Below are 288,358 nucleotides of genomic sequence, written 5' to 3'. Positions count from 1 at the left end.
TTGACGAAGGCCACCTCTTCGCAACAGAACTACTGCTGTGGGGGCAGCTCAGGTACAGAAGAGGAGAAGCAGGTTCACATGTGCCGTCTCTGCTTAGAACAAGCCGCCACAACGTGACGCTTTTGCCAAGCGTACATTATGCTATTTCTGAGCCTTGTCCCAGATACAGATAATTGTCCCGTCGACGGGGGACATGGGCCCGGCTAGTTCTCTAAGCAGCTTAGCTTTAAGATGGGGCAGGATGCAAGCAAATCTTCCTTGAGATAACTGGGCACACACCTGCTACTGTGAAAAGCCCTTGGCAAGGCAGTGTGACATGAGCATCGAAACCTTGTTGGCAGACCCACATTTGGCACAGACCAAATCCTATTCCTGCCCGGGCAAAGGAGGCCAGTCTGTGTGGCTCGTGCCTGGAAGCGCTCAGCAGCAGGTTTCAATGGGGGTCAGCCTCTTGTGGTGGTCTTACGGAAAGCTACCGTGTTTCCCCCTTTTTAAGACACCGTCTTATAACTTTTTTTACTCAAAAAAAAACCACGGTGTCTTATTTTCAGGGGATGTCTTGTACCTTAAGGCCTCCTCGGAGGGGCCAGGCCACTGGCTCGGGGTGCTGCTGGGCGCTCTGCGCGGCACCGAGGCGGTTCCGGTGGCGGGGGGCAGGCCTCGGGCAGCTCTCCCCCCAAAAGAAGAGGCCACGCGCTCCGCTCTGCAGCCGCCGGCCTCGGGCAGCCAAACAAAAAGAGAAGAGGCCAGGCGCTGCAGGGCGCTCCGAGCGCTCGGCGCTTCGGAGCGCTCCGCTCTGCAGCCGCCGGTTCCGGTGGCGGGGCGGCAGGCCTCGGGCAGCCCAAAAAAAGAAAAGAAAAGAAAAGAAGAGGCCAGGCGCTGCTGCAGCAACAGCAGCCGGTTCCAGGCCCCTCTGGCTGGCTGGGGCGCTCGGCGGTCTCGCATGGAGGTATGTCTTATTTTCGGGGGGTGTTTTAGATTTCACTAATGCTAAAAAATGCTGCCATGGCTTACTTTCTGACTACGTCTTAAACAAGGGGAAACACGGTACATTTGCCATGCCAAAGGGCACCTTTGTATTCGATGATAAATGAATCAACCTGCTGTGTTTGGGGCAGAAAGCTGTGGGGAGCCACAGGAGGTACTGCCTTAGTTGCTTTTAACACCCCCCCCCCCAATTGCTGGATCAGTCAGGGCAGGGCAGGTGGGGGAGATCCAGAGTTTATACAGCCATACCTTGGATCCTGAATGCCTTGCGAGTCGAACGTTTTGGCTCCCGAATGCCACAAACTCAGAAGTGAGTGTTCTGGTTCGCAAACGTTCTTTGGAACCCGAACGTTCCACGCAACTTCTGTGGCTTATGATTGGCTGCAGGAGCTTCCTGCGGCCAACCGGAAGCCGCGCCTTGGTTTCCGAATGTTTTGGAAGTCGAACTGACTTCCGGAACGGATTCCATTTGACTTCTGAGGTACCACTGTATAAGCAAAGGTTGCAGACAATCAATTGATTTTAAGAGAGTGGAAAGTGCTTTAAGACAGGATCCCCTTCCTTACCACCAGCCCCGGATTTAGGGCAGTGCAGGTGGAGAAGATCTGTTATTGAGAAGATCCATTTGGGGGTGCCAAATTTTGGGCTCCCTCGGGGCACCACATTACCAAATTTTCAGAATGCCAGATATCATGGTGCAGTAAATGTGAGATTGTGTTTAGTGTTCCTGAGTTGTTGTTGTTTTTTAAAAAGCAATGTGAGATCAAGATTAAGGTCACGACATGTGGGATTGCAGGAGACGGCCAACCTTTCTCTCCCAAGCTGCTATTTGCTGTGCGACAGACGCTAGCATTGGTGCCAACAACAGCTTTCCTCATTGGGTGACTTGTTATTGGGGGAGAGTTTTCATTGGCAGGGCGATGCAGCAAAAAAGGGGCGAATCCCCACCACTTTCTCACCCTCATTAATCCTATCCCTGCAATCTTTTTTTTTTTTTTGATTTTGGGAGGGGGTGACTCTACCCACACCCACCAAATAAAAACCCTAGTCCGGCAAGAACTGAGCATATTCAGTGACCATAAAATGCTTTACCTTTAAGGACCTAGAATTAGGGAATGGAATGGAGCAACTAGAATCTGGAAGAGCAGCTCTCCACGCTGCAACATTTGGTTGCAGGTGGTGATGAATGAATCTGTCCATTTGGGTTTCTCATTTTTCCAGCCTCTTGCGTTCATTCTTCCACATTTTGACATCAGTTCACAATTTTTTTAAATAGTTTTTTTAAGTCCTCATGAGAATTAAATCAACCTTTAAGTGTGCAATACTCCTAGCACACACATTTTTGTAGGTGACATTCCTTCTGTACGCATTTTTGCAAGTTAGTGTTCCCTAAATAGAATGCCTTGTGTGTTATTTTCACTATAATATGTGCATCATTACATCATCCTGATATATGATATGTGCATCATCCTGATATAAACATTTCTGTACACACCGCTTGGCTGGAGAACCGCACTTTAAAATTTGCAGGAGTCCAGCACTTGTGTGGAAGTATAGCTTAGGAAGAGTTGCCTTTAAGGGTGACCTTAAATCCAATTTCTGTAGCTGCCTGCCCCATTCATTTCCAAAAACCCGTTTAGCCTGAGACACAAGGAAAGCATGAAAGAGCTCTGTGCAATGTGGGGATAAGTGACCCTTCTCAACAACCACTTTGAGCCCTATCGCAAACCCTTGTCTGTCTTCAACCTCCTTTTGAGGGAGTCATTTCCTATTTAACCCAATCCTGGCCTCCTCAACGTTTTCCCTTTTTCTGTACCATCTCACCTTGGGAGCATTGTTTTCAGCACAGAATTCTGAAGAGGCGCTTTGTTCTTCTGGGCCGCTCGTAGCTGCCCATTGCACAATGTGACCGTCATGCGCTGTCTCACAATAGGGACTTTCAGAACTCAATGAATAGGGAATGCACCCTGCCTGGGCAACGCTTTGTTGCGAAGTCTGTGTAGCATGAGATAATTGTGGTGCCTCTTCTGCTGCCAGATTCTCGCCAGATCATAGGCTGTTCCATCTCTTAAAGGCAATTCTCCAGCCGCTGGAATATTCCTGCACCATCTCTTGATTGTATAGTTTGGTTTCCTTACACCTGACCGCAGCGCTTTGGGCTGAATCTGTTCACTAAGAGAAGACCAAGCCCACAGAAGTTTTGCACATTGTTTATGCACCGGTGCCTCCAGTTTAAAGAACATAACCTGATCCTACTGGATCAAGCCCATTTAGTCCAGCGTCCTGTTCTCACAGTGGCCAAGCACATGCCTGTGATTAGCCTGAAACAGGACATGAGCCCAACAGCACTCTGCCTACCTGGGATTCTCAGCAAAGGCACGATGCAGAGGAAGAGGATGGGGTACAGTGATCCATGCTACGGTCACCTCCAGGCTTGACTACTGTAACTCACTCTACGTGGGGCTGCCCTTGAAACTGTCCCAGGAACTCCAGCGGGTGCAGAATGCTGCAGCGAGGCTCCTCACGGGGTCCTTGCCATGGGAGCATATTCACCCAGCGCTTTGCCAGCTGCACTGGCTCCCGGTGGAGTACCGGGTCAGGTTTAAGGTGCTGGTTTTGACCTTTAAAGCCCTATGTGGCCTAGGACCCTCGTACTTACGGGACCGCCTCTCCTGGTATGTCCCGCAGAGGGCCCTAAGGTCTGCGAATAATAACAGCATAAGGGTCCCGGGCCCTAAAGAAGCCAGATTATCCTCCACCAGGGCCAGGGCCTTTTCAGTGATGGCACCGACCTGGTGGAATGCTCTGTCCCATGAGACTAGGGCCTGCGGGACTTGAACTCCTTCCGCAAGGCCGGTAAGACAGAGTTATTCGGCCTGGCCTTCAATTTAGCCTGATCCTCCATTCCTTTTTCCCTTCCCTTTTTCTATGAAGAAACCTTTCTGGATCCCCACATTTAAATACTTCCCTGGTCTCCTTGCTGGCCATAGCAGGACCAACTTCGCTAGTTAGCCCTGGTGATGCTACATTTATGTTGTAATTTATGTTGTTTTAAAGCTGTTTTGAAGTTGTTTTTAACCAATGTTTTATATTTGTTGTTAGCCACCTTGAGCCCGGTTTCTGGGCGGGGTATAAATAAAAATTTAGTAGTAGTAGTAGTAGTAGTACACACAAGTAGGACCAATTCTCCCAAATAAATGACTGTGCATTGGCTGCACTATGAAGGAACTATTTGCAAAGGCCCTGGAAAGGTCCCCAATTCCCTCACTAGTTACTCTGTACACGCTCAGATTTAATTGGTACATTTTATTGTCTATTTAATGTGAAGCATTTAGAGGTTTTGAGGATTAAGCGGTATAGAAATCCTGTTTAAAGAAAATACAGTGGTACCTTGGTTTGCATACGTCTTGGTTTGCATACGTTTTGGATTACAACCCATTTTTTTGGATTACAAACAAAAAAAATTTAGAGGCTGAATTGGCAAAAGCGTGCCTTGGGTTACAACCTGTTTTGGTTTACAAATGGACCTCCAGAATAGATTATGGTTGTAAACCAAGGTACCGCTGTAAACGGGCAAGAAGTGTTTTATGTAGATGAAGCCCTACACTTTAAAAAGAGTAATAGAATCTTAGAGTTGGTTGGAAGGGATCCCGGGGTCATCTAGTCCAACCCCCTGCAATGCAGGAATCTCATCTAAAGCATCCATGACAGATGGCCATCCAACCTCTGCTTCAAAACCTCAAAGGAAATAATAAATCAAAAGGTCTACCCTGCAGCCAGGAGAACAGAAAATATTTGAGAACCAGGGCACCCGGCAGAAAACCCTGTTGCTAAAAGACCATTTGAAATGACATTTGAATCAAAGCAGACTTAGGACAGGATGATTAGAAGAAGAAGAAGAAGAAAGAGGGGGGGTTAAATCAACAAATGGTTTTGCTTTCACATACAGCAGACGGAAGATTCTCTTTTATTTTCGACCCTCTGTAAAATCAGAGCAATAAAACATTGGAGTTGCCTCTCGCCCGCCTCCCTCCCTCCCTCCCTCCCTCCCTCCCTCCCTGTGCATGCCATCATACCCAGCCAACTTAATTAGCGACTTCAGAGTAATCGTGATAATGAGCTAAGTCAGCAAAAATGTCGTTGGGGCTCTTGCAGCTCAGGTTGCAAAAACAGGCGTTGATCCACATGACTTTCTTGGAGAACCCCGTCCCATCCGGGCACTCGAAGCTCACGTCGATGGTCTTTGACTTGTAAGGAGTACAGCAGCGATTGTCCACACAGACGCCACAGTATTTCGGCCGGTAAGCTGCCTTGCTCACACATCCAGACAGAGTATAGTTCATCAGCTCCTGCCTCCTGTACACTGCTAAGCATTTCTTTCCAGGCTAGAAACAACACGAGAGAGAGAGAGATGATAGCAATCAACTTGATCGATTAACGTTTTTATTTATGCCTCCAGTAATAATAATACTCATAATAATTTATTATTTCTACCACGCCCATTTGGCTGGGTTTCCCCAGCCACTCTGGGCGGCTTTCAACAGAACATTAAAAACAGAACAAAACTTCAAAAACAGAATAAAACTTCTCCAAGAACTATAAGGAGGCTGGAAAGTGCTAGAAACTCTCAGCTGTCTTCATCGCTGACCATTGGCCATGCTGGCTGGGATTTATGGGAGCTAGAGTCCAACAACATCTAGAGGGCTATAGGTAGACTATCCCTGGGTTATGCAGTCTTCCTTCCCAGTTGTGAAATCCCTCGATTAAACCACAAGTCCCAGAATCCTCTGTGCCCCCATGTCAGGGACCATGCTGAGGAGGGCTGCATTGAGGAGGAATGGTGGGAGCCTCCCCCTCCCCCTGCTCCTGATCAGGATCCTGAATCTTCCCACAGTATAGATTTGGAACAGTGGTTTGCAAAGGGACATAGTTCAGAAGGCAGAAGCTGGGAAGTACTGGATGGGGAACAGCTAGGAGGAGAAGCACTGGGAGAGAGAGAGTTAACAGACTCACTGTCACTGGAAAGCATTCATCTGCTCAGCCCAAGGTCAAGAAGAGCAGATAAGGTGGCAGCACAGAAAGCACAGTAGTTGTGAGATCAGGTTACAAGATGCGGTAGTGACGTGGTTGACTAGGGAAGAAGTGGGTGAAACCCTTAATTGGGAGCACCATCATTCCTAGGAATGGATTCTTTGTTCTCTCGCTGTGATCATTAAAGTTTCTAACTGGTAAGAGACTCCTTTCTCTTTGTTCTGCTTATCTACTTCCAAAGGGGGGTAGGAAGCCGATTCCCTGAAGCCTGATACCCCATCATGTTGTCCAGCTCTTTGGACAGGATAAAGCTGCAATTGGATAGCCTATGTAAGTGACCACTCTGGTCTCAAAACACCCAGGAAGGGAATGCGGAAAAACACTAGAAGGCAAGGACTTAGAACTGGCATCATCTGGAAATGCCATAAAAAGTGAGTGGCCATCCCAGAGAAATTGTGGGAGCATCTTGTGGGTGGTTGGGGAAACAAGAGCAATCCTACAAGCAGGACTTGTGCCTGTATTATCCAGTACCTTAATGTGCTTGGCGATGTCCTCTTCGCATGGGCGCATGTTACAGAGCCGGGTCTCTTTTGTCGGGCGGCACTGGTCGTTCTCGTTCGAGATTCTTTGGGACGTGCCCATCCCGCAGGTCTTTGAGCAGGGGCTCCAGGAAGAGGTGTGGAGGATGCAGTTTTTCTGCCACGACTCAATTTCCCCTTCGTAAACTGTAAAAAAAAAAAAGAGAGAGAGGAAAGGAACACATGGCATTAGGTGAGCTTATGTGTCATCCTCAGGAATGGCACAGAGTTCCCTGTGAAGATGAATTGGCTGTTAAACCACTCTAATTGAAAGAAGAAGAAAAACACATAAACGTAATATGCCGTATAGTAACAATTGCAAAGCTATTTACTAGAAACTACTTCTCAAAAATCAGATACAGCTTCTTATACAGTGGTACCTCGGTTTATGAACACAATTGGTTCCGGAAGTCTGTTCATAAACTGAAGTGTTCATAAACTGAAGCGAACTTTTCCATTGAAAGTAATGGAAAGTGGATTAATCCGTTCCAGACGGTCCGCAGAGTACTTAAACTGAAGCGTTCATAAACTGAAGCGAACTTTCCCATTGAAAGTAATGGAAAGTGGATTAATCTGTTCCAGACGGGTCCGCGGAGTACTTAAACTGAAGCGTTCATAAACTGAAGCATGGGTGTAATTGGTTCCAGAAGTCTGTTCATAAACTGAAGCGTTCATAAACTGAAGCGAACTTTCCCATTGAAAGTAATGGAAAATGAATTAATCCGTTCCAGATGGGTCCACGGTGTTCATAAACCGAAAATTCATAAACCGAGGTGTTCATAAACCGAGGTTCCACTGTAATGTCAAAATCAGCATCGTGACATAATATGTTAAAATGTAGCTTTCCAGTTGACCCCCAAGTCCAGTATGTACAAAATACAAGTCCTATTCAGTATTGTCAGTGCCGTAGTACATTCTTTTCTAATTTCTTCATCTTCTCTTCTATTTTTCTGTCTGTCGCATTGCTTAGAAGGGTGGCATGAAATAATCTTCTAAATGTCTAATGAAGATGATTGGGTTGGCGGACAAAAGAACCTGGCACTGATGGATGCTGGCACAGGAAGACAAGACAAGGATTCCTGGATATTCCCCTGTTTCATAGGCATTCTGGTGTTTTTTGGTTTTTCTTTTCTTTTAAACCACTCTGGCAATTGTAGCTCTGCGAGGGGACTCGGGGTCTCCTAACAACTCACAGGGCCCTTAACAAACTACAGTTCCTAGGATTCTTGGGGGGGGGAGCCATGTCTGCTGAAAATGGTACGATGCTTGTTTAAATGCATAGTGCGAATGTGGCCTTAAATATGAGCTAAACGAACCAGTGCTCTGCCCCTGTATAATACAGCTTCCTGCCTTTTTCCCTGCTTGAGGAAAACCACCTTAGAAGGGTAGATCAGGCTTCCTCAAACTCGGCCCTCCAGATGTTTTGAGACTACAATTCCCACCATCCCTGACCCCTGTGTTAGTAAATTCAGTTCCACCTTAAGCATTATACCTTAAGGGTTAGACATGTTGCTGAGGTAGTGTGTCACATGTCTAGGCGTTTCTGATATATGCTGAGTTTGCTGTATGAGTTAGTAGCCATGTAGCTCTTTGCTCTTAGCCATGTAGCTCTTTGCTCTTAGCTCTGCAGCCATGCTGATTGCTGGATTGCTGTAATGCTGTAATGCTGTTACTATAGAAGGAGGAGAAGCACCACTCGCTCTCTCTTCTAAGTGTACTTAGAATGCTGTAAATAAACTGCTAATGAAAATGCAGGATGCCTCTCATCTGCCTCATCCTCTCCGCTACCACTGCGTGGATAAGCTCTGCTAATTATGTGCCCATCTACTGCGGTCCCTGGGTCATGTTCCGCTTGAGACACCGGCTCCTGGAGGGAGAGAACAAGAAGGGGTGCTGTCGGCTCCCCAGTTTCGGTGAATGTCTCAACACCCTGGCCCATGTCTTATATTAATTTTTTCCTCAAAAAAACACAACATGGCTTATTTTCAAGGGATGTCTTATTTTTTAATAAAGTGCACGCGGGCGCTGTTTGCCGGGCTTGTCAAGCCCAGCAAACAGCGCCCGCCGATCTTCGGTGACAGGCGGGGGGGGGGGAGAGCGGAGAACGATCTCCGCTTCCCCCCCACCCCCGCCTGTCACACAGCACAGGTCCGAAGATCGGCGGGCGCTATTTGCCGGGCTTGTCAAGCCCAGCAAGGAGCGCCCGCCGATCTTCGGCTCTGTCCCCCGATGCGCTACGGCTCGGGGAAGCAGGCAGGGAGCTCCTGCTGGGTCCCGCGGCTTCGCCTCTCGCTCGGTCGGGGCTTTGCGATAGTGCTTATTTTCGGGGTATGTCTTATTTTTCACCAACCCTTTGAAATCCTGTCATGGCTTATTTTTGGGGGATGCCTTAAAATATGAGAAACACGGTACACACACGCACACACACCGCCAATACCTGCAGAGGAGATGTGCCGTGGGGAGGTCTTTCTGATTTTCTTGGAGTCGTCGCAGACCCACTGTTCGCAGCACTGCCCCTTCAACTTAATCTGTTTGGGGTTGGGGCACCAAACGAGGGGCGGCTTGGAGTCTCTGCAGGTGGGGACGCAGCCCACGGCTCCTCCGATGCAGGTGCAATTGTACTTGCAATTGGGCTGGAAGGACTGTCCGTTCTTGTACCTGACCCCATCGAGGATGCAGTCGAGGCCGACAATTTCTACAAAAGGAAGCGGGGAAATCCATCAAGAGAGAGAGAGTTTCAAAAGCCCAGGCTCAAATGACATCTGATATCAACTTACAGCAACGATCAGGTTTTGAATACAAAGGTTTTCCTCCCTTCCCTTCCCTTCCCTTCCCTTCCCTTCCCTTCCCTTCCCTTCCCTTCCCTTCCCTTCCCTTCCCTTCCCTTCCCTTCCCTTCCCTTCCCTTCCCTTCCCTCCCCTCCCCTTCCCTCCCCTCCCCTCCCCTCCCCTCCCTCCCTCCCTCCCTCCCTTCTAACACAGCACCAGGCAAGGGCAGGTTATCTATTTACTTATAAGCATTTTGTAAACTGCCCACTCCTTAAATTACCAAGGCAGGGTACAATAAATTAAACACTGCAATGTAAAATCGTAAACATGCAGAAATACCATAACATAAATTTGTCAAATTTTATGTTGTGAACCGCCCTGAAACCTACGGGTATGGGGCCTAACAACAACAACAACAACAACAACACAGTCAAACCTTGATTGTCAAACGTAACCCTTTCCAGAAGCCTGTTCAGCTTCCGAAACGTTTGACAACCTAGGCGTGGCTTCCGATTGGCTGAAGGAGCTTCCTGCACTCAAGCGGAAGTTGTGTCGAACGTTTGGCTTCCAAAAAACGTTCGAAAACCAGAACACTTACTGTTTGGGAGCCAAAAAGTATGATAACAGAGGTGTTCGGGAACCGAGGTTTGGCGGTAGTAGTAGTAGTAGTAGTAGTAATAGCCAGTTTAATTCTCTAATTAAAACTGGGTGAAACAATGACATTTTCAGAAGGCAGTGAGATATATGGATTGTAAGTACCCATCTGATTTACACAGATTTCTTTCTTCCCTGGAGAAAAGGAACTTCTTTACATAAGAACTTAAGAAACGCCCTGCCAGATTAAACCCAAACCCTATGTGGTCCATCACCTTCCTTCCTCCACAGCCAACCTGATGCCTATGGAAAGCCCAACAGGCAGAGCACAAGGGCAGGTAGTTCTTTCTCTCATTGTTTCCCAGTTTGCAACTGGTATCCAGAGGCATGCGGCCCCATATCATGTAAGGAGCATCTAACCATGGTGACTAGGAGCCAACAGCATTATCCTCTAGGAATGTTAAAGCCAGCTCCATTGGCAACAACAACAACAACAAATTATTATTATTATTATCATTATTATTATTATTAATACCCTGCCCATCTGGCTGGGTTTCCCCAGCCACTCTGGGCGGATCCCAAAAGAGTTAAAAGCACAATCGAACATCAAATATTAACAACTTCCCTAAACAGAGCTGCCTTCAGATGTCTTCTAAAAGTCAGATAGTTGTTTATTTCCCTGACACCTGATGGGAGGGCATTCCACAGGGCGGGTGCTGCTACCCTCTGATTGGTTCCCTGTAACCTCACTTCCTGCAGTGGAGGAACCAGCAGAAGGCCCTCGGAGCTGGACCTCAGTGTCCGGGCTGAATGCTACATTCAATGAATGCTACAATGCTACATCTCCCACCTTTCAGTTTCACAGTTGGACCCCAGCTTCTAATGAGGAAGGGAGAAATCCTTATTCATGTTCTGTGCATAATTCTTTAAAAAAACAAAAAAAAAACCCGCCTTTAAATAGTCCCCTGTTAGTACTTGCATGGTGAGATTCAGGTGCTTTTACATGCAGTACCATGCAGTACAACTTGGCTTAAAGTGGTGAAAATTCCTAAATTATTGGTACAGGAACACAATAATGGCTTGTAAAAGCCATGCAGTCTGAGCTTGGAGCAACCAGCCCAGACCTCTTTCCATGCAGGAGTTCACATGGTAGACCGAAGGAAGAATATATTGACTTCCTTTCTCCCAAGGTGAAGTGAAGTGATCTAGCTAAGCCTGGCAGGACAGCTTACTATGGCATTAACCCCTTCATGAATTAATTAGACTTAAGCATGTTGGTCTGTGGCGTGCTATGGTCCATGGGGTCACGAAGAGTCGGACATGACTAAACGACGAAACAACAACAAGCAGGTTGGTTATCCCACACTTTTTAGCAACTCATTCAGAGCGAATGGCAATCTACTGGAAACCCAAATTTCCCTTTGTTCCGATTTGGCATTAAAGAGTGGTTTTTCCTGGGTTAAGGGGCGGGAGCGGGGATCTCTGAAAAGTGTTCAGACGCAGAGCGTTAAAAGTGTGGACTCATGCCTATAAAGTGTGGGGCAAAAGGTAACTGTGGGTGAGCCCTTATACTGAGCCAAAGAATTGATCCCTCTGGCTCAGTATGGTCTACAGTACATTGAAGGACACTGGTTCTCTCCAGGGTTTCCAAAGCTGAACTACAGCCCTTCCCAAGGTAATATGAAATCCACAGTGCAGGTTACGACTTGTGAAATCACAGACTTTCAAAGCCAACCCCTTTTGTCTTGAGTTCACAGGTGTTTGTACAAATGCTTACAGTATGGAACTAGTAGTTTGTTTTTGCTTTATTTCTCTCCCACAGGAACACACACAGCTCCTGCAGTTTTCATAGAATATCCTGTTTCAACTGCAGACAAAAATGGGACTGAGCCATTGAGTTTTTGCACTTTTACTACAATGATCCTGCCCATTTAGGAGTGTGGGTGTGTGAGGGGGGGTGCTGTGCTTGTTGGATTTTGTTTTAAATACAGGGGGAAATTCCCAAACTTGAGATCAAGTTGTAAGCAGATCTGCATGTTTCCCCCCTCCTAGGTTTGCCAAACCAGGTTTTCAATACCCCGGCGATCCTATTTCGACACTTGGAGTGTTTACTGTGTAACCTCAAACCTTACAAATTGGTTGGGAACTTGAATTTTCTGGAACAGCGTGCAATAAATATTTTGGTCTGAATTTAACCGTGAGCTGGAACACCCAAAGCAACAAAGAAATGATGCTAAGAAGAAAAAGAAGAAGTGTGAAAAGATGAAAAATGCTTGTACAAATTGATAAAGCTCACAGAATTAGCAAACATGACAGCCAAATAAGGAACTCAGATGAATCATTGAATCATAGAATCATAGAGTTGGAAGAGACCACAAGGGCCATCCAGTCCAACCCCCTGCCAAGCAGGAAACACCATCAAAGCATTCTTGACATATGCCTGTCAAGCCTCTGCTTAAAGACCTCCAAAGAAGGAGACTCCACCACACTTCCTGGCAGCAAATTCCACTGCCAAACAGCTCTTACTGTCAGGAAGCTCCTCCTAATTTTTAGGTGGAATCTTCTTTCTTGTAGTTTGAATCCATTGCTCCGTGTCCGCTTCTCTGGAGTAGCAGAAAACAACCTTTCTCCCTCCTCTATATGACATCCTTTAATATATTTGAACATGGCTATCATATCACCCCTTAACCTTCTCTTCTCCAGGCTAAACATACCCAGCTCCCTAAGCCGTTCCTAATAAGGCATCGTTTCCAGGCCTTTGACCATTTTGGTTGCCCTCTTCTGGACACATTCCAGCTTGTCAGTATCCTTCTTGAACTGTGGTGCCCAGAACTGGACACAGTACTCCAGGTGAGGTCTGACCAGAGCAGAATACAGTGGTACTATTACTTCCCTTGATCTAGATGCTATACTCCTACTGATGCAGCCCAGAATTGGGAAGACAAAGGAGGGAGTGGGAATACCTTATAGAATATCTCAAAAGAAATGGCATTACAGTAAATCTGCAAGTAGGGGTAATTCTTTGAACAACAGTAGAAAATGACGGAAATAAAAAAGGGTGGAGAATTAATGCAGATGCAGCAAATTAAGGCTTTGTTAGAATGCCACTGAAGTCAGACTGGGAAATCTGCACAGAAACAATGTAATATGAAATATGTATGGTTTAAAATGAAAACTGGAAAATGCATAAAACAGTGGTTTTCAACCAATGTGCCATGGCACCCTGAGGTGCCTTGAATGATGGTCAGGGCTTCTGGCCTCTGTCCCTCTTTCCTTCCCTCCCTCCCTCCTCTGATGTCCCCTCACATCTCTCCCTCCCAAAAGCTTGCACAGCTGTTTAGAATCATAGAATCATAGAGTTGGAAGAGACCACAAGGGCCATCCAGTCCAACCCCCTGTTTGTTGCAGCAACCCTGGCTACAAGCTCCCCAGGTGAATGGTGCCTCTGGGGCTGGCCAGGGGGTGCTTCCCAGGCGCCTGTGGGGCAGTGTGAGGAGGCACCTCTCTTTGGGGTGGGGGTGGGGGGGCAGCTCAGAGACAAGGGTCGGCAATTGCAGCTGCCTGGAGGACTCCCAAGGAGAGGAGTCTGAGGGAACAAGGGAGGGTGTTCGAAAAAGAGTGAGAGGCTCCTAGTTCTGCAGGCAAGAGATGACATAACTGGGCTCCTGAGCCCCACAGGGGTGCCGCAGAAAAAATGTAGTTGGTCAAGGGAATCATGGACTCAAAAGGGTTGAAAACCTCTGACATAAATAAAAATAAAAAGAAGCAACGTCGCCAGATGTTGCTAGAGTGGAACAAGGCAAATCCAGAAGCAAAGGATCACAAAGAGGAAGAAAACTAAACCCTGACAATGCTTTACAGCATTATTGTTGTGGTTATTATAATTTTATTTGATGCATTTACAGTGGCACCTTTGGTTTTCGAACATAATCCGTTCCGGAAGCCCGTTCGAGTTCTGAAACATTCGATAACCGAAAACTCAGTAGCCGACAGCTAGGCCTCAGGATCTTGCACTCAGCAGAAGCTACGCAGCATGTTCAATGTCTGAGGCGTGTTCGAAAACCGAAGCGTTTACTTCCGGGTTTACGGCGTTTCGAAAACCGAAATGTTCGTCCACGGAGATGTTAAAAAACCGAGGTACCACTGAATAGCCTGCCTTTCTCAGTCTACTTTAAGAGAAGAAACAGCCTGGGACACGTTCAGACCGACAGGAAGCGCCATGACCCGTATGAAAGAAGTACATCACTTACGTGAACACACTCCTATTTCGTACCTAGGTCTGTCTCTGCTGTAGTCACAGTACAGCCCCCTGTGGACGTCGCAAGTGTCCGCCTCGGTGCAATTCTCCCCCAACTGCTTGGCACATGTGCTGCAGCACTCACAGCCGTCAATCATCAGGCTGACACCCGCCGGGCAGACGGGCGGCGTCTTCGGACATTCGCACGGCCACTTACAGTACTGCGTCCGCGCGTAAGCCTCGGTCGCGGAGGAGGTGGCAGGGGGTGACATGGTAGCCGTGGCCGTGGTGATGTTCTGGGCAAAGACCTGGGTAAGAAAAGAAGAAAAAGCATAGCAGGAAAACTCATGAAGCCTTCAGGGATCCAGTGACAGGTTCACTAATCTCTCCACAGATCTACCCAGTGCTGGTATGGAGAACATAGAAACCTAGGACTCATACAGAGTCTTGCTCAGTATTGTCTACACTGACTGGCAGCAGCTCTCCAGGGCAGGAGTCTCTCTCAGCCCTACCTGGTGATGCCAGGAGTTGAACTCAGGACCCACTTGCAATGCAGATGCTCTACCACTGAGCTATGGTTCTTCTCTGCCATGTCTTTTCCCCACTGCCCACGACAGCCATTTTGTGCTGGAACCCACGGCACTATTATCAAGGTATTTCAACAAGGGCAGGGGAGAGGAATATTGCAGATACAGTCGTTCCTTGGATCCCAAATGCCTTGGTCCTCAGACATTTTGGCTCCCAAATGCTGCAAACCCAGAAGTGAGTGTTCCAGTTTGCGAACGTTCTTTGGAACCTGAACGTCCAAAGGAGCTTCCTGCAGCCAATCAGAAGCTGCACTTTGGTTTCCAAATGCTTTGGAAGTTGAACGAACTTCTGGAACGGATTCCGTTCGACTTCCAAGGTATGACTGTATTAATATTGCACAGCTTGAAGCAGCTGAAACGGCTAAAAACTGACTCTTTATTTGCCTAAATACTGACTCTTATTGAAATAAAAATTCTCCAGACCCATAATTCAAAAGTTTCACTCACAGAACTTTTTTCAAAACAGATACAAAATCAAATAATGATGCATCCAAATAGTTGCGTACAATCATATGTTTGTCCAGGCATAGGCTCATCTTCTTAGAGATATTAGATTACTCCAAACAGATCTAGAATCAGAGGTCTGTCTCTCTCCACACAGACTCCATTAGCCTGTTTTCTCTTCAGGAGAGAGACTTCATAAGCACATCCTTTGTTTTCTGTGACTCCCAGTGAAAGACCTAAGACCAATTCTCCAAGATGGCAATTTGCAATTGAACACTTCTCTTCCACCAGATCTAAGGTTAAACACCACATGAGAGCTAACACAGAACACCAACAATTTATTATCAACCCATCTAGGTGCCTAGAGAGCCCTTCTTAGCTTTAGTATATGTACACCCCAATGGAATTTCCAGTTAAACTTTCAGCAATACACATTCAAACACACACAGAGTTATTTCCATTTCAATGTCAACTAAACAATTGTGCTTAACAGGAAAGCACTGCTTCTATCCAATATTATGATGCTGAGCAGGACAGATCAATAGCCTGATCCGGTTTAAGGATGCTTCCTATGTTCCAGCCTGAAATTCAGTAGTTAAAAAAAATAAATCCCTTGCAACAGTCGTTCCCTTTGAAGTTGAATGTTAGGAGAGTTGGAACGGATAAAAGAAAGTGCTTTTTTGTGCAGCACGTAGTTAACCTGCGGAATTCACTCCCACAGGGATGGCCATAAACTTGGATGTCTTTAAAAGAGGATTAGACAAATTCATGGAGGGGAGGACTGTTGATGGCTTGAAGACTCCACAGTTGGAGGAAGCAATGCTTCTGAGTCCCAGTTGCTGGAAACCACAGGAGGGGAGAGGGCTCTTGTGTTCAAATCCTGCTTGCAGGTCTCCCGCAGGCATCCGTTTGGCCGCTGTGAGAACAGGATGCTGGACTGGATGGACCATTGGCCTGATCCAGCAGGCTTTTCTTATGCTTTTATATTAAATATCTGGGGGGTTGCTCATAAGCCCAGGGCAGAATCATGGGAAATGGAGTTCAGAGGTCACAAAGAATCATAGAAATGTAGGGTTAGAAGGGACCCTGAGGATCATCGAGTCCAACCCATTGCAATGCAGGAATATGCCGCTGTCCCATACGGGGTTCGAACCTGCAACCTTGGCATTATCAGCACCATGCTCTCTAACCAACTGAGCTATCCAGGCTGATCATGGCAAGCACTTTTGCCTAGACCAAGAATGGAGAACCTGGGGGGTGTTGGACTGAGGCTCCTATCATCCTGACAACTGGCAATGCTGGCTGGGGCAGATGAGAACTGGAAGCCAACAACGTTTGCAAAGTCACATGTCTTCCACCCATGCTCTAGATGCACAAGCAACATCAGGACGCAATGCACTGAAATTCATACTTTTATTTGTTTTCCATGATGGTCTGGAAATTTCATCACTTCAAGATGGGGAAGGGGTGCAATGCCACAATTGTTTGCCGTTGGGTAAATTGCACTGAGCACATGTTCCCCAGCTCATTGGGCGGTTCTGGAGGGATCAGTCCAAGGCCTGACCTACTTCCTCTGCTTATTCCTGTGAGAAGATTACACCTGACCTGTGAGTTTGGATGGCTCCCAAGAAGAATAGCTTATTGCACCTGTCGGGGACTGCAGTACCTTTCTGCCGAACAATTACCCCAGGAGAGAATTCTCAGAAGATAGAACTGGAATGGACGTCATCGTAGGAATTGAATATAGCGTTTTGTTCACTCTCCTGGGATCTAAAGTTACCGTGGGTGTTCTGCTTTTGCTTTTTCACCCTTAAAAGGTCCGGCCTTTAATGCCAAAATTAAAGCTTCAATTGCAAAGTTAATCATTTTACTTTCATAGGGACTAGAAAGGACATTTCATTCCCATTGCTTAAGAGGCAGGAGTTTCCCACCACCACAGCAATGGAATTTGTTGGTTCCCTTTGTTAATGGCATTTAAAAGCAATTTTTCAATAGTTTTCAGGTTCTCTCTCTTTTCATCCAGTCTTCTAAAGACCAGAAGTGAATCCAAGGTCATGTAGAACATGTGATTCATTTTGATCCCCATTGATCACCGAATAATACTTTCAAATAATAGTTCCCTGCTTTTTCTTACTTAAACAAAAGCAAAGTATTCTATCCTTCCTCCAAGGAGCTCGTGCGATATAAGAATGAAACAGACTATATCCACGTCCAACCACCCTGCATGGTAATAATTTTGAAACTCCAATCATAAGTATATAAAGGGACCTTAATTAAGAAGAAGCCTCCAACAGAATCATCCCTCAATCATCCCAAATCGAGACAAGTAACACTGGGGATGTTGATAACTAGCTATGAGGAAGCTGTGTGTAAAGATTAATAATAATAATAATAATAATAATAATAATAATAATAATAAGCATCCAATCTTGCTCAATGTATTTTGCTGCCTGAGGTCAGCAAGATGGCAGCCATAGAAAACCCAACTGGACTGGCAAGGATGGATCCTCCACAAAACCTGAGAATATTAGACTGTGATAGGGGTTGCAGGGCAAGTGAGTTTAGGGGAATAGTAGGGGGAAGCCCCCATCTCTCAGTATCCGCCAACAGTGGTGACTGCCCCAACCAGCCTAATGGTAGAGTCGGTAGTGCTTCAGATAACAGACAAGATGGCACCCTCCCCAATTCCCTCAACCCTTCCTCATCAGGCTTGGTTTCCAGACCCGTGATAATCTTGCTTGCCTTCATCTGCACACATGCCAGCTTGTCAATAGCCTTCTTAAATTGTGGTGCCCAGAGCTGCACACAGTATTCCATGCGTGGTTTCACCAAAGCATGAATAAAGATAAAGGTAAAGGTACCCCTGACCATTAGGTCCAGTCGTGTCCGACTCTGGGGTTGTGCACTCATCTTGGTCTATAGGCTGAGGGAGCCGGCGTTTGTCCGCAGACAGCTTCCAGGTCATGTGGCCAGCATGACTAAGCCGCTTCTGGCGAACCAGAGCAGCGCACAGAAATGCCGTTTACCTTCCCACCGGAGCAAGAATAGAGCTGTACTATTATCTCCTTTGATGTGAACACTATATTTCTGTTGATAGAGGGAAAGCACAGCTGCCATCTTTTAAAACTGACTCAGTTGTTGTGCCACTGAAAAGTGGCACATTTGGCAAGTGACCCATTTTTGTTGCAAAGGGACAAAGCAAAGGGAAATCTTATTTTGTTGTTCACTATTGTGCAAAGCATTGGAATGGGTCAGTTGAAAATAATTGGCAGTGATTTTGTTGTTGTTGTTGTTTAGTCGTTTAGTCGTGTCAGACTCTTCGTGACCCCATGGACCATAGCACACCAGGCACTCCTGTCTTCCACTGCCTCCTGCAGTTTGGTCAGACTCATGTTGGTAGTTTCGAGGACACTGTCCAACCATGTAAACAGTAGTAAAACAAAGAGATACCGTACTTGCTGCAGGCTCTGTTGCCTTTTCTTGCGGCTCCACCTAGTGGTGCAAATATTTTCTGAGCCTGCAATTGCAAGTTTCACTGTGTGCAACCCTCCTTTTAGCAATCAAAATTATAATAGAAGAATTTGACCACCACACAACAACAACAGCTGCAACCCAAAACAAAACAAAAAAAGCATGAACCAGCCAAGCTAAAATCAGACTCAAAAAATGTTATACCTCTGGAGGAATAAGACACCATTCAATGTATCAGGGATGGGGAACCAACAGGACTCCTGATCTTGTACTCTCAGCTCCCATCATCTTTACTATAGGCTTGCTCACACATTACACTGAACACAGGAACAAGCTGTCTGGACGAGTGCACATGTGTTTGTAACACAGAGCGAACGCTTGTTGATTCGTACAACTCTGTACAACTTCAAATGCCCGAGAAACAAGTCTATAGCCAACTGGGAGACCAACTGGGAGAAAAGCAGTGCTTTTTTGCAGCCAGAACTCACCAGAACTCAGTTCTGGCACCTCTCAGGTGGGTGCCATTGCCATTATAAGAGAACAAGGGAGGCGTTCGTGGTGAGTTCCGGCACCTCTTTTTCTAGAAAAAAAATTGCACTGCATAAAAGAAGGCTTGCAGGGAGAGAAAGGTCTTCAACAGGCACCGAAAAGGCAATAGAGACTTCCTAATATGTAGTGGCAAGGAGTTCCAAAGTACAGTTGTCACCTAGTGGCTTCCCAGATCCAGCCAACTTTTGCTGGGTAAGCATGAAGCTGGAGAGATGGTCAGGCAGGAGGGCCCAACTGGATGTCAACATCAGCACTAAAGAACTGTGCCAGCTGCTTGGTGCCTGAAGGTGGCATATGCTGGCAGCTGTGTGGGATATTTAAAGCCCAGCCAAACCAACAATTCATGTTTTGCTAGATAGGCACGCGATAGGAGCCAAATCTCACAGAGTTTTCCTGTAAATTGCTAGAGAGAACTCTGTAAGAGACACTCCCACTGTGTCCTGACAAGGGTGCGCATAGCTTTTTATTCTCCTATCTTCCTGGGCACGTTCTCTTCCTCTTTCGATCTCTTTCTGCTCTGCCAGCAATGTGAGGACATTTAGTCTGAGCTCCAAGCTCAGACTCTATCTTAAGCTAGACTTAAACATGTATTTGGAATTGATTTACCATTTTAAGCCTACCTGAATGAAGCTGCTGTATCTTTTACTCTTCAGCAAGCATTCTGAGTGAGTAAATGTTGTTTTCCCCTTTTACAAGACTCTGTGCCATTATTGTTTTAAGGGGGAGAAGAGGGGTGGAAACTGAAGGATCCAGTCTGCCGTAAAGCATCCTGGGACTCAGCTACATTAGTAATGAAACAACAATTTGACTGTGATATAAACATGCAACACCAGATGGTGCCAGAGAGCAGGAAATTTTTATACACATTTTTTCATGGTTTGTTTTTTTTTGAATTTTGTTATAACGATCTAATGCAGGGTCCCCAAACTAAGGCCCGGGGGCCGGATGCGGCCCAATTGCCTTCTAAATCCGGCCCGCGGACGGTCTGGGAATCAGCATGTTTTTACAAGAGTAGAATGTGTCATTTTATTTAAAATGCATCTCTGGGTTATTTGTGGGGCCTGCCTGGTGTTTTTACATGAGTAGAATGTGTCCTTTTATTTAAAATGCATCTCTGGGTTATTTGTGGGGCATAGGAATTTGTTCGTTTTTTTTTTTTTTCAAAATATGGTCCGCCCCCCAAGGTCTGAGGGACAGTGGACCGGCCCCCTGCCGAAAAAGTTTGCTGACCCCTGATCTAATATCTGACTTATTGATAGCGTTTCCCCTCCTGTGTGTAGATCAGGCATCCCCAAACTGCGGCCCTCCAGATGTTTTGGCCTGCAACTCCCATGATCCCTAACTAACAGGACCAGTGGTTGGGGAAGATGGGAATTGTAGTCCAAAACATCTGGAGGGCCGAAGTTTGGGGATGCCTGGTGTAGATCCATCCCTGGATTACTTAAACTGAAAGGCTAAAACTATCCTATCTAAGCTTCCCTTTTCAGCTGCAAAGGGATGTAACCTGCTGCACTCACAAATGTGGGGAAGAAAGGGTAATACCTTTTAAATATATCATCTCCTAGCATCTATTCACATCCCAACAGCCAGCCTAGTCGGTCCAGATGCAAAAGACAAAATGTTGGGTGAGATCCAACATAGCATGAACAGGCACTGTGGGTGCAATGGGGTTTCTCCAACTTCTTCCCCCCCCCCAGGCCCCCAAAATCTGCTCTGGAAGATTGTAGGATCTTCAGGAGCAATTTTTGGGACCACCCAGAGAGGCTGTAAGGGGAAGAAGTGAAACGACAAGTCCTGTTGCCTTGGTGGGTTTCTGTTGTGCAAGCAGGCAGACATCACAGGATACCACCTGTCAACTCTAAATAAAGCTACCGGGGTGCTTTTTTCCCCTTATTCAGGAAATACAAGAGAGCACTTAAAAAAAAAAAAGCTACGTTTGTTGACGCAATATATAGACTGGCCTGTAGAGACTTATGACTGGATTAGACCAAGCTGCTATTTTTAATTGAGATGCAAGATGGACTCCTAGTTGCATTGTGCGGTAAAGATGTCTGTGGGAAGCATGTGGGAAAGTCTTTTTTGAGTTCCAGATTCCCACATACATCTAATTAAAATGAGAAATGAAGGACCACATACATTCTTCTTGGTCGAAAAGTTGCTTGGGTTGGCAGCAGCCCTTAGTGCTCAACATTCTTGTAGGTTTTCCCAGAAGAGTCACCAAACTTATTTTCTTCTTTCTCTGTTTGGTCAGGCAGAAGGAATTCAGCCTTACGGGCAGGGGAAGATGGGAAGAGTTTGCTGTTGATTCTCCTTCCATTTGGGGTTCCTTCGTCAACAGTATTTGATTTATGTAGGAACTGGGGGGTTCCTGGTTCACTTTCCCACACTGACAATTTGCAGCCCTCATAACCCACAAGTGTCCCGAAAAAAACAGGACACCCATTCCCCATAGCTGCCAAGTCTCCCGTATTCTCCGGGAAACCCCCGTTTTTCTAGCTGTTCTCAGCTGAAAAAACAGATTTTTTTGTTTTTTCCCGGTTTATTCTGGCGCGGTGGCCATTTTGGGACTGGGCGGAGCATGCTCAGAAGCGACTTTTGATGCAGCTTTGCCCAGTTCCAAAATGGCTGCAGTGCGACTTCTGGCACGGTGGCCATTTTGGAACTGGGCAAAGCAGCATCAAAAGTCGCTTCTGAGCATGCTCCGCCCAGTTCCAAAATAGCGGCAGCGCTACTTCCGGTCTTCTACTTCCGGTCCGGTCCCTTATTTCTCCCACAGCAACTTGGTAGGTATGCATCCCCCCCTCCCCAACGAGAGCACAGTGGCCATTTGGGTTTCCTTGATCTCTCACGGATCAAATACTAACCCTACGCCAAAGGATAAATGGACATAAATCTGACATCAGGAACCAGAAGACAGAAAAACCAGTAGGAGAACACTTCAATCTCCCAGGACATTCTATACAAGATCTCAAAGTAGCTGTCTTACTACAAAAGAATTTCAGAAATAGACTAGAAAGAGAAGTTGCTGAATTACAACTTATCACCAAGCTCAAAACCATGGAGGGACCTGGTTTGAACAGAGATATCGGATTCTTATCTCATTATACATGATAAGCGATCTTCAGCCATCTCAACCCTTGCTTTTTCATGCAAAACCATTTGCAGTCGTTTTCGGTCATCAACAGCTATCAGTCAGTCAATCACCCACTTCCACCACCCTTCTGAGTGATCCCCCCTCCCCTCCCCATCCCCACTCCTTCTCTACATAAGTGCCTGGGGACTTCTATTTCACTGTATCTGAAGAAGTGTGCATGCACACGAAAGCTCATACCAAAATAAAAACTTAGTTGGTCTTTAAGGTGCTACTGAAGGAATTTTTTTATTTTGGATCAAATACTGTATCTGTGAGAGAGGATTCTGTACTCATCCATCTCTTTTATCTTTTCTCTGTTTTTTTTTCATTTTTCATTTTTCGTGTAATTAGTTTGCCTTTTATAGTGATGCAAGAAGTGTTAATAAAACTTTATCATAAAAAGCAAGCAAGAAAAATAAACCTTTAAACATAAGGGGGCAGCATTGAGGCAAAATTGAGACCACGCTTTGCTGTACTTGAAAGACCAGACCGAGAATGAAGGAGGGCAGGGAGGCAGGTGAGATTTTTTGCTGGGGTATCTAGTTGCTTTGGTTCTCCTTTAAGAATAAAAATTCACAGGTCACATCTTCCTTGAGTTTCAGTTGAGAGCAGGGCAGGATATGGTGCTGCTAATGTATTCTGGTCCAAAATCAGCAAGATGCTAGCTCAATATTTGTGCCCTAAAGTGCAAGAGTTATTTTGGCACACAGGTTGCAAGCTCAGATATGGATCAGGATAGTAGCAAGAACAGGAGAGTTTCAATCTGCAAAGGAAATAGAAGCAAATAGGGGGCCATGATCCATAGTGGGAGACAAAGTGTTATATCCCCCTAACCCTCTTCTCCCCACATAATATATCCTGCCTTCCCCCCAGAATCACGACTCAAAGTGGCTCACAATTTAAGGGGGGGCGGGATTCAAACTCCCCTCCTAACTACAAGCATATAAAAATTTACGGGTTTTTTTAAAAAATGAATTACGCATGCAGTTAAAAAGCCCATATCTACTTGGCTCTCAATCCAGATCAGTCCCAATTGCACTGGTGATTTTGAGGCAAGACGGCAATGATTAAGATACAGAAATTACAGAATCACAGAGTTGCAGAGTTGGACTGGCCTCTATTGAGCGAAGTGGGAGTTCCTCCAGAGCAGCAGGGGGTGCCACAGCAATGCTGTGGAATGGAGAGCGAGAGCTGGGGGGGGGGGTGCACAGCATGTTATAGCATTGCACAGGGTGCCACTGAAATTTGAGAGCTCCAAAGTCCCCTACTGCTTTACCTAATGGTAGGGCAAGCGGTGGATACTCGTCACGGTGTTCCGTTGCGCCAGAAGCAGTTTAGTCATGTTGGCCACATGACCTGGAAAACTGTCTGTCGACAAACGTTGGCTCCCTTGGCCTGAAAAGTGAGGTGAACGCTGCATCCCATAGTCGCCTTTGTCTGGACTTCACCGTCCAGAGGTCCTTTACTTTTTTTTTACCTTTACACTAGACAGAATCTTGGGTATAGACTAGGGCTGGGCAATATTTGGTTTTCAGCATCGTAATATATCAGCAGCGGGTGCCTGATGATCGTCTTCCAAAGCAACTATTCTATTCCGAACTTAAAAATGGAAAGCGTAATGCTGGTGGTCAACAAAAGAGGTTTAAAGACTGTCTCAAGGCAAATCCTTAAAAATGTAGTATAAACACCAAAAACTGGGAAACACTGGCCTGCGAGAGCTCCAATAGGAGAACAGCCTTTGCCAAAGGTGTCGTGGGCTTTGAAGACACTTGAACTCAGGACAAAAGGGAGAAACACACTAAGAGGAAGGCGTGTTTGGCAAACCTTCACCATGGTCAACTCCCACTCGGAAACCTATGTCCCCATTGTGGAAGAATGTGTGGGTCCAGAATTGGCCTCCACAGTAGGGCGGTTCATAAAAACTTTTTTTAAAAAATGTCTGCTCCAAAGGTCTTATTGTAATACATAGGGATTATATAGCTATATCTGAAATTTCACGCATATCAGTTAATATCTTGACCCTGCTCCACTGAATTGAAATTTCAGCCTTCATTGACATAGGAAAACGGCCAACTAAACAGCTATTTTCGTGGAGGAGGGTCAAGATATTAACTGATATGCGTGAAATTTCAGATATAGCTATATAATCCCTCGTGTAGTAAGATAAGACCTTTGGAGCAGGCATTTAAAAATAATAATAATTTATGAACCACCCTACTCCACAATCACTTTAAAAACCACGTTTATGGAAGACAATCTTACTCGGCTACAAGTGATCGCCAAAGAAGATATCAGCAGCGAATTACAGCGATATGCTGATATATCACAATGTCTTGAAGGTACCTCAGCTGCTTCTTCCTCCCCGCCTTAGGCAGGCAGGTAGGCAGGTGGAGCTTCGATATAATTTATCAATATATCACCCAACTCTAGTATAGACCAGCAGATCCGAGTTCAAATTCCACACTCAATTTCCACATGTTGCTCAAGACACTATCAACCCTTTCAGAATGGTTGTGTGGATAATGAAAGAACTCCCCATTTTTGCTCTTTGAAGAAAGGACTGGATCCAGTTCCGATTAACAGCAAGCGACCTTCCCCGCTGTTTGAATGTGGGATGTTTCAGCAGAGCCGAGGTTACAGGGGGAACAGGGGAAATTTGGCACAAAATGAAAGGAGATTAGCAAGCGTGTTTGAAGTCCGCGGAGGTGCTGCCTTATGCTTGGGTAAAAATAAAAATAATGCCACATATTTACTTCATCCCCCCTCCCACTAACCGGCAGGATGTCTAGAGTATTTTCTGCCGAAATTGTTTAGTCTGCTAAATTGCAGACGTCCCGGAAGCGAGACAGAAGCTATGCCAGGGGATGTTTCGTTGCAAGAGTCAGCATGCTCTTCTGCCTCATTGGGCAAATCATCTATAAAAGAGAATAAACATTGTGTACCTAATAGCTGCATGTGTGTAGATTGGAGCCCAACTGAATTCCTAAGTCCACTCCCCTTATTACGTTAGCAGGGCATATCGCTCTTTTCGCTGCTTGGTTTCCATTTAATAGTTTGAGTGCAATCAAATGCATGCCTACTCAGAAATAACCCCTGTTTAATTCCACTGCATTTATTTCCTGATAAGCATGTATAGCAGAAACAGACAGTGTGGGGTCCTCCAGATCACTGACCATCATCCCTAACCATTGGCCATGCTGGCTGGACTCATGGAAGCTGTAGTCCCTTGACATCTAAAGCATACCATATTGGCTGCCTCTGAGATTTCAGCTTCCGAATGTGCTTTATGTCTATATTTTTTATGCAGAAAGCTGATTTGGATGCTTTACGTTATGTACTCAAACCATGCCACACAGTCCTAGCATACACTTAAGGAATTAAGTATATTCTAAGGGGAGGGGAAGGGACGCGGGTGGCGCTGTGGGTTAAACCACAGAGCCTAGGGCTTGCCGATCAGAAGATCGGTGGTTTGAATCCCCGAGACGGGGTGAGCTCCTGTTGCTCGGTCCCAGCTCCTGCCAACCTAGCAGTTCAAAAGCACATCAAAGTGCAAGTAGATAAATAGGTACCGCTCTGGCAGGAAGGTAAACGGCGTTTCCGTGCGCAGCTCTAGTTCGCCAGAAGCGGTTTAGTCATGCTGGGGTCCCTTTACCTTTAAGGGGAGGGGAAGTACCCATTTTACAGATGGGGAGGTTAGTACTTGAACTAGTCTCCCCAGCCTCCAACATTTCCCCAATGAAAGTAAGGACATTCTATTCCATACCCTCCAACATTTCTACATTGGAAATTGGGATGTCCTATGGAAAAGTGGGACATTCCAGGATCAAATCAGAAACCTTCTGCAAATCCAGGACTGTCCCTGGAAAATAGGGACACTTGGAGGGTCTGTAGTCTCTGCATCAGCCTGTGATATCCATGGCAGAGAACGCAACGGACATGCAAAACTCAAGGAAGTGAGCCAAGCCCAAGGCCGTGGGTCTTGCTTTGCTACTGCACCCCCCTGAAGAGAGAGGAGAGACGCTGGACCACGCCTGGGGGACAATGGACCCACCACCCACTGAGTTGCAACAGCTGGCCTTGACATCAGACTTCTGGGTGGGGAGGTTAAAGGGGGGAGATTGTTGGCTTGTGGTGAATGATTTTTGGACTAAGGGGAGGATGAGGTTTTGTTTATGTTTGTTTATTTGTTAATTAGTGGTTCTCAGTATTGCTTTGTTTGTTATTTGAGTTTTATGGTTGTTATATTATATGAATTACTAATGTATTCCCCCTGCTTTCCTCCTCTATGGTAATATATATTGAATATCCTTCCCCCCCCACCCCTTTCCCCTTTTTTGATGTAAGACCTTTGGGAGACTGGCAACGAATAAGTCTAATCAATGAAGTGAAATGGAAAATGATGAAGGGTGAAGTTGAGTCTGTAAAAACAGCTTCAAGTCAGGACTTGCCCCAGCTTTGAGATTCTCAATCTATAAAGAAGGCAATCTGTGAATCCGCAGACATCTTGAACACAGAGCAATGCCTCTTCCCCCCACGATGAGCCACAGGAGAGCCACAGCAGTGGAAGAACACTTGCTTCTGTGCCCAGAAAACCCCATGTTCAATGCTTGGCATTTCCACCCAAGGACTCCTATGCAAAACACTCATTCAGGGCAGGAGTGAGAAACATTCTCAGTCCGAGATCCACATTCCATTCTGGGCAACTTTCCAAGGGCCACATGCCTGTGGTACAGGGGGCCAGAGGTGAAAGCGGGCAGAGCAATGGATGCAATTCTCTCCCTTTAGTAACTAGGCTGCATTCCAGCCATGCAAAAGTCAGATGTTTCTACTCTCCATCCATCCTAGGAAGAGATGTGATCACAATTCAAGGACACAGCCCAGTCAGGCAAAAGGAACTTGCGGAGAGTGCAAAACAGAGCCTACGGAGGGCTAAGGTTTGGGTGTGGTGGCAGAGAGAGAGTCCCAGGGACCAAACACACCCAAAGGGCCACATTGGCCCACTGGTCTGAGGTTCTCCACCCTTGGGGTTGATGATACAGAGCAAGAAGGACCAAGGACAGCTTCCTAGGTTGCCTTGCAAGAAACTTCGTTCTAAGGAAGCACCAGCAGGATGCATGCCACTTCTCCAACCACAAAGCACCGAGCCCAGAGAAGCTCACAATGATGCCAAGGCATTAAAACCAGGCAAGCCACAATTCCATCAATAGAGAATCGTGTCAAAAATCACAATGGCATGAAAGCAAACACTGAGAATTCAATAGCAAGTGATGCAGTTCTATACATAATTGCATGGGACGCGGGTGGCGCTGTGGTCTAAACCACTGAGCCTCTTGGACTTGCCGATCAGAAGGTCAGTGGTTCGAATTCCCGCGATGGAATGAGCTCCCGTTGCTGTTTCAGCTCCTGCCAACCTAGCAGTTCGGAAGCACACCAGTGCAAGTAGATAAACAGATACCGCTGCAGCGGGAAAGTAAACGGCATTTACATGCGCTCTGGGTTCTGTTGCACCAGAAGCAGTTTAGTCCTGCTGGCCACATGACCTGGAAAGCTATCTGTGGACAAACACCATCTTCCTTGGCCTGAAGCGAGATGATCGCCACAACCCCATAGTCGCCTTTGGCTGGCCTTAACCCTCCAGTGGTCATTTACCTTTACAGCGGTACCTCGGGTTACAAACGCTTCAGGTTACAAATGCTTCAGGTTACAAACTCCGCTAACCCAGAAATAGTACCTCAGGTTAAGAACTTTGCTTCATGATGAGAACAGAAATCATGCTCTAGCGGTGCGGCGGCAGCAGGAGCCCCCCATTAGCTAAAATGGTGCTCCAGGTTAAGAACAGTTTCAGGTTAAGAATGGACCTCCGGAACGAATTAAGTTCTTAACCCAAGGTATCACTGTACCTCTATAGGTACTCATCTTGATTCAAAAGTAATTGATCGACGAGCACCAGGCAGACTTAACAACTCCGGGAGAAGCCTTCTTAGAACCATAGAAGTGTAGAGATGGAAGGGACCTTTGAGGGTCTTCTTGGCCAACTCCTTCCAATGCAGGAATCTCAGCTAGATCCTACATGGCAGGGGGCCATGCAACTTCTGCTTAAAAAGCTCCAAGGAGGGTCTTCTCCCAGTGCAGCAGGACAATCTCAGGGGATCACAGCTCCAGCCACAAGGGAGGGAGGTCTGGTCTCAGCCCCAGACGAAACACACGCTCCCTTGCAAACATTCCAAGCCCTATTTAGAGTAATAGAGTCATAGAAATGTAAAGTGATATGGGGATCGAACTTGCAACCTTGGTGTTAGCAGCACCATGTTCTCTAACCAACTGAGCTATGCAAGGATACACCATAATAAGCACTATAAAAAGCTTAAATACACAACAACCTCTGGTTGTCAAAGTGGACTGCTAAGCACTTGATGGCCTCTCTAGTTTTTGCTAAAACTAAAATTGTCCGCTTTGGCCGCTCCTTTAGGAAATACAATTGGAATATGAAGGGAAATGCCATAGATCAAACTAAGAACTTCCAATATTTAGGCATCACCTTCTCTTACAACGCCAAATTCTCAGCACATTTGACCGCATCTGCCACCTCAGCAGAAAGAAGTGCTAACGCCATTCTTAGACTATTTAAAAAGAAAGGTGCTGGCTTCCTTCCTATGGCCTTAAAAGTCTTTCAGGCAAAATCTCTGGCCCAACTTCTTTATGGTTCACAAATTGGACTCTCTGCCATTCTTAAGATTCTCGAAACAGTTCAGTCAAAATTTCTTAGATCCCTATTAGGCACCTCTAAAAGCACATCTAATGTAATATTAAGACAAGAGGCAGGAATGCCCAGAGTTGAATTAAAAGTCTGGGAACAAGCAATATCCCTCTGGTTGAAAATTCATTATAACCCAAAGGGAATGTTATCTCATTTCTTGGGCGCAGCCCTTTATCCACCTTGGCTTTCGCAAATTACTAACAAGATCAAACAAATTGGCCTAAACCCAGAATAAGGATGGCCTCTCTAGAGTATTTCCCTTAATGGGAATTCAGTTTATTCTAAAACTGGACAGCCTTCCATTCAGAATTTTTGTGTTTGTTTCAGAATGAACTCTTACATTTTGGGAATAAACTTACTGGGGCTGAATTGATGGCCAGGCTAGAAGCATCTCTCGAATGGCACAGAAGAGATGTGCTGGAAACAGCAATCCCTGAATATAGATATAGTTTACCTATGAGGTGGCCTTAGCCCACACGTGCCCACTCGACCCTTTCAGCTGGAGGGTCTACTACAGCTACCACAAAATACCTGCTCTGCATTTGTAAGAACTCAATCGTTTGCTGCTGCAGCCCCTGAACTTTGGAACTCCCTGCCTCTTGATCTCAAGCAGGCATCTTCACTGGGTTCTTTATGGCACCTGCTAAAAACATGCTTGTTTAGGCAAGCCTATGCAGGTGGCGCTGTGGGTTAAACCACAGAGCCTAGGGCTTGCCGATCAGAAGGTCGGCGGTTCGAATCCCCACGACGGGGTGAGCTCCCGTTGCTCGGTCCCAGCTCCTGCCCACCTAGCAGTTCGAAAGCACGTCAAAGTGCAAGTAGATAAATAGGTACCACTCTGGCGGGAAGGTAAACGGCGTTTCCGTGTGCTGCTCTGGTTTGCCAGAAGTGGCTTTGTCAAGCTGGCCACATGACCTGGAAGCTGTACGCCGGCTCCTGGGCCAATAACGCGAGATGAGCGCCACAACCCCAGAGTCGGTCACGACTGGACCTAATAGTCAGGGGTCCCTTTACCTTTACCTTTTACCCAGATATTTAGAAATGCTGATGCAATTTTTAATCTGTGTTAGACTTTTAATTTTTTTTGTGTTGTTTTAAAGCAGAGGTTTTCAACCTTTTTGGGGTTCACGGCTCCCTTGACCAACTGCATTCTCTCTGTGGCACGCCTGTGGGGCTCGGGAGCCCAGACACCCCTTGCCTGCAGAGCCAGCAGCCTCTCACCCCTTTTCAAACAGCCTCCCTTGTGGAGGGTTCCCTCAGCCTCCTCTCTTCTCTCCTCTCCTTGGGAGTCCTCTGGGCAGCTGCAGCTACTGCCCCTGATCTCTGAAGTGCCCCGGCCTGCCCCAAAGAGAGGTGCCTCCTCACACTGCCCCACAGGGGCCTGAGAAGCACCCTCTGACCAGCCCCGGAGGCACCATTCGCCTGGTGAGCTTGTAGCCAGGGCTGCTGCAACAAAGAGCTGTGCAAGCCTTTGGGAGGCAGAGATGCGAGAAGCTCCTGCAGCCAATCGGAAGCCGCAAAAGCCCCGTCAGACGTTCAGGTTCCAAAGAACGTTCGCAAACCAGAACACTCACTTCCGGGTTTGCAGCGTTGGGGAGCCAAAACATCTGAGTACCAAAGTGTTTGGGATCCAAGGTACGATTGTAATACAATTAGTGCCATGGATAGGCCTTAGTTCCATTGTTCCTGGGACTGTGCCATCATTCATCATCATTCCTATGATTTTGAAAGCTCTGATTTCTTTTTTTAAAAAAATCAAAAATCTCCAGGAGCTATTCTTGGATTGGCCCTTGTAAAGAGTTTCTGTTTTTCTCGCTCCTAAGATAGACTCTTCCTGCTGCTTGCTGCTCCACAATGGGCCAGTTTAGGAAGAGCGGTATAAAGAACTTGCTGGTGGCTGCTGTTCCTGTTCCTTAAGTAAAAGCTGCCTAGTAATACACATCCCTAGTCCTCTCTTGCTCGCCAATGATGGACGACGACTGAATGTGCGTTGCTGTGTTAGGCTGCAATCACAGAGCCCCAGAGGACCTGCAAGGCTGCCACTCCGCCTTGCCAGCTGGCCTGCATGAACATCCCAGGTAACTGATATATCACCTCCCACTGCAAAAGCATGTATATTCCAAGCAGAAAAGAAAACTGCACATTACTTCAACATTATTTTAAGTAACTGCTCACACGTTCCATGCCCAGTGCCCAGACTGCATGTCATGCAGCAGTTTCTCCTATTTCCCTACCTGGTTTTGACACTGCCCTGGGATGGGCATCTGAAAAAGCAGGGTGCCTGCTTGCTGTCTGGTATAAATCCTCACGATGAACAAAAACGCCATCTGCTTCTATGAACTGCTTCACTCTCTCCTGCAAGCTCTTTGAGCAGATCTTTTTTGCACCGCTTTTCTCCAGCACTCCCACCCGATGCAAAGCATTTGCCGTTTTGCTGACCACTCTTTGCTTGCATTTCCCAGCGCTACATCATTCCCAGAGCTGCTGCCACGTGTGGTGTGTCTGCGGGGCTCACTCACCCCCTCGCTCAGCAGCCAAACCATATTCTCTGTCTCCTCCTTTAGGCTCTGCTGAGCTTTCCCCCTGAATATCACTTCTTGCATTTCCTGTTCTTTTTCTTAAAAAAAAAATTAGGACACCAGGACACTCTCAAAAGTCACCTTGGCATCTCAAGACCACCCCAGTGGCACAGGGTGAGATCTGCACAGAAGATAGATCCGTCCCTGAAGCACCGTCTGAGTTCTTCCTTCCCACACCACTCGATCATTATTTGAGCTGTCAAGAAAACCTCAGCATATTCCCTCTGGGGCACAATGCTGAACAACTTGCATTTTGAAGAGGGTTTTGCTTCCTCACCCAGACCAGGCATCTCCCTCTCTTTTGATCTGCTTCTTTCTCCCAACTCTATTGCTATTAAGATACGCAAGGTTTTTGTTTTTTGCATTCTCCACCACCCATCCTGTAGAAAACAACCTTTTGCATTCCTTTCATCCAGGTTGCAAAAACAAACATTTGGGAGGCAAGAGGAAAAAGAAGAAGGGACAGGAGACCCACCTGCAGAATGCCGTTGGTTGCTAGAATCCAGGGCAGAAGCCACCTCATCACTGGAAGCCAGGATGAAAGACATTGATTGAACCCAGATCTTTTAAAAAGGAGAAAAATAAAACTCCTTTTGGAACAAATTAGGCACCTCTTTGAGGGAATGCAGAGCACAGCCGAGGTTGACAACGGGTCTGACTTTTCCCTTTGGGCTCTAAGGGAGGTTTTATTGAAGACAGATCTGACGTCAGGGTAAAGGACGAGCCCTGCATTTTTCTTCGGGAGTAACTTTCCCTGCCTTTTATTTTTTCTTTTCCCTTCCCCTTCCTTTGAGTGATTCGTCCCACACCTCCTCCTTTGCACTGTATTGCCTTTAGCCAGAAGATCCTTAAAGGAAAACTCGCTGCACATTGGCTAGAGAAGCTGTGATTTCCACACCATGCTCAAATGCTCAGAGTTCACCCATAATTATGGTTATTTATGGCAGTGCCTGACAGCCAAGGCGGGTTTGGCTGTGTGGGAATAAATATTTTTTTGGGGGGGGGAGGAGAAGAGAGCTCTGTAGTTTTATCTGCACTGTATATTTACAGCACTTTTATAACACTTTAAACAATTACAGCTTCACCCAAAGGATCCTGAGGACTGTAGTCTGTTATGAGTACTGAGAGTTGTTAGGGGACCCTGGTTTCTATCACAGAACTAGAAATCCCAGAGTAATTTAGCTCTAAATCCTTCTTGCTAGGTCTGTGCTTCCCAATTAGCCAGGAGCTGCGGAAGAAGATGACGAAGAGTTTGGATCTGATATCCCGCTTTATCACTACCCTAAGGAGTCTCAAAGCGGCTAACATTCTCCTTTCCCTTCCTCCTCCACAACAAACACTCTGTGAGGTGAGTGGGGCTGAGAGCCTTCAGAGAAGTGTGACTAGCCCAAGGTCACCCAGCAGCTGCATGTGGAGGAGCGGAGATGCGAACCCGGTTCACCAGATTACGAGTCTACACTCTTAACCACTACACCACACTGACCCCCTGTTTTTCAAAAGCCAAGCCATGAACCCCCTACTCTTGAATATTTTGCTATCTCAGTGGCAGTTTTTGTTGTGTGAACCTGGTGGGTTATGTGGACCACCAACTGGGGAGCAGTGCCCTAGGGAACTCTGGGGATTGTAGCTCTATGGAAGGCAACAGGGGTCTCCAACAACTCCAGCAAGGACTCTGAACAAACTACAGGTCCCAGGATTATCTGTGGGGTGGCGGTGGGAACCTTGACTGTTTAAAGTGGTATTGGATATGTATGGCACAGGTGTGACCGCTATAAGGATCAAAAAGTGGCAAGCTTATCATGGTTCACATTTGACTGGGATGCACCGCAAAGTAGCAGGGCTTGCTTTCAGCATCGGAATGAAAGCGTGCTAAAAGCAAGCCCCGCTGCAAAGGAATGATCTGGAGCACACTTTAAGCTGTGAGCTCCCAGTTTCTCTTTACAATGGGGCCTGCATTTAATTTGTTGTTGTTGTTTAGTCGTTTAGTCGTGTCCGACTCTTCGTGACCCCTTGGACCATAGCACGCCAGGCACTCCTGTCTTGCACTGCCTCCCGCAGTTTGGTCAAACTCATGTTCGTAGCTTCGAGAATACTGTCCAACCATCTCATACTCTGTCGTCCCCTTCTCCTTGTGCCCTCCATCTTTCCCAACATCAGGGTTTTTTCCAGGGAGTCTTCTCTTCTCATGAGGTGGCCAAAGTATTGGAGCCTCAGCTTCACGATCTGTCCTTCCAGTGAGCACTGAGGTTTGATCTTCTTGCAGTCCATGGGACTCTCAAGAGTCTCCTCCAGCTCCATAATTCAAAAGCATCAATTCTTCGCCGATCTGCCTTCTTTATGGTCCAGCTCTCACTTCCATACATCACTACTGGGAAAACCATAGCTTTAACTATACGGACCTTTGTCGGCAAGGTGATGTCTCTGCTTTTTAAGATGCTGTCTAGGTTTGTCATTGCTTTTCTCCCAAGAAGCAGGCGTCTCTTAATTTCATGACTGCTGTCACCATCTGCAGTGATCAAGGAGCCCAAGCAAGTAAAATCTCTCACTGCCTCCATTTCATCCCCTTCTATTTGCCAGGAGGTGCTGGGACCAGTGGCCATGATCTTGGTTTTTTTGATGTTGAGTTTCAGACCATATTTTGCGCTCTCCTCTTTCATTTTTTCATTCATATTTTCATCTCCTCTTTGCATTTAATGGCGCTGCTTAAATCTGGTGCAGAAAGCAATCGCCGCTGCTTTTGGTAGGGATCAGATCTTCTCGTGAGCTCTGGCTAAGCGGCAAAGATCCTGCCTTTTATAAAGGAGGTTTGCATTCAGCATATCAACAAATTCCCTGCACTTAGAAACATAATGTTGTTGTTGTTGTTTAGTCGTTTAGTCGTGTCCGACTCTTCGTGACCCCATGGACCATAGCACGCCAGGCACTCCTGTCTTCCACTGCCTCCCGCAGTTTGGTCAAACTCATGTTCGTAGCTTCGAGAACACTGTCCAACCATCTTGTTCTCTGACGTCCCCTTCTCCTAGTGCCCTCAATCTTTCCCAACATCAGGGTCTTTTCCAAGGATTCTTCTCTTCTCATGAGGTGGCCAAAGTATTGGAGCCTCAGCTTCACGATCTGTCCTTCCAGGGAGCACTCAGGGCTGATTTCCTTAAGAATGGATAGGTTTGATCTTCTTGCAGTCCATGGGACTCTCAAGAGTCTCCTCCAGCACCATAATTCAAAAGCATCAATTCTTCGGCAATCAGCCTTCTTTATGGTCCAGCTCTCATTTCCATACATCACTATTGGGAAAACCATAGCTTTAACTATACGGACCTTTGTCGGCAAGGTGATGTCTCTGCTTTTTAAGATGCTGTCTAGGTTTGTCATTGCTTTTCTCCCAAGAAGCAGGCGTCTTTTAATTTCGTGACTGCTGTCACCATCTGCAGTGATCAAGGAGCCCAAGAAAGTAAAATCTCTCACTGCCTCCATTTCTTCCCCTTCTATTTGCCAGGAGGTGATGGGACCAGTGGCCATGATCTTGGTTTTTTTGATGTTAAGCTTCAGACCATATTTTGCGCTCTCCTCTGTCACCCTCCTTAAAAGGTTCTTTAATTCCTCCTCACTTTCTGCCATCAAGGTTGTGTCATCTGCATATCTGAGGTTGCCGGTTGTCCGGCAATCTTAATTCCGGCTTGGGATTCATCTAGTCCAGCCTTTCGCATGATGAATTCTGCATATAAGTTAAATAAGCAGGGAGACAATATACAACCTTGTCGTACTCCTTTCCCAATTTTGAACCAATCTGTTGTTCCCTATCCAGCTCTAACTGTAGCTTCTTGTCCCACATAGAGATTTCTCAGGAGACGGATGAGGTGATCAGGCACTCCCATTCCTTTAAGAACTTGCCATAGTTTGCTGTGGTCGACACAGTCAAAGGCTTTTGCATAGTCAATGAAGCAGAAGTAGACGTTTTTCTGGAACTCTCTAGCTTTCTCCATAATCCAGCGCATGTTTGCTATTTGGTCTCTGGTTCCTCTGCCCTTTCGAAATCCAGCTTGCACTTCTGGGAGTTCTCGGTCCACATACTGCCTAAGCCTGCCTTGTAGAATTTTAAGCATAGAAACATAATAGGTTAGGGAAAAGGCAGGCTTGGAACTGTCCTCTGTGATATCCAGTTTTCTTTGTGGGGAGATTTTGTTTGTATGGACCACACGAGCCATCACTTTCAGTCTCAGCTGTTTTGAGAGGCAGCTTTACCTGCTCAGTGAAAATGAGGCCTTAGTCTCATGAGAGATGGCGTGAGGTTGTGGTGCAAGACGGGACCTAAGCTGCCACGTGCTTTATTTATCTGTCTGAAATGAAAGCTCAGTGCTGTGCGACAAATGGAAAACTTTTATACAATGCCAGAAAACTTGAATCCAGCATGGCCTGAGCCAGGCGGGGAGCGCCAAACCACGGTGGAGTCACCCTGTCCTCTCCTCGGGAAACGGGATCTTAGTCAAGGTTCTGTTCAAATATGACTTTGCACACATTAAGTAATGCATCCTCCTTGGTTTTGGCAAACTCCAAGAACATACATTTGCTCAGCCAGTAACCACAGGAGTCAATAATCACAGTCCCCCCCCCCTCAACTTGCAGTATGATGAAGCTGTTTACTTAAACTAAGTGTAGAGAAGTGTTTTTATCTGAAATGGGAAGAGTTCATGAGCCAGGATGCCAATATTAATCTTAAATATCACCGCAGAAGCTTACGAAAAGCTTGGCCTATCGCTCAACATCCAAAAAACCAAAGTGCTGCACCAACAAGCACAAAATAAGCCCTCTGCAACACCACAAATCCAACTCAATGGTGTAACGTTGGAAAATGTCAATCACTTCTCCTACCTGGGCAGTTATCTTTCCACAAGGGCTAACATTGATGCTGAAATCCAGCATTGCCTGATCTCTGTGAATGCGGTTTTCTCCTGATTGAAGTGCAGAGTGTTTGAGGACTGGGACATTCACAGGGAAACCAAAACGCTTGTTTACAAAGCTATTGTACTACCAACCTTACTGTATGCTTGTGAAACATGGATCACTTATAAACACCATATCCAACTTCTTGAAAGATTCCATCAATGGTATCTCCGAAAATTTTTACACATCACTTGGGAAGACAGGTGAAATAACGCCAGTGTACTGGAAGAAGTAAAGATCACCAGTGTTGAAGCAATGATTCTGCAACATCAACTTCGTTGGACTGGTCATGTTGTGTGGATGCCTGATTATCATCTTCCAAAGCTACTACTCTATTCCAAACTTAAAAATGGAAAGCGTAATGCCGGTGGTCAGCAAAAGAGGTTTAAAGACTGTCTCAAGGCAAATCTTAAAAAATGTAGTATAAACACTGAAAACTGGGAAACACTTGCCTGCGAGTGCTCCAATTGGAGAACAGCCTTTACCAAAGGTGTCATGGGCTTTGAAGACACTTGATCTCAAGACACAAGGGAGAAACCTGCTAAGAGGAAGGCATGCTTGGCAAATCCACACCGTGATCAACTCCCGCCCAGAAACCAATGGCCCCACTGTGGAAGGACGTGTGGATCCAGACTTGGCCTACACAGTCATTTATGGACTCATTGTTAAAACTATGGTTATGGAAGACAATCTTACTCTGCTACGAGTGATCAACAAATAACATGATGATGATTAATCACAAGCATGTGGACTTCCATGTAATTTGCCGGACTGATAGATGTGAGAACTTGTAGTGGCAGGAATTGCTACATTTCCCCTGTGGTCCAGTTCATTTTGAAACTATTAAAATCCCGGCAAAGTACCTCCAAGGTGGAGATGGCAGGGTCTGTTCATTTTGGTTCTCTTGGTTTCTCATTTTTCCAATCTTAAATTTAGTTCTCCACATTTCTGCAGGGGGTTTGGGTTGGTTGGAGAAAAGACGAGAGATGACATGAGAGAAACTTATAGCATCATGTGTGGATGGAGAAAGTGAATAGAGAAAACTTTTGCTCTCTTTCCTATAACACTAGAATTCATGGACATCCGTGAATATTGGAAGGTTCATCAAGACAGATAAAAGAAAGAAAGTTTTCATGTAGCACCATGTGGCACTCGCTCCCCCAGGATGTGGATGTCTTTAAAAGAATACTGGACAAATTCAGGGTTAGCACACGTCTGGAATTTCCTGGACATAGACAGGATTCGGCTGTTGGGAACAGTGTCCGGTCGGAAATCGCTTCAATGTCCAAGGAAATCCAGAAGTATGGCAACCCATGGCTACCAACCCCGATGGCTCTTTTCTGCACCCACTGTTGGAGGCGATATGCTTCTGAATACCTGTTGCTGAAAGCTGCAGAAGAGGCGAGTGCTGTTGTTCTCAGATGCTGCTAGTGGGAATCCCAGAGGCATCTGATTGGCCACTGTGAGGGAAGGGTGCTGGACTTGATGTGCAGATGACTTGATCCTGAGGGTGTATTTTTTTTTTTTTTTGTACATGAAGGGCTAGGAAACCAATCTCAGCTCCTCTCCGAGGAAGGGTGTGCTGTCTCTCACTGGAGGTCTTCAGGCAAAGACTGGACACCTATTCTGTTGGGGACACCCTAGTTCTGAACTTCCTGTATCAAGCACGGCATTGGGCTAAAGGTCCAAAATGTCCCAGCCAAATTGCAGGTCTGTGGTTTAGAATCATAGAATCATAGAATTTGAAGAGACCACAAGGGCCATCCAGTCCAACCCCCTGCCAAGCAGGAAACACCATCAAAGCATTCTTGACATATGCCTGTCAAGCCTCTGCTTAAAGACCTCCAAAGAAGGAGACTCCACCACACTTCTTGGCAGCAAATTCCACTGCCGAACAGCTCTGACTGTCAGGAAGTTCTTCCTAATGTTTAGGTGGAATCTTCTTTCTTGTAGTTTGAATCCATTGCTCTGTGTCCGCTTCTCTGGAGCAGCAGAAAACAACCTTTCACCCTCCTCTATATGTCATCCTTTTATATATTTGAACATGGCTATCATATGTGTGATACTGAGCGCACCAGATAAAGGGGAATTCATTCATCCAGGAAAAGAGACTCCTTCACCGATCTGTGGAGTTAATCTGTGGGTTTGGACAGCTCCCAAATATTTGAGCCCCAGTAGATTGGCCAGTCCTAGGGACCCAGGTGGCGCTGTGGGTTAAACCACTGAGCCTAGGGCTTGCTGATCAGAAGGTCGGCGGTTCGAATCCCTGTGACGGGGTGAGCTCCCATTGATTGGTCCCAGCTCCTGCCAACCTAGCAGTTCGAAAGCACGTCAAAATGCAAGTAGATAAATAGGAACCGCTACAGCGGGAAGGTAAACGGTTTTTCCGTGTGCTGCTCTGGTTCGCCAGAAGTGGCTTTGTCATGCTGGCCACATGACCTGGAAGCTGTACGCCGGCTCCCTCGGCCAATAATGCGAGATGAGCGCGCAACCCCAGAGTCGGTCATGACTCGACCTAATGGTCAGGGGTCCCTTTACCTTTACCTAGTAAATTACTGGCATTGTTTTTCAAGGTTGCACCCTACCGGATCATGTAGAACTACAACTCCCATCATCACTGTCTCTTGGCTAAATTAGTGGGGGATTATGGCAGTTGTAGTTCAACAATATCTGGGGATCCTAGGTCCATTACCCTGAACCATGGTCACCCAACGAGAAAGCCAAATTTAAGCTACAAAGTATGAACAGTGCTTGCCCTCAAGCACAGCTGTTTTCTCTGAACATACTCCATATGTGAAAACACTCCCTGTTCTGCGGATCCTCTCGTCAGAAGCAGCCTAACAAACATTTCCCTTCTAAATAATTATTCTCTTCAGTAAATTTGTCCCTGGTATGCGAAGCAAATAACACGATAACAAAGGAGCCTCTTTTCATGCTCTGACTATGTAGGGGAATAATTTTTAACAGGCTAAAACGCACCCTACCAACACAAACAACTCTCCAAGCAGAATATAACTTGGCAAAGCAGGTATAGTCTCCAGTGCTGGTTTGTCCTTAAAAGACTGCTTTCTTAGTACACTCTGCTTGCAGAGTGAGACCACGGCTGCTTAATGACCTGACTTTATAATTCTAGGGCTGTCTGATAACAGATTCTAATCGACTGTTGCAAGTGACATTATCTATGAATGTGAATGTATGGGGGATCAGGGTTGCATCGATTTACCTGCCCTGACACCTACTCATTGATCTAAAGCCTGTGTAGGCTGTGATCACAGTTTGGGAGGAACATGGGGAAATCAATGGTGGGATCCAGACACAATCCCAATGTCCACACATTCCACACATATAGAAATCAAATAAATATAAATGTGTAAGGTAGGGGTTATTGTTTTTTATTGTTTCTATGTTATGCTTTTTTTAAAAAATATTGTGAGCCACCTTGTGATCCTTGGATGAAGCGCTGTATTGAAAATTAATAAATAACTAACAACAACAACAACATAAACAAACAAACATATAAGCATCCATGTTCATGGCTCTCCTACTGAGCTATAGCCCTTTACTCAGAAATAAGTGTCACATGTTTGGTTACATGTCTTTGCAGTCATTTTGAAGAGGAGCCACAATGAATATTTTGCAAATTTCTGAATGTTCATGGCCTGGCTTGCACATAACACTAAGCCATGGTATGTTTAGCCGAACTTTGGTTTGTTGGGGCATCTGAAGCCTGTCCGCTGAGCTTGCATTTCTTTACCTTTACCTAGAAATTAAGGATGTTGGGGGGGGGGGGAGAGATTTAGTTTGGTTTGCATTTCAAACCTATCTCATTTGCACTTCCTGATATCAATAAGTGAACTAAAGCACAACTATCCTTCAAAATCTCCACATTTCTGAATTTTATGATGCAGTTCTGTGACCCATGGGCATACTCAGGATCAAAGCTAGGGGGGCACACCAGCCACGCCCCCCCCCAGCCACCCGATTGGCTAGCTGGCAATGACATGGCCAGGATCCCCCCAGGAGGCATGGCCAACGTCCATGCCCCCCAGAGGAAAGGAGGCCGTTTGCAAGGCAGCACACAGAGCCACCCGCGCTTGCACTCCTGCCTCGCCCGCTCCTTTAATGGCAGCGGTGACTAAAACGAGGCAGCAGCATCGAAGCTGCCTCCGTTGAAGGAAATCTGGACCTGGACCTGGGCTAACTTCAGCCCACACTCTTTCAAGTCATAGCGAGCACAGCACAGAAAGTGCTGCCCCACAATGCTCCACGGCACTTCATTTGCATGTATACAAATGAGATGCCGTGGAGCATTGTGGGGCAGCACTTTCTGTGCTGTGCTCGCTGTGACTTGAAGGAGTGTGGGCTGAAGTTAGCCCAGGTCCAGGTTTTTTTCAACGGAGGTAGCTTTGCTGTCGCTGCTTCCGTTTTGCTTCAGCCAAGCAGGCTGAGGCGGAGCACAGCAGGCAGCGTCCCTGCCTGTCCTCTCCAGCTGCCCTGCTTCTAGGGGGCAGCTGCCCCCCCTGCCCCATGCTGGTTACACCCATGCAAAGAATGTGCATAAAATAGGTATTTATTTTGGTATGAGCTTTCGTGTGCATGCACACTTCTTCAGATATCTGAAGAAGTGTGCATGCACATGAAAGCTCATACCAAAATAAAAACTTAGTTGGTCTTTAAGGTGCTACTGAAGGAATTTTTTTATTTTGCTTCGACTCAGACCAACACGGCTACCTACCTGTAACCATAAAATAGGTGTGTATTAGGTGTAAGTGTACATAAAAAATGTGAAATAACATACAGAAATGCATCAGTTTAGACACAATTGCACACAGAAATGCATGTGTGTGTTTGTGTATGTGTGGGGAGAGAGAAAGAGAGAGAGAGAGAGAGAGAGAGAGAGAGAGAGAGAGAGAGAGAGAGAGAGAGAGAGAGATGCACAGTAAATGCTCACTAAAAATTTTGTGAGGATTTCTTTTTTAAAAAATTCACAAACTGATGGGAGCTATAGTCTGAAACATCTGGAAGGTGTCAGGTCTTGTACCCAAAGTAGCACCATCTTTTGCTCTGCTGGCACAAGGGGCTCCATGCTTGCATGTGTGTATGTCAGTAGCATAGTTTCTGCTAGGCTTCTGTCCTCCTTCCAAAACATTTTCTTTTTCATTCATCCTCCTCCCCAGTGCTGGATGGAGAAAGATGGACTTTTGTGGAAGTAGCTCTGATGAAGACCCATCAAAACACCCATCAAAACTCGCTCTGAGTGCTCTCTCTCTCTCTCTCTCTCTCTCTGTGTGTGTGTGTGTGTGTGATCTTGACCCTGAAAGCCAAGCTGAACATTTTTTATTGTCCTGGATCCAGGTCAGCTCGGCTGGCCCTGTTTCTTCTCAGTCCTCTCCTTCTCTCCCCCCTTTTAAGCCTCTAATGTGTTTCCCTGGCATCGTAGCCTCTCCTTGGTCCTTGAAGTTGGACTCCAAAGAAGATGCTGGCTGCACTCCCAGCCTCTCTCGGCTCCTTCATTAAAGAAGAAAGTAATCGACACAGCAGCGTTATTCGCAGAGAGAGGAGGAACTGCAGATCCACAGGAGTGATACCAAGCCACCCTAAGACTGAGCGAGACTTTCATTTCTGGCATTGGGTTACTTCTTGATAACACTCGACTATCTTGATGGGCATAAGAAGTATGGAGGGTGATGAAGAACCCACCCTCCATCCAACTAGACCAGTGACCCTCACCAGCCCCAGCTAGATCATTTGTCTGGGGTGCTGTTGAGTTATACTCTGAAATATCTGAAGGTCACCATGGGAAGAAGGCCTGGTCACGGTTCCCCTTCTCCAGTCCTGAGCTAGAGGAGCAAAAGAACTTGGGGTTGACTCGAATATAGTCATTGCCTGAGTGGAACAATTTCTGCTCGGAATGGAAGAACAATGTTCAAAGATGGTGTGTGTTGCAATCCAATAACAGGCAGAGGGCCTTCATCTCTGCTATAAATGGTCCACACAGTTATGTTTACAGCACCCTGCTGGATCAGGCCAGTGGCCCATCCAGGCCAGCATCAAGTGGGAAGCCCATAAGCAGGTCCTGAGAAGAACACCGCTCTCTCCTCCTGTGGTTTCCAGAAACTGGTATTCGGAAGCATTGCTGCCTCCAACAGTGGAGGCAGAACATATCTCTCAGGGTCCGAAGCCATTGCAACCTTATCCCCCGTAAACAGACGTAGGGTCCAAGGTGAGACAGATGGAGCCTTTGTCCCCAAAACACTTTTTACGTGGGCTGGTAAGTTGGCGCTTATAAGGCTGAGCCTACCACAAGCTTCCCCCTGAATGTCCCCAGACTCAATGCCTTTCCCCCCCAGACTAAATGGCTTGCGTAGGTGGGTCATAGATCGTCTCCTTCTGGCAAATGCCCTTCATAGCACATAAGGCGTTTGTTGCTCACCTTGTTACGTGACGCAGACCAAACGGTGCCACATTTCAGTCTCGGCTCTTAACACCTTGTCCAAGAGTTCCTAAACATACCATCGCTAATGGTTTGAGGACAACCCTGGCTCCCTGCCCACCCCTTCCCCTCCTCAATTTTTTAGCCTCCTGCTGCTCTCCAAAAGCCAGCCAAGGTCACTTGCCCTCTGCGCTTTCTCCATCTCTCCGCTAATGGAAAACACCTGCTCATTTCTCAGCACACAGCAAGGAGCACTGCACTCGAGGCCTTGCCAACAGGTCCTGGCTGGATTGTAACAACAATATTTCTTTTCTTTTTTTGCAAGTGAGTGATACAAATCTCATGCAAAGTGCTTGTCAAGATGGGGGCTGTGCAGCCCAAGGCTCCCAGAAGGAAGGAGTCCACGAGAACAGCATGACAACTATCACATCAGGAGAGGTCAACCAGAGCTCCTTATGATGCAACATTTGCGCACCAGGTCACACTGGTCAGCCTGGGTCAACTTCCCACCAGGCCAGGCCATGTCAGGGTGACATTCCGCCAGGCCTCCTCTGCCCCCTCATGATTGGGGGAGGCCGAGTCCTCTCCCAGTGGACATTGGAAGGGCTGTAGAGGCTTCAGCCCCATAGAATTGGCACGCCCGGCTTCCCCCAAAGAATTCTAGGAGTTGTGACTTGTTGAGGGGGCTGAGAGTTGTTAGCAGGTCTCCTATCCCCCTCACTAGAGCTATGATTCCCAGAGTGGTTAAGCACTCAGTCGCTCTTCCCAGGGAAATCTGGGAATTGTGGTTCTGTGAGGGAAATATCCGAGACTATTGTTGCTGCAAAAAATAAAGGAAGGGAAAAAGCAAATTCTGAAATGGAAGTATTAAATGATGAAAACAGACGCGTCTCAGAAACCTGTAAGCAGGACATCGGTGCTATAGCTGCCCTTCTTTCTGGTTCCCTGGCAACTGGGATTCAGAGATATACCAATTCTGACTATTCTCAAAATCAGTTATCGTTACTAATCCTGATGGATATATTCTCCGTGAATTTGCTTAGCCCTTAATAAAGCCATCTGTTACCATCACCACACCCTGTGGCAGCAGATTCTCTAAATTGTGTATTTTATGAGAAATTTGCACCAAAATTTGCATTTTCATGAGGACTTTTTTTCAAAGAACTCACAAACTTTGTGGAAATGCATGGAACTGGACATAAAGTTTCAAGAGAGAGAGAGAGGGAGAGAAACAGAGGGAAACCAAAATTGACAGATTCAGCCATCTCTAAGTGAGCTCCATTTTGTCTTTCACTTCAGTCAGCAAAAGAGGAAAGGCAGCCTGTAGCTCACTGGCAGAACATCCACGCTGCGTCAGAAGGTCCCAGGTTTTGGTACAAGGAAAAAATAGGTTTAGAAAGATAATTCCTTGGATGCCAAGATCCAGGTTTTGGACAACTACTCTTTTGTAAGAGAATTCCAAAATGTCCCTTTTACCCCTGTATAGGGGTGGGAGAAGTCCACACGTTTGGTGAGTTAAAAATTGGTTTACTTACAAACTCTTCAAAGGTCAGGTTCATGTGCTTTTCCATACATCAGCCAGAAAAGTTGCAAAGGTAGTAAAATTTGGCTCCGTTGCAAAGTGGTGAGTTCCTAGCACAAGAGTGGCTTGTGAGAGCCATGCGGTTTGAGCTCGGAGCAACCAGTTGAGACCTCCTCACATGCTGAGCTTCTCAGGCAGACTAAAAGCTTTTTACTCTTCCTCCCAAAGTGAGGGGGAGTGACCTAGGTTAAGCCTGACAAGACAGCTTACTCTATGGTCTTAACCCCTTCATGCATCAGTTAGACTTAAGCATCTTGGTTACATGAGGTTGGTTATGTCACACCAGGTTCAGTCTCCAGCATCTCCAGGTATGGCTGGGAAAAGTCTCCTGCCTGAAATCCTGGACAGCTACTACCAGTCAGTGTAGACATTACTGTGCCAAATGGGTCAACAGTCTGGCATCAGTGGACAGCAGCTTTCAGTGCCTTGGGCCAGCCCTGGTTGTTAATAGAGAAGAGTAAGTGGTGAGCTGGGCTTGGTGATGCAAGTGAGCATTCTGGCCCCTGTAGATCTGGCAGCCAGATTGAAGAGAGGGACTGGTATGAAGGCTTGTATGAGAAACACCCAAGGAATCAACAACAACAAACAGCAAAGTTTCGCTTGGACCAGCACGTAAGATAATTATTTGTTTTAGAGTTAGGCAAGCATCCCGTTTGGAGAGAGCACAGCTTGGCCCTTCTAAAACCACCCCAAAATAATTCCTTTAAATCAATCTCTACTTGATAGTTGGAGAGCTAAATTCTGGAACGTTCTTTAGGAAACTGTTAGAGAGGTTTTTTTTTAGCACTTTGTGTTCAGCTGGCTTGCTTCGAAGGTGCACAGTATAAATGTAAACAGGGAAAACACTCACACACAAACACACTCCACAACCCCGAAATGAAATATGTACCGTGGATGCTGTCCAGTAGCTTCAGCCAATAAGTCATCTGCTTACAATCTCTTGGCCTTATTTCTGATTTACAAACAGGTCGCTTCATTCTTTATATGCTGTGACACACTTGAGTATCTCTTGGGAACATGCCCAGGACCACGTTGAGGAAGAACTAGGCTGCCACGTGGCTCCTGAACATTCACTGCAAATCTGTGTGCAGCAGCAATTCCTCTTTTGCAAAAGTCACCCACTGTTCTTTGAACAACGGCAGGGCCCTCTTAAGCATATCTGGCACCCTGGCGCCGTGGTGCGAAGATCCCTCCGGCGCCCCCCGCCCCGTTTCCCAGAGCGGCTGTCTGGCGGGCGCAGCACGACTGCCGCAAACCAGCAGCGCGGCACCCCCCTGGCAGCCCTGCGCCACCCAGCCTTGCCATAGGGCCAGCCCTGAACAACGGCAAGTCATTTTTTGTTCCCTAACTGACATAGTCATAGAATCATAGAGTTGGAAGAGACCACAAGGGTCATCCAGTCCAACCCCCTGACAAGCAGGAAACACCATCAAAGCATTCTTGACATATGCCTGTCAATCCCTCTGCTTAAAGACATCCAAAGAAGGAGACTCCACCACACAGCTCTTACTGTCGAACAGCTCTTACAAGTTAGTGGTCTAATGTATTTTGCATTTTTGGTCTGTCTCCCTCCTCTCTCTTCCTCTCCTTATTGCCTTGTCTGTCCACCCTTCAGACTCCTGCTTGTTCCTGACAGCTGTGTATCAACCATGGGTTTACATAAAATGGCTTCCCCCCAAAAAACATCCTGGGAACTGCATTTTCTTACGGGTGCCTTAGCTCTGTGAGGGGCAAACTACAGTTCCCAAGATTCTCTGGGGGGGGGGGAAGCCATGTGTTGTAAATGCGTGGCACGTACATAACCAAAGTCAAATTGCAAAGAGTATCTGGTCTGCATAGCTGATGTCTTTGCCTGGTTTTTTGCCTGTCAATGGACACCAGGAAGCAAATAGATTAAGTGGCTCTCGCAACCTCTGCTTTTCCAGTCACACAATGTTTTGAAGTCAGGCTTCCAGCTATTCTCAAATCTCCTGAATGCCAAGAGCCTGCTGTTTCTCTGGACTCTACGAGGCTCCAACGAAGTCTCGACCTCTGCCTTCTAAGTAAATTAGTTCAGTGGCCTCTCTGCTCGCAACATAGATAGGTTCACGGTGGTTCTGTTATTAAGCCTCTGCTTAACTGTTTTGACCTCTTATGGAGGAAGGAGAGAAGGAGAGAGAGAGATTTCTCCAGCGTGTTAGCACCCATGTGAGGGAATCCTTTTCATAATGGGACTTCCCACAAGATACCCTGGCAGATATAAAAATGGAACTCCTGCTTGTTACTGCCAGACCTGGGTTTTTTGTTGTTGTTGGTTTTTTAAAAAATATTGTTTATTCCAAAACACGTGTTTAGTAATTTAATCCACTGAAATTGTAAATGCTTGTGGGTATTTAATGTATTTAAAATTTGGTTGGTTAGTAACTGAATTCTAGAGAGTTCTCTAGTAGTTCTCATGGGATTGGCTAACGTTGGTCACATGGGAGGTATCTAGTGAAGGAGAGGCTCCCTTTTATTTGAAGCAAGATGACTGCGTTTTATAATCCACTGTGAACACTGCTGAGTTGAGTAGAGTGTTGGGAGTGCTTCTTCTTTGCTTGAAAGAAAGGAAGAAAGAAAGAAAGAAAGAGAGAAAAGCTGCAGGAGAAGGTAAAAGTGGGGCTCTTTCATAGAAGCTGCAAGGCATGGCCTAATTGAGATACAAAAGGCTGAGTACTGAGCTCTGGAAAGAGAGGAAAATACAGTTGTTTGGGAATTAGAAGAGGAGACTGTAAGTCCATGCTCAGGGCAGTCTCAAGCAGGTCGGGCGCCCTGGCGCTGAGGCACGGAGATCGCTCCGGCGCCCCCGCCCTCGCAGCGCACAGCACGGCTTCTGTGCGGCTGGCGCCCTGGCGCCCTGCACCACCGGGACTATACCTAGAGCCGGCCCTGTCCGTGCTCGAAAAAGCATATGACTGCAAATATTCTGTTTCAATTTGTCTATAGCTATAAGTTTCTGCAAGTAAAGTTTTATGAATGTTAAAGTCTGGACACTGGTTTAATTTCCAAAGAAGTGTGTCAGTCATATATATGATTTCAGCTTCTTAGCTGCAATTTCATTATTCTTGACTTCAACAACATGCCATTGATGCAATAATAGTTTATTAGTGGTGAATTTCTGCTGGACTGTCCACACATAATGCCGTTCCACTTTCTATAGACGTTTCCCAAAGTTACTACCATATTGGCATCTGGAGGGGCACTCTTTGCACTATAGCACAACAAAAGCAAGACACACACACACACAAAAAAACCCAACAACACCTGACCTAGAACATTAGTGGTATGAAAAGTTAGAGGGTTTCAGCAAGGAAGCTATGGAGTGCGCATCAACTGGAGATCATTGCGCATAATTACCATGATATCACCTTGAGTCCAGATAATCATGGTTACACAATAAAAAGGGTATCTGAAGGTGGTCCACAAAAGATTCTTTGATATGTGTATAATAATCATAGAACTGTAGAGTTGGAAGGTATCCCGAGGGTCATCTATTCCAACCCCCAGCAATGCAAAGGAATCTCAACTGAAGCATCCATGACAGATGGTCATCCAACCTCTGCTTAAATGCATAGAGTATCTGAGAATTGTTTTTATTTTCAGGGGGAACTGGGGCAGGGAACTAGCTTGTCTTCAAGTTTAAAGAGTGAAAGAGGAACTGGGGGGGGAATCTATGTGGATAAGCATGGCATCAATATTTTTAAAAAGAAAGTTCCATCTTTAGACTTGACAGTTTATGCGATCTTCTCATATGTAAAGCCCAAGCAATGCAAACGGCGTCTAATAGATTCAGGATCGAATTTTGCTGAGGAAAATTCATGCCCAGAATTAGGAATGTGTATTGTGAATTTGAAATGCCTCATCCAAAAACAAAATCTGCCAAATCTGCCTGAATGCTTGATGTCAACTTGGGAGACCTAGCGTCAGCCAGAGCTGTAAACAGTTTTGGTGTGTCTCTGTGCATTTTTTTACATTAAAATATCAAATTCCTCTGCTACTGCAAACAAATTTTCCTGGAAATACACTTACATAATTTTGATCTCTGGTTTCTGGTTCAGAAGAGAAATGCTTTTAATTAATTTATTTCTTTTATAACAAACAACCATTGGAATGGTTGGCAAAGCAATGGAACTGGTTTGCAAACTATTCCAGTAATCTACTCAAAGAACACACAGTCTTTTTATTGTTGTTGTTATTATTACTATTAGAAGAGGGAGTGTAAAGAAGGACAGATACTTCTCTGTTTTGCACATGGCATGTCAGAATGCAATTCTCGAATCTCGAACATTTCGCAGTTGCCTGATTGAGTTTTATACCCACTCTATAGCAAAAGCGGTCTTCATGGCTTCAAAGGCAATGATGGGGAAGGTAATTTTTATTGCAAAAAGCAGGGGGTGCCTCTGTGCGATAGCTGATCAGCGTTGCCTCCACTGGAAGCCAGTTCTCATAATAATGGATGGAATCTGATTTTTGCTAGCTGAGTTACGAGCTGGGAATGAACTGCTCCTGTACATCCCCAATTTTGAACTGCCCTGAACCACATATTTCTGTTTATACTTTACACTCGGGCTTTTTAAAGGAATTTTTATAGCAATTCCAGGAAATGTGCAAGGAGGAACGCTCTCTCACAGCCTTGTCGATTTACAGCTAATTGATCATGTGTCTCCATATATATATATATATATATATATATATATATATATATATATATAATATTAAATTTTATAAAAAGAAAGAAATAACGTCCATATAATTGTACATTGTTGTAACATCCGTATTCAAATATTTTTTAAACAACAACAACAACATATACATTCCATTTTTTCTCATTTTAGCAGGGGACTTCCCCGGGTCCCCCTTCTAACGGTTCATTGCATATCATTCTTGGCACATTCTATTCTTATTATCCAAATCTAATTACAATGTCCTTTTCTCAATTTTGCAACTCATTATAATATTCTAACCTATTTTCAATTATATCTCACTCAATTTTTAAACCTGCAACTTCACAATTGCTTATAGTTCACAACTATAGGAGGAGAGGAGGGAGAACTTCACAATTCTCCTCATACATCAATTCTACAATATTTTTTTATAATAAATTCTAAATTTCTTCCATTCCTCTTCCACCTTCTCTTCTCCCCGGTCGCGTAGTCTTCCGGTCGGGTCAGCAAGTTCCATATAATCCAGCATCTTCATTTGTGATTCGATCATGTGTCTCCTGTGCCTCGTTTGTCTTAGGAGCTATAGCAAAGCTGGCTGTTGGGAGCCATTTGCCCAGACCTCCATGGGTTATTCTGTACTGCGCAGAATAAAAACAGAAAGACAGCTACAGTGGACCCTCAAGTTGCGGACGGAATCCATCCCAGAGGCACGTCTGCAACTCGAAGTGTTCACATCCAGAAGCACCGTATCTGCACGTGGCGTGATTTAGCACTTCCGGGGTGCCGCGGGACGCAACTTGAAAAGACGTAACTTGAAGCGGACGCAACATAAGGTATGACTGTACTCTTTCAACACTGTTGGTGGCTCTGATCCGATATTCCAAAAATACCTCAGAGTCAAACCAAAAACAATTTGCTAGAAGCAGATGTGCCGTTCTCTGATTGTTCTGTGACATTTTAAGACACCCCACAAATGTATATTTACTTTTTTTTCCATTCACAATACTCAACCTCAACGTAATTACAGAGTGTGTATCTTTTCCTTCCTTGATCATTTTGAAAAAGAATAGAGAGGATGCACTAGAGGCTACTTCGAGTAAGGTGCTCCTTGGAGTGAAGAACGAGGAAAGTGTCCATTTTGCAAGGGTTGCTTGGTGGAATATGATAACTGCTGTATTGCAACACTGCACAGCTGTTTTCCTGTTTGATGCAATTAAATGATGTTTACAACGCATCATGGACCTGACGGGCCCTCACTGCATGTAAAACAATGGTTTCCAATTAAAGACATGCTCTTAAAAGTTTTCAACACCTGCACTGTGAAAATCAAAACAAACCAGTGGGAACTGCAACAAAATATTGCAGCATATCAACATATTCCAACAGGAATGCTCTTCTCCAGGCTTTCAGCCAGCCAGCCAGCCATGCTCTACTCAAGGATGCTCTCAGTTGTGAGAGGTCAAGGAAACTATTCCTTCCCCAACTCATCTTCTGTTTTGCCTCCCCCCCCCCGAAATGCGAGGGCTCAGCCACACTTAGAAAGCACCTAGAAAACCAAGCAGTTTCCCTTTTGCCCCACTGCTTTCCCAGGGAAAACCTGCTCTTTAATGCTAAATACTGTAGGAGCAAACATCAGCCCGGAGAAAACCCAAATGGCCATTTGCGCCGACTGAGCGCTAAAGAGCAGTTTTCCCAAGGGGGGAAGCAGTAGGACATGGGAAATTGTGAATAAGCCCACAGTCAACACACTATGGCTACTGAGCATGCCCAGTCCTCATCAGGACTGGGCATGCTCCTTAGGTTTCATTTTCATTTTAAATTGTATTTCTGCAAATCCCATTGTTCTCCTCAGCATGCTGGCCCCCTCCCCTTGTTTTTCAATGGCCCCATTGGGCAACCAATTCCTGCCGGCACTCAATGCCTGCGTTTGCTGTCAGAACGCCAACAAAACATAACAAAACAAAACAAAACAATCAAAGTAGAGAAAACTAGAAGAGCCCTCCTGAATTGGATTGCATATATATATATGGTGTGCCCCTAAACTGCACCAGACAATTGGCCCAGTGGGATCTGTTATGGCTGGAAGCAGTCCAAAGTCTCAGGCAGACGGCCTTCTTGGAACAGTTGCAAGAGTTCCTATTCCACTGAAACATGAATGTGGGAATTTCTGCATGCCATGCAACGAAGGATGTGGGCTAACTCAGAACTTCCTCAAAAGTGCATCTAACCTTTTGTTATGTTTCCAGCGGAGGACAGACACACATTAAGTGAAAACAAAGAATTAAGGCAACTTTGGGCAAGCTTCTCCAATCCAAGGGTAGCCAGTGCCTTCCAGATGTTGCTGGATTAAAGCCGCCACAAGCCCTTACCTTACCATTGGGCATACTGGCTGGGGCTGATGGGAGTTGGAATCCTGCAACAATCAGAAGGTTGCCAGTTTCGGAAAGGCTGAATTAACATCTTTCTCCTTGGCAAGTACATTTCTTCTTTAATAGTTCCAATTCTTGATTGTGCTGCGATTAAGACATTCTGCCTGGCAAGAAAGGCTCGTTTTTATTTCTATTTTTTTGCTAACCAACCTAAATGGCATCATTCTGAACCCAGTGTCTGATTTCTTTTGTTGGAATCGGAATACAGTTTTCTTTTGTTTTCCATCCAACTGTATATTTTTTTCTGCAAGAGCAAAAAAAGCACGAGGAGGAATGGTGGGGAAGGAAAGAAGAACCAAGCAGTTCAGGAAACATACAAGGAAGAAGGTGATAGTCCTCTCTCCTTAATAATAATAATAATAATAATAATAATAATAATAATAATAATAATAATATTTATACCCCGCCCATCTGACTGGATTTCCCCAGCCACTCTGGGCGGCTTCCAATGAAAGATTAAAAATACATTAAATAATCAGTCATTAAAAACTTCCCTAAAAATGGCTGCCTTCAGATGTCTTCTAAACGTATTTCCTTGACATCTGATGGGAGGGCGTTCCACAGGGCGGGTGCCATTACCGAGAAGGTCCTTTGCCTGGTTCCCTGTAACCTCACTTCTCGCAGGGATGGAACTGTCAGAAGGCCCTTGGAGCTGGACCTCAGTGTATGGGTTGGATGATGGGGGTGAAGATGCTGTTGCCCAGAGACTGATAAATAGAGGCACATTGCCTCTGGACAAGGAAGTTCTGTATAAGGACAGTCAAATCTGTCAATTTCAGTTTCTCTCAATTTCTCATTTCCCCAGACTTAAGTTTTAGTTCTCTGTCTTTCCGCAGCGATTTGCGAACTTTTGAAAGCAGGGGACTTGTGAAAATTCGTCATGATTTCAGTACAGATTTCGGCTAAAATACGCATGTCCGTATGCGACATACACATTTTTCTCAAAGTCATTTCCCTCAATATGCATCTTTGAAAATTATTTTCATGAATATATATACACTTTGCCCTGGTACGTGCATTTTTGTATACATCACTTGGCTGGAGAACTGTGTTCCAAAATTCGGAGCAGCGCAAATTTCAAAGGACGGATGGTTTGGTTCCTGAACTGTTTTAGAAAGTGAGAATCAGGAAGATTTGCCTTTAAATGGGAACCGAATCTAATTTCTTAGTTCCCTAAAAGTAGCAGCAGCTATTAGCCAATGGCAGGCCTATTCTATATGAATTGTTCTAATTCTCTGTCAAAGTTCATAGAATTGTAGAATTTTAGAGTTGGAAGGAACCTAAGGGTCCTCTAGTCCAACCACCTGCAATGCAGGAATCTCAACTAAAGCATCCTGGACAGATGGCCACCCAACCTCCCAACTGCCAAGGAAGGAGAGTCCACCACCTCTCATGGGAGTCTCTTCCACTGCCAAACAGCCCTCACTGTCAGGAAGTTCTTTCTGATGTTTAGTCGAAATCTCCTTTCTTGTCACTTGAAGCCATTGGTTCAAGTCCTACCCTTCAGAGCAGGAGAAAACAAGCTTGTTCCCTCTTCCATGTGACAGCCCTTGAGATATTTGAAGTATCTCATTCAAATCTCCTTGAGATATCATATCTCCTCTCTTTTCCACGCTAAACATATCCAGTTCTTTCAAATGTTCCTCATAAGGCTTGGTTTGCAGGTCATTGAGGCCTGGGAAGGCTGAGAAAAACTCTTGCGTGAAAAGCCCTGGAGAGCTGCTTCCAGTCAGTGTAGACCAGGCACCCCCAAACTGCGGCCCTCCAGATGTTTTGGCGTACAACTCCCATGATCCCTAGCTAACAGGACCAGTGGTCGGGGAAGATGGGAATTGTAGTTCAAAACATCTGGAGGGCCGAAGTTTGGGGATGCCTGGTTCCGACAATAATGAGCCTGATGGACCAACAGCCTGACTCAGGATAAGGCAACTTCATGCGCTGATCTCCTTAGCCAGACTAGGCAGCCAGTCTGTTGCTCTTCTGGCTCCATAACAAAAATGCGAAGTCTGCTTTGCCATAATGGAAAGTCCAGTGCACTCACCCCATTCAGGAAACAGAAACACCAGGGCTTACCTTCAGCTAGCTGGCTTGCTTTTCGATCGTGAGCACAGGATGCCAACAATTTATTCTGGACCATCAGCAGGCCCCAAGGCTTTGGGGTGTTACCTAAGGAGTATTCATTAAGAGCAAAACTGTTCCAGTGTGTACAACGTAACCTGGAAACCTGGAACCTGCGGCGTTTCTTCAGTCCAAAATTATCTGGCCAGTTGTAGCTAACTTTGTCTTTCATGTATATTTCCTTCTCTGAGACTGAATCCATGGCTTCTTGCATGTGTTTGGCCTGGTGGAATAAACCATCTGAAAAAGCAATAGAGCAGCGGGGAGGTTGTTCAGTTTCTGCCCAATACATCAGATTAAAGGGGCAGCAGCCACAAGATAATCATTATAGTATATAGACGGATAAATCCAGAACATAATCTCTATGGATAATCAAGCATGTGAGTTAGAGCACCCATTCGCACTCGTTGAAATGGATGGCTTGCATTTTGAAATCACCCACGATCACCCGGTTAGCTCCCATTATCAGTACGTATGCTAAATATCCAAACTGTGTAAAACGCCACATCTCCATTATCTAAATGAGCTTTTACAAACACTTCTGCAGCATTGAATGTGTGAGAGGCCATAGTGGATCAGACTATAGGGCAATGGTGGTGTCATGGATGCAGAGGAATGGTGGGAAGAACCAGCTGGGGAACCACCAAGAGAAGAAGGCTTAGAGCCCAGGGATTGGTGGTGGGACAACGATGAGTGGTCAGAAGGAGAAGAGGGAGAACACTGGGAAGAGGAGGTGTTGGAAGCTAAAGAGCTAACAGGGCTTAGTGAGAAGGAAACGTCTGTGGCGGAGAGAAGACCAGAATCAGAGGCAGAAACTGAAGCAGGAGACAAGTGAGGCGAAGAGTCAGGCTGCTGAAGAATCACAGGTATGTCTCTCTCCTCCTGCAAGAAGCTCGTCCCCATCTCCTAGAACCAAGAGAGGGGTGAAATGGGCAGAGAAGAGGATGGCTTTACAAAGGCACAGTCTCTGATTGCTTGGGGAAAACTCTGGAGAGGAGAGGACTTAAGACAGCCGTGGAGAGGCAGGAACTTTCAGTCTCAGCAACTGATTCATGGGGCAAGACCTATTGGAGATGAGATGCTGTGCTCATTAGGCCTGACACTGTTACTGCCCCCCTCCTTGAGGAATGGTACAAGGGGAGTGTGGTTAGGCTTCTCTGGCATAGAGGAGGCCATGTGGCTATAACATCCACAGCCCAGGTTTTTTGGTACTTTGTTTCTCATTTTTACTCATTCCTCCTCCCACCCACTAGTTTGCATGATGTTTAGCTTGGCCAAGGGTTCCAAAGAACTCAAAAGCTGGCTGCATTTTGGTTGGCTCTGGCATGCGTATCGCCCACTGTTGGTATTTGGAGTTTTTTTTCTTTTCTTATGGTCCAACATGGTTCCATTTGCTTTTTCTGTTCCTGGAAGTAATACTTGCAAGCCTCTTTGTAGCAGTGGTGTATTGTCCCTGAGGTGGGAGGTAACGGTCTCCATGCTTGATGCCACACGATGTCAGGTGACCAACAGGTAGGTGTGGTTTGCCCCAAATGACCTCATGGTCCAAATTCAAGGGACTGGCAAACTCAAATCCCTGCAGAAGTGTGTCTGGCATCTTAATTATACAGCTTCCAAGGAACCTCCTTCCTCGGAGGTTTTTAAGCAGAGGTTGGGTGGCCATCTGTCATGGATGCTTTAGTTGAGATTCCTGCATTGCGTGGGGTTGGACTAGATGACCCTCGGGGTCCCTTCCAACTCTACACTTCTATGATTCTATGCCTCTTTCCTCTGGCTTTGATGCTTGAAGTGTATATTTTTAGGATCTACCTTATTTTTATGATTCTAAGTTGTTTCAAGCTGTGAGTAATACTGTGTTTTGATGTTGTCATTTGCCCTGGGACCTTAGGGCAGGCACCCCCAAACTTCGGCCCTCCAGATGTTTTGGACTACAATTCCCATCTTCCCCGACCACTGGTCCTGTTAGCTAGGGGTCATGGGAGTTGTAGGCCAAAACATCTGAAGGGCCGCAGTTTGGGGGTGCCTGCCTTAGGGTAAAGGGCAGGTAAATTATAATAATAATACCACCACCCTATTGGTTTTTAAAAAAGGATTAGGCAAATTCATGGAGGGGAAGGCTATCAACAGAGTATGTGTCTCAGTTGCTGGGATTTGTGTGGCAATGTCCCTCCCTCCCTCCCTCCCCGTGAAAAAAGACACAAGACACAATGAATTGGTTTTAAGTGCCATAAGGCTCAGGACAAAGCTACCGCCCCTGGAACGCTTTAATGGGATTAATTCTCCAATTTATGGGCAGAGGATGACGTAATCTGCCCCCCTTCTTATTTTATGCAAATTTCCAATGCCTAACCGCCAAACCAAGTTGTGACAAATTGCTATGAGGTAGGCGAAAAAACCAGTTTGGCTGGGAGCCGGGGAAGAAGAGGCTCAGTTCCCGCCTCCGGCTTGCTTAAAGGTGTGGAAGCCCTGCCTCCCAGCCGACCCTATTGGTCAGCCCAGGTCTGACGGAGGCGGGAACTCCCACCTCGCGAGGGGGCTGAGCTCTCAGCCCCCATCACGACAGTTCGGTCGGGGCAAGCCCACAACACCACCTCCGTGGGATGCGGAAGTGGTTTTGCAAGCAAGCAGAGTGCTTTCCATAGGCACCTGTTTGACCACTGTGAGAATAGAATGTTGGGTTGGATGGGTCTTTGGGTTGATCCAGCAAAGCTCTCCTTACATACTTGTGGAATTGTTGAGCATGCACTCAGAGTGTGCTTCTCTTTGGCAAGACATGCCCTCAGGCTTTGATTTCCTTCCCTGCCTTATTTATCACCTTCCTGTTCTGCTCTTTGATGGGCATGACATTAATGAGGAATGACTCCAATGAAAGAACCCCAGCATTTTCAGACACCAAGATGTCTGGATTTCTTATGCAATGCAGGGGACGGACGGACACAACAACCAGAAGACAACTCTAATGACCAGGTATTCATTTAAAGGCTCTGAGTCACCCGTTACTGGACCAGAATCAGGAAAGTTTCAAGTTCTCTCTCTTAAGTTTCATACATTCGGAATGGAGGGGGTGGGAGAGTTTGTTGAGCTGGAGACGGCTGCTGTGTTGATCACCGGCTCTGGGCAGAAATTTGTGAATGATTTCAGATCCACTGGGAGGCTGTGTTGCAAATCGTGAACGACACGTTCCATAGGGACCATGCAAGTCTAGAGAGTCACAGCTCCGCTCATTTGGAAGGAGCATTCAAAGACACAAGGCCAGCTTTCCCTTTTCACATGCAGAGGTGGAAATTAAATTTGATGGAGCTTGCATTTTTAAAGGTGGGCCTACCCAATTTCCAAAAGAGTTCCATTCTCCAGCTACCGGTATATAATGTGTGCATAAAAATAAATGTACTAGAGAAACTCACCTCCAGTAGTACATTATAATAGAGAAGATTGCTTTGCAAAGGTGTATATTTGGAAAGATTGCATACAAAGATGCGCAGATTAGTAGAAAAAATTCAGTGTGCTCCTTGAATTCTCCTCTTTTTTAAATCTCTTACCTATTAATTGAATATTTTCAATTACATGCTGGTGGTGGGCAGGACTGAAGCCAGTGTGCAGAGCAGCCGGAACCCAAATGGGTAGGGCCACCCTTCCTGCATTGCATTGCAGGGGGTTAGACTAGATGACCCTTGGCATCCCTTCAAACTCTACGATTCTGTGAATCAATAATAATAATAAATAATAATAATTAATATATTATTTATACCCCGCCCATCTGGCTGGGTTTCCCCAGCCACTCTGGGCGGCGTCAAACAAAATATTAAAATACAATGGTCTCTTAAACATTAAAAGCTTCCCTAAACAGGGCTGCCTCCAGATGTCTTCTAAAAGCTTGGTAGATGTTTTTCTCTTTGACATCTGGTGGGAGGGCATTCCACAGGGCAGGTGCCACTACCGAGAAGGCCCTCGGCCTGGTTCCCTGTAACTTGGCTTCTCGCAGCGAGGGAACCGCCAGAAGGCCCTCGGCGCTGGACCTCAGTGTCTGGGCTGAATGATGGGGGTGGAGACGCTCCTTCAGGTTTAGGGCTTTAAAGGTCAGCACCAACACTTTGAATTGTGCTTGGAAATGTACTGGGAGCCAATGTAGATCTTGGTGTGGGCCAATGTAGTGTAGTTATATGGTCTCGGCGGCCGCTTCCAGTCACCAGTCTAGCTGCCGCATTCTGGATTAATTGTAGTTCAAAAGTAGCCCCTCTTTATTCTTTATTCTTTCTTCCTCTTTCTGACACTCTTTCTTTTTCACTGTTTCTCAAGAAGCGAGTTAATTCTACTGGATCTTTTACTCTGATTCCTTGGAAAAGGGAAGTTTGTCTGTATACACTGTCCCTTTGTCTCAGGGAGTGGTGTGGGGTTGATTCAGCAGCAGGGCTGTCTTAAGCACCTCTGGTGCCCTGGCGCCGTGGTGCGACGGATCCCTCCGGTGCCCCCCTGCCCCGTTTCCCAGAGCAGCGGGCAGGCGGGCGGGCAGGTGCAGCGCAGCTGCCGAGGGCACTGCTGCACAACGGGCGGGCGGGCTCAGCGTGCAGTGCTACTGCCGAGGGCGCTGCTGCGCGGAAGAGCGGCGGGCGGGCGCAGCTGCCATGTGCTCCCCTGGCGGGCCGGCGCCGTGGCGCCCTGCGCTACCCAGCCTGGCCGTAGGGCCGGCCCTGTTCAGCAGAAAGAGACAGAACTGATCTGAGGGGACGGTGCTCTTGGCACTTCAGTGGCAGACTTGGGTAGACTTGGTGTCGCCCTCCAGCTTTTGCAGTGCCATCCTATCATAGCTGCCAAGTCTCCTGCTGAAAAATGTGGGATCTGCAGCGGCACAGCACCAGAGGTCGCTTCTATGCATGTCTGGACATGAGTAGAAGCAACTTCCGGTTCCAGCACCGCCCGATTTCCGGTGCCCATACATGGGTAGCGCGGCACCGGAAGTCGCTTCTACGCATGTCTAGACTTCTGGCGCCGCTCTGCCCGATTTTTGGTGCCCAGGCATGGGTGGAGCGGCACCGGAAGTCGCTTCTATGCATGTCCAGACAGTTAGGTCACATCCACACCAAAGATGGAATGTGTGCAGGTAGGAAATCTGGGGGATTTACGGTATTTTCCCTAATCCGGGCTGCCAGTGGGAAACAGTTTAAAATACAGGGCTTTCCCGCGGAAAATGGGAGACTTGGCAGCTATGGAGAAGCCATGTGTTTTAAATGTATGATGTGGGTGTGACCTTACTTTTTCCGCAACTGTTTTATGTTGTTCTTATTCTTCATTCGGATCTAAACCCTCTCTTGGTTCCTTAGTGTATTCTCTCTCTCTCTCTCTCTCTCTCTCTCTCTCTCATATCCCCACTGTTCTAGATTGGGCACAGGTGAGCGAAACCAAATTACCATTCATATGATGACACTCATGTAAGTGGCATCCTCAGTGTGCACACATCAACTTTAGGAGCTGGGGGGAAACTCTCAGATAAACAAATGGGCTTCCCCCCACTCCCAAATGGTCCCTAAGGAAGACTGTGAACATAGAGCGTTTGCCCACAGACAGTTTTCTGGGTCATGTGGCCAGCATGACTAAACCGCTTCTAGTGCAACGGAACACTGTGACGGAAACCAGAGCGCACTGAAACACCATTTACCTTCCTGCCCCAGCGGTACCTATTTATCTACTTGCTCTGGTGTGCTTTCGAACTGCTAGGTTGGCAGGAGCTGGGACAGAGCAATGGGAGCTCACCCCGTCGCAGGGATTCGAACCGCCGACCTTCTGATCGGTGAGCCCAAGAGGCTCAGTGGTTTAGACCACAGCGCCACCTGTGTCCTATAGTGCATTGCAGAGGGTTGGACTGGAGGATCCTCGTGGTTCCTTCCCGCTCCATGATTCTATGGTTCTATGATTAACCAGATCACCCGACACTGCAGGTCACACATTGAGTTTGTGTGTATACCACTTTGAGAACAGTAAGAAACCAACTCTCTTAAAAAGGTTTTTGAAGCTTTATTAAGTGCTACGATTTCAATTTGATGCACTGATATCCAGCACATGTGATTCATTGGATGGTGCAGTGCCTGTGTATTTTTGGAGCCTGCCCATCTTGTGTTGATGGCAACCCTACTTGAAATTCCAGCAATCTTTCGCAGACACGCTTTTGTGATTTAGCGAGATGATTTCCAACGCCCCGCAGTTCTGTAGTAATTTGATTTCATCCAGCCGATCCAAAATCAATAAAAGTGTTCAGTTCTATTTCTTGTAGGCCACCTTGTCCCCAAGTGGCTTCTGGGTGGTTTTGGAAAGAAATTCCCTGCTAGGCTTGCTTGTGCTGGGCGGCTCTCGTCTGCCTGCAACCACAACGCAAACAAGATGCATCACTCCATGAAAAATTCATGCAAATTATTATTTCTCATTGAATCCAATGTAGTTCACTAATTAATGTGTCACATTAGTCTGCTGGGCAGCTGTCTGGGAACAATGCAGCGAGCTAATAATTACTGAACAGGCTGCCAGCAGATTCCGTGGTATAACTTGTTATAAATCATTTATTTAATCCTAATTCAATTATCCACGTGTTTTCTGGCAGCAAAGGCCAAGCAAAAGGTTCCACTGCAACAATACCACATGGACAAAGCACAGCGATTTAGGTTTTCAGAAGTGTTGCATCAAAATAGACCAGAAAAATACAGTGCCTGGAAGAATATTTGGGGTTCCAAAGATTGTACGCTTTTTTTCTGAACTGCTGTTAACTTTTTGATTATTATTTTTTAAAATGAGCATTATGAATAAGTGGAATCTGCAACAAAATGTTGCAGTGGAGAATGTGCCTGATTCCAGCTATCCCACTTCATTTCCCCTCTTCTGTGGTTTTCTGAGCAATCTGGGCCCATTTTTGTTTCTTGCCCAGTCCTTCTTGGGATATTTTGGCTCCTGCTCTTGGTATTTTTCTTTTTCTACTTTTGCAAAGTATTCGTCTATGGTGAGAAACCATAGAAAGGGACCTCTCTCCTGTTGCCACCACAGACCTCAACAGGAAATGTGAAGAAGAGCAGGGTAGGACTTTGAACAATTTGAAGTTCATCTTCAAGGTTATTGTCATGCATGTGGTGTTGTTTTTAAACGTTTTAGACCAGGGGGCAGCAAGGTTTACCTCACCTGGGCCGGTTCACTCCAGCGGTTCATTCCACTGTGTGCGTATGTGCTAAAGTTTTCTTAAGTACAGTGGTACCTCTGGTTACGAACTTAATTCGTTCCAGAGGTCCATTTGTAACCCAAAACCGTTCTTAACATGAGGCACGCGTTCGCTAATGGCGCTTCCCGCTGCTGCTGTGGCGCCGGCGCGTGACTTCCGCTCGCATCCTGGGGCAAAGTTTGCAACCAGGAGCATCTACTTCTGAGTTAGCGGAGCTCGTAACTCGAAGCATTTGTAAGGGCGGCGGTACATAACACGAGGTTCCACTGTATAATTTACACTTCAGCACAGTGGTTTGTCATATTCTGAAAGCTTGGACTCCCCCCCCCCCCTTTCCAGGGATAATGCAGACGACGAACTTGAATTGAGCTGCGAACTGAACTAGTTCACTTTGTAACAGGATGAACATGAACTGGAATTAGTGGGGTGTGATGGAAATGAACTTTCCAAGCTCTGTGACTTCACCATAAGGAGGGAATAACAGAATCCTGCTCCTCCTCCCCAGGGTCACACAAACCAGCCAATTGTGGAGGAGAGAAAGGCCTCTCGCCTGCGTGATTGGGCTGTCCTTCCACCAATGCTGGCCTGTGTCCCCAGGAGGGGTTGGTTCAGACCACATCATTTCATATACAGAGGAACCTCAGGTGTCGAACTTAGTCTGTTCCGGAAGACCGTTCGACTTCCGAAACATTTGACAACTGAGGCTTAATGGGCGGTCGGCAATTTCAACGGAGAAAATTGAGAAATGCCTCGGAAGTCGAACAGCTTCCGAGGCACGTTCGAAAATGGAAGCAATTACTTCCGAGTTTTCGGCATCCAAAAACCAAAACGTTTGGTTTCTGAGAAGCTCAAAAACTGAGGTTCCACTGTACTAAAAGTCAGGGTTCCCCCCCCCCAGCCAAAACTCTCCAGAACTCAGTTCTGGCACCTCTCAGGTGAGCACCATAGCCATTATAAGAGAGCGAGGGAGGCATTCATGGTGAGTTCAGGCACCCTTTTTTGCTAGGAAAAACAGCACTGCTAAAAGTAGAGTTGATGCAACCTTTTTGAACATCACTGCCCAAAGAGAGAAAATGTGTGTGTTCCACTGTGCACTTACAGCTCAAGGAAATTTTGAGGGTTTTGATGTAATCGGACCAGAATGAACATTCGGCCTTCTTCAGCCCTTTGTGGTTCGCAAAGGAAGCGGTAAATTCCTTATAGTTGTCTCCATCAGCATCTGCTCGAAACATAGGCCAAGAGGATGCAACCCCCGTCATTTTTCTGGAGAACGTATAAGGGCCATTTGGGTTTCTGAAGAAAGAAAGAAAGAGGAACAGCCGGCATCATCTAGAGTTTGACAGCCTTTAACACAGGCATCCCCAAACTGCGGCCCTCCAGATGTTTTGGCCTACAACTCCCATGATCCCTAGCTAACAGGACCAGTGGTCGGGGAAGATGGGAATTGTAGTCCAAAACATTTGGAGGACCAAAGTTTGGGGATGCCTGCGAGAGTATAGGGATGTATCTATACTCTCATGAATGTTATTTACAAGAGGGATGTGCAACAAAATGTTGCAGTGTAGATTAGATGGAGTTTGTTCTGACCTAGCAAAGGAATTACGTTGTTCTGCTAAAGCTGCGCCTTACATTAATTCTCTCCTTCCCTGCAACAATGCCTTCAGGTGAGTCGCCATTATCATCATTTTCTGAGGTGGGGAGTGGTTGAAAGTGGCTGGCACAAGATCAACCACGGCTGAAATGGTTCATTCCAACAAGACCAAAACAAAAATAAAAACCCTCAACCGAACAACATTGTTCTTGGGAGAATCATCCCTTGTTTGGCTAGTTCTTGGCAACAGTTTCAAGGGTGCAGGGAAGCTGTGTTTTATTTTGATGACTCTGTGTAATCTGCCTCATCTTTCAACAGTTCCTCTTCCCTAGTACTCACTGGAAATTGCCAGGGTTCGCCAGCAGCTCAGGTTTAAGAAAAGCCATCCTTTTTGCAAATGAGCCGAGCTGTCTTGCAAAGCTTCAAGAGGAACTGCGAGATGCATGGGCGTACCCAGGATCAAAACTAGGGGGGGGCAAGGGGAGGGGCCAAGGCACGGAAGGGGAGGGGCCACAAAGTGGGCGGGAACAGCGAACTCGCGCTCCGCCGGGCTGTGCCCCTCCCTAGAAGCAGGGCTGGTGGGCGGAGGCGGAGCCCAGCCCAGCGGAGCGCAAGTTCAGCGTTCCCGCCCGCCGCGCTCCCTGGTTCCCCGCCGCGCTTGGCCTTGCCTGAGGGCGCGCCGGGGAGCTGGAGGGAGGGCGCAGCGCGGTGCGGCGGGAATGGCGAACTCGCGCTCCGCTGGGCTGTGCTCCGCCTCTGCCCACCAGCCCTGCTTCTAGAGTAGGGCAGCTGCCCTAACTTGCCGAATGGTGGGTACGCCCTTGGCGAGATGGCTTGCACAGCGGTGGCGTTTGGTTGTACCCAGCTCAGCTTCCTGTTAATACTACACGAGAACACTTCAAGGAAAGCAAAACTGACCGAACAAAAGCTGGGTTTGGGAAATCAGCTTTTGAACTGAGAAGCAGGCCTTGACTGACTGTAAAGTTTTTGCTCTTTTAATAACCATGATCTACTGATCTTGCTATATACCAGCGGGTGTCTTAAAAATGCTGCTTGCCAAATTGCTGATTGAAGGCTTCTGTGATGGCTTCCCTGCGTTTAAAGAGCAGCTTATTGGATGCCATAGATATGCTGACTGACGGTGGCACAAAAAAACCCTGCACAAACACTATGCAATAAAATGAAAGATCAATATCCCCCCTCTCTTTTCCCCCAACCGCATAATGGAAATGAAAACTGTGTCTCATCCTGGATGTAAACAAACGATGAAAAAGACATATAGTGAAGAGACCATATGTACTTTTCTTTCTTTGTTACACAAGGACACCTTTAACAAAATCTAATTAAAAGAAGAAGTGAGGTTCAGAAGCTGTTATGTACTGAGCTGAATCATAGAACAATAGGATCCAGAATCAGCAGTCTGATTGGTCTGCAGGAGTCACCCAATCCAACTCCAGGTGGAAGTGAATCCTCAACCTGATTGGCCTGCAGGAGCAGCCAATCAGGCGGCTGGCAGAAGTGAATCCGCAACCTGATTGGCCTGCAGGAGCAGCCAATCAGGCGGCTGGCAGAAGTGAATCCGCAACCTGATTGGCCTGCAGGAGCAGCCAATCAGGCTGCTGGCAGAAGTCAATCCACAAACTGATTGGCCCACAGGTGTAGCCCTGAAGTAGCCAATCACGCAAAGCCCATTGTGTAAATAATGTATATAAGCAGATGGTTTTGGGAAAAGAGCAGTCTTCTCTTCTCCTCCTTAATGACTAAGAGCTGAATAAAGAGCATGAAACTCACTCTCGACTCCGAGTATATTTCACAAGCTTTGTTAGGGATGGAAAAACTGACCAATACACACCCAGATCTTATGAAGTTGGCTAGGAACTGCATGACCGTTAAGGAGAGGGTCTTCGCTTCCGGAGTATACTGGTTTTCGTACTGGGGATGGAAAGGCAGCCCAAAGGCATACTGGACATCAGGCAATAACTCCAGGCTTGAGCTTGAAAGAAAAATAAGAGAGAAGAGACTTAATGAAAAACAACAGCAGTGGTCTTATCCGATGGAGAAAGTGAGAAAACAGTCTGATGCTTTGAAGCTGCAGCTGCAGAAGACAAGGAGATGGTGGGAGACAGAACTCAAGTCATAGATTTGGCAAAGGATGCAGGAAGGAATTGACATTGCAGGTCTTGGTGTGGACACATATGTTGGTGTTCACACTCTCCCCTTCCTGTGCTCTCCAGCAACGGGTATTAACAGTGCCAGATTTACGTATAGGATAAACAAGCTATAGCTTAGGGCCCCACTATTTTGCCCCCTCCCCCCAAAAAAAATTAATGGAAAAAACCTGGATGTACATTTCCAAAATATAAGATAAAAAAACAAATAAAATAAAACCTACATACAGCAACAGTGTTTTGTGTTGTGTAGGCTCCTATGTTGTAAGTAATGGGCCCCACCTGCTAGCCTACTCCCCAAAATAGCACTGGTTTGCTCATTTCTATATATAGGGTGCCTAAATTCTGCAGGGACTGGTTGCATGGCAACATGGGCAAATGGCTTTAGATACCTATTAGGTCCGTAACCTATTAGGTTACGTACCTGATTCGTTCCGGGGTGCGGTACGTAACCCAAAAAGTACGCAACCCAAAAAACCATGAAAGCATGCTTCTGTGCATGCGCGCACGGCAAACCCAGAAGTAAACGCTTCCAGATTTGCAGAGTTTGTAACCCCAAAGGTACGCAACCCGAAGCGTATGTAACCCGAGGTACGACTGTATAGCATATATTCAACACAAAAAACCGCGACAATTTGTTGTTGACAAAGGACAGCTGGACATATAAAGGCCCCCATTACCTTCAGTAGCTTAGGGCCTCACCAAACCTAAATCCAGCCCTGGGTATTAAGAAGCATTGCTCCCTCCAACTGTGGGGGCAGAGCCGAGCCATCCTGGCTAGTAGCCACAGACAGCCTTTTCCTCCATGAATTTGTCTCATCCTCATGCAAGTTGCTGGCCACCACTGCCTTCTGGAGGGTGGGGGGAAGTTCCATAGTTCAACTATGTGCTGTGCGAAGGACTTGATCTGTCCTGAATCTTCCTCCCTTCAGCTGCATTGGATGCCCATGAGCTGTAGCATGAGGCAGCGAGTAAAATACTTTTCTCCATCCACTCCCTCTAAGCTGCATTTAAATTTATAAACACCTCTTGCTCCAAACTAAGAAGTCCCCAAATGCTGCAACCCTTTTCTTCAAAAGGGAGTCTCCCCCCATCTCCTTGATTTGCCCTTTTATCCAAATCTTTCCCAACTCTACAGTATCCTTTTTGTCCTGCTTCACAGGGGAAGAAAATTTCGAGGAAGTCTGGAGAACAGCACCAGTCCCTGCCACATACCCTATCTGCAATGCAACTAAAGTGACAGGCATGGGACCCAGCGCCAGGGCTTTACACACAGGGGGGCGAAATACCCCTGTTTTGCTACTGCCTTCAGATGAAAGAAGGAACAACTGTTTGTTGTTGTTGTTGTTTAGTCGTTTAGTCATGTCCGACTCTTCGTGACCCCATGGACCAGAGCACGCCAGGCACTCCTGTCTTCCACTGCCTCCCGCAGTTTGGTCAAACTCATGTTCGTAGCTTCGAGAACACTGTCGTCCCCTTCTCCTTGTGCCCTCCATCTTTCCCAACATCAGGGTCTTTTCCAGGGAGTCTTCTCTTCTCATGAGGTGGCCAAAGTATTGGAGCCTCAGCTTCACGATCTGTCCTTCCAGGGAGCACTCAGGGCTGATTTCCTTCAGAATGGAGAGGTTTGATCTTCTTGCAGTCCATGGGACTCTCAAGAGTCTCCTCCAGCACCATAATTCAAAAGCATCAATTCTTCGGCGATCAGCCTTCTTTATGGTCCAGCTCTCACTTCCATACATCACTACTGGGAAAACCATAGCTTTAACTATATGGACCTTTGTAGGCAAGGTGATGTCTCTGCTTTTTAAGATGCTGCCGAGGTTTGTCATTGCTTTTCTCCCGAGGAGCAGGCATCTTTTAATTTTGTGACTGCTGTTACCATCTGCAGTGTTTACCTTATTTTATCTTATTTTTTTGTGTGAAAATGAATCATATATTCTAGGGTTGTCATATTTCAAAACAAGACCACCTAAAGCTTTTCTTGGGGGGGGGGGAGGAATTTGCCAGAAATAAATTGATGGTAAACTGCCTGGCTTTTGACTTGCGCCCTGTGCCGAAGCAATTCGCTGCAGCTGCTGGTGTGCTGGGCTCAGCCAAGGTACCAAGGCTGTGTGATGCCCTCTCTGCTCCCCAGAGCCTCCAGTTGTTTGGGGTTTGGGGAGGTGGGGTGCCATTTCCAGCCAATCACAGGCCTCCACTCTCCTCCACGAGTTGCCTCACTGGGCATGTGGCCTAGTCTGGCATGCGATATGCCTTCTCTGGCTGGGCGCGCTTTGCAGCAGGCCAGGCACAGGAAAGGTGGCCGGGGTGCTCTCAGTGGCCCCGTGGGGGGTTGTCAACGGGCCCCATGGGCTGCCTGCTGGGGCGCAGCCATCCTGGACCAGTGAGGCAGCTGACAAAGAAGGCTTGTCTGCTCCAGCTCAGCGGGCGAAGTGGACTGCGGTGCTACGGCTGGACTTCCTTTTCCCTGAAGGGTGGCACGCGGGGTCTCCTGGTTTCTCCGCAGTGAAGCACCCTGGCGCTGACCCCTCTTGGAGACAACCCTTCCAGGAGCTGCAGGGACCCTGATTCCCAACTATGGCCCTGTCCACCTCCGGTGCCCAACAAGGGAAGGGCCAGTTTGGAGGCGAGGTCTCCTAGAGGAGTTGCTCCTCCTGCCCCGATGGAAGTGAGGGGTGCCTGCCCAGCCGGGCCCCTACCAAAAAAACACACACCCAAAGAAGCATTTGCTTCTTTTTCTGCCTTCCTTTTGCTGCTGCATCTGTAACTGGAGCTGTTGGGGAGGCTGTACTGGGTTGCCATATGTCCTGGTTTTCCCGGGCATTTTACTGCTTAATGTAAATCCGCCCCCCCCCCGACGCAATTTCCGAGGGCTGAATCCTGAATGTGTCCAGGAAAACCTGATGTATGGCAGTCCTAATATATTCACACACACCATGCAATTTGGGGCCTTTCTGTCCTTAGTCCCACCCCAAAAGCATCAATAACAACGTTGGATCTGGAAAGCAAATTATTTACCAGCAGCTGAAGAGAAAAGCAAGATCTGAAACCAAGATTAAAGCATATTTCCCCATCTCTGAATGTTTAGGCAGGGATTAAGCTGGATCGGAGCACACTCATTCTGCTTTAACAATAATGGGCTTGCTTCACTCCACACATATCACAGTGATGTTGGCCACAAATAGTGCTTCTATAGGAGCAGGGATATAGAAGGGGGGGAGGGGGGCCCCCACTGACAACGAGATGCTTTTGCTTGTCCACAGTACAAGTCTGTTCAGAGAAGTAACCACAGCAATGATGTCAAAAGAACTGACTTGCCGCGTCACATCAAGAGCTCTGGAACAGATACAATAAGAGGAAGAGGAAGAAGAAGAGGCTGATTCCTTGCTGCTCATCTCTGGATTGAGTTTTCAGGGGTACATGGACTGAACATGGAGGCTTTATTAGGTTTCATCAATAATAATAAAAAACCAAGGATATCCTTTCCTGTATTGGTATCCAGTCCACATCTGTACTGGAATCGTTTTTAAAGATGTTTTAATGCTTGTGCGCTTGCTGCCCAGGGCACCTTTGGGTGAAAGCAGGGAAGCAATTTTAAATAATTGTAAGGGTAGAAATTTGTTGTTGTTGTTGTAAAAAAAACCAACAACCACAAAGCAGTTCACACAAAAAAGATAAACCAATAAAATCACTGGTAAGAAAAATTAATGGTAATGATTTAAAACTCTCAAAAGGTTGAAATAACACTAGACTAAAAACGTCTTAAAACTCATGTCAACTTTCTGAACATCTGGGCAGGTAAGAATGTGTTTAGCAGCTGCCAAAAAGAGTTCCATGAAGTTGCCTGCCTGGTATCAGTCGGCAGGGAGTTCCTAAGTGTACTGGTAGGTGCTGCCACACTAAAAGACCTGGTTCTTAAAATGCAGAAAACATATTATATGGCCAGTTTTTCTCCTTCCCTTAGTGAGCACGAATCTTACGGCATTACCTCAACCTGGAAATTTTTCTCTGGGTATCAGCGGCTGGCATTTCCAGTGAATAATCACAATAACCTCTTAACCAAAGCACTTTCCTCTCATTTCTGCAGAATCTTTCCAAACCGCATTGTCTCTTTAACACTGCATGATTTCACCTCTTAAGATATTTGCCTTCTGCATTTTAGCTGCTCTTGTGAATAGTTTTGGTTTCAGCTGTTCAGAAAGAAATCAAATGAACCAGAGAAAGCTATGATGAGATGCTGAAGTTATGTTCCCACTCCAAAGCAGCAGTCTGGAAACTTTGTTTTGCAACCATGTAAAGTCATCTGTCTTTATTTCCTTTTTTAAAAAAAGCTGTTATGATTGGGGGGGCAGTTAGGAATATATTTGAGATCAAATTAGAGCAGGGGTAGCCCACTTGCCATCATTCACAAAGAGCTGTCATGGATGACGGAGCCTCGTGCTTACTTTAGAATTTGAGCCAATAGGGAACAAATGAATTGCAAACATGCCTAGAGACAGGCAAGCTCTCTGAAGCTCACCTTGGATTAACTCGAATTCTTTAAAAGAAAATGGGGAGAACATGGGCAACATTTCATAGAATCATAAAACTCTGAAGTTGAAAGGTCCCCCAAGAGTCTTCTAGTCCAACCCCCTGCAATGCAGGAATCACAACTAAGGAATCCCTGAGAGATGATCATCCGACCCCTCATTCATCACCTTCTTACTGTCAAAAGGTTCTTCCTAATGCTTAGCTGGAGCAGCAGAAAAGAAGCTTGCTCCACCTTCCATGAGACAGCCCTTGAGATACTTGAATATGGCTATCCTACCTCCCCTCCGTCTCCTCTTTTCCAGGCTAAACACACCCAGCTCCTTCAACCGTTCCTCATCAGCTTGGCTTCTAGACCCTTGATCATCTTGGTCGCCCTCCACTGCACATGCTCCAGCTTGCCAATCTCCTCCTTAAATTGTGGTGCCCAGAACTAGACACAGCAATGTCAGCAATAGCTTTTCTCTAACTAAGTGTATCAACTTTGCCTTCAGTAATTTCAGCAACTCTGCCTCCCTATTGAATAATGGCAAATCTTCCCCCATTGCGATTCCCCGTCAGTGGACTTCTTTCCCAAGGGAAGCACACTTGGTGGCCATTGCTGTCTCTTTTTAGACACTAGGCGAAAACATTCTCACGGGTTTTAATGGGGAGGGTAGCTGCATAGGCCACGGGTCTTTTTGCGCTCATCAGTTCCTCTCCAAGAAGAAAGGGATGCCCACAGGCAACATGGAGCTTTGCAAAGACATTTGGAAGAGGCTTTGATCTCAGCTGCACATCTTTAAATGAGGAAGATTATGATGTCTAGCCATCTGTGTTGTCATCAATGAGCAGTAAACAGAACAACATATAAGGGAGACATCAAAACCATTTATATATGTGGATGGAATTCGGTTGTTCTCTTCATTTGTCCTGCCTCTCCCCCCCCATCCTCCCCCCCCACCTTTGGCCAAGTTTTCTGATAATACATATTAAATAAATTACAAGGAGAAAGCAATAAATCCCCTCTGCTTCCTGAGCTGCGTTGCTGTGGATTTGGCAGCTCGGTGGCCAAAGAACATCGAGGGCTAACAAGATGCTCAAGGCAAACAATGGATCAGCAGCTTATTCGGATGTGTTTGGACACCAGACAACTTTTGATCCTGCTTTTGATAGGGAGGCAGATGGCGATTGCCTCCTTGCCAATGCTACACAGATCTGATCCCTCACGCAATTACAATGTACGATAACAGGAACTGAGCAGGAAGAGCAGATAATCTCTCACGCACTGCGGACTTTTGAGGGAATATTTACAGAGAGCTTTCTTGGATGCCATAGCACATGGGTAGGCAAACTAAGGCCCGGGGGCCGGATCCGGCCCAATCGCCTTCTCAATCCAGCCCGCAGATGGTCCGGGAATCAGCGTGTTTTTACATGAGTAGAACGTGTCCTTTTATTTAAAATGCATCTCTGGGTTATTTGTGCGGCCTGCCTTATGTTTTTACATGAGTAGAATGTGTGCTTTTATTTAGAATGCATCTCTGGGTTATTTGGGGGGCTTAGGAGTTCATTCATCCCCCCCAAAAAAATAGTCCGACCCCCCACAAGGTCTGAGGGACAGTGGACCAGCCCCCTGCTGGAAAAGTTTGCTGACCCCTGCCATAGTAAGTCCTGGTGAGCTATTTTTCTAGAAAAAGAGGTGCTGAGACTCCCTTGTTCTCTTAGAATGGCAATGGCAACCACCTGAGAAAAAGCCCTGCTGGTGAGCTATAAACTATAAACTCACTGCAGATGCCACCATCTGTATATGAACTTTTGTACGTATTGAATAAACAATATGTACATACGATCTAATACTGCCACTGGTAATACTAATTTTTTACTATTCTGGGCAGCTTCCAACAGATATAAGAGCACAACAAAACATCAAACATTAAAAACTTCCTGATACAGGGCTGCTTTCAGATGTCTTCTGAAAGTTGTGTAGCTGTTTATCTCCTTGACATCTGACGAGAGGGCGTTCCTCAGGTTGGGTGCCACTACCGAGAAGGCCCTCTGCCTGGTTCTCTGTAGCTTTGCTTCTCGCAGTGAGGGAACCACCAGAAGGCCCTCAGAGCTGGATCTCAGTGTCCGAGCCAAATGATGGGGGTAGAGAGACATTCCTGTAGGTATACTTGGTCAAGGCCGTCAATACCGTATTGGCCCAAATATAAGCTGCAGCTGAATATAAGCCGCTCCTTTAAAATTTCGCAGGCACTCACACCCGTTGAATTTTACGGTATGTGTGTTTCAGCAGCGATGTTGTAAAAGCCAATTTTTGTAAGGTTGCGAATTTAAGCTGCACTTTAACTTTTCACGGTCAGAATGGGGGGGGGGGAGTGAGGCCAATTCAGGCCAATACGGCAATAAGAACAATTGGAGCACAATCAAGTCTCTTTCCCCTCCATTCCAGATGTCAATTGCCAGTATTCTCTCCTACCACTGCTGGAATGATTTGAGCTCTGCAGGGTTTTTAGGGACCACTAATCTCACATCTTAAAAAGCAGAGACAGCATCTTAAAAAGCAGAGACATCACCTTGCCGACAAAGGTCCGTATAGTTAAAGCTATGGTTTTCCCAGTAGTGATGTATGGAAGTGAGAGCTGGACCATAAAGAAGGCTGATCGCCGAAGGATTGATGCTTTTGAATTATGGTGCTGGAGGAGAATCTTGAGAGTCCCATGGATTGCAACCTATTCATTCTTAAGGAAATCAGCCCTGAGTGCTCACTGGAAGAACAGATCGTGAAGCTGAGGCTCCAATACTTTGGCCACCTCATGAGAAGAGAAGACTCCCTGGAAAAGACCCTGATGCTGGGAAAGATGGAGGGCACTAGGAGAAGGGGACGACAGAGGACGAGATGGTTGGACAGTGTTCCTGAAGCCACCAACATGAGTTTGACCAAACTGCAGGAGACAGTGGAAGACAGGGGTGCCTGGCATGCTCTGGTCCATGGGGTCACAAATAGTTGGACACGACTAAACAACTAAACAACAACACCAATCTCACATTACCCCCAAAAGTATTTTTAAAAGTCGATAGCAGGGGGTGATTTTTGGATTATCTGACGAACAAACATGAAGGTACTGAAAAATCAGCATATGGCACAGCAGCCTTCCTGGGGGCAGACTAAAGTATGGATGGGGAACTTATAGCCTTCTAGTAGATGCCAACTGTGGACAATGCCTGGGGAAATGTCCTCAACAGCTGCTGGGATTCAGGTGGAGTTGGACTTGAGGACCTGGGAACTGATGGAAGGCAGACTGATGTCAACTGGAAAGGGACCATAATGGGAGATGCTAACCCTCTTCAACAGCTGACTGTCTTTCAAGAGATGACATCTGTCTAATATCAGATCCCTGCCCCCCCCCTCAGTGTCCCTATTTTTCAGGGACAGTCCTGGATTTACAGAAGCCATCTTAGTTTCTGATTCGACCCCAGAATGTCCTGTTCTTCTTCAGAACATCCCTATTTTCATGGGAGAAATGTTGGCGGGTATGGAGTTATGCGACCCCCGAGCCAAGGAGAGAAGTAACTCTACAACAGGCCTCCCCAAACTGCGGCCCTCCAGATGTTTTGGCCTACAACTCCCATGATCGCTAGCTAAGAGGATGGGGATGATGGGAATTGTAGTCCAAAACATCTGGAGGGCCGAAGTTTGGGGATGCCTGCTCTACAACCATCTGAAGGCAGCCCTGTATAGGGAAGTTTTTCATCCTATGTCCTTTTAAAATGTGTTGTTGTTTTTTTGTTGGGGGCGGGCTATTGGGTTGTTGATTTCATTTTTATTATGTATTTTGTGGTTTTATATATTGATTTTATTCTCTGAACCGCCCTGAGACCCCCGGGTATAGGGCGGTATATAAATTCAATAAATAAATGAAATACAGAAGTTTTTCAGGGTTTGTTTCATTATTTTATATATATGTTGAAAGCTGCCTAGAGTCAGCAACCCTGAAAGCAACCCAGTCAGATGGAGGGTGGGTATAAATAATAATAATAATGTTGTTGTTGTTGTTGTTGTTGTTGAATAGGATGCCCCTATTTTCATTGGAGAAATGTTGCAGGGTATGTAATATTCAAAGTGGCAGGTGCCACAACACTAAAGGCCTGTTTCCAGACAAGATGGCATATCCAGGAGTCCCATTGCTGCAGAGCATAGTGATCAATTGGGTATAGAGAGCAGGCGAGACAATCTTTTCAGATAGGGTTGCAAACAGTCTCCGGAAAGTCGCTGCCTGCCAGCGTTGACAACACTGAGCTAGAGGGACCAAAGGTCTGACGTGATGTCAGGCAGCTTCCAATAACTGCAAAGCATGAAAACAGGAAGAGATGGCCAGGCCTGGAAGACCGTAGGCTAATCCGCAGCTATGCTAAGAATGTGGATGTGGTCTGGAGGAGCTGCAAAAACAGTGCTGATATTCGGAAGACTTTGGAAAGGGCCGGGAAGATGGCATGAAGAAGAGGGAGCGCTCCTGGCTTCTACTGAAGGGTTAGAAAACTAGAGCCGAGCCAAGTCTGTTTAACTAGTTTAGACCTCATTTTCCTGAGTGCCAAAAAAAACACCCCATCTCCCGATTTCAGGGCTCACACTGAAGGAACATATATTTAAACTGCTTCTCATGTCTCCCTTGTTATGCCCACCATGAGCTGAGGCTGTGCTTTTTCTTTCCTTTTCTCACAGGAAGACAGAAAGTGAGTGCAGGTGGAGGTGTGCTTTTAGCTTCAGCCCCGTCCTCACACTGGTAGCACCGTCTATGGCAGGAGTTCAGCTCCAACCTCTGCAGAAGGGACCTTCCTCTTTTCATTGGAGCCCAGCATGCGATTTAGAACCTCCGTTCAGGTTCTAAATCACGCAACGAGCTTCCCAGCCACAGCAGCAGTTTATAAGTGGATCAGATCAGAGTGATCAAGTCTCTTCTCCTCCAAACGCCTGCCCAAGAAAGGTGTGTCTTCAAACAGGCTACTAAAATTATAACGAGATGGGGACCTCATTAGGGAGACAAGGATCTACCCCAGAAGAGGCACTTTTCTGGGCTACCACACCAGGTGGCCCTCATCAACAGCATGGAGAGGTCAATATGGAAGAAGATGTTCCTGGAGATATTTGGGTCCCAAGCCATTTAGGCTTTAAACAATCAAGTAAGCACCTTGAATCCTACCTGGGAAACAACTGGAAACCCATGCAGCTGTTATTAAGTGATGGGTAATATGCTCACAGTCTGCTGCCCCACCAGCATTCTTGCTGGAGAACCTGGAAAAAGCAGGTGATGGGAAAGACCTCTGCCTGCTCTGAGGTCTTGGCAAAGTTACTGCCAGTCACACCAGACAACTAGGTGAACCAAGTGTCTGATTCAGTATAAGGCAGCTTCCTATAATTGTGCAAAAGCAGCAGAGGAGGAATGGGCAGGGTGTGGGTGGGTGTTAAAAAATTGTTTTAAACACAGGAAGCAATAGAAAGAGAAAGTAGAGAGGCCTCCTTTTCATCCAGTTATTTTAGCTGAGTGACTCCACATTCAAACCACAATGCAAGGAACGGAAGCTGAGCACACCTGCTTCCTTCTTGCGCTGTCGGCCTGGCACATCGCCAACCAGATGCAAATATATAACACAGCCTGAAAAACAAAAGACTCAGAGAAAAGGAATAGAAAAGGACTGGAACACAGAACTTATGGTTGTTGTAGTTTTTAATCAGTTGCGGGTAATTACCAGCTTGCAGGACTTGCAGAAATTGCCCAAATCAAACTCTCATCCTTCTTATCTCTAGACCATTGTGAAAGTGACAAGGCAGGGATGGGGAACCTTAGGGCTGGGGGATGGCAAAGGTGGTCCTCCAGACCTCTCAAGTCACATCCTTTTCCCAGTCATTTTCCTTATCAGTTTGGATTGATGTGAGCATTTTTGCCAGGTTGGAATGTGCCCCTGGACTCTGATAATTCATTTTGCTTGCCTAGATGAGCGACAGAGAGGAGGCACTAGCTTACTGCAGAGGTTGGGTGGTCATCTGTCATGGATGCTTTAGTTGAGATTCCTGCATATTGCTTACCCTCCAACATTTCTCCGATGAAAATAGGGACGTCCGATTCCATAATGATAACTTTACTATTTCTACCCCACACATCTTACTAGGTTGCCCCAGCCAATCTGAGCGTCTTCCAACAGGATATTAAAAACACAATAAAACATCAAACATTAAAAGCTTCCCTATACAGGGCTGGCTTCAGATGTCTTCTAAAAGTTTTGTAGTTCTTTATCTCCTTCAGGGACACAGGTGGCGCTGTGGTCTAAACCACAGAGCCTAGGGCTTGCTGATAAGAAGGTCGGCGGTTTGAATCCCTGCGATGGGGTGAGCTCCCATTGTTCAGTCCCTGCTCCTGCCAACCTAGCAGTTCGAAAGCACGTCAAGTGCAAGGAGGTAAATATGTACCACTCCGGCAGAAAGGTAAACGGTGTTTTCGTGCGCTGCTCTGGTTCGCCAGAAGCAGCTTAGTCATGCTAGCCACATGACCTGGAAGCCATCTGTGGACAAACGCTGGCTCCCTTGGCCTACAGAGCGAGATGAGCACCGCAACCCCAGAGTCGTCCGCGACTGGACCTAACGGTCAGGGGTACCTTTACTTTTACTTATCTCCTTCACATCTGTTCGGAGGGTGTTCCAAAGGGCGGGTGCCACTACTGAGAAGGCCCTCTGCCTGATTCCCTGTAACCTCACTTCTCGCAGAGAGGGAACCGTCAGAAGGCCCTTGGAGCGGGACCTCAGTGTCCGGGCTGAACAACGGGGGCGGAGACGCTCCTTCAGGTCTACTGGGCCGAGGTCGTTTAGGGCTTTAAAGGTCAGCACCAATACTTTGATTTGTGCTCGGAAATGTACTGGGAGCCAATGTAGGTCTTTCAGGACCGGTGTTATATGGTCTCGGTTGCCACTCCAAGCTTCCAACTCTATGATCCTATAATTTTATGAAAGGTGTGTTTTGAGAGAAAAAACATTTTTGAATGTGATTTTTTTTTTAATTGAAGCGTAAATGAGAAATGGAAAGGAATGGATTTATGGAAAAGTTTATGTATCACCATCATCAACAGCAGCAATGATCATAGACTGAAAATAAGAATGAACTGTGCATCCCATGATCCATGAAAACAGAACTCTGTCCATGCTCTTACCTGCTCAGGGAGGTGTCTGGAACGTGGTACATGAAGACTTTGCCTCTGCCATTGCCAGCCCAGTGGCGAGCCATGCCTATTGTGGGGCAAATGATGAACTGGTCCCTGAGAAATGGCAAAAGAAAACGATGTTATGGTCAAGAAACAATGGCCAAATGATAACAAGTTGCAACGAAGGTCCCTCAAATAGGGAAAGGAAGGAGATTACCTTTCCACAAGGCCAACATTGATGCCAAAATCCAGCATCGCCTGAGCTCTGCGAGTGCGGCTTTCTCCCAATTGAAGTGCAGAGTGTTTGAGGACCGGGACATTCGCAGGGAAACCAAAATGCTTGTTTACAAACCTATTGTACTACCAACCTTACTATATGCTTGTGAAACATGGACCACTTATAAACACCATCTCTAACTCCTTGAAAGATTCCATCAATGGTGTCTCCAAAAAATTTTACACATCACTTGGGAAGACAGGCGAACTAATATCAGTGTACTGGAAGAAGCAAAGATCACCAGTGTTGAAGCAATGATTCTGCAACATCAACTTCGTTGGACTGGTCATGTTGTGCGGGATACCTGATGATCGTCTTCCAAAGCAACTACTCTATTCCGAACATAAAAATGGAAAGCGTAATGCTGGTGGTCAACAAAAGAGGTTTAAAGACTGTCTCAAGGCAAATCTTTAAAAATGTAGTATAAACACTGACAACACTGGCCTTGAGCGCTCCAACACTGGGAAACACTGTACCTGTGAGTGCTCCAGTTGGAGAACAGCCTTTACCAAAGGTGTCATGGGCTTTGAAGAAAATCAATCTCAGGACGCAAGGGAGAAACGTGCTAAGAGGAAGGCACGCTTGGCAAATCTACACCGTGATCAACTCCCGCCTGGAAACCAATGTCCCCACTGTGGAAGGACATGTGGCCTCCACAGTCACTTATGGACCCATTGTTAAAACTGTGTTTATGGAAGACAATCTTACTCGGCTACAAGTGATCGCCAAAGAAGAATGTACAGAGAGGCCTCATAACAATGGGCCGAGTGAACAATACAGGGACTAAGCAATGCTGCTGAAACTTGCAAACTTCCTTTTATCCCATTATTCAAAAGCAACAAATGATTAAACCAATAAACTTGCACAAATCTTATACAATCAAATAACCACTCTTTTGTTTTGGTGAAACAAATCTGTTTATATAAAAAGAGCACCTACCAAAAAAATGGGGGGTGGCAATTAGGAAAAAGCTATTTTAAGTATGTTTCTCTTTGCTTTGGCCAGAGAGCCCAGCTTGGGAGAAGGTTTAGACCAGTTGTTTATTATTTATTTTTGTTCTTCATATTTCCCCAGAGACACTCCCTTCCCCCCCCAAAAAAAAATACATGATGGAAACCTGCATTCCCATTCAGACACCGCAAGTGCACATCTGTAAAACACATTCTTAATGAAGTGATCTGCAAGTTAGTATAAACCTTCGGAACTGGTCTTTGGGTTTTTTTCCTGGAGTATTTGCGAATGAAAACAAAGCTCCACTATTCTCCCGCAAAGGTGTCTCTGTGCTTTGTTCCACCTGCCGGTCTTAAATTGCGAGTTGCTTTTTCCATAAGGGCAACACGCCATGCTCTCTTGCACCAAGAATTCAGCTGTTTTCAGCGAAGCTCACCCGGGATTGCACAGCAAGAAGATTCATAATGGAGGGCCAGACACTCCCTGGGCTTTAATTTTACCCACCACTATTGATCTTCCCTTGCAATCTTCCAGTTACAGTTGAATGTTTGCTTTTGTTTTAGGGTCTACTCATTGCACACATGGAAACCGCCAGGACTCAAAGGACTCAGATTCTCTGCTCTTTTTAAAGTGGAAAATCCTAGCATGCATCTAACTATATCTATCTATCATCTATCCACCTACCTACCTACCTACCTACCTACCCATCAATCCACCTATCCACCTATTTCTCTCCCTCCCTCCCTCTCTCATCTATCTATCTATCTATCTATCTATCTATCTATCTATCTATCTATCTATCTATCTATCATCTATCTATCCATCCATCCATCCATCCGACCTTGCCATTCATTCAGCTCTTCACAACAAGACCTATTGGTGCTTCCCTTGCTGAACGATGTTAAGAGAGGTCATCTGTCTCTGCAAACCCCACTTCTGGCAGGGAGTTGGATATTCGTCCTCCCTACACATTACATCATGCATAATAGGGCAGCTGGGAAAGGCTTAGCCAAATGGGGAGACCTATTTAGCCCTGTGGGTTCCCCATCCCTCCTCTACAGCAACCTTCCTCTCCTATGACTCCCATCATCCCTGACCAAGGTGGATGGTGCTGGTGGGAGTGACATTTGGGGCCCAAAGGTTTGGGAATTGGGCACCACAGTTCAAGAAGGATACTGACAAGCTGGAACGTGTCAAGAGGAGGGCAACCAAAATGGTCAAAGGCCTGGAAACAATGCCTTATGAGGAACGGCTTAGGGAACTGGGTATGTTTAGCCTGGAGAAGAGAAGGTTAAGGGGTGATATGATAGCCATGTTCAGATACATAAAAGGATGTCATATAGAGGAGGGAGAAAGGTTGTTTTCTGCTGCTCCAGAGAAGCGGACATGGAGCAATGGATTCAAACTTCAAGAAAGAAGATTCCACCTAAACATTAGGAAGAACTTCCTGACAGTAAGAGCTGTTCGGCAGTGGAATTTGCTGCCAAGGAGTGTGGTGGAGTCTCCTTCTTTGGAGGTCTTTAAGCAGAGGCTTGACAGGCACATGTCAAGAATGCTTTGATGGTGTTTCCTGCTTGGGAGGGGGTTGGACTGGATGGCCCTTGTGGTCTCTTCCAACTCTATGATTCTATGATTCTATTATTCTAAGTCTGCTTCATGGTATGCTTCTTCCTTTGCCATCCTTTGTAAAGCTGGGAGAGCTCTGCTGTACAAACACAAGATATGTGTTCTTTATTACACGTTCCTGAGAAATAAGCTGAGGCTTCCAAAATGCTCATTTAACAAAGACTGCAAAAACCACAGGGTTGACTAACCACCTCATGATGTTTAGTAATGACAGGAAGCCATTCTAGTTTTTAACAAGTGATGCTCTTGTTCAGGCATCCCCAAACTGCGGCCCTCCAGATGTTTTGGCCTACAACTCCCATGATCCCTGGCTAAGAGGACCAGTGGTCAGGGATGATGGGAATTGTAGTCCAAAACATCTGGAGGGCTGAAGTTTGAGGATGCCTGCTCTTGTTCCTGGGAGCCAGATGTTTTGAGCTACAACCCCCACTGGCCATGCTGTCGGGGACTGATGGCAGTTTTAGTCTAAAACATCTGGAGGGCAACAGATTGCAAAAGGCTGGTGAAGACCATGATGAGCTAGGCAGATGAATGGCCTGCCATGGCAGAGAGCACAGCTTTCTGCGATTTAGGGGAAGGCCATAACTCATCTCTGGAATCCATAGGTAGGACTAAGAAAGAATTCTATCTGAAATCCTGGTACGTTCAGACCATACTGAGCTAAATGAATCAATGGCCTAACTCAGTTTAAGGCTGCTTCCCACACTGCACCCTGACATCTGATAGTAAGAAGTCTCTTGCATCACCATTGAAAGCATTGATGGATTTACTGAGCCTAGGCCAGGGGTCAGCAAACTTTTTCAGCAGGGGGCCAGTTCACTGTCCCTCAAACCTTGTGGGGGGCTGGACTATTTTTTGGAGAAGAAAAAAACAGAATGAATTCCTATGCTCTACAAATAACCCAGGGATGCATTTTAAATAAAAGCACACATTCTACTCATGGAAAAACACGCTGATTCCCGGACTGTCCGCAGGCCAGATTTAGAAGGCGATTGGGCCGGATCCGGCCCCCGGGCCTTAGTTTGCCTACCTATGGCCTAGACCAAGCCAGGAGCCAATGGCTCATGTACAGTCATACCTTGGTTTAAGTACGCCTCAGTTTGAGTATTTTCAGTTTAAGTACTCCATGGACCATCTGGAACGGATTAATCCACTTTCCATTACTTTTAATGGGAAAGTTCGCATCAGGTTAAGTATGGGCTTCCGGAACCAATTACACTCATACCTCGGGTTAAGTACGCTTCAGGCTGAATACTCTGCAGACCCGTCTAGAACAGATTAATCCACTTTCCATTACTTTCAATGGGAAAGTTCGCTTCAGGTTAAGTACGCTTCAGTTTAAGTACTCCGCGGACCCGTCTAGAACAGATTAATCCACTTTCCATTACTTTCAATGGGAAAGTTCGCTTCAGGTTAAGTATAGACTTCTGGAACCAATTGTTTTTGTAAACCGAAACAATTGTCCCTTGTCTGGTGAGACTCAGCCATAATTGCTACCTCTAAAGTCCCAGGGTCTAGTCTGAAGGGACAGGAGGCCATCACCTTGCTGCTAATAAGCAGGTATGGGTCTGGTCAGCACCTGGATAGGAGATCACCTTGGAACCACATGAACACTGCCTTCTACTCCAGGATGCAAGAAAGGTGGGATACAAATGTAAAAAAATATATACAGGAATAATTTTAAGGAGCAGGGGAGCAATGTCCCAGACACCAACAACATTCCTCCCAGATTTCATCCATCCTTAGCATGTCACTGTTGTTCATCTGCAGATGTTTCCTGCAGTGACCCAGCCACCTCCAACAACTCTCAACCCATGTTTAAAACATTAGGAGGTTTACGATGTTGCTGATCTGCTTGTTGGAGAAGGGAGCCGCTAGCATGAAAAGCAGAACAAGTGTTCAGCTGCAGAAGAGTGTGGGACTTGTAAAGTGTGCAGAAATGGTTCTCTGCATCTCAGTGGCTTTTCTGATTTGCGGAAAAGTTGCGCTGCAAAGGAAGGCTAGGAGCTGACATGCTGGAGAGGGAGGGCGAGCTGGTTTCTTATTTTGAAGGACTGATATGGGGAACTGGCCAAATTTAAACCTGCGGAAACCACACAGGAGCGGCCAAAGAAAATGAAAGAAACACTCCTAAACCACAAGACACGGCATGCAGGGGCTGCAGCTTAACCGCTCAGACCTCCTTCTTGCTGTTTATAACCTCACCTCATGTTTGCTAGAAGGATTGCAACCCACAATTCAAAACCGATCTATCTAAGGACTTTTTTCTTTGTTAAAACCTCTTTCATCTTCCATCCACAAGTCAGGAACCCCATCTCAAGTTTGACCCCCTCTATAAAAGGTAAAAGGACCCCTGACCGTTAGGTCCAGTCGTGACCGACTCTGGGGTTGTGGTGCTCATCTCGCTCTATTGGCCGAGGGAGCCAGCGTACAGTTTCCAGGTCATGTGGCCAGAATGACTAAGTTGCTTCTGGCGAAACAGAACAGCGCACGGAAACACCGTTTACCTTCCCGCTGGAGTGGTACCTATTTATCTACTTGCACTTTGACGTGCTTTCGAACTGCTAGGTGGGCAGGAGCTGGGACCGAGCAATGGGAGCTCACCCCGTCACGGGGATTCAAACCGCCGACCTTCTGATCGGCAAGCCCTAGGCTCTGTGGTTTAACCCACAGTGCCACCCGCGTCCCCTTGACCCCTCTATAGTGAGTAGCAAAACAAACATGGCATCTCAACTCCAGCACCCTGTCTCTTCATTTACATCTTCATTAACATCTGTTTACAACACCATCAGCGCCTCACGGTATTGGAAATAACATCAAACTTATCTTTGTTGGTATCTTTATGAACTAATCTAAAGGAAATTAAAAGACTGAGTTTAACATCTGGAACACATACCAGAATTGGACATTCAGTTGGAGTTAAACATTTGAAAAGAGCATTGGAATTAGATATCAACAGTTTGTTTTCAGAGCTGTTAGTTTGTAAGTCTCTGTGGCTTTTACATAAGGCTTTTTATATATATTTTCCTCAGAAGTTTGATAAACAATGTATGATGAATAATGTATAATTGATTTGGAGATCATTGTGTGTCACCCACGTGTTGCATGTACAGTGGTACCTCGGCTTATGAACACAATTGGTTCTGGAAGTCTGTTCATGGAAGTTAAGTGTACTTAACCCGAAGCATGGGTATAACTGGTTCTGGAAGTCTGTTCATAAACTGAAGCGTTCATGAACTGAAGGGAACTTTCCCATTGAAAGTAATGGAAAGTGGATTAATCCGTTCCAGACGGGTCCGCGGATTACTCAACCTGAAGCGTACTTAAACCGGAGCATGGGTGTAATTAATTCCGGAAGTCTGTTCATAAACTGAAGCGTTCATTAACTGAAGCGAACTTTCCCATTGAAAGTAATGGAAAGTGAATTAATCTGTTCCAGATGGGTCTGCGGCGTTCGTAAACCGAAAATTCGTAAACTGAAAATTCGTAAACCGAGGTGTTCATAAACTGAGGTTCCACTGTATTCTACTACTATTTGTATTAGCAGCACCGGTACATTTTCCCAGCAAATGGGTATTAAGCTAGTGAAATCCTAATAGCGAACTTGTTCTTCGAGTGTGGATCATTATGTAGTCAAAACTGCCTCCCCACCACACGAAGGAGCTTCCAACAGGGGAACCTTAGCAGAAAAATAAAACAATTTTAGATTGGGGGGGAGGGGGCATTTGGAACCTAAAGGGCTTTGAAGATTGAGCATGCTCAGTGGTCGTAGAACTCTGGCTGGCTATTGAGAAGATGGACAGAAACCAGAGAGGGTGTGTGGAATGGAGTGTATTGGAAAAGGGTCTGGCTGGCTGGCACTCTGAACATGAATGCTCCACGCTGCAATGTTTTTGTAGGTCTCCTTTGTAAAGAGTCATCACTTGTTGCGAGAAAACATTTTGTTGTTGAGGCTTTTCCTTCTCCACTGCCTTTAAAAACAGAAAATGGCTTCCGGGTTCAGCGCCAGCGCCGATCGGCGGGGTCTCGTCTCGTCTCCGAGACGGCCCGTCCCTGCTAGGAGTGGGGAGGGCAGCGAGAGCGACGCTGCGCCCCTTAGAACCTCGGGAAGGGCGTCCCGGGGGCAATTTGCTCGGCACAGCCCAAATCCGGACTCCCCAACTCTTCGGTTAGCTCTAATAAGAGCCCCGGAGCGAGGAGGGTAGAAGTCGCGGGGGCCATTTTGAGCGGCAACGTTATTCTAGCAGGGAGAAGCTTCAAGCCGAAGGCGGAGAGCGCTGGATTCTTCCGAAAATAAAACGATTGGAAAAGATTGTAAGTAACCTCACGATTTGTATTATAAAACAATTTGGATCTGGGAGAGAGGGGAGAAAAGAGGAAGCCACCCCCCCCCCACGGCAACAAAAGAGACAGTAAATAGAAACCCGAAGCCATAAACAGAAGATTTGCAATTCAAAGGATCCCTCAAAGGCATCAAAGAGAATCTCCCCTTTGATGCAGGGTGAGAAGGGGAGAGAGACTGTGGTTTATGACTGCCCTGCAGCAAGAGGTAAAGACTGAGAAAAATCTTTCTTTTCCTCGGGAGCCGGGAGCCCAGGCAACCCAGTGAGTTGATCAGGATTTATGAGTCAATTTTTATTTCATTTTGTATTTTTGGACTTTGTGGAATTTCTTTTCTGGTTTAAATGTTTGTGAAATGTGAGTTCGAACTTTATTGTTAATAAGACTTGAAGAATGCAGCCAGCTTGTTAAAATGGAGTCGAGAAAATAAACTGTGATCATATTCCACCCCACGTGACAAGTTTTGACCTTGGCAGGATTGAATTATGTCAACAAAAAAGTGTTCCCCTGAGTTCCAGCGGTCTGTTTTGACCTTAATGTGGGAAACAAGAATAGAGCTATGTCAAGAGGAGACACGAGGGCAAGAGTTACAGAAAAAATTTCAGATGGTGATGGCAGAATATGATTTTTTAGGAGATGAAGCTTTTGACACTGAAAAAGATGAATGTGAGAATGACAATGATGATGACTGTGATTTGGAAGGAAAAGATGAAGATGAGGACTGTGATGATTCAACACAAAATGAAGCACACCACGGAAAAAATGATGACTTTACTCTACAAAAAGTTGGATGGAGTGCCCCGCTTTTGAGGGGGGCACGATTGGTATTATTGGAACTTCAGAACGCCCACAGGGAAGAAGGAAAAAATATGCAGAGAAGAGAAGAAATTCAGGGGCCCTGTATGGTCCTGGATGGCAAAAGACTGTAAACAGGGGGTGGGGTGAAGGGAAAGTGATGTTGTAATTACATGGATGGTTTAACAGGTTTATAACTGGTCTGCTGATTATGGAATTTGCTGGATTGGGGGGGTGGAGCCAGTAATCGGGGATGTAAGGTTAAATTGAGAATAGTTATAGTTTTAAAAGTGAATGGATTTTGGAAAATGTGAAAATATGGAGGCTTATAGAGGGAGAAAAAATTAGGCACGGGAAGATAAAATGGGAGTTTGATTTTTCAGTGATTTGAAGTTGTATAAGATACAAAGGTGTATTTCTATAAAGTAAGAAACTGTTGCAGATGATAAAAAAGGGATGAAAACCGGGGAAGGGGGGGAGGGGAAGCCCACAAAATATGGTTTTAAAATCATGAATGTAAGAAAAATTTTTCTGTTTTGTATTGTTTTATTCTCTTTTTTTGCCCTTTCTTTTTTTTCTTTTTTCCTATTTCTATTTTTCTCTCTCTTTTTTTTTTTTGGTATGACAATAGATGGTTGGATGGATGGCCTCCTGCGTACTGCCCTGGTTTGCTGGAGCTCCCTGGTGGCAGGGGGGGGCTTTGGGGTCAGGGGAGGGGGAGGAGGACAGAAATCCAAGCATAAAATGGAACATCTCTGACTGTTCACATATATGGGATACTTCTGTGGCAGGGGAGGACCCATGTGGGTGGGTAGGAAGGAGGTGGAAAAGGTGTTTATGTATGTACCGTTTTTTTGTTTTTTTTTTTGTATTCTGTAAAATTAATAAAAAGTATGTTTAAAAAAAATAAAAAAATAAAAACAGAAAATGGCATCCAAGCACCGCAGAAGAGTTTCTTACCGAGTGGCGTTTTCCAAAGCCCTGGAGAAGGAGGCGTACTCGGTGGAGGAGTGCGTCAGGGAATAAAACCAGGTGGCTGCATCCAGCACAGCAGGGTTGGCGTCATCTCCGCCCAGGGAGTTTTGGAGAGCCTTATAAAAGGCGACCTTGCTGTTGACACGGCCTTGGCTCACTTCGAATCGCTAGGAGAGAAGGAAAATGGGATTCAGAAGAACTCAGGAACACAGCTTATACATTATATATAGAAAAAAAACACCCCAGGCAGGCAGGCAGGCAGGCTGCTACCTTCCTTCCTTCCCTGAAGTCTATTTGTGCATGGAAGGGGGACAGGAACACCTTAATTTGCACATGTATGAATCTCTCCGCTGATATTCAGTGTCTGCATGGCTTTTCAGAGAATAAGCTTCTTGGTTTTGCTATTTCAGTCAAGAGAAAACCGCCCTCTTAAAATAAGCAGGTGGTATTCAGTGCTAGCCTTGCTCTGAACAGATCCGTTGAAGTTAATTGACGTGGCTAATTCGGGTTTGTTAATATCAATGGGTCTACTCTGGGTAGGGCATTGTGTAACACAACCCAATGGCCCAGATTCAACTAACCTGGCATGCTAGGGGAAGCCAGGGCAAGAGCAATGGGGCTTTCCACCCCTCTCCTGCCCCCAGATGTCCCCTGTACCCCCCCAAAAAAATCTGCTCTGAAGGGTCAAGAGAACTTCCCAAACAGCACACAGGGTGAGGAGACGAGGGTTCATTCCATCCAGCAAGCAGAAACGCTTGTGGAGACAGAACAATCGGGAGACCGTGGCATTGAATCCCCCGCAATGTCTATAAATTGTCACCTATACTGAGCACTATACAATGTGCTCAGTTCAGGCTTAACAAGAAACCACAATTTCCTGCTTATGTGGACATGTCACACTGCTGACACAGGCAAATAACAAGGTTGTTTTTAACAGCCAGCGGAAAGTACACTGTTGTAAGCTCCTGCCGTAACTCAGAGGACAGATCGTTCCACAGGCCGAGCACCACCACCGAGAAGGCCCTGTTCCAAAATGCCATAAGATCCACCTCTGCAGATGACACTGCCACTAACAGGGACTAATCCAAAGATCATAGTGAACAGGCAGGTCTGTACAGGAAGGCCGGAGGCAGTCTTCCGAGGCATCTGGTCCCAAGTTATTTGGTAACAAAACCTTAAATAGGACCAATAATTAAATGACCTCTGTCCTCCACTCACACAACCCAGTTGACCTGGAATCCTGCCTTCCTCTGTTGGTGGGACTTCGCATTCACAGAAGATGAAAGTTTGGATTCTCAGATTAATGAATTCTCAGTATCTGTTTCTGTCCTTGTGCAGCACTTTTGTGGGATGCATCTATAGCTCTGTATATTATTATTATTATTATTATTATTATTATTATTATTATTATTATTATTATTGCTATTGCATTCATATTGCACCTTTTTCTCCAAGGAGAAATACATGACGAGCATACACGGCACTTTCCCCACTCCCCATTTTATCATCACAACAACCCTTTGAGGTAGGATCAGCTGAAAAACAGTGCCCAAGGTCACCCAGGGAACTTCATGGGCAGGTGGAGACTTGAAGCCTTGCCTCCTGGGTCCTACAGCCTGACACTCTAACCACTACACCACACTGCCTCTAAGGCCTGCCATAGTTGCCCAGAGTACCATCAGGTAGCTGGAGCTTTCAGTGATCCTAATATAGCAGACTAAATTCTCTAGAAGCCACCTAAAGGGCTCTTCCAGGCTATCATTATATTCGGGTGGGGTTCAATCACATACGAGCAAACCCATGTTGGGAAATTCAAGCTAGATTGGAGCTCTTGCACAACAAACCTGCTTGCCCAAGAATATATATATATATATATATATTGCAATAAGGAAAGTGATGGGGGAAAGTGTGAGATGGCACCTGTTTCAACACAGCATTGTCTAACTTCCCCGCAAACAAATTGGAACAAATGCTCATTCATTAACCAGTGTTACCTAATCCCCCTGCAAACAAAATTAGGATGGATTCTCAGTAAACAGGTCATCTGGAAGCTCCAGAATTTGCATGAGTCATTCAGAAATCCAGTCAGAAATGATGAAAGATGTTTAGCACCCACCTCTGTTCTCCACAAAGCCAAGGGTTTTAGGAGGACTCTCTCCCCCCCACCCCCCGCCCACATCTTTTAAGGAATAATATGTCTCTGAAATATAATTTCCTTTACCGTCTGTTTTTAAAGAGTAGATTTCTCCCACCCCCAAACTGGCTATAGAGTCATTTCCTGAAAAGCTGGAAACCTGAGCGTATCCTCTGCTCCGTCTTGTTGGCAGGAGACTTGCGACTGGCTGAAGAAACTGCCTGGAATCATCTCTTTCCAAATAGTTCCAGAGAGCAGCGTCTAATAACTCACAATTTTTCTTTCTTATCATTGGCCTGACTCAAAAACAAAACAAAAGTGTAAAAGTGTGTGTGTGTGTGTGTCTCAGTTTGTACACTCAAATGAATGTTTAGGCCTCAAACTCACAAATGCCAGATCCCTCATAAGTCAACGTACGTTTGGAATGTAACGATTTACGCTGCTGACAGGATCTCACATGGAAGAAGAAAAAATCTCCCACACTAGGGCTGGACAGATCAGTTTCTCATTTTGCCAATCTTATATTCAGTCTGCCACATCCATGCCTGAATTTGTGATTTATTTATTTTTGGAAGAAGAAAAATCCTCACTAAATTTTCCCAAGATTTTAATGAGCATTTCACTTAACACACATACTTTTGCAAGCAATTCCCCCCCCAATATAATGCACACTCCCTTAAAAGGCACGTTTTCATCCTTTATATTTTTTTGTGGGGGGGTGGGATTAGAAAACTGCCTGCAAAATACAGAGAAGATTTCAAAAGATAGTTGTGTTTTGGTTGGCACCTGTCTTAGAGAAGTGTGAGTTAGGTAAGCTTGTGTTAAAATTGATCCCCCACTCCTACTCGTGATGGGAAACTAGCTGGTCAGGGAGGAGATTGGACTAGAAGCCTTTCCTCTGATATCTAGTTCTTCACATTTTTTCCTTCAAGGGTGCAGCAGCTATTTTGGGTGCTGAGATCTCGCCCCCAAAAGCTATCTCGTGTGGTGCTCCCCAAATGCACGTGTTGGGGTGCTATGCTCTCATGTGTCTTTTGGGTTCTGTGATCTTATGCGGGCCACCTGACTCGCATGGGAGCCCAGCTGGGAAGATGCGCGTTATGATTTTGGGACTCGACATGTGAGAGGGTAGGGTATCAATAGATCTGTGCATGATGCTTTAGAAAGAAAGTTGCAACAGGTGAGTTGTCAGTCGGAGATACGAGGCAGAAGGCAAAATGAGAGCTGAACTGGTGTCTGATTTAGTGGCCAATATAGATATTCAAACCTATCCATTCTGAAGGAAATCAGCCCTGAGGGCTCACTGGAAGGACAGATCCCAAAGCTGAGGCTCCAATACTTTGGCCACCTCATGAGAAGAGAAGACTCCCTGGAAAAGACCCTGATGTTGGGAAAGATTGAGGGCACTAGGAGAAGGGGACGACAGAGGATGAGATGGTTGGACAGTGTTCTCGAAGCTACGAACATGAGTTTGACCAAACTGCGGGAGGCAGTGGAAGACAGGAGTGCCTGGCGTGCTCTGGTCCATGGGGTCACGAAGAGTCGGACATGACTAAACGACTAAACGACTAAACAACAACAACATAGATATTCTGATTACGAAGTCGGAAGAATATCCATCTCGCAGCATGGCGAAAGGGCCTCATTTCTGACAGTAAAGGTATGGACATGAAAACAAGCTGGTACAGTCACACCTAAAGCCTAGAAGTTCAAAGCTAGCACAGCTATGCTGCAATGAACTTGCCAATGTATATAAATTATTCTGTGTTACCCGTTGCACTCACAGTTCCCTGGAGGATGAGAGGAACTGGAAATAAAAGAGTGGGCTCCCCTCTCTTCCAGTTGCTCTCTTCTCCCAGGGAAGAATCAATAAAGATATTAAAAGGAAAAAAGAACGAGTGGTTGCCTAACAACTTTTTGACATTTCGGAGCAACCAAGAGGAATCTTTTCATCTGCTGATGAAAAGGCAGACAGCCGCGCGCAGTAAAACTGGCGATAATTGGCAACAGGTCGGAGCAGAGTGCTTCACAGGGGGAAAAGAGAAAGCAGGGAGCCATCGGCCAGGATGCTGAGATGAAAAGACCGAGCACAAAAGGAGCGGGTGCTGGATACTTCGGCAGGCTCACAGACATTTCGTCTCTCGTTATCTTAATTTGAAAAACATGGGCTTCTCTTTCGGCAGCTGGGGAGATGAAGCCCCGGGGACTCTCTGTTACACTGCCCACATCTCCAAGAGCAAATCTGGGATTACAGTCCCTAGTCAAAGTGGCGTCGTGTGGAATCTGCTTGCCAGGAAGCCTGCAGGGACTGAGGCCCCCAAACGACAAATCTGCAGGCAAATTTGTACAAGAGTCGCCTCATATCAAGAAGAGTCCCTTTCAGTGGGAGGGTGGAGTAGCAAGAGGCGATCTATTTCTAAGGTCTGTAAACCACTTGATCAAAGAGCTCTCCGGTGTAGAAATAAAATTGTAAACGGAACACAGCTAAAACCCACAAGCCAGCGAAGAACAAATATACATAAAACCATATCTAAGGCAAATATAGGCCACGGTTGTTGAGGAAAACCCACACACACCCGCTTTCGCAGGCCATGAAAGTGGGGCATTTTAGGGACCCGTGTCCCTATTTTAAAATAGGGACCCGCATCCCTATTTTAGGCATGGAGAGGGCAATATTCGTAGGGACACGAAATTACATTTCTATCCCAGCTTTCCTCCAAGGACGTTAAGGTCCCCCCCGCCTGTAGATCCTTCCAGCAGCCAGCAGCTGGCAGTTGCTATTTTAATTTCTTCAAAGCCATCAAGGGTGATGCATCTGCATCATCCGATAGCATCACTCTTATGGGAAGAAACCCCAGGGACAACGCAGACTGTTTAACACCAATGCATGGTTCTCTAGCAACAGAGGGTGGGCATCCTCTTCCTCCTCTCTTCTCAGTCAGGCTATCTCCATTCTAGCAACTATAGTTTTACTTCTAGCCAGCGCCATTTAAGCATATCTGGCGCCATGGTGCAAATACCCCTCCGGCACCCCCCCTCCTTTCACAGAGTGGCGCAAGGACCCTAGCTCACTCGGTGTGCTCGTTCGGTGTTCCCCGGACTCTCGCCTGGTGCCCTCCAGAACTTGGTGCCCTGGCGCCCTGCGCCACTAGCCTCTATGGGTAAGACGGGCCTGCTTCCAGCACAGCAGCGTACCTACCTTGATTGCCTTTGCTCTGCTGATCAGCCCATCTTGTTGAGCACTTCCAATCAGCAGGTCCACCTCCGAAGGTCGAGAACGTTGCAGAGCTGCTGCAAGAGGCTCCTGGAGGTAGACTCCATCAACGACTGGGCTCCAGTACTGGAATGGTCCACTTATAGCCAGGAGCTACGATATGAACAGAGAGGCAGTCGGTGTTGGGCAGAGGGGGGGAGGAACAACATAAGAACATAGCTGCTGGATCAGGCCAGTGTCCCATCTAATCCAGCATCCTGTTCTCACAGTGGCCAACCCAATGCCCATGGGGAGCCCAGAAGCAGGAACTGAGCGCAATAACTGTCTCCCCACTTGTGAATTCCAGGAACTAGCATTCTGTTGGCAGGTCTTCTTAGGTGAATCCTGCCCAATTTATTTTTCATATAAATTGCAGGCTGGTTCATCAGAGCAATTTCTTAACCTGCCAATACTCCAGCCATAATAATGATAGAGGGATGGATCGATCTGCTAGTTTTGCTTGAGTGTGTTAATCATTCCACCACCACCCCCGAATATTTAATTCAGTTCTCCCCATTTCTACACTGTGATTTTTTCCAAAAAATATTCTCATGAAAATTTGTCAGTGTTTTGGTGTGACATCTTGGTAAGCAGTGATACACTTTATGGGGGGCAAACAATTCTCCCTGGCATAATGCCATTCTGTATTTTCATTAATATGTGCATTTCAAGCACACTTTCCACTATTATGCATTTTTGCGCACATTGTTTTGTAAGAGAACTGCATGGCGAAATTTGGTGAACAGCCGTGTTTCAGTTCACAAAGTGCTTTGAGAAGTGCAAGTTTGGTAGTTTCTCCTTTAAATGTGATTTATATTGTTACCATTTCTTCCTTCCTGGCAAATACTGATTCCCCAGACTGAAGGGCAGTATTTACCCACACAAAATGAAAGATCAAGACAAGAACAGCTTTCCTTCTCTGCTACTGTGATGGGGCAGATCCAGATCCGACCTCCGCAACCCACACATTTTCAGCTCTGCCAGCAAAACAAGAAAATAGGCAAACCTTGGTTTGTGCATCGTTGAGGACTTTGGCAGGCAACTGGCGGAGGCAGGATACAGTTTCTTCGCTGCTGGCGGAAGGGCATTCCAGTTCATGAGCCAAAATGGAAGATTGTGCCCGTGCTTTCTCCTGAGTGATGGTTGACGCAGGAGAAAAGGCAGAACCTCCCTGAAAAGAGAAAACAGACGTCCAAGTCAAGATAGCTATGGATGTAACTGATTCCCTGATGCATCTTATATCATGGAAAGCAAAGAATAATTATTTGAAGCAGTTGGGTGGATGAAGCTGTGACGAACCCCCTCGCCGACGTTGCCAATAGATTATGAGACGAAAGGGTACAGGGTTAAAGCAATCCCCACTCGATTCCTTACGCCTCAAAATAAACCCCTCAATTCTGGGCTTCTCAGTAAAGAGAGTCTAATTCCAGCTTTTGTGGCCTGATCTCACGAACACTCAGGGCTATTTGAATGAACAACCTCTTGCCTACAGAACAGGGACTCCCTCAGCTCAGATCCCCACTGTATCAGTCTGCCATTTCACCCTGGCAAACTTGTGGCACTCTAGGTTTTCACCATACTGCCCTTCCTGTGTGACTCTAGGACACAAACTATCCCCTTTTCCTTAGGTAAGTTTTGCCCTTTTCTGAGTCTCCACCGAGTTTTAATAAGCTGCTGGAATAACCAAGACGATACTCTTTGGCACAAAAAGAAGATGAATTTTATTTTCTTGAGAACATAGGTTTTTCTTTCCTTAACGATGCATAAGTTTATAAGCTTAGTTACAGTTATACATTAACTCTGTCAGACTTTAACTTCAAGTTATCCTAAGCCTGACCTAAACCACCACTATCCTGGCCCCACACACTTCTTCTTCCCTCTTCATCACCACACTCCCACTCTTCCAACTCCCAACTCCCAAAACGGTTATTCCCTCCTTTTTAAACCGGGCACCGTCCTGCCTCCTAAAGATGCGCTGTCAGTTAAACTGGAGGTGGATTAACTCTTTCTAATCCAGGGTGTAATAAATCTTCCATCCTGGGGCTAATCCGTTACAGAAGCCACTGATGATTGGGGACAAGGAGTGTCGGCCATTATCCAAAGGTCTCTAAGATCTGTGGGATAACCAGCCTCATAGAACCAACATGCTTATGTCTAATTAATGCATGACGGGGTTAACTGTTACAGGAGTGTCCTACACACAAGTAGGACTTTGGTAAAGACACATGCCCAACTGGCATGTTCTCTCCCTCCTGGTTGATCATTCGGGAGCTTCAAAAGCTTTATCCAGCCCGAACATCACAGCGACTGATGCCTTGGAGACATCAGCACACTTAGGGATCCGCAGAGTCTTCGCCGTTTGCATTACAGACCTCAGCAACTCAGCATTTGGGCTAATCTACGTTTATTTACATATAATACACTCGGAGCACTGAAACTCTTTCTAGCATCAGACAGCAAATAGAAAGAACAAAGGACAATAGTCCCACTTCATGGAACACAGCAACACAAACATCCTGTCTCCATCACTTCCCATTCTGTGGAATGAAAAACATACACCGTCATGTGATAGACAACAATCCCATGACTGCAGGCAATGGGAATGAATCTTCAACACTAATGCCATAGAGTAAGCTGTCCTGAATGGATTAGCTAGGTTACTCTCCCCTCACCTTGGGAGGAAGGAAATCAAGGATATTGTTCCCCTTCAGTCTACCTGAGAAACTCAACATGTTGCTCCAAGCTCAGACCACATGGCTCCAACCAGCCTCCCTTGAGTTCCTGTACCAGTAATTGAGGAACTTTCACCATGGTAACTTAGCCAAGTTTTACTGCCTGCTGCCAAGTGTTTTCTGACTGCTGCATGGGAAAGCACATGAACCTGACCTTTGAAGAGTTTGTAAGTACACCATGTTTAACCTACCAAATGTGCGGTCTTTTTCTATGCTAAGGGAAGAGGGGAACTTTGTAAGGAACTTAGAAGGGCACTTTTCGAAGGTCTAACATCCTATATTTCCATACTTTGCGTTTTGAAATCGCTGCTGGGCTTCTCTCACCAGAAGTACTTTCCCCAAACTTGGATCTTGGCATGCAGGGAATTCTCCTTTATATACCTATTTTTTCCCTTGCCACTAACACCTAGCCATGATGGCTATGCTCAGCCTGCATAGCTTGAAGCAGCAATGCTCCTTAATACCAGTTTCTGGGAACCACAGGAGGGGAGGGGGCTCATGTCCTGCTTGCAGGCTTCCTCCAGGCATCTGGTTAGAGGGGTTGATTGGGAACCGTAGCTCTGGGAGGGGAATAGGGACCTCCTAGCAACTCTCAGCACCTTTAACAAACTGCAGCTCCCAGAATTCTTTGGAGAAGTCATGACTGTATATACTACTGTTTTATATGTATGGTGTAAATGTGGCCTAAGCAAAATCTACTTCCCTCTGCCTCCCCCCACCCGCTCAGGTCCTTATCATTAACATCCAGCTGCATTCTCTCATCAGGAAATTGTCTTGGTGAAAGTTTGAAGCCACATCCCACTGGGAAATGATAGGCCCCTTTATACTAGTTAATGGGGAGTCAAATATGAGGGTTTGGCCTTGCGGAAGTAGTCTCAAATTAGGATATCTCTCAACTGCCCCTAGCAGCTGGTTCGCTTCCCTGCCTTCCTGGATAGCTGAATGACTTCTAAGACTGTGTTTCCAAAGTTCTGGTAGTTTGGGGGCACATTCCCCCCTTGAAAACTGGACCCGGGAACTATTAACTTGGTGTAAGCACGACTCACAGCAGCTAACAACATTTTAAAATTAAAATTTTACAAAATAGCAATATGAGAACAATCCACCAACATGATGGGGTTAAAACCAGTTAAAAGAGTTAAAGCCAAAACATAAAAAAAAAAACATTATCTGGAATAAAATGGTTGTTAACAATCAGAGATAAACAACATATTGTATTTTTAATACTTTGTTGGAAGCCGCCCAGAGTGGCTGGGGAAACCCAGCCAGATGGGTGGGGTATTAAAAAAATAAATTATTATTATTATTATAACAACGGTGGGATGGGGGAGCTGTCAACCACAATTAACAGGACAGCCTTTCATAATCTGGGAGCAGCCATGGAAAAGGCTCTCTCTCGTTTCCCATTTGCATCCACGCTTTGCATGGACACAGAGCCATGGAGTCCTGTGATATGGAGTCCTGGGACAAAAATTGAGAGCCACTATGGTGCAGTGGTTAGAGTGTTGGGCTAGGACCTGGGAGACCAAGGTTCAAATCCCCACTCAGCCTGATGTTCTCCCTCCTCTCTGCTACATCAGAAGTTTGGGATGAACGGAGATTTTATAAGATGGTGCCAGCTCTGGGTGATGGATTCATTGTATTCTGCCCCAGCCTTCGTCCAGGTGGTTCCCTCCAGATGTTTTGAACCACAACTCCCATCAGTGCAGCCAAAACATCTGCAGGGTACCCCTTTGACGAGGGCTGCAGTAGGTAGCTGGTGTAAGAAACTTTCCTCCCCACCCTACCCACAGGGAGCCAGTCTGCGTGTTTCTATAAATAAGGCAAATAACTCATTTCCTTTTTTTTCTGATTATGTCTATCATAGGTTTCCAAATATAATCAGAAAGAGGCGCTGAGTCAATACTGCACTCTCACCAGATGTGAAGGGCTCCCAGGAGACCACTTACTTTTCTGCTGTCCAAGGATTTTGCCCTTCGACTGTCTGCTTTGTAGGAAAACTATTTTAGGAATCCTGAAAAGAAACAGGGAGCTATGTTGGAGCCTGACTCATCTAAAGTCAACGGGTGTGATCCAAAGAACATTGGACACACCCAAGCTTTGGCCTGAACCTTATTTTATTGCACAGTGGAGGTGCTGTATTTTTGCAAAGCAATGATTCCTAATAGAGCACAATTTTGTGTGCTCCTTTCACTAGTATTTGTGTTTTCATGGGCATTTCCCTCTAAGATATGCATTTTTGTGCACTTTTTGCCTGGAGACCTACAGTGAGAATTTTGAAGGATGGCTTTGTTTTGGTTCTTGCGTTGTTTTGAAGAAAAGTGGTGAATTATAGGTGTATTTGCCATTAAATGCAAACTGAATAGATTTCTTTCTACTGTCTTTTTATCAGACAGATCTGATAAAAGGTTTGCCTTGGAGGTCATTTTGCTATAAAGAAGCATTTGCTTCATCTGGCTAGCTGTAAGTTTGCAATACATTCAGCAGTTTTGAGTGCCTTGCTGGTTTCTGTATTACAGGCCACTTCCCACATGTGAATGTTTTTTGATAACTTTTTTTATATCCAGAAAAGTCTGTGTTCAGCTTTCAAATTTGCTCCAGGCTGCAGTAGCAGCAGTTGCGTTCGCTTAATCCCTAAAAAAGAAATACAGTAGATTTGTAGGCTTCTATTAAGGGGCTTAATATCCTTCTCTCATTCTTGATGGCGGCAATCTCGCTGGAGGGTTGCAAAAAGAAAAGAAAAAAAGAGCTGCAAAAACAAACATGCAAAGGGTGTCCTTTCTAAAGCAACATATATTAGCCTCTCTGCTAATCATGTTAGTTCTGCTGGGGACCACAAGAACAGCCACGTACGAATGGAAACTGCCTGAAGGGATGTTATCTCCACATGGAGGAAGCCACTCTCACCACAGAACTTTATCTGCTCTGCCTCAATGTTCATAACTGGAGGGGGCAAAGGATACTTCTCAGTGGGTTGATGACCTGCTAACCCCTAGAATTGCTATATACTCATTTGCTTTTTTAAAAAAATGCAGTACTCCTGCATTTCACAAGGCAGCTGAGGGTTGATAGCACTCAGCCAAATGGGCAAAGGATCTGACTCAACAGAAGGGAGCTGTCACAGGGGATGCGATGCGACTACTCTAGAGTAATGACTCTCCAGACCTTTGCCTTTTCATGCTTTTATTAAGTGCAGGCTATTTACAGTGCTAGAGCTATACAGGATACATGTTCTCAGTCTAGGTCAGAACCCTGGAATGGCGTGCTCCGCGTCTTCTTCCAACATAAGAGTCTGGGCACCCCAAATCTCCTCCCGCGTTTCGTCCTGCGTAATTCCGGAACCGGAGGGGGAAAGGGTCTCCTTTCCATGTTTTCCTTCTCCCCCTCTTCCCCCCTCTCTCTTCCTCTCCCACGTGCAGCAGGGGCTCTACTATGCTGCCAGAGCCCCGTCTCCTCCTTCCTCCTTCCTCACTGGACTCTTCCCCCTCCCCGCTGGCACTACTGCTGGTGGAGGAGCTGCTCCTCAGGATGGGGGGGGGCTCTCTGTAGCCTTTCCCCCTCACAGGAGCATATATAGGTTCACACTTATTGGGTTCATTAAGGGCTTCTGCCCCAGCTCACTCCACTCACGAGCCCTGTCTACCCCATTGCTGGACAACAACTTCCATCGGCCATGACAGCTGCAGCCACCAGCTTGCTGGTTTGCATACGAACAGTTCCAGGTTCAATCCCCAACATCTCCAAGAACAGCTGCCAATGTCCCCAGTAACCATGCTTTTGCTTCCATTGTTGCAGCCCACCCATGAGCCTTAAGATAATAATGATGATAATAATAATAATAAACCCCACCAGTGTGAACTAGATTGTCATGGACTGGCTGGATGCTGAGGAGAGGCACCAGCTGGGGAATCCCCAGGGGAAGAAGGCTCAGAGCCCAGGGAGTGGTGGTGGGACAGTGATGGGTGGTCAGAGGGAGAAGAAGGAACAGACTGAGGTGTCAGAAGTTGAAGAGGTAGCAGGGTTTAGTGAGCAGGAAGAGTTTGTAGCAGAGAGCAGTCCAGAATCAGAGGTAGAAGCGGAGGCTGGGGGGGGGGGACAAGAGACAGAGATAAGATAGGCTGCTGAAGAAGCCAGGGGGTCTCCCCCTCCTGATGTGATCTGCTCACCTCCCCCTGGTCTCCCAGAACCCGAAGAGGTATGAAGAGGGTGGAGCAGAGGTAGAAGCTTTGGCAGAGTCTCAGATTGCTTGGGAAGGACCCAGAGGAGGAGACTTGAATCCACAACCTGATTGGCCTGCAGGAGCAGCCAATCAGGCTGCTGGCAGAAGTGAATCTGCAACCTGATTGGCCTACAGGTGCAGCCCTGAAGTAGCCAATGACTCAAGGCCCATTGTGTAAATAATGTATATAAGCAGACGTTTTGGGGAAAGAGACATTCTTCCCTTCTTCTTTTGCTACTACAAGCTGAATAAAGAGCATGAAATTCACTCTCGACTCCAAGTATATTTCACTGGTGACGAAAGTGGGATCCTGCTGAGCTGACCGCCACCACGAACTGTACCGCAGCAGCACCACCTGCTGCACCGCTGCATCGCACCGCGCATCCAGGCTTCAGCTCCAGGACCCAAGGAACCCAGAATGGCAACCGACAGCAGCTTCTCACCATTCAAACCAGCATCGGGAGACTGGGAATGGTACACCGCCCATTTCAACTTCCTCCTAGAAGCCTAGAAGTCACCAACGATGCCAAGAAGAGGGCAACATTTTTCAGCATCTGTGGAGACATTTGAACTTGCCCGGGCTCTCCTTGCGCCTAGAGACGTCACTACCGTTTCTTACAAAACAATATTGGAACAGCTGAAGGGGCACGTCTCGCCACAGCCCTCGCTGGTAGCTTGCCGAAATGCCTTCTATGCAAAGCAGCAAGCCCCTGGGGAAACCATAACTGGGTTTGTGACCTCCCTCCGCCAAGCTGCCCGGTTATGCAACTTCTCAGAGCTGGAGAACATGCTCCGTGGCCTGAGGGAGAGGGAGTCCATGATACCTCTACGCCAAAAAAGACCTCACGTTCCAGGTTGCTCTAGAGGAGGCCCTGGCAACCGAAGCCGCCAAGAGGTCGACGCAAGAGGCACGACCGGGGCCCCCTTCCCAACCGAGGGTCCACCACGAAGACCTCACCTACGACTCTGACAGGGAGGAGGTACGCCAAGTACAATGCCGCACTCAAGCAGCACACACACCATAGCAGTCTCAACGAGAAGGAGGGAACTGTGCAAGCTACAGGGAGAACCACGAGAGGAGGACCTGCTGTTTCCGCAATGCAGAGTGCAGGCAGTGCAGAAAATCGGGACACATCGCCCGGGTGTGTCGGGCTCGGCTCACCCATCGTCAAGCATCAGATGACCGACCCAAGAGCCCCAGGTCACGCGGCACAATGCACCAAGGCAACTCGGCGGATATCACGGACTGCCAGGTATTCCAGTTGCCCCATCCCAACATAGAGAAAATTTACGTAGAGGTACAGATAGTGGGGGCCCCATGCCGCATGGAGCTGGACACAGGTTCAACTCTATCCATAATCTCGGCCCGAACGTTAAGGGAACATAACAGGAAGGCAGGGAACTTCAGTCCTCACAACTGACTCATTGGGGCAAGATGTACCGGGAAGAGTTGCTGGGCTCGCTAGGCCTGAGCTGTTTTGTTTCTTTGAATAAACAGTTAACTTCACTCCTGTGATACAGGGATTGTGCTGTACACTTATATATATATTTTACAATGCAACATACTTCAAACTAGCATGAACGTTGGCTGCATCATGCATGAATCTCCGCAATGCCTCCCTGATGTGGAGGAGGGGGAATGGCCTCCAGTGACTTTTGGAAAGCTGCTCGACGTCTGACTCAAACCAAGAGAAAAAGGAACACCCACGTAAATCTCACTCTCTCATTTGGAAAGGAGTCGAAAATAAAACCGCTGGTATCATAATGCCATTGCACTAATCTAGGGTGTGACTGCGTTTGGAAGACTGCATAGAGTTCTAGATACCTCACCTCAAAAAGAATATTCTGGGGTTCGGAAAGGTTCAGGAAAGGGCCACCAAAATGATCAAGGAGAGGAAAGGTGAAGAAAGATTGAAGCATTTGGGCCTTTTAATTTAGAGAAAAGGTGAGTTAGATGTGACATGATAGAAGTTCATAAAATTATATGTTGCATGGAGAAAGGGGAGAGAGGAAAGTTTTCCCTGCTTCTCTCATAGCACTAGAAGTCAAGGAAACCCAACGAAGCTGAATGTTGGAATATGTGGGACAGATAAAAGGAAGCATTTCTTCACGTGGCACATAGTTAAACTGTGGAACTCGCTGCCACAGGAAACAGGGGTGCTCACCAGCATGGATGCCTTTAAAAGAAGATTACTGTAGACAAGTTCATGGGGGCTACTAGCCATGATGGCTATGCTTTGGCTCCACGGTCAAGAGGTAATGATCCTGAATACCAGTTGCTGGAAGCCACAGGAGAGAAGAGGGCTATTGTGTTTGGGTCCTGTTGTAGGTTTCGCACAGGGATCTGGTTGGCCACTGTGGGAACAGGATGCTGGACTAGATGGGCCATTGGCCTGATCCAGCGGGCATCCTCTTAGGCTATCATGTTTCAAGATTAATTGCTCCAGTGGAGTGAAGCAATTCTGGAGCCTGCCCTCCTCCATGAAGTCTAACTTCAGCAGCAATGGACAGAAGCCCGGCATTTGCCAATTATGCAACTCTACACACTGTGGTATGAATCAGGGCACTACGGGAAAATGCTCAAATGCTGAAGCAGCTGCGTTAGTAGTGTGTTGCGTATGTAACACACTGTCCTTTCTGCTGCACTTCCGTGTACAGCTATAGAATCGTGTTTCTTCCTTCCCTTACTGCCTTATCATGAGCAGCACAAGCTCTTAATGGGGGGAAAGGGGATTTTTCCTCCGTTGCTACATTCCAGAAGAGGTCACAGTAGGTCAGAACCAGAAGAATATCTGTAGCAGAAGGAGATAAACCAAAGAAAGCCTCGATTGTATTTATGTATGTGACTAGGTAAAAAAAAGGTTAAAAGGTAAAGGACCCCTGGGCGGATAAGTCCAATCAAAGGTGACTATGGGGTTATGACGCTCATCTTGCTTTTCAGGCTGAGGGAGCCGGCATTTGTCCACAGACAGCTTTCCAGGTCATGTGGCCAGCATGGCTAAACCGCTTCTGGTTCAGCAGAACACCGTGACAAGTGCCAGAGCGCACAGAAATGCTGTTTACCTTCCCGCCAGAGCGGTAACTATTTATCTACTTGCACTGGTGTGCTTTCGAACCGCTAGGTTGGCAGGAGCTGGGACAGAGCAACAGGAGCTCACCCTGTTGTGCAGATTCGAACCACCAACCTTCCGATCGGTGAGCCCAGGAGGCTCAGTGGTTTAGACCACATGGCCACCAGCTCCCCTGATGTATGTGACTACAGCGGCAAGGATTCTCTATGCACATTTATGGAAGGGAGAGAGAATACCCTCAAAGGAAGAAAGGTTGGTGAAAATATTGGAATACTAAGAGATGGCAAAACTGACGGCACTGATAAAGAGACACAAATTTAGAATCCTTTAAAGAGGACTGGAAACCCTTTCCAGTCTTTCAAAAAGTTATTTCCCATGTGCGAAAACCCCAGCAGGATTTGAAATAGCAGAATATATTAAGAAACATGTTAAAGAGGATGAAGTTAGATAAGACAAAACCTTAAAACACAATTGTTAGTAATATACGCATTGATGTCGGGTGAGTCACTGATTTTGTTGAATTGGAATATAACTTTTGAGCAACAAAATGTAACTTTCGATACGGAAAAAGAAAAAAAAATATTTTAAAAAGACATAAAAAGGAACCTGAAGAATATCTGTAGTAGAAAGAGATAAAACCATCTGTCCGGAATGCTTTGATGGTGTTTCCTGCTTGGCAGGGGGTTGGACTGGATGGCCCTTGTGGTCTCTTCCAACTCTATGATTCTATGATTCTACAAAGCGGAGATGGCTAAAGCGCCTTTCAAGTGCTTCCAAACTACAACTCCCAACATCATTGAGTAGTGACAACGCTGGCTTGGGCTAATGGGAGTTTGATCCGATTTATTGTATGCCTTTGCCGCTTTTAATTCAAAAGAATCCCAAAGCGGCTCACAAACAACGAATAACAATAACGCAATTGAGCATCACAGATACAGCATCGCTCATATAGGACAATTATCAAATTGTCAGTGCAACAATTGCAGCCTATAAAACACCGTTAGCAAAGGAGCAACTAGAAAACAAGCTAAGCGTCACGATTACAGCAGAAGCCATATATAAATGCAGTGCTTATAATCTATAAAACAATGTTAGCAGCATTAACGAGAGAGCAGCTGAAAGATAAACGAAGCACTGTTCAGACTGTACACACTCCCATAACTTGTAATATCTTTCGTTCTACTGTATTCAGCTCATTAAAAGGTGTGTGCCCACAACACAAGAACACTTGTGGGATCTACAGCTGTTCTCCAGTACCTCACCAATGCCCCCTGTCTCCCAGCCTCGGCCACACTGTGGCCCAAGCCAACTGAGGGCCAGAATACTAGATTCTGTCTGCATGATTAAAGACATAATCATGAACCGCCATTTGACCTAGCGATATTTAGAACTCCATCATTCCATAAAAACACTAAAAGACACAATTGTTTTGCAAGCGCCACCTAACAAATTATAATCAGTCAAACGCCATCGGATGCCTGGGAGTAGAGGAAGGTCTTAACCTGGTGCTGAGAATATCGTAATAATGGTGGTGACACTGCAGAAGTTCCTTAGGCTAGTCACTGCCTCTTGACTTCTCCTACCTCGCAAGGTTGTTGTGAAGGAAACATTACCAGGAGTGTCAGAAGCCACCGGGCTAGAACCTCTGGATCTTCACGCAGATTTTGCTACCCAAATGATCATTGTACAAAAATTCACTTATCCAAACACAAAGATTACGCACCACAGATTCAGATATCCAAACAGCTGGGCCTGCGTGTAGTACTGCAAAAAAAAAAAAGCAGCCTTAAACAAGCCTCACTTTCTGTGTCTTGCTTGTCCCTTGCAGCTGTTTCACCAGAAAGCATGGTGGGAAAATGTGTGGGAGGGAAGGGAAGAGATCAGACAAATAAGAGCATTTTTGCAAAGTTTCAGAGGGCTTTCCTGGGGGGTTTTGTGGTCATTTGGGGGTAAAAAGTCTGTGCTCAGGAACGCATTAGAAATTTCCCCATAGGATTCAATGGAAAATGCTTGCCTAACATACGATTTCCTGAAAATGCATTGTGTTTGTATCAAAAGGTCCCTGGGGTATCATACTACTGAATTCCAGCTTGCCTCCATTTGTGCCAGTAACCAATTGGTGTCCTCTGATTTTTGTCACATCCAATAAAAAAGGGTTCCAGGTCAGTCTTACTCTTTCCCTGAGCAATAAGCAAAGGGGGTCCCGTGGCCCTTCAGATGTTGGGGCGTACAACTCCTACCGCCCCTGATTCTTGGCCTTGCTGGTTGGGGCTTGTGGACTCAATCAACATCTGGAGAGCCAGGGGGTTCCACAGCCCAGTTCATCACATATCGAGTTCTGGGCCAGTGTGGTGTAGTGGTTAAGAGCGGTAGACTCGTAATCTGGGGGACCGGGTTCGCGTCTCCGCTCCACCACATGCAGCTGCTGGGTGACCTTGGGCTAGTCACACTTCTTTGAAGTCTCTCAGCCCCACTCTCCTCACAGAGTGTTTGTTGTGGGGGAGGAATGTTAGCCGCTTTGAGACTCCTTCAGGTAGTGATAAAGCAGGATATAAAATCCAAACTCTTCTTCTTCTGGCGCCACAATTTAAGAAGAATATGGACAAGCTGGAACATCTGCAGAAGAGGGTGACCAAGATGGTCAAGGGTCTGGAAACCAAGCCTGATTTGAAACGATTGAGGGAGTTTAGCCTGGAATAGAGGAGACTGAGAGGAGATATGATAGCCATCTTCAAATATCTTAGGAGTTGTCACATGGAAGATGGAGCAAGCTTGTTTTCTTCTACTCTGGAGGGTAGGACCTGAACCAATGGATTCAAGTTGCAAGGAAAGAGGTTCTGACTAAACACCAGGAAGGACTTTATGATGGTAAGAGTTGTTTGATGGTGGAAGGGACTCTCCCAAGAGGTTGTTAACTCTCCTTCCTTGGAGGTTTTAAAGCAGAAGCTGGATGACCACTTGTCATAAATGCACTGCAGGGGGTTGGACTAGAGCAGAGTTTCCCAAACTTGGGTCTCCAGCTGTTGTTGGACTACAACTCCCATCATCCCAAGCTAGCAGGACCAGCGGTCAGAGATGATGGGATTTTTAGTCCAACAGCAACTGGAGACCCAAGTTTGGGAAATTCCAGACTAGAGGATCCTCAGGGTCCCTTGCCAGCTCTACAATTCTATGATCCCTAACACCGACGTTTGCTTTCCTGCATGCCCACAGTGTCAGTTTGCTGGGCTGAGCACAGCTGAGTATCATGATGCAACATGCCATTCTGGGCTCTTGGGAGGAAGGAAGGCCTGCAGCAAGCTATAAATACATAAATGGCACAAGCGAGCAACAGGCACTGGAAATCTAGTGCACAAAGGTTTCGTATGCACAGGGGGATCCCTTCCTTTGCTTTCCGTACAGCCACAGCCACCGCTTGCACCGCCGCAGGCCCCCCAAAACTTATGAAAACAGCTTGTCGAAAAAGGAGAGTGAAAGTGCCCCAGAACACCTCCCAGCCCAGCTAGCAACTAGCAACAGGAACTTATTTCGTGCAATATGTAGAGCCCTTCCTTATTTCTCACAGAGGAAGTATGCGCCTTGTTTAGCAAGAACAGCGCTGCATGATAGGCTGCCGAACTCTCCAAAAGCCTCACTTCGCCCAGCTGTGTGCATCAGAAGTGAACCTGCTTTCCACTCTGGCATTTCCAAGCGACATGGGAGCCAGGTGCTGCTGGTGAAAGGAAGAAGGAAAGGAAGAGGAAGAAGAGGGGCAGGGCACTATGCTTGGCATCTAAACACAAGGTAAGGTCTGCTGAAATCCAGGGCAGTTAGCCCCTTGCCGCACAGCAACGTTGAGCGTTCTTGCACAACCCAAGGAAGCTGTGGCGATTTTGCTTGAGAAAAGGTTGTGGGGGTTTATCAGTTCTTTAGGCTGGTGCAAGGAAGAAGCTCCTCAACGGGGCCAAAATAGGATAGGAGGCAACCACATCTCTGTAGTCACTGATTTCATTGAAAGCAGTGGGTGAGGTGGAAGCTAAACCTGCCCCATTGCCTCACACACTTTGCTGCTCAGTCTGGTTCTTAAGGAGCTGCTGTATATGGACCTTTGGTCCATCTAGCTCAGTATCGTCTACACTGACTGGCAGCTGCTCTCCAGCAGGGGGACTTCCTGAACCTTAGATGGAGATGCTGGAGAACGAACCTGGGACCTTCCGCACAAAAGGCAGAGGTGCTCTGGCACCGAGCTATGCCCCTTCCCTCACCTGTCAGTGTGGTGTAGTGGTTAAGAGTGGTAGACTCGTAATCTGGTGAACCGGGTTCGATTCCCAGCTCCTCCACATGCAGCTGCTGGGTGACCTTGGGCTAGTCACACTTCTCTGAATTCTCTCAGCCTCACTCACCTAACAGAGTGTTTGTTGTGGGGGAGGAAGGGAAAGGAGAATGTTAGCCGCTTTGAGATGCCTTCGGGTAGTGATAAAGTGGGATATCAAATCAAAACTCTTCTTCTTCTGGGGTCTCCAACTGTTTTTGGACTACAATTCCCATCATTCCTGACCACTGGTCCTGCTAGCTAGGGATGATGGGAGTTGTAATCCAAAAACAGCTGGAAACCCCAGTTTGGGAGACACTGTATTGGGGCTGGGGTGAAAGAAAAAGGATGGGTGCATCTGCCGAGGCCTAAACTCCCTACAGGGGGCCCTGTGATCCCCCCTCTCTCTCTGAGCACCAAGCAGTGTGAACAGGAAGGAGATGGAGGAGCATTCTCCAATTGCCATGCCCTGTTGACCTTCTGGGGGACTCTCTGTCCTGTCCCCACCCCCTGCTTCTTTTAGATTCAGAGGGGGAAAGACAAGATAAACTACTTCTTTGCACAATGGAATTTACAGGATGTAGCAATGTACTCTGGTTTGGCAGGCTTTAAAGGAGCATAAGGCTATATCCAAGGCAACCAACCCTCATGCCTGTGCTCTGCCTCCTCTGTCGGAGGCAGTGATGCTTCTAAATACCAGAATACCACTGGAGGGGAGAGGGCTGCTATGCTTTGCCGTCTGTGTGCAGGCTTCGCTGGTGCATCTGGTTGGCCGCTGTGAGAACAGGATACTGGATGGCTTGGGCCGCTGGTCTGATGCAGAAGAGCTGTTCCTACCCTCTTTCCCAAATGCATTAGGCAGGAAAAGGGAAGGGGCTCAGAACGGAATAGGGCAGGCAAGTGGGCAGCAAACATAGCTGAGTCTGGGGTGCCTCGTTTGGCCCCACGGATGGAGGCAGAAATATGTTTTCGCTTGCTTGTTTTAAGGAAGTCAGAAGCGGCTTGAGAGGCACATCACTTCCCATGGTATATAATGCACACATTTTTCTTCCATTGCACTGCTGCCTCCGGCTAAGTGGGTTTTGCAGGTTTCTGAAGCCATAAAAAAGCCTGCAAAACCCATTCAGCAGAGGCAAAAAAGCAGGGTGAAATTTCCACACCACAAACAGCCTCTTTCAAATTGCCTTTGCACAGAGAGAAATGGGTGCATGAGCTTCCTGTTCCAAAGCAGAGTAAGAAGCCCTTCGGTGAACGTGTTAAACAAATAAAAGCCCGGCATTTCACAGAATACTTTGCATGCCTTGACAGGGTCAGAGTGGAAGATACAAGAGGAAATTTCACTCCAGTATCTTGAAGCTGACCATTCTCTCTAGAGCCCTTTCTCTCTTTTCTAAGCCCCCTTTTGGCTTGGGAGAGGGAGTCCATTTTCCAGACTACCTCTGAAATGAATTACTTAAAAAAAAGAGAGAGAGACACTATACATTTAAAGCACTCCCCTGCCAAAATCCTGGAGCTGTAGTTTGTTAAGGGTGCTGGGAATTCCAGTTCTGTGATGAGTAAACTACAGTTCCCACTAGGATTCTAGGGAGGCAGGATGTGTGCATAACTGGTGGGTGGGAATGAGATCAATGCTCATTTGGCAACAAGTTTGAATGGAGATCTAATGTTATCCTTTTTTAAAAAAAATCGTTTTTATTGAATTTTACATTCTTATCCTCATCACAATAACATCATATCAAATTAAAAGAAAAATACCGGGTTTCCCCCTTCCCCCCATGACTTCCCTCAACCTCCTCTTCTGGTTTTTTTTGCATATTAACTTCTTCTGCTTATTTTATTATACCTTAATATTGCATTCTCTAAATTAAATATTATTATCTTCTTATCATCTTAACACCATGTTTGTAATTTCTATATTTGTTTTGTTAATTGTAAGTGTTTACTCTAACCCTGCTAGTGAGTCCATTTCTTTACAGTGTTTTTGTAGTTACAACATAAATGGTTACCAATCTTTTTTAAATTCTCTCTTGTCTTCGTCTCGAGGTCTTTCAGTTAGCTTCACCATTTCAGCATATTCCATCAATTTTTCTTGCCATTCTACTTTAGTTGGTATCTCATCCTTTTTCCACTTTTGGGCCAGCAAAAATTTCCTGTTATCCTTAAGGGTCTGCTCTATGCAATTGGAGAGGCAAGTTAAGAAACCCCCTTTCATTTCCTGGAGGGTCACTGTGAAGCACCTTCCACCTCGACCTCAGGATTGCATCCTGCCTTGTTAGTTCCTAGCAGCCTTATATCTAACCTGAAGTCCTCACGCTGTTGTTGCACAAACCCCCGTCACCCCTGACTAGGGGTGGACCTGTCAAGTTCTGTTCTCTCAGCTTCTCATTTTCCCCAATCTAAAATCCAGTTTTCCGTATTTCTGCAGCACTTTGTGGATTTTCTGTTATATTGAAAACTCTCGTGAAAATCCGCCAGCATTGTAGTGCAGATTTCTCCCAATAAACCCATTCCTGTCTGCCGTTTTACTAATGCATTCTAGCGGGCAGGTTCTCCTGATACAATGCCGCTTTGTTCTGCTATTTTCATTACTGTCAGGGAGTTGTTGCGGCTACTCTCGAGTAAAGACGCTCCAGTCTGTTGTGTCTTTCAAGGTTTTATTGTGCATGCTATTTACAGTGCAGAGATAGCAGAAAACGCCTAGTCACTCTCAGAACCCGGCAATGGCTCCCGTCGGCTTTGGGGCCAGCATAATAACCTGGGCACCCTGAAACCCTGGGCCCTGCGTTTGGGCGCACGCCTCAATTTGGGCACCAGAAAGAGTGGTGTCCCTTCTTCCCCCTTGCTGGCTGGGTTTGTGCCTGGGCTCCGACATATCCCTGAGCCGTCCCTCCTCCCCTAGATGGTCAGAGTGGTGAAAGGGCTCCGACAGAGCGTTGCCAGGGCTCTGATGCCTCGCTGAGCCTTCCCCCTTCCATTCGGCTTTCCCCTGACCCGCTGCTAGCGCTGTCGCTGGGCGAAGGGCTGGTCAGGATGATGGGGGGAGGCTCCCTGTAGGGAATCCCCCTGACAATTACAATACTTAATAGATGCATGTAGAAGGGTCATCTCCTGGCATCTTCAGGTGGCATTGAGAGAGACTCCCTTTCGGAAACCCTTTCTGAAAACGTAGACAATGCACTGAGCTAAATGTACCAACTGCCTGATTCGGTAAAGACCAGTTGCCTCCTTTCCCCCTCATTTTGTTGCTGCCTTTTGCTAGTATTTTAACAGCACAATCCTAGTCAAGTTAACTGAGAGGTAAGTCCCGATGAATTCAATGGGGCTTACTCTCGAGTAAGTCTGGTTAGGATTTCAGCTTTTTTTCTTTCAATTAAGAAAAGAATTTCATTTCACCTGGAGGGCAGGATAATAACATTCATAAATGGTGAAATAATCAATACCGTATCAGCACAAAATCCCACAGAACAAGCGAGTCCACACAAACCTTTTACCGAAAGGTATGATGAAGATTTGGAATGGAACAAAACCATAAAAAGCAACCGTATCCTTTTACTGCAGGAGACATGGGCTTGTGAGGACTTCTTTTTATCAGGGTATAAGGGCTTCTACCTGAGTGCAAAACAGAATCCGTCATCACCAGGTAGGCCGCAAGGTGGGCTGGCTACCTTTGTCTCCTTGGCCTTAAATCTCCAGGCAGAACAAATCGACATCCAATCGTCATCCATGCTAGGTGTAAAGCTACAAACAGCAGAGGAAGTGTTTGTGGTAATCAATGTTTACCTGCACCCAGTTTATAAGAAAAATCTGGTTGACCAGAGATGGAAGGAAATTCAGTCGACACTCGAAACTCTCCTCGATAAATACTCTGAAGCCACCTTCCTGGTCGCAGGAGATTTTAATGGCCGATTGTCTTACTCTGATAAATCCTTATTTACTAAATACAAGAAATACCCTCCATTATCCATCCTAACTACAGACCTTTTACCCAGGAACTTTAAAGACAGTGTTGCCACATATGCAGGCCTTAAATGCAGGCAAACCTTGTTGGCCCTTAATTTTCATCTGTTAAACGGAGCTCTTAGTTCTGATTACCCAGCTGAATTTACTTTCTGGTCAGGTTCCCGAGCCTCTACCATTGATTTTATCTGGACATCAGTAGAGTTGATTCCCAAAATCACTAACTTTAAGGTGGTAACAAGGCTGGAAAGTGATCATTTCCCCTTAGAACTTTCCCTGACCCTGGCTGGAAATCTGGACACGTATTCCTGTGTGCCTTTAACAAACAATCAGCTGCAGATGAGGCCTATTGCCTCAAAATGGACCGACAAAATGGCTCAACGGGTAAATGAATTCCTTTGGTCTGACCAACTTCAAGCGACAAGGGACTCCCTTATCCAGGCAGATGAGCCACTGCCAATATATGATAAGCTAGTAGATCTGCTAAAACCATCTATGGCTCGGGTTCCGGTAATGAATAGTAATCATTTCCCTCATAAAAAGTGGTTCGATGAGGAATGTAGACACTTTAAGAGCCATCTGTATAATGAATTCTTGGCATATAGGGCATCAAATGATCCCGTGCCTAGTAGTCACCTTATGAACCTCAAGAGAAAATATAAAGCTCTATTAAAGGATAAGAAGCTTGCGGCAGAAAGAAACAACTGGAACAACCTTCTAAAAGCTGCAGAGAATAGAAATCCCTCCTCCTTTTGGTATCAAATTTCCCAATATCTGGGCAGACCGTCGATAAGGATAGAACCCCAAATTTCAGCTGACACCTGGGAGAGCTTTTTCGCTGATTTATATGCAGCCCATGCTGCTGGCGGAGAAAGACCAGATTTGGCCCCCATGCCTGAGTGGGACCCAGTTACCTACTCTGAAGTGGAAACACTTATAGACCAATTTAAGGCGGGCAAGGCACCCGGAGATGACCTTATATCCATTGATGTTATCAAAGCTAATAAGGATTGGTGGTGCCCACTCCTAGCAGCACTTTATACTCATATAAATAAAACAGCGAAGTTCCCCCCAAGCTGGAACTCAGCACTGATTGTATTAATACATAAGAAAGGGCCGCGTACTGACCCGGCCAATTTTAGGCCAATCAGCTTGCTGAATGTTATCGGGAAGATTTACTCAAGGTTTCTGCTCAATAAATTAACGATCTGGATGGAGAGCAATAATATTATCGCAGAGGAACAAGCGGGTTTCCGCCCTGGAAGATCGACAACAGACCAAATTCTAATCCTGAACCATCTGGCCGACAAATATGCTGGCAAAGGCCTAAAAGCCCTCCATGTCGCCTTTATCGACCTTAAGCAGGCCTTTGATCTAATCCCCAGGAACCAGCTATGGACAAAACTGGCAGCGACGTCTATTGACCGCCGCCTCCTTTTGCTGATTATGAATCTGCATACAAATACCTTCCTGAGAATTAGGCTAGATGGCAAGGGGCTAGTCTCTAATCCGGTTGCCACCACTAGAGGGGTAAGACAGGGCTGCTTGCTTGCCCCTGCCCTATTTAATTTCTATATTAACTCACTAGTGGCCCATATGACCAATGCTGCTTTCCACCCGCCAAAATTAGCAGGTAGAGCCTTGAATGTCCTCCTGTATGCGGATGACGCCGCCCTTTTAGCTACCTCCCCCATTGGGTTAAGGAGGATGCTTCGAGCTCTTCATGAATACGTGACCCAACACGAGCTCCATCTTAATTATGCCAAGACCAAAATAATGGTCTTTGCTGCTCGACCAAAACCTAATTTGTGGTCAATTAATGGTATTCCCATAGAGCAGGTTAGTTGCTTCAAATACCTGGGTCAGATAGTTCGATCAAACAGGTCCTTCTTGGCACACAGAGAATATATAGCCGCAAATGCTTCTAAAGCAGCTCTGTTGATTAGATCCCTGTACTCCAAGAAACAGGCACAAACAGTGGATGTTGCCCTGCGACTCTTTAAAATGAAAGTTCTCCCACTACTTTTGGTGGGCATTGCCTTGGGTACGCGTAGGGACTTTGTAAGATTGGAATCCATCCAATCACAATTCCTCAGGGCCATTCTCAGGATCCCCCCTTCTGTTGCGGGTGCGATCATGAGATTGGAGACCGGTTGCCAAGCCTTTACGTATGTGGCCCTGAAAGCGAAATTATGGCTATGGCTCAAACTATGTTTCAGACCGATGGGTTTGGCCCCCCTGATTCTGAGGGATAATTTTAAATCTCCATGGGAAAGGGAAGTGGTAGAGGAAGTGCAAAAGTGCGGTCTGTCCTCCCTTTATATTGAGTCCATGACGTTCAGTCGCGCTAAAGCGATGATCGCTCAGAGATTGGGGGATATCGCCAGACAGGAGGACATAGCCCGCGTGAAATCTGGGATGTTTTTAGGGGAGCAGGTGTATCGGTCTGCACCAGCCCGTTACCTGGCGGATATCCACTACGTGGAATACCGCAGACTACTTACTGCGGCTAGACTGAATGTCCTTGATTCGGCGGTTTTGAGGGGAAGATTTGGAGGAGTCCCATATGGTCAGAGAATGTGCCATTGTGCCTTGGGTGAGGTAGAATCCACAGAACACATTCTACTGAGTTGTCCCTTTTATAATGATTTAAGGCAATATCTTATAGACCCGTATTTATCTCAGTTTAGTTCCCGACCAAGAGAACGGCAGGCAGCATATTTGCTAAACAAGCCCACTGGGAAAATAACCTTCTCAGTGGCTAAATTCCTTTTCCTGGCGCTCAAGTGTCGGAAACATATAATCGAATGTCTTGATGTGGGTTACCTGTAGGAGGTTTAGTAGTGCGGTCATACCCCATTTATGTATCCCGCTGATGCCCTCAGTTTTATATTTTTATGTATCCCGCTGATGTCTTCAGTTTTATATTTTTTATATTTTATGTATCCTCCTGATGCCTTCAGTTTTATATGTTTATCTTTGTATTGTGAAATGTTTTTGTTCTGACTATCGGTCGAATAAAGTATATTGATTGATTGAATGGAACAAAACAGTAGCTCGGGCTTTCAAGGTAACTGTGTGAGACCCCGACAGAGTAAGTAAAAGTCCCTACAGGCTGGTGAAAAACCGGAGCTACCACAGGCTGGAATTTGGAACAGATGAATACGCCAATTCGTATTTATTTATTTGACAAAAATTACCAGCTGATTGGTTTTTAAAACTAAGCGGTTTACGAGAAATATTAAAATTATCAATTTTAAAAAAGCAGTCAGATACAACTAATAAGGTTTTAAAATAGTTGATATTAAAAGTATATATAAAAGAGAGAGAGAGAGAGATTAAAGCACATCAACATTTATGTGTCCGGATAGATTCACCTAAGCAAAAATATTATAGGTAGGCATCGAAAAGCAAACAGCAATGGCGCCTGACAGATGTCAGTAGGCAGGAACTTTCAAAGTGTAGCTGCTGCCACACTAAAAGATCAATTTGTTACAACTGTAGAAAGAGTATTATGTGGCACATTTAGTTCTGCAGATCGAAGCAGCTGAGTGGGCTCATATGATATAATGCGATCCTGCAACTTTAGTGCCTATCAATTTCTCATTTTTCAAATCTTCTTTCACCACATTTCAGCATGAGTTTGCAATATTTTTAAGTCCTTATAAAAAAAAAGTTTGCCAGCATTTTCGTGTGTGTTTTCCCTATAAGGACTGTTTTTGTTTGCAGTTTCCCCTAATACATTTTTATTTTTGTATGTTATCTTCACTGACATATGGATTTACATGAAAAATTATTACCGGTAATGAAGAAACCACATGCTGGTTGCAGCCCAACAGAAACATGTGACCAAAAATTTTAAGAGTTATTACATCAAAATAAAAACTTGGCCCATATAAGGAATAAAATATACAGGGAAAACAGAATCTTAGATCTTAAAGGAGGCAACATGGTATTGTCTAAGTTCAGCAGCCTTCACTGCAAATATAGCTGTGTTAAACATCACATACCTGTCTGAACTGGACAACAGATATTTACCCTTTTCCATATTACTGCAAGGAACAACCAGCACTCAATATTTCTCTAATTATTTTTGCCCGTTTCATACAATTTACAGTATAACATGTAGTGTTGGGTGTCTTCTACCCAGGAAAAAGGGCTAATCTCTGGGGATTTTCTTGAATCTCCCTTCCAGAAAAATTAGACTTCATAGTCCAAAAAAAAATCCAGGGCTGTAATTGTTCTGCAGAGAAAAGGTCCTGAAATAAGTCTTTCTCTTCCCCACAGTGCAATTTTAAGGCGGGCAAAGTACTGGAAAATCTGGATGAAATCATGGTGTCCATGTACTATTCTGCAGACGGCTCTTAAGAGCTGTGCTTTAATACTGCATTGTCTAAATTGCATTTACACAGCAAAACGGGCCTCTCAGTCAAGTCCATATTTCCTCAGTAACAGTTTACTGATAGCTACAGTATCCAGGTGTTTGGGGGGGGGGGTGAACGAGGCTGCTGTGCTGCACACAATTCATTTACCGAATGTCTCAGTTTTTTAAAAAATAAAAGACGACAGCCTCCAACATAACATAAATTTGGAATTACTCTGGTCACATGTGTTCCTGGTGGGAGACCCAATAAAGAGCAAATAAATCGATTCTGTATTATCACCAACTGTTTTGGCTTCAAAACGCCCCAGATTTCTACACCCTATGTCAACTGAGGAATAACCTTAGGCACAAAAAGACCTCTTAGAGCTGGCATCATAAGATCCCCACCATTCAGTCTGGTAAATTATAACACTGACTCCATAGACTTTTCAGCCTTTTAGTTTGTTAGTCTGCCAGTGACTATTTCATAGGCCATTTTGGGGGAAAACAATTCCCATGCAGACTCTCTCCCGATTTACACATTTTTGTACACATTTTCGGTCAGAGAATCACAAAATTCGTAGAAGTGTGGGCTTTGAAGGCTAGCTGTGTTTCAGTCTGCATATTGTTTTGGGGAGTGCAAATTAGGTGAGTCTGTATTAAAATCTGAACCAAGCCTCTGTCCCTTGCTGAAACTGTTATGGAACTAAGCTGTGTCTTATAAAAACCAGTGCTGTTTTAATTCTTGAGGGTATGTGGATACATTTCAGGGAATGGTTTCCATCCCTCTGTGGTTCAGCAGAGAGCAAACTGAGGCTGGCGGGGGGGGGGGACCCTGGAGAAAAGAGACTGATTTGAGGAGTCAGAGTATGTATTTTGTATGCTTGAGTTTGCGTGGACTAAGTATATTGACGTCTTATTGTCCCCGGTGCCCCCAAACACACACACTTTTCATGCTTTGACTGCAACTTCCTATTATGCAAATGCAACATCGGTGGAAAGTACTGTTTTATACATCAGATCTTGGCAACGTTTCTGGTTGTGGTTTTCGGCCACTGTTGTGACAACTTCAGGGAAGTTGTGAGAACTTAAGCGAATGCATGCGTTTCCCAGACACATGCAGAACGTCAAATAATTAAGGAGGAGAATCAATGCAAAGTATGTGTCTGCCTTCTTCTTCTTCTTCTTCTTCTTCTGACAAGCTACTAAATGTCAGTAAGCAAAGCAGGTGCTAACCTCAAGTTTCTGTATCTGTCTTTGCTACTGTAGCTCTGAAGCTCACGTTTTGAAGGAAGAACAATGGGGAACACTATAAGAACAACCAAAAGAACGCCTGAGATAAATATCACACCCTGGCAATCTGGTAAGTGTGCTTAAATTAAATTAAATTACAATTTTGGAGGAGACATTGTATCAGCATATGGTGGCCTCAGGCAATTGTCAGAATCCCAAACCTCTAACAGGTCCCACTACTGACTCTGACCTGCGACCCTCCTCAAGTGGGACTCCAGTCAATTGGGCAGCTGAGTTGGGGAGCTGCCATTTTAACTTCCCACAAGGCCCACACAGTTGCGGGGTTGCATTTTAATTCCCCTCCATATCACAGAGCGACACTATGACATGATGAGGAATTAAAATCACAGTTCCATCAGAGTTTGGTCAAAACAGGTGGGGTCTTGTGGATTTCATTAAGGGCTCACTTACCTACCCCCTCCCAAATACACTTGAGCATTGCCCCAACCCTAAATCTTAGCTATTGGGTGCTTCACACCTTTAATGCATCACTTGCAGGCTATAGTTTGCATCTCCCCTGTGCTTTTTAACATCTACATGCAGCCGCTGGGAGAGATCATCAGGGGGTTTGGGCTGGGTGTTCATCAGTATGCGGATGATACCCAGCTCTACCTCTCTTTCAAATCAGAACCAGTGAAGGCAGTGAAGGTCCTGTGTGAGCGCCTGGAGGCGGTTGGAGGATGGATGGCGGCTAACAGATTGAGGTTGAATCCTGACAAGACAGAAGTACTGTTTGTGGGGGACAGGAGGCGGGCAGGTGTGGGGGACTCCCTTGTCCTGAATGGGGTAACTGTGCCCCTGAAGGACCAGGTGCGCAGCCTGGGAGTCATTTTGGACTCACAGCTGTCCATGGAGGCGCAGGTTAATTCTGTGTCCAGGGCAGCTGTCTACCAGCTCCATCTGGTACGCAGGCTGAGACCCTACCTGCCCGCGGACTGTCTCGCCAGAGTTTGAAGGTGGCCCTGGAAACTACAATTAATCCAGAATGCGGCAGCTAGACTGGTGACTGGGAGCGGCCGCCGAGACCACATAACACTGGTCTTGAAAGACCAACATTGGCTGCCAGTATGTTTCCGAGCACAATTCAAAGTGTTGGTGCTGACCTTTAAAGCCCTAAACGGCCTTGGTCCAGTATACCTGAAGGAGTGTCTCCACCCCCATCGTTCTGCCCGGACACTGAGGTCCAGTGCCGAGGGCCTTCTGGCGGTTCCCTCATTGCGAGAAGCCAAGTTGTGGGGAACCGGGCAGAGGCCTTCTCAGTGGTGGCGCCCACCCTGTGGAATGCCCTCCCATCAGATGTCAAAGAGAAAAACAGCTACCAGATTTTTAGAAGACATCTGAAGGCAGCCCTGTTTAGGGAGGCTTTTAATTTAGGGAGGCTTTTCGATTATTGTGTTTTATTTTTCTGTTGGAAGCCGCCCAGAGTGGCTGGGGAAACCCAGCCAGATGGGTGGGGTATGAATAATAAAATTATTATTATTATTATTATTATTATTATTATTATTATTATTATTATTTTCTCGCAGTGGGGGACCTTGGGGTCTCAAATTTCAGCGGCACCCTGGGCGACGCCAAATTCACCCCCACCCCACCCCTCTCACCTTCCGTTCTATTTCATAGTTCTGGCACCCCTGAGGCTCTGTACCCAGCACGGCCAAAACTGGTTGCGTTCCCCTAATCTGCCTCTGCATCTCATACCAAAGTCAAGGAGTGCATTTCGAACTGCTAAGTGCGAAAAAAGGTTTTATAATACTTTTTTTTTAAGCACACCTTTACGCAAAAGAACAAAGATCTTCTTTACTTTCAAATCGTAAGGTCAAGCCCAGCCTGTGGCTTGGTTGTTCCCAAAGTTTTAAGAAATACCAAAAAGAAAAGAAAAAACCTTTAGAGAAACACAGGATAAGAAATAAGCAACAATGAGGACTAAGTTCCACGTAATGCTAAATATTGGGATGAGGGAGGAGAGAACTTGGGTGGGGAGTGGAATGGAATATCCTGGCTGCTTGACTAGAAATCTGAACAGGGCCATTCAACATAGCAATGTTTACTTGCAGATCCCACTTGCTTTCCATTAGTTTTCAGAGTTTTAGCACCCATTTTGCAGTCTCTCAGGAAAGGGTTAGAATCGAGGTTTGGGTGTGTGGAAGGGGGATGTGCTCTGCACGACCCAATGAAAGCTTTTGCCATTAATAAATTCTGCCCTCCTGCTCATCAGGGGGCACCTTGCGCCAACACACACACACACACAGCCAGGGTCTCCACTCCTTAGCTCCCAGGCTCCACTCCTGGGACATGGCAATACCTACCTATGTTGCTTTTCAAACATAAGACCCGTCCGACCTCTGACTATTTAAAACGCATTTAAGTTGCCTGTTGCCTTTCCATGCCCTCTCTGCACCAGAGCCCTGCAGAGTCCAAGCTAGCTGTAGGTGTCAAAGCCAAGCAATAACTTCTATTTCCCAGAAACTATGGCGATTTTAAACCACAAAACAAGGAATTGTGTTATGCCGGGACCTGTGGATGCTTGCAATTAATGGGGAAGGGCAGCTGACTTTGTCGCATGGCCTGGACTCAAGTTGGCATCAAGGGGGCAATGTAAGAAAATCCAGCCTGCAGGACCGGATGAAAAGTTGATTTATTGCAGTACCGTTTGCCCACTCACCTTCCCAAACACACATGGTGGCCGAGCCAGATGGTTCTGGGAAGCCCCTGTAGGCAGGATAAAGCCATTGCAGGGCCACACTCAAGAAGATGGCTTAGCCATATGGAACAAAGAACAGGAGGCATGGGGGCAAGTAGAGATGTTTGCACTAGACTCCAACATGCATGTGGTAGGAATTGACCCTGGGCACACAAAACTCACCATGCATTAAACAAGGCCAGCAACTATGCAAGAATATCCTGCTCATGAGTGCCACCAGCTACAAAATCTGGTGCAATGGGTGCTTACAAAACCCTAACAGGCTCTTGGGTCATCTAAACTTGAGATGTCAGGGAGGGCGAGTTCCCAGTGTTTGCTTATTTGTCCCATGTCTGGTATGGAATTCGCTCCAGCAAATACATTTGGTATCTACTGCCACTGTTGCTCTTAGTCCAGAAACAATTCATCACTTCCTCGTTCCCATTTGCACTGTGCCTCCTTTGCACTGAAATGAACGGGGTGGAGTAGCATAATGGCAGCTTAATTTATGTGGTTATGTAAATTATATAAGGTACGTGATGTCATTACAGCAGACAGTGAGATAAGCAATGTTGTTTTTAGAGGGAGGTGAACTGCATGAGAATTGAAACATTGCTGCATGCGGCAAATACAGGGTGGAATGGAAAATGATGCCTTCTTCCATTCTGAAGTGTGCTGTTGAGCTACTGAACTTGCCCAATATATTCACCTTCATCCGGTTCTTTAGCCCCCCCCCCCAAAAAAAGAGTCTTCCAGAGCAGTTTACAGGTCACTGCAAACAGGACAGTTTTTGTCCTCAGGTTTGCAGACTAGAAACACACGGCACAAAAGGAAAATGTATTGGGAGGGAGAAGGAAAAAACAAAAATGGTACGGCACCAAGGATGGACTGCAAGCCGCCTCCTGCATACAAAACACTATGTTATGGTCTCTCCTTACAATCTCACTTCCCGATAAATTTACGCATGAGCAAACGGGACATGTAAATGTTATCTTGTGCCTTTATGACGAAGGTGTCCTTGTTTTCTCTGCCGATAGCAGCTGTGCTGCTGGCAGAGGAACTAGCCAAGTCAAGAGGTACCCAACCCAACTGCTAACTGAACAGGAAGGTGACCTTGATTTTTCTGACTTCCTGTGGTTTTGCATTTCCGCCCTGTGCTATTTTTAAGCCTCAAACTATTTTTAGACTATTGGCAAGATAAAGATGTACTGCTTGTTTGACATAAGAAAATCAACGTGCCATCGTTTGATTAGATTGTAGCAGCCCAGGATAAATTTTCAACTAGAGGCAGGAGATAGCAGCTATCGTGGCAAATGCAGGCCTAGTCTTAGTAGCGAACAGGGCTGAATATGTATACCTGAGATGTGTTGACAGCTAGGCTTCGGGAGATGGCATTCAGGTGCCACATAAGTGATGGAAACTAAACAGGGTTTTGAGAGGATTTTATGCAGCTCTCAGGTAGGGGTAATGTGAGCCTACAATGGTTCTCAAAAAAAAAAAAATTGTCTGTGTCACACTTTCAGAATAAAAATTTGCTTCCACCACACTGAATTTTTCATTATTAGAAAAAGAAAAAGTTCCTAGCAGTGCTTGATTTATAACACACAAGACAACGATTTATGCCCAAAGATGGGAGGAAGAAACAGTTCCGTCGAAGGAAGATTGGCAATTAAAATTAATGGAATATGCAGAAATGGTGAAACTCACCAGAAGAACAAGAACTCAAGAAGGGAGACTTTTAAAAATAGAATGGGGAAAATTCATTGACTCTTTGAAGACACATTGTATACAAATTAAAACATTTGCGGGACTGATATGAACATGTGCAGTAAGAGACAATTAAGGGGAAGACAAGGGAAAATTTGTAAATACAGTCATACCTCTAGATACGAATGCTGCGGGTTGCGTACAACACGGGTTACGAACGCACCAAACCCGGAAGTATTGGAATGGGTTACTTCCAGGTTCAGTGGTTCGTGCATGTGCAGAAGCATCAAATGACGTCATGCGCATGCACAGAAGTGCCGAATCGCAACCCACGCATGCGCAGAAGCGCAGAAGCGGGTTGTGTAGTGCTCATGTTGCGAATGGGGCTCCGGAACAGATCCCGTTCGCAACCAGAGGTACCACTGTATGTATGAATTGGATATACAGTAATAAAAAGATATGAAACATAACCGCAGAAAGGAGGAGAGGGAAGTCGAGGGGAAGGTACGGCAAATTAGATTTGTAAAGATTCGGTTTTTCTTGTTAAAATATTTGCAAAAGCTGAAAATGAAACACTATATATATAACACATAAAACACAACTACTTTATAATACGGCCATGAGACACCCAGAAAACAGCTACATATTCCATAATAATAATAATAATATTTACAATATATTTTACTAGACTGTACTACACTGAAATGTTTACATTTTTCTTTGATTGTGCTTGAATTTTCCCATCCTCTCCTGCCAGACCCTTTGAAAACCAGTTGGGAAGAGAGGGTTAGTGGGCAGTCTGAATAGCATTTAAGGGGTGCAGTTAATTCATTAAGATCACATCGGCAATGTGAAATCACATGGCTTTCCCCAGAGAATCCTGGGAATTGTACTTTCTTAAGGGTGCTGGGAATTGGAGCTCTGTGAGGAGCAAACTACAGTTCTCGGGACCCTTTGAGGGGACTCCATGTGCGTGAGACAACACGGCCATGGGAGTTCTGTTTTTTAAGTGCTAGGGCTCAAGTTAGGGACATGTGAGGTAAGTATAAATGCAAGAGAAACTTGGGCATGTGCAGAGTGCATTTATCTCCCCACTGAGTCACCAGAGGGACTGAGTCCCACCGACAACAGATATTAAAGGAAGAGCTTCCCGTTCAAAAGATGACATTTCCAGAGAGGCGTCAACATCTCTCACCAGACTTAAGTACTGGATTTGAATCTATCAGAAATGAAGTACAGTGGTACCTCGGTTTAAGAGCAGTCCTGTTTACGGACGATTTGGTTTATAAACTCCGAAAAAACCAGAAGTAGTCTGCGAACTTTACCTCAATCTAAGAACGGAAGCCGAATGGTGGATGGGCACCGGCGGCGGGAGGCGACATTAGGGAAAGCGCACACCTCGGTTTAAGAATAGTTTCGGTTTAAGAACGGACTTCTGGAACGGATTAAGTTCGTAAACCAAGGTACCACTGTACTAGGATTCACTTTGGCCCACATCTTCTGAAACATATTATTCTGGGATAATAATAATTTATTATTTATACCCTGCCCATCTGGTAGGGTTTCCCCGGCCACTCTGGGTGGCTCCCAACAGAGTATTAATCATAATGATAATAAAGCGATAAAACATCAAACAACAAAAACTTCCAAAACAGGGCTGCCATCAGCTATCTTCTACAAGCCAGATAGTTGTTTATTTCCTTGACATCTGATGGGAGGGCATTCCACAGGGCGGGCGCCACTACCGAAAAGGCCCTCTGCCTGGTTCCCTGTAACCTTGCTTCTTGCAGTGAGGGAACCTCCAGAAGGCCCCCAGCGCTGGACCTCAGTGTCCAGGCTGAACGATGGGGGTGGAGACGCTCCTTCAGGTATACTGGGTCAAGGCCTTGGATTCACCAAGGTTATGACTGGATTTTGCTGAATATATTGATCAGTCCTCAACTGACTTCATATTTTCCATCCTTCACTCTTCTTCAGGCAATAGAAGTGATTTTCTTGCTGTCCTTGACAACTACCCTGCTCCAGATATAAGCCAACCTATATTTCACGTCGGAGAAAAATTGCGTGTGATATCAGAGTGAGTACCTTCCTATTTTATTTTATTTATTTTTTTAAAAAAGAACCCCTTGCATTAAATTGAAGGACAACTGAGAAATTCGCGTTATTCAATGCTGTGCTGCCGAGAAATGTGATTTGGGTAGGTGTCCCCATCCGTTCCGTGCCACAAAAATTGGCAGCGGCAACAAAATTAGTTTGCAGCATCAATGGTCAGGGGGCATGTGTGGGGCTGCAGAGGAGACTCAAAGGGTTCCCATGGGCTACTGGAAACAAAACATACAACTCTCAAGGTTCTAATCCATTTGAGCTGGGGGAAGAAAAGGGTTTCCGAACCCTGCCAGCGGCAACTGATTTAAGTAGTTTCCAACAAATTCCCCCTCCTCTCTATCTCCGCATGTGAAACTGAGGGGGTGAAGTCACTTTTCCTACGTGTAAGAAACAACCGAAAGTCTGTGTTTTGTAAATAACTGGGCAACAAGGAAAGCTCCACTGTTAAGGGGTTAGGGCTCTGAGGTGTTTTGCATGACTCAGGTGATTCAAAGGGCATTGCTCATAACGGGCATTTGCTTTTCTTTAAAGAAATTTTTAAAAAATCGGGTGGATTTTGCTCAGATTTACCTGTTGTGTACCAATCACGCGTTGGAGACCGTAGCCCACAAGTGTGAAAGTGAGCACTTAGTGGAACTTTCCTTTTCCTGCTTTGATTCTGCTGAGGCACACAAAAAAGCTAAGGGAACTTGCTTGTTGTTGTTTAGTCGTTTAGTCGTGTCCGACTCTTCGTGACCCCATGGACCAGAGCACGCCAGGCACTCCTGTCTTGCACTGCCTCCCGCAGTTTGGTCAGACTCATGTTGGTAGCTTCGAGAACACTGTCCAACCATCTCGTCCTCTGTCGTCCCCTTCTCCTTGTGCCCTCAATCTTTCCCAACATCAGGGTCTTTTCCAGGGAGTCTTCTCTTCTCATGATGTGGCCAAAGTATTGGAGCCTCAGCTTCACGATCTGTCCTTCCAGTGAGCACTCAGGGCTGATTTCCTTCAGAATTGATAGCTTTGATCTTCTTGCAGTCCATGGGACTCTCAAGAGTCTCCTCCAGAACCACAATTCAAAAGCATCAATTCTTCGGCAATCAGCCTTCTTTATGGTCAAGCTCTCACTTGCAGCCCGGGCCAAAAGCTGTAACTCAGATGAGAGAACGAGCCATGGGGCTTGCTGCCAACTTCTGTACCAAGAGCTACAGAAAATCAGTGGTACGGGGGCTTGGAAAGTTTCTGCAAAGATCCTAGCTTTGCAGTCAAATATACAGGACGGTATCAGGCTGCCATACTCGGGGCAGACTCACCGAAAACAATGGACTTGAATGAGCTACGACTTGCTTGAGTTTGTCGATTTCGTTGGCGCTACTTAGTATGGATATTTAGTTAAATATCACCCAGAGCATTCAGGCCCTGCTAAAGTTAGCATGTGAGCAATCACAGTGGCTTCATATTAACCTTAACATTTAAGCAACCCAAGGACGGTGTATTCTTCAATCTACTTCCCATACATCCGGGTTTTCCTGTACATATTACCGATTCAGCAAAAATCTGCCATTTTTCATTCCGATTCCCAGATGCCCTATTTTATCCCTAGATAGCCGTGTGTGTGTGTGTGTGTGTGTGTGTCATTATTTGGAAACACTTATTAATATGCTAACAATGCCATCACCTTTACTTTATTCTTTTTATTTCTACAATGTAAGGTGAGTGCATCCTATTGAATGGTCAGCCATTCCCAAATATTTTTTAAATGGATGTGAAATTAATATTTTTGCCCTGGCATGCATCTCTTGTTTACACTGGTGTGTGGCCTAGGAAGACTTTTGAGGGCCACAGAGAGAGGCTTGGAGGGCCACATTAGGTCGCTGGACTTGAGATTCCACATGCTTGACCTAAAGTAGCACAGAGAAACGATTTTCCTCTTCTAACGGGCATGTGGGCATTCCAGACAGATGACAGAGTTGTAAATTGCAAATCTCCAGCAGAGACAACAGCGAAATGAGCAGCTGACGTACGATTGGGGGGGGGGGGAGATGTTACCTCATCTGAAAACAGGAAGTCTCATTAACTTTACTGGGTTTCTTTTTTTATACAACGGGTGGAAAGAGGAAGTCTAGTAGTTTCACTGATGATCACCTTTATCCCTCATATGTCTGCCGGAGTTCACAACCCACAGGGGTATATTTTAGACCATTTTCCCCACTCGCCTTGTTTTACTACAATGACAGTAAATTTCAATATGAATTTCATCTCTCTCTCTCTCTCTCTCTCTCTCTCTCTCTCTCTCTCAGTGAAGGAGGCTGGTGGAGAGCCCGTTCCCTCACTACAGGTCAAGAAAACTACATCCCAGAAAATTGTGTAGCAAAAGTTTACCACGGGTGAGGAAACTCCCTGTATTTTGTGCATCTTATATATGTGCCAGGTAGCAGTGTCGGACTAGGACCTGGGGGACTAGGACCATGAAGCTCACTATATGACCTTGGGCCTATAGTCCTAACCTGCCTTACAAGGTGGTTGTGAGGATAAAATGGGGAGGAGAACTATGTAAGCCAACCTGGGCTCCTTGGAGGAAAAGTGGGATACAAATATAATTGATAATAGTCATAATCTGTATTAAAAAAGCTAGACAAAGAAACAGAAACAGTAGATAGAGGACTGACAGACAGATAGATGATAGATAGATAGATAGATAGATAGATAGATAGATAGATAGATAGGGACCTGAATAAGGTGTCAGGATATATAGTAATTTGGCTTGTGAGCCTCTGTGCTTCTTTGTTCACTATAAAGTGAACCTCTGTGCTTCTTTGTTCACTATAATGACATTCCCATCTTTTGACCAAAGTGGATGGAATTTACAGGCAGAGGAACCCAAACTTTTTGTGTGGAAAGCAAAAGGGGTTCACTTTCTTCCATCATCCCATATAAGCAGCGGAGAGAGTGTGGGTTGTCTCTTGCTCAGGGGAGCGGCCCTTTTTTTGCTCTTTCCTACCTTAAAATAAATAAGAGGTGGCTGAGCGGTATAAATTTTTACATGCACATTAAAAAAAACTTTGCTTGCAACGCAACACTGCCTAGAACACTGCTAGGGGAGTTCTGAAGAGATGGGGTGAGGGTGATAAAGAAGAGCTTTGTAGGAGTTTTTAAAAAATTAAGAGAAGCTTTTAACTGAAGCAAAACTCCCCACCGCTGTGCTTTAACAACAACAAAACAACCCAGGGTTTCCCGGTGCTTTGCAGGCAACATTTTGGACACCCTCAACCTCTTGCAAAGCCCATGGACCTAGAGATAGATGATAAGGTAGATAGAAAAACATGCTGCTTTCTGTACAGAAAAAAAGAGGGGCAGAGCACTCTATGGGGGGCCCTGATTCAACTTGGGTGGGGGAATATTGACATCACACTTCAGCTCAGGAGGAGGGCTAGCCCCACATCCCTCCAATCTGCTTCACTGTGATTTTGGCTTGTGTACTGTTTCAGAAAGTGTGAATTTGATAGATTTGACTTAAAATGTGTACTGAATTGAATTTCCCCTCCATCCCTAATGATAGGCGTTGGAGTCTAGCAACTTCTAGAGAGCCACAGTTCACCGTCCCTGGTATAAGTCTCTCCTACACATGCACAAAGCACCATATTTTGGGGCATCTTTCTTGCCATTCATAAGTAGCAATTTTCCAGCTACTGGGGAATGTCTACATTCGCAGTGATTTTTAAAAAAAATAAGTAGCAGTACCAAAAATACATTATATGGTACTCCCCTAGTTAACTCTGCATTTCTGTGGACAAGATCACTTTGCCTTCTCACCCATATAACCCCAGCCTCCCTTCTCCTACAGTTGGCTATTTGAAGGTCTGGGAAGAGAAAAAGCTGAAGAACTGCTGCTGCTTCCCAATACCAGAATTGGCTCCTTCATGATTAGAAAGAGCGAAACAACAAAAGGTGAGAAAAATGAGATTTTGCTTTCAACTTTTGCCACTTCTCTGTCTGATACTTCCTCTTAAGAGCAGTTTAAACCAGACTTCGCAAACTTGGTGTCATCCAGATGTTTTGGACTATGACTGCGTACACACTACACCTTTAAAGCACGTTCAAATCACTTTCCTTTCCTCAAAGAATTCTGGGCACTGTAGTTTGTTAAGTGTTGCTGGGAATCGTAACCATGTGAGAGGTAAACGACAGTGCCCGGAATTCTTTGAGGGAAATAATGTGGTTTGAATGCACTTGAAAGCTTCAAATGGGAGGTCCAAACATCTAAAGGACACCGGGCTTAAATACTGTTTTTCAGACTGGTTTGAATGCTGTATTATTATTTAATTTGGGTGTTTTTAGGCTGAAATTTGGGGCAAAATGGGATATATTAAGGTACATTAATCACAAAATGATAATGATAAAAAGCAGCAGTGTTGCTGGGAATCGTAACCATGTGAGAGGTAAACGACAGTGCCCGGAATTCTTTGAGGGAAATAATGTGGTTTGAATGCACTTGAAAGCTTCAAATGGGAGGTCCAAACATCTAAAGGACACCGGGCTTAAATACTGTTTTTCAGACTGGTTTGAATGCTGTATTATTATTTAATTTGGGTGTTTTTAGGCTGAAATTTGGGGCAAAATGGGATATATTAAGGTACATTAATCACAAAATGATAATGATAAAAAGCAGCAGAGGTCTCAGCTGCACCATGAAATTTTCCATATATCTCTGTGGCACAATGGGTCACTGAGTCTGGCTGTTAATCTCAAGGTTGGTAGTTCAAGTCCTCTCAGGGACAGCTGTAGGCAGGATTCCTGTATTGCAGGGATTGGACTAGACGTCCCATGGGGGTCCCTTCCGACTTTACAATTCTATGATTCTAGGACAGCTTGAAGACGCAAAGAACCAGCAGCACAAAAACACCCAGTAGGGATATGAAGTGCAGAACAGATACATTTTAAAGACCTATTTGAAGCCCTGCACTGCAAGGGCCCTGTACAGTTCAGAAGTTTCAGAAGTTTCAGAACCACAGGGGCCACCACTGAAAATGCCCTATTGCTCATGCCCGCTGACCCAATTGATCTTACTAGCGGTCAAATGAGCAGAGCGTCTGAGGTGGAGCTTAAATATTATTTCTTACCCACCCTAACCTGGGCGGAACTACTAAGAGAGCCCATTTGGCTGGTTTTAACACCAAAGCGGGATCTGTAGGCAAGGAGCGTGTCTTGAAAATATTTAGAACCTGAGTCATATAGGGCCTCAAGCACTTTGAAGGTTAACACCAGCCCTCTGACTTGGGACACATAAAGGCATGTCCAGTACTTCAAAAGTTGCTGCAGCTGAGCTCTCTGGGCTTTTACTTCACGTGCCACAGTGACCATGAAAATCCAATGGTAGCAAAAAGGTCTCCAGCTATAATGAAGGTTTTGACTAGGGCTGAATCTACACACACACACACACACACACACACAAAACCATTGTGAAAATGCTTTTTTAAATAATAAAAACAACCCATTTTCATGTATATATTGAATTTGCCATTAGCACACCATCACCCTCTAGTGTCACATTTGTATAATGCACTTAAAACCCACTTAAAACGTTGTATTTCCCATGTTAGATGGCTCTGGGATCTGGAGAGCCATTGGTCCTGCAGTTCCTGTGCTAGGTTAACAGTCTTTCCCTATCCTTGGGAATCCTGGGATTTTTTTTGGGGGGGGGGCTCTACCATGGCATCCACAGCAGCCTATAATAAGGAATCGTCCCCACCAAGCTCTGGTTCCAATTATTCTTTAGAGGTTGGCATGACAAGCCAAATGGGATAAAAACAAGGTGTGCTTGCAGTGTCTCTATCCCTCTAAAATGTCTTAACTGCTCCTGGGTTTCTCATGATCCAGACAAATGGATGATTGTTTGAATTTTCTCCCTTCTCTAGGTTTATATTCGTTGTCAGTCCGGCACGTACAAGTGAAACATTACAGAATCTTCCGCCTGCCAAACAACTGGTATTATATCTCTCCTCGGCAAACTTTTCAGTGTCTTGAGGACCTCGTAAATCACTATTCTGGTAAGAAGGCACATTCTACTCAAAAACAAACAAGCATTTTCAAGCTTTCAGAAACACAGCTCACCACATAAGTCTGCTTTAATTTATATGGTTACCTTGGCTTTTGAGTGGAGAACATGCAAATGTTAATCCCTGTGGAATGCTTAGTTATTCTGCTTTGACAAGACTGCAGATCCAATTTTGTATGTCAGCATGCTGAAAGATGTTCCGAGACACAGGGACAGGATTTGCTCTCCCCTAGGTAGTGGCCATTGCATAACAGTCACCCAAGGCTCAAACTATGAGTCTGCAGGAAACAAGTATCCAGTTTTGCAAGATATTCTCTTCCTACGCTTCACAAGTTCGTGGATGTGCCAATATTGCGCCAAACTCTTATATGCAATCATTTCTTACGTGAACAGTGGGCTTTTGGGAACTGTTTAAACTCCCCTGAAAATTCACCTACTTTAGAAAAACTGCCTTTCCTCTTCTTGTTGGGCAGGCTCTGAAAGGACCTGTCTTTTATTTGTGCGGATGTGGAGCTTTTAAGGTTTCTATCAATTGTTGCAGCAGGTTTTATGGTTTGCCAGTTGCTTTGGGTGACTTGCATGAAGCACGCAACTAATAAATATAGAATAATAATATTATGGAGTCCATGTAGTTCAGTATTGCCAGCACTGACTGGCAGGAGCTCTCCAGGGTTTCAGGCAAGTCCACTGCCAGCCCTGCATGCCAGGGATTAAACCTGGAACCTTTTTCATGCTCCACCATTGACCCAAGACCCTTCACCCTTATTTGTAGCCCCAGTATAAAAATCATGATCATGAAGTTGAGGCTCCAATACTTTGGCCACCTCATGAGAAGAGAAGACTCCCTGGAAAAGACCCTGATGTTGGGAAAGATGGAGGGCACAAGGAGAAGGGGACGACAGAGGACGAGATGGTTGGACAGTGTTCTCGAAGCTACGAACATGAGTTTGACCAAACTGCGGTGAGGCAGTGGAAGACAGGAGTGCCTGGCGTGCTATGATCCATGGGGTCACGAAGAGTCGGACACGACTAAATGACTAAACAACAACAACAACAACAACATAAAAATCATAGAATTGTAAAGTTGGAAGGGACACCAAAGGTTGTCTAGTCAAACCCCCTGCAATGCTGCTACTTCAAAGATTTTGGAATGGTCCTTCATTGTGATTCGCATGCCTACCAAGGTGAACAAGATCATGACCCAGAACTATTCAGAGCCAAACAGATATGGCTATGTAATGATACCACTGGTGGCTAACTATGTATGTACTTACATTTGTCCTCAGTCTGAATGTGCGTGGGAGCAGGGGGGGAGAACAATGTTCCTGTTTCTGGGGCGATGGGAACAACACATCCTGTTTGGATGGTGTGATGGCCTGCTAACATTGCACATAAAGATTTTGGCCCTGTGCCGACAGCAGTTACATGTAGCTGGGTGCAACTAGCAGTAGAAGATTGTGAATAAGCTCACCAACTCTGCGATAGCTCAGTTGGTAAAGCATGTGACTCTTAATCTCAGGGTTGTGGATTCGAGCCCTATGTTGGGCAAAAGATTCCTGCACTGCAGGGGGCTGGGCTCGATGACCTTCGTGGTTCCTTCCAACTCTACAATTCTATGATTCTAACTCCACATCTTGTTGAAAGCGATGCAATGAGGAAGAATGAACGGCAGCATCCCTGAGAGGTTAGCCATCCTATCAGGGATGCTGTAGCAGTGGGATCTCTCCACCAGCAGGAAGCGGAGGCTGCATCCAGTACGTTTCCGAGCACAATTCAAACTGTTGGCGCTGACCTTTAAAGCCTTAAACGGCCTCGGCCCAGTATACCCGAAGGAGCGTCTTCACCCCCATTGTCCAGCCCGGACACTGAGGTCCAGCCCCGAGGGCCTTCTGGCATTTCCCTAACTGTGAGAAGTGAGGTTACAGGGAACCAGACAGAGGGCCTTCTCGATGGTGGCACCGGCCCTGTGGAACGCCCTCCCATCAGATGTCAAGGAAATAAACAACTATGTATCTGACTTTTAGAAGACATCTAAAGGCAGCCCTGTTTCGGGAAGTTTTTAATGTTTGGTGTTTTATTATGTTTTTAATGTTCTGTTGAAAGCTGCCCAGAGTGGCTGGGGAAACCACTCTGGGCAGAAATAAATTTATTATTATTATTATTATTATTTCAGAAGCACCTACAGGCAGGGCAGTCTCGAGCAGGTCGCGCGCCCTGGCGCTGAGGGGCGGAGATCGCTCCGGCGCCCCCGCCCTCTCATGACGCAGTATGGTTTCCGCGCGGCTTTGCCGCGCGGTTCCCTGCCTACCGGCCCAGTGCCCTGGCACACCGTGCCACCGGGGGGGCTACCTAGAGCAGGCCCTGCCTACAGGTGCATGTGAAATCAATATTCACTGCATTATTTTAAGCAGGACACATATTCTGGTGTTCGTTTTCATCTACGCACACTTAGACTGGGGGCAAAGGAGATCAGCCAGATCTCCTTGGCAAGAGGGATCATATCCATCAGCACTCATTCTCTTGTGGGCACTACCACTCCCTTTTGCAGAAGGGTGCAAGTAAAAGAAAACGGCCAAAAAGGAGAGGAATCGCTTTTCACAGGGAAGAGGCAACAGCCCTGACGAAGAGCTCCCCCCTAGCTCAGTGCTGAAATCAGACACGGGTTCACCCAATATGATACTTGCATACCTTTTAAAAAGATGCAGCAATCATGTGCATTGCAATGTGGAAAGTACAATCCCACTGTAGCTCAGCATATGTTGTGGCATTGCCATTGCAGGGCTAGTCTCCACCGTGCACTTCTCAGGGATTATTATTATTATTGTAATGGTGTTGTTGCGGCTACTCTCAAGTAAAGACGCCCAAGTCCGTGCTTGTCTTTAACGGTTTTATTGTGCATAATATTTACAGTGCAGAGATAGCAGAAAACATGACCTCCTAGTCACTCGCAGAATCCGGGAGTGGATGTTTCCTGTTGCGTGACCAGCATAAGAGCTTGGGCACCCCGAAACGCCTCCTCCCGACCTTACGTTTAGTGGCGCGCCTTAATTCGGGCACTGGAAGGGGCTGCCTGTTCCCCTCCACCTGTTGGTCAAGGCATTGCAAGGGCTCTCCCACATCACTGAGCCTAACTTCCTCATTCCCCCCACCTGACCCGCTACTGCTGCTCTCACTGGGCGAAGTGCTAGTCAGCAGGATGGAGGGAGGTTCCCTGTAGGAAGGTCCCCTGACATTTATTATTATTATTATTTGCAAGCATGGCACCTGTAATCTGAGCTACGTGAGCTCTGAGGCCGATTAGAACGCTGTGATGCTGAAAGTTCGCTGCACGCTCGCAAGCTCTTGCCATCAAAAGGCAACACCAGTTCCGAGTGGCAGAATGTGCCCCTCAGAACAAAGAGAACGAAAGTGGGAGGAGCCTTCCTGCAGGGGAAACACAATGCTAACGTTTGGCCATCAATGCCAATATCACATGCATTCTGCATAGTGTGAAGCCACAACATTTGCCTAGAAGCCATGCCTTTTCTCAGAACTCAGTGGTGGCAGACACAATGTGAGAAAGGGAAATGGAACACAGCTTCACAGCTTGGCGCTAGATAAATATCAACAGGCAGCGCACTTATATTTAGGTCGTTTTTGTCGATAGAAACATCCAACAGCCCAAAGGCAGAGTGATAATCTCATTCTTCATCATGCATTTCAAAGCTGTTTGCTTTTTTAAAAAAGTTTGCAATAGAGGATGTGAAAAAGTGGAAGAGACACGGTGATCAACAGCTCATTTTGTAGCCAGTTCTAGCCTGTTTTGCAGAGAGAGGTGTGTGTGTCCCCATACACGGAGATGCTGAATGGCCCAAGGTCACCCAGAGAGCTTCCTGGCTGAGTGGGGATTCAAACCCTGCCCTCCCAGGTCCTAGTTCAACACTCTAACCATTACACCACACTGCCTCTCTTTTTCAGCAACAAAACAAAATAGCAGCTGCCTGTGGAGGAGCAGAGACGTAAACCCAGTTCCCCAGATTATGAGTCTACCACTCTTAACCACTACACCACACTGGCTCTCACAACACCGGGTAGAAACATAACCCAGAAACAAACAAAAACATTGCAAAAGGCAGAGGCCATTTTGACTTGCAACTCATATTGCACCCATTTCTTCTTTCAGAGGTAGCCGATGGCCTCTGCTGCTTACTCACCACTCCCTGCCTCGCCCAACACTCGAGCAGCAACGGAATAAGGAATCAAGAGCCTAGGAACGAAGAAACCCCCGTCGTGATGCGCAGCAAGACCTTCTCGTGGAAGGATAAGCAGAGGTAATGTTTGGTTAGGGCAGCTGATGCCAGCCTTCCCCAACTCAGCGCCCTCCAGATGTTTTGGACTATAACTCCCATCAGTCCAGGGCCAATGGTCAGGAATTAAGGGAGTTGTCGTCCACCAAGTCTGGAGGGCTATTTCAAAGCAGATGGCGCTCTGAGATTCTGCAGCTACAAAACCCCAGTTCTGCAACTGGAATAAATTACTCCTGTTTGACCGATATAAGCTTGCTAAAAAACATTCATGCTTCGTACGATACGTGAAATAGCGGGATTGAGTTTTGGACTCCAGAATTTACACTTCTGTGCCTAGTTTATTCCTTTTCTGATGTCGTAGACAAAAAAGGGGGTGCTAAAATAAATATCTGAAAAGCGGGGTGGGGAATAAAGGGGTTGGAAACTGAAATTCGGGAGATGGCGACTGTCAATGGCTGATTATTTTGTTAAACCCACACCTACTCAGTGATACAATAATTTAACAATCCCTTCACACACTCTAAGTCATGTTCTCACCGAGGCCTGGTTCATACAGTATATGGTTGTGTGGATGTCAGAGTTATTACTTTTTACAAAGGGTTGCCTGCATGATTTATGTCAAGCAAACCCTTGCCAGAGAAGCCACCTCACTTTTGGAGAATGTGTATATGTGCATACACATGCCGTCCCCAAATTAGTTATAACCAGCCAAAACACTCTGGAAATGGTACACGGATACATTAACTTGACGGCTTGGAACATGTGCATTTCTGTCTTCAAAAAACACACACCACCACCACAATGATATCATTAGGGTAAGAAAGAAACCAGGTTTGGAAGCAGAATAAACCATTCTTCTTCAACGAGAAACCACCTCTAGTTCCAATTTCAGAAATGTTCGTGCTGATTTCCTTCGAGTCCAAATGCTAGACCAGGAGAGGGCCAACATGGGTGGCACAACACAAAATGGCCTGGGGACACACAAACCCATTTTTGTGCCACATTCCCAGACCCATTTGTCTATCTCAGTCATCCCCAAGCTGCGGCCCTCCAGGTGTTTTTGGCCTACAACTCCCGTGATCCCTAGCTAGCAGGACCAGTGGTCAGGGATGATGGGAATCGTAGTCCAAAACATCTGGAGGGCCAAAGGTTGGGGATGCCTGGTCTATCTTCTAGCACTGCATTAAGCCAAACTGCAAAGAAGCTAAGGCAGTTGAGGTACCCTATTCTGTATCAATATCTGAGACAATAAACAACCTCTCCTTCTTCTTTTTAAAGATCAAATGAAGATGACAGTGACATTGTAGACATGCTTGGAATAGAGGACTCTGGCCTGAGCTTTGGGCTGAGGAACAGCATCAGTTCCTATCTTGCCCTAACTGGAGAAAATGACTCTTCTTACACGAACAACAGGAAGCAGAAAAGCCGGTCTGTCATATTACGGAACAAGTTCGAATCACCCTTCATTTACCACGAGGACCGAAGGTGATAAAGCAGAACCTGGCCAGGAAGAAACTTAAGATACTCCGTGTTCAAACGACAAAATGTTTGCACTGTTGGGAGATAACGCGGCCGCCATTTTTTCAGTCCACCAGAGACCACGTCCTCTGGGACAGAGCCTGGAGACTGGGCTTAAAGTGTACAGCGAAAAGCAGTAGATGCCGACGGATAAGGAAAGCTCTTTCAGAAATGGCTCTGGTTGCGGGAACAAAGAAATGTGTATCCACCAGGTCGTTCGGGTTCGGCCAGTTACTATTTCTATAGGCTCTTATCCAAGTCAAAGGCAGTTCTTCCCCCACATTGCACACTCTATTTATAATAGGTGCAAGTTATACACAGCAGTACACCATCATGTGCATTTTAAGTCATAGTGCTGAAATATTATCAAATCTTAATCTTTTGCCCTGAGGAAATTTTTTCCAAATGTCAGGCAGGCCTTCCTCTGACCTGACCTGGCCAGACCACACAAGACCTTTAGCAGAGATCATCACACAAAGGAGCGTGCGGGATAAACAGCTTCAGATAATCCAAAGCGCGGGGTTATTTTGCTTAGCAAAATCAGGTGGTACAGTCCTACCCTGGACCTCAGAATGCAGCGGGAAGAATCATTTCTTTTCTTTTTTACAATTCCATACATAAAATATTCCATGTAAGAAGAAAACTAGCACAGGGAGACAAGCCAGTTAGAACCTTTTCCCTGATGCCCTGGTTTTTGTTTGTTTTTTTTTAATGTAGAGAAAATCTACGGTTGCTGTGCTTGCAGACTTGCCTAAATCAAATCCGGATTAGGTTCTGCCTTATGAAATCCAGAGCCACCATGTTTTTAGTTAATAACTGGAGTTCATCCTCAACCCCTCAGAGGTCCCAGATATGCATACATAAACTTATTTATGTGGGTGATGCCCCTGTATAATGTAAATTGTGTTACAGTGTATGAGCCTTGGGTGAAGCTGAGGAAAACGTGTATAAAGGTGTAAAAAAGGAAACCCAAAAAATCGAAGTAATAAAACATTATTAAACAAACAGATTTCTGTGGGTAAAAGACTACCATGTGTTTCACATACATCTGGACTACACTAAAGCAGCTGTCTTTGGAAGAAATGACACTCTCCCATAAGGGATGGGCAAATACATATCAATTTCTCGTTTTCCCACTATTAAGTTCAATTCTCACATTCCCCCATCACTTGATTTTTTTTAAAGCAAGTCCGCATGAAAATTCAGCAGCATTTTAAGGTGAATTTCTCATAATATACACAAATTTACCCGATATACACATTTTAATAATATTTTGCATTTTTATGCACATTTACTCTTGAATATGCACTTTTGTACACACATCACCCCTCTGGAGAACTGCACTGCAAAATTCACAAAAGAGCGAATTTTGAAGGGTGACTGTGTCTCAGTTCTTGTTTTAGAAAATGCACATTAATAGATTTGCCTTTCTTTCTTTTTTAAAAAAATCAATTTTTATTAATTTTCACTTACAAATCAATCATATCAAACCAATTATTCCAAATTATACATATACATATTCTGAGGGTTCTGTTATCCAGTTTGGGTATAGATAGATTTGCCTTTCAGTGTAAACTGAACACAACTCTTCCCCCCCCCCACTACCACAATCTGATAGAGTTGGTACTCACCATCAGCAACACCCTCTTGAAGAGCCCAGAATCCACAGCCCCTGTAAGCAGGTGAATGCTGGAAACATCTGCTCCGCTGCGATCAGCTGCGATTGTAATCTGACCAGGGTCTCCTCCAAACCTTGCAATGTTTTTCTGGGTCCATTTTAGAGCTGCTTCCTGGTCCAAAAGCCCCCAGTTTCCACTTGCCACTGTGGAACCTACAGAGAGAGGTGAGGGAGAGAGAGAGGATATTAATGGAATAATAATAATAATAATAATAATAATAATAATAATAATAATAATTCATTATTTATACCCCGCCCATCTGGCTGGGTTTCCCCAGCCACTCTGGGTGGATTCTAACAAAATATTAAAATACAGTAATCTATTAAACATTAAAAGCTTCCCTAAACAGGGCTGCCTTCAGATGTCTTCTAAAAGTCTAGTATTTGTTTTTCTCTTTGACATCTGGTGGGAGGGCGTTTCACAGGGCGGGTGCCACTACCGAGAAGGCCCTGGCTTCTCGCAATGAGGGAACCACCAGAAGGCCCTCGGTGCTGGATCTCAGTGTCCAGGCAGAATGATGCGGGTGGAGACGCTCCTTCAGGTATACTGGACCGAGGCCGTTTAAGGCTTTAAAGGTCAGCACCAACACTTTGAATGTTGTTATCACTGTACTTATAGGAGATAAAACACAACTACAAATATGTAAAGGCCAGAACTAACCGCAGTTAATATTGATCACAGTTGTGGGTCCAGACAACATGGCAAGAATCTTCTGCGAGAGGAGAGATGGGAATTAAGAAGCCCAGCTCCCATTGCAGCTCATTCACATCACACTAAACCATGGTTTAGTGTGACATCCGAGTGTTGAGGGGGAACTGAGAGGCTGGGACTTGAGAGGAAGCAACAAGCTGGGGGAATGGAAGGAAACAGGGCCTATGTATAATTCAGGCTGTAAGCAGTTGAAGATGTCAGAGGATGAACAGACAAGCGGGAGAGGAAGACGCATCAAGACGGCAGGCCTGACAGGTGGAGGAATGCACCAAAGTTCAAATCTTGGCTGGTTGTTTCAAATCCAACCTTGGTTTTCTGGTCTCAAGGGTTAACAAGGTAACTGAATATATTTTCGCACAGTCGGCAGAACAGAATCAGCATGATCATCATCATATAATAAAGAAGCATTATTATTATTATTATAAGGGAACGAAATTCCCCTGGAGTCCCATGCTATTATGCTGTTTTCAGCCCACAAGCAGGAGTATGCATTTAGGCTTTTAACTCTATATTTAGGCACATTTAAAATGGCTGGATTTCAAAGCAGTTGCAGGAATAATTTACATTGGCCATGTACTTCTATCCCCCTGTTAACCATTTCTCCTGCTATGTCCGTTTTCTTCTGGGTTCCCGACATGCAATTTACACCCCTTGGACACTCATGCTTCCTAAATTCAAATACAGATTTTGTACCAACGGCTGCATAGGAAATAATATTAGCTGCGCGATTCCAATGGCAGCATAGAGGAGGAGATGCACCTGCGTTTTCCAATAGGAGAAGTTGGGCGCACTGACCACACAATACAATTCTCCGTTTGCTCCAATCATGAAACTTATCCACGGCGGTTCACCTTACAAGTTCATTTCTCAAAATTAATTTCAATTCTTGATTTCTCACGTATAAGAATACAAGGCGGGCGGTGCTGGATCAGGCAAAAGGCCCATCTGGTCTAGCAGGCTGTTCTCACAGCGGCCAAGGAGATGCTGGTATTGGAAGCCTGAATGCAAGAGGATTTTCTCCACTTGCAGTTCCTAGCAAATATTCAGGGGCGTACTGACTCTGACAGTGGGGTAGAACGGAGCCAACATGTTCCAACTGTCCCTACGTGCCAAGGAACATGTCTTATTTTCTGGCACCAGCCCAGGGCACAATCTTGCCGCAGTTGGAGATGACGTGTTGGGGACTCCTCCTCTCCTTGGGAAACAGCAACAGCAAAGTGTAGAGCAGGCTGTTGGGAGATTCATTCCCCGTCTGCAGCCATAGGCTTATTGTGTATCATATGACTGTATCTGTTTTCATTCCAGAGAGTGGATGGGACGTAGACAGGATGTTTGTCTTACTGTCTTCCTAAGTGGGACTGTCGTTTCCTTTGTTCTTTCTCTTTACTGGCTGTGAAGCTAGAGAGAGGGAGCCCTAATGTAGAGCTCCCAGTTTATATGTAAATCATAGAAGCATAGAGTTGGAAGAGACCACAAGGGCCATCCAGTCCAACCCCCTGCCAAGCAGGAAACACCATCAAAGCATTCTTGACATATGCCTGTCAAGCCTCTGCTTAAAGACCTCCAAAGAAGGAGACTCCACCACACTCCTTGGTAGCAAATTCCACTGCCGAACAGCTCTTACTGGCAGGAAGTTCTTCCTAATGTTTAGGTGGAATCTTCTTTCTTGTAGTTTGAATCCATTGCTCCGTGTACGCTTCTCTGGAGCAGCAGAAAACAACCTTTCTCCCTCCTCTATATGGCATCCTTTTATATATTTGAACATGGCTATCATATCACCCCTTAACCTTCTCTTGTCCAGGCTAAACATACCCAGCTCCCTAAGCCATTCCTCATAAGGCATCGTTTCCAGGCCTTTGACCATTTTGGTTGACACATTCCAGCTCGTCAGTATCCTTCTTGAACTGTGGTGCCCAGAACTGGACACAGTACAGCCTTATTTACTGACTTGTGTGGGTTGTTCTTCACGTTTGTGAGAGCAATCGCATATTTGGCCTGTTGGGGCCAGTTTAGCCACTGGCCCCCGGGACGGCTTATTGCTGACATAGGCACCCCCAAACTTTGGCCCTCCAGATGTTTTGGACTACAATTCCCATCTTCCCTGACCACTGGTCCTGTTAGCTAGGGATCATGGGAGTTGTAGGCCAAAACATCTGGAGGGCTGCAGTTTGGGGATGCCTGGTGTAGAGCATCTGCTTTGCATACAGACCTAAGCGCCATCTCTGGGGGACCGTGGGTGCCAGGCCACCCACAATTTTTTTTACTGTGGGTGCCCGGTCGGGCGACCCAACGCATCACACCCTGCATTGGGGCACTCTGTCCGGCCCTTCTGCTGAGGCAGGGGGGCTCCACTGGGCCCTCCCACTGTGGCGGTGATGTGTGATGTCACAAACATGTGACGGGCACCCACAATGTTGGGTGGAATCCAGCATGACTGCATGCAGGAGATCCCAGGTTCAACTCCTGGCATCTCCAGGTAGGAGTGGAAGAGAAGACACCTCCTGCCTGAGGGAGAGCTGCTGTCAGTCAATACTTAGATGGACCAATGACCTGACTCGTGTAAGGAAACCTCTTTCAGCAATAGAATTGGTAGGGGCAGACATAATGATAAAATCTGGGTAAGGAGGAGGTGCAGGTGTTTAAGAGAACTGTGTGTGAGAGGGGGTGAGAGATGGAGGAAGGAAATACTGCTTGTAGGTCTTTGCTGGGCGAAATTCAGCAGAAGCGTAGAAAAGGAGAAGGAAGAAATTTCTCAGAAATAATAGAAGGGGAAGACGAAATAACACCAACAATGTGCCACAATCTATCGGACCAAGCTAAACTTAACTGTTGCCTTCTGGCTCACCACAGATCGACTCTGGTGCATTTGCTGCCATTGATTGATGCAAGAGCAGAGAAGTCTACGCAAGGCATTCAACAACAAAAAATGGCAAGATGTTCATTGAAATGGGAAGGGAAGGCCAAAAATAACGCTTTGCGGCAGGAAAACACAGTTGCTGGAGAGCCACACAGAGTTGCGACACTTCCTTCTGATTCATACTCACAGAAAACTGCTTTGCGAGCTATATTTATAGTGCTAAAGCACTGAGCGAGCAAACAAGGCATATATTTAATAAGTATCTTCATGACCATTAAGGACACACACTTGGGACAGTCTAAATAGGATGCTTATTTTGAGGGAGGGGGGTGGAATCCACTGGTTCCCTGGTGAGGATGAGAGCTGCCCTGGTTGGCTATGAACTGCCATTTTTAAATATCCCACAAGGCATTGTAGTCCCAACTAGCTAGCATTCTTCAAATAAACAAGAATAAGAAATGTGTTCTCATTCCAGTACTGGAGACAGCAGTTGGCATCCGTCTGTCTCGAGAGACAGGAATGCGCCTCCAGGGGTGAAGCCAAACAACTGGAGAATCACAGCACCCACTGTGGCTGCAAAGACTAGCAGCTTGTAACTACTGTCTCTTGTGCTGTTTGTTGCTGCATTAGCAGCACTGAAGTGACCTCGCTGGGGTGCAAGCCTGGGAAGTGTGCATGGAGATTCTGGGCTGCCCAGATGACAAGACCCGTCTCTTGGCCTCACTGATGGGGTCCAAAGGAAAGCACCAGCTTGGCTGCAGGAATTGCCAGAAGGAGGCATACAAGATGCCATCCGACCATGTTAGAGACTCTTCTCTGGATTTGTGTAGGGTAGGGTTTACTCCTTAGCCTTTTGTTGACCTGAAAATACCACACAAAACTGGAGGTAAAGGTAAAGGACCCCTGACAATTAAGTCCAGTCTAAGTCACTTCTGGCGAAACCAGAGCAGCGCACAGAAACACCGTTTACCTTCCCGCTAGAGTGGTACCTATTCATCTACTTGCATTTTTGGTGTGGTTTCAAACTGATAGGTTGGCAGGGGCTGGGACCGAGCAATGGGAGCTCACCCCGTCACAGGGATTCGAACCGCAAACCTTCTGATCGGCAACCAGACTGGAGGTAGTACCGTAGTCCTCTAAATACTAGCTACTGAGGAGCAGAAGAGGAGGAAATGCTGTTGTACTCATGTCCTGCTTATGGACTTCCCATAGGCATCATGTTGGTCACTGTGGGATCATGACATTGGACTAGATGGGCCTTTGATCTGATCCAGCAGACATCTTTCCATGTTTTTTAATCCAAACCACACAACCCACACACACACAGCAAAGTCCTGGTTTCATCTACCGCTTTTGTGTTCAACAAGGTCTATGACATACCAGTGCTTAGAAAGCCAAAGACTCCAACTCGGTAGTTCGCAGTTACAACGATGACATTGCCAGTTCCAGCTAGGTATGAGCCATCGATGAGTGTCCTCTGAGCCTTGACATCCTCACCACTTACACCATTGTGAAAGAACACCAGCACTGGTAGATTTCCACCCTGTGATAGCAACAGGCAGAAAACATGAAATCAGTTAACATTTGGAAAGAGTCTACAGCAGAATGACTAACACAGTGATGGCCAAACTTGGCCCTCCAGCTGTTGTTGGACTACAACTGGACCAGTGGTCAGGGATGATGGGAACTGTAGTCCCAAAACAGCTGGAGTGCTGAGTTTGGCCATCACTAGACTAAAGAGAACTGAGGTCAACCTAAAGGAGCCACAGGTAATATCCATTCATGTTGTCCCAACCTTAAGGAGTTACAGATTATGGGTGATCTCCAACATTCATTGTATTCAGAGCAGACCCATTGAAATAAATGGACTTGAATCTATTGGCATTGAATAGAATAGAATAATTTTTAGAATAGAATAATTTATTGGCCAAGTATCAACCATACTTGGAATATTGCTTCAGGTACATTGCAATATTTCTTAAGGAAATCAGCCCTGAGTGCTCCCTGGAAGGACAGATCGTGAAGCTGAGGCTCCAATACTTTGGCCACCTCATGAGAAGAGAAGAATCCTTGGAAAAGACCCTGATGTTGGGAAAGATTGAGGGCACTAGGAGAAGGGGACAACAGAGGACAAGATGGTTGGACAGTGTTCTCGAGGCTACGAACATGAGTTTGACCAAACTGCGGGAGGCAGTGCAAGACAGGAGTGCCTGGCGTGCTATGGTCCATGGGGTCACGAAGAGTCGGACACGACTAAACGACTAAACAACAACAACATTGCAATATAAAGAAAAATGTACCTCATACAAACATTATTTCCCTCACAATACAACAGCACAGCGAAAAGAGCCCATACCACCAACTGGCCTCCCTTCCGCCCACATGGTTCTGCTTTGAGTATGACTACCACCCAATATTGCCTAATATATTTATTTTTATTGTAAAGACTAATGAGCCCCCCCACCACCAAATGGTGTACAATGGGAGTTCAAGGTCAATAAAGGGCCAGGCAGGTTGTGGAGATCCTTGGTTGGATCTCTCATCATTTTGTTACATTAAAGAAGCTGAAGGGAACCTTACATTTTAACTGGAACCGTCCCATAGGGCGAGCCCTACCACTGGACAGAACAAGGGGGTAGTGGATGTGCTGGGGGGGTGGGGTTAGGAAGTGGCAGTACAGTGTCCCATTTTCTTCCGGTCTAAAGTTCACTTCCTTACATTTCTGCATCGGTTTTGCAAGGTGAGAGGCACGGGGGGGGCAGCAAATTTTGACTTCACAAAGGGTGCCGCTGAAAAGACCGAAATCTACTGCTGATAGCGGCGGCAGCCCAGTGCCGCTGTGCATGAAGAACACTGGAAAGAGGTGTTCCTGATTTAGTACTTACAGTATTAGGTGGGACATAAATGTTCAAATACAAGCAGTCTTCGCTGACGGAAGAAAGAGCAGCTCCATCATCCCCTGGTTGCCAGCAACTCGCCCTGGAGACATAAGGAACGTTATTACAAATGGGTGTCCATGTTTGCTTGCTTTTTAAATGGGAAACACTGGAAAGAGGCGGCCTGGTTCCCTACCAGTGGTGGGCTTTGGGTTTAAAAATGTCAGTAGAACCCTGTGAGATGCCAAATGTTGGCTCCCCCACCCTGCCTCTCGCTCTCCGTTGTTCGTCATTGTTGTGGCAGTCCCTGAGGCCAGTGCCGGATTTACATATAAGCTAAACAAGCTATAGCTTAGGGCCCCACTCTCTTGGGGGCCCCAAAAAAATTTAAAGGGAAAAAGCCTGGATGTACATTTCCAAAATATAAGATAAAAAACAATAAAATAAACCTACATACAGCAACAGGGGGCAGGCGGGTGTGGGGGACTCCCTGGTCCTGAATGGGGTAACTGTGCCCCTGAAGGACCAGGTACACAGCCTGGGAGTCATTTTGGACTCACAGCTGTCCATGGAGGTGCAGGTCAATTCTGTGTCCAGGGCAGCTGTCTATCAGCTCCATCTGGTACGCAGGCTGAGACCCTATCTGCCCACAGACTGTCTTGCCAGAGTGGTGCATGCTCTAGTTATCTCTCGCTTGAACTACTGCAATGCGCTCTACGTGGGGCTACCTTTGAAGGTGACCCAGAAACTATAACTAATCCAGAATGCGGCAGCTAGATTGGTGACTGGGAGTGGCCGCCGAGACCACATAACACCGGTCCTGAGAGATCTACATTGGCTCCCAGTACGTTTCCGAGCACAATTCAAAGTGTTAGTGCTGACCTTTAAAGCCCTAAACGGCCTTGGTCCTGTATACCTGAAGGAGTGACTCCACCCATGCTTTCACCTTGCCAGAGATGTTTCATATTAAGAGCACAGCACCATTGACAAAGGATGTATGCAGTTGAAATCAAATGTATGAGAAGCATAAGCACAGAACGTTTTCTGCAACACACTTTTTTTAAAAGAAAAAGAAAAAGCTGGTGTATAAAACCGTGCAATATTCTGTGTGTCTTAACCGTATGCTGCTGCACACCTGGATAAACAAGATGTTGACTCTCTGGTGGAGAACAGCAAGTCTGATGTGGTCGAGTCAACCACGCGACTCAGGTGCACAAGAAATTAGGTCAGCAAAGGTCTGGGTTTTATCACCCACCAGCGACACTGTGCAGGAGGAGGAGGGGGAGGAGGGGGGGGCCATGTGGTGTAGATGATCACCACATTTTTCTAGCCCCCTAAAGCAACGAGTATGAAACATCTAGCTCTATGGAGACATTTATATGATTGTTTCAACCACAAGCTGAAATAGCCCTGTAGGACATACACTGTTATTTCTTCTTATAAAAGCATCTCTGTGGGGTCAGAAAACATATTATGTCAAGGATGGGGAACCTGTGTCCCTCTAGATGTTGCTGCTGCATTCAGAAAACAATATGCAAACCAAAACACAGCCGCTTTGGGAAATTCACACTTCTCTGAATTTTGCAGCGCAGTTCTGCACGCCCAATAATGTGTTTATTATGCATTTATTAACATGCATTTTATACGGGGAAGTGTACATCAAAGTTTCTCCTTAAAAAATTAGTAAAAGTCACATCTAAAACACATTATAATAAAGGAAACTGCTTTGCAAAAATGTCCATGCGAGGCAAAACTGCAGGAATTCCTACTAAAATACTGCTGAATTCTCAGAAAGGTTTTCTTTAAAAAATACAATTTGATATAGAAATGTGGAGAACTGAATTTAAGACTGACTGGAAATAAAATGTGAAACTGAGAGACTATTATTGATTGGGGTTTGCATTTCATTCCTTTTTAATTGCTTTTTATTATATTTTTATTACTGTTGTTTGCCAGCTTGTGCACTGTTAGCAACTAACAGTTAGGGGTGCAAGTTAACAGCTAAGAGTCTGAATAACTACGGATACAGGGATATTTCTCCTTGCAGTGACACTGCCCTGCAAAAATCTGGTTGCTCAAGCTGATCGAAAACTATTTTTGTTGATGTTGTGCCACTGAATTAGTCATAAAAAGCCCAAACCATGTTGTTTCCTAAGGCAAACGAGTTCGAATGGTGCCCCTTCATGGATGATAATAATAGTAACAATACCATAATTGACAACCTGCTGTTCTTTAACAGTATCCCAGAACTAATAATCTCACCTGCCTTATATTAGGGGCAGCCATGGAGCTACCAGAGATACTGGTTCAAAGAGGGGGCCAACCATCAAATTCACCACCCTGCTTGTGAGTACACAGAGGCATATTGTATAGCATATTGATCTATACCAGGCACGTCCAACAGGTAGATCGTGATCTACCGGTAGATCACTGGATGCCTGTGGTAGATCACTGGTAGATCACTGGCTCCCCTCAAAGAAGCTCAACAACTTTGACTCCCCTAAAAAAGGTCAACAATTTTGACCTAAACTCCTAAAAATGGGCTTTCCTCCCTAAAAAAAGCTCAACCTGAACCCCCAAAAATGGGGGTAGATCACTGCCTGTTTTTAACTCTGTGAGTAGATTGCAGTCTCTTGGGAGTTGGCCACCCCTGATCTATACTAAGTGGACTTTGATCTGCTCCAACATGGAAGCTCTCATGTTCTTACAGTAAGTGAACAAGATTACAGTTGGCAGCCAAATTGCCAAACATCTTCTCACCGAATTGTGGAAGCGTTCCAGGACTCCTCCTGGATGAAAGCTTGTGGAGGGCGGAACCGGTTCTCAGCCACTGGAGGACGCGCATAGGGAATCCCAAGGAACTGTCGTATCCTTTTCCAGCTGGAACCCATACGTACTGCTTGAGAAGTGCCAAACAAGGTTCCTTGCGACGGGATGTGGACAGAGGGAGCAGCACTTCTTTCAGCAACGGACAGGAATGCCTCTGTACGGAGCGAAGGGAGAATAAACCAAACCTTTATTAATCTGGTCCCGATTAACTGAAAGATTCCTAAGAAACCTGGGCTCCATTTGGGATGCCACAAAGCAATTCAGTCTGTTTTAGAGCCTTGATCTAGGTCTAAGTCTGGCTTTGGATGGCTCAGTTGGTTAGAACGTGGCGCTGATAATGCCAAGGTTGCAGGTTCGATCCCCATATGGGACAGCTGCATATTCCTGCATTGCAGGAGCATAGCTGTCAAGTTTTCCCTTTTCTCGTGAGGAAGCCTATTCAGCATAAGGGAATTTCCCTTAAAGAAAGGGAGAACTTGACAGCTATGTGCAGGGGGTTGGACTAGATGATCATCAGGGTCCTTTCCAACTCGACAATGTTATGATTAAATCTGTTTTAGGGCCTAGATCTAGGTCAAAGAAAGGCTTTACAAGAGGCTCAGGCCCAAGAGGCTCAGTGGTTTAGACCACAGCGCCACCCTCACCCACTCTGCCAGTGTAAGCAAATAAAAAAAAAACATGCCTTCTTCCTCTGACCTTTCTGCCACAGGCTTACCTTGCCTGCGATAAATATAGGTAGCTGGCTCCTTCAGCAAAAGTCGACAGTGGGGGCCTTCAAGGCCAAGTGTGCAAGTCTGTGTTTCTGGGTAAAATATGCACCGCATCACTGAAGGCTGTAGTTCAAGAGTAGTCACCAAGCATGACTTGTCCTTGGAGCAGGCTGTTGAGAAGGAGAGAAAAGGGAAAAGGAAGGAGACACAATCAAGTTAGGGAGTGGTTTTCAAATACGATTTTGCACTCACTTGTTAACAACAAGTCATGCACATGCTTATTTGTGCATGCACTCAGTATCCCCCCCCCCTTTGAAAAAACAACAACATCCAAAACTTTTTTTAAAAAAAAAACCTGCTCCAAGAATTGGTGGCTGTCTTTTCATGTCCATGGCATCCACAACCAGCCTATGCTGCAAATGTGCAGAGTAATTTTTTCAGAGCTCAACCCAAAAGGAGCGAAATATTTGTGCTGAAAAGTACGCTTGAAATGAGGGAACTTCAAAACTGACCCTGCTGCTCCACAGATGTTACCATTTTCACCCTCAGACAAGCAGACGATAAGATTCAGCTGTGAGTCTGGTTTGGGGTTGTTGATTTCGGTGTGTGTGTGTGTGTGTTTATAAGCCAAGCAAAAACCCTAAAATAACACTAACAAGGAGGCTCAAAAAGCTGAATCAAGAACTAAGGCCTAGTTCCTCACGGAGATTTGGGCATAGCTGCCAAGTTTTCCCTTTTCTCGCGAGGAAGCCTATTCAGCATAAGGGAAAATCCCTTTAAAAAAGGGATAACTTGGCAGCTATGGATTTGGGCTGTACAAAACACAGCAATTTGCCCATCTGTTAGTCAGGCATGTCAAACCTGCGGCCCTCCAGATGTTTTGGACTACAATTCCCATCTTCCCCAACCACTGGTCCTGCTAGCTAGGGATCATGGGAGTTGTAGGTCAAAACATCTGGAGGGCCGCAGGTTTGACATGCCTGTGTTAGATACTCAGGCAAGACTTTATTTGTTCATAAATACACTGCAAAACTAAGGAAGGTTCTCAGTTACGTTTATCTGCCTTGTAGACCACAAAACCTTTGAACAAAGGGAGGGCGATGCAAGGCTCCTACAAAGGAAGTGGCAGGAAACAAAGCAAAAAGAACTTGAGGGAACTATATTGCGCTTTTAAAAAGTTTCACAATTCAGCAACTTATTTTGCCTACTCTATCGATTAATTGGTCCCATAACCTCCTGGCAAATAGAAGGGGAAGAAATGGAGGCAGTGAGAGATTTTACTTTCTTGGGCTCCTTGATTACTGCAGACGGTGACAGCAGTCACGAAATTAAAAGATGCCTGCTTCTTGGGAGAAAAGCAATGACCAACCTAGATAGCATCTTAAAAAGCAGAGACATCACCTTGCCGACAAAGGTCCATATAGTTCAAGCTATGGTTTTCCCAGTAGTGATGTATGGAAGTGAGAGCTGGACCATAAAGAAGGCTGATCGCCAAAGAACTGATGCTTTTGAATGATGGTGCTGGAGGAGACTCTTGAGAGTCCCATGGACTGCAAGAAGATCAAACCTATCCATTCTGAAGGAAATCAGCCCTGAGTGCTCACTGGAAGGACAGATCCTGAAGCTGAGGCTCCAATACTTTGGCCACCTCATGAGAAGAGAAGACTCCCTGGAAACGGCCCTGATGTTGGGAAAGATTGAGGGCACTAGGAGAAGGGGACGACAGAGGACAAGATGGTTGGACAGTGTTCTCGAAGCTACGAACATGAGTTTGACCAAACTGCGGGAGGCAGTGCAAGACAGGAGTGCCTGGCGTGCTATGGTCCATGGGGTCACGAAGAGTCGGACACGACTAAACGACTAAACAACAAAACAATCGATTAATTAGCAGATCCAGTTTGAAACAGTTAATCTACATCCCTCTCACTTTTTTTTAAAAAAAGATTCAATCACCTCTGTAAATATCTTATTAAATAGTCCCAGAAGTGATGTGCCTGTTGGTGCCAAAGGTACAGGCAATGACATTCTGAGGCACCACCCATTTAAGTGAAATCACGTATACTTGGAACACCATTGGAAAAGCCTGGAGAAAAAACAATGGGATTAATAGGAAGCTTCTCACCTGAAAGGCAAAAGTCTCGGAAAGTGGCAAAATCACTGGAACCATCTCTGCTGATGTGCAGAATGTCAATTTTTGAAATGGAGGGATCGATGAGAACTGAGGCCCTGTCCACACGTTGCCAGTTGTCCAAAATCACTAGGAATCAAAATTCAAAAGAGTAAAATTCCACAAAGTATTAATTGCTATTTTCCAGAACAACATAGAGCAACTTCATGTATCCCAGTGGCCAAATATTTAGATGATAAAAGGATCCCTTTGCCCAACTCTGGCTTTGATCTGACTTTGAATGGAACTACTTCTATGGCTCAGCTGGGCAACCCAGTAAACCAGAAATAGCCAACATGGCTCCCTCCAGATGTTGGCCAGCTATAGCACCCATCATCCTTGATCACAGGGACCATGCTGGGGCTGACAGGAGCCGCAGTCCAAAAACATCTGGAGGGCACAGCTTTGGTTACCCCTGAAGTAAACACACACCGGATAGAGCTTTCTCATTATGCAGAGATAATGCTTAGTCTCAAGACCCTTTTCTTCCTGGTTCAATAAGCTTTTATGGACTGTGTTCTGGATTTGCCAAGGCATTCACAAGAGCTATTCAGTGCATCGAGGTCGCCTAGGGGGGAAATCTACTTACTTTACCTTACAAACACTTTTAAGAGTAACATCATGAAGGGTCCCCTAAGCATATGCGGGACACAGGTGGCGCTGTGGGTTAAACCACAGAGCCTAGGGCTTGCTGATCAGAAGGTCGGCGGTTCGAATCCCTGCAACGGGGTGAGCTCCCGTTGCTTGGTCCCTGCTCCTGCCAACCTAGCAGTTCAAAAGCACGTCAAAGTGCAAGTAGATAAATAGGTACCGCTCCGGCGGGAAGGTAAACGGCGTTTCCGTGTGCTGCTCTGGTTCGCCAGAAGCGGCTTAGTCATGCTGGCCAGATGACCTGGAAGCTATACGCCGGCTCCCTCGGCCAATAATGCGAGATGAGCGCCACAATCCCAGAGTCAGTCACAACTGGACCTAATGGTCAGGGGTCCCTTTACCTTTAAGCATATAGAAAAGTACAGAACTCCCATCAGCCAACCCCTTTGAAAGAGGCCCTTGAGAAAGTTAGCTATGTGAATCAGATCTTTGTATCCCTTATCTCATACGATGCTTATCTTATACGATGCTTAGTCCCGGTGTTTTATTTTGCAGAATTAGGCATTTCAAAAGTACACATTGGGTTTAAAATAATAATAATACTGCAATTCATGCATTCCTCTTTTGTCTTGAAAACAACAACAAAAAGGGGAAGCTTTTCAGCAACATGAATGTAAGCAACATGTTTTTAAAGTATAATTACACATCAATTTTCTGCAGTCAGCAACTGCGTTCCAAAGTGGTGGAAGTGGTATGTCTAGGTCCAGGCACAAAGCTGAAAATGACTAGTTATGCTCTTTAGAAAAAGAATAGGCTTTGTCTGGATTCCATTGTGAGCCAAATTGTCTGGTTTCCTTGATGGTTTTCAGATACATTCATTGCAATAGCATTCCCATTCACGATCATGTCTACCGACTCAGCCAGCAAACTTGAGCAAGTCATGAAACCTTGTGTACCACAATATTATGGCTACTGAGGCAAAAGTTTTGCCTTCAGGCATGTTAATCGGGAATAATTCTATGTGACTCAACTTGTCAATGACAACATGGCCAGAACAGTATGTTTGGGCCCACTTGAGTCTGTTTTACCATGGGGAAATGAGACTTAATATTTGTTTTCCGACACATCAGAGACCACCTTCTATGAAAGCGCAGAGTCTTAATGCAGACTTTGCAAATGAGCAGTAAGGCCAGGGTGCTTTGAAATAGCCCTGGCACAGGGAAGATCCAATTGCAATCCAACTCACAAGTAGAGAACCATTTCCCACATTGCCTCCTGGGGAGTCTTCCTGGGAAGAGGGTGGGGATATGTCATTGGTGAGTGGGACAAGAGGCAAAAGCAGGCAAAACAATGAATGTAAATCTTCGTACTGTAAGCCACTTTCTACACCCATCCACACACCCCTCTGACTTCCATCCAAGGAAGAATGAAGCAGAATTCAAGGGCACATTCCAGCCGGGCAGAAACACTCAAGGAAATTGCAACGCAGAACCAGTGAAGGGTATGGCTTGGGGAGGGGGTGTAGCATGAGGAGCATTTCAGGGGCCAGGCAGAAAGGCTTGGAGGGCCACATTCAGTCCTGCTCAGTTGTATCATTCACATTTCGTATGGATCTAAAGACAACCACTGGTGCCGTTTAGCAGCAAACTCAGAACCAGATTGTGCTACCAGCGGAAGCGAGCGGCAATGCTTTATCTGAACGGAACTGCAATACCATGCCATGCTAAAGGTAGGGTATTGCATGTCTGGGCACACAGAAAATTCAACAAAAGCTCCCTACAAATAGAACTACAGCAGAATAATGGGAAGACAGTGTGAACCTTTCTCCCTAGCATACTAACGACTGCCGTATGACACTCACCTAAGCCAAACCAGTGGCGTTGTTCGAACCTTGATTTTTCAGCTCATCGTTATAGGAGAGAGCTTAACCTCAAGTCACGGTTTGGAGTGTGGGAGTGAAAAGGACTGAAGAGAAGTGGCCCAAGATCCCCTATAGTCACCTGCCTATTAACACCCCAGTAATCCATAGCATCTCTACCTGTGCCTTGTGAACCAGGCCATTATCTTAAATGTTCCAACATGTAGCAGCCATCTAATGCAGTGTGGCATCACTGCAAGACCATACAGAGAAATTTACGACCACAGTGACTTGGAGAGAGAGAAAGAAAAAAGAAGAGGAATTTGGATTTGATATCCCGCTTTATCACTACCCTAAGGAGTCTCAAAGCGGCTAACATTCTGCTTTCCCTTCCTCCCCCACAACAAACACTCTGTGAGGTGAGTGAGGCTAGGAGACTTCAGAGAAGTGTGACTAGCCCAAGGTCACCCAGCAGTTGCATGTGGAGGAGCAGGGAAGTGAACCCGGTTCACCAGATTACGAGTCTACCGCTCTTAACCACTACACTACACTGGCCTAAGGTAACCTGGAAGATTCAGGGCAGATTGTAAAAAGTGCTTCTTCGCCCAGCTCATTGTTAGACTACGGAGCTCTCTCCCACAGGAGGCAGTGATGGCCACCAACTTAGATGGTTTTATAAGGGGATTGGGCTATCTATTGATGGCCACTAGCCCAGGTGGCTCTGTTCTGCGTGCACGACTAGATGCAGCAATGCTTCGAAATACCACTTGCTGGAAACCACAGGAGAGGAGAGTGATCTTCTGCTCAGATCCTGCTTTCTGGTTTCGAACATGCATCTGGCCGCAGTGAGAACAGGATGCCGGACTAAATGGGCCATTGGCTGACACAAAAGGTTCTTCCTATGTCTAACTTTCTGCCGGTGCTTTTTCCTCTGGGTAGGACAGGTGTCTATATACACCATCCTACCCCAGGTCAATTGGTTAGTGCCTGAAGTGACCATGACGAAGGGACTTTCTATAGCATCCCTGCAGGTGCCCCAACTCTACACAGCTTCCATGTCACTGAGAAATTTCCCTATTTTACTCAAACCAGACTGTGCCAACCCGACCACATTTCAGTAGCTGCTTTCGTCGCATAATTGTAGCCTTCAGCGTCCAACGATGCCTGTAACTTTTATTGTTAAATTACAGGCATTCCGTGAAGAAGGTTTCTGCTTTCCATATGTTCTTTGTGCTGGAATGCAGGAAGTGTATCAAGAGCACAGTGGGGTTGGACCATGATTTATAGGGGGCTTACTCCCAGGTAAAGGGTCTATCCAGGACTTCAGTATGAAATCATCATTCCCAAAATCCGGAAATGCCAGCGTTTCCCACTAGCAAGTGCTTTCTGAATACTCCGAAAGGTACTTTCCCATGCTGCACAAAGGATTGCGCGCTGTTCAAAATGTGTGGGTTGTTTTGTTTGTTTTTTATTTAGGAGAAATTCACACCAAATTACATTCATTTCAAGAATGCGCCCTGCACACATGTTTTTGCCAGTCAGTCTAGGTGGAAAGGACAGAATACACCATGTGCTATTCCCCCGCACACCCACACCCACAAAACTCTTCTTGTATAATAACTATAATCTTGCCCCTGGGAGTACTACTTTTCTCTGCACACAAAGCTGTTATTTCATGGCACGGAGAAGCTATCAGATGTGAAATGGAAGCCTTCTGCATTCCTTGGGTGGTGCCTGTTGTGGCACAGGGCATCGGACGCCGGGGAAAGCGAGAGCACCAGATGTTTATCTCCGTTTTAAAATAGGCTGCTTATAAATAGGGCAGAGCCTCCCTCTCTGAAATGGGTACTTACAAGCCCAGTTATGCCGCATACCCATGGCCTATTTGAGGTTATATACCTGAACAATCTCAGCTGAATTACTTTGGAGCACGCTTCAAAAGGGTTTCTAAAGTAGGGACAGCCCTCCAGATCCTGTCAAACTCCATCTCCCATCAGCCCCAGCCAACATGGCCAAAGTGAGAGACGGTGGGAGTTGTAGTCTGTTCACAACTGGAGTGCCACAAGTCCCCCCTCCAGGGTCTAAAGAAAGCTTCAGTCGAGTTCCCAGAGAACCCAAATTAGTTTGCCAGAGATGAGAGGTGGCCTATTCTGGCTTGAAAGTGAAGTACCTCATAAAAACCACGAAGAGGGAGAGCCCTCCTAGAGCAGACCAAAGCATACCCCCCAACATTTTTCTGATGAAAATAGGGGCGTCCCATTCTTTAATGATCATTTTACTATTTATACCCCACACATCCTACTGGGTTACCCCAGACACTCTGGGCCGCTTCCAACATACATAAAAACATTTAACATTTATTTTTTAAAAAAACAACAACTAAAAACCTTCCCTATACAGTTGTACCTCGGAAGGCGAACGGAATCTGGAAGACATTCGACTTCCGAAGTGCAGCTCCTGCAGCCAATCAGAAGCCGCGGAAGCCCCATTGGATGTTTGGCTTCCAAAAGAACGTTCAAAAGCCAGAACACTCACTTCTGGTTTTTGATCGTTCGGAAGCTGAAACGTACGAGTTTCGGGGCAATCGAGAACCGAGGTACGAATGTACAGTATTGCCTTCAGATGGCTCGGGGGTCAGATAACTCCATACTCTCCAACATTTCTCCAGTGAAAATACGGACATTCTAAGGGGAAGTGGGACATTCCAGGATCAAATCAGAAACTGGGACGGCTTCTCTATATCAGGGACGTCTCTGGGAAATAGGGATACTTGGAGGGTCTGCCAAAGTCCCACCTAGTCTAGCCACAGTGGCTTGTGGGGAAGCCCACTAGCAAAATTGGAGCATAAGATCTAGGGTTTCCAGCAACTGGCTTTCAGATAGTAAAGGACTTAGCCACCGTGGCTAGCAACAGCTGAAGGCCTTGTCCTCCCCGAATTTGTCTACTTCCCTTTTAAAACTATCCAAGATGGCAGCCATCACTACAACTTGTAAGTGTGAATTCTATAGTTTAACTATGGAACCATGTGTGAAGACTTATCTCCTTTTACCTGTCCTGAATCTGTCAACAATCCGCCTCACTGGGTTGTAGTATTATGGAAGAATGGACAAGAGTCTATTTGACCACTTTTTTCACACGATACCTAATTTTAGCCATCTCTTATCATGCTTCCCCTTCACCCAGCTCATCTTTTCCTCTTCTTCCCTAAGCTAAAAAGCCCCAAATGAGCTGTATTAAACTTCATGAAGACTGTGGGGAAAACCAGCATTCTTAGGTTCAGAACAAAAACAAAAACCAAAGCGGAGGGCCAGCAATACTGAAAAGAGGAAAAATTGAAGGTCAGATATGCTTCATTATTTCTATGGCATTCTTGTTTTCTCCTTACCATTTTCTTGCCTTCTGGGTAGAACAACAGGAACAGGTGGACAGACGGTGGGGACTTTAGCTGTTGGAGGAGAAAACCCCCCAGTAAACATTACAAATGCCTTTATTTGCAAATAATAATAATAATCATCATCATCATCATCTTGGAGCACAGAAATCAATTGTACGTGGCAAAGTCCTTCTGTTTGATTATTGGTTAAAAATAAAATGAGCAGAGTGCCTTTCTATTGCTGCCTCCCCAAAGACAATGCTCACATCTGAGTGAGGCAAGGAGACCAAAACACTCATTAGGGGATCCATACTGCAGGTGACGCTGTGGTCTAAACCACTGAGACTCTTTGGCCTCTTGGGCCTGCCAATCAGAAGGTCAGCGTTTCAAATCCCCACGACGGGGTGAGCTCCCGTTGCTCTGTCCCAGCTCCTACCAACCTAGCAGTTTGAAAGCACACCAGTGCAAGTAGATAAATAGGTACCGCTGCGGCAGGAAGGTAAATGGCATTTCCGTGTGCTCTGGCACTCGTCACAGTGTTCCATGCACCAGAAGCGGTTTAGTCCTGCTGGCCACATGACCTGGAAAGCTGCCTGTGGACAAACGCCAGCTCCCTCGGCCTGAAAAGCGAGATGAGCGCCACAACCCCATAGTCGCCTTTGACCGGACTTAACCATCCAGGGGTCTTTTACCTTTTTACCATACTGCGAGCAAAAGTCAATGGTGTTTGGAAGAAGTAATTGATGCAACAACATATGCAGGAGCTGATTGGACAGGTCTTATGTGCAGTAACTTTGTGCAGTAAAACCTATTCTATGCATATTTATGCTGCGGCCCGGTCCATAGTGCACGTGCCAGGCTGAAATTATGTGCTCATCGTCAAATGCAGCCATATATTATGGCTTGCAAGGTGCTTCTCAGCCCAGCTGATTTCTACAAACAGAAGGTTTATTCAGCCCCCTTGTGGGCTTACTTCCACATTCAGCTGGCAGGTTTGCATTCAGCACTGTGCATGCAGGTCCTGCCACAGCTGACCTCAGCTTGGTTGGTCCTGCCAGTGGATTTAATAACATCTATGCTCTGCTACTGCTGCCTCTCACACTCCTCTCTTTTCTTTACATCACCCCTCATCACTAAAATACAGTTCTAGTTACAGGTATCTGAAGAAGTGTGCATGCACACGAAAGCTCATACCAATGACAAACTTAGTTGGTCTCTAAGGGGCTACTGGAAGGAATTCTTTTCATTTTGTTTCCACTAAAATATAGACTCTTCAGGCTACATATTGCACTCGGCTTCCCCCGAAGAATCCCGGGAACAGTAGTTTGCCCCTTGCAGAGCTATAATTCCCAGCACCCTTAGCAAATTCCAGTTCCCGGGATTATTTGGGGTGCTTTAAATGCACAGTGTGGACATAACTGCAGTGTTGTTGTTTTTTGTGCTAGTGTTGTACTATAAAGAACCATACAGGGTGATAGCATGGGTATAAAATAAATACATAAATAGGCAACATTTTCCATTTCTGCTTCGATTTATTTGAGTAAACAAAAGTCAGATTTGCTTGAAAGGAAATCTCAAGAAACTCCACCCACCCGTACAGGATGCCAATGTGGTCAGCTAGTTATACAGAACAGAGTTTCGCTGCTCAATATAGTTTAAGGGTCAGTGAGAAGATGAATAAAATATAAACAATGTTTTAGGCTGAAATATGGGCGCCTACGGAAAAAGCCATCATCTGCGAGATGGGTTCTAATTATCTGCCCCACTCTATAAAAAGGCCCAAAAGTTCAGTGGAGTTCAGCTGCAAAAAAATTAACTTCTTTACATTCCAGATTGCCTACGCCTTTGGGATATTAAGCTATACAAAGGGAAGCTTTGCTGTCTCTGCGTTAAACAAATAATCGCTTACACATGTGCATCAGACAATATGAATGAAATCTTTTGATGCAGAAATGGGCAGGGCAGGCCACACTCGAAAGCTGGGTGAGGTGGCTCATCTCATTGAATTCCTGGTGCAATTAAATGGAAGCAATTTTCAGGTTTGGTTTTTTTTGGGGGGGGTATATTTGTGCATGAGTACATCAGCCTTCTCCAGTATAGTTCCTTCCCGATGTTTTGACCAACAACCTCAGCCAGCACAGTCAATGGTCAGGGATGATGGAAGTTGTAGCCCCCCCCCCAAATTGGAACAGCATCATGTTGGAGAAGGTTAATGTATGTTTATACAAAAACACTTGTTGTTGGCATCTATCTGTTGTCTCGAAAGACAATGAAGTGCATCTCGAGGGGTGAGCATAGAGGTCCTGGGCTGCCCAGATGACAAGACCTCCCTCTCAGCCTAACTGTGGTCCAAAGGAAAGCAGAGCAATCTGTTTGGCACCAGCTTGGCTGCAGAAGTTGCCAGAAGGAGGCATACAAGACGCCATCCAACCACCTGGAGCACTGTGTCCAGTTCTGGGCACCACAGTTCAAGAAGGGTACTGACAAGCTGGAACGTGTCCAGAGGAGGGCAACCAAAATGGTCAAAGGCCTGGAAACGATGCCTTATGAGGAACGGCTTAGGGAGCTGGGTATGTTTAGCCTGGAGAAGAGAAGGTTAAGGGGTGATATGATAGCCATGTTCAAATATATAAAAGGATGTCATATAGAGGAGGGAGAAAGGTTGTTTTCTGCTGCTCCAGAGAAGCGGACACGGAGCAATGGATTCAAGCTACAAGAAAGAAGATTCCACCTGAACATTAGGAAGAACTTCCTGACAGTAAGAGCTGTTCGGCAGTGGAATTTGCTACCAAGGAGTGTGGTGGAGTCTCCTTCTTTGGAGGTCTTTAAGAGCAGAGGCTTGACAGGCATATGTCAAGAATGCTTTGGTGGTGTTTCCTGCTTGGCAGGGGGTTGGACTGGATGGCCCTTGAGGTCTCTTCCAACTCTATGATTCTATGATTCACCTAGGGGACTCTAATCCGGATTTGTGTAGGGTTCAACTTCTGGCTGCTGTCGCATGCTGAAAGCTTCTAGGAGCCACAGGCGAAAACTGAGTGCAGGGTGGGGACCAAAGGGGGGCAAGTAGCATGACACCCCCCCACCCCTAACACGGCATATACCCTATTACATAATATTACAGTCAAACCTCAGATCCTTAATGCCTCTGTTTTGGAACATTTCGGCTCCCAAACGCCCCAAACCTGGAAATAAATGCTCAAGTTTTTGAACGTTTTTCGGAAGCCGAACGTCTGACGCAGCTTCCGCTGAGTGCTCTTGCCACCAATCGGAAGCCACACCTTGGTTGTTGAACATTTCGGAAGCTGAACGGGCTTCCGGAATGGATTACGTTCGACAACCAAGGTTTGACTGTATATATATATATATATATATATATATATATATATATATATATATATATATATAATTCTACAGCGTTCATGCTGCGACTCACCTGTTCTTTGATACCAACCAAAGGGATGGACCCTGGTTTCTGTTTCTGCAGATGTGCAGTCTGAAAGCTGCCAGTCGCTTCTTAGTTCTTCACTGCATGTTTGGATTCCCAAACTGTTCAGAACCAAGCACAAGGCCTTTCCACCTGCAAGGGGAAGGGATATACATTTATGGCGGCCCCCTTTTTAACAGATGGGTGGAATTCAATGTTGCATTCTTACGATTGTTCCGACAGTGCAAGCATTTCTGCTTACCAAACGGGAAAATATCCTATCTCCTCCCACCACTTGCTGTTCTGGGGGGTTGTCCTGACCTCCTGAGAGCTGATTTGAGGGTGCAAGGGGGCACAAGAATGGAAGGAAGAAGGCTTCATTGTGCTAAAAGGACTCATTGTTCTGGCTCCTGATGTTTTGGATGGAGGTCCAGATATCAAGTTCAGAAAAAATAATGGGTTAGCATTTGTGAAATATTGACTATTTCAAAGGGATGTTTTATTAGCGTATTTTTCGGATTCACTGCCTCCCTCTGTGTCTTTCAGATGTGGGAGGTCACACATGCAAATAAATCTGCATTGCACAGCATCTGTCTGGCTCTGATTGGCTGAGCTGGTGTGGCAGGCTCAGAAGGTTTTGTCACTAGGGGAAGAAAGCAATTTGCAGCTCAGCTTTTGTTGTAAGGGAAGAGATAGTTGTCAGTTTGGTGGGGAATCCCACACAAGATGGCCAGATCATCTTTTATTTTCCCTGTGAAATAAGTTAACCCACTGCTTATAGGTTTGCAGGGACACACACACACACACACACACACACACACACACACACACCTGTTCCTTGGGAAGCATTTAAAAGTCCAAAGCCCAAGCAACAAGGATCAGCGTCGCAGAGATGCTCACAGTCAAAAAACCTGCAGGCAAGACAGAAAGTATTTGAAAAACCAAAACTGAGATCATTTCACAACTAAGTTGTGAGGCATGGTTCACTTCTGTACTTGACTAACAGCATGATTACTGTGTTCAGTGGGCCTTACTCTAAGGAAAGGAGGCACAAGGGGTGACAGTATATCACTTTGAGCTCAATTGAACTGCAGCTGGACTGTTGGTGGGGATAGACAATCTCCAGCACATCATTGCAGTGCTCAGAAGTCTGCACTGGCTGCATAATGGTTAGCGTGTTGGACTAGGACAGGCATCCCCAAACTCCAGCCCTCCAGATGTTTTGGACTACAACTCCCATCTTCCCCAACCACTGGTCCTGTTAGCTAGGGATCATGGGAGTTGTAGGCCAAAACATCTGGAGGGCCGCAGTTTGGGGATGCCTGGACTAGGACCTGGGAGACCAGAGTTCGAATCCCTACTCAGCTATGAAGCTCATTGGGTGACCTTAATCTCTCAGCCTAATTTACTTTACAGGTTTGTTGTGAGGAGATTAGATACATAGATGATAGATAGATGATAGATAGATAGATAGATAGATAGATAGATAGATAGATAGATAGATAGATGATAGATAGATGATGGATAAATAGATGATAGATAGATTTTCACAGATTTATGCAAAAATGGGATGGAAGAAACTTATGAATAAGCACGTGTAAAACTGACATGGAGTTGGAACAGAGTAATCCATTTGTGGTCTAGAAAATGGGGTTAATTTAAGCAGGAAGGAAAGTAGGTCTACTGCAACACACAGAAGTGGCTCGGTGCATGCAGAAGATGCTCCCTCTGGTCCTGGGAAGGGGCTCTGAGGCCTGTCTAGTCCTCCGATTTTAGCCTCCTGCCTATACAGGACAAATCTTAAATTGCTCAGAGGAAGTTGCAAAGAGCCTTGCATTCCAAAGCAAAGATGAAACAAGCATACCCGTTCGATGCAGTTTTTCCAGACACATCCATCTTGTTGCTCACAGAGATCCCTGATACTCTACGGAATGGTAGGCGGGTGTAAAAGTTCTTTATGGCGCCTTCGAGAGAGACTGCAAAACAAACAACATTAACAATTTTAAAAATATTGAAAGCTCCTAGTTTGAAGCCTGCTCCAGTTCCCACTGGTCTCTTTGAGCAGGGGCTGGAGCCACTGTAGGGGTTGTGTCCCACCCACAGCTAGGGGGATACGAACAGGCCTGAGCCATGTTGTGACCAGTGATTTTCCGCAACAGGAAAGCTTTTGCTTTAGGCTAGGACTCCCCTGGGCAGCAAAAGCCTTTTCTGGCTTCAGCATATTCTGTGACAGGAGCAAACCAGCAGTAAATCACACTGAGCAAGTTGGTGTTAACTCTTTATTAGCAAAACAGAATCTTCACAGGAATGTCAGGCCTAGTGAGCACAGTAATTCATCTCTGGTAGGTCTTGCCCCCATGAAGCTGAGACTAGAGGTCCCTGCCTCCCCACGGCTGTCCATGTCTCCTTCTCTCCAGAGTTCCCCCCCCCCCAAGAAACCGGAGACTGGACCCGTGTGTCTGTCTTTGCTCCTCCCACTTTATGCCTTGCCTAGTTCTGGGAGACGAGGGTGGAGGAAAGCTTGTTGCAACAGGAGGGGGAAACACCCTTGCCTCTTCACCAGCTGGATTCATCTTTGCCTCTTGGCCTCCCTCCTCCCCTGCTTCAGCTCCTGCCTCTGATTCTGATCTTCTCTCTGCCACAGACTCTCCCAGCTCACTAAGCCCTGTTACCTCTTCAGCTTCCAACATCTCCTCTTCCCAGTCTTCTCCCTCTGACCACTCATCATCATCCCACCACCAATCCCCGGGCTCTGAGCCTTCTTCCCTTGGGGGTTCTCCAGCTAGTTCCTCCCACCATTCCTCCGAGTCCAGCCAGTCCATGACATTCTTACGCTTAGCTTTTCTTCCTGGCTCTGACCCTTGGGCCTGACTCCCTAGGCTCCTGCTTCCAGCTCAGCAGCTGCCTACAGCTTCACTCTCAGATCCTTTCCTAGACACAATTCCTTCGTATTTGTAAGATTCGTTCCTCCGCTGCGATACCTTTCTTTGAAAGGTAAGGCGCTGATTCACTCACCCCGAGGGCACGGCGTGAATGTGAGAGAGACACCTGCTTTTAACTCACCTGTCTTCTGATACAAAAGGTGTGGCGTCCGAGGCAACACGATGTTGCAGTTCTCAGGGATGTTGTTAATGAAATTGTCACAAAATTGGGCTGCTGGATAGAGGATGCAGGGGAAGTGTGTTCCAGTTGTGTCGTTGCGCATGTCCGCCAGCTGGCAGAACTCATCTTCTACACAACCTAGAAGAGAAAAGGAAACCTCAGTAGGTTGTACTGAGAGCAGAGCCACTGAAATAAATGGACCCAAGTTAGTCAGGTCCATTCATTTCAATGGGTCTACTCTGAGTATGGCTAAAATGGGACACAGCTCTTGGACATCCTATGTTCCACCTTTGCTACAACTTTCATATTCCTCGTCCCACTGAGTCTTACTATCTCATAATGTAGAGGTCCCAAATTCTCAGTAGTTCCTTTCCCCAAATTCAATCTCTAGCTGCTTTTCCTTCTCCCATACCCAACCAGGGAGAGAAAACTTCTTCTTCTTCTTCTCTCTTTTGGAGCCAAAAGAAAGCACCTTTCGAAATTCAGCTCTCAAAATTTCCACAATGGCTATTTTCTACCTCCACTGCTGGAAGCAGTATTGCCAGGAATCATAATATTAATAATAGTAATTTATTACTTATGCCCCACCCATCTGGCCGGGCCTCCCCAGCCACAGAATACTAAAAACACGATAAAACATCAAACATTAAAAACTTCCCAAAACAGGGCTGCCTTCAGATGTCTTTTAAAATTAGGATAGCTGCTTATTTCCTTGACATCTGATGGGAGGACGTTCCACAGGGCGGGCGCCACTACCAAGAAGGCCCTCTGCCTGGTTCCCTGTAACCTCTCTTCTCTCAGTGAGGGAACCATCAGAAGGCCCTCGGAGCTGGACCTCAGTCTCACAGGTGGAGAAAAGCTTTGCTGCACTCAGGTTATGCTTGAGGGCTTCCTGCAAGCATCTAGACCAGGCATGTCAAACCTGCGGCCCTCCAGATGTTTTGGACTACAATTCCCATCTTCCCCAACCACTGGTCCTGCTAGCTAGGGATCATGGGAGTTGTAGGCCAAAACATCTGGAGGGCCGCAGGTTTGACATGCCTGGTCTAGACGGCCACTGTGAGAACAGGAGGCTGGACAAGGGCTCTTATGTTCTTAAGAAGCAAAGGAGCAGCAGGAGCAGCAGCAGGCAACAGCAGCAGTTGAATGGTGCATTGCCCAAGAGCTCCCCGAAACATGGAGCCACCACTGAATACGTCGTTTGCGAATGACTAGCCCCATGATCTAAGATTTCTTACGTGCAAGACACCTGAGAAGAGCCTGCTCCACTGAATATCTGGGCTTGAAGAGCCAGTACTCTTGGGACGGTAGGGAACGATTGTGGTCGATCAGGATTCGGCTGCTTTCCACCAGAGAAAAGAGTTCCTTTGTAGAAGCTAATCAGCCCAAAGAGAAAAAGCAGAAAAGATGCTTTAATGCAGCTGGTCAGGGCTGATGGAAGTTGTATTTCAAAACACCTGCAGTCCACCATATTAGTGGAAGCTGCTTTTAATCCAAGTACTAACCAGGCCTGACCCCGCTTAGCTTCCAAGATCAGACAAGACTGGGCATGTTCAGGGTAGTATGGCAATAGATAGGTGCTTTTATATACAGTATATAGCTATATACAGTGCTTTTTTTCTGGGGGGACACTAAACATTTTGTGAATCTTTGTACTTTTACTGTATTTATTTTTTTTACTGTATTTATTTTTCCCAATTTGAACTAAAGAACAGTGGTTTTCTTGCATCAAAGTGAGAGTACCCCTAAACATTTTTTTAGGAAAAACACTGGCTATATATAGAAAGATATATCTGTACCCCATCTTTCCATATTCTGTGCTCAAGAATAAGTCGCAGGAATGACAATAAAACCACAATAAAAACCATGCGTCTCAAAATTTCAGGATAAGGAATTAAAAAGTAGCCTGATGAAACTTTAAGACAGTACAGTGGTGCCTCGCAAGACGGATTTAATTCGTTCCGCGAGTCAATTCGTTTTGCGAAAAATTTGTCTTGCGAGTCGCAGTTTCCCATAGGAATGCATTGAATTTTTTTTATAGGAACGCATTAATTAAATTTCAATGCATTCCTATGGGAAACTGCGACTCGCAAGACAAATTTTTCGCAAAATGAATTCATCTTGCGAGTCGCCATCAGATCGCAAGATGCATTCATCTTGCGAAAAATTCGTCTTGCAGGGCATTCGTATTGCGAGGTACCACTGTAAAACAATAGACCAAGTCAGAGAAATAATCAACCTTGCAGACCCAATGCCCGTTGGAACAGGAAAGTCTTCCCCCAGGGAGTTCTAGAATATTGACAACCTTGGGTATAACTGGACTAAACACTGAGAAAAAATGGTTAAAAAGCAATTGCAGTGAGAACTGTGGAGGAGGCCTCCCTGGCAGTATTGTAGCCATCTGCTGTTTGCTGTGTGCCAACTCGAGAGGTCTTCTCAGTGGTGGTGCCTCAGTTATGGAACTCAGTTCTTTCAAAAAATATGGCTGGCACCAACTGTTTTGAACATACCGCTATTTTTTTACTTAGGTTCCTGTTGGGCATTAGTGTCTCAGCCTGGCTGCTGATGAGTTTGTCATTCTCTGGTTCTCAAGAGTGGATTGGCACACTGATATTTTAGTATATGTTCTGTACTTGCAGGGGAAATGGGCCCATTTTATCCACTCCTGGTTAAATCCGCCCCCCAGCAGAACACTGAGATTGAGATATATTATTTTGAAAAGTCTGGCACTAACTCAAACACACAATCTGTTTCCCTTGGTATAATAATAATTATTATTTGGTATAATAATAATTATTATTTGGTATATTATTATTATTATTATTATTATTATTATTATTAATACCCTGCCCATCTGGCTGGGTTTCCCCAGCCACTCTGGGCGGCTTCCAACAGAACATTAAAATACAATAATCTATTAAACATTAAAAGCTTCCCTAAACATACCTGAAAGCTGTGGCTCATTCGGAGCAACGGCACTGTCACAAGAGCCAGACCTCACTCGGGTCATCATGTCGGAATCTAGAATGAGACGGGACTCAGTTTGAGACACTTTGGATTGTCCTCCAAGACGTTACTGATAGCCCAATGAGAACTGAGCGTGCTCACTGACGGAGGAATGCCGGTTGAGTATCAGGGTGGGGTGGAAAACCTGGGGAGATGTGGAATGGGATGGCATACACTGGGAAAGAGCATGGGTGGAATCTGGGACAGGAGCACCCCAGACGGCAATATTTTGTTGTGTGTCCCATGAGTTGACCAAGTTCTAGCGGAATAAGCATATGCAATATTCCTTTCAGACTATCAGAAAAAGAAAGAGGGGGTGGGCAGCAAACTGCTTACCTCTCCATAGATAAACACGCTGAAAGCTGGAGAAGGAACTGGCGACTTTTTCTGTTGGCTCAGAAGCTAATGAAGGAAGGAAACACTATTTATTTCTGCTTACAACTATCACCTGTGTCTTAGTGCTTGCCACAGGGGTCAAACAATTTCTGCACATCTTTAGTCCCTTCTTTGTAAAATAACTACAGTTGTACCTCCAGTTACAAACTTAATCCGTTCCAGAGGTCCGCTCTTAACCCAAAACCATTCTTAACATAAGGCATGCTTTCGCTAATGGGGCCTCCCGCTGCCACTGCGCCGCCGGAGCGCGACTTCCGCTCGCATCCCGGGGCAAAGTTCGCAACTGGGAGCATCTACTTCCAGGTTAGCAGAGCTCGTTACCCGAAGTGTTCGTAAAGAGGAGGGTATGTAACCTGAGGTTCCACTGTACCTACTTTGCATTGATCTTTATAGTGTGGTTTTATGTTGTGAACCGCCCTGAGATTTATGGGTATAGGACAGTATACAAATTTAATAAATAATAACATATCACGGGTGGGGAACCTCAGGCCCAGAAGCCTCTCCATGTGACATTTGGGACTCCCCACAAGCCACACCCCTCATTAGCCCTTTTTAGCATCCTCCTTGAGCGTTTCTGCTGGAAGACATCCCTCGACTCAGAATAGAATAGAATAGAATAGAATAGAATAGAATAGAATAGAATAGAATCATAGAGTTGGAAGAGACCACAAGGGCCATCCAGTCCAACCCCCTGCCAAGCAGGAAACACCATCAAAGCATTCCTGACACGTGGCTGTCAAGCCTCTGCTTAAAGACCTCCAAAGAAGGAGACTCCACCACACTCCTTGGTAGCAAATTCCACTGCCGAACAGCTCTTACTGTCAGGAAGTTCTTCCTAATGTTTAGGTGGAATCTTCTTTCTTGTAGTTTGAATCCATTGCTCCATGTCCGCTTCTCTGGAGCAGGAGAAAACAACCTTTCTCCCTCCTCTATATGGCATCCTTTAATATATTTGAACATGGCTATCATATCACCCCTAAACCTTCTCTTCTTCAGGCTAAACATACCCAGCTCCCTCATAAGGCATCGTTTCCAGGCCTTTGACCATTTTAGTTGCCCTCCTCTGGACACATTCCAGTTTGTCAGTATCCTTCTTAAACTGAGGTGCCCAGAACTGGGCACATTACTCCAGGTGAGGTCTGACCAGAGCAGAATACAGTGGTACTATTACTAGCTGCTATACTCCTATTGATGCAACCCAGAATTGCATTGGCTTTTTTAGCTGCCGCATCACACTGTTGACTCATGTCAAGTTTGTGATCTACCAAAACTCCTAGACCCTTTTTGCATGTACTGCTCTCAAGCCAGGTGTCACCCATCCTGTATTTGTGCCTTTCATTTTTTAATTATTATTAATTTTTTTGCCCAAGTGTAGTACTTTACATTTCTCCCTGTTAAAATTCTCTTGAGACTGCCTCCTCCTTGTTTGGACGGATGGCAGAGAATGGTGCACAAAACTCTCCTGGTATACAAAGGCAAAATTTGCATTCATCCCTCCAATGCCGTTTGCCTCTGGCCCTGAACTGTCGGGTCAGCCGGGGGGCAAGAGGACCCCCAGGCATAATGCAGGAACAAATCCAGCCCGTCTCTCCCATCAGCGTTCAGCGTGCAGCTCTAAGGAGTTCCGACAGCCCTTTCCTGATGATTTATTACGACTCATGTCTTGGAGACACAGCGTACATATTTAGAGTCCAGCAGAGATAAAACGCAGACGGAGCCAGGCTGAGGTTGTGTACTAAAAGCTACTTTATTAAGCGTAAGGCAGAACAAAAGGAAAACATGTCTCCTCTCGCTCAGAGAAGTCCGAAGAAGAAAAAACAACAACAAAGGGAAACAGAATACAGCAAACATCCGCTCCCGTGATTCCAACAATCTTTGGTGGAATGCAAAACACAGGCATGTGACCTGCACAGCGAGAGGAGTAGAAACCTAACATGAAAAACACTGTCATGTGGCCCCTGGAAAGTTGCCCATAAGAGATGGTGGTCCTCGAACTACAAATGGACCCCTACACCTGCCGTACATGAACACTGCTTGAATAAGAGAGAAGGAAATGCTCTCTGACTTCAGTCCTTTAGAGAGAGGAGGAATATATTATATTTACACTGCCCATTCCTACATCTGAGTAGCAAACAACAACAATGGTGCAGGATAAGATTGGTAAAGGGGCATACTTACACCCTGTGAGAACTTGGCCTCCGAAACTGAATGCATACTGCGTCTTCCCATCGTTGTACTTTACTTTTTGGCAGGCATCACCTTGTTCACGTGTCAAGCTTGCATCCCAGCTATTAACGTTGCAGATTAATGTGTCTGGGTAGCTCATCAGGCCACATATGATGCTACCTGGATAAAGCCAAGGAAAGAATTGCAAGTTTGCAGCTCCACCTCCTTGTTGAACAATCTTACCTTGGCCATTATATTGTTATTCTGACACCAGTGGCCCAGTCTTGGAGAAAGGTCCTGTTTATACAGTACATCACAGCAAACTGCTGCTCTTGGAGCCTGATGCTTATCTTGCTCAGGAGCAAGTATTAAAATTATCCAAGTAAATAAATATCAGACTCTGCTGGGATCGGGGACGGTTCCATTATTTCCCCTATAATTCCTCCTGTTCCAATAACCAGGAGACCCTTAACACAGCTACTCCCCCCCCCCAAAAAAAAGGTTGATTCCATGCCAAACTTCCATCATTTAATAACATTTAATAAATACAAGTTGCCATGAGTGAAGATTAAACACTTAAAACTTTAAAACCCGGCTCCTATTTGAGATGACATCAACAAGACCGACCATTTCTGCTTTGTTTTGTTTGTTTGTTTGTTTAAAATTTTTCTCATGAAGTAGGATAAATGGAAGGGTGAGCTTTGCCTTCCACATCTGTAGCTTGAGCAGAGTTACCTCCATCAAGTATGATCTGGCTCAAGATAAAGCCATCACAGCAAGCATCTTGGCTGCAGGCCTGGCGGCAGAAGAGATGAACATCGGTCAAAGATGTACCAGCTGCTGGGAGGACCAGATTGCTGTACACGCCAGAAACAACATCCTGGAAATCAGTCCTCTCAAAAGTCTTGATTCCAGCTGTTGTGAACTCTTGTCCTGCAAGGAAAGAGGGGGGGGGAGAGAGAACATTATAAAAAACGAAAAAGGAGCTCCATGATCCAAATTGGAGCTTCGGGGCAAATGACATGAGGCAAATACCAGGCTGCTTTCTCAAGGCTTTAGGAAGAAATAGACCTAGAACAGCTGCATCGACCAGTTGCTAGGATTCACAAGGAGGAGAGTGCTGCTGAGAACTTAGGCCCCTGCTTTTGGGTATCAGGTTGGCCATTGTGAAAACAGGACGTTAAACCAGACAAGCCACTGGCCTAATCCAGCTCTTTTTATGCCCTTGTGATATTATTATCTACCTGAGAGACCGGGCATTTCCACCAAGAGACAATATGTGGACGAATTGTCAAAGAGGGTGTAAGGCTGTGGCTTGTATTCTAAGGCTGGATCTAGGCACGTCAAAAAAACGTTTCAGGAAAACATTTTGTAAACCTCAAAGTGGGAAATCACGTGGTCAAAAGACGGGACTCTGCAGCGCCATCTGGTGTCACAGTATTATAACGCATGTAAAGCGCTTTTTTGTTACTAATGTAGCTGAGTCCTAAGGCTAAGTCCCTATATGTTCAACCCTATCCATTGGTCATCTTTGCTCGGACTGATGGGACTTGGTGTTCAGAAACACCTGGAAAGCCAAAGGCTGAGGGATGACCCTCAAGGCAGTGCCCATCCTAGCCAGTTCTTATAATAACAAGAATAATTAAGATCTGGCAGTGGGTTTGCTACCTTCATTAAACCCCCTTTTGTAAGATCCTGGAGGCAAGGGACGCATGGCTGCTCTCTCTTCTTCTTCTTCTTCTTTTTGCCCACCCGCCCTCCTAAAATTAATGCTGTAAATTAAAAGGAAGCTCCAGGTGAATTCAAATGGAAGTCCTGCTGAACTCAACGGGGACCTGCTCGTAATACCGTGCTATAAAGTATCTGGCCCCCTTCATGGATCAATGCCCTGTCGTGGCGAAGGGGCTTGAATAACTCAGAGAAGCTATGAGCTATGCCATGCAGGGCCACCCAAGATGGATAGGTCATAATGGAGAGTTTTGACTAAACGTGATCCACCTGGAGAAGGAACTGGCAAGCCACTCCAGTATCCCTGCCAAGAAAACTCCATGGACAAAGACAACAGGCATATAAAAGTTATGACGCTGGAAGATGAGCCCCTCAGGTCGGAAGGCGTCCAACATGCTACTGAGGAAGAGCGGAGGACAAGTACAAGTAGATTCAGAGCTGATGAAGCGGCTGGGCCAAAGCCGAAAGGACGCTCAGTTGCGGATATGCCTGGAAGCGAAAGGAAAGTCCGATGCTGTAAAGAAAAATATTGCATAGGAACCTGGAATGTAAGAACCATGAATGGAGGTAAGCTGGATGTGGTCAAAAATGAGATGACAATAATAAATATCGACATCCTGGGCATCAGTGAACTAAAATGGAAGGGAATGGGCGAATTCAGTTCGGGTGACTATCATATCTACTACTGTGGGCAAGAATCCCATAGTAGAAATGGAGTGGCCCTCATAGTCAACGAAAGAGTGGCAAAAGCTGTAATGGGATGCAATCTCAAAAATGACAGAATGATCTCGATACGAATCCAAGGCAGACCTTTTAACATCACAGTAATCCAAGTTTATGCACCAACTACCGGAGCTGAAGAAAGTGAAATTGACCAATTCTATGAAGACCTACAACACCTTCTAGAAATGACACCAAAGAAGGATGTTCTTCTCATTACAGGGGATTGGAATGCTAAAGTAGGGAATCAACAGATAAATGGAACAACTGGCAAGTTTGGCCTGGGAGTTCAAAATGAAGCAGGGCAAAGGCTAATAGAGTTCTGTCAAGAGAACAAGCTGGTCATCACAAACACTCTCTTCCAACAACACAAGAGACGACTCTACACATGGATATCACCAAATGGGCAGCATCGAAATCAGATTGATTATATTCTCTGCAGCCAAAGATGGAGAAGCTCTATACAGTCAGCAAAAACAAGACCTGGAGCTGACTGTAACTCAGATCATCAGCTTCTTATAGCAAAATTCCAGCTTAAACTGAAGAAAGTAGGAAAAACCACTGGGCCAGTAAGATACAATCTGAATCAAATCCCTTATGAATACACAGTGGAAGTGAGGAACAGGTTTAAGGATTTAGATTTGGTGGACAGAGTGCCTGAAGAACTATGGATGGAGGCTCGTAACATTATACAGGAGGCAGCAACGAAAACCATCCCAAGGAAAAGGAAATGCAAGAAAGCAAAATGGCTGTCCAACGAGGCCTTACAAATAGCGGAGGAGAGGAGGCAAGCAAAATGCAAGGGAGAAAGGGAAAGATACAGGAAACTGAATGCAGATTTCCAAAAAACAGCAAGGAGAGACAAGAGGGTCTTCTTAAAAGAGCAATGCAAAGAAATAGAGGAAAACAATAGAATGGGGAAAACCAGAGATCTGTTCAAGAAAATTGGAGACATGAAAGGAACATTTCGTACAAAGATTACCATAATCAAGGACAAAAGTGGTAAGGACCTAACAGAAGCAGAAGACATCAAGAAGAGGTGGCAAGAATACACAGAGGAATTATACCAGAAAGATATGGAGGTCTCGTACACCCCAGGTAGTGTGGTTGCTGACCTTGAGCCAGACATCTTGGAGAGTGAAGTCAAATGGGCCTTAGAAAGCACTGCTAATAACAAGGCCAGTGGAAGTGATGATATTCCAGCTGAACTATTTAAAATTTTAAAAGATGATGCTGTTAAGGTGCTACACCCAATATGCCAGCAAGTTTGGAAAACTCAGCAATGGCCAGAGGATTGGAGAAGATCAGTCTACATCCCAATTCCAAAGAAGGGCAGTGCCAAAGAATGCTCCAACTACCGCACAATTGCGCTCATTTCACACGCTAGCAAGGTTATGCTTAAAATTCTACAAGGCAGGCTTAAGCAGTATGTGGACCGAGAACTCCCAGAAGTGCAAGCTGGATTTCGAAAGGGCAGAGGAACCAGAGACCAAATAGCAAACATGCGCTGGATTATGGAGAAAGCTAGAGAGTTCCAGAAAAACGTCTACTTCTGCTTCATTGACTATGCAAAAGCCTTTGACTGTGTCGACCACAGCAAACTATGGCAAGTTCTTAAAGAAATGGGAGTGCCTGATCACCTCATCTGTCTCCTGAGAAATCTCTATGTGGGACAAGAAGCTACAGTTAGAACTGGATATGGAACAACTGAGTGGTTCAAAATTGGGAAAGGAGTACGACAAGGTTGTATATTGTCTCCCTGCTTATTTAACTTATATGCAGAATTCATCATGCGAAAGGCTGGACTAGATGAATCCCAAGCCGGAATTAAGATTGCCGGAAGAAATCTCAACAACCTCAGATATGCAGATGACACAACCTTGATGGCAGAAAGCGAGGAGGAATTAAAGAACCTTTTAATGAGGGTGAAAGAGGAGAGCGCAAAATATGGTCTGAAGCTCAACATCAAAAAAACCAAGATCATGGCCACTGGTCCCATCACCTCCTGGCAAATAGAAGGGGAAGAAATGGAGGCAGTGAGAGATTTCACCTTCTTGGGCTCCTTGATCACTGCAGATGGTGACAGCAGTCACGAAATTAAAAGACGCCTGCTTCTTGGGAGAAAAGCAATGACAAACCTAGACAGCATCTTAAAAAGCAGAGACATCACCTTGCCGACAAAGGTCCGTATAGTTAAAGCTATGGTTTTCCCAAAAGTGATGTATGGAAGTGAGAGCTGGACCAGAAAGAAGGCTGATCGCCGAAAAATTGATGCTTTTGAATTATGGTGCTGGAGGAGACTCTTGAGAGTCCCATGGACTGCTAGAAGATCAAACCTATCCATTCTTAAGGAAATAAGCCCTGAGTGCTCCCTGGAAGGACAGATCGTGAAGCTGAGGCTCCAATACTTTGGCCACCTCATGAGAAGAGAAGAATCCTTGGAAAAGACCCTGATGTTTGGAAAGATTGAGGGCACTAGGAGAAGGGGACGTCAGAGGACAAGATGGTTGGACAGTGTTCTCGAAGCTACGAACATGAGTTTGACCAAACTGCGGGAGGCAGTGCAAGACAGGAGTGCCTGGCGTGCTATGGTCCATGGGGTCACGAAGAGTCGGACACGACTAAACGACTAAACAACAACAACAACAAAGTATCTGGCATTTATTGGCTTGTTGCGTGTGGAGACCTTTTAACCAGCCCGAGGAATAAATTCAGGCAGGACTCAAATTTTTGGTTTGGTTTTTGGCAGAATTTAGGCCACAACTTTACTGATTACAAATCAAGTGAGTGGTTGCATAGGCTCTGGTTCGACTAGCTCCCTGCAACCCTGCAGGCAGTACTGACTCTAGGCACCAACCATAAGTCAGCCTTGGGTAAACACCTGGGACAGAGGCAAGGGGGGGGGGTCCGCCAGGCCTCCACCCAGATGAGCCCTGGACTCAGGCTCAGGGTGCAACCCCGCACGGGGAAGACCAACCATGAGTCTGTGGATTCCCTCTTAAAGGAATACCCAATGCATAGGGGTGGCTAGGCATCCTGCCACCCCTATCCACCTGAACCAGAGCCTATCCGCAACCTTACAAGTTGTGACAATTTGCTACGCGGCAAACCAAGTGGCACCAGCCAATCAGCCAAGTGGGGGAAATTCCTGCCGTGCCCCTGTCCCAACAACAGGCGACACACGACGGCATAGCAAGGTCAAGCGCAAGTCCTGAATATAGGGAGAGTTGGGCAGGTGTTCCAATGCACTGAAGCCCGAAAGAGGAAGCTCAGGGCCACGTGCAGCACTTAAGCAGTGGTACCTCGATCGCTTTGACTGGCGTCCCGCTAGCCCAACTGCACCCAAATCAAGGGACCACCAATAGGGTGTTTCATCTGCTCCAATATTCCCACCCACAACATAAGGCCTGATTGGCAGGTCCCACCACAACACGTGCCCTCTGTTTAGGGAGGACCCGATTTGTCTGTACAGTGGTACCTCGGTTTAAGTACACAATTGGTTCCAGAAGTCCATATTTAACCTGAAGCGAACTTTCCCATTGAAAGTAATGGAAAGTGGATTAATCTGTTCCAGACGGTCTGCAGAGTACTTAACCTGAAGCGTACTTAACCCGAGGTATGAGTGTAATTGGTTCTTGAAGTCCGTACTTAACCTGAAGCGAACTTTCCCATTGAAAGTAATGGAAAGTGGATTAATCTGTTCCAGACGAGTCCACGGAGTATTTAAACAGAAAGTACTCAAACTGAAGCGTACTTAAACCGAGGTATGACTGTATTTTGATTATATATATTGCGGTTGATCTTTTCTGTGAACTTCCCTGAGACCTCCGGGTATAGGGCGGTATATAAATTCAACAAAACAACAACAACAACAACAACAACAACATGAAAACACACACACACACCAATCATCTTTGGTGCTCTCTTTTGCTCACGTTATTTAGCACATACCTTTCTTCAGATACACTCTCAATCCATCCTTATCTTGGCTTCTCACTTTAACCAGGCAGCTGAGATGAGCCACACTAGTGGTGGCAGCATTACCCCAAACACCCTGAACCTGTGGTCAAAAGATATGCACGTAAAATATAAATAATTTGTGACGGTAAATAAAATACCTTCTTTCCAACAGGTTGGTACACAGCCATGGTATACCGGCCAACATTTTGAAAAACCAAAAGGATGGCTGGTACCCATCCAAGCTTCATTCCCCTGGAAGATTCATCATAAAACAACTGTGTTCGGTTACCAGTCCAGAGGTGGAGCAATTGTAGTTGTTCTCCCGAGCACTGTACAGCTCACACAGTGTCCCCGTCCCAGCAGCAGACAAGGTGAGGAACCCACACGACTCGTCCTTCTCGCACTCTGAAAGGATAGAAAGACTCCTGGCGTAAGCCTTGCATTTAACGCTGGCCAATGGAAAGAGGCATCTTCCACAGTTCAAGTTGGGTGAATGCAGTCTGTTTGTTGAGGATGTCAACGGAATGGGCCACTGCTCCATCAACTGCACTGACTCGCTTTTGTCTTTGGAACACCAAAACTACAGCCATCAAAACCTTTCTCATGACTGATGCTCTGAGACTTAACTGCGTAACACAGAAAAAGAGATCATATTGCCTAGGAGTCCTAGAAGATCTTCTCCTTGCCTTGCAGGCCCTCCCCCCCCCCCCCCCGCTGGCCTGGGTTGCTATATTTTGAAGAGGACACGCTTTCCGACTTCTACTTTTAACTCTGGGTCGCTATGACAACTCTCATTTTACACACCCATGAAAAAGAGGACGTGTCCTGGAAAAAGAGGACACATTGCAACCCTAGCTGGGAGGGCAGGGCCCTGATTGGCTCCAGCAACAAAAGCTGAGGCTGCTTTTGAGGTCATCTGAGGTCACTGAGCCTGAGCTTCCACAGCTTCCACCCGCCATCGTCAGGACTGGAAGCAACAGCAATAGATATGTTCTATTTTATTCTCTTGCCAGTTCTGCTGTTTTAAATGTGCATTTTATATTTCGCTTCCTTTAATAATGTTTACTTTTGAAATGTTTAAGATAAAAATGCGGTATTGTATTCTCAGTTGTTTTCTGGGTTTCCTCCCCGATGTACATCCTTTTTTTTCTATTTCTAGATGCATTTTTATCTGTTACGCTTGTCACATTTACTGTAGTTTCTATGTGTTCATATTAATAAAATAAAATAAAAACAACCGCTAACTTGGCTGCATTAAATGTGCACTCTGTAGTTGGCCTCCTTTGCAATGTTCTAATTTGAAATCTTTGAGATGGTATTTTTAGCTTCTGGTGAATTACGTTGCTTTGAATGTATACTTTATATTTGACTTTATTCAGCAAAATTTTACATTGGATTGTTTTATTTGCTGTCTTAATAGGTTTTAAACTGCTTTGGATTTCCCCTCCCCTTAAAAATATGAAGCGGTATAGAAATGAAACGAATAATAATAATATGCAGTAAGAAGGGCACTAGCAACAGACATCTGAGCAACTGGGGAAAAGGACTTGCCCCATCATTAATGGCCTTCTTCCCTGGTACAGTGGTACCTCTACTTACGAATTTAATGCGTTCCGAACACACATTTGTAAGTCGAAAAAATTGTAAGTCGAATCCCATAGGAATGCATTGGGAGAAAAAAATCGTAAGTCAAAGCAACCCTATCTAAAAATTCGTAAGTAGAAAAAATCCTATCTAAACCGCATCCAAGATGGCGGACGGAGCTCCGTTTGTAAGTAGAAACATTCGTAAGTAGAGTTATTTGTAAGTAGAGGTACCACTGTACTTCCAATGCTGCCAAACTCCTCTGGAGGAGAGATGAGGAAGTCAGTGGTGAACCATCACGTCTCACTCCATTAAACTATAATTAAAGTAGACTGCTAGGGCCCTTTGGAGTGAGACCAGACTAGAATTAGGTGTGCATTTAAGAGTCCCAAGGAGGGAAAGTTCTCAGAAAAGTTGGCATGTTTTCCCAAAATGACTTTGGCCTAGTCATCGGCAAAGAAGAAACGGAAATCCGCTCTCTTACCTGCCATGCACTGTTGGAGCACACTCTCAGATTCTCCTGGGATGGTCTTAGATCCAACCGTTTCTACCCCTTCTGTCACGAAGGAGAGCTTGGAAGCAGGAACTCTCTCAAAGCGCCTGAAGACTGAAACAAAAGCAGATCCGAGAACAGTCATATTTGATCATGACCAGCCCGTTTTTAAGCACACATTTCAGAATGATGAGAAGGTATTTACCAATTTAAATCCTGTGTGTTCTTTGGAGATCTAGATAGCTCAGTGCTGATGGGGTGGGGGGATCAAGAAAGAGAGATTGGGGGCCCAGATCCACCAACCTGTAATTGGCTACATACATGCTTCTGAGAATATGGATACCTGCTGATTAGGTCAAGGGCTATCTTAGCTTTGCACCTATAAAGAGTTGGATGAGTTTGGAAGAACTCATTAGGAAGAACTTCCTAACAGTAAGAGCTGTTCAACAGTGGAATTTGCTGCCAATAAGTGTGGTGGAGTCTCCTTCTTTGGAGGTCTTTAAGCAGAGGCTTGACAGCCATCTGTCAGGAATGCTTTGATGATGTTTCCTGCTTGGGAGGGGGTTGGACTGGATGGCCCTTGTGGTCTCTTCCAACTCTATGATTCTATGAGTTTGTGTGAAATCAAGCACTCATACCCACATATTATCAATGCTATCAGATATGCCAGTTTAATGCTAATGGAGATGTTCATTGAAACTTATGGAGAAAGGGACTGACTGTTAACCACTATGGGGATTGTAGCTCTGTTAGAGGAACAAGGACTCCTAACAACTGTCCGCACCCTTAACAAACGACAGTTCCTAAAGAAAATGATAACATTTTATCGCCAGACAAGTAAAAGGTACAATGTCTCCTCCAAGAGTAGCACGTTCCAATGGGTGTTGAATTCACCATCATATAAAGGCTACAGATTATTATTTTTCCTTCTAACAAAGCAGGCTTTCGCCTGTGAAACTTCATACCACAATAAATGCATTCGCCTCCAAGAGACTTTGGGACTCTTTCTTGCTTTTTTTGCTACTACAGATTACCTAACACAGCTACTTGCTTGGAATCTGTCTCTTTTCTACAACCTCTCTTAAATGAATGCCAGAAATTACATTAGGAGCGTGTTGAGGCAGACATTCAAGAGAAGAGCGGTTGCCAGCTTGGCCTCGAAGGATAAGAGATAGAAAGCGAAGTTAACCTCTCATTAAAGCAATTTAGGCCAATCGCTTCTTGGCCTTCAGGATCAAGTCTTGCCAAACTCCCCAGCCAGAAAGAAAGAAAGAAAGAAAGAAAGAAAGAAAGAAAGAAAGAAAGATAGTCCACACCATTTGCCTGAAAAGCAATGCCTGGGAATTAGAACTTTTAAAGGTGTGAGAAATAACAGCTTCACTCAAAAGACCAGGGATTTCTGCATCATTGTTTTAAATAGCTTTAAATAGCTCTTGATCAGCAATGCCAATCTGCTGATCACTGATAAACTTATTTACCTCACAACAGGCCTTGCATCAGTGGGTACACAGACAGCAAAAATATGTCTATGAAGGATATAGAAGCTACAGCAAATCACACACGCTCCAGTTCCAAAAACTGATTTTACTTTTTCTTTCAGTTGGGATGCGGGTGGCGCTATGGTCTAAACCACAGAGCCTAGGGCGTGTCAATCAGTAGGTCGGCGGTTTGAATCCCCACGACGGGGTGAGCTCCCATTGTTCCATCCCAGCTCCTGCCCACCTAGCAGTTCGAAAGCACGTCAAAGTGCAAGTAGATAAATAGGTACCGCTCCAGTGGGAAGGTAAACGGCATTTCTGTGTGCTGCTCTGGTTCGCCAGAAGCGGCTTTGTCATGCTGGCCACATGACCCGGAAACTGTCTGCGGACAAACGTCGGCTCCCTAGGCCTATAGAGCGAGATGAGCGCCGCAACCCCAGAGTCGGACACTTTTCAGGTTCATCCACACTTCTTTTTGGTCTGCTTGTTCCATGACTTCTAGGCATGAGTCCAAGCAGGTTTGTTGATGATGATGTTGTCCTGCCACTTTCCCTGGGAAAACTCATGGCTTAGTTCTGATCAGAACCAACATCAACATGCAGAAAAACTAGATGGACCAAGAGTCTGAGTAAGGATCCCTGTGTTCCTGCCTACTTTAGAAAGACCTGCCACTCCATTCTTCAATTGCACCCCTTCTCCTTCTCCTAGTGGCACCTGCTGTCTTCGTCCTCCGATACCCGAGCATTAGAAAAACCCACAGAAACAGGTAACAATTATGGGTGTGCTATACATCAGAGCCTTGTGGCAAGAACCACCACGAGGATCTGAGCAAAAGCGACACCACAAAAGAAAAGTCAGGGAGATCAACCTTTCCAAAGAATCATTTGTCTCCTCAAAGCAAAACCAGCCCACGCTAATCAGAAACAAACGGTTATTGTCAGCACTGCGGACGGCCGCAGGTGCTTTTAATCAAACCCTCATTTCTGCTTGGAAAGGGAACCCCAGGCTTGAGCCAAAAACAGAACGCGGGTGGAGGGGAAGAAATAGCCCCACATCTGAGGCCAGGCAGAAATAGGGCTGCAGACTGTAAAAGGAAGCAGTATTAATTATTGCAAATCATCGTCGCCTGTGTAGTACCTTCTTACATTCTCAAAGCGCTTCATAATTTTCATCGCATTTTCACAGCACAGAAATCAGCAGATCTCCAGAAATTGATTTTTTAATTATTGATTGATTGATTGATTGATTGATGTTTTATTAGAACAAGAGAAAGCAGAGATAAATAAATAAGGGATAGAGGAAAAGGGAAAGCCAACTGTGAAAAAGAAAGGTGCAAAATACTACAACAGGTAAAAATCAATACATTTCCGTACATTGTTTTATAAGAGAAAAATGATGTTGTACTCCTGATAAGCTATGTGGGAATGTACATTTTAGAAGACATCTAAAGGCAGACCTGTATCAGAAAGTTTCAAATGTTTGGTGTTTTACTGCCTTTTTATATGTGTTGGAAGCCATCCAAAGTTGACTGGGGCAATCCAGCAAGATAGGCAGGGTATAAATATTATTATTATTATTATCATCATCATCATCATCACCACCACCACCACCACCATCACTGTGCAGATCTACAAGTCTGGGAGAGAGGCTAACTCAGGCGTCAGCAAACTTTTTCAGCAGGGAGCCGGTCCACTGTCCCTCAGACTATGTGGGGGGCCGGACTATACTTTGGGGAATAAAAATGAACTAATTCCTATGCCCCACAAATAACCCAGAGATGCATTTTAAATAAAAGCACACATTCTACTCATGTAAAAACACGCTGATTCCCGGACCGTCCACAGGCCAGATTTAGAAGGCGATTTGGCCGGATCTGGCCCCCGGGCCTTAGTTTGCCTACCCATGGGCTAAGTGAACGTACAAGCCAAGGGGGGTAAAGACACAGGAAATTGCATTGTACCAAATTAGACGATTGTGAGCACCAAAGGTGGAAAACCTCTTTGACCAGAATACTAGCATCCTCTTCTTGTTCCCTTTCCCAGGAACTGATAAGCCCACCGTCGCAATATTTTCACAGCAAGGGGGAAATGGGAGCAAATAAGAGCAGCCGACGTACATCACTCGGAAGCCACAGACATACCTCCTCTCTGAGTGGCTGAAACTGAAGTTTACATGGCCGTCGAGTGGCTAGCAGACTCACAAACCCACCATTCATGGGGGCAACTGCTTGTGTTTCCAGGTTCCACCTGCATGGGATAAAAGCTTGTCTGGTCCACTCACCTGAACACTGGGAGTCTGTAGCTGGGCCATCTGTTTCGGTCCAGTCCAATATGTTTCCAAGGCTATCCACGCAGAAAGATTTGTTGGTAGCAGGGTCTTCAAAGGAAGGCCTGTATTGGCCGTTTTCATCACACCGCACAACGAGTTCATCCCTTTGGCAGTCAGTGACACCTTATTTGCAGGGAAAGTTAAAGGGGGGGGGAGAGAGTTGGTGTGCCATTTTATGGAAGGCACCAAAGTGTTGGTGCTGACCATTAAAGCCCTAAACTGCCTCGGCCCAGTATACCTGAAGGAGTGTCTCCACCCTCATCGTTCTGCCCAGACACTGCCAAGGGCCTTTAGGCAGTTCCATCACTGCAAGAAGCAAAGCTACAGGGAACCAGCCAGAGGGCCTTCTCGGTAGTGGCGCCCGCCCTGTGGAACGCCCTCCCATCAGATGTCAAAGAGATAAACAACTACCTGACTTTTAGAATACATCTGAAGGCAGCCCTGTTTAGGAAAGTTTTTAATGTGTGACATTTTAATATATTTTTAATCTTTGTGGGAAGCTACCCAGAGTGGCTGGGGAAACCCAGCCAGATGGGCAGGGTACAAATTATAAATTATATTATTATCATCAATCATCATCATCATCATCATCATCATTAAAGGGATTCAAGAGCACCCTGCTAATTTAGGTTTGTACGATTAAAGTGGATTAAAGCTCTCTGTTGCCCCAGTCAACCTACGCAGAATGAGGTGGTGCGGTTCAGTGGTAGACGTCTTAGGACATATGCAAAATCCAAACAAAACCTTGCACATCTGAAAGGAAGGTTTACTAGAGCTCTCTGTGTCACGTGCTAGTTTATCTCATGCAGGGAGTTTTTATGTGGGGGATTGTTAAACAATATGAGAACTGTGGTCTGATTGGCTACGGTCCAGAATTCTGCCTTCAGATTGTTCAACTTGGTTGTGCAATTTATTAAATTTTTTAAGTTTTATTTACCGTTTATGACTCATTTTGTTATGTTGCAGTTATGCATGTTTTTTCATGTTGTAACCCGCCTTGAGTATGGTTTGAACTGTGGAAAAGCGGCATAGAAATAATATTATGTATGTAATAATACTACATAATATTATTGTCGACAAAGTTCCATATAGTTAAAACTATGGTTTTCCCAGTAGTGTTGTATGGAAGTGAGAGCTGGACCATAAAGAAGGCTGATCGCCGAAGAATTGATGTTTTTGAATTATGGTGCTGGAGAAGACTCTTGAGAGTCCCATGGACTGCAAGAAGATCAAACCTACCCATTCTGAAGGAAATCAGCCGTGAGTGCTCACTGGAAGGACAGATCCTGAAGCTGAGGCTCCAATACTCTGGCCACCTCATGAGAAGAGAAGACTCCCTGGAAAAGGCAGCCCTGTTTAGGGAAGCTTTTAATGTTTAATAAATTATTGTATTTTATTATTATTATTATTATTATTATTATTATTATTATTATTATATTATGTTTAAGTTAAGTCTGCTGCAACTGAATTTCTTATGGACGGCACCAATCCTGAATGTATTGAATTTGTGAACATTATGCTCATTTGCCTTCAGTAGCAGTGTAGCTCTACTGGATGAAATATTGACTGCCTCTGGTTTATTTTGGGGGGGAATCCTGCAACGTGTTTAAGTTTTTACTCTGCTATACACTGGAATCTACTCTGGATCAATATAATTGAGTAGAATTCTATGACAATATGTGCCAATAAAAGCATATCTCCTGATGACACCCCAGTCTTCATTGACATTCATTCCAAGGAACAGAATGAACCCCTGAAATTGGAAACTGGTTGGGGTGCATGCAAAAGTATACTTTTCGGCTGGAAACCAATCTTTTCCCAATGGAAAGCTATCGAATGCAGATTTTCTCAGACCCTTACAGTGCTCGGCTCTGAAGGCTCCAGTAGAGACAGTTGTTTTCCCGAGAGGACATCTGATGCAGAAAGAACTTCCGGCTTGGTCTTGATAGAATCCAGAGGGGCATGGAAGGCAGCCATTGTTCTGGAAGGAGGTGCCTGGAGGACAGACCACTGCAGATGGGGGAAAGGATGTATTATTCCCATGGAATCCAAGGATAATTTTAAATTCAACCAGAAGTCACAAATGTATATGCATGGGCATATTCAAGCAGTGGATGTCTGTAGCTCAAAACTAGCTTTTCATTAAAACGAACCTTTGCAACCGATTTAACGATAAATTATCAACATTTAGAAGAATAAACATAATAATCATAAGCATAAGCATAAGCAGTAATAAATAACAATGCATTTCATTTCAAGCAGTAACATTTGCCTAACATGCTCACTTAGCAACTTATCCTATGCTTTACAACAAAAGTTTGAAATACCCTCGATATCCCCGTGAGAAATGTGGAAGTTTAGTCTCCTCCCAAGGATATATGTGGACATAACAGAAATAGCATGGGCTTCATTTGCGCTTGCTTGGGCTTTTAAAAATATATATAAATATCCAAATTAGGGTTCTAGTTTTTCCTCACTCTTTATTTAACATTTAAGAGGGCTGAAATAAGAAGGGGTGCATAATTCACTTTTTGGTGGGTGGTGGGGAGAGAGGTCTCTTGCAAAAAAAAAAAAAAACTCTATTCCAGCAACAAAGCAGGGTGAAAATATTCTCCCACTCGCAGGGAGAGAAGAGTGCTGTTGTCACACAGCCAAATCTGATTAGCTATATAGCACCATGATGTCATTATACTGGCAATGGGAACACGTGATGTTTGGATGATGCAGCCAGCAGGAGCCCTGGTTTTTTGGTTTTTACAAAAAATATGTGCCAATTCAGCTGCTGAGAGTTGATCACAGACATTTTGCTGCCAGAGATGGGCTTGATAGTTTCTCTCTCCCTCTCTCTCTCCCCCCCAAACTTTCCATGTACAAAAGCCAACTGCACCAGTCACTGAATATTTCAAAGCTGGTAAGAGCATGGTGCTGATAATGCCAAGGTTGCAGGTTCGATCCCCCTGTTGGACAGCTGCGTATTCCTGCATTTCAGGGGGTGAATCCTCAGAGTTCCTTCCAACTCTACAATTCTATGTTTCTAAAACTGTGTCCCCGAGCAGAGGAAAATGGCCAGAGATCTCAGGAAAAACAGCCAGGGGGGTTAACCTCAGAATCCGCTGTCCGGGAAGGTCACTTCACATTGCCCAATGGTAGGGCTGGCCGTGTAAGAATGACAGTGAACAGGGGGAAATGGTATGAAATGGTAACACCGATAGCAATGGGGAAGAGGTCTTTCAAATAACATAACGTCTCCTTCTTTTAATTGAACTGTTTTATTGTGTATATTTTAATTCTGAAAGTTTACATTTTAACCTTTGTGTAAACATTTTGGCATTGTTTTTGGCACTGAATGGTATATTTTTTAAAAACAACAACAACAACTATAATACTCAAAATAATATTTCTAAAGCCCTAACCCAACAAACCCTTAGTGCATGAAAAAATGTTAACCCGTGAAAATTCAGCTCAGTCCTACCCTTGTGGTCTCTGCTCAGTTCTTTGAAAACATGAGCTGGGTGTGTTTTTATTTTCACATCTTAAAGCATATTGTGATTCTGTGAATTCTTTTTATATGCTAATGATGGGAGGAAGAGGGGGAAATCCAAGAAAAATAAGTCATCAGGTCATCTCCAGATGTCAGGAACTGAAGTTCCTACCTGGCAAGGCCTTCTAACTTTATATGGGAGTTTTGCACTGGCAAGATCTCTGGGACTGAATGTCCTTGAAGGAAGCCTTATTTATGCCGAGAGCTGTTGAAGAAGGGAAAGGGCTGGAATGTCCAGGTTCCCGAAAGTTCTGCATGTACAACATGGCCAACGACGCACTCAGTTTGCTATCAGAAGGAAGAACTGGGTTTTTTTGACAACGTTGAAAGAAGTGTATTATCAATGGACTGCAGCAGTGCTCGAACTCATGACCTAAGTGATATGACACAGGTACTTAACCTGTACCCCAAGTCCAACAGTTGGAGGACAAGCCTTGTCAGTAGGCTATGACTGCAAGGCCATCATATTGGTACCAGCCATGAGAGTTATGCTCTCTGTCCACTCTCAGAGGCTACATTTGAAGGTGATTTTGAAACTACAACTAATCCTGAATGCAGCTGCCAGACTGGTGACTGGGAATGGCCAATGGGACCATATAACACTGATCCTACAAGATCTACATTGGCACCCAGTATATTTCCAGGCACACTTCAAAGTGTTGGTGCTGACCTTTAAAGTCCTAAATGGCTTTGGCCATGTATACCTGAAGGAGCATCTCCACCCCCATCATTCAGCCCGGACACTGAGGTCCAGCTCCGAGGGTCTTCTGGCAGTTCCCACATGGCAAGAAGTGAAACTACAGAGAACCAGGCAGAGGGCCTTCTCAGTAGTGGCACCCACCCTGTGGAATGCCCTCCCATCAGATGTCAAGGAAATAAACAACTATTTTCATAGACATCTGAACACAGCCCTGTTTCAAGAAGCTTTTAATGTTTGCTGTTATTGTGCCCTTGTATTTCTGTTGGGCAACCCAGTCAGATGGGCAGGGTATATTATTATTATTATTATTATTATTATTATTATTATTATTACCTGTTGGTCAGAAACAGTGGGGAAGGTGCTATGCCTAGGTGCCAACTCCCTGGGGCTCTAGGTGCCTAAGCACCCAGAAAATTCCCTATGAAGGGGCTGGGCACCCACAAATTTTGGTGCCAGGGCCATGCATGCTGCACGGCACCCATGGCCCGCGGTCACAAGCCAAGCTGGCATTCCTGGCGCTATGGTACTCAGTCCCTGCTTGTGGGCTTCCTGTGGGCATCTGTTTGGCCACAACGAGAACAAGATTGCTTTGCTAGGTGAGCTGCCTTTGGCCTGATTCAGCTAAAGGGCTCTTCTTATGGTCAGAGTAGGCCAGGCAATATTCCCTAACCATCTTACATATGATAGCCTGGACCTTTAATCACTGTGTATAAGAGGGTGACAGCAGTCACGAAATTAAAAGACGCCTGCTTCTTGGGAGAAAAGCAATGACAAACCTAGACAGCATCTTAAAAAGCAGAGACATCACCTTGCCGACAAAGGTCCGTATAGTTAAAGCTATGGTTTTCCCAAAAGTGATGTATGGAAGTGAGAGCTGGACCAGAAAGAAGGCTGATCGCCGAAAAATTGATGCTTTTGAATTATGGTGCTGGAGGAGACTCTTGAGAGTCCCATGGACTGCTAGAAGATCAAACCTATCCATTCTTAAGGAAATAAGCCCTGAGTGCTCCCTGGAAGGACAGATCGTGAAGCTGAGGCTCCAATACTTTGGCCACCTCATGAGAAGAGAAGAATCCTTGGAAAAGACCCTGATGTTGGGAAAGATGGAGGGCAGAAGGAGAAGGGGACGACAGAGGACAAGATGGTTGGACAGTGTTCTCGAAGCTACGAACATGAGTTTGACCAAACTGCGGGAGGCAGTGCAAGACAGGAGTGCCTGGCGTGCTATGGTCCATGGGGTCACGAAGAGTCGGACACGACTAAACGACTAAACAACAACAATAAGAGGGCAGTGCTAGATTGGGGGTTTACAGGAGATTTCCCTTCAGGGGCACCAAGCTGGGGGAGCGAAGAAGAAGAAGAAGAAGAAGAAGAAGAAGAAGAAGAAGAAGAAGAAGAAGAAGAAGAAGAAGAAGAAGAAGAAGAAGAAGAAGAACCACCTATATTTATACAAGTACCAACTGAGAAGATCCATTAAAAAACAATGCTGCCATGAATGAGATAATACATAGGGATCAAGCAGGATTTCTCCCTGGTCAACAATTGAAAGACAATGTTAGACATATTATAGATGTAATAGAATATCTGGAGACCAGGATAGATAAGCCTGCAGTATTAATGTTTATAGATGCAGAAAAAGCATTTGATAATGTTTCTTGGCAGTTTATGAAGAAGAACCTGGAATCGATGGGAGTGGGAGGATCCTTCCTAAATGGAATCGAAGCGATATATTCTGAGCAAAGAGCAAAATTGATAATAAATAATGTTTTAACAGAATATTTCGAAAATCACGAAAGGCACTAGACAAGGATGCCCATTATCACCGTTATTATTCATTACGGTCCTGGAGGTATTATTGAATAGAATTAGAGAAATCCAAACAATTAAAGGAATTAAAGTAGGTGCAAAAGAGTTTAAATTGAAGGCCTTTGCGGATGATCTAGTCTTAACTTCTGAAAATCCCAATGAAAGTGTTGCAGAAGCCATAGAAGAGATAGGAAAATTTGGACAGTTGGCTGGATTTAAGTTAAAGAAACAAAAAACGAAAAAACAATGCTGCCAAAAGGAATTATTGTGAAAATAGGAAATTTTGGGGGTAGGACCAAATTTTGTCCTCACTCAGGACACCATACGGTATTATCCAAGTCTGTCCCTGAAGAGGGAATTTGCATGATAGGCTACAGCAGCTCAAATTGCTTCTTCTGCATGACTGCTGAAGTTGCAAGAACCCCGTCTTCTCATCTGACTACCCTCCTTTTATATGAGCTTCTGGGTCAGGCTTCCTCGCTGATCCGAGCAACAAGCACAACTGGGTTTACTGCCTCTGCCTTTACAGCACTAAAGCAGAACACAGCTCTCCTTGGGCTTGCGAAAAGCTAATTTCCTAATATATTTAAAGTATGGATTATGAAAAGCTGAAGGCTGCTATGTGGAAACAAAGCAAATGGCCTGCAGCCAGCAAATGACTTGAAAAAAAGAATCTAAAGTCTTGGACACCTTTCTGTTTATTCTTGGATGAAGAAGGGCCTGAACTCTAAGCACTTACAAATAAAGTGTGTAGCAAATTATTTAAGCGTTTATCTGTCAGTTGCACCTCTGGGAAGCAGAAGAAGGAAACAGCTCAGAGAAGAAATGTTCCTGAACTTTGCTCAGAAGTGATTGATAACTGCAACACATTAAGAAAACAAAGAGATAGAAATGAAGATGAACCATACCACATCCTTGGAGACTTGGGGCAACTTCTCCAGCATTGAAAACCTTTCGGAAGCCACTTCTGCATCCCAGGCGGACTTCAGGAGATGTGTCAAGATTGTCGTTCCCGGGGAAACTAATGGACGTGTCTGCTTGGAATTGCTCAGGGCCCAATTGGAGGACAAAGCCGCCACTCTTGACCAGTGCCTCAAAGCGCCCGGCGAGATTGTCCCCAACCATTGCTCTTTCTATAAGGAAATGAAATACAACAGGGCATTAAAGGAGAGGTTGTGTGGGGGGGTAGAGAATCAGGGCTCGATATTCTGTACCATTTGCAACACAGGTTTCCGTAGACAAAAATATGGACAGCAGGATTTGTAACTCGGAGACCCCAATGCAATGATTTCAGAAAACAAGATAAAAAGTCTAATCAACAGTTGAGTTCCGTTCACCTTGAAATCATTACACCATATGGAAATATAGGACACCAAGAAATATAGGACACCATATGGAAATATAGGACACCAAGATTTTTATTCCTTCATTTTCTGTTTATGATATTTTGATAATAATTCTTTGTGTAGGCAGTGAACAGACTCAGATTGTCCTCATGGTGGTCCAGAGGAACTTCCAAAACAAACATTCAATACATGTCTAAACACCACTTGCTTTTTGACACATAGGATGTGCTTGATACACACAAACATACACATATAGCTGCTTCCCCACATAATCCAGTCCAGATGCATAAATGTAAACACAAATAGATAGCAGAACTGGATACTACACATAATCATTCCTCCCCAAGCCAGCTTTGGGAGATGTTTGCATTTGGTCCTCATTAAGAAAATGGGGAAGTCCAGGGGATTCCAAAATGGAAAATGAACGCATGCAAAATTTCTGGGAAGAGAATGACAGAGCTGATGATGGGGTCTGGCACCTAATCCAGGCAGTAGCGTTAGTATGAAGGAAGCTACACTTGGAATTTATGGCCACTTGGAATTTATCTCAAGGGCTGTCACCTGGAAGATGGAGCAAGCTTGTTTTCTTGCTCTGGAGCAGTCATCCCCAACCTGCGGCCCTCCAGCATAGCTGCCAAGTTATCCCTTTTTTAAAGGGATTTTCCATTATGCTGAATAGGCTTCCTCGCGAGAAAAGGGAAAACTTGGCAGCTATGCCCTCCAGATGTTTTGGCCTACAACTCCCATGATCCCTAGCTAAGAGGACTAGTGGTCAGGGATGATGGGAATTGTAGTCCCAAACATCTCGAGGGCCGAAGTTTGGGGATGCCTGCTCTGGAGGGTAAGACCATAACCAATGGATTCAAATCACAAGTTGTTCTGACTAAATATCTGGAATAACTTTCTGACGGTAAGAGCTCTTCAACAGTTGAACAGACACCTTCGGGAGGCAGTGGACTCTCCTTCCTTCGAGGTCTTTAGGCAGAGATTAGATGGCCATCTGCCATTAGATTCCTGCATTTCAGGGGGTTGGAATGGATGACCCTCGGGGTCTCTTCCAACTCTACATTTCTGTGATTCTATTACTTTTAATGGACGGATAGTCTTTTGCTTGTGCAAGACCATAGGGTCCTTCTAGCTCTGCATTTTCTACAGTGACTTCACTTTGTCAGGTGCACCAGACCACCAACTGGTGGCCCTGTTCCCCATGTTATACACTACAAGTGCTCATACTGTTGGGTCTCCTCCCAGTCCTGCCACTCCCATCCCAGTAGCTTATGCCTCTGGGAATGTGGAACTAGTTATATTTTTGTTAAAGGCCAATTAGAAAGAGCAGAGGAGGAAAAAACCCTCAGTGATGATCATATTTAAGCGCGATTCCGTCCCAACTGGATAGTTAAACCAGATTTTCCTCTGCAGTGTCAAATTTCAGTCCCGTCCCGTCCCCCCCTCAACATTCCACTCGTTCCAGGGAGAAACTGAAAAAATAATAATAAACAACCTCACAATTTTCCTGGCAGATTTCTAGCACACGTCTATGAATAGGGAGACCGGAATCACTTTGGAAGAACGGTACACATTAACAGCTGAACCCACCAATGTTGTGCAAATCTGGAAGTGAAGCAGCTGGGACTTCTTCAAGAAAAGCTCTCCAGGTGATGTTCACTCCTAGACGGTCAACAGCAAGGCACTGTACCAGCACAGAAGAATCATCGCAGACAGGAACAGACACCAGGTGTCCAAAATCATTTACCTTAAAAAGAAGAAGAAGCCAAATTGTTTTGATGCATGACTTTTTCACTTGCTGGGTGTATCACAAATGGGTAAGATCATGGTGGTTTTGCCTACCTAGCAAATAATGGGAGGTGAAGGGCTTAACCAAATGAGATTGATGGCTCTGAGTGGTCTTTTTCTCTCCCTGTCACAGTTTGAACAGAGAGAGACAGAAGCAGAGAGAGACTTAAGACAGTGGGTTTTTAGCAGAGGAAGACGGAAGAACAGTTGGAGCGTAGTTGCTCTGGGAAATGGATGCAGGATTCTGGTTAGGCTGCCTACTGTGGGAGTCTGCTTGTTCCCACTATGCTCTGCTCGCATATGGTAAATTAGGATATATGACAAAAACACCAGAAAACTCCAGTGCTTTCTACCACTGCAACATGTAAACAAGCTGCTCTTGCAACTTCCTACCAAAGGAGAGCAAATCCCTCTTTATGGAATAATTACCGCTCATCCATAATTACCGCCTACCTAGGTGACACCCCTCCTTGCTGGCTGGCAGTGGCCCCGCCCCCTCCCCATTCAGCCAATCGGCTGCTGGCTGGGGGGCGGAGCAAGGGCCAGGTAGGGCAGGCTCCAGCTGACCGTCTCTCCAGTCGGTCTTTGGAGAGCAACAGGTTGCGGAAGGCTGTCCTGCAAGTTTGCTGGCTGGGTCTGATGGTGGGAGTTGTAGTCTAAAACTACACCCATTTGAGGAAGCAGCTGGAGGGAATGAATGGGGTGCTGAACCAGTTCTAGCCAAAACAGGGCGAGATGACAATCCTACCAGCCTTCCCCATGAATTCCGAAGCACTAAACAAGGCACATGCTAAAATAAGGCAGGCCAAGTGGAAAACCTTTTATGTGTCTTGGCAATCTTTAATATAATGACCATAACACGCTGGGATCTATATCCTTCTACATTTTTTGAAGCTGCCCAAATGAGCTAGGTTTTCCGGTGCACATTTGTTTTCTTAATTATCCCAAGCTCTGGAACAGCAGATGTAAAGGAAGAGGGGTGGAAATGTATTTCACAATGCCCCCAAAAGTTTAGTTGGTTCCACTGCCGAACTTGACAAAAGTTGGTTCTACGAAATGTTTAGCTAAGGACCAAATTAGACACGATGAGGCCCTTCCTCACTGAATATTGGGAAGGGTGATATTAGTTTATTTGCGCACTGACCCATTCACATCCACACTTATTTAAAGCACGATTATATCACATCATTCATGGCATCCCTCAAAGAGCCATGGGAATTGCCGTTTGCTAAGGGGGCTGAGAGTTGTTAGGAGTCTCCTATGACAGTTAGGAAACTAGGGGTCTGTGTGATATTGTTGTGCAAAATTCAATCCTGGACTGACTGTAATGGCTGCCAATTGGTTTCCAGCTGCAATTCAAAGCACTGGTTTGGACCTATAAAACTTAAACAGCTCAGGACTGCAATTCCTTAAGAATCGCCTCTCCCCATATGAACGCACCTGGGCCCTGCAATAATTACCCAAAGTCCTTTGCTTCCTCCATGAGAGGCCCAGAGGTCGGCAACACAAGAATGGGCCTTTTTTGTGGTGGCTCCGTTTCGAGAATGCTCTCCCCACTGAGGCTGGCCTGGCATGTTCAGTACATATATTTAGGCACCAGGCAAAAGTATTCTTCTCCCCCCCCCCCCCACAGGCCATTGGCATTTTAAATTGGGGGCGAGGGGGGTTATTTTGCTTGTTATTATGTAGCTGTATGTATTTTTGTGTTTTTATACTGTAAACCGCTTTGTGATTCCTGGATTATTTTGTGTGTGATCATTGAATCAAGGGCAGTGTATAAATTAAATAAATAAATACGTTGACTCTTGGATCGCCTTGGAAAGCTGCTATGAATTATTATCATTATCATTATGTTGAACTTAAAAATGGTAAGTGTGGTGCTGGTGGTCAACAAAATAGGTTTAAAGACTCTCTCAAGCCAAAACTTAAAAAAGGTAGTATAAAGACCGACAATTGGGAAACACTGGCCTGCGAGAGCTCCAACTGGAGAACAGCCTTTACCCAAGGTGTCATGGGCTTTGAAGATGCTTGAACTCAGGATGCAAGGGAAAAACATGCTAAGAAGAAGGCACGCTTGGCAAATCCACACCATGATAAGCTCCCGCCTGGAAACCAATGTCCCCACTGTGGAAGGACGTGTGGATCCAGAATTGGCCTCCACAGTCACTTACAGACCCATTGTTAAAACCGTGTTTATGGAAGACAATCTTACTCAGCTATGAGTGATCACCAGAGAAGAAGAAGGTATGAATACCTGAATATGACAAAAGCCACGGGCCTTCATCTCATCCAGAATAAAGATCTGGAATGCCCCTAGCAACCTGGAAAAGTCTGGACCACAGGTCTTCTCAGGAGGGAAGATGAGTTGGAAGTGGGTTTGCGTTTGAACGCTCTGGAACGGCTGGAGCCCTTGAAGGAGAACAAAGGAAACTCTGAAGAAGTGTGCATGCACACGAAAGCTCATACCAAAATAAAAACTTAGTTGGTCTTTAAGGTGCTACTGAAGGAATTTTTTTTATTTTACTTCGATCCAGACCAACACGGCTACCTACCTGTAACCAGAACTATGTAAAAGGAAACCAGTGTTATACAAAATACTCAGACACATCGCCTGTTCTCTCTATTATTATTTTACATACATTTTTCAATCTCCTCATCATTGGGGGTGGGGGGGGTAGAGAAGCAAAGAATTCAGACAGGACTAGCATCGAGTGACTAAGACAAAACCCACCTTCTCTCTCATTATCCATATCTAATGCTGGAACAAAGGCATTTCACATGCAAACCTGTGCACCTTAGGAGATATTTGCACCATAAAGCTGATTAATTTTCACCAGGACTAATGTGTAAACTAATGTGGAAATGTGGGGAAGTGAACTTTAGGCTGAAAAAAATGAGAAACTGGGAGAAACCAACACTGATGGATTCGTTCATCCCTAGTGCTAAGAATCCAGCTGCCCACGATCTGAGGGTTACACCCAGTAATGTCATCCTATTACCAAAAGGACTTCCACCTGCGGAATTTCACCTCCCACTCCTCTCTCTATGAGCATCACCCCCCAAAATGCTCCAGAGGGTCAGGAGGGGGACCCAGAACCAATTTGGGGGTGGCAGAGTAGGAGGAAGAGGAAATCACATTGTGCAAGCAGACAGATTGACTTGGTTGGATCCAACCCATAATTTCTCCAGAGGCATCTAAACATCTGTGCACATTTAAGGCTAATTTGTACATGAACCTATGTCCCAAGTTCTTTTAAGAACAGCCGTACCTTGGTTATTGAACGGCTTAGCTGCCAAACAAATCACCTCCTGAATGCCGCAAACCTGGAAGTAAGTGTTCCAGTTTGTGAACGTTTTTCGGAAGCTGAACTTCTGACACCACTTCCGCTTGAGTGCAGGGAGCTCCTGCAGCCAATCAGAAGCTGCACCTTGGTTTTTGAACGGTTCCAGGAGTCGAACGGACTCCCGGAACGGATTAAGTTCGAGAACCAAGGTACCACTGTACCTAGCAAAAGCCCTGTGGGACACAGAGGGACTTGCTTCTGAGTAAAGATGCAGAGGACGGAACTATAAAAGAGATCATCTTAGGCTGTTCTGTTCTCATACCTTTTAAAGGTAGATTCGTTACAAACACAGTCAAAAGTTGAACGGAGATAAACTGCATGGGAGGGGGAAATCCATTTAACCTGATATGCAAATGCAAAACGCATGTATTTTGCTGTTATATGCGGGTCATAACTCCTCTCTATTCAAGAATGTCGACATGCCCAGATGGTTCATCACGTGCAGCCAGAAGGGTTAGTGGTGTGTGCCAAGATTCAAACCCTCCCCAATATTTGCTTTTATTATCTCAGAATGCCAAGTGGCCGGGAAGGCTGGCAATAAACCTGGAGAACCAATTGCTTCCAGCAGAAGAAGAAAAGTAAAAATAAATCTGTATACAGAAGTCACCGAATTCTGGAGATTACGTGAACTGACAGTAGCTGCCAAGTTCAAACATCTGGTGCTCATCTGTTTAGCTCAGAATAAGCACCTCCATCAGATTCGCCCAGAGCTCACTCATTTGGAAGCAAATCTCACTGAAATCAGTAGAACTTACTTTCAGGCAAACACATTGAGGACGGAGGGGTTGAGGTTTTTAGGAATTGGCAATTTTGGAGGCCACAGGCTAATCATTCGTCCCTCCCACAGCAGTTCAGGAGTAGCTACAGACCCAAAGGGACCCTTATTAAATCCTCTGGTTTTCCACAATGTTGTTCATTTGGAAGGTGGAGGTACTAAATGCAGAGGGAACAATTAAGGATATTGGGCCACATCCGAAAATCAGGCTGGAGCAACAGAGCTTCCTCTTCCATCTGCTCCTGTAGACTTCTAAAACATTAGCAAAGGGAGCAATCTTAAAAGATAGTGGGCTGGATCAAGGCTTAGGTCGTACTTAGAGTAGACCCACAGAAATCAATGGGACTTGAATTCAGTGTTACTTTAAGCCAGGCAAACCCAAACGTCGGCCCTCCAGATGTTTTGGACTACAATTCCCATCATCCCTGACCACTGGTCCTGTTAGTTAGGGATCATGGGAGTTGTAGGCGAAAACATCTGGAGGGCCACAGTTTGGGGATGCCTGCTCTAAGCAGTAGAGGCTAGTCTGTTGTGATTATTAATGTTATGCTTGCAGAAGCTGCTGGGTGAATAAAAACTGACTCTTACATTGAAATAGAAAATCTCCAGTCCAAAAATATGGCTCAAAAGTTTTACTCACAGAGTTTAATTTTAAAACAACTTAAAACAATGAAAACTGCATTCAGTTAGTTGCATAATTTCTTTTTTAAAAATAATAATGTTTATTAAAGTTTATAAAGAAAAATACAAAGATTATTGTCAAATATCTTTTTTTTTGTCCAAACTGAAATGTTAATCAAGAAGCAAAAAAGAGAAAGGGGGAGGGGGGGAATAAAGCAAAAGGAATAGAAAAGGGAATTAAAAGAGAGAGGAAAAAAGAGAAAAGAGAGAGAGAAAAGTTAAGAAGCTAAAGAACTTCCAATCATTGTCTTTCTGCTGTATATAAACATTATTTACTTCATCCAATTTGTTGCATAATTTCCAATATAGCTCCCAGCATAAGGCATGAATTATTTAAGATTACAAATATCTTGTATTCTGAGCTAAAATCAAAGCTCCGTCTATTAAATCAAATAATTTGATTTAATAGAAGTTGCGCTGCAGCCATTTTGGAACTGGGCACAGCAGCATCAAAAGTCGCTTCTGAGCATGCTCCGCCCAGTTCTAAAATGGCCGCCGCACCAGAATAAACTGGGGGGAAACAAAAAAAATCGTTTTTTCGGCTGGGAACAGCTGGAAAAATGGGGGTTTCCCGGGGAATACGGGAGACTTGGCAGCTATGAGCCTACCCCGAGCCGTTGGGGGAAGGGGGGAGCTGTGCCGCTTTGCCGGTAGCAATCCCCCCTTCCCCCTTCATTTTGATAGCTTGGGGGAGGCTTGGGAGTCGCGGGCGGGCGGCACCACGAATATCTGCCATGGGTGGCTTGCTCCGCCCCCAGCTGCATAGTGTGCGCACCGCTCTGTGCACCTGAGCGGCTGTCCTGCGTCTGGGAGGGCACCCTCCGCACCCCGCCCCTCTTGGGAGTATGTCCGCCCTGGGCAACGCAGGCATATGCTCCGCCGCTGCCAGGGTGAAGGCATCCTCTTTTATTTGTCCCTCTGTCAGTTTCAGTCTGTTGGTTAGCTTTTCTAGTAAGGCTGTTTCCCATACGATTTGGTACCAGTGGACCATGGTCACTCCTGACAGGTCTCTGCTCCAGAATCTCACAAACCCCCTCAGCGCAATCAAAAAAGAATGGGAGCATGACTATGGCTACAAAACAAACCCTACCCAATGGACTAAAATCTAGTTTTTTCATGGCCATAGCCACAGCCCAGCAGAACCTCTGGCCAACTCAGCAAACGCTTAACTTTTGCACTTACTCTGGCAGGTCTGGGAATGGGCTGGTTCTCCTAGCCAGAGGCGAGTCTCCATATCACAGAGCAGCATCTCTTCTCTGACATTGTGGAAACCTGGAGAGCAAATCACTCGGCATTTCTGAGTTGTCGGAGCGTCATCGGAGACACTGCAGAAAATGCCACCGTTGGTGACATAAGGGGCATCGAAAGGCAGGCGGCACCGAGGACCTAGGAAGGACATCAGCAGCAGCAGTTACACACAAGTTGTCTCAAATCGAATTACGAAGCCGTTCAGCGAGAATTCAGACCAAATGCATACTTTGAGAGAAATGCAATCAGATTTCCTAAAAGGATTGACTATGCACAGGACAAATCCTACACTGCCTTATTAACAGGCGAAGGCCAAAAATTACACCATGCATTGTGATCCAAGCTTATGACAGATAGACTAGATGAACAAGAATGCTATTGTTTTTATAAATGTATTAATCACCTTCCACATGTAAATCTCAAGGTGATGTACAAGATAAAATAATAATGCCTTAAAAGAATTAAAAAACACAGAAAACAGCAATTATTTTTTATTTTTAAAAAGGACACTGATGATGATAAACATGCTTCACCCTATCTTCAGGGTGTTTTACAATTTAAAATTGTGTATGAGAGGGCAAAAGTCCTGTTAATTTTTACAGCAACTCTCAGTTCTTGCACATTCCTGCAGGCATAGCGTTTTTGAAATCTCTTCCATGTGAGAAGATAATCCCTTACAAACAAAAAAGGTAGCAGAGGAATGAGACAGCTCATCAGGAACATGTCTCCCTGGCATGCTAGCTTTCATCTTGCAAGGATCCGTGGGAGAGAATTCAGAAGCATGCTCTCTCCCACCTATCCTTTTGCAGGCTGCAGTGGTACGGTTTAGTCAGCCACCGTATAATTTTTCCATCCCATTTCCCTGCATCTGTAGATCAAGACTCCCTTAATTTCCTCTCCCGGCAAATGTGCACAGCGAGCAGGGATGTGGGTGGAGGTATGTGAACTAAGATACGTGGCGTTAAAATCCCTGACATGTACAGCAAGAAAAAAAATGCTGGATGCCCCCAACTATGCTAGATGCAAAGAGCAAAATGACCATCGGGGGTATCTCCGTCATATGGAACTGATTAGTTTAATGGAAACCTCATTGGACGCAATGGGCATTCCAAGTTACTACTCCTCTATCTTAAGATGCCTCTTGTGATAAAGAGGATGGATTTATTGTTCTTTCCCACCCCAGCTGTCTCATCTGCTGACAGCCTGTGTTCCCACCCTCAAGTTACGCTCAAAATTGCAGATCATGGAAATAAAACCTTGGTCAAAACGGGCAAATGAATAGGATTTGGAAATTTGGCTTCTTGGTGTTGGAATAACGAACCTTCAGATTAATTACAGGAGAACCCATAAACTTGTTTCCAAAACCCAACAGATTTACAGACCCTCCAAGTGTCCCAATTTCCTAGGAACAGTCCAGGATTTACAGAAGCCATCCCAGTTTCTGATTTGATCGTGGAATGTTTCGCTTTTCCTTAGGATTTTCCTATTTTCATCAGAGAAATGTTGGAGGGTCTGGAGTTATGTGACCCCTGAGCCAAGGACATAACCTGGGTTTATGTTTTTATATTTTATATACTCCTTTGGGAAAGGAGTACGACAAGGCTGTATATTTTCTCCCTGCTTATTTAACTTATATGCAGAATTCATCATGAGAAAGGCTGGACTAGATGAATCCCAAGCCGGAATTAAGATTGCCGGAAGAAATATCAACAACCTCAGATATGCTGATAACACAACCTTGATGGCAGAAAGTGAGAAGGAATTAAAGAACCTTTTAATGAGGGTGAAAGAGGAGAGCGCAAAATATGGTCTGAAGCTCAACATCAAAAAAACCAAGATCATGGCCACTGGTCCCATCACCTCCTGGCAAATAGAAGGGGAAGAAATGGAGGCAGTGAGAGATTTTACTTTCTTGGGTTCCATGATCACTGCAGATGGTGACAGTGGTCACAAAATTAAAAGACGCCTGCTTCTTGGGAGAAAAGCAATGACAAACCTAGGCAGCATCTTAAAAAGCAGAGACATCACCTTGCCGACAAAGGTCTGTATAGTTAAAGCTATGGTTTTCCCAGTAGTGATGTATGGAAGTGAGAGCTGGACCATAAAGAAGGCTGATCGCCGAAGAATTGATGCTGTTGAATTATGGTGCTGGAGGAGACTCTTGAGAGTCCCATGGACTGCAAGAAGATCAAACTTATCCATTCTGAAGGAAATCAGCCCCGAGTGCTCACTGGAAGGACAGATCGTGAAGCTGAGGCTCCAATACTTTGGCCACCTCATGAGAAGAGAAGGCCCCCTGGAAAAGACCCTGATGTTGGGAAAGATGGAGGGCACAAGGAGAAGGGGACGACAGAGGACGAGATGGTTGGACAGTGTTCTCGAAGCTACCAGCATGAGTCTGACCAAACTGCGGGAGGCAGTGGAAGACAGGAGTGCCTGGTGTGCTCTGGTCCATTGGGTCACGAAGAGTCGGAAACGACTAAACGTCTAAACAACAACAACAATGTTTTTATATTATGTTGGAAGGCACCCAGAGTGGCTGGGGCAACCCAGCCAGATGGGCGGGATACAAAATAATAATAATAATAATAATAATAATAATAATAATAATAATAATAATAATAATGGAATAGGGTATCCCTATTTTCATTGGGAAAATGTTGGCGGGTATGGATTTAAGTACCTTCATAAGTCTGTACTGCAATCAGATTTTATAGGGCTTACAAAGGGGTCTATGTCGTCTGTTGAGGATAATATGCAAGTTAAAATAATTGCTTGGAAGGTTATATTGGAATTCATTTAATCCAAGGATGGAGTTTGTGCCATGCATAGAATGGGAAAATAGCATAGCAAGGAGAAGGTTAGGTTGGGCTCTTCTCACCGAGGGGAGGGATTTGGAGGGTAAGAGAACATTTTGACCACATCAACCTTCACCTGTAGTCTGAAGTAGTACAGTCCAGGAAAAAGCTTTATCATTTGGTTCTGCTATACATATATATATGAATTGGCCCTGAGAGCCACCAACTGGCATGTCCCTATTGGATCCAGGGAAGGGTCACCTGACAGCCTTCTAGCGAATAACAGCTTCCTGGGCCAGATGGTTTTTTGCTGGAGTTCCTCTGACTGTAGGCACAGATTCATCCAGCTGCTTCTAAGAGCAGATCTGGGACTAAAATGTAATCAAGCATCTATTCAACCACTTCCGCATCCCCACGGAGGTGGTGGTGTGGGCTGGCCCCGACTGAACTCTCGCGAGATGGGGAGTTCCCGCCTCCGTCAAACCTGGCCGACCAATAAGGTCGGCCGGGGGCGGGGCTTCCCTCCTTTTAAACAAGCCGGAGGCAGAAACTCAGCCTCTTTGCCCCCTTGCACCCAGCCCGAACGGATCACCCACCCACCCTCCCTTTAGGCTAGGCAGGCTAGGCCGACGCTGCTATGGGCTTCGGTTGGTTGCCTGGTTGGCCAGGGGCCTGGTAGGACTTTTCCCACTTGGGCTAGCCAAGATGGTTTTTTCGCCTACCTCATAGCAATTCGTCACAACTTTGGTGGCGGTTAGGCATTGGAAATTTACATAAAAGATGAAAGGGGGGCTGATTACATCATCATCTGCCCAGAATTTGGAGAAGTATTCCGTTAAAGGTTTCCGGGGGCAGTAGCTTTGTCCTGAGCCTGCGGAGGTCAGGGCCTTAAGGCACCCCCCAACGGTGGCCACAGGAGGGGTTCCGGTAGATGTACATCACTGGGCTCCTTACTGGTGGTTAATTTCTCCCAGATTCCAACACACGGGTTGGTGTCAGATATAGTCGGTTAGGTTCCAATGCCTAAGCCAATACCGCTCAACATCCATAACCAATAAAGTTGTGGCCTTATTCGCCCACTTAAAATCTATTCATTGTGTCAAAGGAAATCTGGAAAGTAGACCAAAGACTGTTTATGTATGCCACAGCAGGTGGAAAACAACGGAAGTACCTACAATTGCGGAATGGCGAGTGAAGATGCTGGAATATTTGGAATTGGCGAACCTGACTTGCAGAATCCGTGACCAGGAAGACACGAAATTCAAAGAAGAATGGAGTAAATTTTTGGAGTATGCTAAGGAGAATTATAAAGACTCTGGCGGGCATAAACTAGATCTTACAAAGTTGTTGTAATATAGATATAACTCTGTGATAGAGCTAGTGATAAAACTCTAAAATGCGTGAATACAATTAACTATACCACCTACCGAAGGGGGGAGGGAAGTCCAAGCTCAAAAGAGCTCGACAATGTACAAAGATAAAACTAATATGTTGTTGTAAAAATCTGTCTCTATACCGGTCCTCGGTATATATATTTTCATTGTGTCTTGTGTCTTATTTCACGGGGAATGAGGGGCATTGCCACACAACATTTGTAACTTTCTGAGGCCTCAGGGGATGTGACATCATTACACCCCCTCCTCCACTAAACAACCCCGTGAAGACATTCCAGTGTGATCTTCCCAAGGCTACCCCCCCCCCCAGAAAGCTATTTCCAACGCAGGTCTCCCTATTTCATGTCCAGCACCGCTTAACTAGCTTTTCAGTCACAAAACAGCACACAGAGGAGTCTCATTGTCAATATGTTCTCCGGAATCCCAAGCATAAGAACTCGTAGAACTATCTATCCATCCATCCTACCAATCCAGATCTGGATATATTATTAAATTTTCAGAGTTCCCACATGAACCCACAAAAGGCAAGCCAGCATTTCCCAGTGTGCCGATTGGCCACAACTGCTCTAAAGTAAGCACAGAGCTGCCCAGACTTCCAAGTTCACTCACGTTCGCATGGAAGCTTCTTTCCATTGATTCGTGTTCCAGGAGCCTCCACCCCATTCTCAAAGACACACCAGCAGCTTTCCTGGTCCTCGGTCCATTGCACGGGTGAGAACGCCCCACTGCTGCTTTCACAATGAGGGATGTAACCTCGACCCATTTCTCGCAAGAGAGCCTTGGACTCCAGCATATTGCAGTAACTGGGGCCTTTTGAAGAGGAAGAGAGAGAGAGAGATGGTGAAAAAGAGCCCTCTAAGGCTTTTTTTTAAAATAATAATAATAATAATGTATCTTTATTGTTTAAAAATTGTAAAACAAACACATTACATACAAACACATATTATACAGTTACAAGTAGGTAGCCGTGTTGGTCTGAGTCGAAGCAAAATAGAAAAAAATTCCTTCAGTAGCACCTTAAAGACCAACTAAGTTTTTATTTTGGTATGAGCTTTTGTGTGCAGGCACACTTCTTCAGATACACTTGAAACAGAAGTGTCAGACCCTTATATATATACAGAGGGTGGTGGGGTGGGTGGGAATGGGTGATGGGCTGATGGGAGTGGTGAACCTGTAGATGGCTGTTAATGACTGCTGATGAATGCAATTAGTCCTGGGGGGGGGAGCAAGGGCTGAGGCGCTAAAGAAAGATTGATCATGCGTAATGAGATAAGAATCCGATGTCTTTATTCATCCCAGGTGGCTCTGTGGTTTTAAGCTTGGTAATGAGTTCCAATTCAGCAACTTCTCTTTCAAGCATATATTGTACATTACAATGACAAATCACAATTAACAAACATAAAAAGCCAATTGTTCTATAACTTTCAAACTTATAATCTATTAACCAAATTTTTAAAAATGACTTCCAATTAAACTTGCTGTGTTTTGTCTATTATTAAGATGTTTTCGCACAGTTTATATATATGTTACGTATTTTCCTCACTTATTCATGTATTTAGACATTTACATTTATGTTGTTGTTTCTCAAATATTCTTTAAATGCTCCCCAAAGAGCCCTCTAAGGCTAAATGCGTGGCTATGGATAAAGATGAGTTGTGCATCTGAGCTGGGGGGGGGGGAGAGACCACTAACAGTGACTCCCCCCAAGAGCTCAGTGATTCGGCAAGGTTATAAGGGATTAGGTCAGGCATAGGCAAACTCTGGCCCTCCAGATGTTTGGGACTACAATTCCCATCATCCCTAGCTGACAAGACCAGTGGTCAGGGATGATGGGAATTGTAGTCTCAAACATCTGGAGGGCCAGAGTTTGCCTATGCCCGGATTAGGTGGTCCTTGACAGACAGTGTACCTTAATATTATCATTATCGTTAATTAAATATGTATACCACACTCTACCTGCAAGTCTCAGAACAGTTCACAAGATAAAAATGCATCCGTTTAATGGGAATAACATACAGAAAAGCATTATATTAGGCAGATTTGCTGGTAAAAAACATGTATACAGTGCTGTTTTTCTAGTAAAAGAGGTGGTGGAACTCCCCATGAACACCTCCCTCGTTCTCTTAGAATGGCCATTGGCACCCACCTGAGAGCTGCTGGAACTGAGTTCCGGAGAGTTCCGGTTGAAAAAAAAAAGCCCTGCATGAGTTAAACCACAGAGCCTCTTGGGCTTGCCGATCAGAAGGTTGGCAGGTTCAAATCCCCGTGACGGGGTGAGTTCCCATTGTTCGGTCCCTGCTCCTGCCAACCTAGCAGTTGGAAAGCACCTCAAAGTCCAAGTAGATAAATAGGTACCGCTCTGGCGGGAAGGTAAACGGTGTTTCCGTGTGCTGCTCTGGTTCGCCAGAAGCGGCTTAGTCATGCTGGCCACATGACCCGGAAGCTGTACACCGGCTCCCTTGGCCAGTAAAGGGAGATGAGCGCCACAATCCCAGAGTCGTCCGTGACTGGCCCTAACGGTCAGGGGTCCCTTTACCTTTACCTTTAACCCTAACACACCGACAAGAAAAGTGCACTGAGATGCTGAAGAATTTTCACAAATAAACTGAAATTGACAGGTACGTCCATCCCCAGAGCAGAAGGAAAGGTAAGGAAGGTGCTTACAGTGAGCTCTGCCATTTGCATCAATGTCACTCTGCTGAAAGGCTTCGCCGGAGGTTGGATCCACACACCAAGCCCTGGTTTCTGACTTCTGTAGCACAGCATAGGCACCAGTCTAGGAGAAAGCAGCTGCGTTATAGTTGCAGAATGAGAAGCCTTCTGTAAGGCTGCTATTTACCTAAGAACTGTTATCTGAGAAATGATGGGTTGCGTCCAACAAAGTTATCCCTTTCACTTATGCTCCCTCTTTTCCACCTCAGATGGGCAGCTTGTCATGGAATTCTACTCAATATTGATCCAGAGCAGATTCCAATGTATAGTTAGCAGAGTAAAAACTGAAACACGTTGCAGGATTCCCCCAAAAATAGACCAGAGGCAATCAATATTTCATCCAGCAGAGATTTACTGCTACTGAAGGCGAATGAGCATAACGGTCACAAATCCAATAAATTCAGGATTGGCACGGTCCAATAAGAAATCCAGTTGCAGCAGACTTAACTTAAACTTACAGTGGTACCTCTGTTTATGAACACAATTGGTTCCGGAAGTCTGTTCATAAACTGAAGTGAACTTTCCCATTGAAAGTAATGGAAAGTGGATTAATCTGTTCCAGACGGTCCACGGAGTACTTAAACTGAAGCATTCATAAACTGAAGCGAACTTTCCCATTGAAAGTAATGGAAAGTGGATTAATCCGTTCCAGACGGGTCCGTGGAGTACTCAACCTGAAGCGTACTTAACCCGAAGCATGGGTGTAATTGGTTCTGGAGGTCTGTTCATAAACTGAAGCGTTCATAAACTGAAGCGAACTTTCCCATTGAAAGTAATGGAAAGTGAATTAATCCGTTCCAGATCGGTCTGCGGCGTTCATAAACCGAAAATTCGTAAACTGAGGTGTTCATAAACCGAGGTTCCACTGTACAATAACTTATTATAAGTCTAAAACCTTAACGCTATCTATCTACAGAACACCACACCAGAAGGAAAAGAGATAGAAAGAGAAAGTGAAACCCAAGCTCTTTCTGGCATGACCTTGACAGAAAAGAAAAGAGAACCAGTTTAAGCCAGCTGTACTCAGCTTCTCTGAAGGAATAACCCAAACATCATGAACCTTCTGCTTGTTTCTTTCACACAGTGAAGCTTCCGGAACCTTCTTGAATTATCCAGAAGAGGAAAGATCTCTACACATCAGATCAATACTTTCTGCACTAAGAAATGCAAACTGACACAGCTTGCCACAGGAAGGAAGGAAGGAAGGAAGGAAGGAAGGAAGGAAGGAAGGAAGGAAGGAAGGAAGGAAGGAAGGAAGGAAGGAAGGAAGGAAGGAGCCTTCTAAATAGTTCATTGAATGGGTGGCTTATCCCTGACTTCACTATTTGCTAAGGGGGAGGTGAATTGTGAGGGACACTTTGTTCCATCCCACAAACCATTGGGACTGAATTTATTTCATCCCTACCCAGAAACGTAATGTGCATTTTCTGAAATTCAGATTGTAAATGTGCACAGTTCAGATTGCAGTCTGATAATATCTATAATCCAAAGTAATAATCCAAAAAGGTTTCAGCACTACTGGACTTGCCTCTGCACAGGAGGGAGCAAACAGGTCTGCTGAAGTAACGTTAAAAGTCAATCCAGTCCGTCTCCAGCCAGAGAGTAAGGCATTCGCTTGGGAGCGTTGACATGGCGTCTGACCTGCATTAAAGTAATAGCATTCCTCAGTCATGAAAGTTCCAGTCAGAATACCACCTTGCATAGTCAGTCGCTTGTTCCCGCATGAGATGGGGTGATGGCTGCAGGGACTGAAAACTAAGGATGCAATCCAGCCAAGTGTATTACCACAGCAAGTAGTTGCAAATTCAGACACAGGGAAATATACTCCTTGAATCTGCACTGAAACTGACTCTCAGAACAAAGTAGTAGTTACGAAATACATCTCATGTACTTTGTACATTTCATGGCTACCAATGGAATTTCTAAGGCATGGCATTGGTCCATTTATGTGGGTCGTCTTATACATGGATAGGAGTGGGCCAATGGGCAGCGTGTGAATGGTTGCTGCGGCAAGGGCTGCTGGTGACTGGCTGCCGCAATTGGTCGTGGTAGTTACGGCAGCGGCGAGGCGTGTGTGCAACCAGGTGCAGTGACACCCCCCCCCCAAAAAAAAGCTCAACAACTTTGGGCAATTTCCTCCCCATAAAATTTTATTGTGGTAAAAAAAAATAGGGGTCGGCTCGTACATGGGGGCGTGTTATACACTGAAAAATACGGTACAGATTCCTGCCTTGCAGTGGGTTGGCCTAGATGACCCTTAGGATCCCTGCAATTCTATGATTCTATGACAAGGACAAAGCTCTGAGAGAGGAATACGACTTACACTGGGGCAGCTGTGTTGAGCGCGTCACCAGGGAATTTGATATATATCGTCCTCTCTCATCCACACACCAGCAATGACCTAAGATGCAACAAAACATATATCTAATATCTGTGATAGTCAGATTCCCTGGCGCACTCAATTGCAGTGGATGGAACTGGACAACAGGTTCGAAATAATGGAATAAATTGCACTGAACTAGCCCTCGGCATCGTCTCAATTGATTGCTATGCCCACAAGCATCCTTTCCTAACTTGTGTATTTATAGATGAACTGATATTACAAAGGCACGGCTTGTCTCCATTTCTCTCAATCCTGCAAACGATGTGCTGCTTCCCCAATATTTGCAAAGAAATGCAATGCTGGTTTTGCACTCTCCACTTCCCCAAGCGTCCCAGGGGGCAACCTTTTACAGGTTCCATTCTCTTGTAGTGAAAGTTATCAGCAAGAAGACCTGGTCTTTAGAAGCAGAAACAGGGAATCTTTTTTCCCCCAGCTTGAGGGCCACATTGCTTTGTAAGCAACTTCTGGGGGCCTCATGTTGGTGGTAAGGTAAAGGTAAAAAGGTAAAGGACCCCTGGATGATTAAGTCCAGTCAAAGGTGACTATGGGGTGCAATGCTCATCTTGATTTTCAGGCCGAGGGAGCCAGAGTTTGTTCACAGGCAGCTTTCCGGGTCATGTGGCCAGCAGGACTAAACTGCTGGCACAATAGGACACCATGACAAGTGCCAGAGCGCATGGAGACACCATTTACCTTCCCGCCACAGCGGATGGAAACACCATTTACCTTCCCACCACAGCGGTACCTATTTATCTACTTGCGCTGGTGTGTTTTCAAACTGCTAGGTTGTCAGGAGCTGGGACAGAGCAACAGGAGCTCACCCTGTCATGCGGATTCAAACCGCCGACCTTCCGAATGGCAAGCCCAAGGGACTCAGTGGATTAGACCACAGCGCCACCCGCGACCCTTGGTGGAGCCAGAGGAAAAAGTGGGCCAGAGTCATGGAGGCAACCCTTACAAGTGTACAATAGCTGATATACCAACCACAGAAAAGTTAGCCAGGGTGGGGAACAGAGGGCCAAATGCAACCCTCTCCAGGCTCCTGTGTCCAGGTCTTAATTCTCCCCCATCATATCACACCCCTCGCCAGTCCTGTCCAACCCCCTCCTCAAACTGTTCTTCAACAGCATCTTTTGGGGGGGTCAATAAATGAAGGGGGACCACAGGCACCAACCATGGCATAGGACTCCTCAGCTGTCCTAAGTGTTGCCCACTGGGTTTTTGCGCCCTCTCTCTCACCTGAGCTGTCATAACACTGGACAGGTAGCCAGTTCCCCAGCCCATCGCACTGGGGGATGTAAGGCTGAAATCCCAAGCGCACGGCCTCTCCTGAGGAATTCTGGGATGCGTAGGAACTCCTCCAATAGAAACGCAAGGCTTCAAAGAAAAACAAGGAACAAAAGTGCACAATCTCAGCAGGTATATTTGGCATGGAGATGTAGACAAGCAAGCTGCTTTCCTGCAGATTCATAAATAGCTGTGGACCGGGGCGGAGCTAGGGGGCGTAGGGGGTGGGCCGCCCCGGGTTCCACTATGGGGGGTGACAGTCGGCGCCCCACCCAGCGACTCCCAAGGCGAGTCCCTCCAGCCTCCTGGTGAAAAGCCTGCTTGGCACGGCATGGCACGCTGCGCCAGTGGGCTATCTACCTGGAGACCGGACGCTCCGTTTAGGCTCCGTTTAGAAGTCACAGGGGGCAATCCCCCTCTACGTTGTACACATGCATCGTTTGCTGTCCCGGGTGTCACGACGGCTCGCTACGCCGCTGCTGTGGACAACTAATAAAGTATTTGTTGCATCTGTGGCATGGCTTCCCTCCAAGGTCAAATGAGACCTTTTCTGCAAGGTGACTTGCATGGTTCTTCTCCTCTTCATTTTATCCTCACAATACCCTTGTGAGGTAGGTTAGCTGGAGAGGCCATGACTGTCCAAGGTCACCCGGCAAGCTTAATGGCCGAGTGTGGATTTGAACCAAAGTCTCCCAGGTCTTAGGCTCAATGCTTTAACTGCTACCTCACACATTGTTAACAGTAATTTATTAATTGCCATCTACTACAACATCATCTCAAGGCAATGTACAATCAAAATGGCAAAAAACCCAGTTTTTTTTTTTAAAAAAAACCCAGGTACATTTGAAACAAAACTAAAACAAGACAAAATGGACACTGGTGGCAAAGACCAATTTATCTAGCTGAGAAAGCCCCAATAGCTGTTTCCCCTAGTTTTGGGAGAGGCTGTTCAGCGGAGCAGTGGCAAGGTGCTTAGGCCACCTTGTGCTCCTTGGAAAAAACAGTGGGATGAAAATGTCATACTGTAAGGGGATTGTTGCAGCTACTCTCGAGTAAAGATGCTCCAGTCCGCACTGTCTTTAAGAGTTTTATTGTGCATACTATTTGCAGTGCAGAGATAACAGAAAACATGACCGCCTAGTCTGATTCAGAACCCGGCAATGGCTGCCACCTGCTTTTCAGCCAGCATAGAAGCCTGGGCCCCCTAAAACGCCGCCCCTTCGCCCTACGTGTGGGTGTGCCTCAATTTGGGCGCCGGAAGGAGAGGTCTCCCCTCTTGCTGGCTGGGGCAGCGCCTGGGCTCCGACGTCTCGCTGAGCCCTTCATCCACTGACCCTCGACCAGAGCAGTGCCAGAGCTCTGACACATCTCTTAGCCCTTCCTGCACGCTCTGTTCTCCATAGCGTTGCCAGGGCTCAGACACCTCACTGAGCCTCTCTCCAATCCGCTCCATTCCTCATTCCCCCCTCCTGACTTGCTGCTCATGCTGTCGCTGGGCGAAGTGCTGGTCAGGATTACGGGGGGAGGCTCCCTGTAGGGAGTCCCCCTGACACATACATACATACATACATACATACATACATACATACATACATACATACATAGATAGATACATAACAGCCCTCAACATCTGAAGAGTACCACATTGGCTGTCCTGGTCTTCATTAACTGGCAATGGCTCTCCAGGGTTTCAGAAAGAGGTCTTTCCCAGCCCTTCCCTGAGATGCCATGGAGTGCCATCTTTTGCATTATTCCTTCACCCCCTGGCAAATGGGAAACCAGAACCAGCTTCTCCAAGATCCCCCAAGGGCCAGAGTGGTTATCTAACTCTCCCGTAAGAGTCCACCTGGCCATCAAAGGTTGAGGTCCCCCCACCAAAAATAACACCTGTTTCACCAGATTGACAGAGACCATTCTCCCCACCCACCCACCCCCATTCCAAACATACTCGATTGCGCAGCCAGCCGAATGGCGTAATCGCTTCCTGTCAGCAACCCTTCTGAAATCATGATGCTCGCCGACGGAGAAATATTGCTCAGGAGCTCTTCGTCTGTCAGTGTGATGCCTTCCGCTACTAAAAAACTCTGCCCAAAAGGAAAGTGGGAGCTGTTGGAGTCCTTAATGATTTGCTCCACTTTGCTAACGAACTGCATGGCGTCTCGCTTGGTGGCTTCACACTCTGCGGGGCCTGTCAGAAAGGGAAAGTATTGTTACGGGTGTAAGAAGGCATTGGTTTCCTTTCCTCCCTGTATATGTTGCGCGCAACGTTGTCTCCCTTCCACTGCAGTTCGCTTTCCGCTGAAAATTACAATATTCACCTCGCTGTCCGCCGTGGTTGAATCATGCTGTTTAGGTGATTCATTGTGTAACTTACTTTGTCAGCATGTTATTCCACCTCATTCATTTCAGCGCAATGGAAATACAATGCAAATTGTGGGAGGCAGCGAAGGGAAGAGCTCCAGGGGGGGGGGCTGAGAGAAGAAAGGGAAGCTCTCAGGTGAGAGCTAGGAGGGTCCATACCTTTGAGAGAGGACTTTCTCTATCTGTTTTTGCTTTTGTTCAGCCTATTTTGTTTTATATTGCACTGTATTGTGAAAAGACTTAATAAAATCTTATTTTAAAAAGATGGCTACTAGTCCTAGCTTTAAATCTAACCCTATGAGCTGCCCTCAGAACCTGTCAGCCGCCCTCTGAACCTGAGTGCTGGGGAAGGAGAGCTGGAGAAGGCAACTGCCATCAAGTGGGCCACCTACAAACATGTGGAAAGCAGGAGGCTATCTTCATCATGGGGAAAGTTATGGAAAGAGGATTTGAAGTTTACAGCCTGATGTTCATTGAAAGAAAATTATATGAAAATGATATACTGTTGGCCCTGTGGATCCGGCTACGTAGAGACTGTGTCACATGTTCTCTTGCCTTGCCCCCTATATAAAGACCTGAGGGATGAGACCATCACGCTGCTCCTATCTGCCATCCCGGGCCGCTCATGTGAAGCTAAATTGTTTTCACTCCTAGCCGACCGGAACAGCTCGATAACAGAGAAGGTTGCCAGATTTATCGAGAGAGCAAGGAGACTGAGAGCCGCTATTTGAATGACAACAGTGTAGTCACCTGGATCCCCCGCCTAGGATTTTATTCTTTTTATTTAGGCCAAGTTTCAAGGAATGAGATTATTAATTCACTTTTATTTATTATCCCCTGCTTATTTGGTTATTATTATCTTTCTCCTTGTCCTGACCATCCTCCTGAGGCTATATTCACAATCTTTCAATTTGGCTGGACTCTACACTTAACTGGCCCGGAACATTCTACCAGAGAGAAGGTTGCTGCCCATGGGACAGAGGGATATCGACTGAATGACAACCCAGCTTTTACCTTGGGTTTTAATAGGTTTAATAGGTTTTATTGGTAACCATATTTGTAATGTATTTTTGTTGGTGTTTGTTTGTCTTTTTGATGCTATGGCCCGTCGGCTATGCAAATAAAGTTTGATTTGATTTGATATACTGTTGGTATTTGACACCTAGTAAAATTGCGAAAATGTATAGAACTAGTTCAAATGTGTGTTAGAAATGTAAAAGGAAAGAGGGTACTTTTTACCATATATAGTGGCTATGTGGAGTGCTAAAAGCTTTCTGGGAAATGATATATAAAGAGTTGAAAAAAAGATACCGGTAACTTTTGTTAAAAAACCAGAGGCTTTTTTTGTTAGGTATTATAGGTGCGGAACTACCAAAATAAAATAAAATACTGTTTATGTATGCAACGACAGCAACAAGGATGCTTCTAGTCTAGAGATGGAAAGAAGAAGACGTACCAGCCAGAGAAGAGTGGCAGACCAAGGTGATAGAATATGCAGAAATGGCGAGACTGGCGGGAAAGATCAGAAACCAGGAAGACCAAGTGTTCTTAAAATATTGGAATAATTTTTTAACATATCTGAGAGACCCCTGTAAACAGTTGAAATCATTGGCAGGAATACAATGACACTTGTAAAGTAATATGAATTTTGGATACTATGATTATATAATGGATAAAAGGTAAAGGTAAAGGGACCCTTGACCATTAGGTCCAGTCGTGACCGACTCTGGGGTTGCGCGCTCATCTCGCATTATTGGCCGAGGGAGCCGGCGTATAGCTTCCAGGTCATGTGGCCAGCATGACAAAGCCGCTTCTGGCAAACCAGAGCAGCACATGGAAACGCCGTTTACCTTCCCGCTGTAGCGGTTCCTATTTATCTACTTGCATTTTGACGTGCTTTCGAACTGCTAGGTTGGCAGGAGCTGGGACCAAGCAACAGGAGCTCACCCCGTCACAGGGATTCGAGCCGCCGACCTTCTGATCAGCAAGCCCTAGGCTTAGTGGTTTAACCACAGCGCCACCTGGGTCCCACCTGGGTCTATAATGGATAGATTACAGTAAAAGATGCAGGAATAAAATTTAGAACTGGAACACATGGAGGGAAGGAAGGAGGTCTGAAGATTTGAAAGAACCTTTTTAAATGTTGATTATGTTATGTTTGTGTTCATATAACCTTCGTAAGTCGGAAAATTTGTAAGTCGAAAAGCGCCATTGGAAACGTGATTTCCCATAAGAATGCATTGAAAACGGAAAAATTCGTAAGACGAAGCAACCCTATCTAAAAATTCATAAGTCGAAAAATCCCTATCTAAAACTGCCGTGGTTTTTTCCCGGATGTCAAGACATTCGTAAGTGCGCGGCCATTACCCCCATTCGTAAGTATATATATATATATATATATAGAGAGAGAGAGAGAGAGAGAGAGAGAGAGAGAGAGAGAGAGAGACTTACGAATGGGGGTAATGGCCGTATAATAATAATAATAATAATAATAATAATAATAATAATAATAATAATAATTATATATATATATATATATATATATATATATATATATATATATATATATAATATTACGGTCCCAGACCAATTTTGCATACCATACTAAACGAGCATAAAACACAATAGAATTAAGTTTGGATTAACAATCAAATATAACAATAAACAATCCGAATATGGCAGCAATTGGAAATGTGTTTTAGGTCTTAGTCTCTAAAATATAATCTAGAGTTTGCATCTGAGTGTTAGTGTTATGTTAGGTCTTAGTGTTATGTTTGTTATGTAGAAATCCTCCTAGTTAAACTCCCAGTCAGGAGGAACGGAATAGCAATCAAAGTGAACTCATGGAACAAAAGGGAAAGGCATTTGGCCTCAGATTCTTACATTTCCTTCTGTTTCCACTGTCTGGATATATATCCTTAGCGTTCTCATGGAGATGAGAGACTGCCACAAACTTTATATTAATCTGGTACATAGCTCTGCAGACACAACTGTCACATATCCTGTGTCAGAGCACACCCCAGAGGACTAGGGAAGAGATTCCTAAGGAACGAGTATCCCTTGTTCACTCCTTGGTCCTTCCTCTTTAAAAACAATGTGAGGCTATATTCCCAGCCCTTATTATATGAAGGCACGTTTGAAAACCTGCGAGCAATTTCCAGCAGTTGCAGAGTCAGGCTCATGTATTTATTCCTTTGCAATGTCCACTACTCTGAGCCCTCCCAGCAACTTAGGTCACCCAAGGTCTTTCTCCGAGTCCAGGCACCCAGTTCATAAAATGCAATGCCGTCTTGATGAAAAGCATTCCGCTTCAGCAAAATCGCTGTTCATCGTATTACGGACTAGCAGCCTCATACTTGGTGCTGCTCAGGAATTCTAACAAACCTAAAAAATCAGCGCAGCTTTTAAAGGTTCCGTGCACCACCTCAATTCAAAGTGGCATCCGACCGAATCTAAATACAGATGGAAACCTGATCCTTGATCTCAGGAGCCATCACACTAATTTGGTTACTGTATCTTAAGAGGTGTCCAAATACATAGGAAACAAGAGACTCTCCAAAATACAGAGTACAGTGGGTACCTCGGTTTTCGAACGTAATCCATTCCGGAAGACCGTCCGAGTTCTGAAACGTTCGAAAACCGGAAACTCAATAGCCAACAACTAGGCCTCAGGATCTTGCGCTCAGCAGAAGCCACGTGGCATGTTCGACTTGCGAGGCGTGTTCAAAAACTGAAGCATTGACTTCTTGGTTTTACAGTTACAGGTAGGTAGCCGTGTTGGCCTGACATAGTCGAAACAAAATAAAAAAATTCCTTCCAGCAGTACCTTAGAGACCAACTAAGTTTGTCATTGGTATGAGCTTTCGTGTGCATGCACTGCACATGAAGAAGTGTGCATGCACACGAAAGCTCATACCAATGACGAACTTAGTTGGTCTCTAAGGTGCTGCTGGAAGGAATTTTTTTTTTGTTCTGGGTTTACAGCATTCAAATACTGAAACGTTCGTCAACAGAGACGTTTGAAAACCGAGGTACCACTGTAGATGTTTTGCCCAATCTTCACCAACCTGGTGTCCTCTGGCTTTTTGGAACTACAAGTCCCATCATGTCTGTCCTGGCTGAGCCTAATGGGACTTGCATTCTGAATCCTCAAGTTGGCCAAAGTTGGCATGAACATTTATAGCACAATTTAAGCACAAAGTCTAATGACTAGGATGAGTTACTTACAGTCCGGGATCTTGTTCACATCGGCTTCCTTTCCTTGCATTTGCCCCCTTTCATCAACGCACCAGCAATTGCGGAGGTCAAAGTGTCCTAGCAGGGTGCTGAAATCGCTGAAAGATCCTGGGTAATGAGTGAGGTGTCCCTGGAGGAGCTGCCAGAATGTGAACGGCTCCAGCAAGACATTCTGTGATGGACCTCCTGTGGTCTTGCCTTCCAGAACTTCTTGAGGAACTGCGTCAAAGGAAGGAAATTTGGCAAACTCTGGAAAGACTTTCTGGTGGCTGGCATTGTAAAGAATTTTAACAAAGTCTTCAAAGCTTTGCCGAGATCGATCTTTATAGTTGAGCAGGATGCCCGTCAAGTCACCAATAGGAAGAGCCCTGCCATTATTATTCTGGCTGATCCACCTTTGATACCACTCAAAAGTTTGTTCCGGGGGGCCATTGCATTGGACCTGCCTCCACCGACCATCGAGACCGCACTGTGGGATGTAGACGCTGGACAGCTTAGGCAGGGATGAAGGTTCCAGCAGAAGTTGCTGCACAGTTCTCAGGAAAGCCTGACCGCCTGCTAGTTGGCAATCACTTGGACCTACAGGAGGCAAAGGCAACATGGCCTGCTAAGCACGCGATAAAGAGTTGAAGGTAGCATTGCAACATTCAGTTGTGTCATTGGTCAGATTATTTCCAGAGGGTGGCAACACAAGAACAGGCCTTCTCTGTAATGGCTCCCCATTTGTGAAATGCTGTCCCCAGGGAGGTTTGCCAGATGCCTTCATTATATATTTTTAGCTGCCAGGCAAAAATGTCCCCCTTCAACCGGGCCTTTAGCTGATTCTACAGTCTTTTAAATGTGTTTATGGGAAGGGGGGGTACTGTTTTGCTGTTTTACTTAATTTGTTTTCATGTTTTTATATTGTATTTTATTCTGGGAACTGCCCTGAGATCTTATGAGGAAGGGTAGTATATAAATCTAACAAATAAAATAAGAGAATAAAAATTCATGAGGTAAAAAATATTTATCATTAAAAGGTATGCCTGATTAATTGGGGAGCAGACAAAAAAAAAGATGGTGAGTAGCAGATATTATGTTAAAAAGAGGATTGCTTCTTCTCTCACATGTGGCTCCTACTCTGCTCCTCATGTGTGTCATCAAACAAAACCTGTATTTCCCCCTACGGAACAATGGGCTCTATTTTTCTGCAAATCTAAGAGACTGTCTAATAAATTAATGCTCAACTAAGATATATTCAGTCATTTGACAGACACGATTTTATCCAACTGTGAATCTGTTTCACAGCAGAAGGGGTGGAGCTCAGCCAGAGGGACCTCAGCAATGGTAAGCTCAAGACCTGACTACTGCAATTTGCTCTGTGCGGGGCATCCCTTGGGCCTGGGTCCACAAGCACTCGACTGCTGCAAGAGGTGGGCTTTAAAAACTAGAAACACAAGAGTCTTTTAGCAAAAGAAAAATCAGAGCATGTACACATGTGGAAATACAAGATGGAGGACTTACACTGCAGGGGCTGTTCGGCAGTTGCACCTTTTCCAGGAATAGTCCTGCCTTCAGAATCAAAGCAGAAACAATTTCTTCCATGGCACTGAACTGGCAAGAATTTCCCCTCCTGGGTACATGAAGGAACAAACAGCTCAGAACCGGCCGGCTGGATTCTTTGCAAGCGTTGCAGGCCTTCCCTCTGCTTTTCGCATAGGGTGGGACACCTTGGGCGTGAGCCACGGACTCTGGATCCTGGGATCTCTTTGCCACGTGAGTCCACACACCAGCAAGCACCCACATAGCACTGCACTTCTTCGTAGTTCCCTGCTTCTGTGCAAACCGGGACAAACAAACTGTTGCCTTCCTCTGCGCAGTCTTTGGATCTCAGCGCGATCCTCGCGACGTCACCCAAATCTTCGGCGACGCTCTCGGGGACCGAAACCACATGTTGCAAAAACACGAAGAATTCTGGGGCTTCGAGGAGGGAAGCTAGAGTTCTGACAGCATTCTGGTTGTCCTGCAAATTAACAGTGCGGCCGAAACTGTCTACAAGAGGCTGGCTCAGATTGAACCTCTCCAGTGGGATTTCCTGAGAAAGTCGTCGAGCCAGCTCACTGAATCCACCGCTCACCCCTCTCTGCCGGAAATACTGGTCCAAATTAAATTTGCCATTAGGGCCAAGGGCTCCCGTGAAGTTGAACTGGACCACATTCTTCAAGAACTTCCCACCGAAAAGGTTTTCTTGGAACCGCTTGGGGTTGCTGGTGAAGCGGAGGGCGACGCGAGCAAGATCTCTCGAAGGAAACATCCCTCCGATAGCTTCACTGATGGTGGATTCTAGGGCGAGCAGCTGAGAATCGCTTGGTTTTTTCATGATGGAAGACAGCAGGCCAGAATCCACAAACAGCTCCTTGAATGATGGAGGACAAGATCTTGAGGACTCGGCTATCTGCTGCGGCCCTTGAGTGGAGGAGAATAAATGGTCCTGGCCAAAGCGTCCGATGGGGCCATAAAACAACCTGGAGAGAGCTCGCTGTCTCTCGGAGACACAGGTAAGTTCCTCACCTAGACAAAGGAAAAGATGCCACATATGTAATAGTTGTCCAAGCCAGATTACTGGGAAGTTTTTCAAAGGAAAAACATCATGGAAGGGGTGTTTCTAGGACCAAGGGCGAACTGTGAAGCACCCTTGTTATTTTTGCAATCATGTTTTATTGGGTTGTTCTTGTTTTTGTTTTTGTTGTGCACTTTATGTTTTTATATTGTGATTTTTTTTTTCTTGTGGGTATAGGACGGTATAAAAAATTAATAAATAACAATATATAATAATACGTAAATGTTGCTTTTTTGTATGCTATTATATTTGCTATTGTGTTGTTGTGCTGTGTGTTGCAAAATCGTTTTTACATTGCTCAGCTTCGAAATGCATTCCTGATTCTTTGTAGTAAGTTGCTTTGAGCATTTGTGTGGAAAAGCAGTATACAAATGAATTGGAAGAAGAAGAAGAAGAAGAAGAAGAAGAAGAAGAAGAAGAAGAAGAAGAAGAAGAAGAAGAAGAAGAAGAAGAAGAAGAAGAAGAAGAAGAAGAAGAAGAAGAAGAAGAAGAAGAAGAAGAAGAAGAAGAAGAAGAAGAAGAAGAAGAAGAAGAAGAAGAAGAAGAAGAAGAAGAAGAAGAAGAAGAAGAAAGGGGGGAGTTTGGATTTGATATCCCTCTTTATCACTACCCGAAGGAGTCTCAAAGCGGCTAACATTCTCCTTTCCCTTCCTCCCCCACAACAAACACTCTGTGAGGTGGGTGGGGCTGAGAGACTTCAGAGAAGTGTGACTAGCCCAAGGTCACCCAGCAGCTGCATGTGGAGGAGCAGGGAAGCGAACCCGGTTCACCAGATTACGAGTCTACCACTCTTAACCACTACACCACACTGGCTCTCAGTGGAAAAGAGCCCTCTAAGGCTTTTTTTTTTAATGTATCTTTATTGTTTAAAAATTGTAAAACAAACACATTACATGCAAACACATATACATACAAACATATATTTTACATTGATTTTGATGTGTTTTCTTAAGAACATAAGAAGAGCCTGCTGGGACAGGCCAATGGCCCATCTAGTCCCGCATCTTGTTCTCAAGGTGGCCAACCATTGCGGAAACCTACAAGTAGGACCCAAGCACAAGTGAACTCTCCCCTCCTGTGGCTTCCAGCAACTGGTCCTCAGAAGTATTGCTGCCTCCATCTTTGGAGACAGAGAACAGCCATCGTGGCTAATAGACACCAACAGCCCTATCCTCCATAAATTGTCTAATTCTCTTTTAAAGCCATCTGGGTTGGTGGCTTTCACTGCTCACATTTGGGAGTGACTGCACTGCTTTAAGAAGTATCTTCTTTTGTAAGTTCTGTCTACCTTTAAGAAGTATCTTCTTTTTGTAAGTTCAAGAAGGATACTGACAAGCTGGAATGTGTCCAGAAGAGGGCAACCAAAATGGTCAAAGGCCTGGAAATAATGCCTTATGAGGAACGGCTTAGGGAGCTGGGTATGTTTAGCCTGGAGAAGAGAAGGTTAAGGGGTGATATGATAGCCATGTTCAAATATATAAAAGGATGTCATATAGAGGAGGGAGAAAGATTGTTTTCTGCTGTTCCAGAGAAGCGGACACGGAGCAATGAATTCAAACTACAAGAAAGAAGATTCCACCTAAACATTAGGAAGAACTTCCTGACAGTAAGAGCTGTTTGACAGTGGAATTTGCTACCAAGGAGTGTGGTGGAGTCTCCTTCTTTGGAGGTCTTTAAGCAGAGGCTTGACAGCCATCTGTCAGGAATGCTTTGATGGTGTTTCCTGCTCGGCAGGGGGTTGGACTGGATGGCCCTTGTGGTCTCGTCCAACTCTATGATTCTATGATTGTATGATTCTATACCTAAACCATATAGAAATTCATTCATATACCTGTATGTTACTACAGCGGCAAGAATGTTACTCGCCCCAAAGTGGAAAGAAGCAGAAGTCCCAGCAAAGGAAGAATGGATACAAAAGCTTATGAAATATGCAGAAATGGCAAAACTTACCAGAAGAATAAGAAATCAAGGTAACATTTTTTTTCATAAAAGAATGGAAATGGTTTATTGAATATTTACAGATAATTTGTAATAACCTGCAGTTTCATAGGAGTATGTATTTAAAGAAGATGACTAAATGAGCAAATTAAGTTAATTTGGATATGCGAAAGATATTAAAAATAAATTTAAGGAACCGTAGGAAAAAGGGGAAGGAAGTCAAGTTTTGAAATGTCAAAATGATGGTGAAATTAGTGAAATTTTTAAACTTGAAAAGTGTGTGTATCTGTGTGTGTGTGTGTGTGTGTGTGTGTGTGTGTGAATGAAGTACAGTCGTACCTTGGATTCTGAACTCTTTGGTACTTGGATGTTTTGGCTCCCAAACGCTGCAAACCCAGAAGTGAGTGTTCCGGTTTGTGAACGTTCTTTGGAACCCGAACATCTGACGGGGCTTCCGCAGCTTCCGATTGGCTGCAGGAGCTTCCTGCAGTCAATCATAAGCCGCGCTTTGCTTTCTGAACATTTTGAAAGTCGAACGGACTTCCGGAATGGATTCCATTCATTTTCCAAGAAGACTGTACAGTGGTGCCTCGCTAGACGAATTTAATTCGTTCCACGGGTCTTATAACGAAAAATTCATCTAGCGAATCCCATAGGAATGCATTGAATTATTTTTGCCCATAGGAATGCATTAATTGAATTTCAATGCATTCCTATGGGAAACTGCGATTCGCTAGATGAATTTTTCATAAAACGAATTTGTCTCGCGAGGCAACCTCCGTTCGAAAAATCCTTTCGTTAAGCGGAAATTTCGTTAAGCAGGGCATTCGTTAAGCGAGGCACCACTGTATCTTCTTTTATCTATTTTGTTCTTCAGAATGAAGCACAGGCCAGATAACCCAACAGAGCTGTTCTAAGGCTCTAGTTTTACATACCACAGGATAAATGCTGTCCTTCCTTTCTTGTGCCAAGAAGTTCCTGCCCATTGGCATCCACACACCAGCACTGCCCATCCAGCTGACACTGGGTTGTCTTATAGGCTCCATTATCATCACAAGATGGCCTGTAACTCTGTTCGAAACGAATGGCGGTGGATCTTTCAGTTTCACACTTGGAGGGACCTGTGAAGGAAACAGGAGGAAAAGATGGGAGCTAACCAGAATGGTTTGCACTGACTTCTGTGTTCGACCAGCAATCAATCCCTAAAGAGCTTAGAACCCAATTGCTTGTCATTTTTATTTACATATTCATAACTCCACTTTTGCTTAAGATATCACAGGGCAGTAAACAGACTAAAAATGCAGTATTACAATAAAAACATCAAACACATCAGCAAGATCCGTTTGGCAAAGAATCTCACATTTGAATGGTCTGTCTGAATAGTAGAGATTTTAGAAGGTGCCTAAATGCGAGCAGGGATGGCTGTTGACAAATCTCTAATGGCAAGGAGTTCCACAGGGCAGGGCTTGCCACACTAAAGTCTCAGCCCCTGACAGAGGCCAGTCAAACCTCAGGACCACCAAAAGTGACCCCATCAGAAGAACTCAGCAGTCGAGGTGGAGCATAAAGAAACAGGCAGCCCTTACTTTACAGCTTGGGTGAATTAGATGGAAAAGGTCACTTGCAGTTTATGGAGTTCAAAGGTTTAGTTCACACAGGAACTATTTAGAGGACGAGTGGAGATGAGAGAGGGAAAATAGAAGGCATACTGTCCGGAGAGAACAGCAAACAAAATGTCTCAGCTTTTAGGGGTGAAGTTAACTAAGACAGAGATGCTTACAAACACGTGGTGGCTAGATTGCTACACAAACCCTTATGTGATTTAAACCGAACACATGCATTAACTAGTAGTTCAGGGGGAGGAAATGCATTTGCTTTCCTCCAACACTCTGGGCCTTTGTGAATTTACACAAAAACCTTGAAGTTGGTAGCCTATTGGTAACTATAACTAACTTCTGGTGATGTGCTGCCTCTTTTCTGGAGATGCATAAATAGCCACCTGCCAAAGACCATGGGTCAATACTTCATCTCCTAGTGGACGGCAAACAATATACCCTTTCTGGTGCTGCTTACAGCTCCCATCTGCTAGCCAATGGCCAGGGAAGACAGGAGCTGTTGTAGTTTAGCAGCATCTGGAGGATAAAAAAGGTAAAGGGACCCCTGACCATTAGGTCCAGTCGTGACCGACTCTGGGGTTGCGCGCTCATCTCGCATTATTGGCCAAGGGAGCCGGCGTATAGCTTCCAGGTCATGTGGCCAGCATGACAAAGCCACTTCTGGCCAACCAGAGCAGCACATGGAAACGCCGTTTACCTTCCCGCTGTAGCGGTTCCTATTTATCTACTTGCATTTTGACGTGCTTTCGAACTGCTAGGTTATATAAATATATATATAAAGATTGGCTCCCTTTGTTTAAATTTAGTGCATTCAAGTTACCATGCCTTACAGTCTTAGGTGCTACATACATCTGAATCTGCCCGTTGTAGCCAACTGCACTCCCAGAAAGCGTCTCTGCAGGGTCCTGTACATGCTGGTTTCAGTGAAAGAGGACACAGGCTCAAGTGATGCAAAAATAGTGTCATAAACATTCTCAAGTAGCATTTCTAGACCTGGAAAGGGAAATAGTCTCGTAAGTACCGGATCATGTGCTGAGATATTGCCCCCCTCCACAAAAAACAAACCAACCACGAAGGTAACATGCCTAAAAGAAAATCTGTTGTTCTCTTTTATAAAGCTCAATTTGCACAACAGAGCTCCCTCCTCTTCTCTAGTTCCCATACCATCAAATTCCCCTATAGAAGGCTGGGGGTCCCTCCAGAGCAGATTTTGGGGGAGGAGCAGAAAAAAACCCATTGCTCATATTGTGCTGGATGAATCCCATAATTCCCTATGTTTATAAGAAAAGCAACAAAACTGTATACATTTGGCACATGCTAAAAGTCTTTTTTTACAGCTTAACTATATTCATTGTTCTTGGTTTCATTCATCTGTATAGAATATTGTTCTTGAGACTTAAAGTTTATATGAAAACCTGCTTTGTAGTGTATGTATCGATTTTATGGCACAACCACCTGGCTATGCCAATTTAAAGCATTATACAAAAAGAGGAAAATTTCAGCATGCGCAATTAGGGGGGGATCAGGAAGATTCTAAAATCTGAATTCTGAGACATTAACATTTTGTTCTTCTTAGTCAAGTTGGTGGGGGAGGAAGCAGGTTTGAGGTGTTAGTGCTGAAATTTTTGACTGTGACATCTGAATTTTGCCACAAACAAAACAACAACAACAACAACAACAACAACAACAACAACCCAGAGTTGCAAAGTCGAATTTGACTTTCTCTCCAGCCATTGTGAATAATGGGGATTCACCACATGTCCAATGATTGTGCGAAATTTTGTATTCAGCAAAAGACCGGATTCAGCAAACACCTACCAGTGTCCTCCAGCTCTCGCCCTAGACTGTCAGCACAGTAACAGTACCCAGAGACTTCTGGGAACATGCGGCTGAAGGATCTGAACGTCAAGAACGCTTCTGGGAATCTAAAAGGAAAATCAATGTGCATCACAAGTGACATAGCAACCCCTCTCAATGCTTCCACACCCCATCTGATATTGAGGGGGAAACGGCGTTAAGATACTAGATTTGGGTTGGTCAGACATGCTAAACCTTCAAGGGTCCATCTTGGAAGGTAAAAGAAGTTAGCTTTGAAGGACACAATCGCCAGATCCTGTATGAACAGAGAGTTTGGTGGCAAAACGCCTGAAGATTTGCCCCACTACCTACTGGTTTGCCCAATCTATGAGGACTTAGCAGCATTCTCATTGAAAGATTTACATTTCTCAGTTGGGAGATCAAGTGGTTATTTGATTAACTTTTTATTAGGAGACAGGTCCTCCCTACACCTCTAGAAAAGTGGCCTGTTCTGCCTTTAGATCAGCAAATTTAGGGATAAAAGTTTTTGGGGGTGGTAAGTTAAATTCTCCAGGGGAGCAAACCCTTATCTGACGTAACATCTGGTTTTCATAATTATTTTAAGTGCGTAATGCATTTCATTCTGTTTTATTTTATCTTTCGTAACGGCTTGGGCTAAAGAAAATGAATAAAGATTAATAATAACAATTGTCTGGTTGCAGAATGTCGATAGCTAGAGACCACCATCTGAGCAATTTAATCTTTCGGGGTTGTTGCAAACCTCACTCTCTTCCTCACTGCAGCTGGCACATTCAAAGAAGCTAATAGCGTTACCAGAGCGAGACAAGATACCATCTCCCAAAATGCTGGTCCTGTAGTCTTCTACAGTTGCTGGGGAAAAAACAATTCCTTTCTTTGGAAGTTTGGATTGATTAGAAAGATCAACTTCATTCAGCCAGCCGTAGTGGCTGCTACATTTAAGGCTTTCCTGCCCTCTAGTGTCATTTGTCACTTTCAACATATTTTCTGTGTGCCTTTGCGTGAAAAAGCTCTGCTGAGTTCATTTAGGTCGGGGATGATGGCCAGGTGTTCTTGGGCTCCCATCTGTCTCAATCAGCAAGGCTGGTTGGGGATAATGGAAGTTGTAGTCCAGGCATCCCCAAACTTCAGCCCTCCAGATGTTTTGGACTACAATTCCCATCTTCCCCGACCACTGGTCCTGTTAGCTAGGGATCATGGGAGTTGTAAGCCAAAACATCTGGAGGGCCGTAGTTTGGGGATGCCTCTTGTAGTCCAACAGCAGCAGGAGGAGGAACACAAGTTCTCCTCCCTTGATTGCATTTCCCAGCAGTCCCAGCTTCTCATGTTCTTTTCTTCCCACCAATGTCCCAGCCCTGGGAAATGTGTGCCACCTCTCCCACAACACCCAGGGTCTTCGTAGTCACAGACCAACCATGAGGGCTAGAATACCTTCCCATATTTACTACCGTAACAGCATGCCTTTGACTCCTACCTGCTAAAATGGTGAACAAGGTCAAAGACCATCCTGTCCGTTGTGTTGATAAACTTGCACTGGACAGGCAGGAATTCTCCATCAGCTGAACACTGGGGCGGGCTCTTTTCTCCGACGTTGTGCAGGATGCGGCGGTCTCGGATCTCACATTTCCTAGGGCCTGGCAAACAAAAAGCATGGGGGTTTGCTAAGGCGTCACCGTCGTACATGGAGTCTTTGTGGGAGGGGAAAACGCTCTTGCAGATTTTATCTCATTACTACAGAATTCCTGTTCTTGGCATCTGTCTGTCTCGAGAGCCAACGGAGTATGCCTCCTTTTTGGGATGCAAGCCTGGGCAGTGTGTCTGGAGGTCCTGGGCTGCCCAGATGACAAGACCCCCCCCCTTTTGACCTCACTGACGTGGTTCAAAGGAAAGCAGGGCAATACATTTTGCACCAGCTTGGCTGCAGGAGTTGCCGAAAGGAGACGTACAAGATCTCCAACCACCTTAGGGACTCCACTCCAGATTTGTGTAGGGTTTACTCCTCAGACTTGTCTTCTCACAAGGCAGCAGAGGTTTAGGATCAGAGTTTTCCTTCTTTTAGAGGGACTACCTTCTCAGGTTAGCCAGCCCCATCTGACCCTAACTTCCCTCTACAGCACATGTAGAAACTGCCTCCTTGACCATTGAATCATAGAATCGTAGAGTTGGAAGAGACCACAAGGGCCATCCAGTCCAACCCCCTGCCAAGCAGGAAACACCATCAAAGCATTCTTGACATATGCCTGTCAAGCCTCTGCTTAAAGACCTCCAAAGAAGGAGACTCCACCACACTCCTTGGCAGCAAATTCCACTGCCGAACAGCTCTTACTGTCAGGAAGTTCTTCCTAATGCTTAGGTGGAATCTTCTTTCTTGTAGTTTGAATTCATTGCTCCGTGTCCGCTTCTCTGGAGCAGCAGAAAACAACCTTTCTCCCTCCTCTATATGGCATCCTTTAATATATTTGAACATGGCTATCATATCACCCCTTAACCTTCTCTTCTCCAGGCTAAACATACCCAGCTCCCTAAGCCGTTCCTCATAAGGCATCGTTTCCAGGCCTTTGACCATTTTGGTTGCCCTCTTCTGGACACGTTCCAGCTTGTCAGTATCCTTCTTGAACTGTGGTGTCCAGAACTGGACACAGTACTCCAGGTGAGGTCTGACCAGAGCAGAATACAGTGGTACTATTACTTCCCTAGATCTAGATGCTATACTCCTATTGATGCAGCCCAGAATTGGGAGTCCACTCAATCCACCAGAGCCTTTCTTTGTATGCAGAGGAAGTCCCTAGCTCACAGAGGGTCTGAGACCCATCGGCTACCCTCACCTGGTTTAGTGGACCAGTCAAAGCCGCTCCCGGGGTGTGGCTGCTATCGCATGCTGGCATCTTCTAGGAGCCACAGGTGAGTGCAGGGTGGGGACCAAAGGTGGCCAAGCTGCCCCAGAAGGAGCATGACGTGTCCCCCACCAGAAGTACTACCCCTCCCCTAACACCCCACACTGCGCTGCAAACTGGGATGTCCTCTGTTTAAAATCTTGATTCTACTATGAATAATGGCTGGCAAGGAAGGAAGGAAGGAAGGAAGGAAGGAAGGAAGGGAGGGAGGGAGGGAGGGAGGGAGGGAGGGAGGGAGGGAGGGAGGGAGGGAGGGAGGGAGGGAGGGAGGAAGGAAGGAAGGAAGGAAGGAAGGAAGGAAGGAAGGAAGGAAGGAAGGAAGGAAGGAAGGAAGGAAGGAAGGAAGGAAGGAAGGAAGGATAAATGGACCATCCCATTTTAACAGAACATGACTTACATCGCTTGGGCTTCCCTCTCTGCCTCGTGCCGTAAACCTCCATCCCTTCAGCATCCACACACCAGCACTGACTCAGGCCAGGGTCACATTGTATGGGGTCAAAGTCACCGGAATCCAGACATTGCGGGATGTAGGAAGCTGTGCTGCCATTGGTGGTCCGACCAAGCAGGTTCTGCTGCTTCTGCAGCTGGCAGAAGGATAAACCTATGGCAGGGAAGAAACGTCATTAAATCTGGGGTTATTTCCAGGCTTTGAGATATACCACCCCCAAACTCTCCTTATTGTCAGGAGTGGCCATGTGGCCACTGGAAGTAGGGTTGCCACCCATCCCTAGGAAAGCAGGATCGCCCCGTTTTTGGACAAAAGTGCCCCCAGTCCCATTGGGACTTCAAACAGGAAGCCTTTCCCCCCCGTATCTGAGCTCGACCAGCCAAAAATACCCTTTGTGTCACTGTTGGTGTGGCTGAAGAGGAGCCCAGCCAGGAGCTCGTGATAATAAAGAAAAATAAACCTTGCATGGTTTACTTACAAGCTACTGAGTATCCGGTCTGCTTGCTCCCTGCTATTTCAGCTCCATTGCCATCTACACACCAGCAGGAAGCATCCTTCTTCTTGCACTGGATGTTCCTGGTGGACAAATGATAGATTTCCAGTGTCACACCAGGCAGTAATAGCTGCCCATCAGAGGTTCTCAAGCTTCATCACTGCAGATGAGCTCAAGGGCTGTCACCGAGTTTTAAATGTTTGAAGTTTTATTCTCTTTAATATTCTGTTGGAAACCCAGCCAGATGGGCGCGGTATAAATAAGAATAAATGATGATGATCAAACACCTTCAAAAAAGTTACCTGGCCACACTACAGCCTTACTGAAACCCTCCTGCACTGTATGGACAAATGTAAGAGGGGCTGAGGAAAACAAGGCAGCGGGTGCCAGCTATGTGCTAGAGTCCTGTATGTGGTAGAGTCCTTAAAGTGGTAGAATAGGCTGCACCACTTTGCAATGCAGGCGGCGGGGAATCATGTTTTCGAATGTAAAAATGCAAGGCTCGTCACAAGTAGGGAACTAGCACAGCAAGAAGGAAGCCAGGATAAAACCTCTCTCCCTGGTATGACTGGAGATACATAACTATTGGGATTTTATTTTACTGTAGAACTCTTTTATTAAAAATGGCATCTCCTACCAGTAAGCCCAGTGTGACACAATCTGCACTTCTGTCTCAGGATTTAGATTCTACCACTTTCTACTGTTCATGTGCACCAGGCCTAGGTGATAAACCTTGGCATGCTATGCTGGGAAATGGGGCCATGACTCAGTGGCACAGCGCATGATTTGATTGCAGGAGGTAATAATAATAATAATAATAATAATAATAATAATAATAATAATAATAATTATAATTATTATTATTATTATTATTATTATTATTATTTATACCCCACCCATCTGGCTGGGCTTCCCCAGCCACTCTGGGTGGCTTCCAACAGAAATATTAACATACACTAATTTCTTAAAGATTAAAAGCTTCCCTAAACAGGGCTGCCTTCAGATGTCCTCTAAAAGTCTGGTAGTTATTTTTCTTTTTGACATCTGGTGGGAGGGGTGGGTGCCACTACCGAGAAGGCCCTGTGCCTGGTTCCCTGTAACTTGGCTTCTCGCAGCGAGGGAACCGCCAGAAGGCCCTCGGCACTGGACCTCAGTGTCTGGGCAGAGCGATGGAGGTGGAGACGCTCCTTCAGGTATACTGGACCGAGGCCGTTTAGGGCTTTAAAGGTCAGCACCAACACTTTGAATTGTGCTCAGAAACGTACTGGGAGCCAATGCAGGTCTTTCAAGACCGGTGCTATGTGGTCTCGGCGGCTGCTCCCAGTCAACAGTCTAGCTGCCGCATTCTGGATTAATTGTAGTTTCTGGGTCACCTTCAAAGGTAGCCCCACGTAGAGCGCATTGCAGTAGTCAAAGCGAGAGATAACTAGAGCATGCACCACTCTGGTGAGACAGTCCGCGGGCAGGTAGGGTCTCAGCCTGCGTACCAGATGTAACTGATAAACAGCTGCCCTGGATACAGAATTAATCTGCGCCTCCATGGACAGCTGTGAGTCCAAAATGACTCCCAGGCTGCGTACCTGGTCCTTCAGGGGCACAGTTACCCCATTCAGGACCAGGGAGTCCTCCACACCTGCCCGCCTCCTGTCCCCCACAAACAGTACTTCTATCTTGTCAGGATTCAAGCTCAATCTGTTAGCCGCCATCCAACCTCCAACCGCCTCCAGACACTCACACAGGACCTTCACTGCCTTCACTGGTTCTGATTTGAAAGAGAGGTAGATCTGGGTATCATCCACATACTGATGAACACCCAGCCCAAACCCCCTGATGATCTCTCCCAGCGGCTGCATATAGATGTTAAAAAGCATGGGGGAGAGGACAGAACCCTGAGGCACCCCACAAGTGAGAGCCCAGGGGTCTGAGCACTCATCCCTCACCACCACTTTCTGAACACGGCCCAGGAGGAAGGAGCGGAACCACTGTATGACAGTGCCCCCAGCTCCCAAGCCCTCTAGACGGTCCAGAAGGATGTTATGGTCGATGGTGTCAAAAGCCGCTGAGAGATCCAGCAGAACTAGGAAGTAGCTCTCACCTTTGTCCCTAGCCCACCAGAGATCATCGACCAGTGCGACCAAGGCAGTTTCAGTCCCATGATGAGGCCTGAATCCCGACTGGAAGGGATCCAAATGGTCTGCTTCTTCCAGGCGTGCCTAGAGTTGTTCAGCAACCACTCGCTCAATCACCTTGCCCAAGAATGGAAGATTTGGGCGATAGTTGGCCATATTGGCCGCATCAAAAGATGTTTTTTTAAGAAGCGGTTTAATAACCACCTCTTTCAGCAGGTGTGGGAAGGCTCCCTCACAGAGAGAAGCATTCACCACCCCGCGAAGCCCATTGCCCAGCCCTTCTCAGCTAGCTTTTATAAGCCAGGTTGGGCAAGGATCAAGGAGATAGGTGGTTGGTTTCAATCATCCAAGCAGCCTGTCCACATCCTAGGAGGTAACAGATTGAAATTGATCCCATGCAATTTGACTAGACAGTACTCTAGCACTCCCTCGCCCCGGCCCTGCTCCCATGGTGGTCTACCTCTTCCCGAATCTGAGCGACTTTATCTGCAAAAAACTTTGCAAAATCATTGCAGGAGATCATGTGGCCCGTGCTGGGCCCTGATGGAGCAGGTGGTTCCGCTAAATTGCGAACCACCTGAAAGACTCTCCTGCTGCTGTTTTCTGCGGATGCAATAGAGGCGGTGAAGAAAGTCTTCTACGCCGTCACTACCAGCGAAGGCTCGACACTGAGCTCTAACCCGTGTCCGGTCAGCTTCAGAATGAGTTTTCCGCCACTGGCTCTCTAGCCGTCTCAGTGATTGTTTCATTGCCCTCAGATCCGTGGAAAACCACGGGGCTGTCCGGGCTCCATGCAATTGGAGAGGGCACTTCGGAGCCAGACAGTCAATAGCCCTGGTTAACTCCACATTCCAGCGGGCCACCAGGGAATCAGCTGAAAGGCCATCAACATGTGATAAAGCATCCCCTACCACTCTCTGGAAACCATTTGGATCCATTAAGTGGCGGGGGCGGACCATCCGAATCAGTCCCATCTCCCTGCAGAGGGGAAGGGTTGCGGAGAAGTCCAGTTGCACCAGGAAGTAATCTGACCATGGCACTTCTTTAGTTTCACTTTTATTTAGTGTCACATCACCAGCATCCATTGGGGTGAAACCAGGTCCAAGGCATGTCCGCGGCTATGAGTTGGGCCAGACTTATTCAGGGACAGCCCCATGGAGGCCATGCTTTCCACGAAGTCCTGAGCGGCCCCTTGTAAGGTCATGTCGGCATGGATGTTAAAGTCCCCTAGGACAACCAAACTAGGTGTCTCCAGGAGAACATCCGCCACGACCTGAAGCAGCTCGGGCAGGGAATCCTTGGTGCAGCGGGGAGGTCGGTACACCAGAACGAATCCTGTGCTGCCCCTATTTCCCAATTTCCAGAACATGCACTCAGAGAACTGGGTCTTCCCAATAGGACGCCTGGTGCAAACTAATGACTTCCTAAAAAATCACTGCAACCCCCCTCCCTGCCCACAAGGCCTGGGTTGCTGTGCGTAAGAGAAACCTGGTGGACAAGCAGCAGCTAATACAGGCCCATCTGCTTCATCCAACCAGGTCTCCGTTACACATGCCAGGTCAAGTCCTCCATCCACGATCAAGTCATTTGATTTAGTCTTCATTCTTTGCATTCCATTCCATTTCATTCATTCATTCATTTATATACTGCTTAATGCAGTATACATTACAAAATAGACTGGGACATAGATGGGACATCTCATATTTTGGCAGGGAGAGTGTTCTACAACTCCAAGGCCACCAGTGAAATATTCTGCTTCTATGTCACCACAACCTGATCTTCATCAGGCCATCATAAGACTGACCAGGTACTATTTGTTCATCTTAACGCCCTTATACTGGGACTCAGCATTATTGTCTTCCTGCCTGAAATGTCTCATCATGCTATAAGCTTATTACCTGAACTGGCCATCTTCCAAGCACTGAGGGACATAGTCTTCGCCTTCTTGAAAGGCCTTTGCCCTTTGAAGCTCACATGGGCGAAGAGGCTGGCTTTCTGCCTGGTACTCTGAATGCAGGAAGAATATGCACAATTATTGGGGCAGCCGATCCCAACTTCATTCCAATAGAGCCGTTACACCTTTTGCCCATCATCCTACAGCAGGAATGGGGAACCTGTGGCTCTTCAGATGTTGGTGCATGCCAAACCCCATCAACCCCAGTCAACATGGCCAATAATTGGGGGTGAAGGGAGTTGGACTCCCAGCAACAACTGGAGGGGCCAGTTTCCCCCATCCTTCTCCTATGGGCCAGTTGAAGGATGGCCTGATCCTACAAAGGACATGGTTTCTATGCCTTCAAAAGACAGTGATTGAGAACCTGTGGCTGTTCAGATGTTGTCGGACCACAGCTCTCACCATCCTTGACCATTGACTGCTGCATGGAGCTGATAACACATGAACCTGTGACATTGATGATATAGGTTCTTCATCTTTGCTATACCTGTTCCAGCCCTAACCTTTCCTTCTGCCTTCCCTGGAAGAGTGGACCAACGGCAGTAGCAAGTCCATCTGGCTATTCCGTTTCTCAAAATATATGGTCTTCTGCATCCGTGGACTTTTGTAACGGTGACATTACAATTCCTGCAAATGTTGACCCACTTTTGACTGCTACGGTCACATGGAAGGTGGAGCAGGCTTGTTTTCTCCTGCCCTGGAGGGTAGGATCGAACCAATGGCTTCAAGTTGCAATAAAGGAGATTCTGACTAAACATCAGGAAAAACTCTCTGAGAGAAAGAGCTGTTTGACAGTGGAATGGACTCCCTTGGGTGGTTGATTACTCTCCTTGACTGGAGGTTTTTAAAGAGGTTGGATGGCCATCTGTCAAGGATTCTTTAACTGCCATTCCTGCACTGGATTAGGTGACCCATGTGGTCTCTTCCAACCCTACAATTCTCATCAGTGTCAAACTACAAGTATGCATGTAATTGATGCAGTTCTTGGTGTACAATACACAAACAATTAGGAAACTGTAGGTTAAGTGTACTGTACTTTCTACCCTTTCCCCAAGAACTTGGGCTTACAGTAGCAGCTTCTCAGCAATCTTCAAATCTAATGCCCTTTTCTACAAGTGCATACTTAAAACGGCTTTTGCTATCTCTGTACTTTTAATTCAAACACGAAACCTATCCGGGTGTTTGAAGCGACGCTCATGCCTACGTCACACTTAATTTGTTTTTAATGCACAAATTCCGTATTTTCAACTAAAAGGCATTCTTAGCAGCACTGGAGGATATAAACCAAGCTCTCGCCACCAGCCAAATACAAATCGCCCATCCACCAGTCCAGCTTTTGAATAGGGAAAGGCAAAGCCTGCACTCCTATTATTCTAAAATCAAGAGACACCTGTAAGCAAAGAAATGAGTGAAGAGTCACTTACCAAAGAGGTCGGCAGATGCTGTATTAACAAAGCAAAGCAGAGTGCTGAAAAGTAAGGGGCCCATTGTGGGCACAGTAAGACTGAGCCCCTCTGACCAGGTAGAGGGATCTTGCTCAGCCCACTCTTTTGAACTAAGCTTTTATAGCTGATGCTGCTCGGATACCTTCAGCTACGAAGTGGAAGACTGGGCACTAAAGTGGGCTAATGACGCAAATTTTGTTTCACAAGGGCCATTGAGTTGGCCCACTCCCACCTTAGATTTATTCCTTGGTTTCCCCCCAAGCAACATGAGTGTTTTTCCCCCAGCCACTTAGAAAAAAAGGACAGACCTGGAGAAGCATCACATGCGAAAAGCACAGGGGGTCACAGGACTCAAATGAATCAGCAAAAAAATTAGAATGGGCAACAGCACAATGCATACAACTGCCATATTTGCAGAACACTTTTGGATCCAGGAGCACAATCCCAATAATTCAGAACGAAAGACCACGTGCCAATTGCATCTTTGTGGCTTACATTACTGAATAGTTAGTACAATAGAGATTGAACTTGCAATCCTTGCAAGATGGCCATGGGTGCTTGTGTGTGGAATGTGCACCGATCCTGCTCCCACTGTTGGCTTAACACAGAGCTTTCCAAACTGTGTGCTGTGACACGCTAGTGTGTAGGTGTGTTGCCCAAACTTCTCCCAGGGCTGGAAAGGGGGCTAGTAAAACTGAATTACTGTGTCGCGAAATGATGCACGTCTAAAAAGTGTGTCACTTGGGAAAGCTCTGGTTTAATATTTCCCAGACCAAGACACACATCAGGTTTCATATTCACACAACAAGGGGAAAACCAGGCATGATCCCAGCTGTAGGAAAACTCAGAACGATGACATGGTTCTGGTGGAAACTGTCCTAGTATTTTCCTGCAACTACAGATAATGCATTTCACTTGCTTTAAGAAGCTGCTTTATATATTGAGTCAGACTACTGGTCCATCTAGTTCAGTGTTACTTAATGCAAGCTAGTAGTGGCTCTCTAGTTTCAGACAGGAAGCTTGCTCCAACTCTACCTGGAGATGTTGATGACTGCATCTGGACCCTTTTAAATCCAGAATGTGGCAGCTAGACTGGTAACTAGGAGTGGCCACTGAGACCATAGAACACCGGTCTCAGCCCAGTATACCTGAAGGAGCATGTCCACCCCACCCCGACACTGTCATCCTCTGAGGGTCTTCTGGTGGTTCCCTCACTGCAAGAAGTGAGGTTACAGAGAACAAGGCATAGGGCCTTCTCGGTAGTGGTGCCTGCCCCGTGGAATGCCTTCCCATCAGATGTCACGGTAATGAACAACTACCTGATTTTTAGAAGACATCTGAAGGCAGCCCTGTTTAGGGAAGCTTTTAGGGTTTGATGTTTTATTGCAGGGATGTTCAACAGGTTGATCACAATCTACTGGTAGATCCCCACGAGGTTTTGGTAGATCGCGGTCGAACCCTGGCTCCCTTTCCTTAGCGTTGCTAAAACTGACTCCTGGCCCGCCCTCTCGACCCGCCCTCCATTGTTCTATGATCTCTGGAAGCGAAGACGGAGCTTTTTCTGTGGTGCTGTTTTGATCCATAGCAATCTTTTTGTGAGAGACTTTACCCCTTCGTCCCTTGCCTTTAACCCCCCTCAAAAATGAAACTTCTCTCCTCCCTAAAAAAAGCTCAAGAACTTTGAACCCCCCCAAAAAAACGGGGCTTTCTTTCCCATAAAAGCTCAACAACTTAGAGCTGAACCCCCAAAAGCGGAGGTAGACCACTGCCAGTTTTTAATTCTGGAAGTAGATCGCAGTCTCTTAAGAGTTGGCCACCCCTGATTTATTGTGTTTTTAATATTCTGTTGGGAGCCGCCCAGAGTGGCCGGGGTGGGGGTGGGGGTATGAATGAATGAATCAAACAAACAATTTGCTCTACCACTGCTTTAAGACCTTCCCACTCTGACAAGGCCCTAGCCTAAAAAGCCATGCAGAACATTTTAAGCACTGCTTCATGAACACATTTTAAAGCTTATCCAAAATGTGAGATACACTTAAGACGTAGCAGAAGCAAGAGTGAGCATCAAGACTCGGTGGCCAAAAGACTCTTGGTATAGGGATTTTAAAGGGTCTCTGGAAATCCAAGGGAGGAACTTCTGTAAACCTCAGCAAGGAGGTCACTCCATGGCTTCAAGGCAACCGAGATGTACACTGGTGGAGCCAATCTGACGTGTTTGCACCACGATGACCTCGGCCCGCCCCTTCCTAGTAAGCAGCATCATGGCTCATGGTCAGCTGAGTACTGCCAGCCTACTACACCACCTGCCATCGAGCAGGTCAAATGACTGGGCTAGACAGAGCAACAGCCTGACTCATCATAAGGCAATTCCATATTGCAAATTGCAATTGTTACACGAACTGCACACTTCTCAACCTCCTGGAAGGCTTTGGCAAATCTGATGATCTGTAAATTGAAAATAAAATGTTAAGCAGGCCGTGAAGAGTGAAAGGATGCAGAGTATGCAGAATAGTTTAATAAACAGCTTTACATACAGTACCTTACATATAGAACAGTGTATCTGCAAATTTAAATACATTTTTTTTAAAAAAATGTACAGTGGCTTGTACTCTTATCCCAGGGGAGCTTCAAGTTTATGGCCTGTCATACAGTTCTCGTATGATTTTATACATATCACCAGCACTGAAATTGCAAGGGAGGTGTAAAGAGTTCAAGTATCGTGCTGCCGTTAGTTATATAACCTCTTCTGAACAGTCAATATTTTAAAATTTTGCATTTCATTTTTTTTCTTTTTTCTTTTTACAAATTTCAAAGCCTGTACATACATTATTTTCATTTTCTTCATCTCTCTCTCTCTCTCTCTTTTAGAAACTGCGTGTTAAAAGGCAACATTTTAAATATTTTGTCACCAAGGTCTTAGTCTATTGTAACAAAACTAGACTTGTCAATATAAATATGTCTCTAGATTGTATAATGTATATGAGCGCCTGCATGTGTGTATCACACCAACACACAGAGAGACATATACACATAATAAAAAGTGTACTGTAGCAGTGGGTGCAGCAAAATTGCAGATGAACAGAAGTGAAGTGAAGGCTCTGGACTTGGTGCAGAAACAATAAAAACAAAAACCGCACAGCAACTAGGTTGACTTTGGTTTCACAATGCTTTGCAAACTCATAATTAAGCGTCCCTGACAGATAGCAAATAGTTATTCTCCATTAGAGGCGCTCAGTACGAGTAATGGGTTTTTCGCCATATCCGCTCTACAAGGGCAGCTACCAACACTCAGATTTTGATTCATAGGGAGTGATCCTGCAGGTCACTCCAGGGCAGGGATTGGCAAAGTTTTTGTGGCTTGGGCTGGTTCATGGTCCTGTAGACGCTGCGGTGGGCTGGAATGCGCACGCATGTGCAAACGCTATTTCCGGCACTCCTTCCGGCATGGAGGAGGCATGCACAGCTTCCCATTGGCTGCAGGAACTTCCTGCAGCCAATGGGAAGCCGGCCAGCGTCACAGAAGGTGTTCCCCGTTCTGCTCTGCACTGGTTTAGTGTGGTGCACGGTAGCCGACCGAGCGGGGGCTCCCCGAGTGGGCGTCCATGGGCCGGATAAACGACCCCCATGGGCCGCTTGTGGCCCACGGGCCTTAGGTTGCCAACCCCTGCTCCAGGGTTACAAATAAGCGTGGGGAAGGTTTATTTGGAAAAAAAATGGCAACAGGGGGAAAGCTGACCCCTTCCAAGATCCTTGGCATGTAACACAAGTGAATCCCATCAGGAGACACCTTCACAGTTGTTGCAATTTCATTCTGTGCTGTTCCCCCCCCCCAAGGGTTGTCTGCAAAAACAGCACCAAGTCATGGTCCCTTCAGCATGGGGATTTCTGCAGACCTCTCCCCCTTTCACCACACCCCTCTAATTCTGTTCTAGGGGTTCCCAACCCTTCAGAGCAGATTTGGGGGCGATGCAGGGGAGGGCAAGGTAGGGGAAAGGAGACGGGTGCAAGTCTTGTTGCAACAAATGGAAATTCTTGCACTGGCAGGACGCATTGCTCGGATGCTGCCCAAAATCTAAAAGCAGTTAACCCGGGAAATGGCCCGATTTCACAGCCCATCCGCTGGCATTCCAAATGTTCTGGTCATTCCTCAATCCAGCTGAGGAGCAACAGTATTTCAGAGAGCTAATGCTAACCAATCGTCCAGGAGAAAAAAGGTTCTTTAAAAAATGCACTGTAGCCCTGAATACTGTTAAGTTGTGGCTAAACGCAAATATGATATAAGTACAATATTGGATGGTTTGCTGGCTGGCTATATGGAGGACTCTGCTAGGGGGAGCAGGGGAAAAGGAAGAGGGAGCAACACGCGGCAGACGACTCTCATCCTCCCGTTTCAGTGGTTTTCGAAAACGTTATTTGGCACTTCTGACATTTACCCTCCCCATAGCTGTTTCTAACAAGGAGCGTAAGATCCCCGCAAGGAAGGTTTTGTTTTAAAAAATAATATTCGTGAAGAGGCCACCACAGAAAAGAGTCTCTCTTTTTTTCTTTTTAAAAAAAGGGAAGCTAGTATTTTTCATTTTCCTGGGTAATATCTGTTGCACCAGGAAAAACAGACATCGGCTCCATTTTACCTATCCTTCAAGATACCAGTGGGTGTAAATCTTTCTCTGCTATCGCACTGAAAGAAAACATTGCGCTTTCATTCCTTCTCCAACAAAGCTTCTTAATTCCCGCCCTCCCCCCGTAAGGAAACCCCAGTTTGAAGATTTCCCCGACATGGCGTGCGGGAACATCCTGGCAGGCCATATTGGTGTGCCCCTTCCTTGATGCTTTCCTCCTCTTTCCCCTTTTCTCAAGACCTTCGGGATAACGGGACATCCAGCACAGAACAAAGGAATAGTGTTCAAGCGTCTTTTTATTTTCGTAATCACCCCTTCGTCGGTCTCGCAAAGCGCATGAAATCCATTGTTAAGAGCCTATCTGCGTATTCCTTCAAGCTTTCGCTTTGTCATACAGAACAAAAGGTTGCTATTTGCTGGACTTTCCCCATGTCAGATATGAGCTGCTTGATCCGCCGCTTGAGCTGAGGAAGCCGTGCAAGGGGGTCCGGTGGCTCCAATTCCCCGGTGAAGTCAAGCCAGCTTTCTAAAACTGCACAGACAAAAGAGAGACGGGCACAGTTAGGGAATAGCAAGATGCGGCAATATTTAGGCCTGGTTCTGGAGTCGCACTAAACCAGGGAGCCCCCAAGTTTCTCAGCATTATGAGAATAAGCCTGATCCCTTTTCTGCTCTGGGACAGCTGTGGGGAGACAGGAAGCACCCACTTCTGGTTTCAACTAACTGTCTTTTGTCATTAAATCTGAATAGATTGCAAATGGAAAAACACAGGGCATTCAGCTATTCTTGGTTGGTCAAGAGTGCAGTGCTGATAATGCCAAGGTTGCAGGTTCAATCCCTGTAAAGGACAGCTGCATATTCCTGCATTGCAGGGGGTTGGACTAGATAATCCTCAGGGTCCTTTCCAACTCTACAGTTCTACAATTCTATGATTCCTAGAGCTGTCAGCCAAACTGAATACATCCCATTGTTCCCCCATCGTTCAGCCTGGACACTGAGGTCCAGCTCCGAGGGCCTTCTGGCAGTTCCCTCACTGCGAGACATGAAGCTACAGGGAATACGGAACCGGGCAGAGGCCTTCTTGGTAGTGGCGCCCGCCCTGTGGAACGCCCTTCCGTCATATGTCAAGGAAATAAACAACTATCTGACTTTTAGAAGACATCCGAAGGCAGCCCTGTTTAGGGAAGGTTTTAATATTGAATGTTTTGTTGCTTTATTATTATTATTATTATTATTATTATTATTATTATTATTATTATTATTATTCCTCTGTTGGGAGCTGCCCAGAGTGGCTGGGGAAACCCAATCAGATGGGAGGGCTATAAATATTTTATTTTTATTATTATTGAGACTTGCTCAAAAAGTGATGATTGTGCAATGTGCACCTTGCATTGTACATTATGCACCAGTTTCTAAACGTATTACCATTCCAGAAACCTTGGGGATGGGACTGGTTCCAAATTTCAATATATGTGCTTATTGCTTTAAGATAGTTACCATCCACTTCCTTTTCGATAAGGTCCATTCTGCTAGCAACTTCGTTCTGTACGTTCTCTATGTGGGTGAGGAGGTTTAGCTGCCACTGAAGGTGGGAGTCCACATGTTCTTCGGCTCCTCTTTTTTCATTAAATACAAACACAGTGTTCCCTTCAGCCAAATGCCTCTGTTTGATATCCACAAAACAAAGATTGGGGGGTGGGGAGAGAGAGAAGAGTGGAATTAACAAAATGCGTAGTCACAATTTAAGGCTGTCTCTACATACCTTGCCCAAAGACACAGCTGGATTGAAGCCGCTTCCCTGTAGCTGAAGAGTAAGATTAAACAAAACCGCTGCTCTTAAAAGACACAGCACAACGAGAGAGCATTGGAGGTGATTTGCTGAGGACTATACTACTATAGGTTAATGCAACTTATAATAATGGCTGTAAAGCAGAGCACTGCACATTGCAAATCATATCCTCATTAATATGCACCTGAAGTTCTCCAGCAAAATATGCTGGTAGTAAAAATGTAAGACACAATGCAGCAAATGGATTATGGGCATCTCTGATTTCAAAATTTTGGTGAGTTAAGCACATGCTTGAATTTTCCCAGTGAAATCAACAGGACCTTAAAGAGTTAATTCTGGCTAGCTGATTATTATTATTATTATTATTAGGCATACTTCTAGACCTCATATTTGTAAGGAATGGCCCAGTTGTCTATGATAAAAATTTCACAAGGCAATGGGGAGTCTGCACAGACTTCCAGTGTTTGTCAGAGATTGATATTTTGGTGAGAGAAGAAAGAAAGGGAAGGAGGCTAGCAAATAACAATTAAGTTTTGCACATTTCAAAGGGAGTTTGTGTGGTAAATTCAAAATGTTGGTGCTGACCTTTAAAGCCCTAAACGGCCTTGGCCCAGGATATCTGAAGGAGCATCTCCACCTCCATCGTTCAGCCCGGACACTGAGGTCCAGCTCCGAGGGCCTTCTGGAGGTTCCCTCACTGCGAGAAGTGAGGTTACAGCAAACCAGGCAGAGGGCCTTCTCGGTAGTGGCGCCCTCCCTGTGGAACGCCCTCCAGTCAGATGTCAAGGAGTTGAATAGCTATACAACTTTTAGAAGACATCTGAAGGCAGCCCCGTTTAGGGAAGTTTTCAATACTTGATGTTTTATTTTGTTCTTGTATCTCTTGGAAGTTTCCCAGAAGGGCTAAGACAACCCATTCTGATGGGTGGGGGTACTAATAATAATAATAATAATAATAATAATAATAATAATAGTAATAATTTTCTGTACAGTCCATGTGCTGTTATGTGCATCTGGTACTACATAAGTGTAATATGTGTAGAAAAATCTTTGCGCTCAACACAGCTCTCCATGCACTGTTGATCAGTTACAGAAAAAGATAAACAAGTTTCAGGTTTTGTTGATTCAAGGCGCCAGATGAAGTACAACAAAAATTAAGTGTTTCTAGAACGTCAAGGTTCAGCTGTTGTTCGCTCTCAACCTACCAAGCACACACAGAACAGGGCTCTATAGCAGATGGCCACAGATGCAAAGGTCACTAGTAAAGGCATGGACTTTAAGCCCCAAGGGTGCGTTACAGATTAAGTACACATTACACCATCGTTAGTACTCCTTCAACTGGGCGGACGGGCAGGAAACTGGAGCCTGGGAGGCAGTCCTTGCACACATGGGCTATGGGGAGAGCATCAGCTGAAAAACAGCTATGGATCTGCAGAAAAGCTGAAACAGAAGACCGAGCAACTGTGGAACTGTCTGTGAACCAGGCAAGTTTTAGCAGGAAGAGAAACAAAATGCAGGAAAGGAAGTGGAAACTACATCTTTTAGGAAAAGAGAAAATCACGATATTATGACTGCTGCTGCCTCCAAACAAACAACAACAGAAAAAACATTGAGCAGGAGTCCATAAAATGCCAAGCAGGAAATATAATTGTCGAGTAACAGAAGAGAAATTTTGAAATGATTTACTCGAGTGGATACATGGGTCCAGTCCACTGCCCCTCAGACCTTGTGGGGGGCCGGACTATATTTTGAAAATAAAAATAAAAATGAACAAATTCCTATGCCCCACAAATAACCCAGAGATGCATTTTAAATAAAAGGACACATTCTACTCATGGAAAAACACTAGGCAGGCCCCACAAATAACCCAGAGGTGCATTTTAAATAAAAGGACACATTCTACTCATGGAAAAACACTAGGCAGGCCCCACAAATAACCCAGAGGTGCATTTTAAATAAAAGGACACATTCTACTCATGTAACCTGGATACCTGGACCAGAGTCTACTTCAGGAATGGGCAAACTCCAGCCCTCCAGATGTTTTGGGGCTACAATTCCCATCATCCCTGACCACTGGTCCTGTTAGCTAGGGATCATGGGAGTTGTAGTCCCAAAACATCTGGAGGGCTGGAGTTTGCCTATGCCTGATCTACTTCCATCAGAGGCAACAATAACTTTTTTAGTCTTTAGGTGCTATGGGACTCTTTGTTGCTTCTGCCTTCACTTCTAACCCCACTTCTAACCCCACTTACCGGGGAGTAAGCCCCCATTCCCATTGAGTTACTTCTGAATAGTCATGGTTAAGACTGCACCACAGTTCTTGGAAGGTTGCACAAACAAATGGGTAGTTTTACCTGATGGCTGAAACCATCTTCTTTAGATGAATATTGTAAACAGTTTTTATCCTCTAAGGGAAGCTCCTGATCGTCTTCAAAACTGCTGGTGTCGTCGTCGTCTGAGCTTATAGGATCGGTCATCATTTTGCAGTCCTGGCTGTAACTCTGGGGTTTCTGGTAACTGTGCTCACTCGTAATGTACGTTTCCTCCATCTTCTGGGGTAAACTAGGGGGCTCTCTATGGTTTTGACCATGATACGTCCTTTCAGGGGGGTTAATGGTATCTGGCACAGCCAATACCCTTCTTTCCACTCCATGAGTTATTTGGTCTGGATCCTTCCGCACACCTGTGCAAGCCCACAAATGAAGGTCAGGGTGATGCTTGTTCCTGGGGGGGAAAGAAAGAAAGAAAGATAAAGGGGTCAAAGTGGTAGAGAAACGAAGTCGATTTAAGCAGCCTGAAGAGGGGATCTGTGTTAACAATTTTACTAAAGAGATTCAGGTGAGCAGTTCCACGACATGTGAATTCACAAGTGCATCAAGGGGAACCAAGTTTGTCTCCTGATACGCATAAGTCAGTTGATGTGGGGGCAGGGGGGGGGATTGGCTCGAATCTCTTACATAAACACTTCTGCCTCCACTTATGGAGGCAGTGAACCAGAAAATGTCTGGTTCGACGTCTGAATGCAAAGCAGGGCCTTTTGTCTTTCTGGAACTCAATCTGATGTGGGCGGCTTGTCAAAACAAATTACCGAAGTCCTGCAATGACCAGGCATGCTCACCTGAGCACCCAGAGACACAATGTGACACTGAAATTGAAACACATTGTAATTCCTCGTGGCAGGACCATGTCACCTGTGAGCGTTGAGCAGAGCTTGGCACTTTGTTCTCCTTAAACAAATATCTAATGGCGATAACAGCTGGTCAAAACCATCAGGGAAAACTACGGTAGGAGAGCTGAGCTCCTCCACATCGAAACTGGCCCCTGCTCCCCCGAAACCATTCTATCCCTGCCACGCAGCTACCCCAATTCTTAAGTGTCTTATTGTTCTACCAAGGTGAAGAGGAGAGAATACAGTATACCTAAAAGCAATATGCAACACCAGAACGCATGCTTACTTTAGTATCCCAATCTTCAGCTGCAGCCCGTGCAGTATTTCCGTAACACCGTACACATCAGCCAGGAGGTGGTGCGTCGACACAATCTTTTTGGCATTCAAATGAGAATAGTTCTCTTTTAAAAACGACAAACCACACATGTGGCCATTATTCAACCAATCTTTATCGTAGAGATATTTGGCACTCCATCTCTGACCTAGAGACAATTAGGGATTCAGATCTTACTCTCTCGCCATCACTGTGGAAACTTTTGTCTTCTATCGGAGGGTGAATAATGCAAAAGGGTGGGCGCACAGGGGTGCATTTGCACAAGTGCCACCACAGCTGCAGTTACAGGCACTGAGAAACCATGCCCTCCCTTTAATAAACAGACGAACTGAACACATCCATAAGCCTATATATATTTAAAACTCATAAATGGGAGAAGAAATGTGTGAAGGGGCCCTCAAATGCATGTCAGCATTGGTGCCGGGAAGGCTTATGGGCTTTTAATATAACTTGGTAGGTTCCTATCACAGAAGAGATTTGCCTGCCTGCCAGTCACCTGGTTTTGCAACTTTGGGGTGCTCCTGGGGTCTGCACCGCAAAGCCCCATTTGTGGTTGTTTTGAGGTGTGGTGATTTGCTAAATTTGGATCCTCAGCATCTTCAGGATTTGGAACCCCAGGGGAGAACTTAAAATGGCAGACAGATTGAATTTTTTTATTTAATCGTAACTGTTTTATTCTCTTTCATTGGGGTGCACTTTTTAAAAAAATTAATCTGCCTGCAGCCTTTGGGCATACAGTGGATTATAAATCTTAAACAGAGCAAGAGAGAGGAAGCATTGCCCTGGGGGAAGGGTAGAGAGCCTCCGACCCAAAGGCCAAATCTGGCCTGTCAGACCTGTTCACTTGGCCCACCAGGCCATTTGGCCAAGCCACACCCACCTGCCACGTGATGCCATTATTATTATTATTATTATTATTATTATTATTATTATTATTAGAATTTAAATACCGCTCTATACTCGAAGGTCTCAGGGCAGTTCCCAGAATAAAATCAAAATAGAAAACCACGAAATACACAATCAAAATAAAAACAACAACCCTATAACCCCCGACTCCCCAAAAACCACATTTTAAAAGGGCATAGGATCTTCACGGCTTTTAAAGTAAGACAATTAACAAACCTGGACAGGAGCCATATGATCCAACTCACCACCCCTGCCCTGCCTTAGATGCATATAAGGGCAGAATATAGCATTGGGCCTCCACAAGGATGGGACAGGAGGGCAAGGAAAGGCCACACGTTAGTGGCGACAGAACTGCAGACAAACCCAGGAAAACAACTGTGGAAAGTGTCACGCTTCCTTGAATTTACTGTCAACAAAAATCTCCTCTTTAAAAAACAAACCGAAACATATCTCTGTAGATGGGAAACTAGCATGTTGGAGAACTGAGCTAGAACATTTCATCCTGAGGTGCTGCCTTTCCCCAGACAGTTTTTTTGTGGGGCACGTAGCACGCCTCCTGAAGTCTGAGCAGCAACTGCACCATGTGATTCTGCTGACTGCGTAGGCCGGATCCTAGACTATATCATCACAAACGCTGGCTATATAAGCACACCCTTAAGTGTGTGGGAATTGGGAGCAGTGGCGGTTGTGTGAGCTTGGAAACGCTGGGGCTTAGCTTGAAAATTTCCTCCTACCAGGTGGGTCCCTGCAAACATAGCAGATGTATTGCTCCGGAATGCTGTCTTCCAACAATCCCATGCACACACTGTGCTGCCAACACAGGCACTCTTCACACTGTGGCGGTGATTAAGAGAGAAAGGAAATAATGCATCATAACGTGAGAGGGAAACTCAGTTCCAACCTTCGCTTGGTTAAAACAACAACAAAAACAGCATGCAGTCATGGCTGGTGGAAGCTTTGGTTCAAAGCATCTAAGGAGACACCAGGCTCTGGATGCCTTGTCTAGAAAGCTGGCTTATAAATACTGAAACAAATAACGGTTAGCGATAAAGAGAACCAAGGACCATCTCTCGCTCATGTTTATTCCACATCTGATTTCTCAGAACGTGCTCGGACCTCAGGAAAACTGTTGGCCGTCAGAGTAGAAGGGTTAGAAGGCCCAACAGCAACTCCAGTATAAGGTAGCTCCAACTATTCTCCATAAATTGCAAGAGACAGAACTCTTAAAATGGTTTCTGACGTATTAACTGTGCCATTGTAAGAATTTAAAATATGTATTATCTCCCCCCCCCCCCGGCACACACTGGGGAGCTCTACAGAGACTGAATGGAGGCACAGTGCTAATTCAAACCAGCCTGAATCATACCATTCTGTAAGTTTTTTGTTTTTTAAAAAAATAATATCCCAAAGGAAAAAAGTTCTGAATAACTGGATAAAAAATTCCACAGAAAACTGTCCTGCGAGCTGATTCCTCACCTGAATCATGAACCCATTTTCCTCATCCATTTCACAGATACACCTGACAATTTCATTGAGCGTATCCTCCTCATCCTGAGATTCTTCGAAATTGGTTGAATCAAAGTCCTGATTGTATTCATCGCCACTCAGCAGCAAGCTCTCGGTAGAAGAGTCGTCTAAAAACTCCATATCAGAGAGGTCTGAAATTTGAAAACATTACAGAAAAGAATACAATTTGGCAAGTGGGTAGCATTGGATTAGATTGTGTGCATTTGGAACAGCAGGCATTCAAACTTCCTCTTTGGATGGACATTGGTATGACCGCCAACTTCAAAAACAGAGTATCAATCTTATTATTTTACAGGTTAAAAAGATTTAATACCCCCCACACTTTCATTCAGAGATCTTCCAACTCAGTTTACTATAAAACAGGAAGTGAAGTGCAAAACATCATTACACAGTAAAACACCAATAAAGTATCCCACAAGCAGTAGTACAATCAAAACGGAAAGGACTGGGATTTTATTTTTTTAATGAAGTCTTTACCCAGTGACCAGAAGCTGTAATATTCAACACCGGGTAAGCCTCCCTGGGGAAAAAAGCCTTCTCCCTGTTTGCCACCTGTGTGATGGGAGCACCAACAGAAGAAAAATAGGGATGTGCATTGCTGTTGGGAAGCATTTCTTTAACAATAGTAGCCAAAAGCACGAGCTAACTTTGCTGATGAGTTCATTGGATAAGCTCAGGCAAGCTACTTACTACCAAAAGATGTGGCAAAGACATCTAGATAAGGGTTGTGTGTCCCCGTCCCCCCCACATAAGCAAAGCAAAACAATGATATGGGTTTATAGAATATATAAGGGCACGCTAGCTATGCTGAGCTTTTGTGTTCAGAGGCAGAATCTCTGAAATTATGAGATGCTGGAGCAGAAACAACAGGAGACGACAATCTGCAACATGCCCCGTTTGCAAGATTCCAGATGCACCTGCCTGGCTTGGGAAAACAAATGGTGATAGCCTACTTTTAGAGGGCTGTTATTAGGTTTAGGCTCCTTCATGGATTCTGAAGGAAATCAGCCCTGAGTACTCGCTGGAAGGACAGATCGTGAAGCTGAGGCTCCAATACTTTGGCCACCTCATGTGAAGAGAAGACTCCCTGGAAAAGACCCTGATGTTGGGAAAGATGGAGGGCACAAGGAGAAGGGGAAGACAGAGGACAAGATGGTTGGACAGTGTTCTCGAAGCTACGAACATGAGTCTGACCAAACTGCGGGAGGCAGTGGAAGACAGGAATGCCTGGGGTGCTATGGTCCATGGGGTTACAAAGAGTCGGACATGACTAAACGACATAAACAACAACAATTAGGTTTGGGGGGAAATCTACACAAAGCACTTGGCTCATCTGAATATAAAGAAAGGAAAATTACTCCTTAGAAATGCAAAAACAAAGAAGAATTGATAGCTAAATCAGCCCATATTTGGTTAATTCCTCAATTTCTCTAGATGAAAAATGAAATTAAGATTTAAGGAGCAGAACAACAAACAAGGCAGGAAACCTACTTTCACCACTAAGGTCGACAGACAGAATAGCTCTTGGGTACTGATAGGATGTGTTCTTCTCCATGGTTGTGCTTCGTAGTGTCAGTGAGCTCCCAGAAGACCTAGTGAATGGAGAGGAGCACCTGTCCAAGTACTCGAGAGAACTATCGTCAAAATCCGAATAATCTGCAAAGTAATCACAAAACACACCACATGGTACCACTGTCTACCTACATCAAGATGGTTTTTGCTAAAACACACACACCAAATATAAAAGGTAAAAACCCAAACCACGCTTGCTTAAAAAGTCACTCCTTTTAGAACTGTATGCACATAGCTTCTAAAACTAACAAACAGGAAATAGCTACCTTAAGCAGATTCACATGGTTTTAGAACACTGCTAGCCTCCAACAGACAGGCTTTTCTGGATATGTTTGCACATTCAGGAAAGAAGTGATGAATTACAGCAGCATGAGTCACTTGCTCTTCCCTTTCCTGTGCTGTAACACGCAAAAACGAAACTTGCATGTTTACATTACAAGATGTACAAATTCTTGTATGGATTTCATACACCTTGCCGTAGGGCAGGTGTGGAAGTGCTCCCTTCACATGTTACCTAGATGCGCAAGTGATTCCTGCAATAACTTCTCACTCCTGTGAATGTGCAACACAGCTCAGTCGCAGGGTTTTCAGTAAGCCCCCACTCCAGTCCCTTGTCACCAAATCTCAAGATGCCAAGATGATTGACAGAGATGTTTATGAGCAGCACATTCGAAGAGCAAATGCCCAAGAATAAGCACTTGATCGACATCTCATGTGTCAAATACAGAGGACGCAACATGTTACTCTTGCATGTAACGCTAAGCCAAAGTATGGCTTAGCATGAATGAGCAAACATGCTGGTGCACATTTAGAAAACTCTGAGTGTTACATCACAACCTTGGCTCCTGGTTTGTCGTGCTCCAAACAAACCATGAACAAAAACCAAGGTTTGTTATTGGCTTACCATTTGCTGGTTTGTTTATAGAATAACAAAGCATGAGCCCAAGCTTGCATGCAATACTAAGCCAAACCATGGCTAGTATCCTGGTACAAACAGAAGCAGCTGGACCTGGCAGAGGAGCAAAATGGCTACAATTACCTAAATGGGCACCAGCCTGCTTGTCCTTCATGCTAGGCCATAGATTGGCTAAGTGTTATAGGTGAAAGAGGACACTGGGCATGATGCCAAAAGAGCAATTTGGTCAGCGGGCAGTATCTCAACAGATCTAATAAACACATCTTGAAGCAACACTCGAGCAATTTATGCTTAAAGCTCATAATGCATGGAGATCAAACTAGCAGGCAGAGTCTGAAACAACAGGCAAAGTCCTTAGGTAGATTTACTATATTCTAACTGTACCATGCTGCTTTGATTTCTTCTTTTTCTTTTTCTTCTTTTTCTGTTTCGACTTGTGATCTTTCTCCTTCTTCTCCTTTCTTTCTTTATCCTTCTCCTTCTTTTTACCTGCATTGCAAATGGCAAGGATCTTTATTAAACAAAGGGCATCAGTGTAAAACAAACGCAGACTGTTCCAAGATTAGCTCATGTGCTTCCAGCCACCTGTCTGAGAGCGGAACTGTTCACTTACGACAAGTACTTACGCCTATTTACTCAGAGGCAAGTTCTACGGAGACAAACTGGGCTTACTACTAAGTGCATTTAGGATTGCAGATGAAGTGGCCAAACGTTTTCGATTTTCAAAGAAGAGGGAGTTTTAGAGATGAACCAAAAACTGAGCCTTGCCAATAAAAAAATCAAAAATCTACAAAGGCAATGAAATTTAATGACAATGACAAGTCGTAACTCAGAATTACAGTCATAGTTCAAGGTTAGTTGTGTTTGAACGAGAGCAGCTAGACAAGCAGGACCTGACTGCAACAGCACTCTCCTCACTTGTAATTCCTAACAGCTGGTATTGAGAGGCATGCTGTCTCCAACAATCGAGCTACACTACATATAGCTAAACCTCCTCTATGAATTTATTTAATCCCCTTTTAAAGCCATCTAAGCTGGCAGCCATCACTACACCTTATGGGAGAGAATTCCGTAGTTTAACTATGTTCTGTATGGAGAAGTACATTCCTTTGTGCTGTGACCCCTTAAAACCTTAAAAAGCGTTAACAGGTGAAAATAACAACAACAACAACAACAACAACAACAACAACAACAACAACAACAACAACAACAACATATATGACAGGCTACATTCCTGCTCTCTCAAGCTACAGTTTTGTTTTTGCTTAAAATTGTTTTTTTGTCCATACCAAGCAGCGACGAGCATCTGTCTTCCAATTTCGTTTTTCTCTCCGTTTTCAGCATTCCTGTGGATGTAAGAAAGGAAACAAGCTTAGCAGAACACTGCTGGCAACAGTGTGTTAAGTCTCTTGGTGGCAAGCACTAGGGACCATGCTTTAGTTCATTTATACTGCTAGATCTGAAAAGATTAAACAACGGAGGATGAGAAACAAGGAAACGAATCAAAGAGAACTCACATTCACTGTTCTCTGAATAAGAGATGCAAGTGGGAGATATTTTTATCTGTTGTAAAAAGAGAGAGAGCATTTGCCATGCTAACGAAAAGGGGCACTGAATTATGTTACTCTGAAATTTCCATTTATAAATTAGCTGCGGCCTCTGTATATGACTATGATCCATTTCATATGTGATCCTCTGGGCTAAAGAAGCTGCTAGAGATTATTATCTGGATACATTTTGCACAGATGGTAAAGAAGGTGTTGAGAACAGGATGAGAGGTCCCGACATTAAAGAAGAGATGAATTCTGCAAGCCAGCACAGTAACCAACTTATCCACTTGCACCTTTTCCTAATTCTTTGCATCCCAAGAATTCTGTGATGCCTGAATAGCACTGAAAAGACAGGTGTGATTTACTTTTAGATAAATAATCTTTTTAAGCCAGATTTTTTAAGAAAGTGCCATGAGCACCCCCCCTTTCACTCCCCCCCCTCCAGAATTGTTGGTTTCCTTCAGCTTTCATGTACCGGTATTGCTTTGCTTCTGGAAAAGACCGGCACAGTTTATTTGCAGTCTCCTTATGTTGTCTACGTTGGCAAATCATCATGCTTCCATTTCAGAAAACTGGGTGTGGCTGGGTTGCCACCAACCATGCAGAGCAGTATCAGAGATCTAAGCTGTTTCCAAAATGGTTGCTTCCAAAGATAGCTGAATGAAGGTGTTAATAGAGCCATGGCTAACTACAGTGAGTTGAATCCGACTAAATCACTGCCCGAGTGGAATGAATTCTGCAGGCACAACTGGTCTTCCCCACCCTCTCTACCCGCCAAAACAGATTTGGGGCGGGGGGTGCGGAGAAGAAGGGGGGAGGTTTGGTGCGCACAATGACTTAGTTGAATACACCTCTTAGTGACAAGAAGTGGCCCAAACACAGCCATAACTAAAACAGCAAATAGGAGGGCCCTTTTCATATACAATGTGGCAATGAAAAGTGGACTCGCGCACTGAAATGAGAATTCAACCAACCTCTCCTTACGGATAAGTGTACCTGAATGATATACAAACACACGCTTGTCGCATTCACACAATGCATTTCCTAGGTATTTCCTAGAGTTAACATACTCTAAACGTAAATCCAGAAATGTTCTACACGCAGTGGCCTATAGCATTCTGCATGACCCAATACACTCTTGAAAGCCGCTGACAAACATTTTACCTGATGCCACTGGGGCTACTCTGCCATCAGTCACTGCTTTAGAAGAATGGCACAACATCATCTGATTATCTTCCTTCTCTTTAATGGGGTAGTCACTGCGGAAAGCAGCCTCCGCCGTTAACAGTGCCGATACATCCAAGTTGCGGCTTAAGTCAAGAGGGAGGCAGAGTCCGTGCTTCTCAAGGGAGACATGAGCAACATTGGGAACTACATAAAAGAAAGAACGTAATATCAAACGACAGAAAAGCACTGCGTTCCTTGAAGTTGCTGAGTTACACACCTAACGTGGCACAGTTCTCATCTATTAGCCAGAAGCTCTTGTCAGGCAGGACATGTCTCGCGAAGGTCTTACAATTTAACACTTGGGATTCTCTCTGGTTCTTTACTTTAGACTGAGATACATTACCCTCCAGTAATGCTGGCGGCTGGTTTGGGGCATTGATGGAGAACACTTTTCTATCAGTGACTGGAGAGGGAGAAGGAACTTTTTCTAGTGAACCATGAGGCAACGAACCAGTCGCTAAGCGCTGTGGTCTTCTTCTCCGCTGGCTATTTTTGAAGGATCTAAGGGTACTCACTGGCCGTGATGGACCTAAAAAGAGACCTTGCAATGTTCATGAAGCAGACACAGGTCATTGTCTTACTCTTAATATTTCTAAGGAGGTCATAAGGCGCTTGTCTTAAGTGGCTCCCCATCTATCATGGCATCGCTCTTTACAAATAGAAAAATGGGGGATACCAGGAGACTAGAGGAATGGTTTTATAGCTTCAGTTAGTAGAAGCAGGGCTTTTAATGAAAAGGCTTGCAAGGGGGGGGGGGTCCCATGTGATGGAACAAATCTGGGACAAAAGGTCATAGGCAGCACTAATATACCTAAGCTCCCGGATACATTTGATTTCCGACTCTCTCACTCCACTCTTAGCTACCAGGAGAAAATTATAAACCAGGGATGCTGAACCTGTGGCTGTCTGTGTGTTGTTGGGACTTCAAACCCCCACCAGCCCAAGCTGATGGCCAGAGATGATGGGAGCTGGAATCCAGCAACAACTAGAGGACCATAGGTTCCCCATTCCCACAATAGGATGTTATAAATAAATGCAGAGTATACCATTTCTTAACATTCCTGAAGCAGGCAAAAAATGATAAACTTTCCGATACAAAACTGTTCCATTGTTTTTGCAACAATGCATTATCTGCTGAATGCCCTCTGTGGGATGCAGAGCCTGGTAACTTTTCGGCAACTAATATTAACTTATTTGTTGCGCTAGCCTTTCGGTTAGCTTTTGGAAAAGCACTCACAATGTGCCTATTGTTCTTCTAGTTCAGTCTGAATGTACTAGATCGGTTAAAATCCCGTTTCCTTCACTGTTGCTTTTTATAGTCATTTATAATTTCAATAGCATGTAAGCCACCTTGAACTGAAGGTGTGTGCACATGCATGTGTTCCTGCTTATAACATCCTTGAGAAATTAAGTATGGTAGGTTTGATAAAGCACTAAGCAATCGTTAGTTAAAATCAGGGGGTAGTCAACATGCTTGCCAGGTGTTGTGGACTAGAACTTCCATTAAAACACGGGAGCCTAGTGAAGGGTGAATGACAGAAGCCGTATGTAGTACAACAAGATCTGGAGTGTATCACATTAGCCATGCCATTGTAAGCCATTATTGTATCACTGATTCATTGAATCCCAAAACCTGGCCTTTGGCTTCAGAGTTTTATAATTTTGCTCCTCATCCCCTTCCTCCAAGGCTGCCACTAATGCAGCAAGCTGTTTACTATATATATTGAAATGATCTCATAATCATGTGTATGTGAGTGAATTATGCTGGATTTGATTTATACACAGAGTTATGCATAGGGAATTTCCCAAGAGGCATGAAGGGTCCTTTATTTTCCTTTGGTCAAATTCCAGGAATGGGGGAGGGGAGGTTTACAATGGGTTCAAATTCAACCAAAGTAAAGCACTTTGCAATCTCATTGATTTCAGTGGAAGAAATTCAATTCCGTGGTTAACACTTCTGCTGAAAGCAATGGGACTGCAATGGTTTGGAGGAAGTGAACTCAGCAAAGTTAGTTTCCACATATCTACATTCAAGCGATCACTTTAAAAGCTCACACAAAGTCTAATTTGAAAACCTACCTCCTTTCAATGGCTTTTAATGTGATATATATATATATATATATATATATATATATATATATATATATACAGGGGATTTTATGTTGTGCGTTTTTAGCTTCTGTTGTTCTGCTCTTTTATTTATTAATTTGTGGAATGGATTCTTCTTTTATTTTATATACTGTAAACAACTTTAGATCCAATGGAAGCCACTTTATGGAAAATGTTTCTCAAAAAGCAGTGTATAAATTAAAATAAACACAGCTTAAGAAGCCTCATAATTGGAAAAAATATTTATAATCCCCAGGTTAAAAAAATAAATGAGGAAGGGGTGGGAAGACCTGCAAACTGGTCAACTCTCTACAAAAGCTATAACTCTGGTTTTCAGGTCTACCACAATAGCTGCAGATTGTTAGGAGGGATTTCCCTTTTACAGTGCTATCTTTGCATTTTTAAAAGGCACAAATCATCCTCAGTGAAGGTTACTTACCGACATCATGTGCAATCGCAACAAATGTGGACGGCAACATTTAATGAGGGAAGATTTAGAGCGTCATTGACTGACGAAGCGTTTCAGTGCAAAAGGGGCAGGGGGAGAGAATTACATTTGCACAAGCTGTTTCCCTCTTCTCAATTAATTAGCAGCACAATCCAACCAGACGTTAGGTGTGTGCAAGTCCCTTTCAATCAGCGAGACTTGTTAAGTAGCTATGGCTGGATCATAACATTCAGCGGAAGATAATTTTAACTGGAGGTGGAAGAAAGCAGCCCTAGGAAGCTTTTTGTGTCATTCTTCATTTCCTGGAGAGATGCAAAAGATCTAGTGTAGCGCTTGACAGAATCCCACATTCTCTACTTTACTGCTGACAAGGGATTAAACCCTCTGGTAGGGAAATGCTAAATGGTGTGGTCTGAAGGGGAGGGGGGCAGAAGAAAGCAACCATTATCCTCCTCCATTTCCCTACCAAAGGGACATTTGGACATTTCTACAACTGCAAACATTTCACTGATCAGTTTTCTTGCAGTTTTGAACACTCCTGTTCCCCCATCTAAACCAGCCTCTTCTGGACCCTCATCCCAGGGATTGAAACCTTTTTTTTTGTCTTCTATTGCACTAAAAGTAAGAGCAAATGTCACACAGAGAGCAAGAGGCAGTAGGTCCAGCAGGCAAATCATGCCAGTAGAATTTCTCGAGGATGAGGGCGGTGGTGGGGGAACAAAAAAACAAAAACAAAACACCAACAACACACAAGAATGGCTCATCTTCTTTTTGAAGAATCAGGGCCTCCAAAGCAGATCAGCTGTAGCCTTTGCTGCTCCGTGTAACATGACGAGTTGCGCTCTTGCCATGAATTTCCGCCATCGTGCAAGTGCCATACTGTGTGTGTTTGATACTTCAGTCTTGGAAACAAATAGGTTTACAAAAACAAAACAAAACACACAACCCAAAACTTCCAGGAAAGCTTTTGGAAACAGCAAAAAGAGTTGGTTTGGGTTTTGTTTCCTTCCTCCGTTCGGATGACCGATGTGCAAAGGAGTTTCCAGTACTGGCTACTAAGGATGGTGTTTTTTGGGGGGTGGGGTGGGGTGGGGATAACTTCAGTGGTGAACTTAATTGCATGTACTATCCCATGTCACACTTGCATTCCACTCTCCCAGCCCCCAGCCCCCCCAAACCCACTCGGTTATAAACAAGTCACATTCAAAAGAAAAAGGAAAGAAAAAAGAACACCCCACCCCAATGATGATTATTTCCCAATATGACTGTAATAGAAGTAATTATGGTATGTTTTAAAATGTCTGTGCTCACTAGTTTTATTTATCACAGAAGAAGGAAGCTGGGAGACCAGGGTCAAATCCTCCACTTGTATTAACTCTGGGGAAATTGGTGATTTAAGGGACTTTATACACCCTGCAGAATCTCCAGATTCTTGTTTGCATTTCTTGCTGCGAGCCTTTCCTGAAGACAAAGTTGAGGGCAACAGTGCAGATTTCTGAATGTTGGCAGAACTGCTAATATCAGCTTCATTTTTTTTCTGACTTTGAGGCTTAGGTGATATCTCCTGAATAAATAATAAGAAATTGATACTTTTATTGCAGTTTCTTCATTGCAGCTCTTGTATTCTATTTTGATTTATTTTTAAAAGCAACTTCAGTACTTAACAACAGCATATTTTCAGAACATCCCCCCCAAATGAATAATAATAATAATAATAATAATAATAATAATAATAAACAAAGTTAAGAAATAAGCAAGGTGAAATTTTAAAAAGGGACTCAGCCAAAGACCACCATCCTAATCCAATAAAGTGCTCCAAGGTACAGGGGCCAGGATATGCCCTTGTAACTTCCTTTTCTCGATTCCCCCCTCATTTCAGCAGAGAAAGACTGATCCCCACATGCAGTCCAATGCATGTGTGGATGGGATCACTGTCCACAGAAATGGGGAAGGGGGGAATCTACACTTGCAACTTACTACACATGGATCTCTGGATCAGGATGTGAGGCCTTAAACATGTCTTCAGTTCTCATAAACTGAATGCAGTAGCTCGTCAATCATACTAATACATTCGACAAAACCAAATTTTTGCCACGTTTCTGCAGACACCATTACCATAGCAACTTTACCACTAATTCTTCAAAGCACTACCCCCTCCCCGAAAGCAAGTCTACTGCTTTAATTATTTTCAGCCCCAACAGTTTACAATTAGGTGTGTGGTTGCAGTGTTCTTGATTCTCTGCAAATTCAGTTCAGTTTTAAAACAAGACATGAAGAGTCTGGCAGTGTCCTATTATTATTATTATTATTATTATTATTATTATTATTATTATTATTAAAAAACAACGATTAAGGATTTCCACCCCCAAAGTAATCTGAATGTCACCGCATGTATTTGCATTAGGATATCACCCACTTTCTCCAACAGCAAAAAAAAAACATAACGAAAGCGTTGCAGACTAATTAATTTGGAAAAATCAAAGCATACTCCATTTTCGAACACGTGATTGTCTGCATCATATTTTTGTCCAAATAAACGTAAAGGATAATTGTGTCAAAACAGACCTATCTATGTTTAACAAATACTAGCATTTTAGGTTTGTAGTTACTTTCCCACATGGAGTTAAAAATGATTTTCCATCTGGTAGGCAAGATCACTGTGCAAGTAAAACCTTTCATCAAACCATAGAAGAAATTTCAGATTATGCGTCACCGCTTTTGGTAAAAGCAAACAGACACACCACTCGAGAAGAGCCGCCACACTCCTAATATGCAAGAGCGTTCTCCAATTTTCAAACCTTTGTCTACGCAAGTAATGTAATTTGGGTATTGACTGCTTTCTCTTCCAGTGGTTCCGGACATTAAGAGTAAGAGAGGAGGAGTGGACAACTTCTAAACTGAGCCATTTTTGCCGGCCAGATAAATAGGCAAACCAGCCACCCAAGTGGATACAGGCATTTGTCAAAAGTGCAGTAAGATTAATGTTGCATTTGGCAGTAGAGATGAAAGACAGGACAGGGTGGGTCTGCAAACGAGTATAAAGTCCTTAAGTTGTCCACCACTCATGCTCTGACACTAAAAAGCCACTTTGGAAGGTACCACATAAGGGCCAGGTGGTGTGAAACGTCCCGTCCAGCTACCAATGAACCAGCAATTCATGCACATTGAGAGCATAATTTATTCATGTCCAACAAGGATTTGAAGAATTGCAGAACATATCTAGGCTGGTTGAGAAACTTATTTACCAAAAATTAATTAGAGCCGTAACTTGTAAATAAATGACTTTATTGTTTATCTTCACATGTGTGAAAGACATCACTACAGCAACCATTACTTTCAAAGTTACAAAATTATTTAAAACAAGGTTTTAAAACTTGTTCTAATAAGGTGCTTAACCTCTTAACAAGGACAAAATTAAACATTAGAAAAAACCTTAAACGAATGTTACTCGTTCATCTAAGCAGTTGTTGATCAAAAGGAAAGAAAACATGGCCCAACCCTAATACAGTTAAATAGACTACTGTACCTGCTTCATGTAACCTGAGGGTTTAGAGTTAAAACAGTTGTAAACCAGAAAGCCATTGGGGGGGGGGACCAGCAGCCTAATAAGACTGCTGGCCTGAAATTCTCCTCTGTATTACACTTGGGGGAAAACTGAGCCATAATTTAACCATAAATGTTATCACTGTAAACAGCTTAGCCCAGGGGTCAGCAACCTTTTTCAGCCGTGGGCCAGTCCACCATCCCTCAGACCATGTGGTGGGCCAGACTATTTTTTTTGGGGGGGGGAATGAACGAATTCCTATGCCCCACAAATAACCCAGAGATGCATTTTAAATAAAAGCACACATTCTACTCATGTAAAAACACCAGGCAGGCCCCACAAATAACCCAGAGATGCATTTTAAATAAAAGCACACATTCTACTCATGTAAAAACATGCTGATTCCCGGACCGTCTGCGGACCGGATTGAGAAGGCGATTGGGCCACATCCGGCCCACGGGCCTTAGGTTGTCTACCCCTGGCTTAGCCATTGCAGAGTCATTCTGGCCCGAGGCGGATTAATGCTGGCTCCCCTCAAAATACAAATTGGGAACCAGACTCATGAAAGAATGCTCTCCCTCCTCCATTCCTTTCCCTGAATTAACCATAGTTTAGAGTCATATATGCACTGATGCAGACCGTAACTAACATGTACTGGGGTCTCCCATAACCATGGTTTGAAAAGCCACTTAAAACCATGGTCACTTGGGTTCAAAAGGAACCGTGGTTTGCATTTATTTAGATGCAACTTTAAACCATGGCTAACACTAGGGCGAATAATTGCTCTGAGGTACTCATATGTCTGGCTTCCAATCTGCATGCCATTTTTTTTGCTGGGAGCCAGTGTTACATCTGCCCAAGACCTCTAAGGTTTCATTCCTCAGTCATCGTTTGTTTCAACGGAGCTATTGACTAACTTTAAAAAGGTGTGCAAATTCAGAATTTTCCCTACCAAAAAAAGGAGGAGTGCGGGAAGCAAAAAGCTCAAGTTTGGTTTCCCGCGAGAACATTTGCTAATAACTAAACAATTTATAAAAGAGAGTCCACATAACCAAAGTGTTTGCAAAGACACATTTCATAGGCTGTTAATTTGAAATGCTGACAACAACCTGCAGATACGTAATTGTAAACTTCCGACAGAAACAAAAACCAGCCATGTTTAGTTTAAAATACACAATGTGTTCTATATTTTGTTGCTACAGAACGAAGTCTGCAAAACTGAGATAGTTTCAATGGTGGCTCTGCTTGGTAAGTTAAGGTTAGTGCTGCACTGTTTGTGGAAGAGTCATCAGGTTGTCAATCATTCCATAACTTATTTTAATTTGGGGGGGGGGTGCATGTCTACATTGTAGAAGGAAACTGGCTGCAATGCCCCAAACCATTTCCTAGGGGGCAGATTCATTGGGATGCCACAGAAAAGACTGCTTTTCCATTATGTGTTGCCAGGCACATTTGGTGAGAAATAGTCTGTCTAACTCTCCTCCTCCTCCTCCTCCCTGTTTCTTGCATACTGTGGTCTTGGAATATGTGGGTTTCTCTGCACAATCAAATCCAAGCTTTGTAAGGACGTGGAGGATTTGGTGTGGCGTGGTTAAGCAGTGAGCAGGAGAAGAGGGCTTAAGGGGCAGGGTTTTCACATTTTGAGTGCCTTCCAGCACCTCTGCTTTTATGACGCCTGCAACTACTTCTGATCAGCTAGTTTGGGGGCTGCAGCCTTTATCCTTAAAGACTTGAGAAGAAAAAGGTAAGGGTGGAACTACATGTTACAAAAAGCACAGCGCTGCCACTGGAAAATACTAACTCAGGCATCCCCAAACTTCGGCCCTCCAGATGTTTTGGACTACAATTCCCATAATCCCCGACCACTGGTCCTCTTAGCTAGGGATCATGGGAGTTGTAGGCCAAAACATCTGGAGGGCCGAAGTTTGGGGATGCCTGTACTAACTCCTGTGTGGAGTCTCGCCCCACACCCGCCAACACAAACATACATACCTTCTACAATGACAATGTATATTTCACTTACTGCATGTCCTGATGTCACTTGCAATGTGCTCCCCACCCCACCCCCGCTCTTGCAGGAAAAGTCCATGACATCAGGACAAGGGCTACACAATGGCATAGCCTTTAAATGGTGGGTCATGAGTCATGCTCTAAGTGCCACTACAATATTACTTTTTGCTTGTACAACTTTTTAAAAAAACAAAAACAAAACAAAAAACAAAAGTGGAAGAGGTGGATGAGGGGGGAAAGTAGGGAAAGCGGAGGGATAGGGAGACAGAAAGTGAAAGAGGAAGAAGAGCGAGAACAGTAAAATAAATTAGAACTGTGTCCATCTTGCAGACTGGAGCTAGACGAGAGTTCTGGGTGCAAACAGTTTGAAGGCCACTAGGCTAGATGTTATGGAGGTGGAAAGAGTGACTCAATAGAAGCCTGCCATTTTTAGTGGCAGGCGTGTGTTCTTTGAAACATGCAGAACTGCCCTAAGAAGCTGCAACACATAGCAACACATTCTCAGCTCTTAAGGAAAAGAAAAAATACATTATGGCAATGCATTGACACCGCAGTGACTCAAAAAGGGCTGTTAAGACCCAGTCAGGACTCACAATTGAACCCTTGTTTAGGGATTGGGAGAAGTTGTGGGGTCTCTCTCTCTCTCTCACACACACACACAAACACATTTCCCCTCAAACATACAAAGTGAGTTAAGAAGAGTATTGGATCCATTTTCATTTGGTTTGGGAGTCACACAGCTCCAAAGCCAGTTACAGAAGGGCTGGGGGAAATTGACTCCCAGTTCCACAGTCCAATTCCTAAACCCAGGCTCGATGGTGAAATCTGCATTGGGCATGTGAAAGCTGCACATACCATAATCAATGCGCTACCAGAACCAGCACAGGTTTAATGAGGGGAAAGAGGGGGGAGGAAATGTAGTTGCCTGTATAGGTTACTTCCCTCGACCCAATTATTTAACGCAATATAGAAGTATGTTTCAGGAAAGGGGTTTCTTGGGGGGGGGGAGTGGTAGATGAAAAGCACTCTACTTAAAAGGGGGATCCTTTTTAAAAAGAAAAAAGAAACAAACTACCCACAAAAATCCACATTAAAAACTATATTAAGGCTCTGATCTGAATAAATTAAAAAGGTGTATAAACTTAGGGCTCTCTTTAGCTACCTTTCGGGCAGAATTAACTAACACAGAAACACTTCCTTGATTCATTCTTGCCTGAAATGTGCTGAACGTGGTAGTTTATGGGAAGGTGAACAGGAGTCCAGGGAACAACCCACAAGCACCTGTGACGTCATCCTGTGTGTGTCTCTACCCATCCACAAGGGAAGCTGCCAGCAACGGGTGTGTGTGTGTGTGTGTGTGTGTGTGTGTTGCAGCCTATGTGGCGAAAGTGAGCAGAACACCCATTCTTGTCCGCCTTAACTTCCTGTTTGATGCACAGGCTTCAAAACAGAACAGGAAGTCACAGGCTCCATCATGCAATGGGTCTGTAAGTGACTCTAGTATGGCTTTTTGTTTACGGGTTCTGGCCAAGCAATGGCACACGTGTATAAACCCCGGGTGGAATCACTGACCAGAGCTCTACTTGCAGGGGGATGGGGGTGGGGTGTTGCAGGTAAAGTGACTTTAGAGGATCGCCCTCCTCTTCCAGAATGAGTGGGCAGGCTAGCTGAGCTACATGGGCTCTGTTGACTGGGAAGCACCCAGAGCTGCAATCTGGAAAGAGAATTCTCCCTGACAATATGCCTACTCGTGAGTTAGGAGACTAGGTTGCAACCACATATGGCATGGCAGGCTACCTGCTTATGGATAGTAATTCTTCTTCTGTTTCTGCATCCAAATTGCAGACCATGAGAATGTTCTGAAGAAATGGAATTAATAAACATGTAGGGGCTTGGAAGAATAGTTTGTCCTTCTCAGTGTGCACATGCCTATAAACTAACATATCTAGCACATTTTCAGATACAGGCTCATTCCTGGAAGTCATTCCTATGTGTCAACTAATAGCATAAAAGCAGCACCTACGACTGTGGTTACTTATCAAGACTTGTTAATAGTAGGCACAGCCATGCACAAAATGCGCGATCGGAGAAAACTCAACTTAGTGGAACAGGCTGGAGACAATGTGGCCATCCTCCACTTTAGATGTGGACTCAAACCAGACCCCTAAGATATTTTTAATGTCTTCTTTTTTCCTCGTATTTATTAAAAAATATACATCCTAGCAAAAAAAGGTATGGCTCATTGAACAGTTTCATAAAACACATACAAGTTTACAACACCAATTCTTACAATAGAAAGGAAACTTCTTACAAAAGAAGTTCAGGCAGATGTAAAAAAAACAACCCCAAAAAACCCTGTGTCGAAAAGCACAAACTGAATTTGTGTCAAGGGTCTTCTAAGCCACTTGTGGGCACAATTCCAGCTATATTGAAATAGTACCTGGGGACAGACATCTCTGAGCTTTCGATTCTCGGGATGTTCGCTTATGAAAATAAAGGTAGCCACGATCTGGGACATCAAGCTGTCTGATCCAAAAGTGAATACCACAGAAGTCAAGCCCAGACTTAAATTTGAACCTGCTTCCATGCTATGCATCCTTAGGACTGCAGACTTACTTTCATTAACTCCATTTATGCAGAGGTGTAAACATAATTCTCTAGTCCCCTATTTACTTTCTGTCTGGCAGAGCAACGTTAACATCATGGACCTGATATTTCCCATGGTACATTCCAGTAGGACCCTTGCAAAAGAATCAAACTCTACAATTTCATACCTGCTCCAAGACTGGAGCTGCTTCTTTGTTGCCTTCCTTTTTTTCAGCACCATCAGCGCTGACAGCTTTGGATGCCAACAGCCCTGCAAAAGAAAAAGGAACACAGAGATAGGGTGGTTTTGAATTCACTTGACGACAAGTATAATCTTACGGGTGGATCTGAGTAGACTCCATCTACATGCTTTATGGGAAAGCAAAGCTGACTGGTAGTACTCACTGACTGGTAGTTTTACGCTGTCCTGACATTGGCTTTGACAGAACCCTTGGTGCCCAAAGCCCTCTCTATATTCAGGTAAATGCATGCAGGCTTCAAAGTGAGGAGGGAGCATTCCCCTCAAGCCCTGCCATCAACATCCCTGCACCTGCCAACTCTGCTTCCAAGCTTCAGAAGTTGAGAGTCAAGATATGAAGGGAAATGCCAACTACATTCAGCTGAATAAGCTTAGAAGCGGCCTGTGATTAGGAGCCTTGTTTTCCAGGACCCCTGCTGGACGTGAGAACATCTAAGAACATGGGTAGGCAAACTAAGGCCCGCAGGCCGGATCAGGCCCAATTGCCTTCTGGATCTGGCCTGAGGATGGTCCAGGAATCGCCGAGTGGATCACCAGCACACACGTACATTCCCTCTCCCTCACATGGTGGTGGTGCCTCCTCCCTCCCTCCTCATGGCTTCTCCCTGCCCTGCCTAGAGGAGGAAGGGGGCTGGGCCTTGTTGGTGCCAGCAGAAGCAGCAGCAGCAGCAGCACTCGAACAGCTGCCATTTTAACCAGCCCCTCTCCGGAGCCCTTTTGCGCGCTGCTCATCGCCCCTCCGCCGCCAGCCCCTGCCGCTCGCAAGACACAGGTAAGCAGCCACTGGAGCTCATGGTGCTCTTGCATCATTCCCCCCCCCAAAAAAAATATAGTCCGCCCCCCCCACAAGATCTGAGGGACAGCGGACCGGCCCCCTGCTGAAAAAGTGTAAGAAGAGTGTAAGAAGTGTAGGAAGAGCCTGCTGAATCAGGCCAGTGGCACATCTAGTCCTGGACCCTGTTCTCATAGAGTACATCTTCAGTGCAACCCATGTGCACTGGGATACTGGGGTCAGGGCTTGCACACATGCCCTCGACCCAGTTCAAGCCTGCATGCATTCTGACAAACACACGCATAAGAGTTCAAGGATCTTACTAAAATCAGACTTAGTATGTTCTCCAGCAGCAAGACCTGTGTTTGACTAAGGCTGCAAGAACCCTCCCAGGCTGGTTTCTTTCTTTTTTAAAAAAAAAATTGTGACCCACAGAGGAAAGTCTTCTCTTCCCTATACACCTACTGCTAGTTAAGATGTGCTTTCATTGCACTGCAGCTGCAGTATGAGTAAGCACACGTTAATTCCTGAAGGGTGCCTGCCCAAGCAAATTTGTATTTGCACATTAGATATCACTGGGCCCTTCTCACATCACTTGTTTTATATCCCTTTGTACAGTGATGTAACAGGTAAGCAGCATCTAATTATAACTCTTGCAACAGCAAATCACAGGTAAAACAGTTGTTTTTATTCAGTGAGACAGAGATAGAGTGGAACCATGGGTTTTTTAACTTAATCTGTTCCAGAAAACCATTTGGTTTCCAAAACATTTGAAAACCGAGGATCAACAGGCTGGCTGCAAAGTCAATGGCAAAAAAAGAAAAAAAATCTCCGGAAGCCATTCGACTTCTGAAAATCATTCAAAAACAGAAGCATTCACTTCTGGGTTGTCAGTGTTTGGGTTCCAAACTGTTCAGCTTCCAAAGCGTTCGACAACCGAGGTTCCGCTGTAACTGAGATGAATAATGATGTATTTCTTTATTGCTCATAAAATCTGTTAATCAGCAGTTAATCAGAGTTTCAGTGGAATTATCAGGTTTGTAATAATAATAATTTATTATTTGTACCCTGCCCATCTGACTGGGTTATCCCAGCCACTCTGGACGGCTTCCAGCATATATAAAAACATAGTGGGAGTGTAGCTTTAATGCAGACTTGCAATTTGATGCTGTCATACTTATGCATGATACAAGTAAACTTTGACCTTGATTAAAAGTATAAGGTTAATAAAAGCAGAGAGAGCAGAGCACGTTTATACGCTGCTTTCCAAAATATATTTGGATGGCCATGAAGTCAGTTTCTATTATAAAACAACATGGATTATGTGGTTTTCATCTTGAATTAGAAGACCTAGCAGGCAAGATAACATTTTGGCCTCTTTTTGATGGAGAAAAGCAAGCCAGAAGCCCAAAGCAATTAAACATGCTTTTCAGCTGAGCTTGCTTGTAAGTTTCCCTAGGTTTCTTCTAATCAACAGAAATTTCTAGTCATGAAGAACAGCACTAATTGTTTATTTGAAATAATTTCTACCTTGTTCTTTCTCCTTAAGGAGAATTGAGCGGTGTATATTGAAAACAGTAACCAAACATGAAGAAGAAGAAGAAAAAGAAGAAAAAGAAGAAGAAGAGTAGTAGTTTGGATTTGATATCCCTCTTTATCACTACCCGAAGAAATCTCAAAGCGGCTAACATTCTCCATTCCCTTCCTCCCCCACAACAGACACTCTGTGAGGTGGGTGGGGCTGAGAGACTTCAGAGAAGTGTGACTAGCCCAAGGTCACCTAGCAGCTGCGTGTGGAGGAGCGGAGACGCGAACCCGGTTCCCCAGATTACAAGTCTACCGCTCTTAACCACTACACCACACCTTGGTTGGTCATTTGGTTCTGTATTTTACTATTCTATATTTTAGTGTAAACAGCTGTGATATTTTCCTTATGAGTTGGCGGCTGGCTTATAAAAACCTTTATAATCAAACAGGAACCAAAAGCAAACAACAAACTGCACAGCCATCAAAATATCTGGGTTATTAGATATTTAGATTAGAAAGAAAAGTTTTAGCTGCCCTCCTAAGTGCAAGCCGTGAAGGGGTGACACAGAGACAAGGAGACTCCAGAGGTGGGGAGGGGGGCTGCCACAGTAAAGGTCCTCTTGTATGTTGTCACCTTATGAATGGTCAGCAAGAGGAGCCTCTGTGGAAGATCTCAATTCTCAGGCAATCATATGTAGGAAGAGGACCCTGTAAGTAACCTGATCCCAAGCCATTTAAGGATTTATAGGTCAAAATCAGAATTTCGGATTGCGCCCACAAATGAATAGGCAGTCAGTGAAGTTGGGGTAACATGAACCCTTCTATATCCCAGCCCCATAGAAAGTCTGGCTGCAACATTCTGAACCAACTCAAGTTTCTAAATGGTTTTCAAACACAGGAGCCCCACAGAGCATGTTACAATAATCCAGGTGAGAGGCAACTTTAAGGCATGGATCACCATAAGGTAAAAAAAAGGGATGTAGGTGGCAAAAAACAAAACAAAAAACCCTATTCTTAATTATGCAAAAGTGCTCCTGGTCACAGTCAAGGCCTGAAAAGCCAGGTCTAAGGCTGGGTTCAAGAGAGTCGGAGTATTTGGAGGGAGAGCAACCCCTTCTCACTGTCATTTCTTAAAACGTGGTCCCCAGAAATTTAACAGAGAGTAAGGATTAGACAAAGGAAACGGGCATGTCGGAAGTGACTAGGCCAGGGGTCAGCAACCTTTTTCAGCCGTGGACCGGTCCACTGTCCCTCAGACCATGTGGTGGGCCTGCCTATTTTTTGGGGGGGGGGGGTGAATGAATGCCTATGCCCCACAAATAACCCAGAGATGCATTTTAAATAAAAGGATGTAAAAACACGCTGATTCCCGCACAGTTCGCGGGTTGTATTGAGAAAGCAATTGGGCCGCATCCGGCCCATGGGCCTTAGGTTGCCTACCCCTGGACAAGGCACTCCAAGTAATGGAATCCCCTCCACGGTTCAACATACTTCTAATGACAGGATGTGGAGGGCAAATATCATTTTCATATCCTGGCTGCTACTGAGGGCAGAAAGCTGGACTTGATACACTTTTCATCTGATCCAGCAAGTCGGTTCTTTTCCATCTAAAGAACAGCTAATCAACATGGCAATATGACCAATGCCACAGTCATACAAAAGAACTCCACTCTCTCCTAATACACACTTGAAGAACACCTTATGTGAATGATCCAAAAGCACCAAACCAATGAACAATTCATATTTCAAAGATTTAGAAAGCTCCCTGACAATGCAAAATAAGCACAGCACAGCACATGAGCATGCACACAATGCAGCAACTTAGAGTAGAAGTACGGATATTTGTAACAAACAAGGGCAAAAGCAGCCACAATGCCAAGTCTTAAAGGAGAGCTTACCAGTGATCTTGTTAAGCCGAGCCCTCTTTGCCTGAAATGAGTTGCCTAGGTTATTTTTCCTCTTGTGCGCCAATGCATTCTCTGCCTGTGCAAAGGCAATCTTTGGGACGTCCACTAGAGGGAATCCTGTGTTTATAAGAGATGAAATCACAGAATAAAGTCATATTTCAAAAAAACGTTGCCCAAACACAAATACTTAAGAAATATATTGTGCAGCACAGTAAGACATCAGAAGATTTATTTACTGATTTCTGAAACAATATTCAAAAGTGTATGACAGCTTTATCTAATTTTTTTAAACATGGAAGTTCTTTGCTTGCAGTTGCTGTTTCATAAATCTAAGCCACCCGGGGAGGTAATAGACAGATTGCTAACACCCACCCACACAGTCTACTTTTTTTGCGGCAGGGTGGGGAAGGATGTATAAAAATTTAGTTGTACCAAGTGTCTCACTGGATGTAGGCTGTTCTTCCTTCTTCTGAACTTCCTGGACAATTGCTGAGGTTGACGTTTCTTCCTTCTTTGAAGGAACTTTAAACCACTTTCTCTCCTCTTTGTCTTTATTGCTGTTCGCGCTGGTCCGAGGTTTAACTCCTGCTTTGTTTTTGGCAGCTGCCACCGCTGCAGCTTTAACCAGAGCGATCCAGTCCTTTCGCAGCAAAGGAGAAAAGAGGGAGAGAACAAGGGAATGAACTAGGCCAAAATGAAATCCAACTGTGACTAAAAGGGTCTTGGGAGAAAGGGGAACATTTTTCCATGTTAAATGCATTTTATAGATATGTGCATTCAACAGACTTCTCCATTTTCCATGCAAACTGAAAGGAAAAAATACGCGTCACATATTTTGTACAGGCTGCTACATAAAATATAGCATGTACACATGCATGCAAAAAAAAAAAGAGAAGCATTTTTTTGTGGGGGGGAGGTTTGTGGCAGCAGCTCTTAAAGCCGAAAACACCAGTTTAGCTTAGCAGTTTTTCTCCCTGGCACTCCAAGATGCTAATCATATTTCTTAAGCATCTATAAATTTTGGCACTATACAAATCAAGACATAGAAAAGATGCTTTATACTAGGTCAGATACTATGTGTCCAGCTAGCCTAGCTATGTCTATTTTGACTGGTAGCAGCTCTACAGGGTCTCAGGGAGCTTTCACATCACCAGAGTGCAGAATGAACCTAGAAGCTTCTGTATCAGTGATGTGCATTTTCAAGAAACTGTAAACTGGGGGGGGGGGGGAGAATCCTACTTCAGGGTAATTTGTGTTGGATAATATTCAGTTTGCTTTGAAAAATTTTCTTACGTCCTAATTTAGCATGTTTTCTCACATTTTGTAAACAAAGCTATAACTTCTGAAACATGCCATTTGCAAATACAATATTACACAAGTTTGGCAATGTTTATTGTTAGCAATGAATTTAGGAAGAAGAAAATGTTCGGTGGAAAAATAAATTTAGTTCTGCCCCCCCCCCCACTGAAACATCCCTGTCCTGCAGGCAAAACATCTCTTACGATTCTATCGTCTCAATTATCTCCTGTTTTGCAAGCACCACAGAGATCTGAGAATCTTTAAAGGTGGAATCAAGCGCTTGATAAACATAGCCAGGTGTAGCTTGTATATGGATGTACGCATAGTACATGTAATCTAAATGCTCAAACAGGAAGAAAGAAAAGTTTTATGGGTGGGATTATTTCACATGGAGTTTAATCTCTGACAAACTGCCTGCATGCTCTTTTTCCAACACCACATCATGAGAGAGCTTCATTTTACAACTGCCAGCTTCAAAAGATCAGCTTTGCAAAGAAAGTTTCAGATGCAAAGTAAGTCTGCTTCGCTCATAATGTTAAGCCATAATTTAGTTAAATATCTGAACCTAGCTCCAGCAAATCATGAATTTCTGGCAAAAAAACACAACATGAAGTCATGGTTTCTTGTTGGCTCACAAACCATGGCTTGTTTTTAGCTATGGTTTGGCACTACTTAACAGTGTTGCTTAACCACAGTTTGTTTGATTACCACACCTCAATATGCTTTCCAAGCTACTTTCCCAAGCTTTGAAGAAATAAGCTGTGGCTTGCATGCTTATCTGACAGAGCACCCAAGGTTTGCTGAACAAACCACGAGGAAAACAAACCACAACCAGTGATTCCATGCCTTCCAGACACTTATTCCCCAAACTAAAACTGTGTCACATGAGAGCTATTTTACAGAATGGCAGCATATGTATTTTGGTGCCATCTGAGCAACACTGAAGGCAGAGACTACATTACCATTTGTGTTTATGGTCCTAAAGTCCATTAATTAACTATCTCTGAATAAAAGCAGCCAGGCTGAATCAGACTTGACAGCCCACTTCTAATAAACTACCCTGTCTCCTATAGCTGCCTGTCATATGTCTCACAAGCAGGGCATGAAAGTGACAGCACGTTCCTGCTTTTGCCCTCCAGTAACCAACAGTCTGACCAAACTGCAGGAGGCAATGGAAGACAGGAGTGCCTGGCATGCTCTGGTCCATGGGATCATGAAAAGTCGGACTGATATTGAGTGGCAAACTGCCTCTAAGCAGAGACCATACCATTCAAATTTCTTTTGAATTCAATGTTTTGCTACACAGTCATCCTGAGACACAATTTTCCGAATGGGGAGCATGATACTGGAATGATGAGAAGAGGAGTAGGTTAGTAATGGAAAGGAAGACTGAAAACAATTGACTTGATGGGAAAACATAAGTTTTCCTGGCAGGTGGGATGTGTGCATTATTTAGAACTACAGGTTTTAAGACCTGTATGAGAGACCTGCTCCTAGACTCTTATTTGGGAGCTACACACATTTAGCTTATCTCTACCATTCTTCTTAAAAATCTGCTAACATATCCTCTTCCTGCAAATGTTTGCCTTTATCACATCTCCACTGTCTTTAAATAAAAAATGTGCATTTAAATGCAAGACCCAGAAAAAGGAGACAACTATTAAGACACCATAACAGCAAGTTTAATCAGGAAATAGAGTTGGTGGCTGATAAAAGTCATCTAATAACCATTTCCCTACATGGCCAGCCGCAATAAGGTTTCATGGTGAATCTGCATACAAGAAATCACTGTAATTAACCCTCAGATAAGAGTTATCACACTGCTTGAAGCTGCCACATGTTTCCTGTGGGATTATGTCAAAATCAATTCAGAGCTCGATAGTACCTGCATGTTAAATCTGCATGCAAACATCAGGATGCTATGGTACCAAAACCTTATCTCACCTTTTCATAGTGTTATTTCAAAAACCCACATATGTCACTAAGGCAGGGAACCTACAGCCAATCCTAGCCAATCCTAGCTCCATGACACATATACCTATACAGCAACACATTTGTCACATTCACACTTTACATATTTAGGCATACATCTAAGAGTAATCGGAAAGCTGCCTATGACCGTCCATTGGCACAGGCTACTTAACTACTAGTTTGGCTTCCTATATTCATAACTTATCTCAAAGTCTAAGGGTATTTAAAGTATAGGCAAGCTATGACATGGCTTTTCAGGACAAACGTGAACTGAATTTTAAAATAAATAAATAAGATTTGTTTATGGCAGATCTGGTTTCACTTTGATTTTGTGAACTGAACTAAAATGTCCAACATTAATTTTCCGTGCTGGATAAACCAATAGTTTTTCAAAATGCCAAAGTATTTGAACTGAAATTCGTTTTTGGAAGGGGCGGGGGGGAGCGAATAAAGCATACCTAATGTAGTTCACATTTTATATTTAAAAAACTCGGCTTGCAACAATTTGCAACTTAGCTTGCAAATTATTTCTACTGGAAAACTTGTAAATATTTTTAAGACATGGCAAATCAATACAAACACTTCCTTACACTTTTTAAATTTTAAAGGCACTAAAGAGCTGTGCAATTACATTATATATGCACGCATTATTCCCAATGACAGCCACCTGAAAAACATTACTTACACCTTTGGGGCTGCCAATGTTTACTGGTATTCTAACTCCTAAATTTAATCCAGGCTAATTTATTTAGCTTCTGCTGAAATCAATGGAACAAGCCAATTAATGACTAACTTGACCAACTGATTTCAATGTGACCTGCAATCAGTAACTCGGTTTGGATACGACCCATTCATTGTTATGAATGGATAAGGTTACAGCAAGACCACTGCTGGATCAGGTCAAAGGCCCAACTAGTACACCAACCAGTTCTCATAGTGGCCAGCCTCTGGGAAGTCCGCAAGCAGGACTGGAGGGCAGCTGCACACTCCCCACTTGTGATTCCTAGAAACAGGTATTCAGAGGCAGTATAAGAAACATGGCTGTCATGGCTACTAAACATTGCTTTATCTTCCTTGCCTTATCTTCCATGTATCTGTCTAATTCCCTTTTAAATTAATCTAAGCTGGTAGCCATCATCATATGGGAGGGAATTACCTTGTTTAACTATGCATTGTGGAGAGAACTCCGACATAATCCTATGAAACAATGTGTTTTCTGAAATGGGTTATTTTCTGTATGAAAGCAAAGCAGTGGGAAAGTTTGTGGGACATTTTCACTGCATTACCACTGGCTACGGGAAAAGGTCAGGTCCTATACTGTATAACACTGTCCGGAATTCCAGCTGTTGGGTGATAGTGATCTTGTACATGCTTTCCCCACTTATGTATTAAGAATCCGTGCTCCAAAATTAAATGTATTCAGATATGCTCATAATTTAGATGCTCCCCCCCAAAAAAACTGTGAATTTTAAAAGAGCTGCATTACGCATGGCAAAGAGTTTCCCCTCTAAAAGCTGCAAGGAGCCACAAGCCAGACCTCTGGCACCTGTACCTTTATAATGCAAGCATCTGCAGAAATGTGCTTGCATATTAAAATATTTGCCTTCTGCACACACACACACAAAAAATTATGTATGGCAGAGTAGCCAAAAAGTAGCATGAATTCACAACACTTCTCCTGAATGTTACAATGAGTTTGTGTGCTACGTTGGAACGGGAGACCAACCACACAAAGAAAGGAAGGAGATAACTTTTGAAGAGCAAATCTCTGTAGAGAATTGTGCAAACCTGCAAGCTTCCTGACAGATATTTGCAAAGCCTGGATGATCTGACCACCCAAAACTGATCATCTGCTTCTCCAGATCATCTATTTCTCCAACCACTTAGCATCTCTTTCCTACCTCTGCCACCCCAGACATCTCCAGTGACCCAAACAGCTAGCCAAGAGCTACATGTAATAATTTTGATTGTCTGCAAAATCTGAAAGCTGCTACCGTGAGTCAAAGCGCAGGAAACTGCGTAAGCAAAGCATAGAAACCATGAACACTATCCCAGAACCTCAGAGGCTGTACAAAATTCCTTTGTCTTAAGATAAAGCTACTACTATATTTCGTTTTCTTACGTTCCTAACCCACCTTTCTTCTACTACAGAGCACAAGGTGGCATGCATGCGGATCCAAGGTCCTCCACCCAGGCACTGACCAGGCCCAAACCTGTTTCACTTCAGCACTGTCGTGGTCTCAGCAAATTTTGCTAGAGGCACATTTCAGAACCACCTTTCAGCTTTACAAGTGAGAAAGCAAAACAGAGAGCAGCATTCCAACACCAAGAGTTTCATCAGTAACAGATAGCTACCTTATTTTCACCTTTCAGATGCTTGTCCTCTACAAGAAGCTTTCGTTCTCGCTGGAAACATGATGCCTACCTGAAACATCATCCATCCTGGGCACACCTGAACCAACACTGGACTGCTCGCTCTCACCTTCTGAGGATCTACACAGCTCTGCCCCACCTCTCTGACAGCTCTCCTTTTCCACCTACTGTCACCTCTTCTGCTGGTCCTGGCACAACCGGGTTTTCATGGCTTCTCCTCAGCTTCCGTTTCCTGTGTGCCAAGAGCCCTCCCTCTCCTTCAAGTCCCTCAAAACTCACTTCATGTGGATCGTTATCCGTCACTAATCTCAGCTCCGGCGCTATCTGCTGCCACTCACGCGCCTAATTATATCGAAGATAAAACACAAACATGGAAACAGAAAGAGACAAGTTATCATAAACGTCTCTCCACCAGAAGACTCCGTGCACACATCTTTCATAATACCTCATATCCCTCCCTCAATAATATCTGCCTCCAAACAAAACAGTTTAAATCCTTTTTCTAAATAAGAACATAACCTGCAAAATCTATGCAGTTAATTCACTTTGCCGCACCCACCAGAGTCATGGTTTGGGGCCAACCAAAGTCAGAAAACCAACAGTACCCCAATGCTAGAAAACTATTGGAAGAACAATACTTTCTTCTGCAAAATTAATACAAGGTATTACAACTTCTACATTAAGTGATACAGGGAGAGAAATTTTAGTAACGCGTAGTATTTTTGTTAATTGGTGGCTTATATATCTAAGTGCATATTGTTGTATCACCCGTACTATAGTTGCTCTCAATCAATGCAATAAAATTTCTGAGTTTGAAATGAGAGAAAATAGCTGAGGAATCCAAAAGTGAATACTGAAATGCATAAGCATGCAGTTTTAAAGGCTCAGACACTGCACCCAACCAGGTTTGCTCACAAAAAAAACCCATTTCTGTTGGATACATACATATTGTTGGACACAAATGTATCTAGTGGTGTTACATTTGCCACTTCATTTCCATATTGCAACTAAATGATATGAAGCTGCAAGTTGAAAATAGTAGATCATACATGCATCTAAGATGGAGCACGTTCTCAAGAACAGAAAACCTTCTTCAACCACACCTTTCGGCAGTCAATTTTTTAAAAACTAAGAGTGGCTATTTTCCTACGTTACGCATTGCGGGCCCATGCAATTGTACCACACCGGTTTGCCAAGACAATGGTTCACAACCTACAACCGAGGAATGTAGCCAACATTACATTGCACAGATGCACGTGAAATACAAGGACCTATTATTTTTACATCCTGTGATGTTCAAACAGATGTCCTGCCTCAAAATGGGTACTCTTCAACCCTGACCTCATCCCCCTGCTCAGTGCTGCTGCCTCTGCCACTATTCGCTCTGCTGGCTTGGATGAACGTCTCCCAGAGCAGCAGCGACACTTTTGGATGGAAGCCAAGTAAGCTTCAATCTTTTTGTGGGAAAGTGCCATATTATGCTCCTAAAAACGCAATGCCTGACATCGATGTCAAGTGCTTCACTGCGGGGAATCTAAGATGAGATCCGTCCACGGAATAAAGTATGTCAGGGAGAGGGGGTGAGTGACTGGTGGGGGCAACATCTAAACTACTCCCAATATGGAGATGCAGTACAGTTGCTCCTCGAATTTCATCTAAAATGAAATTTGAAGGCTTCTCCGCAGACTAAACAGATCAAGAATGCCCTGGGAATCCAAGAGACTTTTGCTAAGTGTTAACAAAATTTCTCAGGGGCACTCTTCACACTTCTAAATAGCCATGAAGTTTTGCTTAAAGGATAACTCAAAGAACTTGTAAGTGGTTCCTCAGGCACAAACATATGAGAAAGACTTGGGGGAGACTGCACATCATGATGACTCATTCTATGCTAAGATTTTAAAGTCAACCCAATCCTGATGAAACGGAAGCCCCTGCATCATGACTGCTGGCAACCATTTGACAATCCTGTGCTGTTATGCTTAAGAAAAGCAAAAAGTTGTACTCAAAAAAAAAAAGGGCAGTGCCAAAGGGTGTTTATCTTTCTGTTTGCTACAAAGACATATTTTATTGGGAAGCTCAGCCCGATAGTTCATTTTAGACAAAGTGAAATTTCTAGGGTGTGCTTCTGAAACAAAATTAACCTAGTTTTGCTCATCTTAAAAATGCCACCAAGAAAATACTAAACAATAATAAAAAAATTAAAAAAACCAGAATGGATATGCAAATTCTACCCTTCCCAAGGAAGATTGGTCCTTATTTTCCAAGCAATGTCTACTTGGATGTTGTGTATCTACTGCTGTAGCTATGCAACTGAGCAGGCAAAATTTCCACTTTCCTAGGGAAATACTCCACAGTGTCTTAAAGGCCCACATTAAAAAAACAAACCAAAAATCCAGTTCATTCTTACTGTACTGTATAAGTTCAAAACCTATATATGAAGATAAAAAGCTGCCTCATACCAAGTCATATCATTTATCTATCTGTCACAATTTTTATTTACTGTTATGATATTTTAACTGGGCATGACAGGGAAAGAAAAGGGACTGACCTCATGCAGAAAAGGATCTGCTCTATACCAGTGGGCTACAGCTAATCTAAACCTTGTTGTACTTTTGCATGCCTGTGTAGACCTTCTGGTGCTGGCAGTGCTTGGCAAACTGTAGTTCTACATAGGTAAGCAAAACTTCAATAAGCACAACTAGAACATATCCTAGTGTCTACATCTACCATGACAGGCAGTGGAAATCAAAGGAAAGAAAAGGAGAAATATATTGTGTGGATACTGTATCTGCGGACCAATGTCATGCACACTTCTAAACGAAGCAACAAATCAGATCCTCTTGAGGATTAGTATTCCCTAGCAATCTCCAAGCAAAGGTGGCAGGCTGGAAGGCTTATGCTCCTTCCTTGACTCTTCTAGATAACGAATTCTAGGTAGAACCATGGCAGAGATTTCCTCCCCATGTGATACGAATAGCTATGTGTGAGAACCATCTGCCTGCTGAAAATGCCAGGGATAAGCAAGGAGAACCAAATGCCAGAAATTGCCTAGCAAGAAACAATGGCCTTCCACATGAAAACGGGGAACTTTTTTTAAGGCACACAATGGCAAGCAAGGAAAGAACCCTTCTAATCAAAATGCTAAATTCTAAGGATCATTTGTTGTTAACCACCTTGCAGACTTCAACCAGAGTGGTTAATAGCTGGTTAGTGGGATAACATAGTTTCCTCACTTTCCATCTGTGGATGGCAAGCAAGTAACTGGAAATACAGAACCAGAAGTGTCTGATCACTCTGGATAGATTAATCAAGAGTGAAGGGGTGTGATTCATATTTTCCGCAATTGGATTTATACCGCTTAGAAGGTGCTTTGGCAATTAAGCAGTATATGAATAAATAATATGTAGTGACAATCTAGCACGGACGTTCACTTACCTGACCTTTGGCATCTTCTGGCATAGATTTTACATGCATTCGTTTAAGACACCGAATCACTCCATCGTAAAACTGTACAGTAAAGGTTCCTAGAAAAAGAATGATATGGAGATAAGGAAGTAAAATTTAAGCTACATATTAGCACACCACCATGTCACATGGTGCTATACCAAAACTAAAGGTAAAAGGAAAAGGAAAAGGACCCCTGGATGGTTAAGTCCAGTCAAACTATGGGGTTGTGGCACTCATCTTGCTTTCAGGCTGAGGGAGCCGGCGTTTGTCCACAGACAGCTTTCCGGGTCGTGTGGCCAGATGGACTAAACTGCTTCTGCCGCAACGGGACACCATGATGGAAGCTAGAGTACATGGAAATGCAATTTATCTTCCCGCCGCAGCGGTACCTATTTATCTACTTGCACTGGTATGCTTTTGAACTGCTAGGCTGGCAGAAGCTGGGACAGAGCAACAGGAGTTCACCTTGTTGCGGGGATTTGAACCGCTGACCTTCCGATCAGCAAGCCCAAGAGGCTCAGTGGTTTAGACCGCAATGCTACCCACGTCCCTCATATACCAAAACTACAACAGCATTAAACAGGCAAGATCAGCGATGAAATGAAATTTTGGAGAAGGGAGCCATGGTTTAATTGTTTTTGGGATAAGCAAACCATGGTTTAGCATTATGCGTGAACCAGTCCAGTGACAAATCCAGAATTGTGAATTCTTGAACTTTTCAGACATGCAACCCAAATAAGATTTGCAGAGTGCAATCACAAATTTCCTGGATTTTACTTTCATTCATGTAAAAAGATGAAAGTACATTTCTTTTATCGGGATTCTATCCTTAAATTCATTACAAATTTGGGGCTAGCAACTGCTAACAACAGTTACCTTCCATAAATGGTGGGAAGGGTTAACTAAAGATGCACTCCATTCTCAGACTAAGTGTGATTGCTGCATGTATATCCGGTGTGGAAATAATGTCTGCAAATGAATACTGGATGTAGTGACTTAAGTTAAAACAAAACAAAGCACTTGTGGAAATGGAACAGTAGACCAGATGAACTAACTTTTGGTTCAAGCCAGTAGGCTAAGTTATACATACCTTCTTTGTTAATTGCTTCAATCTTTGCAGGATAATATCGACAGTCTGTCCAACGAGCTAGAACCTCTTCTCCAGGTTGAAAATCCTTTTTTAAAAGGTTTAAGAAAATAGTGTGTTAACATGACTGAAAATGTACTCAATGCTAGCATATAGAGAACTTAAATACCTGAACAAACTATATGGAGGATCTACTTATTTCTCTGCTTTCCATGAAAGCATGTTTATTATTATTACCCAAGACTTCCATATGAAGATATTCTCATAAGGGGAGAGATGAACACTTACAATAAATTCATCATCATCTTTCAGACCCTCTTTCCTCAGCGATGGCCGTTCAAGGGGTCGCAACCGATTGCTGTCCCAATAAATCCATTCATCGTAACGATGACTCCAGCGCTCAAAGTGGACAAGCATCTTCCCTTCTTCATAGTCTATCTTCTCAATGCGTGAAGGATACCTTCAAAAAACAAAATGAAAGATGCTGTTTTGGCAGGCTATAACCTCTGTATTTCAATGTACTAAAGACTCATAGGCCTGTTTGGCTATGCATATAATTTTCCATATGAATGGTTAAGAGAGTTCAGGCTGAAACTGCAGTAATTAAAAATGGAAGGCATAATACATCCCAGATCTACACAGCCAGTTGCACCCCCATCAAATGCACCCAACACAAATACTACTGGCAGCATAAATATTCAGAATATTTTTGTACAACCAAAAAGTTTATGAAATTACAGGTAGAAACATGCACTAGTGAGCTATTTGGGTTAGCTCTGTAAATGGTCGCAGGACAAATACAGCCTATCTCTATCTCTTTTATTTCTCCACCCCAAAGAACTATCCAACTAAATTAAGCATGAAGACAGCCAGAGTAGCTGTTACACTGGTGACTGAAATAGCTAAATATGTGCAGCCCATACAAAGCACAATCCTAATCATGTCTACTCATAAGTCAGTCCTGTTTTTTAAAAAAATAATTTTTATTTAAATCACCAACCAAACACAGACAGTGAAACCCCCCAGGCGTCCGATATATTGGATGTACATAAACAATGAAACCATATTCAAATCAACCATGTGTACAATTCTATATATAGTAAGCTCCACACTCCACAAGATTTATTTAACTTTTAGCATTTTAATTACCTCAAATTGTTCAAACCTCCCCAAATAATTCAGTATCTTTTCAATCCAATCCTCCCCTTTCTCATTGACCTTCCGCCCTTTCATTTTACACATCTTCAAAGTCAGTCTTGTTTTATTCAATGGAACTTGCTCTCAGGTAAGTGGGGTTAGGACTATAGCCGTAGTCTCATAAATATGGCCATGGCTTGAATCAGAGATTCACAATACAGTGCTAACAGTGGGAAAATGCTACAATGGTTCAGTGGCATTATTAAGCCATGATATCAATGGATCTTTCCACTCTGCCCTCACTCACTGTAAATGAATACAGTCATACCTTGGAAGTCAAACGGAAGCTCCTGCAGCCAATCGGAAGCTGCGTAAGCCCCATTGGACATTCGGGGTCCAAAGAACGTTCGCAAAGCAGAACATTCACTTCTGGGTTTGCGGCATGTGGGAGCCAAAACGTTCATCAACCAAGGTAAGACTGTACTTCAATTAAGCATAATGGTGGCTAGCCATGATGGTTAAGTGGTACCTCCACAGACGGAGGCAGTATGCCTCTGTACAGGCACCTGTTGGTGGGAATCACTAGCTGGAAGAGTGCAGTTAAACTCAGTGTCTGATGAAAGGCTTCTGATAGATATCTGGTTGGCCATTGTGAGAACAGGATGCTGGACTAAAAGGGCCTTAAATTTAATCCAGGCATCCCCAAACTGCGGCCCTCCAGATGTTTTGGCCTACAACTCCCATGATCCATAGCTAACAGGACCAGTGGTTGGGGAAGATGGGGATTGTAGTCCAAAACATCTGGAGGGCCGAAGTTTGGGGATGCCTGATCTAATCCAACAGGGCTGTTCTTAGATAGTTTCCCATTACATTAGAACAGGGAAAAGACAGTTACCAGGTTCAGAACCTGGCCCTAAAACCAATTCCAGACTCTGATTTCAGACCCTGATTTTTCAAAAACTAGTAGCCATAGTTTACCAGTTCAGACATAACAGAAAACTACGCTCAATTTACCCAATTAGGTATACAGTGCACTAAGAAAGGAGGATGGAAGGCGACGTAGGAAAACAGAGTGCAGGGTGTTGTTACCGGCCAAATTAGCTAAAATATATAAAAAGGAGGCGGATACATGCTGGAAGTGCAATGTAAGAACAGGAGATTATTTCCACTGCTGGTGGAGCTGTAATAAAGTGAGCATATTTTGGAATGAGGTATATGAGAAAATGAAAAGAATGTTAAAGTTGACATTTGAAAAGAAACCAGAGATCTTCCTTCTAAGTTTAATACCGGAGAACACCCCGAAGGATAGGAGAAACATCCTCCTGTATGCATGTGCAGCGGCCAGAATGGTGCTAGCAAAAAACTGGAAAGGAGACAAAGTTCCATCAGTCCAAGATTGGCACCTAAAATTGGTTTAGTATATGAATTTAGCTAGAATAACAGCAATAATTAGGAAAACATCCAAACAGAAAGAAAAAAGGGAATGGAATTATGTGGTAGATTATTTTCATAAAGAAGGAGTGAGTTCAAGATGGGCGATTTGTCTAGATTAGCACCAACAAGTTATTAGACAGATAATTAAAATCAAGGAAGATAGATGCTAATATATATATATATATATATATATATATATATATATATATATATATATATATATATATACCGTGTTTCTCATATTATAAGACACGTCTTATATTTATTTTTTTCCTCAAAAAAACACACTATGGCTTATTTTCAAGGGATGTCTTATTTTTTTCCTCCTCCTCCTGCCGCGGCCGGCATTGCTGCTGCGCCTATCACTATGTCTTATTTTCGGGGTATGGCTTATATTCCTTGAATGCTTAAAAATCCTGCTATGGCTTATTTTATGGGGATGCCTTAAAATATGAGAAACAGGGTATATATATATATATATATAAACATATCCGAGGAATATCTAAAAATAGTGAAGGAATATAATAAGAAAGAAACATAAGGGTATAGGATTGGTGATAGGGAACCGATTTCATTATCTGGAAGTTCTTTTTATTTTATTGTACTGTCTTTTTACTGTAACTCTTTTTGTATTTTGTGTGTTTTGTATTTTATGTTCAGTTTTTGTTTTTGTTATCTTATGTACTGTTTCTGTTATTTTTTGTATTTATATGGATTTTCTTTTTTAAAAGAAGAAATAAATATGTTTTTTTTAAAAAAATTAGTCGCTTAGTTGTGTCTGACTCTTCATGACCCCATGGACCAGAGCACGCTGGCACTCCTGTCTTCCACTGCCTCCCGCAGTTTGGTGAGTGCAGGGTAGAAAGTTTGTTTACATTTCAGCTTAATAAGCAAAGTAGGTATATACATAAAAAATGGGCCACACCATAGAAAGCCGTTAAAAAAACAAACACGCTTGGCAATAGATGGAAACAGAAATGTTGCAATAATATTGTGCAAGATTAACCTTGCTAAACAATCATGCCGTCTAGAAAGCATTAACATTTTAAGTAAAAATATGTGTGTCGGGGGGCATCCACAGGGTCCGCAGGTGGAGGGAGGCAGGAGAGCAGGTTACAGGGATCCCCGGGCCCTGCTCTCCAGCAGCACGTCTAGCCAGGAGAGCAGTCCAACCTCCAGCAGGCAGGAGGTCAGCACCACGGAGAGGGGGCTCCAGGATGTTGGCTTGGAGCCCTTGCACCACCTTAGGCAAGAGGGCTCAGAGAGGGAGACACTACGGTACTTCCATCACCCTAATTGCGCAGGGGAATGAAACGCAAAGAGAGGAGGCGGAGGCTAGGGGTGTCCAAGTTCTTATGCTGGGGTAGAAACCGGAAGGGGGCACTCCCGGATTCTGCTAGTGACTAGGGCAGTCATGAAACTGTTTGCTTTTCACTGTATATAGTACAGTATGCAAAATAAACCTGTAAATAACCAGGTTGGAGTCCTGCATGGTTACTCGTGAGCAACCACCCCGCGATCCTTACAATGTGGTTCAATGGTTTTACAGCAGTATTTTTCAATGGAGTGGGTTCAAACTTTTAGCTGCTAATTAGCAGATGAACATGGATGTGTGAACCAGCCCTTTGTATCTTGGGGAATTATGCAAATTCTGCTTTTTTGCCTATGCAAACTTTTAGGATTACACAAAGATGTGTTAGTATTTCCATAAAGCATCTCTTAAGCTACTAATTTCTGAAAAAAATTAATCACAGGTGCAAAAAAACCTTGAAGCAAAACACCCCTCTCAATAAAAAGGTGTTTCTCAACGATGTCTTGACACATACATATATTTGGGTAACTTCCTTCCATATTCATCATGTATGTAGAACTAAAGACTACAACCAGGTCTAAAGTTCCTTAATTTTAAAGAAATCTTTTGTACTTTACTTTTAGTTAGTAAGAATGTCATACAAATGTGTGTGAAATGTGTCTGCTATTGTTCCACAAGATAAAGTAGTTTACTTCATACTGAACATCAGCAGCAATAAACAATACAGACAATGCAATTCAAACAATAACCAACAATTACAAATATCAATACTGTATTTATCAGCAGCAGCAACAGCCAGAAAAACATGATGTCATTAATTCAACACATACTATCAAGAAATCTCAAGCTACAACAAGAATAAAGCAATATAAAAATATTTATCAGATGAAAACTAATCAGGAGACAGAGGAAAAACCTATGGAATCAATCCCATACACACTGACCAAGGAGTAAGTCCCATGGAAGTGTATGGGGCTTTTTCTGAGTAAACATGTACAGGGCTGTGGTGTAACACAGAACTAAAATACAACACAAACAAATTCATATACAAATTTATTTCACCAAGGAGGCTGTATCAAGTGGGGAGGAGGCTTCCTTCAAACCACCGGTCTTCCTTCAAATCACAACATGCATAGCCCCTTGATACTGTATTCCTTTTGTCTCTCTCCTAGGGTTGCCAGACTCAATAGAGTACAGGACAGCATTTTAGGTTGCCTATTGAGATGTATGCATGCTGTAGTTAGGATTCTTCTGAGCTATCAAACTAGCAAGGATGAGAAAAAACAAAGCAACTAAGATGTCACTTTGTAAAGATGAAGTTGTATGCCAGGATTTGTGCATAACTGTCACTGCCCCACAAGACTTTTACTGGTCAAGGTGCCGATACACCCTAATGTTAACTCTATGTGGCTTGCAAATGGAAGAAAATGAATTAAGTTTATCTTCCTGGCTACTCTGTGCTGAATCTTACAAACCATAAGCAATCAGGTGAGTAGCTATAAGCCTATCCTTATGTAAGATTGAATACAGTGGTACCTCTACTTATGAATTTAATGCGTTCCAAACACACATTCGTAAGTCGGGGAAAAATTGTAAGTCGAATCCCATAGGAATGCATTGGTAGAAAAAATTTGTGAGTCGAAGCAACCCTATCTAAAAATTCGTAAGTAGAAAAAATCCTATCTAAACCGCATCTAAGATGGCAGACGGAGCTCCATTCGTAAGTAGAAACATTCGTAAGTAGAGTTATTCATAAGTAGAGGTACCACTGTACAAGACTTTACACTATAGAACATTTCAGTTGTGCCTTCTTAAATTTTACAGTAAGCTAATTATTTATTTACTATCTTCCTTTAACAGAAGATAGGCGTGTATCTGAAGAAGTGTGCATGCACACGAAAGCTCATACCAAAATAAAAACTTAGTTGGTCTTTAAGGTGCTACTGAAGGAATTTTTTAATTTTCCTTTAACAGAGATATTTATTCAGACAACCACCCTTCTAGTGCATAAATCATTTTATCCCTTTTACAGGTGGGGTAACTAAGCACAATAACAATCTTGGCCAGAAAAAGTTACAACCAAACTGCGTCCTAACTTATCACGATTTAGAGATGCAGGAATCAGGTAAACAAATATATTAAATAAATGATAACAAACACACCCTGCCTCAACATCCAGCCATCCCAATTCCCTAGCATGGCATAGACTTCAATAACTCCCTGCTCCTTGTACAAATGTCATTCAATCTTACTAGACCGCATTCATTTAAACTAAAAAAAAAACCCTAACAACAACCCTCCATACTGCCATAGTCAGCTGCTGGAATATCATGAGAAACTATTTCTTTGCTGTTGAAACCCTCCCCCACCCCCCACCCCGCGCCTAAAAATACTTAACAAACCAACTATATCCTACATATAGTTCCACCTGTGCATCCGAAGGGGCTGTTTTTTCACTCATCTTGTTAACATATTCAGTGGATGAGTGGGCACAGATACACGGCTTGGGGGATTTCTTTCAAATATGTGGTTTATGAATATCCAAGTAAATAAATAATATTGGGTCTAATAACACTTCTTCACTGGAATTATGTAGAACAGAAGTAAATAATGTGATGCCCTCCAGAGCCCGTTGGACTATAAATCATTCTAGACTAGGGGTCGGCAACCTAAGGCCCATGGGCCACAAGCAGTCCATGGGGGTCGTTTAACCGGCCCATGGACCCCCGCCGCCCGCTTGGTCGACTCCTGCAGCCAATGGGAAGCTGTGCACGCCTCCCCCCGCGCTGGAAATAGCGTTTGCGCATGAGTGCATGGATGGCATGCACATACTCCAGGCCCACCATGGCGTCTGCGGTGCCGTGAACCAGCCCAAGCCACGAAACCTTTGCCGACCCATTCTAGACCAATGATCACTCTGGCTAGGCTGACAGGAGCTGTAGTTCAACAACATTTTGGGACACAGTGAGAATCCATTATGTTAAACATTAGGAAGAACTTCCTGACAGTAAGAGCTGTTTGGCAGTGGAATTTGCTACCAAGGAGTGTGGTGGAGTCTCCTTCTTTGGAGGTCTTTAAGCAGAGGCTTGACAGCCATCTGTCAGGAATGCTTTGATGGTGTTTCCTGCTTGGCAGGGGGTTGGACTGGATGGCCCTTGTGGTCTCTTCCAACTCTATGATTCTATGATTCTACCTTTCCCCTTGTCCTTCACTTATCCCCAGAGACAGGGCAGGGCCTTCATGTATCAAGTGTCCCATCCATTTCATCAACAACTTTATTTCTGCATGTATGAGCCTTGCTACACCCTGTCTTCCTGTCATCAAAAGTGATCTAATGGCTGGAGTTTGGGGTAGCACTGCATTAAGGATGTGCTTCTTCATAATAATAATAATAACAATAATAATAATTTATTTATACCCTGCCCAACTGGCTGGGTTTCCCCAGCCACTCTGGGCGGCTTACAACATATCTAAAGACATAATAAAAACATCAATCCTTAAAAACTTCCCTAAACAGGGCTGCCTTCAGAGGTCTTCTAAAAGTCTGGTAGTTGTTTATTTCCTTGACATCTGAAGGGAGGCCGTTCCACAGGGAGGGCGCCAATACTGAGAAGGCCCTCTGTAATTTCACTTCTCGCAGTGAGGGAACCAGCAGACGACCCTTGAAGGAGGACCTCAGTGCCCAGGCTGAGCGATGCGGGTGGAGATGCTCCTTCAGGTATATTGGGGCCAAGGCCATTTAGGGCTTTAAAGGTCAGCACCAACACTTTGAATTATGCTTAGAAATTTCCTGAGAGCCAATGAAGATCATTCTAGACTAGGGGTCGGCATGTTATATGGTCCCAGCGGCCACTCCCAGTAACCAATCTAGCTGTTGCATTCTGGATTAGTTGTAGTTTCCAAGTCACCTTCAAATGTAGCCCCTCACAGGGCACATTAAAGTAGTCCAAGCAGGAGATAACCAGGGCACGCACCAATTGGGCGAGAGAGTCTGCGGGCAGGTAGGGTACCAGATGGAGCTAGCAGACAGCTGCCCTGGACACAAAATTGACCTGCGCCTCCATTGACAGCTGTGAGTCCAAAATGACACCCAGGCTGTGTACCTGGTCTTTCAGGGGCACAGTTACCCCGTTCAGGACCAGGGAGTCCCCAACACCCACCCACCCCCTGTCCCCCACGAACAGTACTTCTGTCTTGTCAAGATTCAACCTCAATCTGTTAGCCACCATCCACCTGCCAACTGCCTCCAGACACTCACACAGGACCTTTAGTGCCCTCACTGGTTCTGATTTGAAGGAAAGGTAGAGCTAGGTATCATCTGCATACCGGTGGACACCCAGGCCAAACCCCTTAATGATTTCTCCCAGCAGCTCCATGTAGATGTTAAAAGGCATGGGGGAGAGGACGGAGCCCTAAGGCACCCCACAAGTGAGAGCCCAGGGGTCTGAACACTCATCCCCCAACACCACTTTCTGGACACGTCCCAGGAGGAAGGAGTGGAACCACTGCATAACAGTGCCCCCAGCTCCTCTAGACAGTTCAAAAGGATGTCATGGTCAACGGTATCAAAGGCCACTGAGAGATCCAGCAGAACTAGGCAACAGCTTATACCTCTGTCCCTAACCTGCCAGAGATCATCGACCAGGACAACCAAGGCAGTTTCAGTCCCATGATGAGGCCTGAATCCCGACTGGAAGGGATCCAAATGGTCCACATCCTCCAAGCGTGCCAGGGCTTGTTCAGCGACCACCCGCTCAATCACCTTGCCCAAGAATGGAAGATTTGAGACTGGGCGATAGTTGGCCATATTGGCCGGGTCTAAATATGTTTTTTTAGAAGCGGTTTAATAATCACCTCTTTCAGCAGGTCTGGGAAGGCTTCTAGTTTTAATCACAGTGCTGCTTCTACAAATTGTTTCCAAGATCAGAAAGTGTGGGGATGGAGAGGAGGCTTATACCTCCAGAGAATCTGATGGTGTTGGCTGAATCACTCAAACCACATAACAAAGTTTAGCTGATGCTAAACTTACTATAGGTAGTAGTAGTAAATAAATAAAATAGCAAATAAAGTAGTAAATAAATTCTTAGAAAACAAAAGCATGCAAGAGGCTTTGGGCCATTCACCTGATATATGAAAAAAACAGATTTTTTTTTTCTGGAAGCAATATGCAAATATCTATTCAAGATATTAACAGCACAGTATGAGCCATATTTACTCAAAAGTAAGTCCTATTGAATTCACTGGGATCTACTTCCAGCTAAGTGAGGTTAGGATGGCAACCTTAGTAAATAAGCAAGGATTTATTTAAACTGAATTGTTTTAGGTTAATGTTTCCTTTTAAACAAAATTTGCTATGTGGATTATAATAAAAGAAAAACAAACTGTAAAGATAAAAGAGACATCAAAAAGAACTGGCTCCTAGTCAAAGAATCACAAATTCAACACGGGGCATAACAGTTGGATTTTAATTTCAAAGCAAAGTAAATTCAATCCCAATATTTCGTGACACACACACACACACACACACACCCACACACACCGTTTTTACACAGTAGGAACTTCAGTGGGCTACACAGCAAACTCACAAAATTGAAACAAACAGAAATCTTGAGTATCTAGAGGTCTGTGGTAGCTCTCTGAAAAGGATAAGCAAATATGTGATATGCTACTTGTTTCTCAATGCAATTGCAGAAATTACTAAAGGCAAGGGGGGAAACTCTTCAGGAAGAGATATCATTCCCACTTTGTTTCAAAAGGGTAAGCGCACCAACATTATTAGTTATTTAGTAAATTTATAAGACGCCCATTGGCATAAAACTCGCAGCTCCATGTACATTTTAGAACAGCAAAAACTAAGAGACATACAATAAAATCAATAAGAATTTGCAAAAGCATAAACTACAACCAATATAATCCATCAGAAACCATAAAACAACTACAGTACATCTTTGTGAATGCACTCAATCTACGAGATGCCACAACTAATGCCACCTGCCCAGGCATATTTCTGCATTAGAATCCTATAATTAAGAAGTTCCATATATTTCATAAAGGTAAACTCTCATGAGTGCATAAGAACCAACTTTATTTCATATATCTCTTACATGTGTCACTTCAAAGCATTATGTTCTTACTCCCCCCCAAAAAAGTCACTTCGCTGTATATCAGGGAATTAAATGTGTCTCAATAATTTTCTGATAGAGAACACAGTAAAACTGCAACTTAATTCTGAAGTAATCCAAAGGACATTCCTGAGATCACATAGATTTTCTTTATCACTTTACCTTGTGATGCAAGCGGCTGCAATTATCCATAGGTTTTTATGACACTTTCTATAAAATTGTCGCTCCTGATTCACTATATTATTACAGATAATTCACATAATGTGGTTACTTCTAAAGTCACACAGGGAGATGGAGAACAGGAATTTGCCTTATACAAAGTCAGGCCATTGCTCCATCTAGCCTGGTATTGTCCTTGGTGACTGGGACTAAATTTCCAGGGTTTCAGAGGAGTCTCTCCCAGCCCTCTCTGGAAATGTCAGGGATTGAATCTGGGACCTGGGAGGTGCTGCACCACTGAGCTTCAACCTTGTGGGTAGGAAGAGGAGAAAAGACGAGGTGTCATCCGAGTGACTTGGGCCTCCCAAGAATAAGGCAGTCCAAGGGATGCACATCAGTAACGGTTTATTAAAACCAAAATAGCCCTCCTCGGGCATCGTTTAATAGAGCCAATCTTCTAAGAAAGGGAGCACATGAGCTCTCCCCCATTGCCCTCTTACTTGGGAGGGTGAAGCTCTGAAGCAGGGAGATAGCTTCCCACTAATCCCCCATATATATTAGAACACTGGAAACAGTGATGGGGCAGACCTACCATGCTTGTTTCCCCGACTGCATGCCGCCCCCCCCCTCTGATGTAATGTAACACTGAAGAAAAAATCTAAAGGGCTAATATGCAACATATATGTAAGTAGATTTTATTAAAGACCTCTGTTTCCATACTCAACCCTACAAAAATCAACAAATCCTTCATACTATACAAATAAGAAAAGTCCCACAACCCAGACCTTTCCTGCTGCTTAGTTCCAATATCTGATCTATTTAATTTCTGCCAATTTACAGCCACACCTATTTTATTGCACTGTGGTTTTTTTATTAATGTGGGGGTTTTTTTGTACACTGCCTCAACAATGTTATGAGAAGCTATGTTAAAAGTATCTTAATAAATAAACAAACAACCCCCTCCTAAAGGCAGAAAGGGAAGGGAATTTGTCATGGGGTGAGGACACATTTCAAAGTCTCAGGGCAATCACTGTGGTTGACCTCAACTAAAACACTGAAGTAGAACCTGATCTGAAGACTGCAGATGGCACAGAGAAACAAAATATCTGCGTTGTGAGCCTCAGGCTGTCTAGTTTTAAGAGTTAAAACCAGGCCTCGGTCCTGTACACCTGAAGGAGCATCTCCACCCCCATCATTCTGCCCGGACACTAAGGTCCAGTGCCGAGGGCCTTCTGCGGTTCCCTCGCTGTGACAAGTGAGGTTACAGGGAACCAGGCGGAGGGTCTTCTCAGTAGTGGTGCCTGCCCTGTGGAATGCCCTCCCATCAGATGTCAAGGCCATAAGCAACTATTTTACTTTTAAAAGACAACTGAAGGCGGCCCTGTTTAGGGAAGTTTTTAATGTTTGATGCTGTATTGTTTTTAATATTCGGTTGGAAGCCTCCCAGAGTGGCTGGGGAAACCCAGCCAGATGGGCAGGGTATAAATAAATAAATAAATAAATAAATAAATAAATAAATAAATAAATAAATAAATAGACTACAAATTGGGCTAGGAAACAAGCAGAAAGCCAGTGCAACTGGTACAGCACAGGCTGACCAACCACTCATCTCCCAAATTTCATTAGGAGACAGACAGCATTATTATTCACCAGCTGTAGTTTCTCATCAAAAGCAGTTCCTAATCTTCCAACATGCCACCTTCAGTGCAACTCTAATAACTTCAGTCTACCAAGTTAATGATTCCCGCTACAACCCTATCAAATCTCATTGTCCATATCCATAAATATTGCCTATTATCTAGTGTCAAGGTATAAAAGTGTTATTTGCTGAATTGCTAGTAAGGAATCTCTCATAGGAGAGGGAAAAAACACATTCATGTGACACCAGAATCCACCAATGCACTTTAAAACAATCAACCAACACGTAAACCTGTGGCTTATTTTAGTTGTAAGAACTATTTTCTGAACAAGTTCTTTTCAAAAATTGTCCCAGTACCTTAACAACTCTTTTTGGAAGAAGTGATCATATTTTAAGTTAGTTTATGAACAAGGAATGAAAATGCATATAAATGAAAACAGAACAAGGAATGAAAATGCATATGAATGAAAACAGAAGTTCAAGGCACATCCATCATGCATCAAGTGTGAAATAATTTCTGATCTAAATCAGGCACTGACATCAACTTCCATACCATTTTTGTAGGTAATCAAGTGCTTCCAAACGAGCACCGATCTCAAATGTGATCCCAGGACGATTTGGAGGCTTTCTGCTCATCTTGACAGCTTCTACTCCTCTCTCCTCTTAGCTATAGAAAGAAAAAGAAATAAAAGGTGTTATTGCCACAGAAAATATTGTTTAAGATGATATTCCTGTATTTGTCCTGTAGACAGTTGGGTTGCAGTCAAAAAAGCAGCAAATCAAACACTAAAAGCATATGCATGTTTACTCAAATGTCCTGATGAAGATAACGACGCTTACACTAAGGTGAGTGGGTGACAGATTGCAGTCTTAACCCAAAAAACTGTAGTACTGATTAGTTCCTAAAGTATGATGGTTAGTGATAGGGCAATCATGTAATTCTCACTTAACTAGTGTATTTCTTAAAGCAGGAAACCATGTGAGTTAACACTATAGTGTTATTACGGTATCTTTATCAATTCAGAAAACTGAATGCAGAACACAAACCTCGCCTGCTTAGGGGGCCTCAGAACTTTCCAATGCTTGCTATCTACTGCATATACAATCCCATACACATTAATCCAGCTTCCTTCAGTAGCACCTTAAAGACCAACTAAGTTTTTATTTTGGTATGAGCTTTCGTGTGCATGCACACTTCTTCAGATACTTATCTGAAGAAGTGTGCATGCACACGAAAGCTCATACCAAAATAAAAACTTAGTTGGTCTTTAAGGTGCTACTGAAGGAATTTTTTTATTTTACTTCGATCCAGACCAACACGGCTACCTACCTGTAACCATTAATCCAGCTTGCCACAGAAAGGGTTCCCGTGGCAGAAGGTTGCACTTAACTCAACAGACCGGGCAAAATGTACTGTATTTTCCAGCGACTGGGCGGAATAAGACGACTAGGCGTTTAAGACGACCCCCAACTTTTCCAGTTAAAATATAGAGTTTGGGATATACTCGCCGTATAAGAAATTTCACCCGGCGTATAAGACGACCCCCAACTTTTGAGAAGATTTTCCTGGGTTAAAAAGTAGTCTTATACGCAGGAAAATACAGTACAGTATGTATCTCTGAGCAAGATCTTTCACTGAACTGTTACTGTGTCAATGGCTTAGGTGGAATGGTGCAAGCACTCAGAAGGTCGTAGTCCTCCGAGTCCACCACAGGAGATCCTGTAGGAACTTGGATTCAGAGGGTCCAGCATAACAATCAGCAGAACCCAGTTTTCCTGGGAACCCAAACTCTACCATGCATTACCATGGCAATCAGTGATCTCCAGGTCACAGTTGATACTAAGGGCAAAGACTTCTAGACACAAGGAACATAGGAAGTTGTCTTATACCAAATCAGAAATTTGCTCAATCTAGTTCACTATTGTATATATGGGCAGTGCTATCTAGGGTTTCAGAGAGGGAGCAGGAGCCAGGAATCGAACCTGGAACTTTCTGCATGCAAAAAAGTATCTTAACACTGAGCCATAATCCTTGTCCTCAAAAAAAGAAATAAAAGTCTACAGCCCCACTCTGTAGGGAATGTAACATTCTCACCCTTGCCTTGGCCTAAGCACTACAACAATTAAAACCATAGTCCCTACCAACTTGAACTTAAGTCCCAAACGTGCTTTAGAAAAAAGCAGTGTGTTTATAAATAAGCCCATATTTCAGACAATAGCTTTCTACGTAAGTCAATTTGTGCAAAAATCATCCTAGCTAGAAAGGAAACTCCACTGGTAAAAACACTCTTTAGGGATAAGTGAGAATGCATGCTTTAATTTTAATTTTTTTTAAATAGAGATCATCTTTCTAATAAACAACTCTTCCTTGTTTTACTCTGCCCAGTTTTTAATAACCCCCAATACCTCTCTGGCTGCAACCCCAATTGGATGTGACTAAATTCATGGCCACCTACACAGCCTCTGGCCAGATGAGATTTCCCACAAATATATATTTAGGGGGGGGGCAAAAACTTTTGGGGGTTCCAGAACTATCACAGCGACTTAACATTTATTTATTTTTAAAAAAACGAAAACCATCTTTAAGTTAAAAACGAAAAACAGCTTTTGACATAGTAGAACATGAGCGGTGCAGTGGGGCTTCCCTAAACAAAGAGTGGAATTCATTTAGGGCGAAAGGAGGGCAAAACTATCACATAAGGCACTTCGGGGCATGTGCAGAATGAAAGGGGGGACACACACACAAACGCAATTCTGTCTTTGCTCAGGGCGCTGTATTACCAAAGTACTCTCCGGTTACAGTAACCCTGCAACTTGCGCTCGCTTAACTCATGTGCATTGTATTCTTTATTGAGAAACTGGAAAGGGTCTGAGGGTGTCTCAGGGGAAAACCCAGTGCATTTTGACTGTAGGCGGCTTTTGGCACAACCCCCCGGGGAGCACCTCATTGCCTGCACTGATATCATGCCGCCTTTCTCTCCCAAGGAACTCAAGGCGGTCCTGCTCTCCGCTCCGTCCCCTCAACAACCCTGTGAGGTAGGCCGGGCTAACCACCCGCCCTCCTTCTCCCTCCAGCGGAAATTGCGGGTTCGAATCCCTCCGCGAGCCCCGAAGAGGCCGCTCCGCTCCCCCACGGCCTCCCTTGAGAGGCGGGGGGGGGCCTAGACGCCCCTCCGGGGCATGTCCCTGGCGCGGGCGCGGGCGAGGGGGAGCCCCTTCGTGAGGCACCGGTGGGCCTCTCTTCCCCTCCACCGGAGGCCGCAGCTGAGGCGGCGCTCCAGGGCCTGTCCGCCTGCGGGGCGGCTCCGGTCTGTCCTTACCCGCGGGCCGCTACCAGGCCCCGTCGGGGCAGCGCGGCGTCCCTTCTCGCTTCCCCCGGAGGGAAGGCCCTCAGCAGCAGCAGCAGCGCCGCCGCCTCCGACCCGTTTCTTCCTCCTCAGCGGGACCCATCGCCAGTCTTCTCCCGGCCCCGCCTCTCGCGTCCCAGAGACGGCGCGTCGCGTCACTGCTGCGCGACGCAAGGAGACGCCGTCTTCCCCTCCCCTTTCCGCCACCATCACGTGACGCCAACGCACCCACCCGACAGAGGGAGGGAAAGTGGAAAGAGCCAAAGCGGGCAGGTCACCGCACGCCGCGGAGGCGCTCTAGAACACTTCCGGCTGCCGATCGAAGGCAGGGTGGGCAAGTTTTGAAATGCGGGCATAGCCAGAGATGGCGTGGGGTTGCTGGTTTTGTTTTGTTTTGAATAAATGCCTGCGCAAGCGAACGGCACAAGGAGAGGGTGCCGGTGAGTGGCGGAGCTTTAGACGCTCCACTCAAGTAGAGGCGGTCGAGAGGAAACCAGGAGTGGCGGCTGCCCGCGCCGCGTTTCTCCTCTGTCCACTTTGGCCGTGACCTGGGAGCCCTCGTGCGGGGGCGTCGGATTACACGCCCTGGATGGGGTCCTACGTTGGATGCAGCCGAGGAGGGTTTGCAGGCAAGGGAGCTCCGCATTTGAAAGCGGCCGATTGCTTCTTTTCGCCTCTAAAAGTTTAAAGCGGCCAAAACACTTTCCCAAAGGTCCTGGAGCGCCTAAGCTTTAAAGAGGAGTTGTCATCATCGTTATTTTTATTATAGATTTGTTTATTGTTTATACCCCTTTTCCCAGACAGGGATTCAAGATGGCTTGCAGGTAAAAATAAACTGCTGAAAACATTGATAGAACTATGAGCATGCACACAATTAAACACTTTTAGAAACACACACGTATAATCTATTAAAACCACACCAATAATTACCGTGTTTCTCATATTATAAGTCATGTCTTATATTAATTTTTTCTTCAAAAAAACACGACATGGCTTATTTTTGAGGGATGTCTTATTTTTTAATAAAGTGCACGCGGGCGCTGTTTGCCGGGCTTGTCAAGCCCAGCAAACAGCGCCCGCCGATCTTCGGTGACAGGCGGGGGTGGGCGGAGAGCGGAGAACGATCTCCGCTTCCCCCCCACCCCCGCCTGTCACACAGCACAGGTCGGCGGGCGCTGTTTGCCGGGCTTGTCAAGCCCAGCTAGGAGCGCCCGCCGATCTTCGGTGACAGGCGGGGATGGGGGGAGAGCGGAGAACGATCTCCGCTTCCCCCCACCCCCGCCTGTCACACAGCAAAGGTCGGCGGGCGCTGTTTGCCGGGCTTGTCAAGCCCAGCTAGGAGCGCCCGCCGATCTTCGGTGACAGGCGGGGATGGGGGGAGAGCGGAGAACGATCTCCGCTTCTCCCCCACCCCCGCCTGTCACACAGCACAGGGCCGAAGATCGGCGGGCGCTGTTTGCCGGGCTTGTCAAGCCCAGCAAGGAGCGCCCGCCGATCTTTGGTGACAGGCGGGGGTGGGGGGAGAGCGGAGAACGATCTCCGCTTCTCCCCCACCCCCGCCTGTCACACAGCACAGGGCCGAAGATCGGCGGGCGCTGTTTGCCGGGCTTGTCAAGCCCAGCAAACAGCGCCCGCCGATCTTTGGTGACAGGCGGGGGTGGGGGGAGAGCGGAGCACGATCTCCACTTCCCCCCACCCCGCCCATCATACAGCACAGGGCCGAAGATCGGCGGGCGCTGTTTGCCGGGCTTGTCAAGCCCAGCAAACAGCGCCCGCCGATCTTCGGTGACAGGCGGGGGTGGGCGGAGAGCGGAGAACGATCTCCGCTTCCCCCCCACCCCCGCCTGTCACACAGCACAGGTCGGCGGGCGCTGTTTGCCGGGCTTGTCAAGCCCAGCTAGGAGCGCCCGCCGATCTTCGGTGACAGGCGGGGATGGGGGGAGAGCGGAGAACGATCTCCGCTTCTCCCCCACCCCCGCCTGTCACACAGCACAGGGCCGAAGATCGGCGGGCGCTGTTTGCCGGGCTTGTCAAGCCCAGCAAGGAGCGCCCGCCGATCTTTGGTGACAGGCGGGGGTGGGGGGAGAGCGGAGCACGATCTCCGCTTCCCCCCACCCCCGCCCGTCATACAGCACAGGGCCGAAGATCGGCGGGCGCTGTTTGCCGGGCTTGTCAAGCCCAGCAAGGAGCGCCCGCCGATCTTTGGTGACAGGCGGGGGTGGGGGGAGAGCGGAGCACGATCTCCGCTTCCCCACCCACCCCCGCCTGTCACACAGGACAGGTCCGAAGATCGGCGGGCGCTGTTTGCCGGGCTTGTCAAGCCCAGCAAGGAGCGCCCGCCGATCTTTGGTGACAGGCGGGGGTGGGGGGAGAGCGGAGAACGATCTCCGCTTCCCCCCCCGCCTGTCACACAGGACAGGTCCGAAGATCGGCGGGCGCTGTTTGCCGGGCTTGTCAAGCCCAGCAAACAGCGCCCGCCGATCTTTGGTGACAGGCGGGGGTGGGGGGAGAGCGGAGAACGATCTCCGCTTCCCCCCACCCCCGCCTGTCACACAGGACAGGTCCGAAGATCGGCGGGCGCTGTTTGCCGGGCTTGTCAAGCCCAGCAAACAGCGCCCGCCGATCTTCGGTGACAGGCGGGGGTGGGGGGAGAGCGGAGCATGATCTCCGCTTCCCCCCCCACCCCCGCCTGTCACACAGGACAGGTCCGAAGATCGGCGGGCGCTGTTTCCCGGGCTTGTCAAGCCCAGCAAGGAGCGCCCGCCGATCTTCGGCTCTGTCCCCCGATGCGCGACGGCTCGGGGAAGCAGGCAGGGAGCTCCTGCTGGGTCCCGCGCCTTCGCCTCTCGCTCGGTCGGGGCTACACGACATGGCTTATTTTCGGGGTATGTCTTATTTTTCACTAACCCTTAGAAATCCTGTCATGGCTTATTTTTTGGGGATGCCTTAAAATATGAGAAACACGGTACAATAAAAACAATGGCACCAGCCCTTCCATTAGAACCACCCTGAGATCTGATGAATTGTGGATTTACAAACTTAAATAGGTAATAAAGGTAAAGGATCCTTGGATGGTTATGTCTGGTCAAAGGTGAGTGTAAGGTGTGGTGCTCATCTCGCTTTTCAGGTCGAGGGAGCTGGCGTTTGTCCACAGGCAGCTTTCCAGGTCATGTGGCCACCATGACTTTTGGTGCAGCGGAACACTGTGACTAGGGGCAGAGTGCACGGAAATGCTGTTTACCTTCCCACTGCAGCGGTACCTATTTACTATATGCACTGCCGTGCTTTCGAACTGCTAGGTTGGCA

The 288,358-nt window shown here is 45.1% G+C and overlaps 4 protein-coding genes across 11 annotated transcripts; 1 reads left to right on the top strand and 3 right to left on the bottom strand.

Moving 5' to 3' along the window:
* Window positions 1-4,918: 4,918 nt before the first annotated feature.
* Window positions 4,919-32,484, bottom strand: CCN4 (cellular communication network factor 4). Of its 2 annotated transcripts, none has more exons than XM_035126163.3 (5): window positions 32,191-32,484; window positions 14,209-14,503; window positions 9,034-9,291; window positions 6,550-6,743; window positions 4,919-5,372 (listed from the first exon to the last, which is right to left on the bottom strand). In XM_035126163.3, the coding sequence occupies exons 1-5, from the start codon at window positions 32,236-32,238 to the stop codon at window positions 5,073-5,075; spliced, it is 1,095 nt and encodes a 364-aa protein (XP_034982054.3). In that variant the 5' UTR covers window positions 32,239-32,484; the 3' UTR covers window positions 4,919-5,072. The 2 variants fall into 2 exon arrangements, with proteins under 2 accessions (XP_034982054.3, XP_034982055.3); XM_035126164.3 differs by lacking the exon at window positions 32,191-32,484 and adding an exon at window positions 31,371-31,527.
* A 27,408-nt stretch (window positions 32,485-59,892) lies between these two features.
* On the bottom strand, window positions 59,893-225,587 carry TG (thyroglobulin; the record flags this gene model as incomplete). Its single annotated transcript, XM_088676417.1, has 47 exons — window positions 59,893-60,247; window positions 62,192-62,385; window positions 64,536-64,676; window positions 76,561-76,665; window positions 85,502-85,683; window positions 90,850-91,017; window positions 91,910-92,074; window positions 134,792-134,991; window positions 139,788-139,950; window positions 141,293-141,386; window positions 144,044-144,266; window positions 144,828-144,992; window positions 146,945-147,079; window positions 152,824-152,883; window positions 156,245-156,388; window positions 157,067-157,146; window positions 158,100-158,211; window positions 159,299-159,475; window positions 160,576-160,713; window positions 162,284-162,358; window positions 162,680-162,745; window positions 164,918-165,085; window positions 165,641-165,838; window positions 171,305-171,413; window positions 171,603-171,877; window positions 173,382-173,504; window positions 177,149-177,319; window positions 179,057-179,206; window positions 184,152-184,376; window positions 186,186-186,342; window positions 188,638-188,792; window positions 192,366-192,569; window positions 197,233-197,433; window positions 199,288-199,399; window positions 200,864-200,976; window positions 201,659-201,736; window positions 202,958-203,095; window positions 204,954-205,193; window positions 209,594-210,181; window positions 211,106-212,152; window positions 215,075-215,260; window positions 216,605-216,748; window positions 217,574-217,680; window positions 219,066-219,225; window positions 220,883-221,086; window positions 221,412-221,509; window positions 225,454-225,587. Coding segments are annotated over 47 exons (8,370 nt in total), but the record flags the coding sequence as incomplete, so codon positions are not given.
* Window positions 104,245-134,169, top strand: SLA (Src like adaptor). The gene is made up of 8 exons (XM_035125925.3): window positions 104,245-104,708; window positions 114,806-114,899; window positions 121,194-121,293; window positions 123,602-123,688; window positions 125,146-125,249; window positions 127,217-127,348; window positions 131,519-131,666; window positions 132,921-134,169. Exons 2-8 carry the CDS (start codon window positions 114,836-114,838, stop codon window positions 133,129-133,131), a joined length of 846 nt encoding a protein of 281 aa, XP_034981816.2. The 5' UTR covers window positions 104,245-104,708; window positions 114,806-114,835; the 3' UTR covers window positions 133,132-134,169.
* Window positions 225,588-229,447: 3,860 nt separating the features above from the next.
* Window positions 229,448-285,199, bottom strand: PHF20L1 (PHD finger protein 20 like 1). Of its 7 annotated transcripts, none has more exons than XM_088675909.1 (21): window positions 285,026-285,199; window positions 282,259-282,372; window positions 270,191-270,362; window positions 269,906-269,990; window positions 268,804-269,159; window positions 265,648-265,710; window positions 260,158-260,365; window positions 259,717-259,842; window positions 255,449-255,531; window positions 248,432-248,684; window positions 244,907-245,092; window positions 244,501-244,707; window positions 243,076-243,132; window positions 242,171-242,275; window positions 240,790-240,954; window positions 239,248-239,429; window positions 238,506-238,605; window positions 236,818-237,013; window positions 235,717-236,086; window positions 233,071-233,236; window positions 229,448-232,105 (listed from the first exon to the last, which is right to left on the bottom strand). In XM_088675909.1, exons 5-21 carry the CDS (start codon window positions 268,840-268,842, stop codon window positions 231,963-231,965), a joined length of 2,649 nt encoding a protein of 882 aa, XP_088532035.1. In that variant the 5' UTR covers window positions 268,843-269,159; window positions 269,906-269,990; window positions 270,191-270,362; window positions 282,259-282,372; window positions 285,026-285,199; the 3' UTR covers window positions 229,448-231,962. The 7 variants fall into 7 exon arrangements, with proteins under 7 accessions (XP_088532035.1, XP_034980774.3, XP_088532037.1 ...); XM_035124883.3 differs by having other exon boundaries at window positions 268,804-268,892; XM_088675911.1 differs by lacking the exon at window positions 244,907-245,092.
* Between the last annotated feature and the right edge of the window lie 3,159 nt (window positions 285,200-288,358).

The sequence above is a fragment of the Zootoca vivipara genome, chromosome 8 (genome assembly GCF_965207765.1).
Source record: "Zootoca vivipara chromosome 8, rZooViv2.hap1.1, whole genome shotgun sequence".
Classification (NCBI taxonomy): Eukaryota; Metazoa; Chordata; class Lepidosauria; order Squamata; family Lacertidae; genus Zootoca; species Zootoca vivipara.
The sequence above is the reverse complement of the archived record's forward strand: the minus strand, read 5'-3'. Positions and strand labels throughout refer to the sequence as shown.

Bases quoted from the DNA above. Each gene is read 5' to 3' on its own strand.
- CCN4 (XM_035126164.3), bottom strand. From the start codon at position 31,463: ATGGCGTTTTTGTTCATCGTGAGGATTTATACCAGACAGCAAGCAGGC. The intron at 14,504-31,370 runs GTAGGGAAATAG...TTTCTTACCCAG, and splicing joins CAGGGCAGTGTCAAAACCAG to GTCTTTGCCCAGAACATCAC. The intron at 5,373-6,549 runs GTACTGGATAAT...TGTTGTTTCTAG, and splicing joins ACATCGCCAAGCACATTAAG to CCTGGAAAGAAATGCTTAGC.
- SLA (XM_035125925.3), top strand. From the start codon at position 114,836: ATGGGGAACACTATAAGAACAACCAAAAGAACGCCTGAGATAAATATC. The intron at 114,900-121,193 runs GTAAGTGTGCTT...ACTCTTCTTCAG, and splicing joins TATCACACCCTGGCAATCTG to GCAATAGAAGTGATTTTCTT. The intron at 123,689-125,145 runs GTGAGGAAACTC...CTTCTCCTACAG, and splicing joins GTAGCAAAAGTTTACCACGG to TTGGCTATTTGAAGGTCTGG.
- PHF20L1 (XM_035124883.3), bottom strand. From the start codon at position 282,341: ATGAGCAGAAAGCCTCCAAATCGTCCTGGGATCACATTTGAGATCGGT. The intron at 268,893-269,905 runs GTATGTATAACT...TTCTTTTTCTAG, and splicing joins TGAAGCAATTAACAAAGAAG to GAACCTTTACTGTACAGTTT. The intron at 232,106-233,070 runs GTAACTATCTTA...TTGTCTGTGCAG, and splicing joins TATCGAAAAGGAAGTGGATG to TTTTAGAAAGCTGGCTTGAC.